Genomic DNA, 288,358 nt, shown 5'->3' on the forward strand with positions numbered 1-288,358 from the left:
CGATTTTTTCCAAATAATTTCTGAAGTAACGTCAATATTTAGACGGAAATTGCTATCTGGGAGTTTTGTGACACGAGAAATTTGATTTTGATGTCAAAATTACTCCTATTTGTAGGGGGCGCCACCTACATGTGTTTTAACTGTTTTGAAGAGTAATAACTTTTCGACCGTACCTGTATAAAACCACTGAGTAAAAAAATATACATTTCCATGACTTTTTATGTAAATAATGTCTCTTGGTAAAAATCTCTACGAGCAACCGTTCTCAAGATATTTAGAATGGAAATAGTCCTACATATCATTCCAGTCCTACATAGAATACATATCATTATTGACAAAAAATAAGCACACGTTGAGTATAGTTACTTGACTGAAATAATACATTTTTATTTTTTTAACTTAATCATAAGTTTTTCTGCGAAAAAATGATTATTAAACAGTTTCTTTTGAACTTTTGATACAAAAAGATTTCAAATTTATGATTTCAGTCTAATTACTATTTAGTCAATATGTTTAATCTATGTCAGTGATGACAGGTATTGATAACTTCGATTCCAAATATCTCGAGAACCATTACTCGTAGCGATTTTTACCAAGAGACCTTTTTTATGTAAAAGAAAGTCGTAAATGTATATTTTTTACTCAGTAGTTTTATACGGGTACCGACGAAAAGTTATTTCTCTTCAAAACAGTTAAAACACATGTAGGTGGCGCCACCTACAAATGGGAGTCATATTGACATCAAAATCAAATTTCTCATGTCAAAAAACACCCATCCACCAATTTTCATCCAAATATTGACTTTGCTTCAGAAATTATATGGAAAAAAATCGAAATAAAAATGAAACTTCTACACCCTGTATCTCCGAAACTAAGCATTTTAGGACATAAATGTACGTCCTAAAATGCTTACAATTCGGACCACCCTGTATATTTTCATTTTTAATTAAATAATTTAGGGCTTTTGTCTCAAATTCAATTAAGTTGGTTTATGTTGTTTGATGTGAAATTTAAGTTACCTATACTTTTTTCTTACGTTGTGTGTAATTATTAATTTATCTACTCGTTATTCATCTCCATATAGAGTTCTGAAACTAGCAGCTAATAAAATTTTAGTCTGCACTACCAACAAGCACCTCTCGCGAACAACTATTTAGAAAGAATATGATGAAAGACGACATAATTTGAAAGGATACAATGCTCGATAATAACAGCTGAATAGAATTATAGAGTTTCTGCATGAAAATATGTTTTTTACATTATTATCAGATGTTTTTTCATACGAAAAACTATTAAATAAATATTACATCTTGTCTCGGTCTCGGCCGAGAATTTATTTTTTTATCAGTCACGGTCTCGGGCTCGGCCGAGACAAAAATCCAGGTTCGGTCGGACCTTAGTGGATATCATTCACGTTTAACCAACCACTCATAGTTTATTTGTAATTTGTTAACAGATGTGAATTGCTACCCATCTCTAGTGAAAATTACAAAATAATAGATTAATTTAATGTTGTAAATCATATAACCGAATATAAAAACGAAAGAGACAATTTATAACAAAAATAAAAAGGTCTATACTGAGAAGTTAAATATATTTGTGTACATAAACAATGTAAATATGTACATGTACACATATATTAGTTAAAACATTATTCTCAAAAAAAACGTTCAAACAACTTTTCAGACAATGGGAAAATTTCATCGTAAACACGGCAAATATATGGGCAATAGCGGCCATTATGGCAAAAATACAAGTGAAAAACAGCACATGCTCTTGATTATGAAAACATTAAGTCCTTTGTTTACAAAATATAAAAATGAGGTAAAAGAAACTGTATCCGTTTTATAAAACAACAAAAGTAATTTCAATTTATTCATAAAAAGAATACCAGACATAACAAATTGTTTAAAAAACCAATTTTGCTCCACAATACATAATAATATCAAAACATCACTTAAAATAAATTTAAAAATAGTAAAATATTAATCGATAAATAAAGCATCTTTGTATTTTTAGAATTAAATATTCAGTATAGAGGTATTCATGTTTTGCACAAATTTTAACAAAAATAAAGTAAGATAAGGAGAAGAGATTATTTATATTTTGTTAAACAGTACTCTACACTATACGGAAAACTCTTCGAAACAGGGCAACGTCGAATTTCGTCGTCCAACTTTGCCGCATTTCGATTTATTTCCAGTTGTCTTGACCCACTTCGGTTTGCCTCAACCTACTTTCGATTCTTAAAAGCGCCTGAAAACTTCTCGTGAGGAGGGCGTCGGGAGATTTTTTTTGGCGTTTTCTGTTGCCTCGTTCAATTTTGTTTCGTTTTGAGCTATTTCCAAAACGTGGCGGTATCTGTACTCGAGGCAAAGGATTTTTTTTTCATAAATCATAGTGTTATAAGTAAACCTAGACGTTTCTAAAATAGCTGTTGGTACGATAATGTTTCGTTAATTACTTCTCGTTTTATGTTGATATACAGGGTGTCCCAGGCTGAGCGTGCATTAGAAGTCTCTAGAGAACCACAATATCTAGACCGGAGATTTTGTGCACATTATTGTTTCACAATGAGATCTATCGATTAAAAATATTTTCAATATAGCGGCACTTCCGGAAATACCAGAAGTTGACGACAACTTATTATATATATGAAAATTTATATATATGAAAATATTATATATATCTTATTTTAAATGGGTGTCCCCATTTTTTATTACATACTTAAATTCTCTGTAAAATTTTATGAATTTTGATACTAAACATTATATACCTAACATTAACCGTTTTTAATAAAAAATATTTAAAATTTTTGGACGAAAAAAACTGCCTGTCAAAAATATGTGTATAGTCTAAACGTCAAATTTAGTGATTACCACAGCCACTGTGCCATAAAGAGAAGACATGTGGCTATCTATATCAAAAAATAAATTGTTTGAATGTCATATAATAATAGCTGCAGCTGTCATGGAATTGAGCGATTAAAAAAGGATCATAAATCATTTTTTTCAAATGGAAACCCCCTTTTTTTATTTCACTAGTGGAAAGTCTTTTCAATTCGTTAGTTTTTGACTATACATGTTCCTATACCTAAAATAAATTGTTTTTGAGTTATTTAAAATTTAGTTTTAAAGCGTATACTTTTCTTGATTTTTAACCAGTAGGTTATGAATTTAAACGTTTAGTGATGTAAAACAATAGATCTGGCCATGTCATATTGTGACACTTTGTTCAAAAAGCAGTATGTTATCGATCATCATTTGCAAGCCAACTTGGCGTTGTTTTTTTCAGGGTTGATACAGTATATTATTAATATAATTAATAATATCAACTATCAGATATCACTAACGAGCGAAAATACGAGATATGTTTTTATAAATTAACTTTTTAAACTTTTAAGCAACAGGAAATTCAAATAATTTGTTTCTGACAGAGATAGGAAATAAATTGTCTTACTTTTTGACACTTAATGTCAAAGGAAGCTAGATAAAAATCAAGAAAAATATATGTTTTCAAACTAAACCTTAAATAACTTAAAAACGATTTATTTTTGGTATAGGAACATCTATAGTTAAAAAGTATCAAATAGTAAAATCTTTTCATCAGTGAAATAAAAAAAAGTGGGTTTCCATTTGAAAAAAATGATTTATGATAACTTTTTAATCGCTCAATTCCAAGACAGCTACCGCCATTATAATATGACATTTGTACAATTTAATTTTTGAAATAGATAGCTACATAGATAGTCTTCTCTTTATGTTGTAGCTGTAGCAATCATTAAATTTGACTTTTAGGCTATAAAAATTTTTTTGAAAGGTACTTTTTTTCGTCCAAAAATTTTAAATATTTTTTTTTCTCAGAAACGGTTTATATTAGATTACACTATTTAACATCAATATTCATAGAATTTTACAGAGAATTTAAGTATGTAATAAAAAATAGGGGCGCCCATTTAAAATAAGAAAGTTGTACTCAACTTCCGGTATTACCGAAAGTGCCGCCATATTGAAAATATTTTTAATCGATAGATTTCGTTGTAAAACAATGATGTGCAAAAAATCTCCGATCTAGATATTGTGGTTCGTTAGAAACTTCTAATGCACGCTTAGCCTGGGACACCCTGTATATTCCACAAAATTAATATTTGAACACGCGTTTATAATTTGTAGAGTGGACATTTAAGAACAAAACTTTTCACACTCAATCTGCAGAAATATAATTATTACAATATGTTTATTATTAATTTTATTATAATGAATTAATATTTAAATTGTATATGTTATGTTTGTTTAAGCGGCCTTAATTGATTAATATAACAGTAATATTGCTTGATGAGTAATAGTGACAACATCATTAATATATCGAGCTGTTTGGGAACATTATTGATTGACGCGTTGTCAATAAAAAATACGCGATTGACGCGTTGTCAACACTAATTTCGACATACTGAATAAAGCTTAAGACTTTCCAGTTTATAATTAATCCGCATACAGCATTTTTGTTAGTTAGGCAAAAATATATTTTTACTAGTAAAAAAGCCACTGACAAGCTATACACTTTCCGTTTGGATCCTACGCAGTAGTATTTTACAAAAAATACCTTTTTTATTTTTTACATTTCCTTTTTTAATTCAGAATAAAACAGAATTACCCTGTTCACAAAAAAATATAGTAACCAATAACTTCGTTTATAATTTAATTTTACACGGCATTGCAATATTGAATTATTAATAAACGCTTCCAGCACATCGAATTTTACCGAAACGAAATCAGCTCTTTGACGTACAGTTTGTCAGTTGCAGTTTCCTTTCATTTATTCCAGGTCAATAAATGGCAGAACATGACGGTCGCCGGGCTGAAATTGCCCGTGCAAATATCAATACTTTGCATCGCTATCGACAAAATGCACTAAAAAAATCTGAATTTTGATAGAAAACTTGTCACGCCTTTGTTATGTTAAAGGTAGGGTTTGGAGACGGCCGCGGAGTTGGAGATCTAGATTTTATTGAAACATGATTTCCGTCACTGTTTTTCGCAGTCCTTTCGTCCTGAAAGACACCTTATAGCTTTTTTTAAACCACTACCACTGCGAACGGCAGCTTTTCATCGGTAGAGTAGTCGTTGATACTGTATTTCACTGGATAAAAACTAATTAACAAAAAATATAGATATTGGGCGCCAGGCATTTACAGAGAAAGAAAACACAGTTGTACATTACTTAAAATTAATGACTATATTTATTCATGATGGACTCTGTTAATACTTAACATTGTAAAATTTTAGTAATTATAGTGGTTATATGTTGAGGAAAGTTATGATAAATAAATAAATATATATATATATATATATATATATATATATATATATATATATATATATATATATATATATATATATATATATATATATATATATATATATATATATATATATATATATATATATATATATATATATATATATATATATATATATATATATATATATATATATATATATATATATATATATATATATATATATATATATATATATATATATATATATATATATATATATATATATATATATACGGGATAGCGGTCTAGAGGCAAAAAAATTAAACAATTTATTACAAACGCCGAGCTTTCGGAAAATATATTTCCTTTTTCAAGGCTAAAACATATCACAAAAGTCAACTGAATATAATATAATATTATATAAACTTACGTGTAAAAAGTTTAATTATAAAAATAGAAAAATATATCAATTTCCATATGGAAGAAAGGAACTAAAATTTTGTATAAAAGTTAAAATCTTCTTAAATATTCATGATTTCTGACATTACTAAAAATTATTTTGACATAGAAAGGTAAATTTAATTATTAATAAAAAAAAAACACGTAAAAACATATAAGGTTAATCACAAGTTACAAATAAAAATAAAGAAAAAATCAAATTTTAAATATTATTTTTATTTTTAATAAAATGGAGTAAGAATGAATATATATTACTAAGATCCTCAATATCTTTTCTTTTATTAATACAATTATCATTAATGTAAATTTCTACCATTTCAAGAAAAAGTCTTTTATTAGTATTAAATTCAGTATCCAAAATTTTTGCATTTTTAAAATCAATATTATGTAGTGTATCAATCACATGTACTGATAATGCACAACTACGTTTACATAATCTAAAATCACTAATATGTCTATTAATACGTTCTTTAAGAACAGTAGAAGTTTGTCCAATATAAGAAAGATTACAATCAAGACAACTAATATTATAAACAACACCAGATTTATATAAAGGAAGATCTAAATCTTTTAATTTAGTATATAAATTATTAATCATTAATATATGTTTACCACATATTTTAACCTGTTGAGGAATAGATAAGATCTTTGTTAAATTATTATTTAAGGAATTTACATACGGTAATGAGAAATAATAACCGTTAACATTATTGTTATCAATATTATCACAAAGTTGAACATCATAAGCAAGAACATTATTACTCGAAATAACATTATTATGTAAGTTTTCTCCAAAACTTGATTGATCATTAACCAACAAATTATTATATAAAAATTTCTTTAATAATAATTCAGGATATGAATTTTGTAATAAAATATTATAAATTCTTTTTAAGTTTTTCGACAAAAATTGAGGATGGCAAATTCTTCTAATTCTATTATTTAATCCGACAATTAAATTAATTTTCATTTTTAGTGGATGGTATGAGTTAAAATTGTGATAATATTGATAACAATAATGTTAACGGTTATTATTTCTCATTACCGTATGTAAATTCCTTAAATAATAATTTAACAAAGATCTTATCTATTCCTCAACAGGTTAAAATATGTGGTAAACATATATTAAAGATTAATAATTTATATACTAAATTAAAAGATTTAGATCTTCCTTTATATAAATCTGGTGTTGTTTATAATATTAGTTGTCTTGATTGTAATCTTTCTTATATTGACAAACTTCTACTGTTCTTAAAGAACGTATTAATAGACATATTAGTGATTTTAGATTATGTAAACGTAGTTGTGCATTATCAGTACATGTGATTGATACACTACATAATATTGATTTTAAAAATGCAAAAATTTTGGATACTGAATTTAATACTAATAAAAGACTTTTTTCTTGAAATGGTAGAAATTTACATTAATGATAATTGTATTAATAAAAGAAAAGATATTGAGGATCTTAGTAATATATATTCTTTTCTTACTCCATTTTATTAAAAAATAAAAATAATATTTAAAATTTGATTTTTCTTTATATTTGTAACTTGTGATTAACCTTATATGTTTTTTACGTGTTTTTTTTATTAATAATTAAATTTACCTTTCTATGTCAAAATAATTTTTAGTAATGTCAGAAATCATGAATATTTAAGAAGATTTTAACTTTTATACAAAATTTTAGTTCCTTTCTTCCATATGGAAATTGATATATTTTTCTATTTTTATAATTAACTTTTTTACACGTAAGTTTATATAATATTATATTATATTCAGTTGACTTTTGTGATATGTTTTAGCTTTGCAAAAGGAAATATATTTTCCGAAAGCTCGGCGTTTGTAATAAATTGTTTAATTTTTTGCCTCTAGACCGCTATCCCCAAGAATTTTCTTCTTAGTTTTGGTTATAATTGATCGGTCAAGACTTCCTCTTTGTATATATATATATATATATATATATATATATATATACCGACCTGGTCATTTGATTACTGTGTATAGGATTTTAACGTGTAAGACAGAGAATAATATAAATGACCGGTTGACAGACAGAGAGACAGCATCAAAAGGGGCCGGCGAGAAGCCGGTGCGACCGATACAGTGTTGCCGGTTTTTACGGGTGTAGGCAAGGTAAAGCATAAGCATGGTGGGAGAACGCATTGAGAGGGGCGGTGCTTTATGTTAAGGTTCGTATTCACTATCCGAAAGAACAAAGGAATGAAATTCGGTATATTTGGACAGCAAACCGAATGCATGCGGCCGTTCGCCATTCGGTTCGCTCCCTCATCTGTTTCCATTCGGTATATCAAAGACGTTCGCAAACGAATGAGAATTATAGAACCGCGCGAACAAGACTGGACGTTCGCTCGTTGGATAGTAGCATTCGTTCGTTCGGATAGTGAATACGCACCTTTATGTAGATGAAAAGGTGGGGAAAGGAAATAGATCACCTGAGATCCAAACTATTTTTGCATCATTCTTTTCGCCTAGCTGTTTCGGTGTGTACGTTAAGTGTTTCAAAAATGGCTATTTATACGACCGAAGAGAAGGTGCATATCGTTAAATGGTTTTACATTTCCTCAAGTGTGGAAGAGGTCATTGGGCGTTATGTGTTCACCTTTCAAGATCGCCCTGTGCCTTATGCCACAACTGTACGCAACATTGTTCATAAATTTGAGCAAACAGGCTGCATTGCGGCGTGCAGAAATTGTGACAATAAGGAAGGCGCAGAGAAGGTAATTCCCGACAAGGAAATTAATATTTGTGCCGCTGTCGAAACAAGCGAACCTTGTTCAAGCCGAAATATAGCCGAACAAGTTGGTTGCAATGCTCGAACGGTGCGCAGAGTTTTAAAAAGGCATGGATATAAGTCCTACAAAATCAGTCCACGCAAGAAATTTTTCCCGCAGATTGTAACAGACGTCTGGAGTTTTGCGAGGCTGTAAGAGAAAGAGCCGATCGGAATAATTTATTTTTGGAAAATATATTATTCTCAGATGAAAGCTCGTTTCCCTTACATGGCTACCACAATCCTTCGATAGTACGTTATTGGTCTCGAGAAAATAAGCACCTTAGTATGGCACTGCGGACACAATATCCACAAAAACTAAATGTTTGGGCTGGCATGCTGCAAAATCATATCATTGGGCCTTTTTTTATTGATGGTATGTTAACAGCTGCCAAATATTTGGATATGCTACAAAACCAAATTGTACCAGCAGTTCGAAATTTGCCAATCAATTTTGAGGAAGTGTGGTTTCAGCAGGATGGCTGTCCTGCGCATAACGCGCGGAACGTAAATCTGTTCCTTCAAACCACATTTCCCAATCGGCTAATTTCCACACAAGGCACAATTAATTGGCCACCACGTTCTCCTGATTTGTCGCCCAATGACTTCTTTCTGTGGGGATATGTAAAAAACTCCATTTATGGCCATAACCATGAACGACCCATGAATATTGACGAGCTGCGATTAAAAATCGTTCAGTCGTTAGAAAATATCCCCGCTGTTATGTTAGCTAAAGTTAGGTCAGAGTTTTATAACCGTCTTGGCTATTGCGAAGCACAACAGGGAGGTATTTTTGAACCTTTGATTTAATTTTTTATAATTATTTTGCTAATTGTCCTTTTTTAAAGTTGATTTTTAGTCATTTTTTTAATGCTTGTTTTAACTTATGCTGAAACAGCAACAAAAACATGAGCAGTATAGATACAACCGGACGTTTAATTATTTTTATTGTTAAAAGATTAAACGTCTCGAGATGTATGGATAACCTTCAAAATCGTAAATATATTGTAGAATGATGTACACCCAACCCCTTTCAAATCCGACTGATTTGATTTCTGTCTACCGTTCTAGGACTTCGATACTGTCAGTGTTGCCAGATGAAGTTTTGAAAATTTCCTGAAGCCTGGTTGGCACGGTCAATCAACCAACAAAAAATATTCTTTTAAAATATTTATCTGATGATACTTTTAGAAATGCCAAGTTTGAGAAAACAAATTAAATACACACACTAAATTGTGTCCAAAAATATGCTTTCTAAAAAGGTATTTCCTGGATAGAAACCTTAATGTTAGGGAATATTTCCTAGACCTGGCATCTACGGCCATATTCTCTCCCACCACTTGATTTGTCTTAGCTGATTGGTCTCACCCCGCCTCTCGAAATGTGGAAGCCATGCACATCTCTCTTCGCACGTGTCGCCACCAAACCAAACCAAACTCTTGAGTCATAGGCGTACTAATATTTTATTTTCATTTAGATTTAGTATTACAGCCAATTTTAGTTTAAAAGTTTTGCTTATGAATTCTGTAAAATTTAATTTATTAGAATTTTAATAATAATCTTTTATGACAGCTGACAATGTTTAAGATGCAAACAGTGGAACAACGCCTTCACCACGCTGCTTCTTAAGCCCCATACATACTCAATATAAAAAAACTCATCGACATGATCAAAAAGTTTTATGATCAAGCGGGTTTTGTATCATAAATAAAAACAGATAAACAATTTTTTATGTAAAACGACCTTTAAAATTAACATTATAAACATTATGTAACTGTTAAGTGGCATCGTTTTTATGATTCTAATTGTGCTACACTTTAAGGGGTGTGAAATAAATTACTTATTTATAATAATACTGAATTTATGCGGGGTGGTATAACTAGTGTTATAACGGTTGTAGCTATAGTATTACGGGCAACCAACGGTCCAGCTACGTCGAAACACCGGTTCCCATTAGAACACCGAAGTTAAGCGACGTAAGGCGATACTAGTGGATAGACGGGTGACCAGTTCGAAACTCTGTATCGTGCTGTTGTCCAATAAAGGCAAAAGTGTAAAATATTTTGACACACACTGCTCATTCACGCCGGTTCAAGGCCGGATGAGATCGGATATCTCGTGAGTAAGAGTCGATTTAGACACTTGCTCGGTCATTGACCGAGGACCGCTGTTCGGATTCCGCGTAAACAAAGTAGGCCCCGTCCAAATTAGCCCTGGCAGCAAAAAGGAGATGTTAACTTCAAATCTTTTACTTTACTTTATAGTATTACATTATAACATTATCATGTCATAATATTATGAAATAATATTTCCTACTACCAATTTTTTTAATATTGGTACAGCAAACTTATCAGTATAAAGTTTTACTTATCTTTATCCTTTTTATTGCTATTTATAATTCTGAATACGAGGATAAGAAATTTTAGTTTTCAGTACGCCTATGACCGAAAGCGAACGTCTACCTCCCGCTTCATCAGCGGCCATAATTGGATGGAATCAGGGATGAGTAAATATAAAGGACCATAAAATTAATAAATTTTGCTGGTCTGCTGCAACACGTAAGAAATATTTATTGATGGATCAGTATGACAGAGAAGTAATAAAAAGGCCGTTTTTATGAATAACAAAATGGTATTTGAACATCATAATATAATCATATTGAATTGACAATAGATTAATTTATCAGCTATCCGCAGAAAATTGACAATAATAATAAAAACATGACACATGGCAATTAATATAATTCCAAATTAAAAATGGATAAGAGTTTTCATTCATAATAGTAATACAGATATATTTCAAAGAACTTTACTTAAAATTAAGTTTTTTAATTTTGTACTAGTTTATAGCACTTGGTGGTATAACTTGACAAAATAATATCAATCATTAAATAAAGCATAAACGAACCAATAAATAAACAAAAAGGTTAATTTATTTAATAAAACGTACAACGTACGGCTTTGTATGCCGATTGTCGTGTGTATGAAGAATAAAGTCAACGTTTGTTCAGTACAATACGATATACTGAAAGAGAAAAGACTATAAAATACGGGAGAAAAATGAGAAGTTTATTACCTATCCACTTAATCCGGATCGGTCGACAATAGAATTTTGATATTTACAACATTATGTAATTAATTGATTATCGGTCCTATTATGTAACTGAGGATGTACGTAACTAAGTAATAGAGCATATTTTTTGGTTAGTTTATTTAATGAAGCGTACACATGGCTTTGGTTGCTGATTCTCGTGTGTCAACGTGTTCAGTACAATACGATATATTGAGAGAGATGCTGATGCACTATTACGTAGACACGTACATCCTTAGTTGCATAATAAGACAGATAATCTATTAATTCCAAAACGTACTAAAAGCGCAAATTCTGTTGTTGAACAATGTAATCAGTATGATTACAGATTAAATAATTATGGAGGTGCATATGAAACATTAAACGATTCATCATTGTGTTAAGTTATACCACGTAATTTAACAAAAAGATCAATCATTTAATGTCTCACTTCACACTGGCTCACTCCATTATTATTTAATACTGATTAGAATGGTCGACAATAGAATTTGCACCATTTACTACGTAATACAGCATTTTTTTGGTTAGTTTATTTAATGATATAACCGATAATGTACACACGGCTTTGGGTGCCGATTGTCGTGCACAGAGTCTATAGACTCTGTGATTGTATAAATGAACAAAGAGAAAAGAGCAAGAATTTTTCCAAGCGTATGAAGTTGAGCTCCGGATTAAGTGGATAGGTAATAATTTTCTCTCCCCGACTTACAAGATTGCCATAGCGATTCACTTCTAGACATGTAGGTAAATGATAACTAAAATAAACGACCCAAGATTTTCTTTGACTTTGACTTTGCCGACCAGTATATTATCGTAGTCTTAAAGAAATTAGAATAAAATAAACTATGTTAAAAATGTTCATGTATACTACTGAAATGAAGATAATATATTTAAGCTAAATGTGATCTATTACAGTTGTAGTAAAATGAGTAACTAATTGTTGAAAATCCAGATCCAACCCTAGATGCCACATTTTTTTGAAACGTCTACTTATGCGGTTTGAAATTTTGATGCAAAATCTGGCAATACCGCTCAGAAGAAATGTTCCCACCCATACCCACCCAACTTTTTTCTCTTTTTAATACATTTGATTTGCCATTAAGCTGCCTACATCACTGTCTTACACGTTAAAATCCTATACACAGAGTTGACCTGTCCCGATGTATATATATATATATATATATAATAACCACTATTAGTAAATTATTCGAGATGTACGTTATTGTTTTAAGACTGAAAATGTTGTTGTAAATGTAAAACCAGAAGTTAAAATTAAACTTAGCCGTTCGTTCTTTAGGCAATCCTGCTTCAAACAGTACAGCGTGAGTTGAGACTTGTATCTCTGCACTCCCTCTCGGCTTCACCGTTGGCCAATATAAAGAAAGGAGCCAGAATGAGGACACCATGAACCAATATAGCCGTAACTATGGACTAGGCTTAAAAATAGGAGCAAAGTAGCATGGGGCTTATGCTACATCCATACTGGGACAATCTATACATAGGATAATCTATTCGTACAGTGGACACTCGTCCATAGGACATCCGTACATAGGAACTACTACCTCTACATTAGACATCCGTCCATAGGACCCTCGAAATACTTCCGAGGGCTTAATAATAAACAGATACTGCTGCCCTTTCTTCCATTACACATTCTGGACGACAAAAGAAGACCAACGTGCCAGCAAATACCAAATATGAGTTGAGTTGGGTCAATCCAAAACTCTACCCTGTTGCCTTGAAATAGCAACCGATTCAAATTTTGCAGCAAGATTTAAACAATTACAATTTCTCTAAGCCGAGTTGCTAATGGTGACAACCCGACAAAGCCAAAAATGAGGTTATCTTGCGGAGAGCGAAACGTTCAAAATAAATGTCAACAGAAGCAGCACAGGGTTGTCGACTTGAGAACGTTAAAACTGCACCAAGCGTGTCAAATAAATTATTAGGCCTGAACGATACGGAATCCGGTAACGATACGCCAGACATCATATACCATGCATAAAAGACATGTAACAAACTAAAAACGTTACAACCTTAAAATGCTAATTTGTATACTTCTTGTGCTTCAAGAAGAAGCAAAGAAAATTGCTTCTTTTAAAGAAAAGAAAAATGTGTACCGAGTTGCCAACTAATAGGGATCGTCAAGACAAGAAATCTTGTCTTGACAAGCAATTTCTTGTCTTGTCTCGAAATATTTTCAAGAATTAAAAAAAATCTTGTCTTGACCATTTTTTGAGAGTTGACTTATTGTCTTCATTCAAGAAATCTTGAAATTTCTTGATATCTTGACAAAAGGGGAACCCCCGTTTAAAATTTGTTTATTAAAGGGGAACCACCTGTTTAAAAGTCGCAGTGAGATTGGTTAATGTGATGTTTATGCTTTATGCGTAAACTCGAGGGTCAGGCATCTAATTTTCAAAAAATTCAAAAACTTTGGACTCATTATACATATTTCATACATCATATTTTAAGGTCTATATACATCATATTTTAAGAAGATTTGCTTAATATATTTTTGGATTTAGTTGGTAGCCTTAAATGCCATAATTATTATTACCATGACTTTTAAATTCCAGCAACTGTTATTTGTTTTTGTTTCTCCAATATGTATTTTTTTCTTATAAAACAATAAATATTTAATATTTTTTATACTTTTTGCAGTTTTTTAAATATCTAAAAAAATTATTATTATGTTATATGTTATAGCCTAAGATGTTGATTTAAAGACTAAAGAGAACTTTCTAAAACGGGTGTACTTCAGTGGTGTACATTAAAATGTATTATTCTTTTTTTATTTTAAAAGTTTTACGTTAATTCAAAATGTCACCGAAGTAGATCCGCTTTGCAAAGATTTTTTTATTCTAATATCGTAGGCCATAACATATCCAAAAAATTATAAAAAAAACATTTAAAAATAAAAAAGTATTAGGCATTAAAAAAGGTTCCAATTTAATTTGGCTCATAGTATGCCAACTTTGGACATCCTACTTTAGACGTACTTATGTCAACTTTGGACATTGGACATCCGACAAGGTGTCGCTTCGTACAAATATTTTTTGATTAATAATATTTTTATCCATCAATTTATGGATATTCATATAATATACAAATACCTAAGCAAATGAGTATTTCTTTTTTATTTTATATTTTCAAGAAATTTCAAGATTTTCTTGATTTCTTGTCAAGAAATCTTGATCTTGAGAAGTCATTTGTTGTCTTGTCTTGAAAGCCAAAATTCATTTCTTGTCTTGATCTTGTCTTGAAATCAAGACATGCAAGATCAAGAAGTTGTCAAGAAAATGACGACCCCTACCAACTAAGGATGGACGCCACGGCGCCGGCATCCAACTGGATACCACGCAGAGATACATTTACTTGAGCAGGGAATTAAACAGCCAGCTAGACCACTCTAAGAAAATCAGAAGAAGGATTGAAACAGCTAGGTCTGGTTCCTCAACGTACGGAAGTTCTTATGCCATCCAAAAATAGCTATACCAACGAAGTTAAGAAGATTAAAATGTTATATATGGCGCCTGCTTCAATATGGGTGCGAAACATGGACGCTAGAACAAAGTCATCAAACGACTTGCTTTTGAAATGTGGACGTATTTGGACGTACGTCGGATGCTGAAGATAAGTTGGACCTCTAGAACAACAAACTGTGAAGTTTTAAACAAAATGAAAGCTCGAACACACCTAACAGGTACAATTAAAATCAAAAAAACTTCCTACTTTGGACACATAATGCGGCATTCAGAATATGAAGAAATACATCTGCTAATAGAAGGAAAAATCGATGGAAAACGCAGCATAGGGAGGAAAAAGAAGTCATGGCTACGTAACATAAGAGATTGGACTCACACCGACGGACACACCCATATCCGTCAAGTTCTAGACAGAGAATCATATATGCCATATTGATCGCCAATCTCAACAGAGAAGGCACTTAAGAGGAGGTTCTAGGAAGGGCTACTATTATGTTTTAATATGTTGCATAGAGAAAACCACATTTAGGTTTTCTAAAAAAATATAACGATACTAATTCGTCCAAATAATATAAATATAAGTTTCGTAATTTTGGATTTTTTTTTGTTTTATTCCTTTCATTTCTAAATCAATACTAAATAGTAACAAAAAAATCTAGAATATTATGATTAACTGCATGAGAGAGATATTTTGAACGAAATGGAGAAAATACGATTATTAATTATAAAATATTCGCTAATTAAGGTAATAAAGTATTTTGTTGCGTTGTTGGAAGGATAAAAAAGATTTAAATAAATAATTAGTTTTTTTTAAGGTTATTTAATCCATCTGTATTTCAGCTGTTATTATGTGTATATCTAAAAGGATTTATGTTCTTTTTGCGTGTTAATCCCGGTCTGCCTAATTTAATTAAATACAAAGTTATGTTTTAGGTATTTTATTCAAGTAATTATTATAATGCAATTAACGCAATTAAGGTATAATATAATTTTATATTTAGTTTTAACCAAAACCGAGATTTTCCGCTTGGTTGTTTGAACAGTTTTATTGAATATTTTAGTTTCGTTGTTTTAGATCTTTTTAGAGATTTAATTATACATCGTTGAGTTTCAATTATTCTAATTTGCTTTGAGTTTTATATTTTACAAGAGGTTATTTTTTTAATGGATAGAAAATGGAAAATTAACGTTTTAACAATTTTAAATTTTTCTCGAGATATTCTGAAACTAACAGAATTTTAGATAAAGCTCTTTGATTTTAAATATCAGTTGAAGGGAAAAGTACATATTTATTTAAAGAGGAAATAATAGCATAACTAATTAAAAAAATCATAGTTGTGTTTTGGATATTGTACTGACCAAAAAATCTAGAATATTATGATTAACCTCATGAGATATTTTGAACGAAATATAGAAAATCTGCATCGATTTATTTTGAAAAATACAGATTGTTGCATTTGAAATAACAAAGTTTTTATGCAAAATAAATATTTAAAATAGATCAGCAAAAAATTTCAGTAAAGTTTATTTCTCTACCTTTAAACTTCAAACTACCAAGCACAAGAATTAATTTTGAAAAGTTATGTGCAGTCATAATCTGCAACTAATTGTAATTGTATTTTGTTTTTTTTTTCTTTACAGCCTTTATACAGGGTCGCTGTTATGTATGGAAATGGTCGATTATTAGGTAAAATATAGGAGGTACCGCAAAAAGTTAAATACAAAAGTTACAGGGTTTTTAAATATCTATTAGCTAGTAATAAATTTAAGTATACAAGGTCGTTCATAAAGTCGTGGCACATAAAAGTTTCATTTTTTTAAATAGAACCCCCTCTATATTACAGCATATTTCAATTCTTCCTTCAATTCTAACCAAAAATCGAAATTACACACAATGTACCTCAAACTAACCGTTTCCGAGTTATTGACTTTTGAAAATATCACTTAAACAATTTGATTTAATTAATTTCGATATTATGTTCCATAACTGAAATTTACTAATAGCTAATAGGAATTTAATAACCCATTATAACAATATCACAGTTTCGGCAGAATGGTATTATTTGAAATGGAATCATTAAATGAAACTGGACATACCGAAATTAATTAAATCAAATTAAGCAAAATAAAAACACTAAATCACCACAATACACCAAAACACTTTTACTTTTACACTGGACGCGCGTTTCGCTAACCATGTTAGCATCATCAGCAGATGATTATAAACTAAAGTACAATCTACAAGGTGAGCGTTTATATACTCGCTCAGTGGGCCCCGAGTGGGCGTGGCAAAATCTAGCCAACCGAGTCAGAGCCAGCCAACTGAGCGTAACAGTTAGATTTCCGCCACTAGAGTAGTAGGAACAAAGGCAACTTGAAGGGAATTGGACCGTTGACCTGTTCATACTATCTTTACATTTATTAATTCTGATGCTTTCATATGCATCTAATTGCCTGTAATTTGAGACTTGTTTAATTAATTTTAAATTATTAAGATCTATACAATGTTCTTTATGAACAATATGTTCGGCAACGCAAGATTTATCCGGTTTACCATATCTTATCTGAGCTAAATGTTCTTTAAATCTAGTTAATATTGATTTTCTAGTTTGCCCAACATATTTCTGATTACAATCTTTACAAGAAATTTCATAAATACCCGACCTTTCCAGTGGAGGTGTTTTATCCTTTGGATTACCTAATAATTGTTGTAATTTATTATTAGCACTATACACAAGTTTATAATTTACATTCTTCAAAATTCCTTTTAGACCACGGGATAACTCTCTATCAAACGGCATCGAAAAATATTTAGACGTGTCTTTCTCCACTTGAAAAGTCGAATTTTCAGAAATCATTAACCTATACCTACGTTTTCTAATTAATTTATCAACTAGTGAAGGAGAATATCCATTACACTCAGCTACATTCCTAATGTAATCTCTTTCTATTTCATATCTTTCGTTGGAAAGTGGGAAACTAAGTAATCTATGAACTTTGTACTTTCATAGATTACTTAGTTTCCCACTTTCCAACGAAAGATATGAAATAGAAAGAGATTACATTAGAATGTAGCTGAGCCAATGGATATTTCTCCTTCACTAGTTGATAAAAAACAATTAGAAAAACGTAGGTATAGGTTAATGATTTCTCGACTTTCAAGTGGAGAAAGATACGTCTAAATATTTTTCGATACCGTTTGATAGAGAGTTATCCCTGTGGTCTAAAAAGGAATTTTAAGAATGTCAATTATAAACTTGTGTATAGTGCTAATAATAAATTACAACAATTATTAGGTAATAAAACACCTCCATTGAAAGGTCGGGTATTTACTGAAATTTCTTGTAAAGATTGTAATCAGAAATATGTTGGGCAAACTAGAAGATCAATATTAACTAGATTTAAATAACATTTAGCTCAGATAAATATATAGACCGATAAATCTTGCGTTGCCAACATATTGTTGATAATGAACATTGTATAGATTCTAATAATTTAAAATTAATTAAACAAGTCTCAAATTGCAGGCAATTAGATGCATATGAAAGCATCAGAATTAATAAATGTAAAGATAGTATGAACAGAGTCAACGGTCCAATTCCTTCAAGTTCTTTGTTCCTACTACTCTAGTGGCGGAAATCTGTTACGCTCAGTTGGCTCTGACTCGGTTGGCTAGATTTTGCCACGCCCACTCGGGGCCCACTGAGCGAGTATATAAACGCTCACCTTGTAGATTGTACTTTAGTTTATAATCATCTGCTGATGATGCTAACATGGTTAGCGAAACGCGCGTCCAGTGTAAAAGTAAAAGTGTTTTGGTGTATTGTGGTGATTTAGTGTTTTTATTTTGCTGTGTAACACCAAAGGTTCCAACCCTCAACTGTAATAAATCAAATTGTTTAAGTGATATGTTCAAAAGTCAATAACTCGGAAATAGTTGGTTTGAGGTACATTGTGTGTATTTTGATTTTTGCTTAGAATTGAAGGAAGAATTGAAATATGCAATTATATACAGTGGGTTATATTTTAAAAAATGAAACTTTGATGTGCCACGACTTTATGGCCGACACTGTATACTTAAATTTATTACTCTCTAATAGATAATTAAAAATCCTATAACTGATGTATTTAACTTTTTGGGGTACCTCCTATATTTTACCTAATAATCGACCTTTCCCATACATAAAAGCGACCCTAGTTGTATGTAGTTACCTTGTTAGGTGTTTGTAAAATATAGTTAAATAAATAAATAAAATAAATAAAAATATTTTTGTTTATTAACTTATTTTACATGTTCCTAGATGATTTACGTCACTTTTACAGTCACTACCAGATCGTTCCTTCTCCGCGAGGTAGATGCAGAATCGGCCATCTCCCTCTACTAATAATTACTTTCAGAAAAAAGTTTTTTCAAACAAATTTTAATATAATTTGCTTGAAGTATTTTGTAGTTAAACGTAATGTCTATAGTCAAAGCATAAACTATAACAAACTAGTATATGATTTTTATACCTTTATAATTCATTCGTTTAAGCTCTAGACAGAACTAATTAAAATTTCTTATTAATTGCAGCGTTTTCATAATTAATAAAATTTAATTAGAAAAGATTCGTTCTCTTTGCCGGAAGGGAAATAAATCACAATATTAATCCCAAGAAGTTGAACGCTAAGCGATTTTTCTTTGAAAATGGACCGAAAACAAAATTTCCTCTTACACGCTTCAAAAAGTATTTTTCAGCTCCAGAACCTCATTAGTCTGTTTAATGCAGCGTTACATTTTCCAGGATATGTTGCCCGAGAAAAAATGGCTTAATAAAATTTCCTTCTGGTGAATAAGGGTAAAATTTCAAGCGGAACGTGTCGCCTGCTAAAAGCGTATAAGGGAATATTCTCATTTTTTAAATTTTATGTTGGCCATAAAACTGGCCATGTGAATTACTCAATCTGTCTAATTAACCCCTTTGTAATAAGTTATACAGGGTTGTTCACCAGATACAACACGAAGCTATAATTTATAGTAGTATATATGTTTACAACATACAGAATGTCCAAAATAAGTAAAAAATATTATTGTTTTATTTTTTTAAATGGAACACCATGTATATTATTCTATTTTTAGATACTACGATTGAAATAAACGTAAATTTGATTAAGGTTTATCACACTTAAACCTTACCGTTCTTGAAATAATTCCAATTTTGTGAAATTGCACTAAAAAAATTAAGGTTTCATTTCTCCAAGGGTATCAAAGTTTTTAATACTAAATATTTACTGAAGATTATTTATTGATCAGATATTGTGTTGCACTAATAAAAATTATACTACCTTATACAGAGTTTCCAAAAATTTATTTTAAATAATTACTACATTTAAACGGCAATAATTTGTTTAATTTAAAAGGAACACCCTGTATATTTTACGTGAATCAGATGCACAATTTAATTGTCTATCAAATTGTATTATACCATTTTTTACCTATCTTTTCAATTTTTCGTAGAAAATGCATTTTCCTATATAGACCTCATTTATTACTATACCCATGGAATATTGACATTTTAGATTTTTTAAAGCAACATACATATTAGTACAAAATATACAGGTGGTAAAAATAATAATATTGCACGCCCATTTGTTTACAAAAAGAAACCTATTTAAATCTTTGTAAAAGAGTATACCAATTAAATATATCACCATTATTTCCGCCCACAAATTAGTTAATTACTTTAATAATTAAAATTTTGAGAATTATTACTTTTTGTTATGGTAACTATGATGTTATAGCGTAATTGTATTAATTATGGATAAAAATAGAAAAAATTAGAATAAATCGCAAACTACTAAAAATAGGCATATAACATACTTAATAAAAGAGTTTTGGAAAATCTGTCAGAAAAAATGATAATATATAGTATGTATCATTTAATAAATTTGAGATTTTTTTATTTTTAATAGTTGAAATTCATAAATATATTTTGAACACCCTGTAGCATATAACTAAAATATCTTTATATAAGGGTGAGTTTCCTACGATGTTCTCTATGGGTATCTTGGAAACTACTGGAGATAGAGAGTCGGTTAAATGGGGAAAGAATTGCAGTTTTGTGGGGTCATAAATATGCGCCTTTCAGATTTATGAAAAAGTTCATGGCTTACTAGATATCTAAAAAAAACAAATTTCGGCTATTTTAAAAATTGTCCCTAATTCCATTATAAGCTATTTTAGACAAAAAGTTTTCAGATAAAAGTTGTGATAATCACATCCTTAATGAGATCGTGTCCTCTGTTTTTTTCTAAAGTCTGTCATTTTTGGCATATCACACAAACATATGTTTTTTTAAATGGAAACCATAGTTGGCCATGACTTCATAAAAAGCGGCATTCTTTAAGCTTTTTAGCGATATAAGCTATAATATGTTTTCTTCGAAAAATTACTGAGTTATAGCCAATTCTTATCATTTTTAAACAATTTCACTTTATCACGTTAGCCATGGAAACAAGTTCAATCTCCGTTACTCTCAGAAATGTGAAGCTGTCTCATTCAAACTTTGTAAATTAAAATAAACAAAAATTGGAAATATGAATTTCTCAAATGAAGAACAGCGTGTAGATACTCGCGCATCAATAGAGTGTTTCCAAAATGACTTTCATTATGCCCCCCCCCCGCATAGTGAAAGAAATGTTAAAAATTATTGATATCATAATAATATAAACTCAGAGATAGGAAGAGGTGGACTAATTGCATGGGCCTCCTCGATCACCTGACCTATCCATTTTAGATTTTTTTTTATGCGATATGGTTAAAAATACGGTTTACAAAAGAACTTATGGATTAAGAGAGGCACTCGAAGTGGCGGTACAAGGGAAGTTTAATTAAATAAAGTCAACCGGTCCTTTTGTGAGAATAGGTAATAATTCAGTTTTAAAAAGATGTAACTCTCAAAACAATGGCGGATTTTTTGAACATTTTCTAAAATAACTTAAAGTGTATGCAGTGACTGCAGCGATATTATTTTTTTAAAGTTTGGTTTGGTTTGGTTTAGTTTGTGCAACGTAAATTCTAAAGAACCGTTTAGTAATATATTCTGAGTTTTTATAAGTTATAAATCACAAAAGAATAAGAATGCCATGCAATCTAAGTGAAATTAGTCAAGAAAGATAACAATTGGCTATAACTAAATTTAACTTTTCTAACAAGTCTTGAAAATCGTTCTCTAAAAAACATAACATTCACCGGTCAACGTATCCTCGAAAATGTATGGTCAAGAAAAGTTGAACCAATAATCCTACACGCCTTTCTGCATTTGAAAAATTTATTTTTACAATTTTTGTTTATTTTAATTTACAAAGTTTGGATGTGGCAGCTTCACATTTATAAGAGCAAAAACGATTGTTTCCATGGCTAACTAAGTGAAATTACTTAAAAATTATAAGAATTGGCTATAACTCGATAATTTTTTGAAGAAAACATATTATAGCTTATATCGCTGAAAAGCTTCTATTGAGAAAGAGCAAAGACGATTGTTTCCATGGCGAACTAAGTGGAACTATTTAAAAATCATAAGAATTAATTTAACTCGATAATTTTTCGAAGAAAACATATTATAGCTTATATCGCTGAAAAGCTTAAAAAATGGCACTTTTTATAGAGTCATGGCCAACTATGGTTTCCATTTAAAAAAACATATGTTTGTGTCAAATGTCAAAAATGACAGGCTTTAGAAAAAAAACAGAGGACACAATCTCATTAAGGATGTGAATCTACAACTTTTATCTGAAAACTTTTTGTCTAAAATAGTTTATAATGGAATTAGGGACAATTTTTAAAATAGCCAAAATTTGTTTTTTTCTAAATATCTAGTAAGCCATGAATTTTTTAAAAAATCTGAAAGGCGCATATTTATGACCCCACAAAACTGCAATTCTTTCCCCATTTAACCGACTCTCTATGTCCAGTAGTTTCCGAGATACCCATAGAGAACATCGTAGGAAACTCACCCTGTATATCTTTTTTTCATCACAATAAAACTGTCCTACCAAATTTTGGTACTCCAATTTCAGAAACAATAGCACCACTGACAATTTTTTATCACACTGCAATTTAACATTTGTAAAAAATAAATTTAAATATTACAAAAACTATTAATTTTAGGTATATAATATAATATATCAAAAAGTTATGGAATTTTACGCAGAATCTAAAAATAAAATATAAAATAGAGTATTCTCTATAATAATTTTAAAATGTGTATCTTAACCTTCCCTATAACTTTTATGTTTAAATATTTTTTGTAAATCTCGAAACGAATAAGATAATGGACTTTACTCTATCGTTGACTCACCCTGTGCATGTAACTACAAGCGGTGTCGTTTAATCCGGTATATCTTCGAGTGAATAATTTGCGACTCATATACAAATATATTATGCATGTGGTAGCTTGATTATACCTCACTTGATATGTAAATCCTTATGTAGTTAACTTGCCAATTTAAAGTTTACTTACAAATTTATTTCTATCCGAATAAATGTAAATCGATCCAAATAAATGTAAAATCTAGAAATTAAAGGAATTTCATTAATGAATATTCAAAACGTAAAAATTGCTAATATAAGATTTATGTTGCAAAATAATTTCAAAAGAGCATTAAACCACCGTTATGTAGATATAAAGGAAAGACTATCAATCGATTTGTCTCCTCCTTTCAATATTGCGCCATTCTCCCGTATGTTTCCTCTATGGAGTCTGCACCCACTCTCCCTTAACCTATCACTCAAAGTCCAAAACAAAAAGAAATGCTCACATCTCACTATAAGAGCACAATTCAAAAATCTCATTAACTCGAAGTATAAGAGTCATCGACTGGTTTACACCGATGGCTCGAAAACTGATAGGCACACGGGAGCGGCTTTTCATACGTTTGATAAAGAAATGTGAATTCTCAGCAGAGCTTTTTGCAATATGTAAGGCCATTCGATTCCAAAAAATCAGCTTTTTACATCAAGCGCTTTAAGCAGGAACGTGATTAATCAATAACCAGATTTTTCGAAACACCCTGTACACATTTTTAAAAAATCTTTAAATATGTAAAACACATAATAAAATATACATGTTTAAGGGGTTTTTCGGAAACTTGACCGTTTTTTAAATAAAAAATATTGTAATATTTGAGGGGTGGTTTCACCCCCTTGGAACTGGAATTTCGAAAAATCCCTTCTTATCGCACCTGTACACCCTAGAATCAACCTGTATGCCAAAATTGAGCTTCTTACGTTGAGTGGTTTGGGCAGGATCGTGATTAATCAGTGAGTCACTTAAGGATTTTATATATTAGTATAGATATCGACATATATAAACATATATAAATAAATGTAAAAAAGTAGAAAAAAAACTCAAAGTCTCGGTTTCAACGTTTATACAATGTTAAACTGTTACACGTGTTTCGCTCATATACGAGCATCATCAGACCTAACAAGAAAGAACCCAAATAAATAACAAATAATAAAAAGGTCGTCATAACTTACAAATACAAATAAAATCAATCCAAATACACGTTCACATTTCACAATTAAAACAACACTGAGACGAGGCTGAAATGACCGGCAAATATTTGTCAATAAAAAACAAATAGGAACAAAAAATCAAACAAAATCAAAAATAAAATAAAAAATAGAATAACCCAGCGGGATTTGAACTCTAGCGTCCCGGGTGGGAACCAGGGAGCAAAGCAACCAAGCTACCATACTACTGAAGTAAAGATTCAGAACTCAACAATAATACACGGCCGAATTAATCTTTCAGATTATTGAAAATTAATGTTGGTTCGAAATTAAAAATATCATTCACGCACACAAGAACCGGACTTTTTTTAGCTCTAGTTATTTCCATTTTCTCCAATAAATCAAGTTTTTTACTTTTTTGGCATTCGTGCAGAACACTAACGTTTTCTGAGATGGAAAAATTGTGACCTGTGGCTAATAAGTGGTTCGCAAAAGCCGATTTAGTCTCAGTTATATCCGAATTTCTGTATTTATTGACAAGGCTCAGATGTTCCTGTACTCGGGTGGAAATCTTTCTACCTGATTGCCCCACATAGACCGCTTGACAGTCGCCACAATTCAAAGAATAAACTCCCGATTTAGAGAGCCTCTCCGTTTTGTCTTTATTTCTAACCAAATTTGCTTTTAATGTATTAATAGTTTTAAAGGAAAAAGATAAATTAAGATTTTTAAAATATTTTGCCAATTGGAGTGAAATATTACCAAAAAATGTTAAAACTTTATACGGGCCTCTCTGTAAATTTTTCGAATATATGACATTATAAGACATCTTGTACCTATTTACAAACTTATAGTAAATCTTGTTAATAGTTCCTAGCGGAAACCCGTTGTTAAAAGCAATTTGTCTTATAATGTTTAATTAATGTCTCTTTATTAAACGCTTCTCTGGGTAGTGGCAAGTTACATAATCTATAGAACAAAGAATTAAACGCTGCGAATCTATGGGAATATGGGGAGTTAGAAATATGCTGAATAACGTTATCTGTGGAGGAGGGTTTTCTAAAAATTTCAAACTCTATTTTATTATTATTTCTCATAAGTAATAAATCCAAGAACGGTAATTTGCCTTCATTTTCTTTTTCCAAAGTGAAAAAAATTCTATTATGTAAGGTATTGACATAAGAAAGGAAATCCACCAGCTGCCGTTCACTGCCACCCCACACGATGCAGACATTAATTTTCAATAATCTGAAAGATTAATTCGGCCGTGTATTATTGTTGAGTTCTGAATCTTTACTTCAGTGGTATGGTAGCTTGGTGGCTTTGCTCTCTGGTTCCCACCCGGGAGGCTATAGTTCAAATCCCGCTGGGTTATTCTATTTTTTATTTTATTTTTGATTTTGTTTGATTTTTTGTTCCTGTTTGTTTTTTATTGACAAATATTTGCCGGTCATTTCAGCCTCGTCTCAGTGTTGTTTTAATTGTGAAATGTGAACGTGTATTTGGATTGATTTTAATTGTATTTGTAAGTTATGACCACCTTTTTATTATTTGCTATTTATTTGGGTTCTTTCTTGTTAGGTCTGATGATGCTCGTATATGAGCGAAACACGTGTAACAGTTTAACATTGTATAAACGTTGAGACCGAGACTTTGAGTCTTTTTTCTACTTTTTTAATTTGAACCAGGTCTCTTTGAGAAAAATGGATGCCTTCTTTAAATAAATAAATGTGATAAAGTGACGCTAAAAGACTACAGTCGATGCGTATTTAACACATCTCTCTCTCTCTCTCTCTCTCTCTCTCTCGAAAATTATAAAGTTTTCCTCTTAATGAAAGATTACTTCCTGGGGAGAGATTAATATAGAAAACAAAATTCCCTAGTATAATAATTCACGTAACATTTTCTTGATATATTATATCTCTGTAGCGCTATTATTTCCGTATAGTTCCTGTAGTGCATGCTTGCAGTTTCGTATTCGATGGATTTATTGCAGTTTCGAGCTCATGGCGCTGAATAAAATATGGGAGTTTATGTTTTCTTTGATGGTGTTTTGCAAAATTTTCCCTATATATTTCTAAATACAGGATGTCCCAGAAATAAGTGCAGATATTTTAACTGGCGGTATATTTCAGCCCCAGAAAGCTTTTTCGGCCTGTGAAGCTTTTTTTGGCGAAACAAAATTGTTGAAAATTTTATTTTTTTCTCCACGTAATTTTTTTGATGAAGAGTATTTTGCTCTATCCCATAAAATAAAGTGGTGGGGGAAGGTTAAACTTGCTTTTATTAAAATAAGGATAACTCTGGTTTGGGTTACCCGATTTAAACAAGCCAGGGCTTGTTTAAAAGAGCTTTTCTTCCTTAAGGATTCCCAGTATAAATTTTGTTACCATAATTTTTTTCGTGGTAGCTAGAGGGCGCTATTTGACATCATAACAGATATTGCGCTTTTGCATAAAAAATTTAAATGGGAGGCTATATATCTCTTTACACATTTTCTCTTTTAGACATTTCTTCTTTCATTCACTTTCATTCTTACACATTTCTCTTTACACAACATTTCCAAAATATCAGCGCAAACAGCAACTTTCTACCTTCTCTCTAACCGGAGATATCAAGAGAACAAATTATGTTAGGCTGCCGCTTAGGATTATATGGTCTAAAAATTATAGTAGTAGGCTACGAAACAAAAAGAGGTAAATTGGTTACGTCAAAATATCAAAACATATATTTTAATTTCATTTTAATACTATTTAATTGTTATTTATCCATATTCGATCCCATAAATTAAAACCCAGGCATATTAAATCCTAGCCTAGCTGGCTATGGAAATATGTCGCTCCAGCGTCTCTATCTACTAAAGTAAGTGGTATCCAAGAAGCCCCAAACATTAATAGCAGAATAAGCGGCCCAACTGCACCAACTACACCAACTGCATTCATGCTGATGAAATTGCAACAAATGCAATTTCATCATGATGGATCCCCTAACAAAATTTTCGTGCCACTTGTTTATTCAGCTGAGATTTCTCTACGGTGTATCTAAACATTGCAGTGTTGCTACCTCATACATTATCCATATTCACCATATTTCTATTCAATGTAATTTTAAATTTGTACACAAAAAATTACGAGTATTAATTCTATTCATATCGGTTAGTCGATTACTAACAATTCTAGAAACGAACTACATTAATTTTATTTTTAGGCGTACCACATTTTAAATTTAATTTTAACTACCTAAAAAAATAACTCTTAATATTGCCACATATACCAAGTAGTTTCAATAAAAAATAAAATTTGAATAATTTTATAATAAACGGAAACAAATAATATTTTTGTTCTCTTTGTGTAATACCCAATCGGATTATGTAGACAGATCGAATATATCGACTCTCGTTAACTTATAACTAGTAGTGGGAACTATCGAATGAATACTATCGAAACATTCGATAATTGCAATTCATTCGAATAATTCGATAGCTAGTAAGAAAACATTCGTTGAAAACTATTCGAATAAAAATTATCGAATAGATGCGTCATCTGCCTTGAAATATTGTATTCTAGTAATTCGGCAGCAAAAACCATTCATTTATAAAATTCATTCATTTATGAAATTAATTTTTTCGTCAGGATCGATTATAATAAAATATTAACTGGATTTTAGTTGTCGCCCGGCGACGTAGGTTTCTCTCCGAGAAACCCGACAGCGGTCGGTGGCAAAGCTATGAAAGAAGCCGGCATCTTTGATTTTTTGCGTGAGTCATATAAAGATAAGGACACATTATTTTTTTTATTGAGGTGCTAGTATTTACACAGAAAATACATTATGAAGGGCGCTGTTGCCATATATTGGTATTAGTTGATATTAGCAAAGAATATTATTGTTTGGCTTTAGTTAGTTAGGGATAGTATGTCTATATATTTTGCATTTTTTATTAATATTCTGTTGTTACACTGCAATAATACTTGTTATTTTGGATGTAGGAAAATTATTTTTAATGTTTTTAAGCAAAGACTGGTTTAATAAAAATAATAATAACAGTAATAATTTGTTATACCTATTAACAACAAAATTTAAAATAATTTAATATAAACATTTTTTTTGCGTAGTAGCAAAATATAAACAACAAATTAGATGTTAAAATTATTTATATTAAATCCTATTTAAAAATAATATAGTCTTTAAATTTTTTGTGGCAACATTGGTTTATTAAATAATAATAATTACAGAACTAATTTGTTATATTAACAACAAACTTTAAAATCATGAAATATAAACATTTATTAATTTTCTAAGCATGCAGTGTAATGGAAAGAAAATATAAATAAAAAATTAGAAATCAAAATTATTTATATTAGGTACGTTATATTACTATTTAAAAATAATATTTACTTTTACTGGCATTTACTTTAAAAAACAAATGAAATATTTCTTCGCAAAAAACTACATGTAAGAGAATTAGCATAAACAAAATACAAACATCGTTAACTTTTTTTTTAAATTGGCACGTGTAAAACTTTCAATTTAATTTTCTCACCCCATAGTTTGAGTTCGATAACCCCATTTACTTAACCGCATTACTTAAATATGATTATTAAGTTCAACTAATTCATATTCTTAAAACATCTAAAATACAAATATGTATTTTTAAAATTAATTCTAAGTTCATCTCATCTCTCTTAAAAATCGCTACTTCTCAAAATTTCCCATTAAAAAATAGACCATATACCATATAAAATAAAATAATTGAAAGATCGGGCTACGGAAAATCACACAAATTTTTGGAAAAATTTTAACACCTGCAAACGCACACAATCGTCATTTAAAAAAACTACTATTTTAGTATTTTAAATGTTTTAATAAACGCAAAAATAGCAAAGTATTTATAAGGCGAAGTTATAAAAATTTGGAAGAACTAATAATGCACTGACGCACACAAAAATCAAACGAATACTAAATTTCATTTATCAAAAGCATTCGATAGTCGTGGCTCAACGATAACCATTTAGTCGCACGGCGAGGTTGTCACATATGCTTTAGTATACAAATGAATGAATTATTTTATTCGAATAAAACCATTCGATAGTTGAAATCATTCATTCAGTAACCATTCGATAGTCTAATTCATTCGATAGTTCCCATCGCTACTTATAACCCAAATTTCAACTTTAAAAATGTTTAATTCATAATTTTATATATATATTTTATTTTTTATCTCGAAAACTATCCGAGATTGGTATAGGTTAGTATAATAGAAAAATTAAATTAATTTTAAAATAATGATATACAGGGTTGTTCTATTTAAAATAACAAAGATGCTAACTAAAACTTTTAGTATGAAGCGGCAACACAAATTTTCCAAAAAAAAAATTGTCACTGGTTCTCCATAAACGTCTAACGTGCCATGGCCGTGAATCACCCTGTATATGACTATGTTTTAGTTTATACCGGGTGCGTCTCAAAAGTGACTCACCCCCTATAACTTTTTTATTTTATCAGATAAAAAATCGAGATTTGGTACAGTACATCTGTCCGTTTTGTAGCTACGGGGTATCCGTGAGAGGGGAAACGATATTCTCTCGATGTTTTTCGTAAAAAAATAGACGACGCGTCTCATTAATAAAAATTCAACAAATTTGCAAGTAGCCAATAAAATGAGTGGGCGGAGCGATTTGCGGTGACGCACTCGTCAAATCGACGTATAAAATATATTGTTGTTTATTTAAATGTTTTTTGTCCGCATTCCTTTTATAGGCACAGATCCAGCAGATGTACTGTATGTTAGTATATGGCATCAATTAGGATTGATTGACGAATTCAATTCTTTTCGGTGACTTCCTGTTTCACCGGAAATGACTACAACTTTTGATTTTCAAATGACACCCTCGGTATTTTTCTACTTTATTCGATAGAAATTGACATTCTGAATAGAAGGACATATCATATGGCAACTTTTGACATTTTCGCATATGGTTTATTTGAAATTATAACTTGCTGTTCGTAACGAAAATTTGACTTGAAATACCTAGTGTGCGGTATCAAATTATTCGTAAAAAAATGCTTTTTCAAAATATGCTAATGAGCCACCCTCGTTCCATTTGAAAAAATTGAGATACGATTAAAAATACGATTTGAGCATTTTCTAACTAGTCCGGACAAGACACTAAAAACAATAGTCAATCAAATCTATTTTTCAAAGTCTCCTTGATGAATAATTAGTGTTTTTAACATACACATGGCACTCTAGATTGAATTTTAAAAAACATTTTTTTTATTAAGCCAGAATGTCAAAAGTTGACATATGATATGTCATTCTATTCAGAATGTCATTTTCTATCGAATAAAGTAAAAAATACCGAGGGTGCTATTTAAAAATCAAAAGTTATAGTAATTTCCTGTGAAACAGGAAGTTACTTTTGAGACGCACCCGGTATAGGAAAAATATACATAGAGTTGTATAATCGCGTAAAGCTCATTTAGAACCTCGCAATTAGTAGAATAAATTAGAAGTTTCAATTACACTTTATACTTTTTAGTTAACGATCATTCACAATGTTTAAAAAACACAATTGGAATTAATAGAATATCCTAGCAGCAGCTTGGGTTAGTCAGTTGTATCCATCGAGAACGCCTAACATTTAACTTAGAAAACTCGCAAATTTTGAAGTATAATTACTGGAACTACTTGAATCTAGAAGAATATATAGGGTGGTCGTGGTCCGAATTGTATTCTGGAAACTTCGGTAACATATTCTGCAGATGAAAATCATTAGAAGAGTTTGTATATAAATATATGTCCCAAAATGCTTGGTTTCGGAGATAAAGGGTCTAGAAATTTCATATGTCAACTATTGAAATTTTTACTTAAAACAAAATTTTAATCTAGAGTGCCATGGCTGTGTTAAAACACTCATTTTTAATCAAGGAGCCTTGGAAAAATATATTTGATCGTTTAATGTTTTAGTGTCTTGTCCTGACCGATTAAAAGATTCTCAAATCGTATTTTTAATCATATCTCAATTTTTTCAAATGAAACGAGGGTGGCTCATTAGCATATTTGAAAAAAACATATTTTTACGAATAATTTGGTACCACACACTTGGTCTTTCAAATAAAATTTTCGTTATGAATCGCATGTTGCAATAATTTCAAATAAACAATATTCAAAAATGTCGAAAGTTAACATATGATATGTCATTCTATTCAGTGTTATTTTTTGTATCGAATAAAGTAACACAATACTGAGCGTGCCATTTAAAAATCAAAAGTTGTAGTCCTTTCCGATGAAACAGGAAGTGACCGAAAACAATTGAATACATCAATCAATCCTAATTTATGTCATATACTAACAAACCGAATCTCGATTTTTTTTATCTGAAAAAATAAAAAAGTTATAAGGGTGAGCCACTTTTGAGAAGCACCCTGTATATTGTATAATTGAAATCCAAAAAATTATTGTTAATGTTAACAGCTATGTTATTCTCGTTTTATTCACAATTACAACTGTTCATTATATTATCAACTTCATTAAAATTTACTTAGTTCCATATTAAAACTATGTATGTATATTATAACTCTTTTTCAGGTATGCTCCATCTTTTGACGCACGACCTACATATTGCAATGTTTGTCGATACAAAATAAACGCCAGACATTTACTTCGATGTGAAGTGTGCAAGTTCAATGTACACAAACGATGTGCAGCCAAAGCCATCAACAACTGCAAGTGGACCACATTGGCATCAGTTGGAAAGGATATAATAGAAGATGCAGATGGGGTAAGTAATATTAGATAAATGTATTCTAGAATTTTATATTATGATTTACCACAAATAAGTTTTATTGGTTTGTTGCTTATTTAAATATTAACCTGTTAATTTCTTTTTAGTTTCAATAATGTTAAGGCGCATTCTCACGACTCGTGTACTTGTCAAACATTTGTTATTGGAATACTAAGGGCTGGCAAAGGTTAGTCTTGGGTCGAGATTTCCGTACGTAAGAAGAGTACAATGTGTTTATAATGTACTGAACAAGGAGAGAACAGTAAACATGTTGCCAAACGTATGAAATAAATCGAGAAACTGTGCACGAGACGTGGAAGGGGATATAGCAGATTTGTCGCAGTTGACCGGTCGACCCAATCAGTACCTCTGTCAGTACTTAAAGTTCTATGGAAAAGTGTACATCTTGCGTTCAGCTTCACGATTTAATTACGTCTCGTGATACTTTATTTGTTTATTTATTAATGAGTCTTTGTAATAATTTTCCCTATAGCTTGGAAATTTTCAAGTGCAAGCTAGAAACACTTGCATTTTTGGTAAAAATAAGTGGAATTGAGTTGGTTTTCGACAGTGGTCGAGCTATTAGAATATTAGAACTCTGAATTCAAAAATCGATATCTCAAAATCTATTAGAAATAATTGATTGTAGTTTTTTCAAAAACATTCTTAATAATAAAAAGATTATAAAAATTAAGAAAATCTTTATCAATAAAAAAATTACATGATTGCTGAAAATTGCTATGCTCTAAAAGTAAATGGATGGGTTGTTTACAATTTTTGAATGGGAAAAAACAACCTTATCGAATTTTTCTTATGTAAACATATTGTAAAAGATGCTATCTTCAAAATAAAAAAAAGTTTCAGTATCTAAAGTGTTTCTTGAGTTATGGCGTGTTATGTGTTAAAAAGTTTAAATTATCGCGATTACTGACGTTCCCTCGTTATAAAAAATGACACCCTAAAAATATCCTTATAATTCCATTTCAGATGCTCAGAAACATTTCTAATGATTTTACCTAGTTATCTTTTCGAAAACAAAGTCTTTTAAAAATAAGCTGTTTGCGATCGTGATTTTACTTTACTTGACAGGGAAAGGCGTACCGGCAACGCCGCAACAGCACTCCGTCGCATTTCTCTCACTTCGACTTAATAAGATCCCTATGCGATTTACTTCCACACATGTAAATACCGACCCAAGAGTAACAGTTGCCATCACGGTATACACGCTATGTCGTGAGAACGGTTTTCTTGTGCAATTATTTGTCACTCGTCGCGTTCCCACTCTCTCTCGGTAAACATAGGTAAATGTAGGTAATAGGTAGATGCGGTAAAGAAATAATATTGTTGGTTATTATTAATTAACATAAGGGCTCACAGAAAGTATACTCAAAAAATTTTAGACTTACTTTAATAAAATATTGAACTTTCTCGTTCATCTATGATTTGATACACAGTCTTACTGTACCTGATACTCATGCTGTAATTTCAAAAATTAATTTATTTTCTGTGAGATATTTGTTTATCATATATTATTTGGAAAGACTCTGTTAACGATTTTAATATAACACTAGTATATATAAATAAATAGTATATTCTATACAGGGTGGCGCACCTCATTCGCCTCGGTTGATTATACGAAAACGGAAAGATGTAGAAACAAAATATTCTATGGGTATTTGTGGGGAGACAATGTGCACAATTTAAAATTATTTTGAAATATACAGGGTGTTTCAGAACCAAGATCCATACCAAAGTTATAATTTTTCTTATGGAACACCCGGTATTTTATTTCATTTTTGAATTCCTGGGCCCAAAAAAGGCATTTATTATAAGGGTTTAATATCTTTAAAATCTTTGGTTTTTGAGATATTTAAAGATATTTAAATTTGCATGCTACAATAAAATAGATTATTAACACTCTGTACATTACTTTTCAGAATTAATTCTTATGCTGAGTTTAAAGTTAAAGAAATAAACTTTACAGAAAAAATGTTAATGCTTCCTTAAACTTATACAGCGGTATCAAAAATTGCTGATCTATTTTAAGAATATATTTTACATAAAAACTTCGTTATTTCAAACACAACACCCTGTATTTTTTTAAATAACTTGAAGCAGATTCAAATGCTCTTTCAAACAATATTAAGGTTTTCTATACCTAACTAGCTCAGATTTTGAATAAAGATCAATTTTTTAATAAAATGGCAACCAAGAGGTCTAATGTCGTTATGGCAAGTTTCTAGTTTTCAGTTAGTAGCTACTTTCAAAATCGAAATTAGTTTATGGACTTATTTAAATTTATACCAGTTTACTTTTATTTAATTTACCTACAATAGTTTAATAAATAATATTTATTAAATATGTATTTATTATTCTATCAAGAAAAACGAAGAAGTAGTTCTTTGGTTTATTTTACGATGCCTTGTAGATATATGGATTTTCTATAAAAGGACCAGTTATAGTAAATTCATTTTCTTCACGTCCAATGACAGGTTTCTGCCTAATAGGTTTTTTAGAAACCACACTACCAGCTCTGTGAAATAGGACAAGTAGTTTTTCAAAGGAACGCTTATCAGGAAGATTCCTATTTGGATATCTTTAAGCATAAGCTCTTCAGGCCAAGAAGCAATATTCCTCACAAAATAAAATCAAAAAAAAATCACTAGTAACATTATCTATTCGTCAACCGGCAGATACTGCTTTATTTTTCTTGGAAAAATAATGAATACTTATTAAACTATTGTAGGTAAATTTAAGTAAACTGTTATAAATTATAAATAATAATGTCCATAAACTAATGTCGACTTTGGAAATAGTTACTAACTGTCACTATAAAATTGCCATAGCGATACCAGTCATCTTGATTGCAATTTTATTTAAAAACCGCTTTTTATGCAAAATCTGAGCTAGATAGGTATAGGAAACCTTAATATAGTTTGAAAGAGCATTTGAATCTGCTTCGATTTATTTAAAAAAATACAGGGTGTTGTATTTGAAATAACGAAGTTTTTATATAAAAATATATCCTTAAAACAGATCAGCAACTTTTGATAGCCCTGTATAAATTTAAGGAAGCAATACTATTTTTTCAGTGAAGCTTATTCTCTACCTTTAAACTCAGCATAAGAATTAATTCTGAATAGTAATGTACAGGGTGTTAATAATCTACTCTATTGTAGCATGCAAATTTAAATATCTTTAAACATCTCAAAAACCAAAGATTTTAAAGATATTTAATTCTTATAATAAATGCCTTTTTTTGGGCCCAGGAATTCAAAAAGGAAATAAAATACCAGGTGTTCCATAAAAAAAAGCTTTGGTATGGATCTTAGTTCTGATCACCCCGTATATTTCAAAATAATTTTAAATAAAATTATATAAGAGTTTCTTGCCTTGAACTGCTAATATAGAAATTAATTCCACGCTGTGTTCGACATAATGTGGATCAACCTGCTCTCACTACCGGTTTCGGGGCCCTACCCCATCATCAGGTGAGCTTTGGTCGTTTCCACAAAATGTCGTGCACAGCGCAGAGTATATAAATACGACTTGTCGTAAAGTAGCGGTAAGATATTAAGTTCCGCATCGCAAGACAGCGGCCTGCGTGCAATGGTAGTACTTTCGTACCACCGAGGCACAACTATCGATAGTAAATAAAGGCTTTTTTCGGCTAGCCCAAATTATATAATGGAAAATAAATTTCTTGCAGTTTTTAGGTGTATAATAAAATTATATAAGAGTTTCTTGCCTTGAATTATAGAAATTAATTCCACGCTGTGTTCGACATAATGTGGATCAATCTGCTCTCACTACCGGTTTCGGGGCCCTACCCCATCATCAGGTTAGCTTGGGTCGTTTCCACAAAATGTCGAGCACAGCGCAGAGTATATAAATATGACTTGTCTTAAAGTAGCGGTAAGATATCGCGATGCGGGACTTAATATCTTACCGCTACTTTACGACAAGTCGTATTTATATACTCTGCGCTGTGCACGACATTTTGTGGAAACGACCAAAGCTCACCTGATGATGGGGTAGGGCCCCGAAACCGGTAGTGAGAGCAGGTTGATCCACATTATGTCGAACACTGCGTGGAATTAATTTCTATATTAGCAGTTCAAGGCAAGAAACTCATATTATTATTATATCTATATATTATATCATTTTATTATACAGAGTGCTACAAATTCGAGGTATGAGCATTGGTATCTCGGTAACCGTAATAAATATGAACATGGTTAAATTGGGGCAAAGTTGCGCTTTAGGATGTTCACCAATATGCCATTAAAAAAGTTTTGGAAATTTCAAGGATTGCTGAGTTTTTTGGAAAAAACGGATTTTTTTGAAAATCAATTTTATTTTTTCCTGTCCTTATTTTTTAGAAAATCATAAAACTAATTGCACATTCTCATAGCCACTTTATTAGGGCTATCTGACGGTATTTTTAGATTTTCAAATTAGCTTATCATTTGTGAAATACAGAGGCTAATTTAATTTTTTTAAATACGGACCTGCATTTTTTATTTCAGACTTTGAAAGTCTCCAGTATCCTGAGTACAATGATATGCCACACTTGATACTTCTTTTTGTTTTGGGTAAAACAATAAAAAAAATATTTAATTTTTATTTAAAATAATTTCAAATCCTACTCTGGTTTTTTAATTTATTTAATCTGATTGTATTCAGCACAACAATATGGATCAGCGCTAATTAACATTGAATAAAGAAAATCAATAAAAATTGTTTTGGACATTTGAAATCAATACATTTCAACATTAAGAGTACAAAAACAATTAACGAGTAATAAAAAACAATTAAAGGGTACAAAATGCATTCAGAAGTATAAAAAGATCTGTTCAAAGAGCTATAAATAAGATTGAACGAAAAATAAATGTGTGCATTATGGAGGGTGGTAACCTCGGTGGTAACCCTTTCGAACATGCCGAGCATTAGAAACGAGTTTGTAGAAGTTGATTTATTTATAATAACTACGATTAATATTATGCATATTATTAGATCGTACACTGGAATTTCAAATTCACGATAAAAAAAGTTAAAAATAATAGATATCTTTAAATTGCTGACCTGGATATTAATTATTTGAATCTTTCAATTGACGTGATTTTCCTTATTCAATGTTAATTAGCGCTGATCAATAATGTTGTGCTGAATATAATCAGATTAAATAAATTAAAAAACCAGAGTGGGACTTGAAATTATTTTAAATAAGAATTAAATAGTTTTTTTATTGTTAAGGTATCCAAAACAAAAAAAAGTATCAAGTGTCGCATATCATTGTACTCAGGAGACCAAAGTCTTTTAAAACTTGAAATAAAAAATGCAGGTCCGTATTTAAAAAAATTAAGTTGGCCTTTGTATCTCACAAATTATCAGCTAATTTGAAAATCTAAAAATACCATCAGATAGCCCTAATAAAGTAGTTATGAGACTGTGCAATTAATTTTTTGATTTTCGAAAAAGTAATGACAGAAAAAAATAAAATTGATTTTCAAAAAAATCGTTTTTTCCAAAAAACTCAGCAATCCTTGAAATTTTTAAAACTTTTTGATGGAATTTTGGTGAACATGCCAAGGAGCAACTTTGCCCCAATTTAACCATCTTCGTATCTATTACGGTTTCCGAGATACCAATGCTCGTACCTCGAATTTGTAGCACCCTGTATACCTAAAAACTGCAAGAAATTTATTTTCCATTAAATTCTTTTAAATTGTGCACATTGTCTCCCCACAGATACCCATAGAATATTTTGTTTCTACATCTTTCCGTTTTTGTATAATCAACCGAGGCGAATGAGATGCGCCAACCTGTATAATAGTATATTCTAAACAAAAATAGTAAACCAAAATCAATTTGGCTTGACCATTTGCATTTATTTTACTCTATTTGTTTCAATCGTGTCCGCACTGAAATATTTGTCTAACTGAGCGGATTCTACTACAATTAAATTATATACAATTCTACTACTCAACATTAATAAAATATTGAACTTTCTCATTTATCTATGATTTGATACACAATCTTGCTGTACCGGATACTCATATTGTAATTTCAAAAATTCAATTATTTTGTGCGAGATATTTGTTTATCATATTATATTTGGAAAGACTCTGGTTTTACTGACGATTTTAATAAAATACTGTATATTCTAAACAAAAGGAGTAAACCAAAATCAATTTGGCTTGACCATTTGCATTAATTTTACTCTATTTGTTTCAATCGTGTCCGCACTGAAATATTTGTCTAACTGAGCGGATTTCGCTGTTGCAGACTACAACGTCGAACATTTGCATTATCGAGGTGTTTATGAACCATTGCAAATGGACTTTTACTTTCGTGAAAGTTTTGGTACGCTATCTCGTTTTACATGACATTAATGCTACCATTTCAGTTGTAAACTATTGTCGGCGTATTTTGTTTGTTGTCATGTGGATTATCATATTACCTAATTGATTGCATTAGTTGGAATTGGTATTATTTTAGGTCATATCAGACTGAAAATTACATTATCTAATTATAAATAGAGTGGTGGATAGTTTACTACCAATACAGGATAGGAAGTAAGTTGGTTGAATAAAATTTCAAAATACTTAGGTATATTAAAAGTATTATTTGTTTATTAAATAGGTGTATGACCGATAGAAATAATAGTTTAGGTTATTATCAGCTAACATGACGGCTCACAGAAAACATACCCAATTTTTTTTTGACTTACTCAACATTAACAAAATGTTGAACTTTTTCGTTCAATGATTTATACACAATCTTACTGTACATGATTCTCATGTTGTACTTTCAAAATTCCAATAATTATTATTTTGTAACGAATAACTATTATTGTGTGTGGATAGATTTGTTTATGAAACATATAGGGTGTCTACGTATTTTTTTATAAATAAGATTATTGGACACACTTTACCTCAATGCAAAAGTGCTTCGTTTGTCCGCTAGAGGGCACCAAACTTTAACAAAATAAACACATTTTTTCAGATATTTTAAGAACCGTTATGCATGAGATTTTGATTTTGATTAGCCGATTTGAATGAGATTTTGGGTGTCTATGTTTTGCTAAGTGCTTTAACATTTGAGTTTCACAAAAACTAAGAAAAAGTAAGGGAAGGGTAAAAACTACCCCCACATCTACATAAATTTTAGAATAAACAATTTCCAATTCCACCGATAACAGATTTTCTTTTCGTAAAATGGTCCCTGTAGTATTCACTACATTTGTTAACTCTTGTAAAAAAACGCCACATCACATAGTTGTTGAAAAACATTTTTTTGGAGAATTTCTTATTACAAAGCAGACCTATAATACAGGGAGTTCCAATATTCCGTGGACGTAGAACAACTACGTATTTTTGAATCAAAATAAGTTAGTTAATTGCACATCATTTCCCTTTAGAGGGCATCAATCAAAGTAAATCCGAACATTAATTAATTTAAAATTTATTTATTTTCTTAAGCTTTTTATGAAGTTTATTGCTAAATAAAAATTTTAAATAAGAAAATCACAAAATGCATGTTTAAATCCATTAAAAATAATTGATTGTAGTTTTTTCAAAATCTTTCTTAATATTTCTGCTATATTTTCTTCGCAGACAGTATGTGAAAATCTTTATAAATAAAAAAGTTACACGTTTACTGAAAATTGCTATGCACTAACAGTAAATGGATGGGTTGTTTAAATTTTTAAATGAAAAAAAAACAAGCCTGTCGGATTTTTTCTTATTTAAACATCTTGTAAAAGATCCGAACTTCAAAATAAAATAAAAAGTTTCAATATCTAAAGTGGTTCTAAAATTATCACGTGTGTTAAAAAGTTGAATTTTTAAATTTTCGGGATTACTGACGTTTTCTCGTTATACAAAAAATAGACACACTAACGATATCCTTATAATTTCATTTCATATGCTTAGAAACATACCTATCTAATGATTTTATCTAGTTATCTATTCGAAAAAAAGTATTTTAAATGTTCAGTAGGTTTGGCAAAAAGTAATTATCTATTTTTTATACCTATAAATGATAAGGGTGATTCACCCCAATTTTTATTTTTTTTTTATTTTTTGCACAAAAGTTTTTATTTATATTTTTTTGCTCAAAATGCTTCCTTTCCTGTTAACTGCATAAAATGATTGTTTCTCAAACGGATCTTTTCACTTTCAAAAGTATATGTGGAGTTCTACCGCGAAAAGCAGCTACAATAATTTCTCTCATGTTGTCGACAATAGTTGGTCGATTTTTTTAAACACTGTCTTTTTCTCCCAGAATCCGAAAAGCAATTAATATATAGGGTGCTCCATTACATAAAACACAACTTTGATGTTTAACTGATTTTGTGGACACCTTGTAGAACTCTCTATATTTTTAAAAAGTGCTCTGAGTTAACCTACATATGCTCACAAAATTACATTTCAATACAAACTGTCGTTCTCCTTGGAGCCTCCGCGGCGTATGAGAAGCGCCACCCTGTACATGCAATGGCGCGTTCTACTGAAAACAGCGTAAAATAAATTACACTTCTCTCTACTTTTTGTGTTAATACCTTTAATAGCCTGGAAAATTTAATAATAACAGCTCATACTGTTCTGGAATATACGGCTGTAATTTCTGGCGAAAACAGGAAACATTTAAACTGAGTTCCGTGTTCGTTACAACCCGCCGAAAAATTTTCTTGGAAAATTATGATTATTTGAATAATAATTATATTCAGAGTAATTTTCTACGATGCTCTGTATCGGTACCTTGGAAACTACTGGAGCAAGAGAGTTGGTCATAAATGTATGTCCTAAAATGCTTTGTTTCAGAGATACAGGGTGTAGAAGTTTCATTTTTATTTCGATTTTTTCTAAATAATTTCTGAAATAACGTCAAATAACGGATTAAAATCGGTGTCTAGCATGATACAAAGAAAAGAAGGTATGATATTGCGCAGGTTGGTCGCTACATCACAGGTGATATCGGCACCATTGGCCGGCACGCTCCGCGCTAATATCAAATCGTCAAACTGATAACACATAATAAATGTGTAAATGACTTTTCAAATGTCAAGCTCAATGATGTGACATAACTATTGAGGTCAGGGACGTAGCAAGTCGAACGCGGGCCCTGGTGCAAGACCACCAGCCGGCCCTTTTCTTCATTATAAAAAAAAACAATGAAAAATGAAATAACACATTTATTGCACAATGTAATGTATGGCGAGTAGTAATAAATGTAGTAACAAAAATATTAAACTACAAAACTATTACTTATTAACTAATTTATAGTTATTTCGATCTATGCTGAAAAAAATCTACCTTTCTTGCCTTTTCGATTGGCAAACAATGCAATTATTCTATTAAGATCCAAGTTTCTGGCTGTCTCGTTTTCTATTGATAAAATTGCCAAGCTGGAGAGTCTGTTTTGCGACATTTTATTTCTTAAATAATTCTTAATTAATTTTAAGACTGAAAATGATCTCTCGGAAGTCACTGCTGATACAGAAATTGTTAGAAAAAGGATAAAAGCAGTAGCTAGAAAAAGGACACAGCAGCTTTCTGTGAATGAACTGAAGATCATTTGATCGCAAATAACTAACTTCGCCAAGTTAATAACTGAAATGTCTGCATTTATCTGATCTTTGTAAACTCGCCTGAAACAATTTCTTCCGCAAATGAATATGATAGATAATTGGAATAAAAGCTGATCAGGTTTTCAGATAGGAGGACCAAATCAGCATCAGAATGATAGCTCAGGACCGAAGGAAAAAGTACTTTAAATCTTTCAACTACGCTATTTAACCCTTTGAATCGATGTTCGAGTTGTGATATAATAACGTCTAACGTTATATTACACACACTGACACACGGAAGTTTTCTTTGGCGTTGAATAGTCATTCATTACATGATAACTCATCGAATTGTTTTTTTACTTTGCGGATTCTGTGTTCTTTAAAACTTGGATCAATTCCCCAACCACGAGCTAAATCGGCTGCTTCACTTATAACTTCCTCGAAACTGTTCCTCATTTCTGCAATGTCTTTCTTAGTAGTTTCCAAACCGCGTCGACCCCCTCCCGGACCCCGGCACTTGCACCCCCTGTTGCTACGTCCCTGATTGAGGTTATGTCTTAATTCTTCCTTATTATAGGTCTTTTTTATTAGTGGCAATTGAACGATATGGATCACAGGTGATATGTGCAAACTGAACGAAATTGGAGCTGCTATCGATCATACCTTATTGTCTTTGTATCATGAGTGTCTAGAAATTTTTTGACGTAGTAAATTTGATTTTGATGTCAATATGACTCTTACTTGTAGAGCACGCCACCTACATGTTTTTTAACTGGTTTGGAGAATAATAACTTTTTATCCGTACCTGTACTGAGCAAAAACATATACATTTACAACGTTTTTTACGTAAGATTGGTTTCTTGGTAAAAATCGCTACGAGTAATGGTTCTCGAGATATTTGGAATCGAAATTATCAACACCTGTCATCATTAATATAAACATGTTGGCTAAGGCTGTATTCCGTTGCAAAACCAGGAGAACCAGACCGGTAAACTGCGGTAAAGAGCGGTTTCTGAAAAACATCGGTTTGATACGGAATGGTTTGTTAAATTACTGGAAATGTCAAATGTTGACGTTTTATAAATTTCAATACCTTTATTATAAAATTTATCTTTTATGCATTTTCAATAGACCTATTCTCTGCTTTTACGTTTGCTTCTTCTGTTCAATGGAGTTTAATGCTGAAAAGTACTTTATTACTGAACTGTCAAACTCGTTAGACAGCTCAAGTGAAGATTTGCAGGTTGAATATTAAAATAGATCAATAATAAATAAACAAATCTAATCAATATTTATATTTTTATAGCTACAAAACATTCACGATTACTTGTCTTTGAAAAATTCCTGACTAAGAAACAATAGCTGCATGATAAGTTTAAATAGTCATACAATTTAGTTAATGAAATTTATTTACCTTTACCTCCATTGCTTTTGGATGTAAATACAAAATGTCATTACAAATTTTAGAAATGGAATGAGAATTTCATTTGAACTTCCAATATTTGCTTGATTTCCGTCACATAAATGACATTGATTGACAAACAAAACCAGAAAAAACAGCCTTTTTGCGCTGGTTATTTTTCAGGAACCGTGTTCTCTAATAAGAAATCTTTCAGGAAACCGATAACGGAACATAAAACCATAACCAAGGTGAGCAACGGAATACACCCTAAATAGTTATTAGACTGAAATGATAAATTTGAAATGTTTTTGTGCCAAAAGTTCAACAGAAACTGTTTTATTATCATTTTTTTGCAGAAAAATTTATGATTTAATTTAAAAAAAAAATCCCAAATTTATTATTTCAGTCAAATAACTATATCTCCTCAACGTGTTTATTTTTTTCAAAAATTACATATATTCAAAATAATATAATATCTACTCTAACTAATAATAATATCTACTCTACATATTATTAAGTCACATGATGTCATCATACTCTCACGTAGGGTGAAGGACTGAAGAGAGAGACATATTATAAACGCGTGTTCAAATAATAATCTTATATATCAACATAAAACGAGATGTAATTAACGAAATGTAGTCGTAACAATTTGTGTAAAGGAGTCCGCCAGGGCTATATACTGTCTCCAATACTTTTTAATATATACGTCGAAAAGATATTTCAAATGGCTCTGGAAGGAGAAAGTGGAGGAATTAAGATTAACGGAGTTCCAATTAACAATATAAGATAAATATGCAGATGATACGGCAATCCTAGCACCAACTTTAGATGATCTCCAACAAATAATAAATAAGATAGAGGACATGGGAAATCGTTTCGGTCTTAAAATCAACGCTACCAAGACCAAACTTATGGTAATAGACAAACACCGCATCCAAAAAAGGTGGATGGAAATATTATAGAGCGAGTACCACGATTTAAATATCTAGGTGCCATGATCAATGAACGATGGGACTGCGATGAGGAAGTTAAACTTAGAACGAATTATGCAAAATCAACATTTTCTAAACTTAAAAACTTCCTATTAGCACGCAGTCTCCCGCTAGCACTTAGACTACGGGTAGTAAAATGCTACATATGGTCCATCTTACTATATGGCGCAGAAACGTGGTCTCTCAAGGCTAGAACCCTGAACCGCATCGAGGCTTTCGAAATGTGGACTCTCCGGAGACTCTTACGTGTGCCATGGACCGCACATGCCACCAACGAAGAAGTTTTAAGAACTGCAGGCTATGGACGAGAAATGCTTAATATAGTTAAAGAAAGAAAAGTTTCATACCTCGGCCATATCCTTAGAGGAGACTATTAGAGTTAATTAGACTATTAGAGACCATTAGAGGAGAATATTACATTTCTATGCTAATTCCACAAGGAAAAATAGAGGAACGGCGAGGCCCAGGAACAAAACAACATTCCTGGCTAAGAAACATACGGGATTGGTGTAACATCAGCGACTCAGCCACCATATTTCGAAGAGCCGAAAACGGCACTCTACACATTGCATGAAGAGTACAGACAATCGCCAACGTGCTGCGAAGCACAAGGCACAGGAAGAAGAAGAAGAAGTCGTAACAACGGATATTTTAGAAACCTCTAGGTTTTCTTATTTCACTGAGATTTATGAAAAAAGTCCTTTGCCATGGATCAACATACCGCTACCTTTTGGAAACAGTTAGGAACGAACCGAAATTGAAAAAGACAACAGGAAACGCCAAAAAAAATCCCCGCACGCCCTTCTCCTCAATTTCACGAGTAGTTTTCAAGCGCTTTTAAGAAACGAAAGTAGGTCGACACAAACCGAAGTGGGCCAAGGCAACTGGAAATAAACCGAAATGCGCCAAAGTACGAAACGTGACCTTGATCTGCTTCGTAGAGTTCTCCGAATAGCGTAGAGCGTGTTTTACAGTGCAAGTGGCGAAATACTCAGATTAATTTTTTGAAGAAACAAATCCACCATAAAGGTATAGACATTATTTACAATTTTATTTTGTTCAAAAAAGTGGAACACAAAATTCTCTCCTTCCAAACTGAGCTTTCAAATTTTACCATCATTTATTAAATTTAAAAAAAAATATATTTTCGTAAACATATTATAAAATTTCGTAGTTCCTCTTCGCTTTTGTGTTCCGTTTTGTAACATGAAAAATTTAATAACAGCACAAACTGTTCTCGAATTTAAGGCTATAATAATTTTCAGCGAAACAGGGAATTTAAACTTCCAAATTGTGTTACACGTTCGTTATTCGTCGAAAAATTGGCCTCGAAATGGGGGTTGTTTGAATAATCAAATATGACCGTTACTTAAATCTGACCTGGAAAGAATATTTGCGTCACGGAAATATTTGCGTCATTTTTCACGGTTTAAAATGCCCTCGCAAACGGTATTTAACCGTAAAAATGCTTTGATACAGTTTTGATTTATTGTAGTAATTAAAAGTAAATTATTAAACGAGAAGTTAATTATAGCAATAATTCACGTAGGTCGTGTTCCAGCGATTTAATAATTAACTTGAATGAATTATTAATATTAATTGCAAGTTCGGAATTATACAGGGTGGTCCGAATTATATTCCGGAAACTTCGGTAGCATATTCTGTAGATAAAAATAAGTAAAAAAGTTCGTATAAATGTATGTCCTAAAATGCTTAGTTTTGGAAATACAGGGTGTAGAAGTTTCATTTTTATTTTGATTTTTTCCAAATAATTTATGAAGTAACCTCAATATTTCGATGAAAATTGGTGCCTGGGTGTTTTTTGATATGAGAAATTTGATTTTGATGTCAATATGACTCCTACTTGTAGAGGGCGCCACCTACATATTTTTTAACTGGTTTGAAGAGTAGTAACTTTTCGTCCGTACCTGTATAAAACTACTGAGTAAAAAAATATACATTCACGACGTTTTTTACGTGAAAAAGGTCTCTTGGTAAAAGTCGTTACGAGCAATGGTTTTTGAGATATTTGGAATCGAAATTATCAATACCGGTCGTCATTGACATAAATTAACATGTTGACTAAATAGTTATTAGACTGAAATCATAAATTTGAAAAGTTCAACAGAAACTGTTTTATCATCATTTTTTGCAGAAAAATTTATGATTAATTTAAAAAAAAATAAAAATTTCCTAAATTTATTTATATCAGTGAAATAACTATCTACTCAACGTGTTTATTTTTCATCAATAATGACATGTATTGTCTATTTCCATTCTAAATATCTTAAGAACGGTTGCTCGTAGCGATTTTTACAAAGGGATATTTTTTACGTAAAAAGTCACAGAGGTGTATATTTTTTCGCTCGGTAGTTTTATACAGGAACGGACAAAAAGTTATTACGCTTCAAAACAGTTAAAACACATGTAGGTGGCGCCCTCTACTAGTAGGAGTAATATTGACACCAAAATCAAATTTACCATGTCAAAAAACCCCAGACACCAATTTTCATGCAAATATTGACGTTACTTCAGAAATTATTTAGAAAAAAATTGAAATAAAAATGAAACTTCTGCACCCTGTATCTTTGAAAGTAAGCATTTATACGAACTTTTTTACTTATTTTTATCTAAAGAACATGTTGCCGAAGTTTCCAGAATACAGTTCGGACCATCCTGTATACGTCACTTTGAATTAATTATTAATCGGTTATTTTAATGTCATTAATCGGTAAAATTTTATTATCTGAATAAAAATTACGAAAAATGTTAGTGTCTTCTTCCAACAAAAATAAAGCTATTGAGATGAACCGAAAGTGAAACTATCGAAAAAAGGTGTACCTAGATGATAAAATGATTTTTAAATTTCTTGCTTTGTTAAAATATTCCACAGGGTGTTTCAAACTTTCACCAAAATGTCAACATTTTGTTTTATATATACATGCGGATGTTTTAACGACTAGTGTCGTTTCCCGCTCCTCGATATTGTTTCCTCTTGCTCCTCTCCTTTTCCTTTTGCTCCTCCTTGCATAAATTTCGGTCCCACCAGTCGCCATTTCTCAGGTATCTTTCTAGCATAGGTTCCTGTACATCACCTTGCCACGTTCTTGCTGGTCTTTCCCGTTTTCTTCTCTCTACTGGGGTCCAGTCCCATACTCTCTTGAGTATTCTTAGATCGTCCATTCTTTGGAGGTGGCCAAACCATAGCAATCGATGGATTCTAAGATTGCATCTCCTCTCTTATACAAACATTTCTTACGTGTTCTAGGCGAGATGTTTTGTTGCTACGCCTCCAATAGTCCATTTCAAGTGCAAGTAATCTATCTTTGTTTCTCCTTGTGAATTCCCACGTCTCCGATCCGTAGGTACAAACAGATTTAAAGATAGACTTGTATATCATCTGTTTCGTTCTTCTTGATATTCTATCGCTTCAAAGAAGAGAGTTTAGTTCCATAATTATTCTTTTTTCCTGTCCAATTTTATTAGATATATCCTCATTACTTTTGCCATCTGAGGAAAGAGTTACTCGAAGGTATTTAAATTTGGCGCAGTGTTTTATTGTTTTGCCCATACCAATATCCAAATCACTATGATCTTCGTTTCCTACAGACATGTATTCGGTCTTTTTCATATTTACAATCAATCCCAATTGTTCCAGCTCTTTCTCAAGCACCCTCAGCATATAGTTAGCATCATCTCGGTCTCCTGTTATCAAAACTTGGTCATCGGCGAAGAGAAGAGTATAGAGCATAGAATCTCCTCAATTGGTAGACCCATTCCACCACATCTTTTCCATTTTTTCAGAGCCTCTTTGACATATAGCTTAAAGAGTAGAGGGTCTAAGGAACATCCTTGTCTGAGTTCCTTGGAAACAGTAAATTCCTTAGAAGTGTTTCCGCCCATTTTAATGTAGCTTTTACTTCCACAATAAAGTTTTTGACTGCGTTAATATAGACTTTCATTGATACGATTTTTTCCATTGCTGGCCATAGCTTGTTCAATGGCACGGTAGCATACGCCTTTTGAAAGTCAATAAACACTAACTGTACTTCTCGCCCTTGCTGGACTCTTTTTTCGATCAAATTTTTAGTGTAAAAACTCCATCTGTGCAGGATCTGCCAACTCTAAATCCATTCTGCTCCTCCGACTCGTCAATTTCTCTTTTTATTCGAAGTTTTAATATTCGCCCATAATATACTCTAGCTACCGTGCTCAAAACACTTATGCCTCTATAAGTTATTGCAGTCTCTTCTGGCCCCTTTTTTGAAAATAGATAAAATTGCCGCCTTTTTCCATTCTGACGGAGGGTCAGCACCCTGGAGGCATTTATCAAAGATCATTTTTAGCAATTCAATGAGAATTGAAGGACCTGCCTTAATAAGTTCAATATTGATACCTCCAGGTCCGGGTACTTTGCCATTTTTGACTTGTTCTACCGCATCTAACACTTCTTTCATCGTTATATTTGATACATCACTGGAATTGTTAGTGGTGCGGCATACTGTGGTCTGTCTTCAGTGAGGAGGTTCTTATAGTACTGTACCTATTAGGACATGCTGATTACTGATTATACTTATACCACATTTATCAATATTATTGGATCTAAGAAATTTTATAGACTTCCAAGCTTTATTCGCTCTTGTATTTCCCATGTTTCGATCTATGTTTTCACACACTTTACACCAGTACTCATTTTGTGTTTTTTTATTTCTTGTGTCACTAAGCGCCACTTAGCTTGATACCCAGGTCGGTCTTCTTGAGTCCTGCAGCCACTTCTGATATGCTTGCTTTTTCTGGTCTACGAGTATCTTGTGTTCTTCCTTCCACCAAGGGCAGTTTCTTCGGCTTTGACTCTTTGTGACCGATTTTATTCCCAGTGCTTCAAAAGCTGCTTCGTGATTTTTTGAACTTATTGCGGTATTTGTTCTATGGTTCCATTTTGGATGCGTGCTAGTTTAGCTGAAAGACGCATTTGATAAAGAAATCTCGTTGAGTCGTTCGCTAAACTTTCAATATTATATTTTGCGGGCTGTTTTGCTTGATGTTTTTCTTGCATGGTGTCTTTTGCGGTACTGCTAGGTCTGTAAGTCAAGTAGACTTTTGATAAAAGAAGGCAGTGGTCAGAGCCACATTCTACTCCTCTCTTGACCCTAGTGTCAGATGAGTTTTAATTTTGATTTTTGTTTTACAATAACGTAGTCTATTGTGGACTTTTGGTTTTGAGAGGGGTGTATCCAGGTATACTTATGGATGTCTTTGTGTTTAAAGTAACCGTTTGTAATTCTTAGCTGAAACTGATGACATAGTTCAGTCTTTGTCCATTATCGTTCACGATATTTTCTCCGTATTGTCCAATTACAGGATTGTCATCTTGGCAACCAGTTCTGTCATTAAAATGCCGTCACCTAATAAAATTATCTCCTTCCGTTGTCCAATACTTCCCAGCGAGTTGGCCAGGTTGTCATAAAATCATGGATTTTTTGCTGCGTCCGCGTCGTCATTTGGGCTATATACGGCTACTATTACGTAAAAATCAAGTAAACCATTTTGTTTTCCCTCGTATATTTGACAGATGGGAACATTCATGTTTGATTTAGAAAGAGATACTAAAAAGTCAAATACACTCCTCGACAAAATTATCGCGCCAGTGCTTATTTCTTTAAAAAAATTTAAAAAAAAATATCAATTAAAACAGTTATTTATCTTTGCTCGTGCGAAAAGCGGGACTGGACAAAAACAATAATGTTTACACTTTATTTTGGTGTTTAAGGTCATTTTTTTCTGAATTATTGAAATTTCTTATTTTGCATTTTTCCCTACGTGTACCTAAGGCAAATTGTTTCAGTAGTACTTCGTACTGTTTAAGGTGATATTAAAAAATGACGGTTGTGAAACATAAACCATTCTCTCTATTGAATATGGCGTAACATTTAGATTTCCGCTACTAGAGTAGTAGGAACAAAGAACTTGAAGGAATTGGACCGTTGTCTCTGTTCATACTATCTTTACATTTATTAATTCTGATGCTTTCATATGCATCTAATTGCCTGTAATTTGAGACTTGTTTAATTAATTTTAAATTATTAAGATCTTACTATGTTCTTTATCAACAATATGTTCGGCAACGTAAGATTTATCCGGTCTACCATATCTTATCTGAGCTAAATGTTCTTTAAATCTAGTTAATATTGATCTTCTAGTTTGCCCAACATATTTCTGATTACAATCTTTACAAGAAATTTCATAAATACCCGATCTTTCCAGTGGAGGTGTTTTATCCTTTGGATTACCTAATAATTGTTGTAATTTATTATTAGCACTATAAACAAGTTTATGATTGACATTCTTAAAAATTCCTTTTAGACCACGGGATAGCTCTCTATCAAACGGTATTGAAAAATATTTAGACGTATCTTTCTCCACTTGAAAAGTCGAATTTTCAGAAATCATTAACCTATACCTACGTTTTCTAATTAATTTATCAACTAGGGGAGGAAAATATCCATTACACTCAGCTACATTTCTAATGTAATCTCTTTTATTTCATATCTTTCGTTGGAAAGTGGGAAACTAAGTAATCTATGAACTAAGAAATTTAAACTAGCCATTTTATGTTCAACACTATGATGTGATTCATTAAGAATATATCTGCGTGGTATTGCGTTGTTGTTAGGAATATATCTGCGTTGTATTTTTCCAATAGATATCAAATTCCAGGCAATTATTAGTATTTCTAATAACTAATACATCTAGAAATGGTAATCTGTCGTTGTTCTCAATTTCATGCGTAAATTTAATGGAAGGAAAACGATTATTTAACTTAGAAATAAAATTATCTATGGTGTCTGAATGTGTGTCAAAAACAGCAAAAATATCATCCACATACCTAAACCATACTCTTGGAAAATACTCAAACTTATTCTTCCTCCACTTCAGTTGGAGTTGCCTCCACTTCAAACCTGCTCATGAATAAATTAGCCAAAAATGGAGACAATGGATTACCCATTGCTGTACCTTCCCGCTGTTCAAAAAAGTTGTTATTAAATTGAAAACAATTTTGTTTCATACATAACGATGTAAGCTCAATATATTCAATCACAGTTTTGTTGTCGAGACCATTTGCGTTCAGTAATTCCTTCAAGTAGCCTAAAGTATGTGGAATTGGAACAGTTGGGAAAAACGAAGATACATCAATGGAGACCAAAATTTCACCTTCATGCCATGTTATATCTTTAATTTTATTTGTTCTTTGTTCCTACTACTCTAGTAGCGGAAATTTAACTGTTACGCTCAATGGGCTCTGACTCGGTTGGCTAGATTTTGCCACGCCCACTCGGTGCCTACTGAGCGAGTATATAAACGCTCAACTTGTAGATTGTACTTTAGTTCATAATCATCTGTTGATGATGCTAACATGGTTAGCAAAACGCGCGTCCAGTGTAAAAGTAAAAGTGTTTTGGTGTATTGTGGTGATTTAGTGTTTTATTTTGCTGCATTTAGTTAGTCAAATCTCGTTTTGTTGAATAGAATATGAAACTTTTTTGCTAATAAATAATGCACAGTTAACAATGTTAAGTATTCTATTTTTTATTTCTCTAAAAAGATAAATCTCTAAAAGCCTAGTGGTGCGATAATTTTGTCCAGGAGTTAGGTTAGGTTAATTTAGCTACAAATTGTTTAGTCATCAAAATCGGCATAGAAGAACAAAATATATTAAACTTAAAAATACATCCAAATTTTAAAATGCCCGTTTTTGTGTCGGTGAGTGTAGATTTCGTCAAGTTGTTTATTCCCATGAGACTTTTCTTCGTCACAAACTCCAACCGGTTTAATAAAACTGTAGGTGGCAAAAATCACGGGATTGAAGTATGAAGTTTTTCTTGAATTCCCCAAAGAATCAGATGATTTTATTGCCTGTCGTTTTTCCGTTCGTCTTTCCCACAGGGACTGATACGTGATGTGGGGGTGTATAATTGTTCTATCGCCATTCGAAATACAAAATAAATTCTAAAGTCAATAAGAGGACACAAAAATAGAGTTCTTTCTTTATAATATAAATAAAACGAATCCTATCAAAAACATATAATATAAAATGATAACTGTAAAGACAATAGTGCAAGGATGTGGAGAACATTAAAGACCATAGAAAAAAGAAAATAATCTTCTATTAAGATAGATATGAAACTTAATAGTAAAATTTTGGGTCACAGCGCCCCTCCGTGTTCTTAGTAGGGACTACGTTTCACAGCGCCCTCGCCTTTTCTGCTGTAAATGTTTTTTATGTTTATATTTGAATTCAAAGGATTTATTTTTAAAGTTACACTGATATATTAGTATATCAGAGTAACTTTAATAAAACATAAGTATATAAATACATTTTACAGTTTATTAAAAATAAATTTTGACTACAAGGTAGAAAGTAAATCACAATATTTCATAACACTTAAATCAAACAACGAATACATACCATATACATATTTTTCTTTTATCTAAAATACATACCTTATGGTCTTTTGGAAACACGTGCATTTTTGCAGTTTTGTTAGTTTCTTTGCAAGATGTAGCACAACAAGAAAACACCATTTTTACAGTTAATAAATAATAAAACTATTTCTGACTATGATATTTAAAATTTAGATAGATAGGAAATTAAAAAACAAACTGGTATTTGCAGATGCAGACCCAAATTCAATAAAAATCAAAATTTTTCCTTTGAAAATCAGGTTTTTTTCACTGAAAAGATATTTTTTGATTTATCAGCAATCATTGTTAAGTTGACAATATACAGGGTGTTTTCAAATTAGTCTAAAAATTGTGTCGTGATTCCTCATGTGTTCTTAAAACAATTTTCATATAACCATTAGGTCTAAAGTACTTCCTTTCTGATCTACAATGTTGTTAAAAATTTTAAAAAATCGATTTTTTTGCTTAACATAAATGGTACACCACTGCTTTTTTAAAGAAAATATATTTTTTTCTTCACTGGCCATCCTTTTTCAACAAAATTGATCTTTTGAGTTTTTCTTGTTCATCAAACAGTCTGTCGAGAAAAAAATAAATATACTTATTAAGAGCCCGCCTTTAATCCGTTTTCTAACAATTTTTATTTTTTAGATTAATTAAAAAACACCCTGTATATGCATATCACAGACAACCAAATAAACTAGTAACCTCTAAAAATTATTTTTCCTACCACTAGCGACATACCGTGTTTTTAGTATGTACTAAATTATTTTATCAAAATTTCACCATATAAGTTTCCAGGCAATGATTAAAGACAATATAGTCTGTCCAACGACAAGATCCTTGACAGTGATAGATGTGTCTGTCATTTTAATTTCCAAGTAGTTTATTTTACAAAGAAATATAAGTTGGTACAACTGGAACGCATAGCAGGAAATTAATATATTTAAAATTTCATAATCACTTCATAATATTGTGAAAAAAACTGTATAGAACTCAAATTGGGGTAGAAACGATGTCCTGGGGGATGACGCACACTATTTATGGGTGGGAACTTTTCGGTTTAGTAATCCTCATGCTATCCCCAACATATCTACCAATTTTCAAAACTTTCTGAATGAATTTTGTCGGGTTTAAATAGTAATATTACTGGATTAAATTGCCAGCATTCGGCACCGTATGTTAAAATTGGTTCTACGATTGCTTTGTAAATCCTTAGCTTTGTTTGGATGGATGTTTTATTTGACCACACAGGAGAGGGTTTAAAAGACCGATAACTTTCTTACCTTGTTGAACTCTGCTATGTATATCTTTCTTGGAGTTTCCTTCTTCAGATATAATACTTCCTAAATATTTATATTCGACATGCACGATTCATTTTTTTCACACAATTGTTTATTGACACCTAATAAACTTAGAGATAATTTAAATTTCTAATGTTTTATTGTACCGGATAAATGTTTTTTTTTGTTTCAGAACATCCTCATGCCCCACCAATGGATGGAAGGAAATATTCCAGTACTATCGAAATGTTCAGTCTGCAATCAGATATGTGGTTCTGTGCTAGGGTAAGAGACTTTAATAAGTACAAATAATAATAAAACTAGAAATAAATAAAAAAAATTGGCGCCGGGAGGCACGTATAGCCGCCCATACTAAAATATGTTAATATCTCAAAAACTGCGACTTTGACTGATTTTGATGTTATTACATCTTTTGTTGCAAATATTATTCCTAATCTTAATTTGAAAACCGCGTTTCGCTAGCTAAAAAAAAAAATGACTGGAAAATTTTAACCCCCTCCCATACCCCCTAACCAACCCCCCAACCTAACCAAATACTAATGGTCAGATTCTCGGGTGCCACAGTATTTTTGTGCCAAATTTGGTTAAAATCGGTTCAGCGGTTTTTGAGTTATCGTGTTACAGATGGACAGATAGACAGACAGACACCATAAAAATATTTTGTATTTAGGTCATTTATGATCGAAATAACTCATTCTGAGTGAAATTAAAAAAACTTTTTTTGCCGATCTTAATAGCCTACCATACCTATTGGTATGGTCGGCTAAAAATATAAACGGGAAGTACACAACTTTATTAGAAAATCATGGTATTAATTAAAAGTAGATATTTGTTTACAAATTAGATCATTACTTAATATTAAGGAACTTGACACCACAGCTTATTCACTGCCAGCTAGCCATCTGAGATAGTTCTTGACTAACCGTTGTTCACCTGCTGCGTCTATTGTCGTACACATGCAGGACACATGCAGTCGGTGCACCCAGTCTCGAGAGTTCTTATTATAATATAGCAATTGAAACTGCGATTGCGATTTTTAAATCGCAGCGACTATAACTTGCGATTGCGATTTTAATATTTAAATATTGTTGGTATATAATTGTCTGTGTATATATCTATAGCTTAACAATTCAAAATAGTTAATAATAATCAGTAGTTTAGTTTTGAAGTTTTTTTTATCATCTGGCAACACATTATATGTATTAAAACTTTATATGTATATGCTGCAACTGTTGCAGCTACTCATACCTACTCTTTTTACAGTTCTCAATTATCTAATTTTTTACCCAATTTTTAAAAAATCTAAGAGATTTTTTTAAGATGGCTCACCCCTCACCCCTTCGTAAAAAAATGCTTTTTCTCTTTATGCCAAGGAGTTACCCCCGTTCCATTTGAAAAAATTGAGATATGTTTAAAAATACGATTTGGGCATCTTTTAACTGGCCAGGAGAAGACACGAAAAACAACAGACGATCAAATTCTATATATATATTTTTCCAAGGCATCCTGATTGAAAATTACTGTTTTTCACACAGCACTGACAATCTTGATTGAAGTTTAAAATACGGTTTTTTAAGCGAAAATGTCCAAAGTTGTCATATGATATGCCATTCCATTCAGAATGTCATTTTCTATCGAATAAAGTAAAAAAGGTATCTTTTTACTTTATTCGATAGGTGAGCCATTTAAAAATCAAAAGTTTTAGTCATTTCCAGTGAAAGAGGAAGTGATCAAAAACAATTGAATACGTCAGACAATCCTAATTTACATACCATATACCGCCATTACTCGCTGAAGAGTATTTGACACGCATCAGAAGATGGTCACGCAAGGCGTTTTCTTTCATGGATTTTCTGTGACTGAAAAGCCCGATACGTGATGTTATTTGTCTACCGCACTCCAGACATTCAAAAATCTCATCGCTTTGTTGCCTCTTTACTTTTTGGTTGTCGCTCTTAACTGACTTTACAATTTTTCTCCATTCCGTTCTATTGTGAGCTGCCTCTTCCCACTCATTCTGCTTGTTAATTCCCTTTAAGTTTTCGTGGAAAATATCCTTGAACCTTTTGAGTTGTCCACCCGGCCTCCCCTTACCGTCTACAAACTCACCGTAAAGCAGAGATTTTGGTATGCGGTTTTCTTGCATTCTGCATACGTGACCAGCCCATCTTAAGCGGGACTTTGTAATCATGACTTCAATACTCTCGCAGTTGGCTTTTTCAAGGATCGATACGTTTGAGACGTGATGGAACCATTTTATTCTTAAGAGTTGTCTAAGATGTCTCTGTTGCAACTTGTTTAATGCGTTCATGTGTCGGCGGTACGGCACCCAGGTTTCGCTTCCATATAACATGGTGGGAATTATTATCGCTTGGTACACCGCAAGTTGCGTTTTTGTGCTCAAGTCATGATTGTAGAAAACCCTGTCTTTTAATTTCCAGAATGCTCTTGAGGCGCTGCTAATCCTGTGCTGAATTTCAGAGTCGATATTGGCCCTTTCCGAAATCAAACTGCCGAGGTAATTGAATTCCGCTACATATTCCAACAGTTCATCTCCGATTTTTATAGCATTGTTGTGATCTTCCGGGGAGTGCACATGATTTTAGTTTTATCGATATTCAGCTTAAGTCCCAAGGCCTCGTATGCCCATGTATATGTGTTCAACATTTCTTGCAATTGCTGTAACGTATTAGCAACTAGAGCACAGTCATCAGCGTATTGGAGTTCTGTGATGAATTTTGTGCCCTGAGTCTTTTTATGTTGAACAGACCGCCGTCGTATCTGTATCTAATGCCCAAACCTCTCTCCTGCAGTTTGCTGTCCACTATAATGGAGAGCGCTGCCATGAATATATTGAATAGGAGAGGCGCCAAGACACATCCCTGCCTAACGCCTGTGTTTGTTAGGAAGGGATCGCTCAGTGATCCATGATATATGATGATTATGATATATGATGATTACACACTGTAAGAAATTTGATGGTCCGATGGTTGATACTCCGAACTTGTTCATAATTGCCCAAAGTGCATCTCTGTTCACAGAGTCGAAGGCTTTTGTTAGATCGATGAATGCAACGTAAAGTTTAGACTGCTGCTCTTTTACTTTTTCCTGTAAGTGCCGGATGGAGAATATGGAATCGACGGTACCGCGGTTGGTGCGAAAACCCGTTTGCGATTCTGGGAGGATTTTTTCTATATGTAGGTGCAGGCGGTTTGACATAATTTTTGCAAGAATTTTTCCTCCGATAGCCAGTAGTGAAATTCCTCGGTAGTTTCCGCAGTCTGATGCACTTCCTTTGTTCTTAAATATATTCACTATATTCGCGTTGCAAAAGTCCTGAGGTACCTCTCCGCTTTCCCATATGACATCAAAGAGAGCTATTCATTGTCATATACTAACATCCAAATCAATTTTTTATCACAAAAAAATAAAAAAGTTGTAGTAGTGAACTACTCTTAGGAAACACCCGGTATAATTATGATCGTGGCCCTATATAATAATACCTTCTCTATAAATAAATAATATCAGAGAGAAAATTCAATCGCAGTTTACTATAAAATGCTTCAATAGACCACAAAATTACATTCGCAAAAATGTCGCAAATCGCAACTCCTAAATTCAAACTCGCAGATAAAAGGTTATCGCGGTCCTAGTTTACAAAATCACAATGGCAGCAAAATCGCAACTATAGTAATATTGGTTGCCTAAATTGAAACTCGCAAATAGAAGAAATCGTAATCCCAGTTTCCTATGACAGCCAATCGCAGGTTGCGATTGTAATTTTAAAATCGCTGCGATTGAATCGTAGTTTGCGATGTTTTGCTCATCTCTAGTTCTTACAAACGAAGCTTTAGTGAAGGTCAGAATCCAACGTGTTACATACATAACATATGAGATGCGAATATCTAGCACAGGGCCATGTAAGTGAAATATTCAAAATGGCAAAAATATCCAGCAAAAGTTTCCCAATTATGACGGGTGATGACGCTGATCGTCAAGATTTTTGGACAGGGATTTTGCTTACCGACAATACGACGCACAGTGGTTTCGGCAATGGAAAAAAAACCCAAAAAAAGAGAGTGTTAAATCGGGTTTAAATTATCCCATCTTACATCGAGTTAGTTCAAAGACAATATAATAATATTACTTTTTTAATTTAATTACTAGTTTTGAATTTACAGCACCTCCTTTTTGACAATTTTCTTAATATACGAAACGCGCAAAAATAAAGCGAAAACAAGTAATATTTTACAGCCCTTCTTTTAATTCCTAAAAATCGGTATTACCCAGGAACTGTTTGGTTTATCCATGGGCATTAAAAGTAAAAATCATTTTGCCAAAATATACCGTGCCTTTGGTGCAGTTTAGTTTGAATCTATTTCTAATAAAATTACTTTACTTCTTACTTTAATGAGACTAGAAAAAAAAAGCTTTACCTAGCTTTGGTCTCGGATTAATTTGACTAAAAAAAGCAACTGTTAAAGTAGTGATTCTATAAATTTTATCGCCTGATTCGGCCAAGTTTGTTAAAAATTTAAAATAAAAGATAAACAGTGTGAAAAAAAATTAAAACTACTTTCTTCATTTTTGCGGATGCCGAAAACCGATTTTAGATAAATTTTGATATGAAACTTTATCAGTATTGTTGTTGGATTTGTCTTATTAGCTGGATAATAAACATGTCGCAATTTGTGATACCATACAGTGTTGTGTGCGAGTTACTCTTTAACCGCGAGTACCCTTTAGAGCAAGGTTTAAGGGAACAGTATCCAGAATTACAAGGAGAGCGGTTGTTGCTGGTAACTGGAGCCATAAAAAAAAAGATTTCAATCCAATTTTGCCAAAAAATTGAGAGAAGTGCATCATGTGAAACGATTTTTTTTTCGGAAGTATAGTGAGTGGTTGCAGGGCGAGTTTTTGGTTAATTTTCCTGAATCTGATCATGAATCCGAAAACGAGTCATCCCTTAAGTCTGTCGGAGGTCGCCCAGAGAAACCTTTTGAAGATTTGTGTAAAAGAAGTAAGCAAAATAAAATAAAAAAACTTCGAGAGGATTTTTCGGATGAATTGATAATCGCAGCAGCAGAACAAATAAAAAAAGAAAAACAAGCTGATACTATGAGGTATATTGATTCTAAAAAAGCCTTGGGTTTAATTTTTGACGCATCTTTAACAAAATATCAATATGAAATATTAAGAAAATGTGTTAAGGAAGTAGGCTGTAATATTTTCCCGCCCTATTTGCAACTACTTGATTCAAAAAAAACAGTGTTACCCTAATACGGTGGAAATAACAGAAAGTTGTGGTAAAGTCACTTTGCAAGGCTTATTGGATCATACTGTGGCGAGAATTATACAAGGAAAAACGGAGAATGAATTGTGCATGATTAAAAGTGAACTCACACTGATTTCAAAACGGGGATGTGATGGTTCATCAGGACATTCTCAATACAAACAAACACTCTCCGATGAAAACGTCACAGATGCAAACATGTTTTTGACGTCAGTTGTGCCCTTGTCCTTATCTGAAAACCACGATGCTTCCATAGTTCGTTGGGAAAATCATAGACCATCCTCTACACGATTTTGTCGGCCTCTTAAATTTGAATATATCAAAGAAACAGCAGAGGTAATACGAAATGAAGTGGAAAGAGTGGAACGGGAAATTTCGAATTTGACACCTTCCGTCATCAAGTTAACGGGAAAAACTTTCACTGTTAACCACACCCTAGTATTGAATATGATAGATGGAAAAGTTGCGCAAACAGTGGTTGGAGCATCATCAATGGCTGTTTGTTGTGTATGTAATGGTAAGCCTTCAGATTTTAATAATTTGGAACTAGTGAAAAGTAAACCAGGGGCAAACAAGGCGATACAGATGGGCTTCTCTCCATTGCACGCTCGCATAAAATTCATGGAATGTGTGTTACACATTGCATATAATAAAGAGTTTGCAGCTTGGCGAGTTAATCAGGAAATAATTATAATATCAATATACTAAAAAATATAAATTCATAAAAAAAATAATATATTAATTTCATAATGAGATAAATTTATTAGAATTAAAACCTTACCGAAAATCATAAAAAAAGAAAATCATCGCAATGGAGAGCGATACCCCAAAAAAACTCCAAAATGTCCCGAGGTATAAAACAGCTCTTTAAAAATACCCACAAATAATGGAAATCCTCCATCCCCCACAAAATGGAGGTCACTTAAAATTTTGTAAAAAATGCACGCATTTTTGTTTTACCCTGTATTATGGGTATTGGCCAATAATTATATAAACTGCAAAGAACGGTTCGACAGTCGATAAAAAAGCGTTTCAGAATCTGGCTAGCAATTCAAAATGCCTTCAATAGTTTAGAAAATACAAGAAGTTCAACTTTTTATGTAATAGTACTTTTTTTAGTTCTATGATCTGATATGTTATGATTTGTTAATGTTTGTTTAACAATGTTATACCAAAGAGGTTATACTTAATATATCAATTTGCATAGCCTAACTTTTTTATCAATAAACTTTGTAGATTTTCAGATTATTTAATTCCTTTTGTTTCCGTTTGTAATTTTATTTTTAAGACATATTATGTGATTCTTTCAGATAATATGTTTTAAAAATAAAATTGCAAATAGCGAATAAAAATAATTAAAATAAAAAAGTGCATTTTACAATTCCCCCCGGCCCCGCACCCCTTTGGTTAACCTGTAAATGTCAGCTTTGTCGAGAGATGGCGTTACGAAAATGGAACCGATTTATTACAAGGAACTTGGGCTTCTTTTTCGTTAGTATATTCTGTGATCTAGCAGAGAAGAACAATCGTACAGAAGCGACAAAACGAATCCCGCCTAAAAATTTGGAGTGGGAGGTAAACCTGCTTACTGTAATCTCAACGTATTTTCGGAATACGGCCAGTGTTGCCATTGTTAATATAAAGTCCTGAAATCTTACTATTTTTTTTTATTTGTGTACATAATTAATCTTTTTGAATTATTTTTTCTATATTTTATCCTTACCTTATAATAGTACTAAAAGAAAGAACTAACTTTCAGAACTAAATATTATTAAAACTTAAAATAGATGTAGGTTTGTTAGCGTTTAATAAAAAATACTTAGAAAATTAAAACTATTAGAAAATCGCATATATAATATATTTTTTGTTTTTTATGTAAAATATGATTTTTTAATATACAGGGTGAGTCTTAAATAATTGTAAATATTTTCAGGGCTGGTAGATAAATGAAGCATATTTTCTCTTTACCGTCTTTTTCAAAAAGTCCAGAATAACCGAGATTCTTTGAAAATTAAAAAAAAATTACTTACATTTTCAGAACCGCTGAATCTTTTCTGGGTTTTCTTTCTTGTAAATTTAATCTACCATCTATGTTCTCATATTATAAAGATATTATGTTTTTCAATCATTTTAGTTTTAATCATGTGCTGATGCACTGCAGTAGTGAAATGTTTTGGTGTATTGTGGTGAATTAGTGTTTTATTTTGCTGTTGTAACATCTCGGTTCCAACCCTCAACTCTAATTATGTTATTTACTTTTTGGTTTGTTGTAACGCTTGTGTTAACAGCTGGTAAATAATCATTTTTTCTTAAAATTGTTTAATTTATCATTTTGTTTAAAAAAAAACACTTTCAAATATTAATTTTGAAGTAAACAATATTATCAGATACGATTTGAAAATGTCCCTCTAAAAGGAATAGGTTAGAAAATGGTTAGAACACGTAGTAAATGCACAATTCGCGGAAACCCGTTAAATCTTAAAAGATAGTTACTGTTCACTATGATTCCTAAATATTTATAATAAACTTTTTACTGAACACATGTTTTTTCAGTGAACAGCTTTTCTTATTTCTTTTGACTTCATTGAATTTCTCTCAGTGCAGCTATAAACTACTATAAACATGCAACATGCAATCTGTCACATACGCCAATTTGAAGGTCACAAAACTTGGTCCCCCGTACTTCAATAGTGCCGACGGTTTTTGTCGCTTCTCTACGATTGTTCTCTGAAGATCTCTGTATCTAGGTACGCAGAGTTCCATGTAAATGTCTGTTCCTCTAAAAGTCGACTGGCTAACGAAGAAGCTGTGTTGATGCTCTGGAGTTTTTTGTCAGATTAAAACAGATATGACAGTGTAGTTCCAATTTTAATCGAGAAACTTCGGCATGTCCTAAAATGTTCAGTTTCGGACATACAGGATGCCGAAATTTTACTTTTATTTCGAATATTTCCAAATGATTTCTGAAATCGGTCGGATTTCTGAAAAAAAGGTCGATATTTGGATGAAAATTGGTGTCTGGGTGATTTTGACAGAAGAAATTTGGGATTTCGATGTCAATATGATTCCTAGTTGTAGGGAGGGGAGGCCATCTACAGGTTTTTGAACTGTTTTGAAGAGTAATAACGTTTTGTCTGTACCTGTATTAAAAAACTACTGAGTAAAAAATATACATTTCCATCGTTTTTTACGTAAAAAAGTACTCTTGGTAAAAAGCTCTACGAGTAATGTTTCTCAGGATAGTTGGAAATAAAATAATCAATATATGTCATTATTGACAAAAATTAAACATGATTACTAGATAGTTATTAGACTGAAATAATAAATCTGGAATTTATTTGTGCCAGACATTTCAAGAGAAACTGTTTTATCATATTTGTTTTAGAAAAATGTTTTATTTAAAAAAAATAAAAACTTCCCAAATTTTTCATTTCGGTCAAATAAATCTCAATGAAGAGACCTTTTTAAGTAAAAAAGCGGGGGATTTTCACTCAGTAGTTTAATACAGGTACGGGCGAAAAGTTATTATTCTTCAAAACAGTTCAAAAACAAGTAGGTGGTGCCCCCTACAAGTAGGAATCATATTGATATCAAAATCAGATTTCCCGTACCAATAAACAAACAAACAAACAAACAACGCTTTATTGTACAAAAAGCCAAAACAGCTTCATCGACAAAGCACTCACAAACACCAAAATCACAAAAAAAATACAAACAACAAAAAATACACAATACAAATAATACAATTCAAAAAAATTTAGGTCTTTAAAATTACAAAAAGAATATACATGGACAATTTTAGAACAGTACGCAGTAAATAGATATAATTTTAGAGTTATAAAATATTAAATACTTGACCTTTGACCAGTGTGTGAGATGATCAAAATTTTAAAATTCAAAATTGTTCATAATTAACATCAACAAAAAAGTCCTTTACCGCATGTAGGGCTCTCTCCAGTAAGTATGATTTTAGAGCTTTGCGAAATGCGGGAAAGAATGAAAGCGACTTGATATTCAAAGGCAGATGATTGTACATTTTTTTTGGCATTGTACAGTATTGAACCTTTAACTAGTTCTGAGCTCGGGGTTGGCAGATAAAGATCGTGCTCTGCATTCCTAAGTGGATAGTTATGAGATGGCCCTTCGGGAATAGCAGATATGTGCTTGCGGATTAAGCAAACGGATTCAAAAATGAATAAAGAAAAAAGAGTCAGTATTTTCAAATTTTTAAAGAAATTCTGCCAGTGAGTTCTACTGTTCAGTTCCAATAAATATCGAACTGCTCTCTTTTGAAGTCTAAAAACACGATCAAATTTTGTTGCGCAGCAAGTACCGCAGAATGGAAGGGCATAACGAAGATGTGACTCAAAAAGGCCATAATAGGCTATTCTAGAGGTTGAGAAGTTAAGTTCCTTAGAAACTGATCTTAGCGCAAAACAAGCAGCGCTTAGTTTCTTTGATAGAGCTTCGATGTGAAAGTCCCATTTTAACGAATTGTCTAAACAAGTCCTAAGAATTTCACAGAGTCCACGACGTCAATAGTGGTGTTATTAAGTACAAAAGGTTGTATAGTACTTTTATATGACAAAACTTTAGTTTTTGATAGGTTGAGGCATAGGAGATTAGAATCGCACCAAGACTTAATGGTGCGTAAGTCACTGGATATAGTATCATATAGTACCGCAACATCTGGGCCGCTCCAAGTGAAACTAGTATCGTCCGCAAAGAGGCAGATTTTACCGCTAATGTCGCTGCAATGTCGTTGATAAACAGCAGAAACAAAATAGGGCCAAGTACTGAACCCTGAGGGACACCATATTCTATAGGCTTACAAGAAGACATAGACGTATCAATCCTCACAAGCTGCCTTCTGTTGCCAAGATATGACTTAAGCCATTTGAGCGGCACTCCGCTGACACCATAGTATTGCAATTTGTTAATTAAGATATTATGATTTACACAATCGAAAGCCTTAGAGAAATCACAGAAAATTGTAGCTGTAGAGTGATAGTTATTCAGGCTAGAGTATATATTATTGAAAAGGTCGAACATAGCATCATTTGTGCAACTGTTACTTAGAAATCCAAATTGATGGGTAGTAAGTATTTTATATTTAAGGAGAAAAGATAGAAACCTTTTTTTAACCAATCTTTCAATGATCTTAGATAATGTGGGCAGGAGTGCAATAGGGCGATAGTTCGAAGCTTCATCTTTATCACCTCCTTTATACAGAGGAATAATTATTGCTGTCTTAAGGCAGTTTGGAAAAAAAAAGTCATTTACAATAGCCCAAGTCTCCTTAGCGACATTACCGGCTTTGGCTAGCCTCGCATTATAATAAATGTCCTTGGCAGCTTTTATAGTCTTACGATAAACCTTTCTATAAAGTTTCACGTAATTATGAAAGAAGACGCTGTCCGTGAATTTCTTAAGATGAGATAATGAGCGCATGTTTTTTGCAGATATACGCAAGCCTGTAGTAGACCAGGGTATACCTTGTTTAATTTTGATAGGCCTAAGGGGAAACGCCTTGTACGCCAGATTAGACAAGGTATCCATAAATCTAGAAAATTCGGAATCGACGTAACGTTTTAAACACCCAGACACTTTTTTAGCTGGAATAATAAATTATAATACTAGTTAGACCTTCTGAAGATTTCAAAATAGTTACTTTCTTATTTTTATTTTTAGAATTTTCACAAAATATGCTATAATAAATTTTTCGTATACTCGCTATTTAAAACCGTTTGTTTACGATATTCTCCGATTGTGGCAGCACCGGCGGAGAATGCACCAAGCCTATAGACGCTACAGAATTTTCGCCTTGCTTAATACTAAATATAGGTACAAGCAAAACTAAATGGCTTTTAACATTTAAAGAGGAGATCGACCTTATGGCCGAAAACCGTGGTTCGGATTCCGCGTAAACAAAGTAGGCCCCATCCAGATTGGCCGCAGCAGCAAAAAAGGTAGACACCAATTTGAGATTTTTTTTTAATCTTATCAGTAAGCAAGAAGAAGAATATTCAGTTTTTTTTACATTTTGAGTTTTAGTAGAATCTAAGGCGTGGAAAGAATTAAGGTATGATATATTCTTTCATTCATTCTTAACTAGATTTAGTAAAAATTTAGTCACACATGTTTTATATTAAAGTTATTGTCTTATACAATATTTAATTATTAATTTGGAAAGCTAAAATGTTTGTTTTTTATATACCTACATAAATGTGCTTCTTCACAATGATGTTTCTTCTCTTTCTACATAAATATGCTTCTTCACAATGATAGTTCAGAAGATATTTTGAAAAAATCGAAATAAAAATGAAAATTCTACACCCTGTATCTCCTAAACGAAGCATTTTAGGACATAAATTTATACGAACTGTTTTACTTATTTTTATCTGCAGAATATGGTGGCCAAAGTTTCCCGAATGCAATTCGGACCACCCTGTATATATTTCTAATATATGAAAGGTTTTAATAATCCCCGGCTTCAAATTAGATAACTTTTTTTGAAAACGAATATTTTGCTTTGCTATTTCACCAAAAATTAATTTTCAATTCAATTCCATAAATTATCTGTATTGTAATGGAATTAAAAAATATTCAATTAAAAAAGAATTTGAATATGCAATATGCATTCTGCCCATTTTGTCAATTATGAAAATGGCTATACAGTGCCCGCCAAATCAGTTTGAAATAAATGGATATTTTTATTGAATTATTCGGAATCCATTTTAAAAGGCTGAAAAAAACATATTTTTTATTTATCAATATACAGGGTGAGTTTCCTACGATGTTCTCTATGCGTATCTCGGAAACTACTGGAGATAGAAAGTCTATTAAATGGGGAAAGAATTGCAGTTTTGTGGCGTCATAAATATATGCCTTTCAGATTTTTGAAAAAGTTCATGGCTTACTAGATATTTCGAAAAAAACAAATTTCGGCTATTTCAAAAATTGTCCCTAATTCCATTATAATCTATTTTAGACAAAAAGTTTTCAGATAAGAGTTGTAGATAATCACATCCTTAATGAGATTCTGTGCTCCGTTTTTTTCTAAAGCCTGTCATCTTTGACATATGACACAAAAATATGTTTTTTTTTAAATAGAAACCATAGTTGGCCATGACTTCATAAAAAGCGCCATTTTTTAAGCTGTTCATCGATATAAGCTATAATATGTTTCTTTCGAAAAATTACTGAGTTATAGCCAATTCTTATAATTTTTAAATAATTTCACTTAGTTAGCCATGGAAACAAGTTCAATCGTCGTTGTTCTCAGTAATGCTAAACTGTCACATCCAAACTTTGTAAAATAAAATATACAAAAATTTTAAATATGAATGAATTTCAAATGAAGAACAGCATTTAGGATTGATTCGGCTTTTCTTGGCCATACATTTTCGAGCATACGTTGACCGGTGAACGTTACATACGTTTTTTAGAAAAGTTAAATTTAGATACTCGCGCATCAATAGAGTGTTTCGAACATAACTTTCATTATGACACTCCCCCTCATAATGAAAGAAAGGTTAAAAAAAGGTTATTTATATCATAATTATGCAAACTCAGGGATAGGAAGAGTTGGGCCAATTGCATAGGCCTACTCGATCACCTGACCTATGTATTTTAGATTTTTTTCATGCGGTATGGTTAACAACAAGGTTTACAAAACAGCTTATGAATTAAGAGAGGGATTCGAAGAGGCGGTACTGAAGAAGTTCATTAAAGTCGACCGGTCGTTCTGTGGGAAAAGCTTGTAATTCGGTTTTAAAAAGATGCATTTTATGTACTGTAACGTTTTTAGTTCGTTACATGTCTTTTTTATATATGATATATATGATGTCTGGCGTATCGTCATCGGATTCCGTATCGTTCAGGCCTGATAATTTATTTGGCACGCTTGGCGTAATTTTTACGTTCCCTAGTCGCCAACCCTGTTATCGTTTCACTGTTCTGTGGAGGTGCGCGCTGTCAAGATCCTTACAAGGCGCCTCTCTGCGTTTTAACCTCACTTTGTTTTTGGCCGGTTTGCGGCACGGTTGCAAATCCTGCTTTTAGAAATGGCAATTTAAATCTTGCTGCAAAATCTGAATCAGCTGCCATTTCGAAGCTACAGGTAAAGATGAGTTATTATCTTTTATAGATTCGATATTATTATTGAATATTTTTAGGGTAGAGTTTTGGATTGACCCACGTTAACTCGTATTTGTATTTTGCTGACACGTTGGTGTACTTTTGCTGTTGTTCTCCAGAATGTTAAATGGAAGAAAGGACAGTTCTTTTGTTTATTATTGAGCCCTCGGAAGTGTTTCGAGGTAGGTTTATTTTGTTTATTAGACCTTGTTTGGTTTTTTAAACCAGAGTTTCGTATTTTTAGGGTCTTATGGACGGACTGTGTCCAAGGTATGGGCAGGTGTCCCATATCTATGTATTGATTCCAAGGTTATGGTTCAAGGTACGGACTATTTACAAGGTACGGTCATTATCCAAGGTCCTTGTAGTATCCAAGGTACGGGTAGTGTTCCCATGTATAGTTTTCCTATGGACAGGTGTCCGATGGACGAGTGTCCACTGTACAGATAGTTTATCCTATGTACAGAGTGCCCCAGCGTGGATGTGGCATAGGCCCCATGCTGTTTTGTTCTTGTTTTTAAGCCTAGTCGATGGTTACGGCCGTATTGGTTCATGGTGTCCTCATCCTGGCCTCTTTTGTTGTATTGGCCAACAGGATAACCGAAAGACAGTACAGAGATGCAAGCCAACCTCACGCTGTACTGTTTGAAGCAGGATTGCCTTAAGAACGAACAGCTAAGTGTAGATTTACGTTCTCGTTTTTATGTTTTAGATTTTCTATATTTTCAGTCTTAAAAAAATAACATACATCTTATCGTACAGACTTTACGTTTAGTGGTTAAATTCCTCATGTCTGTTTAGCATTTAAAATATGATTTAGTTCTTAGGTTTCATACGAACATATCTTGTTATAGTATTACTTTCTGTATATATCTATTCCGTGATTTTAAAGATGATTAACCGAATAGATTCTAGAATCTACGCTTGCAACATATCGGATTTAACACCGCATAAAACTTAAATATTTAAATAAAGTAATGCTATCTTTCATATATTTTCTATAACTTTTCACGCATTGTATTTTTCCATAGTCTTTTCATACAACATATTTAATATTATTTACATACATAGTTTTACTCGACAAATAACCACTATAATAATTATTAAAATTGTACAATGCTATTTACCATCAGAATTCATCATGAATAAATATAGCCATTAGTTTTAAGTACAATTGTGTTTTCTTTCTCTGTACATGCCTGCTGCCCACTATCTGTATTTTTTTGTTTATTGTTATTGATTAGTTTTCTCTCTAGTGAAATACCTTATCCACGACTGCTCTCCGATGAAAAGCTGCCGTTCGCAGTGGTAATGTTTATAAAAAACGCTAGAGTACTCAAAACAATGGCACTTTTTTTCAACATTAGCTAAAATAAATTAAAGTGTATGTAGCGATATTAGTTTTACACAAACCAAAACTAAAACTTAAAAGTTTGTGTAATGTAAATTGTAAAGAACCGTTTAATAATATATTCTGCATTTTTTTAAGTAATAAATCATAACAGAATAAGAATACCATGCCAACTAAGTGAAATTAGTCAAGAAAGATAGAAATTGGCTATAAATTTTTCGTAAATTATAGTAATGTTTCGAAAGAAACATATTAGAGTTTATATCACTGAAAAGCTTAAAACATGGCGTGGCGTTTTTTATGAAGTCTTGGCCATGACTTCATAAAAAACGCCACGCCATTTTTTAAGCTTTTCAGCGATATAAACTCTAATATGTTTCTTTCGAAACATTACTATAATTTACGAAAAATTTATAGCCAATTTCTATCTTTCTTGACTAATTTCACTTAGTTGGCATGGTATTCTTATTCTATGGTTTCCATTTAAAAAAAACATATGTTGGTGTCATGTGTCAAAAATGACAGGTTCTAGAAAAAATCAGAAAACGCAGACTCATGAGGGATGTGATTATCTACAACTTTTATCTGAAAACTTTTTCTCTAAAATAGATTATAATGCTATTAGGGACAATTTTTAAAATAGTCGAAATTTTATTTTTTCAAAATATCTAGTAAGCCATGAACTTTTTAAAAAATCTGAAAGGCGCATATTTATGACCCCACAAAACTGCAATTCTTTCCCCATTTAACCGACTCTCTATCTCCAGTAGTTTCCGAGATACCCATAGAGAATATCGTAGGAAACTCACCCTGTATATAAGACTATCGAAATATATTTACTCATATTGTAGGATTATGTGAAGTGGTCTGAAAGGAAGCCGAAAATACAATAATATACTGGGTGTTCCATTTAAAATAAATCATCCCAATCCACTCACCAAACCAAACCATCCTGTAGAAGTTAAACTATTTTTCTGAAATACAGTCTAGTACAAAGTAAAAACTTTTTTTTTTGTTTGCACATAAAGAAGATTCGTAAGTTCTTTATTCTAGGAGCTACAAATGCCCGACGCACTATTGCCGGGCACTGTATGATATTAATTAACCAGAGAGTTTTCATTATGATGACATAAATGGAACATCCCCCTTTAATATGATAAATTATGTTTTTACAGGTTTTACCTCAAATGGATTTTTAATGGGTAAAATTTTGCAGCTCCTGCGCCAGACCTAGTTTATGTTTTCAATTTCTTTCACTTTTACTTTTTTAGCGGTATAAAATATGGATGTTTTATTAAACGTAAAAAACATAGCCCTTTTTTTATCTCGGATAAAACTTTCTTTGATTTATATGAAAAGTAATTATTGAAATTTATACTAAAATTACATTCCTTTAGACGACCGTCATTAAAATTAATGCGACAAGATGTTTTTGAATAAATGATTCTCTTAAATTACAAAAATAACATCAAAGAGGAATTATAAAATATAAATAACTCTAGGTATTTATTTATACCGGGGACTTTTATAGGACTTAAATTTAAATATACACTGATAAAAAAAATATGTAAAAATACACATTTAGTGGAGTGCCCAGAGACTTTTACCTCGGAATTCAATTACTGTCAATGTATTAGTGTGAAACCTTCTGTATTGTGTTTTATAGATAAAATACTAAAATGTTTACCCATTTTTTTTCGTTCCTTTTAATTTTTTATTTTAGTAAATTCTTAATTATTTCCTTCTTAATTTTTTGATTTTTTTAATTCTTTTTCTAAGTAAATTTATTGAAATAGATAAATCTAATACATAAGCTATACCTGTTCTGCTTATATTCTAATCATTGGAATTTTGATTGAAATCGAATTATACAGGGTGGCGCATCATATACGACGCGGCTTTTGCAAGGAGAACAAAAGTTTGTATTGAAGAGAAATTTTGTGTGCTTATGTAAATCAATTTAGGCATTTTCTAAAATTATGTGATTATGAGTTCTACAGGGTGTCCCCAAAAAAGTTACATATCAAAGTTATGTTTTTTGTAATGAAACACCCTATATATTAATTGATTTTTGGATTCTAGTAAAAAAATAAAGGTTTGTTTCATTAGAAAAGTATATGACTGAAATACATTCACCGGCACAAAAAAATAGACACCTTAAAACTTTGATGTATTTTAAAGGTTAATATATTTTGTTTAAATGGGCCGATTTTGATGATTTTTTAAGCAGTGTGTAGCCAAATTATTTGACTTTTTAGTATCTTTTTCTAAATTAAAAATGATACTCCTCATCTGTTAATTATACAAGGGAAAAGAAAATGTTGATATTTTGGTGAAAGTTTGAAACACCATGTGGAATATGTTAAAACAGCAAGAAATTTAAAAATCATTTTATCATCTAAATACATCCTTTCTCGATGGTTTATTTTTTGGTTCATCTCATTAGCTTTATTTTTGTTGGAAATATTCACTTTTGAAGAAGACACTAACATTTGTTGGTTGGGAGTAGGTAGTTGCAGTTTGTGAAAAAAGGTGGTGGAAAATCAATAAATCTCAGCCAAATGCATTTTGAGGTGGTAGAATGTAGAAATGAGTGGGAGGGGGGTTAATCACTGCGACTTTACAGATCTATCGTCTCCCCCTTTCTTGAGTTAAACTCATCATACAGTCCCAGGGCTTTGACAAAAGCCTGTGTCTGAGACGGTTTTATAGAGGGTAATTCTCCATCTCCAATATCAGTGTACCTAAGTTCATTGCACGAATGGTTGTAACAGCTGGTACAATTGTAAGAACCTGACAATACTGGTTTGGAGTAGGTAACTAATGCCAGAAATACTGCATAAGCGAGAACCTGTGGAAGTCGGAACCTCGATTACAAAATAACTTTATTTTGTCGCGGTATTTATTTGTTATATAATAATAATAATAATAATAATAATAATATTTATTTATTTCCAAATTATGTTACAAAAAAAAAACATAAAGAGAAATATCGTCAAACATCAAAATAAATATTCCAAAGCATATTACACATATTTTACAAAAATTAGATAAGTCTACTTACATAAACGGGAAAATATATAGAAAAAAAATAAACCTAAAATTTACAATATTGGATATAATTCAACAATATTTCCTTAATCCTAATTAACCATTGAAATTAAAAAATTCTGGCAAGCTATAAGGCTCTATATTTAATAAATAATTTTTTAACTTAAATTTAAATTCGCTTAACTTTCCACAGAGTCTAAGTGTTAAGGGCAGTTCATTATAAAACTTTAAACACATATACAAAGGGCTTTTTTCCGTAATCGCAAGTTTATGAGCGGGATAGTTTAGTAAATTCTTTCTAGTATTGTACTGATGTATTATGTTACTCTCAAAACATTCTCTATTCATGTAAAAATATACTAAACATTCATAAATATATAATGCATATACTGTCATAATTTTTTCACTCTTAAAGATCCCTCTACACGATTCGTTGAAATTCATTTTTCTTACAGTGCGTATTACCCTTTTTTGTGTTACAAACAGTCGTTGTATTTTGCTGTTGCTGCCCCAAAATATTATCCCATAGCTCATGACGGACTGAAAATTGGAATAATACAGTGTTTTTAGTGTTCTTCATCCATATATTTGCTTATTACCCTAATTGCATAGCACACTGAACCCAGCTTTTTCAAAAGATATTCTATATGATTACTCCAATCTAAATGCTCATCAATTATTATTCCTAAAAATTTCGTGTGGTCAGATATTAATATATTTTTAGTCGAATCATATATAAGTGGTCTATTTGTTCGTGACAATTTTGTTCGAAAAATGATGACATTTGTTTTATCGGAATTCAGAATTAAATTATTTTCATTGAACCATCTAGATACATTATCTAATAAAATTTTGCTCTCGTCAATTAATTCGGGTAGGTGTTTTTTTCCAATTAACAGATTGGTATCATCAGCATAATTAATTATGTTTTGGTTTTGTCCATTTACTGCCAGATTTAAGTCATTTAGGAATAATAAAAACAAAACTGGACCCAATATACTACCCTGAGCTATACCGATGTTATTTGTGCGTATCTGGGATTTATATATTTTACCTTCATTGGTAATAGAAACTTGTTGTTTTCTGTTATTAAGATATGACTGTAGCCACTCGAGAGACTTCCCTCTAAATCCGTATCGTTCCAATTTTCTTAAGAGCAATTCTCGGTCAAGACAGTCGTAGGCTTTAGAGAGATCCAAAAACATCCCTAGTGCCAATTCCCCCACCTCCATGTGTTCCAAAACTCTCCGAACAAATTCAAAAATTGCTGTTTGAGTAGATTTCCCTTTTAAATACCCGTGTTGGTTTTGGCGTATCAAGTTACATTCTTTAATAAAAAACATCATTCTACTTAACATTGCTAACTCAAAGAGCTTTGAAAAACCCGGAAGAAGACTAATTGGCCTGTAATTATCTATTAACTTGGGATCGCCTTTTTTATGTATAGGTTTTATTAGTGCGGTTTTTAGCTCTTGTGGAAATATGCCTGACTTAAAGGAGCTGTTTATTAAATAACACAATACATCTTGACAAGCACCAGTTGACAATTTGATCAAGCTTGTAGGAATTTCATCATTACCACTACTATGTTTATTTTTTATTTTTGCATTTATATCAATTAATTCTTGAGGCGTTATTGGTCTTAAAAACATTGATTTATTATTAATTTCAGTGTTAATGCTATAGCCGCTTGGTAAATTTTGTAGTAGATTGGGAACAATTGATAATAAATGCTCATTAAATGTTTCAACCATTTGTTGTCCATTTTGATTAAGATTATTTGGAGATGCATCTTTATTATTACCAATTATTTCCTTACATATGCTCCACATACACTTCACTTTATTATCTGATTTTTCAACTCTGCCCGATATGACATAGCTCTACATTGCTTTAATAATATGTCATATTGTTTTTTATATTTTTTATATAGTTCTTTGTAATAATGGTAATGTTTCGAGAGTGGTAGTAAAATATCCATTTTTTTCTTATGTTCTAGAATTAGTGGATTATCATATAAATGTTTCTTTTTGTTCTTTATTGATACTAGCTTTAAGGGAAAATGTTGGTTAAAAATTTCATTATATAAACCGTTTATTATTTAAAATATATACAACTGTTTAAAAAAAATATATACAATTCAATTATATTGTTAATCTTTATCTTCGTGGCAGTTGTTGGTTGCGTCCTTCTTCATCTACAACAGTTTGAAAACTTTTAAGACTCTCCCTGGGCAGGTGGTATCATTTTAAATTGTTATTATTATTAATTTTGTCGCGGTATTTTTCTGGAACGGTCGCTACCGTAACGCGACTCATGTGGAACCGGTATTCCCATCACTAGTAGAAACAGTATAGCAACAGAGTATACACAACATTGTTGTGTGGTAAAATGTCAATTTTACGGTATCTGCTGTAAAAAATCGAGCTATTTTATTCGAGAAACATCTCCATGATCATTCTTTATGCAAACGAGAAAAGTTAATCCTCTGTTTAAATTAATAGAAGTCCCCGTCGCTTAATAAGAAACGTTGTTTTAACGCCGACCTGGAAGAAAAGCTCTACATCGCTAAGGAAAAATTGGTTTAAAAAGGAACGAAACGAAAAGAGTTTCCTCCGAAGAGCGTCTAAAAATAAATATGACTCATTAAAAATCCTTTTAAATATACAAGCCCTATTCTCTGCAGCCGCTTATTACGTTAATACCTTGTTCCTGAATAAATAATGGGTAGAGATGGCTATGAGAGTTGTTACAATAATATACCATACGATCGATACGTTTGGAAATGAAAGTTAGTGTCATCTTATATTTCAGGTAATTTTTTTTGATTGTAAGGTATTTATTAAATACTTGTACGTTATAGACGTTTATATACGGATATACACACAATCAAACTTATATGGAATCATCTATTTATTTTTCATAATTTTTGAGATGTATGAAAATTTTGTGTTTATGAATAAAACTCAGTCCTTACCAATGACTTTTAATGAAAAATAATTCATATAGCAATAAAAAAAATTAATGAGTTCCCAAAATTAACAATATGGTATTTTTTTTGGTTTTTGAAACGAACTTAAGATTTAAATTTTTAATGACCAAAAAGCATAAACAAAAAGAAAATTGATAATTTTAATATTCCTTGTTGCCACCTCTAGCCCTTATGCAAGCTTCTATCCGCGCTGGCATGCTTTTTATTAAATTATCCACGTTGTCATGAGGTATGTTTTCCCATTCTGCTAATGCTACATCAATAAGCTGTGCGAGATTTCCTGGATTGTTTCGACGAGCTTTAACCCTTCTTTTGGGCTAGCTAGTCCCACAAGTATTTGATAGGGTTTAGATATAGTAAATAGGCAGGCCAGTCCAAAACTATGACACCTTCCGTTTCAAGACGTTCCTAGACACTCTGCTGGTATAGGGAGGTGCACTATCGTGCATGAAATTAAAATTATCCCCAATTACAGCTCTCCAAAGAGTAACGATTGGTTCTAGCACCAAATCAACATATTTCCGACTCGTTAAAATTTGTTGAAGTGGTAGCAATAGAGTTTTTGCTCCCAGTATAATACCTCCCCAGAACATTACAGTTCCCCCTTTATATTTTGGTACAGATTTGACAGCCTGAAGTCTTGCGCGTCTTCCTGGAGCTCTGAGAACCCGAATTCGATGGTTATCTGATCTTAGGCCAATTCTGGTCTCATCCGAAAAAAGAACATTTTGCCAATTCTCAGTTGTCAAGTTTTGATGTTGAAGGCATTAATTTAGCCGGTCAATTTTATTTTGCCGAGATAACTTTGGGATCCGTAACTCTCTCATACTGTAAAAACCTCGAGCATGAAGCCTTTTTCTTATGGATTCAACTGAAACGTTCATACTTGTAGCTGCCAGAAGTTGTCTTTTTAGCTCTGGATGAGAAACATTGGGATTTATTCTAGCAATTTGGCACACAAGGCGCTCTTGTTGTTGAGTTGTGACTCTTTGACGACTTTGTCTGGGCCTATCCTTGTGTGTTCCTAATTCCAAGTATCTTGCATATGTTTTCGATACAACACCCTGGGTAACGCCTACTATCTCTGCTACGCCTCTTTGGAGCATTCCTTGTTCGCTGAGAGCAATAATTTTCCCCCTCTATACAAGGTGAGTCAACGATAGAGTAAAGTCCATTATCTCATTTGTTTCGAGGTTTACAAAAAATTGTTTAACACAAAAGTTATAGGGATGGTTAAGATACACATTTTAAAGTTATTATACAGTATACAGGGTGCTTCAAAAAAGTGTGGCGAATATAACATATGTTTTTTTAAATGCAACACCCTATTTTTTATTTTATTTTTAGATTCTGCGTAAAATTCTTTTTTATATATAATGTAAACCTAAAATTAATAGTTTTTGTTATATTTGTGATGAAAAATTGTCAATGATGGCATTGATTCTGAAGTTGGACAACTAAAATTTGGAAGAAGAATTTTATAGAGATATAGAAAAAGACCTATGTAAAGATATTTTAGTTAGATATTACAGGGTATTCAAAATATATTTATGAATTTCAACTACTTAAAATTAAGAAATTTCAATTTTTTTAAATGGTACACCCTATATATTATCATTTTTTCTGATAGATTTTACAAAACTCTTCAACTTTTATTAAGTATGTCATATACCTATTTTTAGTACTTTGCGATTTATTCCAATTTTTTTCTATTTTTACCGATAATTTTAATACAATTGCACTATAACATCAATAGTACAAAAAGTAACAATTATAACAATTTCATGTCTGTTAGGCAAGTTAAAAACAAAATTTGAATTTTAGTTTAATTTGTTGTAATAAGTATAAATGGTAGAGATAATAGTTACAGATTTTCTGGAAATGAATTAGTCAATGTGACTGATATACACGGACAAGCCTAGAAAACCACATTTTTTGATTCAGTACTATATATTATATAGAAAACATCTTCAGTGAGTAATGGGACGGTTTCGCGGCAGTAGTAATATTGGCTATACCAAATGAAATATAAACCAGAATTACTACGAGAAAAAACTTCACTGTATGTCGAAGAAAATTTCTATATTAGTAGTCTTCAGCAATTAGGTAATCTAGTATTAACCTAATCTGTGGCTATTCGCCCCGACGAAAAATCCCAAGTGTCATCTTTCGTAATACAGAAATACACCAAGAAATGCACTACTGCGATTTAATTTATTTGAGTAAAGTTAATTAATTTTAACTAATACCAGCAATTGTAACTAACTATGAAGCTACTTGTTAAAAGTAAGTAATAAATAGTTTTGTTTTGTTATGGTAACTATGATTTTATAGGGTAATTGTATTAAAAATATGGGTAAAAATAGAATGGGAATAAATCGCAAACTATTAAAAATAGGTATATGACATACTTAATAAAAGTTGAAGAGTTTTGGAAAATATATTAGAAAAAATGATAATATATAGGGTGTCCTATTTAAAAAAATTGAGATTTTTTAATTTTAATTAGTTGAAATTCATAAATATATTTTGAACACCCTGTATCATTTAACTAAAATATCTTTACATATATCTTTTTTTTCATCTCTATAAAACTCTCCTACCAAATTTTGGTACTCCAACTTCAAAAACAATGGCACCACTGACAATTTTTTACCACACTGCAATTTAACATTTGTTTAAATAAATTGAAATATTGCAAAAACTATTAATTTTAGGTATATAATATTATATATAAAAAAGTTATGGAATTTTACGCAGAATCTAAAAATAGAATAAAAATTAGTGTGTTGTATTTAAAAAAACATATGTTATAGCCGCCACACTTTTTTGAAGCACCTTGTATACTCTATAATAATTTTAAAATGTGTATCTTAACCATCCCTATAACTTCTGTATTAAGCATTTTTTTGTAAACCTTGAAACAAATGAGATAATGGACTTTACTCTATCGTTGACTCACCCGGTACTTCTGTTAATCCAACATAAGGCATTTTTATATTTTTTTGGATCGAATGAAAATTACCGGACAATCGTGATTTTACTACTGAACACAAAATTCAAAAGAAAATAAATCGCAGCAGACATTTATTCTTTATTGTCATGTTTATTTACAACAAAAAGCCTTATCTTAAAGTTGTATACGAATTTTTACCCTTGCAAGAAATTTAGTCAGAAATAAAGAGTGATTCCATATAAGTTTGGTTGTGTGTATATTTATCATATTTCTGAGTTTATCGCTTTTCGTGCTGCTTGACTATCTACAAGATGGCTATTTCCTGTTTCCGAAAAATTGTAGGCATCTTTCTATAGCGTAGATTTCTTACCGAAGGATGCTGTGGTAGGGGTGCCCATTGATTAGGAGTATTTGTGTTTTCGGCCTAAATCCCTGTCCCTGATTTGGTTTTGGAAGCATCAGTGTACCACGTTATGGTATGGTCTTTTACCTGCTAAGCAAACATTTCTGTCTTCCACTCCCTTTTGGTTTTCTGCTAACAAAAACGATGTATCTGTTGATTGGAGACTTGCCGGATGAAGTTTCAGGTCAAAATGTTTCAAACATCTGTTAAAATTAATAAAATTTTTTTTTAAATTAATAAAAAAAAACTATGTCATTCTATCTGAAAAAGAGTACAAAGAAATATTTTTTATTTTTTTTTTAGATTACAAGATTGGCGATGTTTATGGTGCCATGCTACTGTTCATACTCAATGCCGACCGACCGTACAAAAACAATGTCCTCTTGGACCAGCTAGAGTCAGTGTCGTACCACCGACGGCACTGCATTCCGTACAGGATGAAGCGTGGGAAGTCGTAAGGCCGCAAGCATCCAGTCCACTTTTGGTTTTTGTCAATTCTAAATCAGGTAAGTTAATAATTTGTATCAAAGTACAAAATACAGTTTTGATAGTAAAATCTGATTTTGTACATGCATTGTAGTTATAATTTCGTCCTTTCTTGGTTTCTCTTTTTTTAACTCTAATGTATTACCAGATTTGAACAAAAATTAACTAAATTATGTTTTCAAAATTATACAGGGTTGTTCACCACATACGACACGGAGTATTGTAGCTAAACGATTATATTTTTACAAATTTCAAGTTTTGGGTTCGATGAGGGACTATTAGAGGTACAATTTAAAAATAATTTGACAAGATACAGAGTGTCCCAAATAAGTAAAAAATATCAAAGTTGTATTTTTTTAAATGGAACAGCCTGTATATTATTACATTTTTAGTTTCTACGATTAAAATAAAGGTAAATTTGATTAAGGTTTATTATACTTAAACCTTTATTTTAATCGTAGAAACTAAAAATGAAATAATATACAGCGTGTTCCATTTAAAAAAATACAACTTTGATATTTTTTACTTATTTGGGACACTCTGTATCTTGTAAAATTATTTTTAAATTGTACCTCTAATAGTCCTTCATCGAACCCAAAACTTACAATTTGTAAAAATCTTATCGTTTAGCTACAATACTCCGTGTCGTATGTGGTGAACAACCCTGTATAGGGTGATTCACGGCGATGGCACGTTAGACGTTTATGGAGAATCGGTGATAGAATTTTTTGATAATTTAGATTTTTACGGTAAAGGTACCTGCTCCATCTTTCTAAAATATTTTCAGTATTACAGTGTTGCCGCATCTTTCGAAAAGTGGTATTTTAAATGGCATATCCAGTATATTATTACATTTTTGTAAACTACTTTCATATTTATAATTTTCTATTATACTAACCCATACCTATCTCTAATAATTTTTAAGATAAAAATAGTATAATATAGGTTAGTATAACATAAAAATAATGAGATATCAAAGTAATTTTCAAAAATGTAATAATATACCGGATGTTTTATTTAAAGTAACAAAGATGTTACCACTTTTAATATGAAGCTTACTGCTGAAATAATTTAGATAGATGGAGCAGATGCCTTTATGCAAAAATCCACATTTTCAAAAAAATCCCATGGCCGGTTTACTATTATAAACGGCTAACGTGCCATGGCCGTGAATCATTCTGTATAATCTACAAAAGGCTAAAATACGGTTATATTAGACACTCAATATAGCGGTTCAGAGTCGCAATCAGTTTAATCTATCCGACTCTGTTCTGGGACCGAACGCTCGAACCTCACAACCCGACTGAGGAATCTCAACTAAAGCGCTCTGCATGCTGCCAACGATCTGTCGAATTTTGTCCGCTGGCAGAAAATATTTGAGAGTGGAACTACTTTTTTCCTTATACTATGCTAAAACTAACATTATTTAACAAACTGCCATAAAAAAACTAAAAAAATACTTTAAATTATAGTAGAATAATTATTATATTTTAAATAATCTATACTAATATATAAAATCCTTTAGTGACTGACTCACTGATTAATCACGATCCTGCTCAAACCACTCAACGTAAGAAGCTCAATTTTGGATACAGGTTGATTTTAGGGTGTAGAGGTACGATAAGAAGGGATTTTTCGAAATTCCAGTTCCAAGGGGGTGAAACCACCCCTCAAATTTACAATATTTTTTATTTAAAAAACGGTCAAGTTTCCGAAAAAACGTTTAAACACGTATATTTTATTTTGTTTTTTACATATTTTAAGCCCACTCGGTGCCCACTGGGCGAGTATATAAACGCTCAACTTGTAGATTGTACTTTAGTTTATAATCATCTGCTGATGATGCTAACATGGTTAGCGAAACGCGCATCCAGTGTAAAAGTAAAAGTGTTTTGGTGTATTGTGGTGATTTAGTGTTTTTATTTTGCTGTTTAACACCAAAGGTTCCAACCCTCAACTGTAATATTTTAAGATTTTTTAAAAACGTATACAGGGTATTTCGAAAAATCTGGTTATTGATTAATCACGATCCTGCTTAAAACGCTTGACGTAAAAAGCTGATTTTTGGAAAAGGGATTGACTTTAGGGTGTAGAGGTTCGATAAGAAGGGATCTTTCGAAACTCGAATTCTAAGGGGGTGAAACCAACCCTCAAAGATTAGAATATTTAGAATTTATATTTTAAAACCGGTGAGTTTTTCGGAAAAACTCTTAAACACGTTTTTTTTTGTTGTTTTACATATTTTAAGATTTTTTAAAAATTTATAGAGGGCGTTTCATAAAATATGACCATTGAGTAATTACGATTCTGCTTAAACTGCTTGACGTTTAAAGCTGATTTTTGGCAAAGGGATTGACTGTGGAGTTCAATAAGGAGGGGTTTCTCGAATCTCAAATTTCAAGAGGGTGAAAACGCCCCTCAATATTACAATATTTGTTATTTTAAAAACGGTTAGTCTTTCGGGAAAACGCTTGGACACGCATAAATTATTTTGTTTTTTTACATAGTTTGAATTTTTTTAAAAAATCATACAGTGTGTTCCTAAAAGTTGGGTAATTGATTAACCACGATTCTGCTTAAACTGCTTGATCTAAAATGCTTATTTTTGGCAAACGGATTTTTCGAAAGTCAAATTTCAACGAGATGGAACTACCCCTCAAATATTACCAAGTTATATAATAATATCGCCATATTGTTTTTTCTCATGCTGACATAAATGTGAGAAAATTTATAATATTAAATTTATCATCACCATTACAAATTATTAATTCGACGCCAACGAAGTCGCGGGTACACGCTAGTATCATATATTTAAAGAAGGAATATAATCGTTCCTTTCTGGTATATATACAGTCTTCTTCTTATCAGAAAGAAAGTCAAATTTATTTTCATCTTTGTAAATAAACCGTCGGGGTAGTTTGGAAAGGTTGAAAATTTATCTCTAACGCAGCTAAAATAAAGTGCCCTGGAAAAAGAAATATTTCCTATGAAAAGCTTTTAAAAGAAAGAACCATTCGTTTATTTCTGTCTGGTAAAAGACCAGCCCAGACGAAAATTAATTACAGCGTTGTTTGCTTTAGGAATTGAAAAATAGTGGCACTAAAAAAATAACAAAGTGTTGAATAGATTGGAAATATTTTTGGTTTGGATTTGATTCTAAACTTTTTTCTAAGTTAAGTTGAACAAAAAAATAATAGTCTAAGAGCCAGTGGCAGGCAACCTATATATAATTTATAAAACCTGAATAACTAGCCAAGGGTAGGTATTAGTGATGGGGAAAACCGATTAATTTCAATAATCGAGTACTCGAGTTTCAAGCGATTGCAATAACCGAGTGATAGCTCGAGCGAAATATCACTCGTATTTAAAAATACGGTTTTTATCCGTCGCCTGTTGTAAGTACTCGTTAACGCCAAGCGCCAAGCAGTAAGTTGCGTGCGCAGGGCACATATTCTTTCGGTGATGAATGGTAAGTATTGTTTTATTTGGAAGCATTGTCGATGTAGGTCGTAAAATTTTGTCCCTCAGATACGCAACGGATAAATATATATACAGCGTTATATAAATTTGCTACCTGCAATGTATGTAGAAAATTTGCTCGACTTTTTATCGAGTATGTTACATTAAAATCGGATTTGAATTTATTTCATTCTAGGATGGCTTGCGTTCGTCGTTCGTTCGTTCGTCGTTCGTCGTTCGTTCGTCGTTCGTCGTTCGTTCGTCGTTCGTCGTTCGTTCGTCGTTGGGACTCGTCACTTGCTGTTATGTCGGTTATTTCAATAATCGAATACTCGAGCGAATTTTCGGATATTAGAAAATTAATAAATGTTTATATTTCATGATTTTTAAAATTTGTTGTTAATATAACAAATTAGTTCTGTAATTATTATTATTTAATAAACCAACGTTGCCAAAAAATTTAGAGACTTTTATTATTTTTACATAGGATCTAATATAAATTATTTTGACTTCAAATTTGTTTTTTTTTCGTATTTTGCTACTACTTAAAAAATAAATAAATGTTTGTATTTCAGGATTTTACATTTTGTTGTTAATAGGTATAACAAATTAGTACTGTTACTATTATTTATTAAACCAGTCTTTGCTTAAAAACATTAAAAACTATTTTCCTATATCCAAAATAATAAGTATTATTGCAGTGTAACAACAGAATATTAATAAAAAAATGCAAAATATACAGGGTTGTTCACCACATACGACACGGAGTATTGTAGCTAAACGATTATATTTTTACAAATTGTAAGTTTTGGGTTCGATGAAGGACTATTAGAGGTACAATTTAAAAATAATTTTACAAGATACAGAGTGTCTCAAATAAGTAAAAAATATTAAAGTTGTATTTTTTTAAATGGAACACCCTGTATATTATTACATTTTTAGTTTCTACGATTAAAATAAAGGTAAATTTGTTTAAGGTTTATTATACTTAAACCTTACCGTTTTTGAAATATTTTCAATTTTGTGAAATTGCAGTAAAAATTTTAAGGCATCATTTCTCCAAGGGTATCAAAGTTTTTAATACTAAATATTTACTGAAGTTTATTTATTGATCAGTTATTCTGTTACAATAATAAAAATAATACTACCTTATACAGAGTGTCTAAAAATTTATTTTAAATAATTTCTAGCTTTAAACGCCAATAACTTCTTTAATTTAAATGGAACGCTCTGTATATTTTAGGAGAATCAGATGCACAATTTAATTGTCTGTCAAATTGTATTATACCATTTTTTGCCTATCCCTTCAAGTTTTCATAGAAAATGCATTTTCTTATAATTTAGACCTCATTTATCAATATACCCATAGAATGTTGACATTTTAGATTGTTTTTAAAGCAACAAATGTACAAAATGTACAGGCTAGTAATATTATCGATTTTAACAAAACGATAATATTACTAGCTCATTTGTATGCAAAAAGAAAACTATTTAAATCTTTATAAAAGTGTATACTATTAATTAAATATAATACTATTATTTCCGCCCATATAATAATTCATTACATACTTAATTGTGTTCGTTAATAAATTATTCTAAATAAATCTGGATTTGAGTCAGAAATCATTATAATAATAAGTTATCAAAATGAACGTCTCTGTTGTTATAAATAAGCATTTATTAAAAAATGAAATATCATTTTTAAGGTGTTACTTTTTACCACCCTGTCTAATACACCTACAAAACTCCGTTTTTTAGTATTTGGGGCAATTATTATTAATCAACGCAAACAGTCAGTTAATGTAGTTTGAATACTGGAATCATATTAATTGGTCCTCTTTAACAAATATTTAAACAGTTTTTTTTTATTTTTTAATGAAATAAACGAATTATATTGACAATATTAGTATCTGTACTCTTTAAAAATTTGGTACATCTTTAAGAATAATCTAAAATGTCAATATTCCATGGGTATATTGATAAATAAGTTCTAAATTACAAGAAAATGCATTTTCTACGGAAACTTAAAGAGATAGGTAAAAAATGGTATAATACAATTTGATAGACAATTAAATTCTACATCTGATTCTCATAAAATATACAGGGTGTTCCATTTAAATTAAACAAGTTATTGCCGTTTAAAGCGAATAATTATTTAAAATAAATTTTTAGACACTCTGTATAAGGTAGTATTATTTTTATTATTGCAACACAATAACTGATCAATAAATAAACTTCAGTAAATATTTAGTATTAAAAACTTTGATACCCTTGGAGAAATGATGCCTTAAAATTTTTACTGCAATTTCACAAAATTGAAAATATTTCAAAAACGGTAAGGTTTAAGTATAATAAACCTTAAACAAATTTACCTTTATTTTAATCGTAGAAACTAAAAATGCAATAATATACAGGGTGTTCTATTTAAAAAAATACAAATTTGAAATTTTTTACTAATTTGGGATACTCTGTATCTTGTAAAATTATTTTTAAATTGTACCTTTAATAGTCCTTCATCGAACCCAAAACTTACAATTTGTAAAAATCTCATCGTTTAGCTACAATACTCCGTGTCGTATGTGGTGAACAACCCTGTATAGACATACTATCCCTAACTAACTAATACCCTTGTTTATATATATATTCTTTATACCAATGAATAATATTCTTTGCTAATACCAACTAATACCAATATATGGCAACAGCGCTCTTCATAATGTATTTTCTGTGTAAATACTAGCAACTCAATAAAAAATTGTAACATCGTGTCAAGAAAACGTTACAAAATAATGTTTCACCGGAAATGACATCTTTTGATTTTTAAATGGCACCCTCGGTATTTTTTTACTTTATTTGATAGAAAATGACTCTTTGAATAGAATGACATATCATACGTCAACTTTTGCCATCTTCGTATATGGTTTATTTGAAATAATTGTTACAGGGGGTTCATAACGACAATTTGACTCGAAATACCAAGTGTGCGGTATCAAATTATTCGTAAAAAAAATATTTTTTCCAAATATGCTAATGAGCCACCCTCGTTTCATTTGAAAAAATTGAGATATGATTAAAAATACGATTTGGGCATCTTTTAACCGGCCAGGACAAGGCACTAAAAACATTAGACGATCAACTCTATTTTTCCAAGGTTCCTTGACCAAAAATTAGTGTTTTAACACAACCATGGCACTCTAGACTGAAATTTAAAATACAATTTGTTTTTGAGCGAATATGTCAAAATTTGACGATTCATTTGATACTATCGAATATAAATATAAGATAAAGTAAAAAAATACCGAAGGTGTCATTTAAAAATCAGAAGTTATAGTCATTTCCAGTGAAACAGGAAGTGGCCGAAAACAATGAAATACGTCAATCAATCCTAATTTATCAAATCTTTTTTATTAGACCCCAATACACAAAATATACAAAATACAAATCATTCTTTGACTGACTAATAGCCTAATAAGGAGTGCACCGCGATTATAAAACCGATTCACTTATTGTCATCAGTGTGACACACTCCCTGTAAAAAATAACATAAATAACAGAATTCATTTTCAATACAATAAATTATCAGATACAAAAAATAAACCCGTAAGAAAAACAGAGGACTACCGGCATAGGAAATAGAAACCCCTAGCGCACAGAACAGAGCGTCTGCAAGACAATTTAGCAATGTTAAAAAGTATATAAATACAATTTCAACACATACACAATATTTTCCAAAATTGTAAAGCTGAGCAGTGAGCCAGTCAAAACCATATCAAATTAAAGGCCCGTTCACCACAGATAGCCAAAATAACAATAGAGAAAAGATAAAATTAGAAATAAGTTCTATATTACATTCGATTGTAAAACCCCCAGCAAATTATTCTAAATATATTTATTAAAATAATGTGATTTAAAGCATTTAACACTGATTGGAAGAGAATTCCATAATTGCGGCGCAAGAAAAGAAAACGATTTCTGAAAGCCAGCTGTCCTATGTTGAGGTATTCTGAAACAATATAAGTTTCTTGTTACATGAGTGTGGTTAAAAGGTATAAACAATGGTTTCAAATAAGGCGGTTAGCCAGTCTGTAAGATACGGTAGATAAATGTTAACATATGAAGTTTTCGCCTATTTACCATAGACAGAATATTAAATTGATTTATATAGGGCGTAATATGTGTACGCAATGAGATATTATACGAAAATCTCATGCAAGAATTTTGAAGCTTTTGAATGGATCTGGCAATTTATGTCATATACTAACATACCAAATCTGTTTTTTATCTGAAAAAATAAAAAAGTTATAGGGGGTGAGCCACTTTTGAGACGCACCCGGTATATGTTCTTTGAAATCAGTTACTTACGTTATTTTATATTACTAAGAATTGTATAGATGTAGTCATTGGAAACTCTATGTATAAAAAATAGGGTCAAACCCATGTATGAAAAGAAAAACAGATAAAAACTTACCTCGACTAAATTTTATCTGAAGCAAATCCGTCAAAGTTATCATAGGGACAAGGTTCGTTCTGATGAAACTTTTACTTGACAAACAAAAATGCCGGTCTTTCCCACTAAAAAAAGGAAACTTTATATTTGAAATCCCAGGGAAAAGACGCCAGAATTTTGATAGGCCGCCCACGATTGTTACAAACTTTGCTTTCGGCTTTCCGCTTCTATCGGCTTGAAACGAAGGTTCAGGTAAAAGTTATCGCGAATTCCATTGCCTAGAATTCAGAACTGTTTGGTATTTTGCGTTATCAGTTAGTTAGATATTTGTTGTTCTGAAATGAACAATGGAGTCAGTTGTTTAATAGATAAACAACCTAACCAGCAGTGGCATAGCAACCGCTGTATCAGCTGTATCAATGATACAGGGCCCACTAACCTGAGGCGCCCACCGAGCAGTAAAAAAATATATACCTAATAATTTTATTCTTACCCTTTTTGATTTTAGTTTCATAATATTTTCTTGTTTTTATTTTTATGTTTGTTTGTTGTTGGTTGTTGGAACGAATATTTATTTTATTTCTGTAGGTATAATTTTACCAAAGACCATACGTTCCTTGTTTTGAGATTTATGTTTATTGTTGGAAAGAATGTTTATTTTATTCCTGTAAGTAAAAGTTATTAATAAATAATAAGCTATTCTGATCAGACGGTAAGTTTTTTTTTATTTTATTTATCACCTCCCCCCCTCCCACGTTTCTGTCTCAGGGGCCCCCTGCGAAATTCGTGATACAGGGCCCTTTCAATGCTAGCTACGCTACTGCTAACCAGTGTTTGCCTGTAGATTCGATGTATAGTGTAACGCCCAATATACTAAAATGCAAAAATCTACCAAATCTATGTATGTGCTTGTACGCGTAATAAGTTATTACGCTGTTTTGTTTTTGGTTTGGTGAAGAATACAGAAAAACACTAAATTTCGAGTCATGCGACAGCCATTAATTTTAGTTCTTTTTTTTTAGAGTATATCCTTATATCCCTATATCCAGCTAGAAAATCAACTTATTTTTCAATGGCACTTATAGTGGAGTGCCCAGAGACTTTTACCTCGGAATTCAATTACTGTCAATGGATTAATGTGAAACCTTTTGTATTGTGTTTTATAGATAAAATACTAAAATGTTTACCCATTTTTTTTCGTTGCATTTAATTTTTTATTTTAGTAATTTTAGTAAATTCTTAAATATTTCCTTCTTAATTTTTTGATTTTTTTAATTCCTTTTCTAAGTAAATTTATTGAAATAAATTAATCTAATACATAAGCTATACCTATTTTGCTTATATTCTAATCATTGAAATCGAATTATACAGGGTGGCGCGTCATTTACGACGCGGTTTTTGCAAGGAGAACAAAAGTTCGTATTGAAGTGCAGTTTTGTGAGGTTATGTAAGTCAATTTAAAGCATTTTCTAAAATTATGTAGAGTTCTACACGGTGTCCCAAAAAAAGTTACACATCAAAGTTATGTTTTTTGTACTGGAACACCATATATATTAATTGATTTTTGGATTCTAGTAAAAAAATAAAGGTTTGTTTCATTAGAAAAGTATATGACTAAAATGTTTAGTTTTTGAAATACATTCACCGGTACGAAAAATGGGCACCTTAAAACTTTGATGTATTTTAAAGGTTAATATATTTTGTTTTAATGCGCCGATTTTGATGATTTTTTAAGCAGTGTGTAGCCAAATTATTTGACTTTTTAGTATGTTTTTCTAAATTAAAAATGGAACTATCCATCTGTTAATTATACGAGGGAAAACAAAATGTTGATATTTTGGTGAAAGTTTGAAACACCCTGTGGAATATGGTAAAACCGCAAAAAATTTTAAAATCATTTTGTCATCTAGATATAGACCATGGGCCACAAATATAAAACCCTCCCCTCCCCGTGGGAATTTATGTGTGGGATTTTTTTTTTGTTTGTTTTGCCATATAATTTAAGATTTTAGTTGTTTGCCTCATATCAATTACAGCAGAGTCCGGAAAAACACGGAAAATCGCAGAAAAACGGTAAAAGTTTTCCCTTAGTTTGTAGTACTGGTAGTTTACACGACGGATGTGATTTTCAAGAGAAGCTTTGCAAGGCGGTAGTAAACTTAATTCAACACCTTGTGGATCTGGTGAAGCAGATGTCACTGTGGGAGAGTATTTTTTGTGTGAACAAATCGTACCGTAGCTTATTTATATCTGTGTATCCTTTATCAGTGTACAAGTAACACACGAATTCCTCTAGGTCTGACATTAGATTTTCTGTAAGTATAAGTGATTCTCCTAATGATATAATGATAGGCACGAATTTAGAATATTTTTCTAATTTAGATTTTACAAATACTACTATATTTACTTTTTTTTCTACTATTTTTTTATTATTCTTTTATTATTTTATGAACTTGCATAGCTCTGTTATGATGTTTTCTCGACATTACTTTTGCAATCAAACCACTTGCACATATTCTTGATTCAAGTAACACATCTTCAAAGTCAGAACCACTCATCAATTTACCTAGGTATCCAAAATAAGAGCAAATTGTATGAAAAGCGCCAACGTTAATGAATACGTCTGGAAATTTCTTGGTATACCGCACAGCATAAACTTTTAAGGCAGCCGCCATATCTAGTGTAACAATGGTATAAACCAGTTTTTTCTATAGCCTTTTGCGATAGTGTCAAAATTTCTTGAATAGTAGAATATTCTGTAATTGGAAAAACAGTTGGTTAAAAAAAGTATAAAAAAGACTCAAAGTCGCGGTTTTAATTGAAACCAGGTCTCTTTGAGAAGAATGGACGCCTTCTTTAAAAATAATTGGTGTCATATAACCTACAGTTGAAAGTTTCTGTTCAGCTTTAATATTTGAAGTTTCTGAAACCCATCCTGACCATCCAGGTACGTGGCATGTTGTGTTAAATCTTACTCTGGACAATAACCAAAAAAATATGATATTGTCACGGTCTCAAATTTGAAAAAAAATTGAGACCGTCACTTGGAGTTTTGCTGAATTTTTTATTTTTTGTCTTGTTTAAAAAAATAATTTATTAAAAAAGGTTTAAAGGTTAAAACATTTTTTTTTCATTTTTCCTCAGTTTTCTACGTTTTTCCGGGCTATGCTGTAATTGGCATTAGGCAAACAGCTAAAACCTTAAACTACATGACAATACCAAGCAAAAAATATTTAGCTCACAAATTCCCACGGTGGGGGGATGGGGGGTATATATATACCAAACCAAACCAAGCCACGAATGAAGGTAGAGCATAACCAAAAGTATTATTACTACGATAAGGATGTTGATATTTTTGAAAAATTCTAATGTTTTTGTTACTACAAATACAATTTGTTACTAGAAATACCAATAATATCAAAAATAAATAACTAAATAAATTACATTGTTGATTCATTATTTCAAATATCCCTTTATTATACTGCCATGCATCGATTTATATCATATTTGCTTTTATTGTAATACTACTACCGTCATTCAGGAAATAGCTACGCCATTCCGAGAACACGTGATCATTTTCGGGAACACTACTAAATTAAGGAAAACTTAGATCATTTTTTAATTTATTCCTAATAAAAGATTATAATTCATTAATAAAACTTAATTCTGTGTATGTAAAGTAAATTTTATTAAGGAATTCATTTGGTATTTTAACAAAACTAAAATTGTATACTTAAAAATAGTAACTTATCTCAAATGTAGACGTATTTTTCTTTTTACCGTTTTACTATTACTATATTACACGTTTTGTTTAATTTGATTTTAATAAACTCTTAGGTGTGTCACTGTATAACGAAAATAAAAACTATTTATATTTTTTTTGACATTTCATGAATTTTTTAAAAACGTTCACGAAATGACTGATTCTCCTATTCACTCTCCTTAAAAACCATATTTCAAAAAAAGTATATTATTCTGTGCTTGCACTATTGCAGTAACAATTCTACACAAGTTTATCGACAATTTCAGCTAATTTACATAATTCTAGTTTATGACATTTTTTATTACAAAATCAAATTTGAAATTTTCCACCTTGATGATTTTGACCCATATTATTAAACTGACATGCAGTGTCAAATTCAACGAGCCCCCATAAATATAGTTTCTCGATATATAATTACATACAATGTATGACTTAAATCTTTTTATATTATTTGGAACGTTTGAAATTGTTAAAAAATTATTTGTTGCATTTGAAAAAAAATAACATGTTCTATTTGGAGTAAAAATGACTTTTTGGGCGATTCCATGATTACTAACGGGACAAACTGAACGAAAAATAGAATGTTTTCGAAAAATATTTATAACTTATATCGTTCATACAACAATGACCTTATAATATTTGTTAGCAATGATTTTAAGTAATAATTTGCCAAAAAAATATTACTTGAATATTTATTAGCTTGGCGGAAATATTACAAAAAAATGTGTTTACTAACGGGACAAAAAAAACTTCAGACATTTTTTCAAATAATTCAGAGAGACAAACCTGTGAATTTGAACGCCTTACACAAAATGTAAAAATATAGGATGGTAAAGGTCCCATCTAAAAAATATTTAAGCATATTACTCTCATTTACTTATCAGGTGTATATGTTCTTGGTGGTAATTTATATTTACTAACGGGACATTACTAACGGGACGGTTTTTTCCAACAGGATATATTATTATTTTTAAAACAATAAGTTCAAAAATTATCTAATTTAATGCGACCAAATAATATCAACATATATGAAAAACTGTCAAAACCTAATCCTTAACCTAAAAGCACTTGAAAATTGTATTTTTTCTGATTCTCGGTATTTTTTAATCAATATATGGTGCTGATCAACGGATCTGAAATAATGTGAGCTTGCTATCCCTGGCAATGGTTTTCCGCAAGACCATTTTCCGTCCAAAAAAGGCTTAACTTCGTTGATTTCATCCTCTGTCACATATATACATCTTATGTTTTCCAACTGTTTGGCGCATTCGAAGAATTCTTTAGCAGAATTAACTATAACCTTCCTGCTTTTAACATCATTCCAGACCTAAAATATTATTTTGTTGATCTTAGTAAAAAGTAGACAGATTATTATACATTGGCATCGGAAAAAAACCTCGACGGTCTCTAGACTTTAGATTAGCTACATAATATAGGTTCTCGACGTTGCACCGACTCCATCCACTGCACTCTTTCCGTGAGATGTTGCGAAAAAACTCCATGTAATTTCAGGTATGTCCAATTCTTCAGGCAGAAAACATAACGTGGATAAAGTGTATCGATTCTTGAATTGTCCCGCACAGCCGTTACTGAATATAAGCAAGCTTTTTAAAACATGTTTTTGGCCAATCCAAGAAACAATATTTTTTATGAAAACGAATACGGAATATTTATCGTAGCTTAAATAGTTGCTGATTATTGCGAATGAGTACACTTGCTTGTCAGATAGCCAGGCCACCCCGGTAAAGACGGTAACTTGCTCATGATGCCAATGTGCACTTTGAATTTCATCCTGTGCAGTCAGGGCAAAATTTTCCGCAAAATCGATTTGCAAAATAACCTGATCTTCAGGGATATTAACTCTCTTAACATCAAAAAATGTTTGTTGTACATTTTTGATAAAATGGTGTCTTCTAAACGCTGGTAATTGATTTTCCAGCATCATAATTGTGGAATTTAGTGTTTCACATTGAATTACAAGCTTTGTTTGGCCCTCAATAGTAATCCACTGTTTAACTGATACAGGACTTTCTCCATCAAATACCAGTGGTAAACAGGAAAAGGTTAAATCAATTTCCTTACATTTACTGCATTCGTTCAGCATGCACAATCCCTGTGTACAATTGCAGGATATTTCAGAAATCAAACTTTTGTGGTCTTTAGGAAAAGTTGTGATGTTTTTCTGAAGAACTTCCAAAATGTAAAAAACGTTTGCGTGATATTTGCACACACAAACATTATGTGGCATTGCGCTGCTAAACAGGATGCATGATGGTCTGACCTCATAAAATTTACTTAGTTTTATTTTAGTATTTGGATTCTCTTCTGTAAAAATCTGAAAGGCTTCTTTTATAGTAAGATACATGTATCTTTTTGGAACGTATTCGACATGATCGCCTCTTTTTATTTTCACCCAGTCTTTCATTCCAGGAGACACCCTGCTAATATCCTCTCGTAAATAAAATTTTTGAATTTTTTCAATTGTCTCCTGTGATATTTTGCGTTTGTTATCAATTGACGGATTGGTAAACTTGCTAATATTTTGCATTTTTAAATTTGGTTCAATTTTTTCCAGAATTTTTCTTAAAACGGCCACTTTCTTATTTTTATCTAAAGGAAGTGATTTATTTGCCGCTCTTACAGCTTTTCCAAGGCTTTGAGCCGTTTTATAGGGTAATATGTTTTCTTTGTTCTGTAAAATCCGTTCTCGTTTTCTTTCCCTATAGCGCCTCTTTCTTTCTTTTTCTTTAATGTTCAGTTCCACTTTCAATGCGATATTATTTTTGGTCAAATCTTTTAGTTTTCCCTGTATTTTTTCTGATTTTTAGCACAATTTTTCAAATAATTTTGTTTTAAATTTTCATTTTCATAAATCTTTTTTCTGTAATTCGAAACACAGGCTTTGATTTTTTGTTTGCGTTCGAAACTAGTTTTTCCCATCCTAAAATATAATTTTTGTTTACTAACGGGACAAAAATTAATTTAAAAAAACAACAAAGCTAGAACCTTTAAAAAAGAAACAGTTAAAACATTAGAATTTGTTCACACAAAACTTATATTTTTTATCTTATGTAAAAATCTCTTGGCTTGATGTATCGCTATATATCAATTTATTGTATATTTTGTTTACTAACGGGACTTAAAATTTAGATATAGTTATAATATTTTATCACAAAATATACTTACTTGGAAAGAGTAACAACACAATAATTCTATCACTCAAACAGAAGCGCAAACAAAAACTGACAGCGTTAGCGCATTGCTCAGCTTTTTTATCCATAGCCACCTTGATAAAACAAAGCGATATTCTGGAATTTCACTGTGAAAACCAAAACTATTTTGTTCTGACTATTTTCAAGGAGCACTAGATTAGAAAGTTAAGTTATTCTAGTTTTGTTATGTACTATAGACATTATACTACAAATAAAAGTACAAATATTTTAAAAAATGTCTCATTTTAAAATTAACAAAAATATGTATTGTTTGTGGAATCGCGCTTTTCTACAAACGTCAGTAAAATGTAATTTTTAACGCATGCAGTCAGTGCCTAAAATGTGACATTACTGATGGTAAAAGTCAAGTCGAAGGGATGGGACACTCCGCCTTCGGCGTCGTCAAGTTTCCCTTCTCACAAAATAAAATACCACTTTTAGCACTTATATCATAAATAACTATATTATGCCTCGGCCGCATGTCAAACATAAAAAGTGTCATTTTTACTCCTAATAAAACAATATAGTATAATTTAATGCTATGGAAAGGGTGATATTAGTTATCGGAAGATGTGATACTTTAACAACAGCAAAAATATGACGTTAATCAAAATTAAGAATAACCATCTATCACAGAATGAAATCGTATTACCATAGAAACGCTTTTTTATTTTTGGGAGGCCGAAAAAATTTTCTCATTTGTTCTAGAACGGTGTGGAAATTTGGAAAATTATAAACTGGATTAACCATTTTAGAACAAGCAAAATTTTTTTATGAAGAATGAATTTTTTACTACTGTATACTATATGTTACTTAAACATGCATATTGTACAGCAAATCATCATGAGATGTCATTTAAAAAATAACAGTTTTTGTACCTTTGTACTTTTATATATTTAAATTTGAACCTTTGGGTATATAATTATTATAAAAAGATACACTCGTAAGCAGAAATACTGTATAAATAAGATTGTTTTATCTAAATTTCGTAGAGTTTCTTGAAAAATCGAGTTTTTTTTGTATTATTCTCATGGGCAATATAAATTTGCCGGGATAACAACGTTTGTTTTGCCTCGTTTACCAGAAAAAAAAACTTTTTCTGGGCTATCTAAATTTATTGTACTGTATCCAATTTTCTTCACTGATTTGCCATATTGTACAACAAAAAACTTTTTTCGCTAACTAAAGAAACAAATAGACAAAATATAGAGACCCTTTTTCTGAATGCGAGAAAATATATTCTCTATGTTGTTTTATTATGGATATAAAAGGAAAGATATAAAAAACTTTTTGTAATCAATAGATTTTTTCTATTTTTTTTATAATAAAGGAGGTTTTCGAAACTATTGCAACTGAATATGTGATTTATGGTAGTAAACTAAATAATAGGCCATATTCATATAAAAGCTTTTTTTGTCAAAACATACCGAATATTGCCGTATTCTTGGAATTTTAAAGTTCTTCAACCTTGTATCGATATATTCTTAAGTTAATTTTCTTATAACATTAGGTTCCGAAAACGCCGAGTTCTTTTTTCATTTTGTTTAAAAATCTTTATTTAGTCTATAGACAAACGTTTCCGCCAAAAATACAGCCTTCATCAGTGTTATATATCATAAAAGAATTGACAAAAATGAATATTCAAAAACATACAATCTATCACAGTGATGACATAATATTCATTAAAGTTAGTCAAATAATATAAATTTGTACAAGAAAAAGAGAACAACACATTTTGCATTTACCATGTGTATTTGCATTTATAGCTGGAGAGTTGGCGACATATTTAGAGAACATATTTTAGGCAAGTTAAAATAGCCAAAAAATTAAAGTTTATTAACTGGTGAACCCAGAATCCTAAGTCGGGCTGGGGGTTTGCGGGTATTTTGCTACTGCGCAACCCATGACATTTGCAAAAAAAATCCAAAAAACATCCTTTAGGCAATTTAGCAATTAGGCAAATTTTTTTTTCGGTTTTAAAGTATAACCCGACCATCGCAACTATGTTTAATAATTATACCTAGAAAATATACTTTAGGCATTCTAATTTTTTTACAGCGTGTTTATTAGATAATATTAAAAAATATGTGTTAATTGCCAGACGAATTCAACGGGTTTTAATGCTTGCCTGACGCGAATAAAGATTTTAAATGAGCGCGACAAAAAAGTCTTATGAGTTTCTATAAGCGCGAGAAAGATAGTTTATTCAGCAGACGCGGCTGACGTAACAATATTTTACACTGTTTATTTTTTACTTTTACACTGTTTATATGCTATCATCTGTTTCATCAAAGTCGAGTTTAAAAAAAAACAATATTTTCGTCATAATTACAATATTAACATGCATAATCAATTATCTGATAATTTTAATTGTTACTTTAGAAATTATAGTCAAATTATTGATTCGCAAAAAAATCAAATCGATAGAAAACTAAAATTTAAACAACTTTTATTTTATTTTTTTTGTTACAGTTAACTTTTTTAATATGTTAAAAAAAGTATTACAGAAAATGTGTCAATTGTGGCAATAATGTATAAAAGTCTGACAAAACACACAAGTCAGATAAGAGAAAAAAAATAGTCGCCTAAAATACAGATTGTTGTGTTCCGCACTTCCAGTTTTACTAAAAAATTTTAAAATAAACTCTTATAAAAAAGCTTTTTCTATATTATTTTTGAAGATGAATGAAAATGTTGATGGTTTAGGAAGTGTATTTGAGGATTTCAATGTCTGTTTCTTCATAACAACTGAAAAATTCCTGTAGCACTGTGTATGGTAACCTTTTGACGGGGATACATTTTCTGGTAAAACCACTTCTTTGAATTTTAGGCCCTGTTGTTGGCGCACTTTTAAAAATTGTTTGCATTTTTCTAGTCTGCCTTCAGAAATAATCACTTTATCACTAGTGAATTTTTGACAAACTACAGAACTTAAATGTTTTTTTATCTATTGTGATTTATTAGCAGGTCCATATCCTTAAAATTAATAGTTACTAAAATATTTTTTTGCAGTAATTCTAAACTATTTACACTATGCACATCAATATTTAGTTTGTAAATACATATATTTATACATGGTAAGTTAATTGCAACAATCTCTGAATTAAAAGCCTGCAAATAATTGAAATGAAATCGAAAAAAAATTGTGTTTATAAAAATGTTAAGTACTCCAAAATACTGTTACGTCAGCCGCGTCTCCTGCCGACGAGTCTCATAACTATCTTTCTCGCGCTTATAGATACTCATAAGACTTTCTTATCGCGCTCATTTAAAATCTTTATTCGCGTCAGGCAAGTATTAAAAACCATTGAATTCGTCTGGCAATTAACACATATTTGTTAATATTATCTAATAAACACGCTGTAAAAATTTTAGAATGTCTAAAGTATATTTTCCAGGTATAATAATTAAACATATATGGTCGGGTTATACTTTAAACCCGAAAAAAAAGTCTGGCACACTTATTTCTCAGTTAAATAGATGCTAAAATTTGACAATAAACAAATTTCAAGTTGCCTAAAGGATGTTTTTTGGATTTTTTTGCAAATGTCATGGGTTGCGCAGTAGCGAAATATCCGCAACACCTCTGCCCGACTTAGGATTCTGGGTTCACCAGTTAATAAAGTCAGCTCTTAGGCTATTACCTTGCCCGTGGTGGTATCGTACTGTTAAGCACGATACAGCCACGGGCAAGCAATATTAGTAAATGCAAATCGGTTTAAAAATGACATTTTCAAACAAAATGTGTTGTACTACTAGATCATATATGCATACTTACGTGGATAAATCAACGTCATAAGTTTAAATAGGTTTGCAAAAAAAAAATTATGCAGTTGGTTGGCAATTTTATACGGTCTAAAAAGTACAAATTATATATACATTGTTATGGAAACCAACTTTTCATTGTCATCATATTGTCATAATCTTGTCATAATTTTATTTTCATTGTGTAACGACGGCGACGCTTGTTTTTTGCGTTTTTTATTTTAAAAATTGTATTGATTGCTATTTTATCGACCGCTTTTATATAGCCAAGGATGCAAGTGTGTTTAGTGTGAAGTTAATTTTAAGTTTGTGTAATTATGTTTCTATTTTTTTTTCGTTGGACTTCCTAAATACTCGTAAAAATGACTAGAAAGTGTTTGGTGTGTAGAAATTCTAATATAAAGGTCCCCGAATTATCTTTTCATAAGCAAGTATTCAGTTGTTCTTTTATTTATATTAAACCACATGCATACTTTCTGGTTAGATTTCCTAATAATATTGATATTCGTACAGAGTGGCTAAATGTATCTTTTATATAATTTAATTTTTGTGACAGTAAACATTCAATTTATTGTTCAAATATATGTATTTTACAAATTAAATTTTTAAAATTAATGTTCAAATTGGGCGCATGAACGCGTGTGCAACAAAAAAAGAAGATAAATGGAAGTCGTTGATATGTTTGCGACAGTTTCTATAGTGAATTACTGATCCACGTGAGTATATATGATCTAGGGTTGTACTAAGGGCCTAATTCATAAATAAATGTATCTTATAATTTTTTAAAGTTTTTCAAAAAAAGTGGCTTAGACTTTCAGTATGTTAATTCGTTTATCAAACTGTTCTTCATTTATTTTCTACTTTTTAACATATTTTATACAGGGTGAATTTCTTACGATGTTCTCTATGGGTATCTCGGAAACTACTGGAGATAGAGAGTCGGTTAAATGGGGAAAGAATTGCAGTTTTGTGGGGTCATAAATATACGCCTTACAGATTTCTGAAAAAGTTCATGGTTTACTAGATGTTTCGAAAAAAAAACAAAGTTTGGCTATTTTAAAAATTGTCCCTAATTCGATTATAACCTATTTTAGACAAAAAATTTTCAGATAAAACTTGTAGATAATCACATCTCTAATAAGTTTGTGTCCTCCGATTTCTTCTAAAGCCGGTCATTTTCGACATATGACACAAATATGTGTTTTTTTTTAAATGGAAACCATAGTTGGCCATGACTTTTCAGCGATATAAGCTATAATATGTTTTTTTTCGAAAAATTACCAGAGTTATAGCCAATTATTATAATTTTTAAACAATTTCACTTAGTTAGCCATGGAAACAAGTTCAATCGTCGTTGTCTCTCAGAAATGTAAAACTATCACATAACTTTGCAAATTAAAATAAACAAAAATTGTAAATATGAATTTTTCAAATGAAGAAAAGCGCGTAGGATTATTGGTTCACCTTTTCTTGACCATACATTTTCGAGGATACGTTGACCCGTGAACGTTACTTACGTTTTTAGAGAAAAGTCTTCAAGACATGTTAGAAAAGTTAAATTTAGATACTTGCGCATCATTAGAGTAGTTTCCAACATGCATCACTTTCATTCTGACATTATAAATCATAACAGAACAAGAATATCATGCTAATTGAGTGAAATTAGTCAAGAAAAATAAGATAGCCAATTCTTATTTTTAACCTAACCTAACCTAACTCAGTAATTTTTCGAAAAAAAAAAACATATTATAGCTTATACCGCTGAAGAGCTTAAAAAATGTCTCTTTCTATGAAGTCATGACCAACTATTGTTTCCATTTAAAAAAAACACATGTTTGTGTCATAGGTCAAAATGACAGGCTATATAAGAAATCGGAGGACACAAACTCATTAGTGATGTGATTGTCTACAACTTTCATCTGAAAACTTTTTGTCTAAAACAGGTTATAATGGAATTAAGGACAATTTTTAAAAAAGCCAATTTTTTTTTCGAAATATCTACTAAGCCATGAACTTTTTCAAAAATTTGAAAGCCGCATATTTATGACCCCATAAAACTGCAATTCTTTCTTCATTTAACCGACTCTCTATCTCCAGTAGTTTCCGAGATACCCATAGAGAATATCGTAAGAAACTCACCCTGTATAAGGCCACATATAAAGATAAAAGGATACTTGTTTGTGAAAACTACCGTATTAGTTTTGTTCTAAATTTTTTAATTGGCAAATGCGATATAATTTAATAATAATACAATTTAGCAAATAAATATATAGTATTTATAAAAATGAGTATCATACAACGCGAAATTGTTAAACAATGTTTATGGTTTTCTGTTTTATTTATTTTTTGTTTAATTTTTTATTTTATTATTTAACATTTTATACCCGTACAAATAGAAAGAAAAACCGAGTTTAGTAGCGATTTTATTGAATTTACAATTTTTCGGATTATTTTAAGCATATTCATAAAATATAATATTCTAAACGGATTCATTTCCCATATACATATGCAATTTTAAAGTTTGCGCTCGAATTCAGCCTATTGACGTGTGAAAATTTGAATTTAAACATAGAATGTATATATTATATTTTTATTGAAAATGTAATACAGATTATTGTATAATTTATTGTTGATCTACACAGAAATATAAATTTAAAATGTTGAAGTTTGTAATAATAATCTAACTTATTTAAAAATTAATGTTTTGTGTATTTTTTCTATGATTTTTTTCGATATTTTAATAGTCCTTAATAGTTCATATCTCTGCTAAGGCGAATACATCAAATGATATATTATTAAAATTGGCCCAGCTGTTTTCGAGTTATAACTAGGATAAATAGCCCGATTTTGATTTATTTATTGAGATGTAAATAAACTAGTCAAAACGGAGTAGGGATCACTTTGATAAATTTCGTTTAAATAAAGAAAATATATTTACTTAAACATATAAACTTAGCAATATCTTCCTTAGGAATTAAGTTTGAATGTAGTGTATGCACCTTGGTGTTCATGACGAAAAAAGTTGTCAAACTGCTGAAAATTGTATTTTTATTGCGTTGTGAATGACTACAATATTTATCGAAAACAATGCTAAACAATTTTTATCTTAGTTGTAAACGTAAATATATTTTTTTTCCTAATAATGCATGTCTCCTCCGCGGTTTCTACGCACTTATGCACACCGATTAGATACTGAATGAGGCTCCAAATAATCTCTTGAGGGAAGGCGTTCCAATCCTCTCGAAAATTTTCTCCCAAAGTTTGAAGATCTGGCGCTTGTGGACGACTTTGTAGTCTTTTCTTTAGTAGGTCCCAAAGGTGCTCAATAGGATTGAGATCAGGGCTATTAGCAGGCCAATCCATAATTGTGAGTAACTAGTGTTGAGTAACTACTCTTGCAGTATAGGACCTGACATTGTTCTGTTGTAAGATAAATTCTGGACCATGCTGAGCAACAAATGGAATAATATATGATTGAGGAATCTCATTCCGGTATCGTTCAGGATTAATTATGCCGTCTAGAAACACATGCAAATCCGTACGCCCATTTAAAGTTATACCTCCCTATAGTATTACGGAACATCCACCAAAATGACTGTTGTGTCCTGATACCGTTCATTCGGTCTTCTGTAAACTCTCCGCCGGCCATCATTCAGACTGTCGAAAACGGCACTCGTCCGCAAAAAGACGTGCCTCCACTGATCTCCACTGAAAAAGGCGTGATCCACGCCCCAATGAAAATGTTATTGAGCAAATATCCTTCGTGTCCTACGATGATTAGCAGTTAAATGCGGCACAACAACTGCTCGCCTTGACTGAATGTTAACTTCATGCAGCCCACATTTCTTATAGTCTGAGTTGAAATTCGAGTTTCTCTGGCGATCGTAACAAGATTTTTTAGGTTTCTTGTGTAAGTGTTCTTTCAGGAAGAGTGGCTTGAACAAGATACCTATCTTCCCGCCTCGTTGTCCGCCTTACTCGTTAAGGATATGATGTGCTGACAACAAAACCATATTCTCTGTGTCGATTCCATAGTCTGGAAATGACCAATTGTGTAACATGAAAAAGCTGCGACACGTGTCGTTGCGACAGACCTTCCTGCAATAAAGCTGTGGCTCTAATGACTTCTTCAGTATTTAAACACTTTCTAACACCGTTTGGTATTCCAAAACATTAAAATTTGCCATATTTAACACCAATTTTGATGATTAAGCAGGCAAAGTCACACTAAATAAGACACTTATTTTATGGAGTTAATGCGTTTTTGAGTGCGGCTTTAATGTTATTTTTTTATGACGGGAAATAATTTCGTTTCTCTATCAATTTAAGCATGAAAATAAACAAAATTGTTCTGATCATATGCTGCTATAAATATACGGAGATCGATCTATAAATATAGTAAATACAGATACACATATACAGGGTGTCACCAAAAAACGTGTGCCCTCTCCCGTGGGGATATTGCTTACGTAAAAATAAGATTTATTTTTTATATCAATAGAGGTCCGATTCTGCTTTGTTTCGTAGCTACAGGGTGTTAAATTCTTAATATTTTTTCGATTTATTATAATTTTCTTCCAAGTACTTTTAGCGTTTCGAAAGAAATTTTGAGGGTAAAAGCACAGATTAGGTATACTATATGTATACAGATAAAAATCTTATCCTTAATTCGTGGTACGAAAATTGTTTTTTATGACGATGGGCAAACGAGTAAAATTTCCTGTGCGCAAAAATAAACTCGCGTTTAAACAGCGAAATAACTGGGCCGGTCAGGTGCTGTGCACAATTTTAGAACCCATAAGTGGGCATGCTAAGCGCGCACTAGGTCAGTAGACTAGTGCGCGACTCCGAAAATTGGGACCATGAAAAACAATGCTTTTGACGATATGTTTATAATCTGTATAATGTGTTGTAAAAGTTACTATAAATGCGACATATTTTAAAGCTAAAAATGTGTCAACATATTCAGGGACGTCCATATGGGTTATCACTGGATTATTTTTCTAAAGAAAAACATGTACGCCACTGACTTTTTTTCTTTTGTTAGCGAAATAGTGAAATCAGTTTAATGCCGATTAAAAGTTGTCCCTTGATATTTTGTCGATTTTGGCCTCTTTGATGAGATAAACGCAATTTTATTAATTTGCCTTGATCGAAGTTTAATAGCAACCTTTAAAAAAATGTAATATCATTAGCTTGCGAAAGTTTTAAATAAGTATTCATTGATTCCTCATCAAAAAATTTTAAAGTTCCTATAAACATGGGTATGAAAATACATAATTTTAGAGTTACAGGATGTTAAAACTTTTTAAAATTAGTTTTTTTGTAATTACCTTAAATACCATTATTTTTTATTTGAAATTGCTGTATGTTGGACTAATAGTAATAATACCTAATAGTAATAATATTTAATAATAAATTAACTAAAATATATAATTTATTAATTTTATTTTTATTTTAATAATTGTGATTAAAAAAATTGCGTTTATCTTATCAAGGAGGCCGAATACGACAAAATATCAAAAGAAAACTTTTAATTGGCATTAAACGGCCTACATAATTTTGACATCAAAAGAAAAAACTCAGTGGCGCACATGTTTTTTTTTTAAATATTCCAGTGATAACGGATATGCACGTCCCTGATGAATTTATCGACACTTTCATTTCAAGAGTTTCGTTGACCATGACAGTTTTAGAAAAAGAGCACGTAAACTCTAACTGATACTTATAAAGTTTGAATATTTATCATGGTAACTATTTTCTTTAAACGAAACAATTATAATAGAATTATTACCATTGAATGGCTTTACAGAAGAAATCAGAAGGTTTAGGTATAGGAACATGAAAGGTATATCGTTGAAAATCAATTTTATTTAAATTCGATTTTTTAAATAATATACATAAGCTTGAATTTAAAATAACAATAAGTTGATCGATTCTATATCAAACGGAAATAATTATTTTGCTGACCTCCCTGTTTGATATCCGATCAGTTGATTTATTTTTTATCTCGAGAACTACTAGAGATTGGTACAGGTTAAAATAGAAAAATTTTGAGATATGGAAGTAGTTTCAAAAACTATAATAATATATTGTGTTCCATTTAAAATAACAAAGAATCTACCACTTTTAGTGCGAAGCTTCAACACTGTAATGCTAAAAATAATTTAGACAGATGGAGCAGGTGCCGTTATGCAAAAATCCAAATTTTCAGAAAAATACTATACCGGTTCTCCATAAACATCTAACGTGCCATGGCCGTGAATCACCCTGTATATATCAATACCCGTGTAATAGTAATTTCAATTATCTCTGCATATATTAATTTAGCAATAAGACGAGATACGTCTGTTAATTGATTAATTACATATAGGCCCGTTTCATCTCCTCTAAATATGCTCGCTATGTAATATTATCTGTACCCGAATAAGACCGTCAACATAAGTAGAAGTTTATTCTCTAGAGAGTCAAAATAATATACGAGGTAGAATAAAATTATTTCTTGAGTTGCATTGACCCTTTATCCCGTTAGATGTAACACATTTCGAATAGTATCTCTGTCTTTAGCAATGATTTATTGATCGTTGATTAGAGATATCATATACAGGGTTGTTCAGCACATACGATATTGGAGTATTGTAGCTAAACGATTAGATTTTTACAAATTGTTTTGTAAAGTTTTGCATTCGTTGAAGGACTTTTTGAGCTACAATTTAAAATATGTTTACAAGATACAGAGTGTCCCAAATAAGTAAAAAATATTATAGTTGTATTTTTTTAAAAGGGAACACCCTGTACATTATTCTATTTTTAGATTCTCCAACTGCAACCTTACAGTTTTTGAAATATTTTCAATTTTATGAAATTGCAGTAAAAAATGTATGGCTTCATTTGTCCAAGGGTATCAAAGTTTTTAATACGTACTAAATATTTACTAAAGTTTATTTATTTATCAAATATTGCATTGCAATAATAAAAATAATACTACCTTATACAGAGCGTATAAAAATTTATATTCAATAATTACTAGCTTCAAAAAAAAATTAATATTTTTTAATTGCATCTTGTCGTTGATGACAATGCGTATGTTACTAGTGATTTTATTTTGTGAGGACAATTGCTTGTTGGCCTGAAGAGTTTATGCTCAAAGATATCCAAATACGAATTTTCAACAACACAAGCGTTCCTTTCAACAACGAACAAGCGTTCCTTTGAAAAACTACTTTTTCTATTTCGCAGAGCTGATAGTGTGGTATATGAAAAAGAAACCTGTCGTTGGAAGTGAAGTAAATGAATTTGCCTTAATTGGTTCTTTTATAGAAAATCCAATATATGTAACTATTTTGATTTACCATGAATTATAAGTCATTGTAATATAAATCAAAGAACTACTTCTTTACTTTTCTTGATAAAATAATAAATACTTACTTATTAAACTATGGTAGGTAAATTAAATAAAAGTAAACTGTTTTAAATTTAAATAATGTCAGTAAACTAATGTCGATTTTGAAAATAGCTAACTGTCACTAACAAATTGCCATGACGACACCAATATCTTGATTGCCATTTTATTGAAAAATCGCTTTTTATTCAAAATCTGAGCCAGATAGGTATAGGAAACCCTAATATAGTTTGAAAGGGCATTTAAATCTGCTTCGACTTATTATAAAAAATACAAACGTGTTGTACCTATTTGAAATAACGAAGTTTTTAGGTACCTATAATAGAAATAATAATATTTAAAATAGACCAGCAATTTTTGATACCCCTGTATACATTTAAGGAAGCAATCAATTTTTTTGTAAAGTTTATTTCTCTGGCTTGAAAGTCAGCACAAGAATTAATTCTGAAAAGTAATGTATAAGGGTTGACAAACTTTTTTACTATATCATGCATATTTAAATATATTTAAATATCTCAGAAACCAAAGCTTTAAGACATAATAAACCCTCATAATAAATGTCTTATTTTATGCCCAAGGATCAAAAAATTAAATAAAATACCGGGTGTTCCATAAGAAAAAATATAAATTTGGTATGGATCTTAGTTCTGACACACCCTGTACATTATCTCTTTACATATATCCATAAAAAAATTGTTTCTACATCTTTCCGTTTTCGTATAATCAACCGAGGCGAATGAGGTGCGCCATCCTGTATTTACGAACTGGGTTAGGGTAATATGTTAATTTTAGGGGGGTGGGGGGGGGGGCAAAAAGTCGCAACTAAAATTTTTTCGCCTATCCAGTTCCACGGGTCACGAGCCGCCACTGATCAATATTAAAGATGCGATCATAGAGAATCGGAAAATTGGGTTTTCGAAAATTAAACTTCTGTCACAGTTACCCTTTAATTATTAATATTTGTTTGGCAGATCAAAATAATTAAATCAATTACTTTTTATTACTATAACCTATTTAAACATTTTCTCATTTAAACAGTCAGTGTTCGCGAAATGCAGGGATGTGTCTTGGCGCCTCTCCTATTCAATATATTCATGGCAGCGCTCTCCATTACAGTGGATAGCAAACTGCAGGAGAGAGGTTTGGGCATTAGATACAGATACGACGGCGCCGGCGGTCTGTTCAACATAAAAAGACTCAGGGCAAAAACACGTACAAAATTCATCACAGAGCTTCAATACGCTGATGACTGTGCTCTAGTTGCAAATACAATTTAGTTAGTTTAGTTTAGTTTTAGTTAGATCAATTGTAAGAAATGTTGAACATATACATGGGCATACGGGGGACTTAAGCTGAACATCGATAAAACTAAAATCATGTACACTCCCCCGGAAGATCACAACAATGCTATAAAAATCGGAGAAGAACTATTGGAATATGTGGCGGAATTCAATTACCTCAGCAGTTTGATTTCGGAAAAGGCCAATATCGACTCTGAAATTCAGCACAGGATTAGCAGCGCCTCAAGAGCATTCTGGAAATTAAAAGACAGGGTTTTCTACAATCATGACTTTAGCACAAAAACGAAACTTGCAGTGTACCGAGCAATAATAAGTCCCACCATGTTATATGGAAGCGAAACCTGGGTGCCGTACCGCCGACACATCAACGCATTAAAGAAGTTGCAACAGAGACATCTTAGACAACTCTTAAGAATCAAATGGTTCCATCATGTCTCAAACGTATCGGTCCTTGAAAATGCTAACTGCGAGAGTATTGAAGTCATGATTACAAAGTTCCGCTTAAGATGGGCTGGTCACGTATGCTGAATGCAAGAAAACCACATACCAAAATCTCTGCTTTACGGTGAGCTTGTAAACATGTAAGAGGAGGCCGGGTGGACAACTCAAAAGGTACAAAGATATTTTCCACGAAAACTGGGATTAACAAGCAGAATGAGTGGGAAGAAGCAGCTCATAATAGAACGGAATGGAGAAGAATTGTAAACTCAGTTAACAGCGACAACCAAAAAGTAAAAAGACAACAAAGCAATGAAATTTTTGAATATCCGGAGTGCGGTAGACAGATAACATCGCGTATCGGGCTTTTCAGTCACAGAAAAGCTCATGAAAGAAAACGCCTTGCGTGACCATCTTCTGATGCGTGTCAGATACTCGTCAGCGAGAAATGGCAGTAGTAGTTCGCGAAATGAAAGAAAAATATTTATTTAGTATTTCAATTATACACAAAAATAATAATTGCGTAATTGAAATCTATCGAGATTGAGTAATCCGTACAAACCTGAGCGAATTTTCCGAAAGATGCTTTGTTGGAATGTTAATTAAATCGTATCAATTTAACGTAATCAATTTGTAATTCCCTAGTATTGGGAGACCCGAGTCAGATATTTATACAGTTCCTTAATCGAATCAAGGAAATGAAAATGATTGGACGTTGAATAAACGAACCGCAAATTCATTCTTTCAACTAAAGAGAATTGGTTACATTTCAATATTTAAATTATTCGAATTAAATGAAACAGAATTGGGAAATAGTCACCAAATACGAAAGGCCTCGTTTTGTGCAGTAATACAGGGTGACCCATCGAAAACGTTCCACAAGGCATAACGGCCAGAGTATTTTTTTTTTTCAGAAAATTCAAAAACACGTCAATTTTGCTTGTGAGGGGGACAACTTTTGCCCCAAAAATGATTGCAAAATCTTCAACCCCCTAAGCGGGGGTGTCATTCCCCAACTTTTTTCAAATGGCAAGGGGGGTCAAGTAGCGCCGCAATGAAAAGAGGTTTCTATTCTCTATATTTCCCCGCTTCGTTTTTGAAAATCGGTCTAGTTATTGAGAAAATAGGAAGGATTGAAATTTGAAAAGTTTATTTAAACATTTATCAGAGTAAATGATAAGGATAAATTCCTTCGACCAATTTGCTATTTTCTCGTATTATTTCTAGATGTTTACGCATTTTTTCACTTGCCACAAGGTTGAACGATCAGGCGCGGTAGTTGCTACAAAAAAATTAAAATATTTAAATTCAACTATTCGAGAACACTTTTAAACAGATACGTCTACAAAAACCGTTGACGTTCTGTTAAAATGCCTTATTTTGTTTAAAAACTTATTTTTTTTACTTTTGTTTTAAAAAACTAAAGTGTTCTCGAATAGTAATAGAATAGAATTTAAATATTTTAAATAGTTTTTTTCTTTATTCATTGTATGTTTTTTGCTTCCCACGACGGAAAGATATAAACTTACTCCAGACTAAAAGATATTATACATTGTCCTATTCATTAACCTTATACAGGGTGTTTCAAAAAACACGTACCATCTCTCGTAGGGAGATTCCTCACATAAAAATAAGATTTATTTTTCATATCAACATAGGTCCGATTCTGCTTTGTTTCGTAGCTACAGGGTGTTAAAGTCTTGTAATCTTTCGATTTATTATAATTTTCTTCCAAGTACCTACTTTTAGTGATTCAAATGAAATTGAGGGTAAAATTTACTATAAGTGTTACATATTTTAATGCTAAAAAAGTGTCTATAAATTCATCAGTGACGTGCATATCGGTTATCAATGAAATATTTAAAAAAAAATGATTTGAAAAAAGCCACAGACTTTTTTTCTTTCCAACTGATATCAAAATGTTATAGGCCGCTTAATGCCAACTAAAAGTGAGTAATATTTTGTTGAATTCGACCTCCTTGATGAGATAAACGCATTTTTTTTAATCACAAATAATAAAATAAAAATAAATCTATTAATAAATTATATATTACTAGTTGAAGCCTGGCGCATCCTCCACGACATCAGGAAAAAAATACTTTTTATTTTTTGTTTAATTAAATGAAAACAAAAAATTCGGCGACGACAGTTTTTAGAAGAGCCAATTAGCTATCTTTTAGTAAAAAAAGCAACTTTCTAGAGCAAATCGTTACTTCTGTAGGGACGACACAGATAAACATTAGCATTTTATATATGTAGATACCTCATTAATTATTAAAAATTATTACTATTAGTTATTATTACTATTAGTCCAACCTACAGCAATTTGAAATATAAGAATAATGGTATTTAAGATAATTACAAAAAACATAATTTTAAAAAGATTTAACATCCTGTAACTCTAAAACTATGCATTTCTATGCACACCCATGTTTAAAGGAACTTTTTTTCATATTTTTAGCCGACCATACCAATAGGTATGGTAGGCTATTAGGATCGGCAAAAAAAAGTTTTTTTAATTTCACTCAAAATGAGTTATTTGGTTCATAAATGACCTAAATACAAAATATTTTCATGGTGTCTGTCTGTCTGTCTGTCTGTCTGTCTGTCTGTCTGTCTGTCTGTCTCTCTGTCTGCCGTCTGTAACACGATAACTCAAAAACCGCTGAACCGATTTTAACCAAATTTGGCACAAAAATACTGTGGCACCCGAGAATCTGGCCATTAGTTTTTGGTGGGGGTGGGGGGTTGGTAAGGGGGTATGGGAGGGGGTTCTAAATTTAAAAAAATCGTAACTCCAAAATTACAGTAGCTAACGAAACGCGGTTTTCAAATTAAGATTAGGAATAATATTTGCAACAAAATTTGTAATAACATCAAAATCAGTCAAAGTCGCAGTTTTCGAGATATTAACATATTTTAGTATGGGCAGCTATACGTCAAACCAATTTTTGAATGAGGAATCAATGAGTACTTATTTAAAATTTCCGCAAGTTAATAAATAAAATAAATATTATTTTTTTTAAAGGTTGCTATTAGACTTGGATCAAGGCAAATTATTAAAATTGCGTTTATCTCATCAAGGAGGCTAAAATCGAGAAAATATCGAGAGACAACTTTTAATCGGCATTAAACTGCTTACACTAGTTCGTTAACAAGAGAAAAAAAGATTGGCGCCGGGAGGCACGTATAGCCGCCCATACTATGTTAATAAAAAGTTGGTAGGCAGTTCTTTTAGTTTCAAAGTAAAGGAATTTTTCCAATTTTTTTTATCTCAAAAACTGCGATTTTGACTGATTTTGAAGTTATTACAAATTTTGTTGTAAATATTATTCCTAATCTTAAATTGAAAACCGCGTTTCGCTAGCTACTGTAATTTTGGAGTGACGATTTTTTAAAACTTTTAATCCCCTCCCATACCCCTTTACCAACTCCCCACCCCCACCAAAAACTAATAGCCAGATTCTCGAGTGCCACAGTGTAATACTGTATTTTTGTGCCAAATTTGGTTAAAATCGGTTTAGCAGTTTTTGAGTTATCGTGTTACAGACGGACAGACAGACAGACACCATGAAAATATTTTGTATTTAGGTCATTTCTGACCCAAATAACTCATTTTGAGTGAAATTAAAAAAACTTTTTTTGCCGATCTTAATAGCCTACCATACCTGTTGGTATGGTCGGCTAAAAAGTCAGTGGCGTACATGCTTTTTTAGCCTTAAAATATGTCGTATTTATAGTAGGTAACTTTTACTCTCAAAATTTCCTTCAGAATCTTCCAACCAGATATGGTACATGTTTTATGAAACACCTTGTTTAATATATTACGCAGACGGAAAGTAGCGGATACCGATATAGTGAGAATCAGCCTTTAACCGGCCCTAATTTGAATTACAGGAGACAATCAGGGCGTTAAGTTCCTGCGACGATTCAAGCAGCTGCTCAACCCCGCACAAGTATTCGACCTCATCTCTACCGGTCCTCGGCTCGGCCTCAAACTCTTCAGGCACTTCGATCCGTTCCGAATACTGGTGTGCAGCGGCGACGGATCGGTCGGCTGGGTATTGTCCGAGATTGACAAGCTAGATATGCACGTAAGTATTGGGGACACTCTTTTTAATATAGATAATCCTTATTTATTTCTCAAAAATACATAGGGACTTTACAGGGTGCTACAAATTCGAGGTACGAGCATTGGTATTTCGTAAACCGTAGTAGATACGCAGATGGTTAAATTGGAGCTTAAAAAAGTTTTAAAAATGTCACGGATTGCTGAGTTTAAAAAAAGATTTTTTTCGAAAATCAATTTTATTTTTTCCTGTTGTTACTTTTTAGAAAATCAAAAAACTCTTTGCACATTCTCATAGCCACTTTATTAGGGCTATCTGATAGTATTTTTAGATTTTCAAATTAGCTTTTTTTTAAATACGGACCTGCATTTTTTATTTCAAGTTTTGAAAGAAATCGGTCTCCTGCGTACAATGATATGCCACACTTTATACTTTTTTTGTTTTGGATCCCTTAACAACAACAAAACTATTTAATTATTATTTTAAATAATTTCAAGTCCGACTCTGGTTTTTTAAATTATTTAATCTGATTATATTCATCCCCACTCAGCGCTCATTAACATTGAATAAGAAAAAGTCGAACCAACTGAAAGATTCAAATAAATCATATCCAGGTCACCAATTTAAAGATATTATTTTTAACTTTTTTTATTGTGAATTTGAAATCTCAGTGTACGATCTAATAAATGCATAATATTAATCGTAGTTATTATAAATAAATCAACTTTTACAAACTAGTTTCTAATACTCTACATATTCGAGAGGGTTACCACCCTACCTATTGCACAAATTTATTATTCGTTCAATTTTATATTTATAGCTCTTTGCAGATATCTTCTTCTTATACTTCAAATATCAATGCATTTTGTACTCTTTATTGTAAATGACGTCAGGTAATGCACATAACATTTCCAATACATTTTCTGGGAAAATGATTTGATTGTTTATATTTTATTATATTTACCTATATTTATTTATTTTATATTATTTTTTATTGCATTTCATTTTTCGTATTCAATGTTTTACCCCACGTCATTGTTAATTTTGAAGGCTTTTCAATAATGTAACGATGAATATATTAAATATTAAACAAAATCAGAGCGGGACTTGAAATTAGTTTAAATGAATTGTGTTCAAACGTCAAAAAAAAAGTATTAAGTGTGCATATCATTGTACTCAGGAGACCGAGTTCTTTCAAAAACTGAAATAAAAAATGCAGGTCCGTATTTAAAAAAAAAATAAGTTGGCCTCTGTATCTCACAAATTATCAGCTAATATGAAAATCTACAAATACTATCAGATAGCCCTAATAAAGTGGCTATGAGAATGTGTAATTAGTTTTTTGATTTTCTAAAAAGTAACGACAGGAAAAAGTAAAATTGATTTTCCAAAAAATTCGTTATTTCCAAAAAATTCAGCAATCCCTGAAATGTTTAAAACTTGAAAGCACTTCGAAACTAGCAAACACATTCACTTCGAATTTTAAAACTGTTTCAATTGTTTAATGGGTTTCACCTTCTCTACGATAGGGGCGCTGTTAGGCTTTAGAGGTATGCTTAATAGTTCATTTCAACTAATTCGCGCAAACTAGTTTCAGAGATAAACACCTAGTTTATCTCTGCTGGTTCATTTAGTTCTCATCAGAGACAATCCCACTGAATAATCGTTCTAATCGGTCATTCGCAAACTACATACCTCTACGCAATTAATTTAAATGATCTTAAAACGTTCGCCGCGAAATAGTTCATTTTATATCTGCATAAGGATGCCCCTCTCTAATAAGATATAACGCCAAAACCAGAGAAGAACAATCGTAGAGAAGCGACAAAAACTGTCGGCACTATTGAAGTAAGGGGAACCAAGTTTTGTGACCTTCAAATTGGCGAACGTGAGAGATAGCATGTTTATAGCTACACCGAGAGAAATTCAATGAAGGCAAAAGAAATGAGAAAAGTTGTACACTGAAAAAAACATGTGTTCAGTAAAAAGTATATTAGAAATATTTAGGAATCATATGGAATAGTAACTATCTTTTAACATTTAACGGGTTTCCGCGATTTATGGATTTACCGCGTTCTAAATCATTTTCTAACCTATTCCTTTTAGAGAGACATTTTAAAATCGTATCTGATAATATTGTTTGCTTCTAAATTAATATTTGAAAGTGTGTTTTTAAGTAAAACAATATTAAGAAAAATTCGAATATTTATCAGCTGTTATCACAAGCATTAAAACAAACCAAAAAGTAAATAACATGATTACAGTTGATGGTTGGAACTGGGGTATTACAACAGCAAAATAAAACACTAATTGACCACAATACACCAAAACACTTTACTTCTGCAGTGCGTCAGCAGATGATTAAAACTGAAATGATTAAAAAACATAATATCTTTATACTATGAGACCATAGATGGTAGATTTAATTTAAAAAAAGAGAAAATCCAGAAAAGATTCAACGGTTCTGAAAATGTAAGCAATTTTTTTTTTAATTTTCAAAGAATCTCGGTTATTCTGGACTTTTTTGAAAAACGGCAAAGAGAAAAAATAGCTTCATTTATCGAGATCTACTAGCCCTGAAATTATTTACACTTATTTAAGACTCATCCTGTATATTAAAAAATCATATTTTACATAAAAAGCATATTATATTAAAGATAACACAACTCAAATTAGCGTCGCTAATATATTATATATGCGATTAAATATTTCATTTTCTAATAGTTTTAATTTTCTAATTATTTTTTATTAAACGCTAACAAACCTGCATCTATTTTAGGTTAGGTTAATATTTAGTTCTGAAAGTTAGTTCTTTCTTTAAGTACTATTATGGTAAGGATAAGATATAAAAAAATTAATTCAAAAAGATTAATGATATACACAAATAAAAAAATACTAAAATTTCAGGACTTTATATTAATAATGGCAACGCTGGCCGTATTCCGAAAACACGTTGAGATGACAGTTAGCATGTTTATCTCCCACTCCAAATTTTTAGGCGGGATTCGTTTTGTCGCTTCTCTACGATTGTTCTTCTCTGCCAAAACTGTCTTGTCAACTTTGACAGTTGACAGAATAACAAATAACAAAATAAAACATTATTTTCGTATTTGAAAAATTGCAATGTCACAAATAGATAGACAGGAAAAATGTTTTTCGTGAAATTTGTATGAATTTTGAGAAAAAGTGTTTTGTATTTCACGGATTATGTATCTATAAATTAGGAGTGGCAAAAGATAGTGGTTTGGTGTATTATGGCAAATTAGTGTTCTATTTTGCTGTTACAACACCAAAGGTTCCAACCATAGACTTAAAATAAAATATAGACTACACTATTTACATCTCAACGCGGACAAACAACCTTTTTTGTACACATGTTTACTTCTGGGTACAGTCGACCGAGCCTTCCTCATCCAGCCTATGTTGTCACGTCTTTAATATTATCAATATTTTTTTTCTTGTTATACACATATATTGAGATATTAATACTACAGTTTAATAAAGTAGGTTTTAATATTCCATAGATGTATTAAATAGTCCTTATACTACTAAATTATAAGTCGGATACTGTTTAATAAGGATAAGTTCTTTACAATATGACAACACCGATTAGAGGCGAGGGAGCCTATTCATTCATTTATTACCTTGTAGTACGTGTCGCACGTGTGCGGTAAAGCTTTGTTGCCGCTATCTCCCCGGCTGTATTAACGCATTTTCTTAGCTTGTAGTCCTTAAGTGTTTATTTTATTGACTTTTTCTGTTCAAAAACTATAAAATATGGTTCGCCAGTGCCAAATTTGCAAGAAATTTGACTTAAATAATCCATTTAAGTCTTGAAACGACTTTTGACCGGTAGGCAACTCTCAATTTACCCATTGGGAGTCAGTGGCGTTGTTGTAGAAAGGCGCTTATTTAGATAATATTTTAGTAAAATGTAAAATCTGAATTTTTTCTTTTACATTACATTATTTACTTACTTACATTGTAACAAAATCATAATTATTATAACCCTGTTAATAATTAATAATGTTTTTATTAAAAATATATTCCGGTTTATTCTAAAATTATCTTCAGAATCTAAAATAACATACAAGAATTTTAAAATGATATTACATTATGAAATAATATTTTTTAATATACCGGGTCGTCTCAAAAGTGGCTCACCCCTATAACTTTTTTTTATTTTTTCAGATAAAAAAACAGATTTGTATGTTAGTAGGTATATGACATAAATTAGGATTTATTGATGTATTCAATTGTTTTTGGTCTCTTCCTGTTTCACCGAAATGATTACATCTTTTGATTTTTAAAGGCACGAATAAAATAATAATTTTTTTATTTTTTTATAATAATAATAATAATTTATAATTCGATAAAAAATGACACTCTGAATAGAATGACATATCATATGTCAACTTTTGACATTGTCGTTTAAAAACATATCCTATTTTAAATTTCAATCCAGTTTTTTTCAATCCACTAAGTTTTAATCAAGGAGCCTTGGAAAAATAGTTTTGATCGTCTAATAGGTTTCGTGTCTTGTCTAGGCCGCTTAAAAGATGTACAAATCGTATTTTTAATCATAAATATGTCAATTTTTTCAAATGGAACAAGGGTGACTCATTAGCATATTTGGAAAAAGCATTTTTTATGAATATATTGATACCACACACTTGGTATTTCGAGTCAAATTGTCGTTATGAACCGCGTGTTACAATTACAATTAAACCATATGCGAAAATGTCAAAAGTTGACATATGGTATGTCATTCTATTCAGAGTGTCATTTTCTATCGAATAAAGTAGAAATATATCGAGGGTGCCGTTTAAAAATTAAAAGTTATAGTCATTTCCGGTGAAACAGGAAGTGGTACCAAAAACAATTGAATGCGTCAATCAATCCTAATTTATTTCATATACTAACATACTAAATCTTGTTTTTTTATTTGAAAATATAAAAAAATTATGGGGGATGAGCCACTTTTGAGACGCACCCGGTATAATAAAGACAGTACCGAGTTAAATAAATGTAGTTTTTATTTTATCCACTTCCTATCACCTTCCTTGCTTTAATGGAACAGATATTATGTTTTCTCTAATTTACATAATAAGACATCACTTAGCCAGAAAAAAAATTACAACAATCATATTTTTTTTCTCTCCCTGTCGCCGATTCTATTATATCTGTGGAATAGATCCTGTTTTGATTTATATTAGGGGTTGTAAATGTTTAACTAAAATTAATAATTTATTATTAATTTCAAAAATTACCTAATTTCGATTATAAAATTTCTTCTATAACGTGTATTTTATTATTTTTATCCTTTTTGGACTCTAAATTGTTTTTTCTAAACTTTTATTTAAAAAACCTGTCCTAAATCTTAATAAAATATAAAAAAGTTTAAATACGATATATTTTTAATTTAATTATAGCTTCATTAAAATAAAAAAATAATCGGTTTGGTACCGAAAGGTAATAGTATAACATTTAGATTTCCTTATTGAAGAATTGAATAAATTAATCATAATGGCGTAACATGTATCTCTGCACTTTACAATACAGAGTATTTTGTTCATACCTTTGCTGAATTTTTCACCCTTTTTCAGCAATGTTTTACTTATTAGTGGCAATTTCTCGTATGAATAATTAGAAATATAGGTCATGTGGCAACAGTGGCAATGTTGCATTCCTTTTAGTGCCGTAACTATGGTAATATCAGAGATTAAATAATTCTACCGTGGGAAAATTTGCCGTGTACAGGCAGTTCTAAAAAGTTTTTTAAAGATATACAAGGAAATTTAAAAGAAAATGCACAATTTTCAACATCTTTTTTTTTTCAAAAAGTGTTCCTGGGTAAAATATGTATAATGACTTGGCAATTGCAGGATATTATATTCTATTCTAATGCAATTGCCCAGTCATTATAATAATTACAGAAATAAAGATGACTAATATTGATACACAATTTATACGCTCTGTTAAAATGACATTATATCATGTTAAACTTCAAAATTAACAAATACTACCTGATAACAATTACTTCATAAGGTAAAAACGGGTAAAACTAAAAAGCTTCAACCTTTCTGTATGATTATTTTTAGTTTGTTTTTAATTTTTACGTCTGTTATGTTTATTTATGTTATGTTCTCTAAAATCAAAGAAGCGATTATCATACATTACTAACATCTACAGATGCATGTGCATTACATTTATTTTTATTAGATTTGTATTAAAAAATCCTCTTTTCTTTTTCTTTTAGAGGCTAGCGCTTCTTTCATTATAATTTTAGCATTGTTAAAATCTACATTGTGCCCTGTGTTCCATGAATGCTGACAAATCTTTTAACAAAAGTTTTTATATTCTTTAGTTCGAACATTTAAGAGTCTGGATGTTTCACCACACAATATAAAATTTATCACATTCATATGGTATTTTGTATACTACATTTTTTGTTTGTTTTTCAGTACTTATTCATTGGTTTAGTGTATGATTCGAAAGACGTTCGTATGTGATATTTTTTATTTTGTGGAAAACTTTATCGTTCACTCGCCCAGTTCTGGCATAATATTTTACAGTTCAATTTTTAACAGGAAGTAATAAATATAATGTTTTTTTAATAAAACCGTTTTGTCCAATTCGTGATTCACTTATTTTTTCTAAAAATTAACATTTTAATTTAAAAGTAAAATTCCAATCGACAAAAAACATTTCTTTTTTCTGCGAAACTATTGGCCTAATTGTTATTATAAGAATATTTTGAATTTATTTAGCACCCATTGACATGAATTTACATTGGGTGTGTTCTCATTCGGCAAATCCAATTCCTTTTTGTTTTTTCTTTTGAAAAAACACTCCACTGAACTAAAAATAAATAAAAAAAAATACTGATGCCTAATCAACAAAAAATTCTTTGATATTTCAATGCTGTTTGTATTCTCTCATTTCTGAAACGAAAATAAAATAAAATAAAACATTTGTAAATACGGCAACGGTTAAAATAGTACCTATTTGTATTTTTATACTGTTTGTGTATATATTTTTTTAATTTTAAATGTTCGGTTTAGTAGAAATAATCCCACACAATTGAAACTGGCTATAGAGTAAAAACATGTGCTTTATTTTTGAGTAAGCTAACAGCGCTTTCAGATGGAGCGGACCATCCGCGCGGACCGTCCGCGAGCAAGTATTATGAGTTTATATGAACAACATCCGGACTACAAACAAATTAAACAGCATTATATCTCTATCAGATGAGCAACAAGGATTTAGAACGGGTAGATCATGCACTGATGCGGTCTTTGTTATAAAACAGATTGCAGAGAAATCGATTGAGTACAACAGATCAGCTTACATGTGTTTGATAGGCCTGCAGAAAGCATTTGATCGGGTTCAATTAGAAGATGTTGTACATTTACTTTATGACAGATAAATACCCCATAACTTAATAATTAAAATCATAGAAAATATATACAGTGCTAACAAAATCCAAGCTAATATCCGCGGGGATCCTACTGAGCCAATACCTGTAGAGAAAGGCATACGACAAGTCAATTCATTAATCCCACTTCTTTTTAATATAGTTATGGACGAAATAATCAAACAAGTACGCAATTTAAAGGGATACAAAATGGGAGACCGCAATATGACAATTCTATGTTATGCCGACTACGCTGTGATATTCACAGAAAATGGTGACGGCCTCCAAAGACTAGTATATCGCTTCAATCTAGTAGCAAAATCTTATAACATGAAAATCTCTGCATCCAAAACAAAGAGTCTGGCAACATCAAAAATACCTATCAGATGCAAGATTGTCGTGGATTACACAATAATACATCAAGAAATGAAATTTAAATACCTCGGTATAGAGTTATCCGGTTATGGCGATATCGAAACAGAGGTAAGACAACAAACAACAAAAGCAATGAGAGTGGCTGGATGTCTGAACGACACCATATGGAAAAATAAATACATAGGTGTCGAGGTCAAGTCAAGAATATACAAGGCTGTCATCAGACCCATAATGAGCACACAGCGGAAACCAGACCGGATACAGCAAAAACAAAAAGATTCTTGGAAACAGGCGAGATCAAAACTCTCGGTAAAACGCTGCTAGATAGAGAACGAAGCGATAACATAAGGCAAACATGCAAGGTGGATAGCATTAATGAATGGATATTGAGCAGAATGGACGAGGGAAGAATAGTAAGGTCGGCTCGAGACAAATCACCACTGGGAAGAAGAAGTACTCGGAAGGCCAAGAAAAAGATGGTGTGATAACCTTACCATCGATTGAAACTGTAGGCATGATGTGAAGAATGAACAGGCAATCTGCCTAATATATAATAGGAAGAAAAGGAAGAAGAACATCCGGACGGAGCATACGCGACCCATGTGAAATTGTTCATCGCTTGGAAATGCGATCGATGACATGTACAACCTTTGTTTACTTACTAATCCATTTTTGCTTTTGATCAAATCGATGTGAGAAACTATGAAGCTATAAAATGTTGTTTAGGGAGAGTTGAATATCCGGGAAAGTTGAGTTAGTGAATGTTATTGCACCCAACAGCGCCCTAATTACACTCTCCTTGACGCGTTAATATTTTTTCGGCAATTTTATTAACATTTAAATTTGTCACAATATATAGAATTCTTTTTCACTTATTTTTTACTACCCGAAACGACGTTACATCACACAAACCTCGTACCTGAGTGTTTTATAGTTTCAATAACTGCACTAGCAAAAACCTAAAATACTTTTTCAATATTATTTTAATGCAATCAACATGAACTGTAACCGGGACGGCGTGAAATACATAGTGAAAAATTCTGATTTCTGCTGTATACAGCGCTGCGGTCCAAATATAATTTCAATATTTTCAGTGATTAAAGCATTGTTAAATCACAATTAATTTTATTTTTTAAAACTTCAGCGCCCTGTATTTTTTTCTCGGCTCTGTGTTGACATATTTTTCTTCTTAAAATATACCCTTCAGTCTCTGTATAATATTTTCATAAATTGAAGAATTTTGTGAAAGCAAAATACACACACAGCGCTTTTTCGAATAAAGACAAAAAGCTATGCAGCATAACTCTGGTTTAAGACTCCTTTGTGGCACATTATTCACTGGAAGACGCGGATATTCCCATATTTTATTTAGATAGGAGAGAATGTTTAGGAGGGGGGTTAATCGCCGCGATCTTATATACTTTCTATTTTATTTAACAGTATTTTACATTTATACTGGGTATTTTTCAAAACTGGCTCACCTCTGTATCTTTTTAATTTTTTCAGTTAAAAAAACGAGATTTAGCATGTTAGTATAGGTCATAAAAATCAGAATTGATGCCTCCCCCTAAAATCTTTAAATTGGGTTAAATATTAAGCTTTTGGGTTAAAAATGCCGCCCTCAAAAACATATTCTACATTACTTTTTATTTGTTAGACGCCATTTTTAGCCGACCATACCAATAGGTATGGTAGGCTATTAAGATCGGCAAAAATAAAGTTGATTTCACTCAAAATGAGTTATTTGGGTCATAAATGACCTAAATTCAAAATATCTTCATGGTGTCTGTCTGTCTGTCTGTCTGTTTGTCTGTCCGTCTGTCTGTCCGTCTGTAACACGATAACTCAAAAACCGCTAAACCGATTTTAACCAAATTTGGCACAAAAATACTGTGGCACCCGAGAATCTGGCTATTAGTTTTTAGTGGGGGTGGGGTGTTGGTAAGGGGGTATGGGAGGGGGTTAAAAATTTAAAAAAATCGTAACTCCAAAGTAGTAGCGAAACGCGGTTTCCAATTTAAGATTAGGAATAATATTTGCAACAAAATTTGTAATAACATCAAAATCAGTCAGTCGCAGTTTTTGAGATAAAAAAAATTGGAAAAATTCCTTGAACTGAAACTAAAAGAACTGCCTACCAATTTTTATTAACACATTTTAGTATGGGCGGCTATACGTGCCTTCCGGCGCCAATTTTTTTTTGGTTGTAACGAATGGGTCATCAGCTGGTCATCGGCAAAAATTTTAGTGATTTTTAATAGTCTGTGTGTAGTACTTTGTATAAACTTTATTACAATGGTGATTAGTTTTTCAGCTTTCAAGTATAAAAGCCGCAGCAATAAGAAAGAGCCAGGAGTTATGTTTCATAGGTAAATAATCAGTCCACTCCACCATTTTAGCGTTTTCTTAGTTTTCTTATTGAATTCGATTTGAAGTATTTTTCTGATATTATATGTACTTGATATGTGCTATACGTCGATACTAGTTTTGTACCTTTTGTTAACGTTATAATGCGTTTTTTTTTCGTGATTAATTAGTATGATACCACCACATACACCATAGGCGTAGTCAAAACATTTATAAAAAATATAAATATATCTTCAAGCAGTTAAGTTAAGAAAAATATGTGCCACGACACTGTTTGGTGGTATGGTAACAATTTGCTCTCGGGTGTTATTTGTTCTTGTATTCTTTAGTCACTGGGTGAGGCGATGCCAGTGTCACGACCATAGTTCATCACGTGAAGATATCAGTGTTGCCAACTAAAGAAAGTTCAGAACTATACCAGTGTTGGATTAGGTAGAGAACGCTTGCAATCATATTCAATAAACTTTAGATCATATTGAAAAGTAAGTAACGGATTTTAAAAACGTTACAACCCAAACAGCATTTTTAGACACAAAATCGAAACAAAACCTCTGTTGAGTAACATTGACAAACAGTTTCGTCACATTTTTGATACATATGTTTCGTAACATAAATCGCTTTTTGTTTCGAAACATTTTACCAGCATTTAGTTTCGCTACATAAGCTATAACAATAAAGATCTTAGTGTCACAAATTTTTCGAAACTTTAAGAAAGAGATGTGGCTCACATTTACAGATTTTGTACCCGTTTTGTGCCCGAAAAGTTTCCATAATTTATTTTAATATTCTGTCAATAGTGAGAAAATAACATTACTTTATTGTTTGGATTTTGTTTTACATTTAAGCACTCTTCAAGTTTTTATTGTACTATAATTAAAACAGCAGAAGGAAGAACATATGGAGTACAAATACAGATATTTTTCTTATGCGATTTTATAATAATTTATTACACGCATTACAGAGATGATTTGTTTTAGGAATAAATATAATAACAGCCACTACCCATACCCAACAGGAGACCGAAGAAAAATGTAACCAGCAAACTTTTTTTTTTCTCTTTTTTCCACAATGGAATACATGTTTTTATGTTTCAGTTGTGTTATAATAAGTAAATAAAGATGTTTTAAATATTTTGACCAGAAGTTTTGATTGGCGCTATTGACAGGTGACCAGTTCGTAATTTCTACACGGATAGCGCTATATCGAAGCATTTTGGAAACAAGGTTTCCATTTATTGTCGATTCGTTTTCGAAACATGAGTTTCTCTCTTTTTAGACACAAATAAGATATTTATAATCTAGATGAGTTGTGTCCGACTCCCATGTCAATTTTCTAAAATAATGAATTAAAATTCCACCATTTTGGCTAGTGATAGCGTTTTTAACTAAAAATATATATTTTTATCGGCTGTTGAGCTTTTAAACTCATAAGAACGCTTTCCACGTACATTGATTTATATATTTTTATTTTCAAAACTATGGTATAAAAACAAAAATATTTTGTAGCAATAAATAATAATATATAGAAGGGGCATTAGAAATATGAAAATACATTATTAAATTAAACGGTCAATTTGCTTTTGCCAGACATTTTTTGTGCGAGAAAACCTAAAAACAAATATTTTAACTCCGTTGTTTTCATTTTGAAATCCACACACAGACATAGACTATTTTAGTTTGGTATTTTGTTTCTTTTAGAAACAGTGGCTGCTGAAGACGGAATCTTGGACACAAATTGCAGAAAACGTTTCGAAACATTTCCTCTAAAATTTTGATTCCGCATCGAAACATTTCAGGAAACGGCTAGTGCCATCACATTAGAAACACATGTAATAAAGCCCTATAAAATATATAGGTTTTGGAAATGTTTCCTATTTATAGAATTTCGTTTCCATTTTGTGTCAAGAAACAGAGACACAATTATTAGAAACATTACCTAAAATGTGTCCAAAAAAAGGCGGGGCAGACATAAACTTGGGATCCAAGTTTATATCTTCATAATTATTATACTACATTTTCAACAATGTCGAGGTAATCCTATACACGTAATGTCTTACTATATGTGGTATTTTTCAACTGAATTACGTCCATATATTTTCCGTCTAAACGGAAGTCCTGGAGATGTGAAATATAGCTCCCTTTTCATATTGTGTCGTCTTTAGAGGTGGTTAAGCCACTGTCATTTCATATCGGGGATTATCCAAATATTTCTCTTCTTACACGCCATTGCCTTTAAATAGGGATTTGCCTTCGGCGAGCTTAATATGTCCCATTCTTCAGGATTTTCGTTTGTGACAAAATAAATACAAGCGTAGGACTTTCGAAAAGAGACATGTGGTTGGAGTTTCTTTTGCTACTCGTTATCTATCCTCGTTAAAACTTTGGTCGGTATCTTTCTCTAATATTTTTCAAATAGAAATATAATACGATGTCTTGTTATCCGTATAAAAGTATACGGGGTGTCCCATTTATGTGTGTTTTACAGGGTTCACTAACTAGTAATTGGTACAAAGATACTGCTTTCACATTACTGTGCTATTTTTTATGTGCTATTTTTTATGTTATTTATGAAACAGCAGAGATTTGGTGTCTGGCAGAGAATTTGGTGACGTAACAGTTCCGGACAATGGCATAGCAGGTGCTCTATGGTTTCTCCTTCTTTTTTGCATTCTCTGCAGTAGTCGTAGTTGGAAACCGCGAGGTTTACCCCCGTGGTGCTGTGACGAAACCTTCAATTACATGCGCACTAGGTTCTTTTTGTGCTCTAGTAGTCGTTTTGTATTTTTGCTGACCACAGTATTCGAGCTGTAGCGCAGTCCTCAGGGTGTTGAGTTAAATAATTAGACGATTAGACGCCGTCATTGTTAGGTTAGGTTAGGTTGTTTTTTTATTGTTAATCTGGATTAACAATAAAAAACAAACAACCAATCACGGCGCGTCTCGATCTATTACAGGAAACGGTGGGAACTAATTTTTATAACACGGGCTTATATTTGTGTTTACTTCTGCTATTATTTTTCCAGAAATGTTTTGCGAAATGGCCACGTCTCTTGCTGCTTGGCCTTGATAGTAGGTCTTATAGCTTCCTACAGTGTGTTGATCGTCACAAGTGGTGGGTCCTCTGCCACGGCCTTTCTCCTGGCCCCCTCTTTGGTGAGTCTGTCCGCTTCTTGGTTTCCCACCACATTGCGGTGGTCTGGCACCCAGCACAGTGTGGCCCCGCCGTGGCGCTGCCAGGACAGTGCTTTCGGCAGTCCATCACAGTTTTCGATCTCACCGATTGTATGGTGATGCTTTTTAAAGCACTCAAGCTGTCAGAGTATATCACGATATCTCCTATACAACTGACTGCTTCCTTTATAGCGATAACCTCTGCTTCTAGAAAATTACAGTCATCCGATAGCCTTAATAGTCTATTACCTTCTTCATTTTATAACTGTTTAGATAAAAATTCCAAAAATCGACTGCAAAAGCTGCAAAATTCATGTTGTAGGTTTGTATTTGGCTTGCGGAAGTATGACCATATTTATGAAAAAATAAATATACTACAATGGCTCAAAATAGATAACATGTATAAGTATCAGATATGTAATTTTACACAAAAAATAGTTTCCACAAAGACACCTTCATATTTCGATGTGATGTAAAAAGAACGTTACGATATCCATCGTAAACAGAACGTTACGATATCCAAATAAACTAGAATTTCCTGTTTACAACTACTCTCTCTTTCGGCGCTCATATCAATATAATGCAATTTTATTGTTCAATAATATTGAAAATAATGTTAAGAATATATCTCTAAGCACATTTCGGAAGAAGCTTAGATAGTTTACCTGAGCCAACGATTTGACGTCTTCCCCGCCCATGTCACATTTTGTTAAGATTGTTTTTGAATGTTTTTTGGTTTTTATTGTCATAATAGATGTTGTTTTTTTTTTAAATTTATTTTATTATAAATATTTCATTTTTGTATTAGTTCACTAATTAATTATTAATTAACTATAATAGGCTACTTGCACATACTTTAATTTTCACTTGAAAACTACTTAAAGACCTTTATAAATACAACACGTAGCACCTCCACGATGTTATTTCCAAAAAGAATTGCAAATTATTTCAAAATTTCGATTATAAACTACACCCGGGACCTTTAAATTTGACGTCACACGAAAACGTTACACCATTGGTTGTGACGTCACGAGGTACGATTTCGGTAACGTAGTTTACCACGAGCGAATAAAGTCTGCCGTTCTACTGAAATATTCGGAAATTTCAGCAACAAAAAAGCAAAGAATTACTTGTCAAAACTCACGCGTGCAACTAAGTAAAACTCAAAATCACAAAAAAAAAGGTTCAAATAAAAAAAATATCCTGAACAGCCCAGTTTGGCTCTACGATGCCTATCCTATAAAGGATTTCTTCTAGGATTTCTTGTTTTATGGGTAAATCAGATTTTGAAGTACTGGCTTCACACAAAACATCTTGAATAATACTTTGACTTGCCCTCTTTATAGCACCCATTCGTACAGTTTGGGGATAAGTCTGTTTTCTATCTTGCTGACAAGCAAAAACTTATGGGGAACTACATCTTTTTCATTTGTTTTTGAACATACACCATTTTCCATTCCATACAATTTGCCATATTTTACTCCAACTAGAAAAAAAGTACTATTTATAAACTTCACAAAAATAAAAGTGAGGTTAGTTGAACACATATTCCTTATTTTCCTATTGTTTTATATTTGTATTTCTCAACTAACTCAAAAATAAATTTGTAATTTAACTATGCTTTTCAAATTTACATAAATACTTACATTAAATGGTTGTCACAAAGGTAGATATAGATTTTTGAAGAACTTAAGGCTGGCGTCTTATTTTCTAGAGCCAGATTTTTCGCTGTTTCTCTTCGTTAGGCTAATGTTAAATGTTTTTCCAGGAGTGGAAAGTGTCGTACTTTTGCAACCTGGTACCATACAGTATCGATAAATCATTCTGCATTCGAAAATTAGTTAAAAACCTCGCTGAAACTCGTAACTCAATAGAATGTCAAAACAAAATAATACCTCGTGACGTCACTATCGTAAGTGAGGTCAAAGTCGACGTTTTAGCGGGCTTCTCATCAATTTGAATTTTAACCACTTATTACGGCATTAATACACTAAATATTTTAAAAATATTTTGCAGAGGTGCTTTTTGGGTCTAAATGATCATTTTAAGACAATAAAAAAAATATCTGCGAAGGGCCTATTGTATATACTTATAATTTTTTTTTCATTGAACAGCTTAAGTAGAGTAGCTATAGCTAGATTTTGCCTGAAGAAGGAGTATTATGTATTTTTGTTATTTTTCCTTAAATAAAGCAATTTATTATTATTATTATTATTCTGTGCTATTACGCGTTACTGTTCGGGTCGGTCTCAGTGGTCGGATAAAGCGGGTGTGTGGCTGAAGGAAATATATTATATACGATCCTGTCATGTTTAGGCCACACTCAAAGGAGAATTTGCTACAAAACCATATAAATTATATATCACTGTAATTACAAAACTTCAATCTATTTCCGTATTGTAACGGAATTTTAAATTGTCTTTATTTTTGAGAAATTGTAATCCATACATAAGGAATATTTTGTTGATGTTTCAAGTTGTCTAAAAATGTGCTACAACACGGATATAGTATAATCCTTTATCTTTAATTTCCTTCTTCATTTGTCTAAAAATACCTAGGCAGTTTTACATAAAACGTTAAATGCCGAACGCTTATTTTGTTACTTTTTCGGACTAGTGGAAATGGAGACTTAAAGATCGTTGAATGTTTAATTCCCCTGAAAATATGCCTATTCCTGTGCCTCCTGAAGCCATGGAAGCATCTGTGTAGACTGCTATAATAACAAGAATTAAATAATGACAAATTTTTCCAATCAAATTTTGATTAAATACACTTTTAATACAATATGTCTATGCTGTACCTTTATTAGCGTATTTATTGCTTTTAATTTGTTATTCTTATTAATTATTTTCAGAAACAATGTCAGGTGGCAGTTCTTCCATTAGGTACCGGAAATGACCTGGCTCGAGTTCTAGGTTGGGGAGCTAGCTGTGACTCAGACGCACACTTACCGCAATTACTAGAAAAGTACGAAAGAGCTAGCGTCAAAATGCTAGACAGGTAAATATACACATTTTTTTTCAAATAATAGCTTTAGCTTTGTATTAAGTTTGCAATAAATTAGTTAACACAATTTGATGATTCAGTTTTCATGCACCTTCTTCTTGAGGTGCCTCTTGTCAGCGAAGATTGGCGATAACCACAGTGAATTCTTCTCCTCTTTTTGCTGCTCTGACGAGTCTTTCATTCATGTGGACACTCATTCCTGTCCAATCTCTTATATCCACGACATGTCTCTTCTGCCTGTACATGGCGTTCATTTAATTTTACCTCTAATGATAATGTGTAGTAGTTCGTACTTGTCGTTCCTGAGAATATGCCAAACTTTACGAATTTCCCTTTCTTTATTTATATTTAGAAGCCCTCCCTCTTGGTTTAAGCTAGGTTGACACGGGTAATGAAGCACGATCGTCTCAATTTCGTGAGCTACGAAAGTACCAAAACGCCATTCGTGAAAAACGAAAATCGGCCATCGATCATAAGCTGTTTACAGGGCAAACGTGCCAGTGTTCTATAAAGTTTCGTTTGTGGAAGGTTGTACACTAATGTGCCACATATTACGACATTAAAAGACGAGTGAAATAATTAATTGTGGCATTCATGTCAATATCTCTTCACAGAGTTACTGATATTTACTATTTTACGTCTTTTCATCAAACATTTCTAATTTATTTCCGTGTTGCGAGTGTCATTACTGTATATAAAAATTCAATTTGTATTTATTTTAATTATGGTTTTGTTATGCAGATGAAGTTAATTTTTATAATCATATATTAAACATTCAAACTTTTTTCTGCGACTTCTTATTCACTATCGATTTGGTTCGTGAAATATCTAACACGTTTGATTTGCTTATTCACAATCTTGACGTCTTTCGTCTTGATTCATTTCGATTCTTCTTTCACGAATCTACCGTTGACATGAGGTGTCGTCCACGAAAGTGTGGGCTACGAACGTGCTTCACTATCCGTGTCAACCTAGCTTTACGCGATGTAATACGGAATCATTTGACATGCTCCATTCAAGATATCTTAAGCATCCGATGAAATAACCACATTTGAAAGGCTTTAATTTTCCTCATTGTAGTTACTTTCAGGGTCCAGGATTCCATTTCATATAAGAGCACAGAATAAAAAAAATTGTGTATGCCAATTTAAATTGAAACTTCTTACTAACAGCTATTAATTTGAAGGATTTATATTTTTTTATGAATGATTTTTATAAACTTCAAAAAAAATAGAGTTAATATAAAGCCGTATCCTAATTCTAGCTTTATAATCTTATATATTTTTTAAATTTTTATTAAAAAACGATAATTCCATTACCCAGTCGAATGGCTGTGGCCATTAAACCAAAATACTACTACATCTATATCTCTGACTACTACTAACTGCTACTATATACCGCCATTACTCACTGACGAGTATTTGACGTGTCAAATACAAATAACGCACGCACAAATATAATGCACGCATCAGAAGATGGTCACGCAAGGCGTTTTCTTTCATGAGCTTTTCTGTGACTGAAAAGCCCGATAGGTGATATTATCTGTCTACCGCACTCCAGACATTCAAAAATCTCATTGCTTTGTTGCCTTTTTACTTTTTGGTTGTCGCTCTTAACTGAACTTTACAATTCTTCTCCATTCCGTTCTATTGTGAGCTGCCTCTTCCCACTCATTCTGCTTGTTAATTCCCTTTAAGTTTTCGTGGAAAATATTCTTGAACCTTTTGAGTTGTCCACCCGGCCTCCTCTTACCATCTACAAGCTCACCGTAAAGCAGAGATTTTGGTACGCGGTTTTCTAGCATTCTGCATACGTGACCAGCCCATCTTAAGCGGGACTTTGTAATCATGACTTCAATACTCTCGCAGTTAGCTTTTTCAAGGACCGATACGTTTGAGACATGATGGAACCATTTTATTCTTAAGAGTTGCCTAAGATGTCTCTGTTGCAACTTGTTTAATGCGTTCATTAATCATGGTGGGAAATATTATCGCTCGGTACACCGCAAGTTTCGTTTTTGTGCTCAAGTCATGATTGTAGAAAACCCTGTCTTTTAATTTCCAGAATGCTCTTGAGGCGCTGCTAATCCTGTGCTGAATTTCAGAGTCGATATTGGCCTTTTCCGAAATCAAACTGCCGAGGTAATTGAATTCCGCTACATATTCAACCCTCATCTCCGATTTTTATAGCATTGTTGTGATCTTCCGGGGGAGTGCACATGATTTTAGTTTTATCGATGTTCAGCTTAAGTCCCAAGGCCTCGTATGCCCATGTATATGTGTTCAACATTTCTTGCAATTGCTGTAACATATTTGCAACTAGAGCACAGTCATCATCGTATTGAAGTTCTGTGATGAATTTTGTACGTGTTTTTGCCCTGAGTCTTTTTATGTTAAACAGACCGCCGTCGTATCTGTATCTAATGCCCAAACCTCTCTCCTGCAATTGGCTGTCCACTATAATGGAGAGCGCTGCAATGAATATATTGAATAGGAGAGGCGCTAAGACACATCCCTGCCTAACGCCTGTGTTTGTTAGAAAGGGATCGCTCAGTGGTCCATGATATGACACTCTTGATTTGTTGTTGTTATGGAGGCTTTTACACACTGTAAGAAATTTGATGGGTACTCCGAACTTTTCCATAATTGCCCAAAGTGCATCTCTGTTCACAGAGTCGAAGGCTTTTGTTAGATCGATGAATGCAACGAAAAGTTTAGACTGCTGCTCTTTTCCTTTTTCCTGTAGTTGCCGGATGGAGAATATGGAATCGACGGTACCGCGGTTGGTGCGAAAACCCGTTTGCGATTCTGGGAGGATTTTTTCTATATATGGGTGCAGGCGGTTTGACATAATTTTTGCAAGAATTTTTTCTCCGATAGCCAGTAGTGAAATTCCTCGGTAGTTTCCGCAGTCTGATGCACTTCCTTTGTCCTTAAATATATTCACTATATTCGCGTTGCAAAAGTCCTAAGGTACCTGTCCGCTTTCCCATATGACATCAGAGAGAGCCTTAAGATGACCAATAAATTCTTTACTTGCACACTTATAGATTTCCGCCGGAATCGCATGAGAGCCAGCTGATTTGTTGCATTTAAGCTGTTTTATGGAGTTCTTTATTTCCTGTTCTGTTATTGGAATGTCTAATACATCGAGGCTGTTATACTGAGGTATTATGTTGAGTGCTTCTATATTGAGGTTGTTTTCTTGGATAATGATATGGCTGTAATGCTCTTTCCAGCGGTTTCTGATTTGCTCTTCCTCTTTTAGAAGTTCGCCATTTTGTGCCATGATTGGGCATCTTGCCTGCTTAGTTGGACCGTATACTTCTTTTACAGCCTCGAAGAATTTACGATACTCGTGATGCGTGGCATACTCCTGAATCTGACTAGCTTTTTGCGACCACCAGTTATCCTTTAGTTGGCGCAGGTTTCTTCGGAGCGTGTTGTTAGCTGCCTTAAAGTTGTCTGCTAGTCTTGGATTGTGTGGATTTGCAGTGACGGCTTGATGTGCTCTATGCTTTTGTTCCAACAAAGCCTGTATATGCGGTTGATTTTCGTTAAACCAGTCTGGTTGTTTCTTTTTGTTGGATTTTCCCAGTACTGCTTCGATGGTTTTGTGAATCGCATCTCTTAGTTGTGTCCAGCCATGTTCAGCATCCACGACTGAGATTGAAGTTATCGGTGGAAGTGATTCTTTGATGGCTTCCCGGAGGGCGTCGGCGGTATCGTTGTTCTCTAGACCACGTACGTTCAATCTGGTCATGTAGCTTTGCTTTTTACAGTGTGGATGTTTGGGTTTTAACTGGATTTTCATTTTTGAGATTAAAAGTCGAACTGCTACTAACCAACAATTTGTTTTGTGTGGTCTGTGGTCTGTTTAAATGTTTTGCCTATGTTGTTTATTGTTATTGTAATTTTATGAATTTTATGTTCATTATTCATGTTGGGGATTTATTTTTAAATTAATGTTGATCGTTAGGCAACCAGTCTAGATCATATAATATATATTTTGCATAACCAAATTTGTCACTCTAAATTTTACGCAACCAAATTGTCAATCTAAATCGCTGTCTTTTTTATACAGCTGTCACTTGTCTTGTCATTATTCAATTCACTACCCGAACTCTCAAAGTGTTAACAAAAGTTTCACCTTAAAATAAAATTTCAATCAATCACAATTATTGTTTATCTCCATCATTTACCAGATTAATAATACAAAAATTACAGCTCAGTTGCAAACAATTCATTATATTAAATATATTAAATTATACGAATATTCTCGTTGGTTATTGGTTTGAAATAAATATGACAGTGTCCTCCAATCAGTGGCGGCTCGTCAGGGTAGGCAAGGTAGGCGGCGCCTACCCTAAGATTTTGGCAGAATTTAAGCGATTTATTACATTACATTATTTACTATTAATGTTGCCAATACATAAAAATACTGTTAATACACGAAAGTGTGTTTTAATAATCACTATTATTTTAATATTTGTTGTCTTGTATATTAACACTACCGCTGGCGTACGGTGACCGCTGACTGTGCCGCTGCGTTAGAAAACAAAATAATTTTGACCGTTGGAGTGCCTTTGTTCGGCGATTTCTACATCGCCTACTATCAGAGTCGATGCACGACGTACGGCAGTGTTCTGTCTCTGTCTAACTCATCGTGCGGTAGCGACGCGACGTAAGTCGGAGTTGTATCATATTAAGGTGGGGTTTAGGCGAAATCTCCGGTCGCCTTCGCGTGAAGTCGTGGAGGCTCGGTAGGCTTAGATGTTAAGGGGATACTTCGGATATTTCATAAAGAGATATATCACATTTCGTTAAGGGGATATTTCATATGTTTCATTATACGTAGCATTTAAAACTTTTATATGAAAATTCAAAAAACGTTTAAAGCAAATTGGAAACATTTTTTGGGCTTCTCCGAGATTATTAAAAATGGTATAACCGGTTGTATTTCAGAACACGCCACAGAAATAAAAGAATCCGAAATAAAAAAGCGCGTTATTTTATTCGGTGCAAGAAGACGATACAACAGATATTACAGAAAATAAGTCTCTGTGCTATTTCAATTCGATATGTTAATAAAAGCGGCAAAGTCAAATATCTTTGCGAATTTTATTTTATGAAATATTAGATATAATAGATAAAATAGATTAATAAAAAATATACTTGTACATTATGTCAATCATTATGTCATTACGTTAAATGCTGTTATTCTTGCTTTAGTTTTGTCCTAAATATTTTTGAGCTATGTTTTTAACCCAGAGTTAACATATACTTACAAACTGGGCTAGGGTATTATGTAAATTAGGGGGGGGGGGCAAATAGACGCAACTAAAATTGCCTCCAATGAAAATCCGAGTTACTAACTCTAAATTCTAATTCTGAGCTGGTGATGAGAGTTAGATGCTTTACCTAGACCGTTATTCAGAAGCTACAATCCTATCGATGATAATATACATGAAATCAACGTTGGTACAGTATCAAGTTTATTATAGTAATTGTCTTAGCCGCGTATGGCACAGATCGTTACCCAGTATTGCCACAAGCTTATTTTTAATCGGGGTCGAGATCATCACCAGATAGCGGGGTTAATTTTTTTTACAAAGGGGTAGATCTATCCCGAATGGGGTAGCTGTGGCAACACTGCCTCTATCACTGTTCCTCTCGCTAGTTCGCGCGCCACGGCCGTCTCGCGGTTGTCACGGCCGCCATTCAAGGCCGTGTGAAGCATTTTAGGGCATATGTTCATAGAAACTTTTTGTTTTATTTTCATCTGAACCGAATAGATGCACTATTTTTTGGCACGCTGTATATAAAAGCGACGTTAAATTACAGGTGGAGTGTCATGGCTTTCGAACGAGCCATTGCTGTGCCAAAATTATCCTTGACCCCAGGCCAACCAGAAGGTCAGCTCCATATACAAATCACGCAATACGAGGATACTCTCAAGGGTCACTTGGAGAATATTCTTCAGTCGGATGAGACTTCTGTTATTATAAATTCGGCAAAGGTAAGTACCCAATTATCGTTTAAATATATTCTTGTCGAGGACGTTTAAAGTAGAAAATTTTTAATGAGATGTATTTCAAAAGCGGACATTTTAAGGATGTAATAAAATAAAGTAATACAATGGCGGCCTCCAATATTTTTTTTCTGATTTTTCTTTATAGAAACTATGAGTTCTTATTATATATTTTAATAAATAATAGACCCAAATAATGTAGATCAACTTTACTGTCCTACTTTCTTTGCGTGTTTTACAGGATTCCTCCTTTATGAGTAGAAATATAAAGATGCGGTTTTTACATCACTTTACCACTTTTTTATGAAACTAAAATGCTGCCCTCTTACTTCCTGAAATACAGGGCGAATTTGAAAATATGACATTTTTCGACCCCCTTTGTATCTCGATTATCCTATAACTTATCGAAAAGGTGAAAACTGAGTCCTATAGAGTTTTTCACTTAGAATTCAGTAGCGTTACTAGAATATCTTTTATTTTTTGCCTTATTATGGGCGTTCTAAAAATACAAGAATATACTCTATACTTATTTTCATAAACCAATGTGTTATCTAAAAGCTGCACCACTATATTTTCAGTGCAGTTTATTAAAATAACACGATGGAAAGCAAAATTATCTGGCTAAATTAAATTAAATAAAATAATAATACTTTTTAACCTAGGTTAATTCATTTTTTCTACAACTAATTACCACAATAATTAAATTTTAACAAACAATAATTATATTTACATATAACCTACAGGAATTTGCAATTTTAAAATATACAGGGTGGTCCGAATTGTAATCCAGAAGCTATGGCAGCATATTCTGCAGATAAAAATAAGTAAAAAAGTTCGTATAAATGTAGGTCCTAAAATGCTTACTTTCGGAGATACAGGGTGTAGAAGTTTCATTTTTATTTCGATTTTTTCCAAATCATTTCTGAAGTAGGCAAAATTTCAAACCTAACATCAATATTTGAATGAAAATTGGTGTCTGGGAGTTTTTTGACATGAGAAATTTGATTTTGATGTCAATATGACTCCTACTAGTAGAGGGCTTCACCTACATATTTTTAACCAGTTTGAAGTGTAATAACTTTTCATCGGTACCTGTATAAAACTACCGAGCGAAAAAATACACATCTCTGTGACTTTTTACGTAAAAAATATCTCTTTGTAAAAATCGCTATGAGCACAACCGTTCTTAAGATATTTAGAATGGAAATAGTCAATGCATGTCATTATTGACGAAAAATAAACACGTTGAGTAGATAGTTATTTCCATAGAGTTGTTATTTCACTGAAATAATAAATTTGGAAATTTTTTTTTAAATTAATCATACATTTTTCTGCAAAAAATGATGATAAAACAGTTTCTGTTGAACTTCTGGCACAAAACCATTTCAAATTTACGATTTCAGTCTAATAACTATTTAGTCAACATGTTTAATTAATGTCAATGATGACAGGTATTGATAATTTCGATTCCAAATATCTCGAAAACCATTACTCGTAGCGATTTTTACCAAGAGACCTTTTTTACGTAAAAAACGTCGTAAATGTATATTTTTTTAATCAGTAGTTTTATACAGGTACGGACGAAAAGTTATTACTCTTCAAACCGGTTAAAAAATATGTAGGTTGCGCCCTCTACTAGTAGGAGCCATATTGACATCAAAATCAAATTTCCCATGTCAAAAAACTCCCAGGCACCAATTTTCATTCAAATATTGATGTTACTTCAGAAATTATTTGAAAAAATCGAAATAAAAATGAAACTTCTACACCCTGTAACTCCGAAACTAAGCATTTTAGGACATACATTTTTACTTATTTTTATCTGCAGAATATGCTGCCGAAGTTTCCGGAATACATTATCACCCTGTATATTAAGAAAAAGCAGACTCAAGCCTCTATAGTCGGATCTAATAATCATTTGTAATTTTCACAATTTTAGTTGTTATACTATTTATACTTAGCAACAATGAATTGTGTCTATTAACAATAATTGTATTATTATACCATATCGGCATGAGACAGTCTTTAGGACTGAATCCACTTAATCCCACGCTATATTTTATGCTCTTGGTAACCTTTGCTCTTATTTCTTTCTTCAGTACATCTGGTTATACTGAGCATACACGGAAAAAAATCATTTCTATATTCAAGAACAATCATACACTTAAAATTTTACACTTTCTTTAAGGATGGTATTCTTTCCATGAGTACAACAAATATTTGGAACTATTTTACTTTTACACTTGCTTTTTAAATATAGTTATAGTCACTTTAAGTAATTTTGAATCTAAAAAAAGAATAAAATGACTTATATTTAAGAAAAACTTGTATTACTATCAAGTGAATAAATCATTTAGCAACGAAGAAACTATTATTAAATGAAGTATAAATGCTTTTATATAATAATAAGTAGTATTCTTAACTTTTTTAAAACTTTTACTTGAAATCGGGGTATTAAGACTTTAAATAAGTATATTATTCTCGACGCGAGAATAACACCCCATTTCCAAGAGTTACTATTCTTATATTAAGTGACCATCCCCAACAGCAACAACGCAACAGTGCATTCCTGATTCCTATCTTCATTTGGTTTCTGTTTCTCCTCTGCGACACGAGACGCGCCGCGCGCCGGGTACTTTATATAAAGTTTTTTTGTTATCATTTGTGCTTGTGATATGTTAAAATGGAGGGACCTTCTTCAGGCATGGGAGATGACGGATTTGATCCCAAAATTTCAAGGTAATTTTAGCAATAATCCTACATTATTTGATGACATTGGTTTGAGGTTAGGGGGACTCCATTTTAATATGCATTATTTCTTATACATTGGTGGTAAACTAGGTGTATGTACGCGTTTGGAATGATTCAATTATGTTTTAACAATTTTTATTATCGTTTCTCGTTTTCAATTAGCGATGCCGCTGTTCAATATCTACCTATATTGGGAAATTACACGGTTTTATTGTATTTTCTTATTACGAAAAGCATATAATTTGGTAGGTGATGTTTGGTTAATCTAATTTAAAAAGTATTAACCATATTCGGGGTTATTCTGGTGATATTTCAATATTCCATACCTATTGGAAATGGAAATTAAAATTTTTAGCATGTCCCAACTCTATTATATTCATGTATGTTACCGGGCAAACCCGATTTTAGGATAAACTAGTTTTTCTTAGGACGAATATTAACCGGGATCGAAAAACTATATAGTTCTTATTTAAAACAAAATTCGGTAACGTGTTCCCTATGCTTTTGGAGGTTCGGGTTCGATCTTGTTAGAAACTCTTGTTTTGGTAAAATATTTTCTTAATTTCCATTTAACAATAGGTATGGAATTTTGAAATATCACCAGAATAACCCCGAATTAATACTTTTTAAATTAGATTAGCCTAACATCACCTACCAAATTATATGCTTTTCGTGAAAAGAAAATACAATAAAACTGTGTCATTTCCCAATATAGGTAGATATTGGACAGCGGCATCGCTAATTAAAAAGAGAGACAGTAATAAAAATTGTTAAAACATAATTGAATCATTCCAAACGCGTACATACCTAGTTTGCCACCAGTGTATAAGAAATAATGCATATTAAAATGGAGTCCCTCTAACCTCCAACCAATGTCATCAAATAATGTAGGATTATTGCTAAACTTACCTTGAAATTTTGGGATCAAATCGTCATCTCCCAGGCCTGAAGAAGGTCCTCCATTTTCACATATCACAAGCACAAACGATAACAAAAAAACTTTATAATTTTATAAACTACCTAGTCGGCGCGTCTAGTAACTAACCTAAAAATAAGAAGAGGCTTTATTTTATAGTAGGTGATATTATACACTTGAATAAAGTAATTATTACATGTACACAAAGAATTTCTATACTTAATGCAATAATTTGCTAATTTACAAATAAGTAATTCGAAAGAGACTAATACTCGAAACAAGATTTTATCTCGAATTGTCTGCAGTGTAGTTATAATCTTAATTTCAATACTAGGTAAATCTTAAATAAAATATAAATTTTCTTAGCTTCTAAGGATAAGGTTTTCTTGAAAAGAAGTATAACTAGATTTGCGGAATGGACAAACTAGCATATCGTTAGTTCAAGATTAATAATCTTTAAGCCAGTTTAGCTTTTTTTCCGTGTATTGACTATATAATACAGGGTGTCCCAGAAATGAGTGCAGATATTTTCAGGGGTGGTAGATCTGGTCAAAATAAACATATTTTCTCTTTACCATTTTTAAAATAAATTGAAAATAACCGAGTTATTTAACTTTGAAAATTTAAAAAAATTAATCGCAACATTTTGAGAACCGCCGGCAGATATTGCCAACTACATCCAATTACCCGGATCAAGCCCGGATTTCAGTTAATTCGACGCACTGTGTTGCCATATGGACAAGAAAGTATATGTTTACAAGTAAGTCATAAAATCACAACACCTGAGGAGTTTGCAGAGATGCATTACATTTTTAAAATTGTGATATTATTACATAAAATAAATTAAAAGTTAAATGTTTAAAAGTTAAATTAAAAACTTACCCAACATTAAAAAAGATACTTATGACAGATCGATGTAACTGCGACAGTTCTCTTTTTCGATACACACTTAACTAAAATACACTTCATTGTGCTGCTTTACTTGTACGTGCTATTATAAAAACTGCTAAAATAACAGTCCCCATTTTTAACTTAACACATTATTTTCATATAGGCTTCATCACAATTTGAACCACTGATTTACAAAACACATTGGAAAGCACACATTACGCATTACTTTGAATATCTTTCTGAATGAATAAATGTTGAGAATTATTGTCTCTTACCGCCACTTTACGAACTACTTTCAATCTAAGAAAATACATGTTTCACTCAACAATTTTAAATACGTATTTTGCTTTTTCGCTATTTTGTATTATGTATTTCGACAATTCCGTCAACAGCCCAACCGTCGGCCAAGACAGCCACGCATCACTGATCACTGGTTGGTAATTGCTCACTGCTTCTTTGTCGCGCCGGCGTGTCGAGCTTGCGTCATGCGAGGTTGCCGTAGTTTCAACAATTTCAAATTCAAGACACTCAAAGCAATCAAATTCTTATTAAATTTTTAAAATAAAACAGAAAAACATGAAAGGAAACAAACAAAACACAAATGAATTGATTATTGATAAGGTCACAAAAAAGAAATTTCTAAAATGTTTATCGTAATTCAGAATTCAATATATCGAAAACAGCCCGACGAATAATCAATTCATTTTCGTTTTGTTTGTTTCCTTTCATGTTTCTCTGTTTTATTTTTAAAATTTATTACAAATTTGATTGCTTCGAATGTCTTGAATTTGAAATTGTTGTAACTACGGCAACGTTGCTTAACATCGTCGTCTGACGCAAGCCTGCCACGACGGCGCGGCTCAAAGGACCAGTTCACACGTGGCACTCTTGGCCGACGCGCGACGGTTGAGCTGTCAAAATACATCGAAAAAATAGCGAAAAAACAAAATACGTATTTAAAATTGTTGAGTGAAACATGTCTTAGATAGAAGTAGTTCGTAAAGTGGCGATAAGTGACGGTATTCAAAGTAATGTGCGCTTTTCAAGGTGTTTTGTAAATCAGTGGTTCAAATAAAACAGAGAAACATGAAAGAAAACAAATATTGAATTCTTAATTACGATAAACATTTTAGGAATTTCTTTTTTGTGACCTGGTTGTGAATAATATGATGAATCATTTTCGTAAACGTCATAAACGTAATGTTTTAGTTAATTTTCGGTGGTTTTTGTTAAGTTTTCATTGAAAGGGTAAGTACTAAAAATAATTAATGTGTTTTTTTTCTATAATACATATTAATAATGAGCACTGATAAAAATTTAACATTCCTAATTTTTGAGTAGAAATTTTTCTATGAATTTATAAATGTAGAACTATGTAGAATGTGGATAACATAGGAGGTTGCAACACTGCAAGGTTTAGATACACCGTAGAGAAATCTCAGGTGAATAAACAAGTGGCACTAAAAAGTTTTTTCAAATATCCCGGAAAATGCCAAGAAAAATTTTACATTTTCAACATTTTTTTTTCGCAAAAAAACCCTCATAGGCGTGTTTCTGGGGTTGAACTATACTACCAGTTAAAATATTTGCACTTATTTCTGGGACACCCTGTATAGTAGGTATTTAAAAAATTGTAAATTGTACATTAAATTATAAATTTCTTGGGAATGAAGTTTTATAATAAATTGAAAGATGGTAAACTTTTTTTTATGCAACGTTTCGCTCCAACATAGTGGGCTTTTCAGGCAATTTATTCAAAAAACTTGAAGTCGTCCTGGTAGCACCAGTCTGCATAAATGAATGTGGTTGGTTTCTCATTTATTGGTTCATACTCATTTATACAGACTGGTGCTAGCAGGACGACTTCAAGTTTTTAGAATAAATTGCCTGAAAAAGCCCACTATGTTGGAGCGAAACGTTGCATAAAAAAAAGTTTACCATCTTTCAATTTATTATAAAACTTCATATCCAAGAAATTCAAAAAAAATTATATGATATAATCTATTGGTTAAAGAAAAAAGAAATAATTAAACTATTAAATTATAAAAAAGAGATAAAAATATTATAATTTACACTAAAAAGAAACAAAATATAGTTTTTCTGTAAACGAAACATGATTTTCACAGAATACCGACTTACAAGATCATTGTCTTCACGGTTTGAGGTGACCGCAGGACTTAAAGAATATATAAAATACTCAGAGTTATGCATATCTTATGAATTTATTACGGCATGTACCGAAGTTGTACTTCACGTTATTATGTTGTGTATAACTTTTAATTTGAAATATATCTATCTCGATATCTATCTACAAATAGGAGACACTGCAGAATTCTACATATGTGCTATTAAATGAAACTTTACTCATCAACTGTCGAGTACTTTAATAAGATCCAAGAGACCTATTGTGTGTTGGCCTACTTTCTGTATATCAATCTACATATATATTAATTTTGAAAACTAAATACATACAGTATGTCCCCGGATTGTCTTTACAAGAGGAAAACCTTTTTTATTACTGGCATTTTGAGAAAAATGCATTCTTCATAAAAAAATTTGATTGTTCTGAAACGGCTAATCCCGTTTTTTTTTAAATTGATTTCTTTAATGCTTGATCTGAATCTAACTAACGGAATGAGTAACGGCACGAAAGTTTTTATTTTCGAAGTTTTATTATACATACAGGGTGGCGCACGGTGGAGCAAAAGCAAAAGGTGATCGAAATTCGAAAAAGCAAATGTGTTTAAGATTTCCCAAAAAACGATAAATGATAAGTTAAATCATGTCTGCCATGAATGGCGTTGCTATGGGTGTGTTTAGTTGCATTCATTCGTTTCAACGAAACGTCAAAGTTGTTACTTCTCACAGATAAGAGGTAAATGGCTAAATTTTATGTTTAAAATTATAAATTGTTGTTGTTCTTGTGCTCTTTTTACGTTTATGTTATAGTTTTGATTGAAAATGGCTCAGCAAGCTGCAGGTATGTATTCTACAAAAACGTATTATTTATTTTGATATTCTCTATACCAACGATTTTTTTTGCAACTAAAAGTTAGGCGTTCAGAAAATTTGATTAAATTTGTGACATTTTTATTATACTTAGAGATTTAGTTGCGCATTTCGAAGAATTCAGCATATTGTCTATATACGTTTTACTTAGTAAACATTGGGCTTTCATACAGTAAAATAAAATACTGCGACTTTTTGCGACTTTGCTGATAAAATGAGAAAAACATTCTTGGTTTTCTCTAATTTGTCAATCAGTGATATACTAATGCGAGGTGTAAACCGCGATGGTATTGTTGTGTACAAAGCGATCGCATTAGTGCCATTAGCAGTATAGCACAATTTGGCATTAGTAGCGACTTTAGTGGTATGGGCATTGCTCGCGGATCAGTCGTAGCATTAGTAGTATTAATTGCGATATTACTACTGGCATTAGTGGCATTGACCGTGGAAACACTGGAACAGTGATTTTTCTTCCTTTTTTTAGAATCGACGAATTATCCTTTATTTTGTTCATATTATTTCTTCTTTAATTGAAAATAGCAATAATTTATATAAGGTCTACATAAAAAAATTTCGATCAACTATCTGTGTCAAATACCCCACTGTGTGGCGCCTCTATACGCCGCAGAGGCTCCAAGGAGAAGGACAGTTTTTATTGAAATTAAATTTTGTCAGCATATGTAGCTTAATTCAAAGCACTTTTTAAAAATATAGAGAGCTCTACAGGGTGTCCCCAAAAAAAGTTACATATCAAAGTTGTGTTTTTTGTAATGGAACACCCTATATATTAATTGATTTTCAGATTCTGTGAGAAAAATAAAGGTGAGTTATATATATGACTACTAAAATGGAAGGTTTTTGACATATTTAACATTTTCTAGAAATAAAGAACGAAATTTAAAAAATAAATTTTTAAATTACAATAAAAGCTACTTAAATTGGAATTTACCCGGTATAGCCTAATATGTAGTTAAATTAACTATTGTACTTTAAATCAAATTAAAACTTAATCCAAAAAGTTATACAGAGTGAGAGAAAATTACTATTGAACATTGGTCACCTTTAAAAGCATGTTACTCTTTTATTTTAAATGGAACACCCAGTATATTATTCCGATATTCAATGGAGAATTCATGTCTCGTCAAAATACTATTAAGGTTGCCTACCCCCCAAACAAAGATTTTGTTAGATATTTTCATTTACATGGTTTGATCTGAGTAGATCTTTATTATTTGATAAAATCTAGGTGCTGTGATATGATAATAGCCCTTTCTCTTTTTATTAATTATAGTTTATAAATTTCTCTTAATTAATTATAATATTTAAATATGCCTTTATAATTATTTTATATTTCTTTAACAGCAGCGAGTGAGCTGCGCAGTGTTGACAGTTTCTATTTAATTTATCTTTCTAATATTTTCCCCAAAATACCTGTTTATTTGGTCAGTACGGCAACGCCGCTGACTTCCGTTTTCTGATGTCATTTCTGGATTGTCAAATTTTTGGAAGTTCATTTTGGTCGATGATTGTTCTTTTCCCTCCGATCGCCATATTGGCGTGGCGATGGGGAGGAGATCGTCTTTTTTGGTGAAATCCTGTACTGTTAGTTCCTGTGGCGATTACCAGTTTAATTTTTGGATGATCTTGAAGAATTTTATAAATTTTTACAAGATTTGCCTAAACCAAAATAGTAGAGATTTTTTTTGTGTGCCATGTGGCCAGATATTGGGTAAGTTCACTTACACACGTTTTTTACCTTTTCAATTCTGATTCTTGATAATTTTCATTAGATTTGGACAATGCTGGAATGGATCCACTAACTTTTTTTAATTGTCGATGGTAGCTGGATGAATTGCTAGTTACGCTTTGGGGTAAGGTATCATAACCTAAAATCCACAAATATTAATTTAAATATTGTCCACAGGGTCTTGGTTTTGGTTATTTCTTTCTGGTTTTTACTTTTCCTGGTTTTCCTTCCTTGCTTTGATGGTTTTATTTTTTTTACTTTCACGTGCACGTGATCACATGGTGTCGAGACATCCACTCTGTTTTCCAACTCAACAAATATTTGTGGCCTTGCTGATGCAACTATAGTTCCTGGAGTTCACCCTGTTCAACCCTGATCAACCTTGCCGTGCTCAGCTGCTGTTGTTGGATAAGTTACCCAGGCTTGTATACTTTTATTTTGGGGTACACTATAAAAAGGTATAGATAGTAAAGTCTGATTTAATATTATTAATTTTTCTATAAGTAATTTTCAACATCTGTAATAGTTTACTTAATTATATACTTTTCAATTTAATTATACACTTTAATTACAAATTTAAATAATATTTTAACCTCGTTTTCAAAATTTAAACCTATTTCATTGTTTTTCTGGTTGTTATAAAACAAACGTATTTTATAACCAAACATTAATTTTAATTAATATATTTAGATTTAGTAGAGTAGAAACTTATTTGTTTTATTGCATGAATGAGGTTCCATCTTGGCAAATATCTTTTCCTAATAACAGTTTTCTGAATCTTTAATGTTATTTAACTATTAGGTAGATTCAGTGGCGCTCATTTGAGCACAAACCTTACTCATAATGCTCTCCAGGCGAACAGCACCGTCGCCGTAATGTATTAATAAAATTTTATTTTGTTATTACGTTGCGTTACAATATGTCTGACGTTACTTCAACATAGCTGTCTAATTAGTCCAACTTTAATAACTAGCTATCATTTTGTGTCAGTTAAAACAAAAAAAAAATTCTCAAAAATTTGCCGAAAATGCAAACTTATTCTACATCAGAGAGAATTGATATGATTCTATTAGTTGGTGGATGCCGTAATAGAATACTTAAATGCTTCTGATTTTATTAGACTGGTTTTTTTATGGGGATATGTTAAAGACAGTGTTGAGTGAAAACTCGACCAACTATCGTCGACAACATGAAAGAAATTATTGTTGTTCGTGTGTTTTTCGAGTTAGAACTCCACATATGCCTTTTAAAATAAAAAGATCCTTTTGAAAAGACAATCATTTTATGCAGTTAACAGGAAAGTAAGAATTTTGAGCATTTAATTTCATCTAGCTAATTTTTGTCACATAATTATAGGTTTATATCTAGTTTTAATTCTGTAATAATTGAAATATGTTTTAAACGTATTTCTTTTTATTACCGTTGAGTATTTTACTCTACATTCTTTAATTTATGTTAAATTAACAAAAGGTATATCACACATCCACTTAGATTTTTTTCAAGTAATAAAGATCTACTGACGCAAAATCATAAAAATTAAAATATCTAGGAAAATCTTTGTCTGAGGGGTAGACAGCCTTAATAATATTTTGAACATATATAAATTCCCCATTGAACACCGGAAAAATATACTGGGTGTTCCATTTAAAATAAAGGAGTAACTTGCTTTTAAATGTGACTAATGTTCCATATTAATTTTGTCTCACCCTGTATAACTTTTCGGATCAAATTTCAATTTGGTTTAATATAAAATGGTTACATACTGCAATTAAATATCAGGCTATACAATGTCAATTAAAATTTAGGTAGCTGTTATCGAAATTCAAAAATTACTCTTCATTCTCACAAAGTGTGAAGTATGTCAAAATCCTTAGATTTTAGGTATATGCTTCGAACAAAGATTTTCCTAGATATTTTCATTTACAAGATTTGATCTCAGTAGATCTTTATCATTTGATACAATCTAGGTGGCTGTGATATGTCTGACGTTACTTCAACATAGCTGTCTAATTACTCCATCTTTAACAACTAGTTATCATTTTATGTCAGTTAAAACAAAAAAAATTCTCAGAAATTTGCCAAAAATGTAAACTTATCCTACATCAGAAAGAATTGATATGATTCTATTAGATGGTTGTAGTGTGCATTCACCAATTAATAGAATACCTGATTTTAGTCTGTTTTTTTTTTTATGAGGATATGTTAAAGACAGTGTTTGTTAAAGACAGTAAAATAAAATTCACTTTTATTTTTTTTAGAATCCGAAAATTAGTTAATATATAGGTGTGAAAAAACACAACTTTAATGTGTAACTTTTTTTGGGGACACCCTGTATAATTCTATATATTTTTTATAAAATGCTTTCAGTTAACCTACATATGCCGCCAAAATTTCATTTTGATATAAACTACCGTTCTTCTTGAAGCTTTCGCGGCGTATGAGAGGCGCCACCCTGTACTTAAAAATCTTACAAACATGTATTTACTTTTACCCCGGCATTAGCGAACCTACTTCAGCACTAACCAAACAATATCCGCGTAAAGTCAGCACAGTTTGCGGTCCTGAAAATCTGCAAGCTTTCGCTTCTGGAGCTAAAACACATACTAAGAAGTCGTACGGTTTAATACGAGTTTAAATTATGATGATCCTATGCTAACTAAGAAGCGCGGTCTTTGGGTAAGTTTAAATAAAAAATATATTTAATGAAGAATAAATCTTGGTCAAGGCCAGAAGTGCAATAAAATGTCCGAATAATATACTCAATCTATACTAATATGCAGACCGGACCACCGCACAGTGCTTCGAACATATGGCTCTAGAGGACAAAAATGCAAAACTTCTCTTTTATTGTAGGCAATTTATTCAAACTAGGTTTATTTGACACAAATGATGAGTACTCTCATTGTACTAAATGATGATGTTCGTAGTCCCACGTTTATGAAAAAATAATTTATAAATAAAAAAATGTTGGAGCTGTGTTCCATCTAAGGAAATTATAATTTATAGTATGAAAACGGTGTAAGTATTAAATAAATCCCTGTGATAAAAAAGAATTGAAATAACATTAGAACATGATTCCTACAATATAAGCCTAATATAAGATAAAAATGTTTTTCTTTAATGAAAAAGAAGCATTAATGATATATTTAATTAAAAAAAACTTAAGATACTATAAATTTACTTTAGGACAACAAAGGGCATAGATCGTAATTACTCTGATTCAGAAGAATCACTGCTGACAGAATCTTCCAAACTTATAGTATCCAAATCACAGGTAGATGAAATATCCTCACATATAAGATATTTCTGTACGTCATTTTCTAATATGTTACTTTTTCGCGTTGTTACTGTTCTTTTTGTTGGTATGAGGGGTTCGGATGTTAATAGTTACCTCTTTAATAGACCATATCCCTATATTATTTTTTCCTTTTCTTGGGCATGAGGTTTTATAATAAATTGAAAGATGGAAACTTTTTTTATGCGACGTTTCGCTCCAACATAGTGGGCTTTTTCAGGCACAAGTGGTGTCTCATTTGACTTTTTGAACACTTTTTATAACTTTTTTTATTTAGAGTAATATTTTAGTTTTTTTTTGGGTTTAAAGAATTTATTTATTTTTAGTTTTGGCTTGTAAACATACTCAAATAATAAATATTTAAGTATTTTTTATTTTAAATGTTACCTTAAGTGAAGGTAAACACTTAAAATGAAAATAATAAATACTCGGCACTCCTCGCGTCGTATTCCTAGTCTGTCACGACCGACCCGACCAAGCACAACTGCAACTGCGTACTGACTGACCAGCCGACTAGCCGGCGTGAATCTCGAGTACAAACGCAAATCGGGTAAACGTAAATTCGTCCGGCAACTTGCTATATTACTAGTAGCCTGGTCTTCTCTGTATAAAATCCTTGAGTGACTGATATACTGATTAATCACGATCCTGCTCAAACCACTCAGCGTAAGAAGCTCAATTTTGGCATGCAGGTTGATTTTAGGGTGTAGAGGTTCGATAAGAAGGGATTTTTCGAAATTCCAGTTCCAAGAGTATGAAACCACCCATCAAATATTACAATATTTTTTATTTAAAAAACGGTCAAGTTTCCGAAAAAACGCTTAAACACGTATATTTTATTTTGTTTTTTTACATATTTTAAGATTTTTTTTATAAATTTATACAGGGTGTGTATATAAAATATGACCATTGAGTAATCACGATTCAGCTTAAACTGCTTGACGTTTAAAGCTGATTTTTGCCAAACGTATTGACTGTGGGGTGTAGAGGTTCGATAAGGAGGGGTTTCTCGAATCTCAAATTCCAAGAGGGTGAAAACGCCCCTCAAATATTACAATATTTGTTATTTAAAAAACGGTTAGTCTTTCGGGAAAACGCTTGGACAAGCATAATTTATTTGGTTTTTTTACATATTTTGAAATTTTTTAAAAAATTATACAGGGTGTTCCAAAAAGTTGGGTAATTTTTTAACCATGATTCTGCTTAAACTGCTTGATGTAAAAAGTTTATTTTTGGCAAACGGATTTTTCGAAAGTCAAATTCCAACGAGATGAAACTATCCCTCAAATATTACCAAGTTGTATAATAATATCGCCATATTGTTTTTTCTCATGCTGACATAAATGTGAGAAAATTTTATCCAGTTTGTATGTTAATGGAAATTCTTGCTTTGCTTTATCATCACTATTACAAATGATTAATTCGACGCGAACGAAGTCGCTGGTTCACGCTAGTATTATTATAAAATAAACTACTGAAAACAATTATCGCATATTTAAAAAAAATATATTAATTTGAAAAGACACTTTGATTTCCCTGACTTGCGATTTTAAATAGTATGGATATTGTGAAGGAAACTTTGATATAATAAGCCTACGCTCTAACCTGTAATTTTTAGTCGACCGACTATTTTTTTATCTTTAATTTCTTTCTTCATTTGTGTAAAAATACCTAGCCAATTTGACATAAAACGTTAAATGCCGAACGCTTATTTTGCTACTTTTTCGGACTAGTGAAATGGACTCTTAAGTTCGATTAAAAAGTAGCCTTGTCTGGCCTGTCCCCTCGAGACCAGTTCAAAAAGAATGACTTTACAAGCAAACAAGCTACTGTCAGCATAACTTCCAAGTTTCAGGATGCACGCGAGCCCCAACGGCACGGCGAAATGAGAGTAACTTTGGGCAAAATCTCCCTCTCCCTGAATTCTTTATTATGTCTAAAATTAAATATTAAAATCAATTAGTGCTAACTTATTTATAGAACCAACTTTATAAAATAAGTAAACCTCTGGTCGTGTACCTTAGGCTATGAGATTAGGTAAAAATTAAAAACGTAAAAATGGCGCATAAATGATGTTTTTATGTAAAACCTTAACATAATATTATGTACTACAAAATAATTAAATTAAGAAAAATATTTCATAAGAATATTTTATTATGCGAAAAATTTACGAATGAAAGTATTTATATAATATTTACAAACACACATCCAAAATTATTGCATATCGATAAATAGAGCATCTCTGAATTTTTAGAATTAATTATTCAGTTATGTAGGTATCAGAATATTATTATAGAATATTTAAAAAATGTGAAATTGATTTAGATGATGGACAATTTGGCTTTCGAAAAGGAATGGGGACCAGGGAAGCAATGTTTGGCCGGTCTGTTCTCTTAAGTATGACTACGAAAAGGCCTTTGATGGCTTTGATAAAGTAGAACAACATTATATTGTTTAACATCTTGCAAGAAAAATGCATAGACAAGAACGACATCCAATTCTTAGACAACCTGTATTGGAATCAGACAGCATACATAAGGTTAGGGTAAGACGAAACAGACGAAATACCAATACACCTGGAGTTCGTCAGGAATGTATGCTGTCTCCTTTATTGTTTAATATACAGGGTGGTCCGAACTGTATTCCGGAAACTTCGGCAGCATATTCTGCAGATAAAAATAAGTAGAAAATTTCGTATGAATATATGTCCTAAAATGCTTAGTTTCGGAGATACAGGGTGTAGAAGTTTCATATTTATTTCGATTTAAGTAACCTCAATATTTGGATGAAAATTATATAATAATTAATTATAATTATTCTAGGTATGTCATCCACACTGGGATTTGGAGGAGTGGAATTTTCCTTTTGAGAGTGTTCCAAGCTCCTGAGCTATTTTAATACAGTAATAAAAGAGTTAACATTTTAACAGAAGACTTTTTTCAGTATACTACAGGATAATATACAAATAAAATGGCTATACGATCGAAAAAATGCGTTAAAGTTGACTTGGAAATCAAGATCGCTATCATTCTACGTCTAAAAATTTATGGGATTGTCATCATACAAAAAATTAAGTCAATATATTTTTTGGGTTTATAAGTAACGATATATTTTTATATTTTTAATACACCTCCGTATATTTAAGATGCATTAGACAAGCGGTTGTTTCTATTGCTTTCGCTGAAACAATACATTGTTCTTGAAAGTAGGTCAGAGTCTTAAAAGCTCGGGAGCAGATGTACCGGAAAGCACACTAAATGAAATTTGAAAGACAGCGGTTAAAGATGCACTACCAATTTTCGCGCAGCCTGTCTAGTCAAACTTTTTATTATATGATATGTATGTTAATTTAGATCAGGTTTCTGCGGTGGGATTCTGTAAGCTCGTAATATGAAATTTCTTGCTAGTGACTCATTATTCTTATATTTTTAGGATGTGTATAATATAATTTTCCTCGAATTACGAAATTGACCGACTGATATTTTCATCCTAACCAATCAAAAAATTTTTCGAAATCTATTTATTGAGGTAAAATTTCATTAAAATCGCCAAAGCACTTAGAAGATAATAATAATAATAATAGCTCCCGTATACAGAGAAGACCAGGCTACTAGTAACATAGCAAGTTACCGGACGAATTTACGTTTACCCGATTTGCGTTCGTACTCGAGATTCACTGCCGGCTAGTCGGCTGGTCACCTGGTCAGGCAGTACGCAGTTGTAGTTGTGCTTGAACGGGTCGGTCGTGACAGACTAGGAATACGACGCGACGAGTGCCGAGTATTTATTATTTTCATTTTAAGTGTTTACCTTCACTTAAGGTAACATTTAAAATAAAAATACTTAAATATTTATTATTTGAGTGTGTTTACAAGCCAAAACTAAAAATAAATAAATTCTTTAAACCCAAAAAAAAACTAAAATATTACTCTAAATAAAAAAAAGTTATCAAAACAAGTGTTCAAAAAGACCACCTTCTTGTGCTAGACAGAAGCCTAGGCGGTCGTAAAATCCCCGTCTGACATTGGCTAACATATTAGTGCTAATAGTTTGGAAAGCCTCTCGTATTTTTACTTGAAACTCATCCAGATTATTAGCCCTATTATGACCATACACTTTGGATTTTACATAACCCCACAAAAAGAAATCATTGGGAGAAAGATCTGGTGATCTAGCGGGCCACAAAATAGTTCCATGTCCACTAATTAAACGGTTGGGAAAATATTCTTGAACAATACGGGCATTGTGGGTAGGGCAACCATCTTGTTGAAACCAGACATTGTGGAATCTTTCTCCCAATAACTCACGAATTCTAGGGACAATCTGCTGATGTAACAAGTCCAAATACTTTGCAACAGCTAAATTACCCTCTATAAAAAATTGACAAATCATATGCTCCCCTACAAAACCACCCCAAACATTTAGCTTTTGAAGATATCGTGTGCGTACCGCAAATTTTCCTAAGACTAATATCGTACTTGTGTAGGGTTATGACCACTCAATAAAGGAAAACTTGATTAGTCGGTGAAAACTATACGCCGAATAAAATTTTCATCTAAATTGGCCTTTTCCATTACAAATTCACAACACGCCATACGCCGAAATTGGTCTTCATGGAAAATTTCTTGAGTTTTGCGCGCTTTATACGATCGGTATCCATTCTTTTTAAGGACTCTTTTAACCGAGCTAGGTGAAGAATCTGTTACCTCAGCAATTTGATTACTTGAAAACGTGGAATTTTGATCCGCGGTAGCACAAATGAACACTTGTTTTAACTCCTGTTCTTCATTAATCAACACATCAGGCTTTTTGTGTTTTTGTAGGGACACGCACCCATGTGTTTCAAAATTATTGATAACTCTTGATGTAGTAGGTAAAGATGGAATTGGCCTGTTTACAAAAGTTTGTAGAAAAATTGTTTGTATATCCCGATAAGACCTATTTTGGAAATACCATTTTACAATTTGAATTTTCTCACGAACTTCGTAAACATCCATTATTTTACTTAAAAAATAAATTTTACACGAGAACTGTCGCGAGAATCTATGTATTCGTTTTGGCTATTAAAACACGAATAAATACAAATTTTGAAACATTGTTATCACATATCTACCTATTTTTATTTTGTTGCATTTTTTCGCCTGCTTTTTATTCGGCAGACGGGTATACGCTAATTCGTCCGGTTCTGTCTATGTTACTACTACGGTGGTCCGGTCTGTATAGCGTTTGACGCCTTGGGAGTAGCAAGGTACCGCTTGCCATACTAAAGCCGGTCGGTATACAAGGAAGGTAATGTGACTAGCACTACGCTTCAACTGCCTATTATTACCTCAGGATTGTGAATCCCAAGTACTCCTTTAAGGCTGAGTCGACCTAGGTACCCAAACTATTTTTATTTTAATAAAAATAGTCGGCTGATTAAATGCTGGGTGTGGGATTCGAACCCACTACCTTGAGATTGGTAGACGAGAGCCTGTACCTCTACGCCACCGGGCACCTCACTTAGAAGATAATTGTAATAAATCGAAATAAAAATGACTTTAACTCCCTCTAGCTATGAAACAAAGCAGAATCGGACCTATGTTGATCCCAAAAATAAATTTTATTATTAGGTGAGGAATCTCCCCACGAGAGATGGCACATGAAAAACCCTGTATATACGATATTAAAGAAATGTGGAAAAAAACTAAGTATATAAAATATTTTTAGTTTTACTTTAGAATCAATAATACAACTTTTATTGATAAAAGTTTTAATCAATATTAATATTGAACTTCCTTTCCCGCCATTATTAACTTTCTCTAAACTTAATAATAAACAATCTTCCTCATTTAATTTTCGGCTATATATAGAATATTCAAATACAGGTTTTATGAGAGTTTGTAATGTTTTCTTTAGTCAGCTTCGGAAATTGTCTTCTCAATTTAATATGACCTACCCAATTTAATTAAAGTTGCTGTTTTGTTTACTTTTTCTGCGGTTACCAGATTGTATCTTTATTTAATATTCAGGACTTTATTCAGAAAACAATGGAGATTCTGAACTTTCTGCTACCAGAATCAATGAAATAACAAGTTTATTGTTTTCGTATAAAAATATTTACTTACAATCCATATTCACAACCGTGAAAGGAAATTGCAATACATATTGAATCGCAGCAAAGAAGTCTAGGTGGAGTGTGTCATTGCGAATTAAGGTGAATTTTGTTTAAAACTCATCCCATGTTACCCTCTATAGGTATATATTCAATAATATCCTCCCCTTTATGTACTCTTTCATAACTTCAGTCTTATTGTTTCTAGAGTATATTTGTCTGTTATTTATAAACATCAGGGTTTCATATTATCTGGTTCTCCTCTTTTTTAATGTATTTTTAAACTGTATTTACCTTTTTATGTAAAAACACCCTATAGATCACTTTTTCTGAAATATACCTTGTAGCATTTTTTATTTCCTTTAATAAAATTAAATTTAAAAATCTATTTTTATTTAAATTTTTTAGTATTGGCGCCATCTATTTGCTAGATGCCAAAGATACCAAACTCCATTTGTTACAGCTCACTTGTCTCGATATTTAATTTTTATTAGCGCATCTCTTCGCTAGATGTCAAACTTCATTTATTACAGTTCACTTGTCTTGTTTATTAGCGCCATCTATTCGCTATATGCCAAACTTCCTTAATTGCAATTTCACTTGTCCGAATCCCACTTCGCTGTGGATTGCGATTTTCTGTTCTAATGATTTCGATCATATGATATCACTTTTTTCTCTCTCATTTTGTCTGTGGTGAAAAGGTTTTAGCTAGGGTTCTGAAACTGAGAAGAAGGTCTTTTTTTCTGAAAATTTGGATCTGAAGAAGACTCGTGTTTCGGCGTCCGACAAATTTTCCAGTGAAAAGCACTCTGAATCCACTTTTCGATTTCCATTGCATGGGTATCCGATTTGGAAATTTGAAACCGTTGTAAAGTATGCAATCCAGAGTATAGATCGTATTTTTTTGGTTTCTTCTTGGAATGATCACCGTAAGTTTATCCGCCATTTTATATAGCCCTATCTAACTAAATTCTATTTCAGTTATTTCCGTTTTTTACTTCGTTTATTTGAGTATTTAATTACTGGTTTGGATCGGCATATGGTTGGAATATATTTATGTAAAACTGATTTTCAGACCGTAAGTTGTTTTTTTTATTGAGTATCTGTCCTGAGAACTATTTTTTATTTATAGAGTAACTACCACATGGTACTCAGTAACTACCACATGGTACTCAGTAATTACCACTTGGTATGCAGTAATAATGCAGTAATTATTGTATGTTTCACCCACTTTCATTTTGTATGGACCTATGCAGACCTTAAGACAGTGTTCCTGACATTACAATCGTTCTTTTGGCTGATATCGAAGACTTCTCCTGCCATAGTCATCTGCATCCACTTCTGTTAGTCTGGAGAATACCTACCTACCTGTTTACATCATAAGAAACTATATACAGATAAGTCTCTCTCTTAAGTTTGATACACAAGGTACGCTTTTATTTTATAATTTTTGAGACAACAGATTTAATAACCTGGTAAATTATCACTATTTATCCCACATATTGTAGTAAAAATTATTTTTTATTTAACGTTATAAGTTATAATTTGATTCGTACAATACACTCTTACTTAGCTATGATAGTTTATATGAAAATTATTAACACGTATTCATTTTAAAGGTTTTTATAAACGACATGTTTCGAAACATCATCGTATTGAGACATACATAAATTTCACCTGTTTTTATATTAAGTAGCTTACTTAGTTCAAAGAATACAGTTACTAAATTCGAATCTATTTAAAATAACTTGCGGTTTTATTGGGATCACTGTGACTAATTGATGATACTTGTGTTCGTTTTCAATAAATGTTTAATGTAGGATAGTTATTTCTGACTTTTATTCCTGATAAACATAATAGACCCTTAATGCTGTTGATTACTTTATTTCAGCTATGTTGTGATATCGTATTTTTCTTTTTGCTTTCTTACTTTACCACTCTCATAAACAAAGTAAGTGGCGCACTTTTCACTGTCTTTGACCATACCTATTTGAATTCTTAACATCAATATTAAAATCTCTGCAGCCTATATATGTTATCATTTTTTTTATTTTTTAACAACATTAGAAAGTCACTGTGAGTCAGAAGCCTTACCTACGAACCCAGCTTTCCTCTAACCCTGAACAACGAATTCTTTTTTCATTCTATTTGGGTCTAACGACAAAAAAGTCGTCACAACCTAAGGGCGTTGCCTTGTTTGTTTTCCATTCGCCAAATATTTTTAAATTTAATTTAGAAAGCGTGAATGTTTTTGTAGGCGATATTTCTTTATAAGCGTAAAACGACGAAGTTTTTAAGAAACCTTTTTTCACTTTCTTGATCGGCTGCTTTACCGTGATAACATTGAAAATATATCCTGCGAAAGTAAATTGGTTTTGGCGAAAAATAGCAACGCTTTTTACAGTTTCTATAGAGTCTGCGGTTTGCAATTTAACAGCTTGAATAACTTCAATAGCGAAATTAAGGGATATTAATACAGAATAATTCGACACTGAATGGCAATTTTCGGTGATTTAACTGAATTACCCTTTTCTATTGACATTAAAGTGAAAAACTGTATACAGGGTAATTTTCGCTGTGATATCTAAGTGAGACACTGCAGAATTTCCTTCAACTGCAACTTATGCAAATAAAATATAAATATGTTTACTGGAAGGATTGTATTAATATAAATAAATAGACCGATAGTATATTACTAGTAAAAACAATCAGTAAAGAGACTACAAATCATATAACGGGACACCCAATTAATGCTTGGAACAATAATAATTATTAGAATAAGCTTTAAAAATATGTATTTGTAAAAATCAATCGAAAATAACAATAATCTAAGAATAGAAGTAAATATAATCTTATTATTTCTAGAATATCATATTTTTCTGCTATTTATGAATATCAGAGTATCACATTATCTGGTTCTCCTTTAGTATATTTTTCATGCCTTTTTAATCTATATTCACCTTTTTGTATAAAAACACCCTACAGAACGAATTTTTCTGAAATATACCTAAGGGCGTTGCCTTGTTTGTTTTTCATTCGCCAAATATTTTTAAATTTAATTTAGAAAGCGTGAATGTGTTTGTATTCGATATTTCTTTATAAGTGTAAAACGATGAAGTTTTTAAGAAACCTTTATTCACTTTCTTGATCGGTTGCTTTAGCATGATAACATTGAAAATACATCCTTCGAAAGTAAATTGGTTTTGGCAAAAAATTGCAAAGCTTTTACAGTTTTTCGGCGAGTCTGCGGTTTTACAATTTAACAGCTTAAATAACTTCAATAGCGAGATTACGGGATATTAATACAAAAAAATCGATACTGAATGGCAATTTTCTGTGATTTAACTGAATTACTATTTTCTATTGATATTAAAATGAAAAACTGTATACAGGGTAATTTTCCCTGTGATATCTAAGTGAGACATTGCAGAATTTCTTTCAACGGCAACTTATACAAATAAAATATAAATATGTTTATTGGAAGGATTGTATTAATATAAAAAAAATAGACCGATAATATATTACTAGTAAAAACAATCAGTGAAGAGCACACAAATCACAGAATGGGACACCCAATTAATGCTTGGAACAATAATAATTATTAGAATAAGCCTTAAAAATAGGTATTTGTAAAAATCAATCCAAGAGAACAATAATCTAAGAATAGAAGTAAATATAATCTTATTATTTCTAGAATATCATATTTTTCTGCTATTTATGAATATCAGCGTATCACATTATCTGGTTCTCCTTTCTTATCTCTTTCATGCCTTTTTAAACTATATTTACTTTTTTATATAAAAATACCCTACAAAACGATTTTTTTCTGAAATATACCTAAGGGCGTTGCCTTGTTTGTTTTCCATTCGCCAAATATTTTTAAATTTAATTTGGAAAGCGTCAATGTTTTTGTAGTCGATATTTCTTTATAAGCGTAAAACGACGAAGTTTTTAAGAAACCTTTTTTCACTTTCTTGATCGGCTGCTTTACCGTGATAACATTGAAAATACATCCTAGGAAAGTAAATTGGTTTTGGCGAAAAATAGCACAGCTTTTTACAGTTTTCATAGGGTCTGCGATTTGCAATTTAAAAGCTTGAATAACTTCAATAGCGAAATTAAGGGATGTTAATACAGAATAATTCGACACTGACTGGCAATTTTCGGCGATTTAACTGAATTACTATTTTTTATTGACATTAAATTGAAAAACTGTATACAGGGTAATTTTCCCTGCGATATCTAAGTGAGACATTGCAGAATTTCCTTCAACTGCAACTTATGCAAATAAAATATAAATATGTTTACTGGAAGGATTGTATTAATATAAAAAATTAGACCGATAGTATATTACTAGTAAAAACAATCAGTAAAGAGCCTACAAATCATATAATGGGACACCCAATTAATGCTTGGAACAATAATAATTATTAGAATAAGCTTTAAAAATATGTATTTGTAAAAATCAATCGAAAATAACCATAATCTAAGAATAGAAGTAAATATAATCTTATTATTTCTAGAATATCATATTTTTCTGCTATTTATGAATATCAGAGTATCACATTATCTGGTTCTCCTTTCGTATATTTTTCACGCCTTTTTAATCTATATTCACCTTTTTGTATAAAAACACCCTACAGAACGAATTTTTCTGAAATATACCTAAGGGCGTTGCCTTGTTTGTTTTTCATTCGCCAAATATTTTTAAATTTAATTTAGAAAGCGTGAATGTGTTTGTATTCGATATTTCTTTATAAGCGTAAAACGATGAAGTTTTTAAGAAACCTTTTTTCACTTTCTTGATCGGTTGCTTTAGCATGATAACATTGAAAATACATCCTTCGAAAGTAAATTGGTTTTGGCAAAAAATTGCAAAGCTTTTACAGTTTTTCGGCGAGTCTGCGGTTTTACAATTTAACAGCTTAAAAAACTTCAATAGCGAGATTACGGGATATTAATACAAAAAAATCGATACTGAATGGCAATTTTCTGTGATTTAACTGAATTACTATTTTCTATTGATATTAAAATGAAAAACTGTATACAGGGTAATTTTCCCTGCGATATCTAAGTGAGACATTGCAGAATTTCCTTCAACTGCAACTTATGCAAATAAAATATAAATATGTTTACTGGAAGGATTGTATTAATATAAAAAATTAGACCGATAGTATATTACTAGTAAAAACAATCAGTAAAGAGCCTACAAATCATATAATGGGACACCCAATTAATGCTTGGAACAATAATAATTATTAGAATAAGCTTTAAAAATATGTATTTGTAAAAATCAATCGAAAATAACCATAATCTAAGAATAGAAGTAAATATAATCTTATTATTTCTAGAATATCATATTTTTCTGCTATTTATGAATATCAGAGTATCACATTATCTGGTTCTCCTTTCGTATATTTTTCACGCCTTTTTAATCTATATTCACCTTTTGTATAAAAAACACCCTACAGAACGAATTTTTCTGAAATATACCTAAGGGCGTTGCCTTGTTTGTTTTTCATTCGCCAAATATTTTTAAATTTAATTTAGAAAGCGTGAATGTGTTTGTATTCGATATTTCTTTATAAGCGTAAAACGATGAAGTTTTTAAGAAACCTTTTTTCACTTTCTTGATCGGTTGCTTTAGCATGATAACATTGAAAATACATCCTTCGAAAGTAAATTGGTTTTGGCAAAAAATTGCAAAGCTTTTACAGTTTTTCGGCGAGTCTGCGGTTTTACAATTTAACAGCTTAAAAAACTTCAATAGCGAGATTACGGGATATTAATACAAAAAAATCGATACTGAATGGCAATTTTCTGTGATTTAACTGAATTACTATTTTCTATTGATATTAAAATGAAAAACTGTATACAGGGTAATTTTCCCTGTGATATCTAAGTGAGACATCGCAGAATTTCCTTCAACTGCAACTTATGCAAATAAAATATAAATATGTTTACTGGAAGGATTGTATTAATATAAAAAATTAGACCGAAAGTATATTACTAGTAAAAACAATCAGTAAAGAGCCTACAAATCATATAATGGGACACCCAATTAATGCTTGGAACAATAATAATTATAAGAATAAGCTTTAAAAATATGTATTTGTAAAAATCAATCGAAAATAACAATAATCTAAGAATAGAAGTAAATATAATCTTATTATTTCTAGAATATCATATTTTTCTGCTATTTATGAATATCAGAGTATCACATTATCTGGTTTTCCTTTCGTATCTCTTTCATGCCTTTTTAAACTATATTTACGTTTTTATATAAAAATACCCTACAAAACGATTTTTTCTGAAATATACCTAAGGGCGTTGCCTTGTTTGTTTTCCATTCGCCAAATATTTTTAAATTTAATTTGGAAAGCGTCATTGTTTTTGTAGTCAATATTTCTTTAGAAGCGTAAAATGACGAAGTTTTTAAGAAATCTTTTTTCACTTTCCTGATTTTTCACTTCAGGACTCATAAAGTGCGTTTACAGTGTAGGTGAATGGGCGTATGTTTTTGTTTTTATTTGCACAGTTAGGGCTAGAATTATTTAGATTGTTTGTGTTTGTAGATTTAAATTGTCTGATGACTATTAGATATAGTATTTTTAACTCGATTATACACAGGTAAGGTGGAATTTTAACAGTTCTTAAACAGTTCTTAAAGTTCAACGCAACAAATATCGCTGAAATTTGAAGGTTAGGCTCTTCTTCGCCGGTAATATTTATTTTAAAGTACCGAAGAGGAGTTGAATTTTAGTGTTTTCTTTAAAATTAATCCCCATTCATACCGTTATTCTTTCTGTACTTGACACTCCTTTTCTAAAACGAAAAGAAACTGAAAAAAGACAAATATTAAAGAATCAAAAATTTCCGCAGTATTTAATAATAAGAAGCAAGTTAGGCAATAGGTATTTAAGAACTTTTATTGGTACTAAACCTAATAGTTTTTGTACCATTTAAAAAAAGGTCAACGCGTCGCAGAATAATACTTCATAAGTGATAAAATTTATTTGTATTTAAATAAAATGTTTAACCTCGTCTAGCCTCACCTTCTTATATACTCACGAGCCACCACTGCAAAGTGATTTTTAAAATGATGATATCTTTCGAAAATTTCTTTATATTAAATTTTCAAAATTTATTGTATTATTATTATACAGGGTGTCCCAGAAATAAGTGCAAATATTTTAAAGGGTGGTAGATCTGGTCAAAAGAAACATATTTTCTCTTTACAATTTTTAAAATAAATTGAAAATAACCGAGTTATTTAACTTTGAAATTTTAAAAAAATAATAGCAACATTTTGAGAACCGCCGGCAGATATCGCCAGTTACCTCCAATTACCCGAATGTTGCCATATGGACAAGAAAGTATATGCTTAAAAAAAGTCATAAAATAGCGCCATCTGAGGAGTTTGGCAGAGATTGCAGAGATGCATTACATTTTTAATATTGTGATATTATTACAGAAAATAAATAAAAAAAAACTTACCCAACATTAAAAAAAGATACTTATGACAGATCGATGTAACTGTGACAGTTCTCTTTTTTGATACACACTTAATTAAAATACACTTCACTGTGCTGCTTTACTTTTACATGCTATTATAATAACTGCTAAAATAACAGTCCCCATTTCTAACACATTCTTTCCATATAGGCTTAATCACAATTTGAACTACTGATTTACAAAACACCTTGAAAAACGTACATTACTTTGAATACCTTTCTGAATGAATAAATGTTGAGAATTATTGTCTCTTATCGCCACTTTACGAACTACTTTCAATCTAAGAAAATACATGTTTCACTCAACAAGTTTAAATACGTATTTTGTTTTTTCGCTATTTTTTCGATGTATTTCGACAATTCCATCGACAACCGAACCGTCTGCCAAGAGTGTCGTGGTCAACTGCTCTTTTGAGGCGCCGCGCCGTCGTGGCGGGCTTGCGTCATACAAAACATAAATGAATTGATTATTGATAAGGTCACAAAAAAGAAATTTCTAAAATGTTTATCGTAATTCAGAATTCGATATATCGAAAACAGCCCGACGAATAATCAATTCATTTTTGTTTTGTTTGTTTCCTTTCATATTTCTCTGTTTTATTTTTAAAATTTAATACGAATTTGATTGCTTCGAGTGTTTTGAATTTGAAATTGTTGAAACTACGGTAACGTTGCTTAACATCGTATGACGCAAGCCCGCCACGACGGCGCGGCGCCTCAAAGGAGCAGTTGACCGCGGCACTCTTGGCAGACGGTTTGGCTGTCGATGGAATTGTCAAAATACATTGAAAAAATAGCGAAAAAACAAAATACGTATTTAAAATTGTTGAGTGAAACATGTATTTTCTTAGATTGAAAGTAGTGCGCAAAGTGGCGATAAGAGACAATAATTCTCAACATTTATTCATTCAGAAAGGTATTCAAAGTAATGTGCGTTTTTCAAGGTGTTTTGTAAATCAGTGGTTCAAATAAAACAGAGAAACATGAAAGAAAACAAACAAAACAAAAGTGAATCGATTATTCGTTGGCCTGTTTTCGATATATTGAATTCTAAATTAAGATAAACATTTTAGGAATTTCTTTTTTGTGACTTGATTGTGAATAATATGAAGAATCATTTTATTAAATTTATTCCAAAATAAAGTAGTATTTTGCAGCATAACAAAGATTTCCGTAAACGTCATAAATGTAATGTTTTAGTTAATTTTCGGTGGTTTTTGTTAAGTTTTCATTGAAAGGGTAAGTACTAAAAATGGTTAATGTGTTTTTTTCTATAATTATTAATAATGAGCACTGATAAAAGATTAAATTAACATTCCTAATTTTTTGAGTAGAAATTTGTCTATGAATTTATAAATGTAGAACTAAGTAGAATGTGGATAACATAGGAGGTTGCAACACTGCAAGCTTTAGATACACCGTAGAGAAATCTCAGGTGAATAAACAAGTGGCACTAAAAAGTTTTTTCAAATTTTCCGGAATATGCCAAGAAAAATTTTAAATTTTCAACTTTTTTTTTCGCAAAAAAACCTCATAGGCGTGTTTCTGGAGTTGATCTATACTACCAGTTAAAATATTTGCACTTATTTCTGGGACACCCTGTATATTAAATATTGAAATATAATTAACCGCCTCCATAAATTTATATTAATTTGTTTAAATTTCCGAAACCTTATTAGTATATTTATCTAAATAAATATAAACGATGGAATTTATTTCCTTATAATAAATAAAATAAATACATATAAAATATTGGTTCAAATTTGTCAATATTGACAACTCTTGACGTCAGTCGAGAGTTTATCACGTGTATCACTCGAAAATGGTTTTGCGTTTAGTGTAGTTTATTTTCAACTAAAATTTTCGTAAACACAATTTAAAATTGTGTGATTTATATTTTTCTAACCAATGCACAAAAAGCCATACTGTTTTTAGTTATGTATGTTTCACAAATAAATCATTTAAACCTGGTTTGGTTTGATTCGTATTCATATAAATTTGTTAATTAATTAAAGCTGAATAATATTCTCTTTTTTATTTTTGTTTTAAGGGACATACAAAATATAATATTTGCACAATATTATATTGCGAATGTTCCTTAATTATTAAAAATAAAAAACGACAATGTCATATTCACCATATAAATCAATTCATGCAATATTTCTTTCTCTTTTTTCTAAATATCAATATTTATTTAAATTAATATTATGAAGTTTTGTCATAATTTTTTTCTCAAATTTCATAATTTGGTTAACGTTATACTCTGCTTTTAATACATTCAAATACACATTTCTTCACAATATGTCATTTTATGATTCTCACTTGTTTGTGATATGTTAGGTTAGGTTACTGGGATTTGAAATCTTGTTTGATCCCTCACTCGGAGGCCTTGGGCCCATTGCGATACCCCTGTATTGTTGTACCAAACCTTCCTTTCATTCTTTCTTTGCGCTAAAGCACTTCCAACTCTTTGTAGAGTTCCCGATGTTGCTGATGTTGGCTTCTGCTGCTTCCTCTAGTCCCTAAAAAAATCTTGCCCTAAAATTTTAAAGCATTGGTATTCCAGTGCCGGACAGTGGCACAGCAGGTGCTCTATGGTTTCTTCTTCCTCTCCGCATTCTATGCAGAAGTCGTCGTTGAAAATTGTCCAGCTCACGAGGTTTACCCCCGTGGGGCAGCTTCCAGTGACGACACCTACCTAGCAGTTGTTTTGTCTTTTTGCTATCTACCACTGACCATAGTCTTCGAGCTGTAGCGCAGTCCTCATGGTGTTGCCACGTCTCTGACTGATGGTAGTTCCTGTAGTTTCCTTCAGTGTGTTGATCGTCACAAGTGGTGGGTCATCTGCCACGACCTCTCCCCTGGCCCCCTCTTTTGCGAGTCTGTCGGCTTCTTGATTGCCCATCACGTTGCTGTGGTCTGGCACCCAGCACAGAGTAGCCCCGCCTTGACGCAGCAGGACAGTCCTTCTCGGCATTCCATCACAGTTTTCGATCTCACTGATTGCATGGTGATGCATCTTAAAGCGCTCAAGCTGTCAGAGTATATAACGATATCCCCTATTGGTCTATCAGCAAGTTTCTCTCGTATAAAACTAGCCGCTTCATTTAGGGCGTAAACCTCTGCTTGTAGAACATTACAGCCATTCGATAGCCTTAAAGATCGTCGGATGTCTAGTTCCTCTGAGAAGATGCCTATACCAGTGCCTCCTAAACCAATTCAGTTTTGAGCTGGAAAAATCGTTACCTGTGGTCAACAAGTGATTTGCAAATGCAGACTTTGGTTCGTTTAAATCAGAATTCTTATACTCACTGAAAAAGCTGAGATGTTCCTGTATTCGTGTGGATATTTTTCAACCAAACTGTCCCATATAAACCACCAATTAACAGTCGCCACAACTTAAAGAATAAACTGCAGATTTAGAACTAATATACTAAATAACTAACACTATAAACTGCACTATTCCTAACCAAACCCGTTTTTAATGTTTTAAAAATTTTGAAGGATATTGACAAGTTAAGATTTTAAAAATATTTTGCTAATTGAAAGAAAGTTTGATCCAAAAGTTTATAAATTTATACGGGCTCACCTGCAAATTTTTGGAGTGTATGACATTACGAAACATTTTATACCTATTTACGAACTTATAGTACATTTTATTAATAGTGCTAGGAAAACCGTTGTTAAATAGTTATTTACAGTACAAATGTGTTTATAAACATTATTACAACAACGAGTGTGAACGATTAAATCGACGAGGTCGTAGACCAACTCGTTCTAATCACACAAGTGTTGTAATCATGTTTAAACGCACGTGTCATGTACAAGTATCTACAACCGAAAAATAAGAAAATGCTTTTTTAATTTTCGTTTATTAGTCGCCCACCTTTAACTATGACATTTCTCACATTTTTTTAATTATAAATGTGACAGACAGACCTTAGACCTTTCAGTTAGACCTTCACTATTATCATCATCAACATCATCAGCAGCAGGAATTGTTTTGAAGAAGTGTAAAAAATGTGTTATTAATATTTATAATAATTAGTAGTAGGAATCTGTATCAAAAATTAATATATTTTGATGTTCATAGTTGTTTTTCGTTATTATAAAAACTAGTTGTGTTATAGATTCATAACACCACTAGTTGTGTTATGAATCTCATAACGTAACTGAAATACTAAATAAATAGTGATGTAAAAACGTTATAACTAAACGGTTGTAGATAAAACAATTTACCTAATAATATCGAGCCCTTTATTAAATGCATCTTTTGATACTAGAAAGTTACATAATCTATAAAAGAAATAATTGAAAGCTGCGAATCTATGAGAATACTGATATTCTTTATAGGCCTGGTGCATTTCAGTTGATTTCAACATATTCCGACCGCAGCGCACTCTACGGCTGAAATCGGAAATGATCAACAATATAGTTCACGCCGTCGGCGTCGCACTGTGGTCAATTTTTAAAAATTAACAGGAAAATATTAAAAAATCTGATGAGGCTAAGCGGCGTCAAAAACTCTATAAGTAGACTTTGAAATAGTTGCTAAGGACATTTCATTAACAAATATGTCAAAGGTCGTTGCGAATTTACTGTTATTTTGATTGAAATTGTAGTATAGTTGACAAACTAAACTAAATAATCTTGTTATTTCCACATGAATAAAGTTTTTAATTTGGGTATTCCGTGCAAAAAGTTATATGTCATTTGTACTATCTAAAATGGAAAGAGCAATTGTTGGTGGTAAGTTTTTTGACATTAATGTTCTTCTGTTGAGTATTAAATATGAGTAAATAATTTTGATATGGTTAGATTTTTTTTTAAATTATTAGAATATACATTTTTTTAATGAACTACCAGAAACAAGTCTTATGAGGTTTCAGTTTTAAATAAAGTTAAGTTGATAGTTAAACCATTAGACAACTTTACCAAACCTACAAATTTACCGTCCTAGTCCGTCTGTTAAGTCCAGGCCATTTTTTAGGACGTATTACCCAGATTAAACGCTTGAAGGTTGTTGACTTTTTAAAAGCAACTGTTAGCAAAATCTGTAAGATCCATAGTATTATCCTTAGAATATGATAATTTTTAAATATCTAACATATGCAAATGATCGCGACCAAAATCTATTTAAAATAAAAAATAACGAAACTTTTCCAAGTTTTTAATTATTATACACCCTGTATACGACCTGTTCTTATTAATTATATTATCAAGGTAATTTTATGATACCTAACATATAAAATCGGATATAGTTATTAATCAAAGTTAAGTAATTTTCACTAATATTTTTTTCCGGCTAAATTGACAAAACTGACCACAGTGCGTCATCATGTCGATCGCATTAAAATAATATTGAAATCGCTAGGTTTTGTCGTAATATTTCAGTATTTTAGTTGTTTGCTAGTGCAGTTATTAAGGCTATAAAACACTCAGGTACCTACGAGGTTTGTGTGACGTAACGCTGTTTCGGGTAGTAGAAAATAAGTGAAAAAGAATTCAAACTAGGCGTCTTGTTGTGTTGTGACAATTTTAAATGTTAATAAAATTGCCCAAAAATGTTAATGTTAAAGGAGAGCGTAATTAAGGCGTTGTTGGGTGCCAATAACATTCAATAACTCAACTTTCCCGGATACTCAACTCTCCCGAAACAACATTTCATAGTTTTATAATTTCTTTCACCGATTTGATCAATAGCAAAAACGGATTTAAGCAGTTCGACGAAACAAGTGAGTAAACAAAGTGTTCGTTTCATAATCAAAAAAATAAATAGACATATTAATGGTATACTTTTTTAATCAACTAGTGATTAAATGTTTTATGAACATCTAAAGTTATAATTATGTACCTTTAATAAATTTCGTTATAGACGAAATAGCTCCAATTATGTCCCACTAGCAAAACCGGTGATAAAAGTATGGTCGCTACCGTAGTTGAACTCATCTAAATTTTTTTTAACTGGAATAATAAATTATAATGCAAGTTAGACCATCGGAAAATGTCAAGATATTTACCTTTTTATTTGTTTCTTGAGAATTTCCACAAATTATACTTTCTAACACTTTTAGAATACTTATATACTAATTTTTTGGTTTACTCGCCATTTAAATCCGTGTATTTGTATGTGTTCGTTATTTGCGAGTTCTCCGGCGGTGGCAGCACCGGCGGAAATTGCACCAAGCCTATAGCATCTACGATGCTAACAATCTTCGTAAAATTATAAAATAATTTAAATGAACTACTAATTTGCTTGTACCTCAATTAGTTAACAATGAGGGGGAAACAATTTACACAACTCTGTGTACACATAAAGACGACTTTAAACTAGCAACCACGCTATGTTAACTGTCTACGTAAGTGCCTGTCATTGAATGGAAAACCGATGCTTCAGCTAAATGCAGTCTAATTGAAATGCACGAGATCTGACATAACCATTGGCTTTATAAACGATGCTTGTTTGGAGGAAAATAGGATCTGGAGTTGAATTTAAATTAATTGTAGGCCGTTTGTCTCTTCCGTATTCGCAACTCTATTTCCTTAGGAAAGTATCTGGTAATCACATTTATTTAAATAATATTAGAGAGAGATTGTTCGTTATTGAACATAACAAGTATATTTAGTATAAAATCTATGCAGATTAGTTTTAAAAATGTTTGTCCCTGTATTTAAATATTTTGGATGCCAGAAATATATGTTTTTTGAAAATAATCTTTGATAAAAGTTTTCATCCCGTTAAATAGTAATGAAACTCGTTAAAACTTCAGATTCGTATATTGTGGATTATTTGAACCACGGTAAAATGATCACAATCAAATTGATTTAATTTTGGTGTACAGGGTGTCCCAAGTCCGAGCATTATCATTGGGATCTCGAAAATTAGAAGAGATACGACGGCCGTTTTTTTTTTCATAACCCATATATCTGCGCCCATTCTCCTAACCCTGTGCCCTGCACTAGCTTATGCAGGTCCTTGATAGGATGGGAGCATAGTTCCTCCGGTTCTAGCCTAGTTTTCTCAAATAAAAAGTGTCGCTTGCGATCCAGAGCTTCGCAATGACATATTATGTGCTCCGCTGTTTCAGGATCTTTATCGCAGAGTCTGCAGCAAATACTTCCTTGATACAGGTTGAGCTTGTTCAGGTAACACTTGACAGCCATGTGTCCTGTCAAGAGCTAAGTCTTTGGATAAAAGCCTTGCTGTGCCTGTGCCCCAGTCTGTTTCTCCAATGGACATTGTGCTTTTCCCTGATTCAGAGTTTTAGTGTACCACGGGCCATACATTTGGGTATTCCCAGTACTGGCTCTGGACCAAGATATGATGCCGATGATCCCTGCCTAGCTAGCTCATCGGCTTTTTCGTTGCCTTGGATGCCGCTGTGGCCCGGCACCCAGAATAACTTAATTCTGTTCCTTCGTGCCAGAGCTCCCAGTTCACCCAGGCATTCCCAGACGAGTCTAGACGATACCTTTGAGTTCATAAGCGCCCCAAGTGCCGCCTGACTGTCTGAGCATATATTGATGAGCTTACCTGAATAAGCTGTTCTATTGTTTTCTTTCGCACATTGTAGAATGGCGAAGATTTCTGTCTGGAATACGGTTGAGTGTTTACCCAAGGAAAAGGATAAGCTGGCCCTTGGTCTTTCAATAAATACTCCAGCTCCTGTTCCTTCAGCGGTCTTTGACCCGTCTGTATACCAGGTTAGTCCATCCTGAGGGAATATTATATCTGTCCACATTCCTCGATCTATTTTGTTCACCTCGAATGGTTTGTGGTAGTGATAAAGAGGGGTCATTTGGTCCGATCTCATTTAGAGTAGAGATCCTCCGATAGAATCTCCCATCTTTAAGTGTCCTGTTTCTGTCCTATTTCCCAGAGACAAGACACTTTGTTGTCGATAGAGCGCCACTCTTGCCTCCGCCTGGATCACTATGTGAAGAGGCAGAATAAGGTCCAGAAGCGCCTCCCTTGAGGCAGTGGGCGTTGATTTCATTGCCCCTGTTATGCTCAGACAAACAAGTCTTTGCACCTTACTAAGGTTGAGCATTGTTGTTTGTTGCATTACCTTAGGCCACCATACCAAGGATGCATATGTTACAGAAGGCCTCACCATTCCAGTGTACAGCCAGTGCACCATCTGTGGTCTGAGGCCCCAGATTTTTCCATGAAGTCGTCTGACTACCGCTAGTGTAGTCATCGCCCTCCTTGTGACACTTTTGTATCCAGCATGATTCATAGATACTTGACCTCCCCCGAGAGAGGAATCTCATCACCGCAGAGTCTTAGAGGTCCTAGTCCCTCCAAAATTCTTCGTTTGGTGAAGGGGATTATTAAGGTCTTTTTGTAGGACTAATATTTAGTCCCTTACGACGGCCGTTAGCTGAAGTCAAAGTTGAGCAATTTCATGCTGATAAAAATCCCACATTAAAAGTTATGAGATTTCGAATACTTAAATACGGCTAGATAAATGAAGCATTAAAGTTATTACTGTATTTTGACAAAAACCTAAATATTTCAAAAACCGCAAGATTCAAATGCGGTAAACCGTAATCAAATTTACCTTTATTTTAATCGTAGAAACTAAAAATCTAATTATATACAGGGTGTTCCTTTAAAAAATACAATTTTAATATTTTTTATATATTTGGGACACTCTGTATCTTGTAAAAATATTTTTAAATTGTAGCTCTAATATTCCTTCAACGAACCCAAAACTTACAATTTCCATGTCATATGTGGTGGTTTTCATATCAGGACTGTTCCTGTATTTTTAATATATTTTTTTAAAAGGTTGAAAAACATATATATTTTATTTATTTATTAATATCTCTGAAACTATCAAAATATATTTACCCATATCTTAGGATTATGTATAGTGATTTAAAAGGAAGCCAATTTTTAGCCTAAACTATCGAGAAGAGCGTTTTCAATATTTATACGGTTTATTATTATATTTTTCGTTTTCCTTTGGCTGGGCAAGTTAATATAACCTTCTAATATCCGAAAATAGGTATCGTTTGTGCCCTATATTCTCACCAAAGGCGAGGTAAATACGATCCACAAAAACAAACCTATCGATCTGGACTCCTTTCACTGGAGCCGAGCCTTTCGAGGCGCGACATTCAAGTTTCGGGTCTCGGCTTCGGCATCGATCGAATCTCGCAGAAAGGTTTCTGTGCCTGCTAGGGATGTGCGCTTCTGTAAAAAGAATCGATTTTTGGGATCGATCTAGATCGAATAGCCGCGAATCGATACAAGAAAAATCGCAAGCTAAAAAATTGATCTTAGGAGAATCGATCTTTTTTTTTAATTCAATTTTTGACTCTGATTTTCCGTTTTCGCAATAAATTAAAAATATATACATACTAGAGTGTACCCGCGACTTCGTTCGTGTCGAATTAATCACTGTAAAGCAAAAATTTCCATTAACATACAAACTGGATAAAATCTTCTCACATTTATGTCAGCATGAGAAAAAACAATAATACAATAAAAAATGTCTATATCTATGTGGCGGATACATCTCTCCAAAAAAAATCTTTTATGGGTATTTCGCCACTGCACTGCACTTTTTTTTCTTTATTTTTTTGTATTTTTTTGCTTTAGACGACGGAAAGAGATAAACTTTCCGAAACGTTAAGCATTTTTTTTCTTTGTTAGGCAAATTTTTATAACTGTAAACATAACTTCTGACAAGCAGCGTCCGTTTAGGTTTATCGCAGAAGTGTTTACAAAAAATAACTATTTTATTTTGTAGATGTTTCTTGCAGTGCAGTGGCGAAATACCCATAAAGGATTTTTTTGGAGAAATAATACGATATTATTATACAGGGTGAGTCTTAAAGAAGTGCAAATATTTTCAGGGCTGGTAGATGTCGATAAAAGAAACATATTTTCCCTTTACCATTTTTTAAATAAGTCCAAAATAACCGAGTTATTTAAGTTTGAAAATTTTAAAAAAATTGTTTTTTTTGAAAAATTTAGAGATTTCTTTTTTATTTGCATCCATTTTAGTGCCGTAACCATAGAATAAAGGTGTATATAACTATGGTAATATCAGAGATTAAGAATTTATACCGTGGGAAAATTTTCGGTGAACAGGCAGTTCTAAAAAGTTTTCGAAAAATATACAGAGATATTTAAAAGAAAATGCACGATTTTCAACATCTTTTTTTGTAAAAAAAACTTCATAGACGTGTTCCTGGGGTCGAAATATACCACCCCTGAAAATATTTGCACTTATTTAAAACTCACCCTGTATAACCTGGTAATATTTGAGAGGTAGTTTCATCTCGTTGGAATTTGACTTTCGAAAAATCCGTTTGCCAAAAATAAGCTTTTTACATCAAGCAGTTTAATCAGAATCGTGGTTAATCAATTACCCAACTTTTGGAACACCCTGTATGATTTTTTAAAAAATTTCAAAATATGTAAAGAAACAAAATAAACTATGCGTGTCCAAGCGTTTTACCGAAAAACTAACCGTTTTTTAAATAACAAATATTGTAATATTTGAGTGGCCCTCTTGGAATTTGAGATTTGAGAAAACCCTCCTTATCGATCCTCTACACCCCACAGTCAATCCGTTTGCCAAAAATCAGCTTTAAACGTCAAACAGTTTAAGCAGAATCGTGATTACTCAATGGCCATATTCTATATAGTCGTATAAACACCCTGTATAAGTTTTTAAAAAATCTTAAAATATGTAAAACAACAAAATAAAATATTCGCGTTTAAGAGTTTTTCCGAAAAACTCACCAGTTTTTAAATAAAAAATATTCTAATATTTGAGGGGTGGTTTCACCCCCTTAGAATTCTAGTTTCGAAAAATCCCTTCTTATCGAACCTCTACACCCTAAAGTCAATCCGTTTTCCAAAAATCAGCTTTTTACGTCAAGCGCTTTAAGCAGGATCGTGATTAATCAATAACCAGATTTTTCGAAACACCCTGTATACATTTTTAAAAAATTTTAAAATATGTAAAAAAAGAAAATAAAATATACGTGTTTAAGCGTTTTTTCGGAAACTTGACAGGTTTTTTAAATAAAAAATCTTTTCTTATCTTACGTAAACATCATAAAACGAACCCCAGTACAAAATTTCAGCTTTCTAAGGTCAAGGGTTAGTTTGGTCTGGGCGTTGATGAGTCAGTGATGAATGAATCAGGACTCTCTCTTCTATTTTTTATGACTTTTTTTTACACACAAAGACACAAAACAAAATTTAAAATTATTACATTGACAAACAACGATTTCAGGATTTCACAAAAAATGTCAATCGTCGTCAAACGTCAAATATAAAAAAAAAGTAATTTTGTTTTTTGGATTAGTATAGTCAGTTAGCACTGAGCATGTTTCCCTCTTCGTTCAGACACTAATTATTATTAAAGGATAGAAATACATAATAGAGAACATTGCTTAATAATACAGTGACTAAATACAAGACAGTGGCGACAATAGGGCATAAGTTCCGCCCATCCGCCATTAACAGGCAAATTTTTGCTTTGTTACATTTAACTACATGCGACTGAATATTTATTTTTGAGAGGATTTTACTATTTTTAAAATACTTCTAATCATACAACTTTGAAGTGAACCCTTTTTATAAACCACAGTACAAAAATATTGTGGAAAAAAGTACAAGGAATTCGTTTAAAAATCCTAAAACAAAGTGATGTTTTGCTGCATTTCTGGATTTGTGTGTACTCTCAAAAATGAAGGTAAGTTTGGTTTGGTTTGCCAAAATCCGTTTGCCAAAAATAAGCTTTTTACATCAAGCAGTTTAATCAGAATCGTGGTTAATCAATTACCCAACTTTTGGAACACCAATTTGGATTTGTTTATACTCTCAAAAATGAAGGTAAGTTCCTAAATTTTGACTTATATTATTTAAATATAATGTTCTGTGTATTTAATAATTAAGACAATATACTCTAATATATTGTAGATACAAAATGCCATGTTACCAAAAAATATTAAATGAAATATTACTTAATTTATATGTCTGTAAAAATGTTTAAAAAACATCGTTGCCTAATTTTGTTTTCGTTGCTACATTTTACATTCGTAACTGATTTTTATCTGAATTTTCTGATGAGGAATAACTACTATATTTAGCTCTGTCATAGGGTTTGTCCTGTTGGGTTACTAAAGGTTTACTTGTTTATTTACAGATAAGCAACTTATAACTTTACTGATATTTTTTCAAGAAAATAACACTTATAGCTGTTAGCAATAATTTTATTAATATATTAATTAAATTAACAATATATACTCGTACATACCAAAAGTAAACAACTTTTAATTAAAAATAAAAATGATTGCCTGGACTTTATATGACTTACTACTTACTCATATAAGTAACATTACTACATAACAATCTAAAAAAAACTGTTTCATTTTTTTGGATTGTATTGTAGCAACCTTTGTTTCATTGGAATTTCGAAGCTATCAGCAAACTGTATGGAGCAGACACAAGCTAAAATAAATCAACTATATATTTATATATATGTCACAAACATATAGTGTTCTATTTAGAATTATTCACAATGATACTCAATAACTATTGTAAACAAAAAATTGAGTAGTATAAGGATATCCCTAAATATATTAGTTTGGTTTGGTTTGGTTTGGTCGAGTATATTAGTTTAGTTATTATTCAAAATAGATCTATAAATTAAGTGATTCAAGATGTAAGCTGACCATTTTTTCGATTTATCTTATCCTCTCGACAGCAAGCAATGTTTAGCCAAATCTTTTTGGAAATCCGAAATATTTACTGTAGGTGCCTTTCCTTTTCCGATTAGTGTTGTTGAAGTAGCCACCGCACACTCAGGCATTTTAAGCTTTTAAAACAAATTAATACCTAGTCTAGTCACCTAAAATCAATCGTACTAAATACTAGAAACTGAATTACGGAAAATACTAATAAAACTCATTATATAAAAACAGGAAAATTACCATAAAACTAGGATAAAAATCGTCCGATCAAATGCAGCTGTCCAGGATTTGATTCGAAGGCGACGCGACGTCATGCGCAGACATGAACCAATTACCCCAATTTGAAACGGCAAATAAGTATTCCTTGTTTATTGTATTCTGTGTTAATATCTTGTTAAATATCAAAATATCCACAAAAAAACCTCCGATAAACAAATACTGCCGTAAGAACACAACACGTAAAATGTAGAATTTTGCCTGAAAAGGGCGGCCGATCCCACGTGACAAAGACAGCCAATAAAAAATAGGACCCTCTAGTGTCGCCACTGTCTTGTATAGAGTCACTGTACTTAATAAATGCGCCCGAGCGCCATCCAACGTTCTGAAAATAAATTTAAAAAAGGTGTTTTCGATTGACATGAAACCACGGCGGATTACCCCGTTTGAGTGTAGATTAATTTCTTTTTACGTAATTAATGATATCCTCTGAAATTGAGCATAAACGATTCGATCTCGGTCTAAATGAATCGATTCTATAAAAAATCGGTTTTGGATTAATCGATTCAAAAAATCGGAAATCGCATGTCAAAAGATCGATTTAAATCGAACATCCCTAGTCCCTGCCTCTCCGGATAAAATGTCAAAGACTCTTCGTGCTTGGCGTTCAAAAACCCTATTTGATGTTGTGGGTTAGGCTTTGTGAATAAAATTTTAATTGTGCCTTGTTGTTGCTTAGTTAATGTTATCTTATATTGATGTAACACCTAGACCCTTAAATGTTCAAATTAAAGAACATAAAGATGATTTAAGAAAGGGCGCCTTTCACAAATCTAAGATTTGTCAGCATTCATGGGACACAGGGCACAGAATAGATTTTAACAACGCCAAAATTATAATGAAAGAAGCAATAACCTCTAAAAGAAAAATAAAACAGGCTTTTTTAAAATACAATCTAGTAAAAATAAATGTATTGCTCAAACATCTGTAGATGTTAGTAATGTATGGCAATCGTTCCTTTGGCTTTAAAGAACATAACATAAATAAACATAACATACGTAAAAACTAAAAACAAATTAAAAATAATCATACAGAAAGTTTGAAGCTTTTTGGTTTTACCTTATTAAGTAATTGTTATCAGGTAGTAATTGTTAATTTTGAAATTTAAGTTGATATAATGTCATTTTAACAAAACATGAACGGTTTTTGTAGATGTATTTGTTTTAAGAAAACTAAAGTTTTCTCGAATAGTTGCATTTAAATATTTTAAATAGTTTTTTTCTTTATTCTTTGTATTTTTTTTTTGCTTCCGACGACGGAAAGAGATAAACTTTGCCTAAACGTTAAGCATTTTTTTGTTCGTTAGGCAAAAAACTGCTGACAAGTAGTCTCCGTTGGATTAACCCAGCAGTGTTTGAATTTGTTTGTTTGCGTCAAAAAAAAGTCTTTAGTCAATATATGATGTATCCAGGCTCTAGTAAGTCATATGATTTTTTCGTCAAAATTGATATGAATATTTGCTTTTATAGTCTGATTTTATTTTATAATTAATTTATACTATTCCTTACTAAGAAATATACCCTTTAAATTAAAATATCTTTTTAAAGCAAAAGGCCAATAAAATTAAATGGAAAAAAGGAGTTTTGCGGAATTATCTTCCAGTAAGCTGGAAATCGTCTTAATACTTCTATTAGGTCCTAAATGCGTGTAATCTGAGTTTGCATCATCCCAAGTGGTGAGCTTAACTTTTGGTAGTCAAAAAAACGCCAAATTTTTGCACCTTTTTTAGTTTTTTGCTTGTAGCTGGAAAACGGTGCGTCGGCCGGAGAATGTCATTCCATTCAATAATACAGAGGACTAAATTCTGCGTCGAATGATAATATAAAACATCAAATTTGATTTAGTGGTATAGCCGAAATCCAACGTTAAAACAAAGAAAATTTCATATGTCGGTTCAAACTTACATTTTGCGGCTATCTAAGACCACATATCTTTAAAACAGTTACTCCTATTGAAAAAAAAACATGAAATAAAAGTTGTTGAGAATAAAATTTCACGTTTTTTAATTTAGTCACTTATAATTCGAAATTTGGCATCAATTCAAAATCGTCGTTTTCGACGTTTTGAGTCATTTGAAGTTATGTAAGGTAAAGAAATATGAAAATCTTGTACCAAAACAGCACTTCATATTGCTTTGCAATGTTAAAGTAATATATACAACCTGAGTAGAGATTCGAGTAGTAGAAATTAAAATCATTATTTATCAGAGTTCTGTATTTCCATTAAATATTTAATAAGTATTATTAATATTAATTGAGTAAGTACATTAATCATAGTTCTTAGGTGCAATAAAGTAACAAAAACACTTAAAGTTTATTGATGAAATATAAATGTAATTATGGTATAAATCAATAGACATGCAGCACAAAATGTGGCGGCATTCATGTTCGCATTTTCTTAGATGACGATGGCCCTTCATCTGAGAAGCTTGGAAGGCGCGGTTGCATATCGAGGTCCTCTTCATCGGGATCATCTTCAAAGGAACCATCCTCACCTATTTCTGCTTCTACGGCAATGTAGGTCTTATTATCATCCTCGAAGGGTGCTGAATTCCAGCATGAGTGACCGTTGCAGTTGAGGCATATTGTTGAACATTTCATGCCTACTTTTCGGCAGCTGCACTTCCCTGTACACTCCTTTAAACATTTGCAGGACACAGTGTTGATAATTTCAGCTGGAGCTGGATCCTTGGTATTTATGACGGGGAGAAGGCCAAGGTCCGTCCTTCTTCAACCCCAGAGGATTCTTTGGTTTATCATACCAGCCTTGGATTTGAAGGTACACTCGCAGAATATGTTGAGCGGCGGCTGCATTTGTTGGAGGTAGAGAGGCCAGTTCAAAAGTTGGCTTTGTTAGGGATTTTGAAAATATCTCATAGCGGATTTGGTCCAAAAGGTCACATCTGCCTTAGGTGAGCAGCCTTAGGAGGGCAGCCAAGAATAGTTGACCTGCTAAAATGAGAACCTCAGTATATGCATCCTCATGATGAAAACCCTGACACTCTCTTGAAATTTCGTGTTCTTTTCAAGAAGCTTGACAAACTTCAACTTCCCTTGGCGATAGAATGCAGAGATTGTATCGCATCCACTGATTGCATGTAGGAACAGGATATTCTCTTTAATTAATATTAACTTTAAGAACAGACGAGAAGTTGAAGTACTTGGGAGAGTAGAATGTATTCTGAGAGGTGCCCTATCCAGGTTTCATGACGTAAATGTTAGATGAATTTGGTGCTTTATTTAATTTTATTTATTAATTTTATTCTCTACAATTTTTATTCCATGGTTTTTTTCAATAGGAGTATCTGTTTTAAATAAGTCTTAGATAGCCGCAAAATGTAAGTTTGCACCAAAATACGAAATTTTTTTCGTTTTTAACATCGGATTTCGGCTATACCACTGAACCAAATTTGATGTTTTATATGTCATTCGACGCAGAATTTAGTCCTCTATATTATTGAATGACATTTTCCGGCCGACGCACCGATTCCAGCTACAAGCAAAAAACTCAAAAATGTGCAAAAATTTTACGGTTTTTTGCTTATCAAAAACTAAGCTCACCTCCTGGGATGGTGCAAACTTAAATTACACGCATTTAGGGCCAAATAAAGGCATTAAAATGATTTCCAGCTTGCTGGAAATTTATTCCTCTAAATATATTAATTTGATTGGCCTACAACTGAATATGAAGTGACGAATAAATCTTCCATACAATAATCTCCGATATTTTTGTTTTAAGCATTAGATCGTATATTACACAGGATTATTCACCACATACGACACGGAGTATTGTAGCTAAACGATTAGATATTTACAAATTGTAAGTTTTGGGTTCGTTGAAAGACTATTAGAGCTACAATTTATAAATAATATTAATTAAAAATATATTATAGTTGTATTTTTTAAATGGAACACTCTGTGTATTATTCTATTTTCAGATTCTACGATTGAAATAAACGTAAATTTGATTAGGGCTTATTACACTTGAACCTTACCGTTTTTGAAATATTTTCAATTTTGTGGAATTGCAATAAAAATTTTAAGGCTTCACTTCTCCAAGGGTATCAAAGTTTTTAATACTAAATATTTCTGGAAATGTATTTATTGATCAGATATTTTGTTTCAGTAATAAAAATAACGCTATCCATACAGTGTGTCTGAAAATTTATTTTAAATATTACTAGCTCTAAACGGCAATAACATGTTTAATTTAAATGGAACACTCTGTATATTTTACGAGAATCAGATGCACAATTTTTTATCAAATTGTATTATACCATTTCTTAGCTATCTCTTCAAATTTTCGTAGAAAATGCATTTTCTTATAATTTAGACCTCATTTATCAATGTACCCATGGAATATTATTTTGACAAATAAATATTGTTCTTAATATACAAATGACAAGACTAACCCGCGAAAGCTGCGAAACGGACCTTTGTTTGATATATATATATATATATATATATATATATATATATATATATATATATATATATATATATATATATATATATATATATATATATATATATATATATATATATATATATATATATATATATATATATTATATATATGAAATAAATCTATTTTTCCATGAGGAAACGAAAAAGAGGCACAGGTTTTTTGGAACACCCTGTCAAATAATTTTTTTTTATCCTGATTCAAATGTATTTTTTATTTATGTTATAGTTTTTCAATGGAATGCTGTACATTTTTTATTCAGTGGATTTTCCATAAAATTCTAGTTTTAAAAATATCATATCATATTCTATTCCGATTGGCTTTGAAATATAACCATTTTTATACAAAATTTTATAAATATCTGAAGCTACTATTTTTTTTTAATGCAAAATTTCATATTAATTTTTACTAAGAGGGAGATTCAATGTTGAATATAATTAATCCATAAATATAATCATAAAACTTGTAATGTCAAAGGTCAACAACCTTTTAGAGATAACCTTTGAAAGCTATATTTCCGAAGTCATAACTTTAGTCCCTAACATTTTAATTGAATCTTATAGTATTTGACTAAATATTACAAAAGTTCAACGTTACGTACAAGAGTTAAATTGAATTTGGTTTCAGTGGGCGCCAAATGTATTAAACTTAATTATATAAGCATTAGTGAATTAAAACACTTAAAAAATATTAAATATTGTACATTGAGGGCGCTCTTTAATTTCAGAGAAATCAATACATGGCTAGATCAAGAGAATATTAATATTTCAGTTTTTTAGAAGATACATGAAAGATATTAACAAATTAATCATTAATCATAAATAAATGACCATCATAAATAAGCGAATTATGTTAGGTTATGCGCTAGGTAATTACAATAATTTTCTTTGTCAAATATGCTTATACAGGGTGAATCGTAAATAATTGCAAATATTTTCAGAGCTGATAGATCTCGACAAAAGAAACATATTCCCTCTTTACCGTTTTTTAAATAAGTCCACCACAAATAGAACCACTGGATCTTTTCTATGAATCATGTATTTTAATTAGAAATTGCAATTTTTTTTTCAAAAATACCGAATTTTCAAAAAAAAATTCGCGAAAAAAAACTCATCGTATTTCTGGCGTCGAAATATACTACCCCTAAAAATATTTGCACTTACTTAAGACTCACCCTGTATAGGAAGTTACACATCAAAGTTGTTTTTTTTTGTAATGGAATACCCTATATATTAATTGATTTTTGTATTCTAGAAAAAAATAAAAGTAAGTTTCATTAAAGAAGCAAATGCCTAAATTGTAAGGATTATAATAAAATTATATAAGAATTCTTGCCACTTAACTGCTGACATAGAAATTTAATTCTACGCTGTGTTTGTCATAATGTGGATCAACCTGCTCTCAGTACCGGTTTCGGAGCCCTACTCCATCATGAGGTGAGCTTGGGCAGATCTACAAAATGACAACCACAGCGCAGAGTAGTTAATTCCGACTTATCGGAAAGTATCGATTATAATATATTAAGTCCCGAACGGGAGATAGCGGCCTGCGTGCAATATATACAAGAATTCTTATATAATTTTATTGAATAACAAGAATTCTTATATAATTTTATTATATACCTATACTGCAAGAAATTTGTTTTCTATTTTATAATTGTAAGGATTTTGACATATTTCACATTTTGTGAAAATGAAGAATAAATTTTAAATTTTAATAACTGCTACCTAAATTGTAATTTACCCTGTATAGCCTGATATTTAGTTACCATAACCATTGTGTGTTAAACCAAATTAAAATTTGACCCGAAAAATTATACAGAGTGAGACAAAATTGATACTGAACTTAGCCCACTTTTAAAAGCAAGTTACTCCTTTATTTTAAATGGAACACCCAGTATATTATACCGGTATTCAATGGAGAATTTATATATCTGTAAGTACTATGAAGGTTGCCTATCTCTCAGACAAAGATTTTCCTAGATATTTTCATTTTTATGATTTTACCTCAGTAGATTTTTATTATTTGACTAGCATGTACCAGCGACTTCGTTCGCGTCGAATTAATCATTTGTAATGGTGATGATAAAGCAAAGTAAACATTTCCATTAGCATACAAACTGGATAAAATTTTCTCACATTTATGTCAGCATGAGAAAAAACAATATGGCGATATTATTATATAACTTGTTGGAATTTGACTTTCGAAAAATCTGTTTGCCAAAAATAAGCTTTTTACGTCAAGCAGTTTAAGCAGAATCGTGGTTAAGAAATTACACAACTTTTTGGAACACCCTGTATGATTTTTTAAAAAATTTCAAAATATGTAAAATACAAATAAATTATGCTTGTTCAAGCGTTTTCCCGAAAGACTAACCGTTTTTTAAATAACAAATATTGTAATATTTGAGGGGCGTTTTTACCCTCTTGGAATTTAGGATTTGAGAAACCCCTCCTTATCGAACCTCTACACCCCACAGTCAATCCGTTTGCCAAAAATCAGCTTTAAACGTCAAGCAGTTTAAGCAGAATCGTGATTACTCAATGGTCATATTTTATGAAACACCCTGTATAAATTTATAAAAAATCTTAAAATATGTAAAACAAAATAAAATATACGTGTTTAAGTGTTTTTCCGAAAAACTCACCGGTTTTTAAATGAAAAATATTTTATTATTTGAGGGATAGTTTCACCCCCTTAGAATTCAAGTTTCGAAAAATTCCTTCTTATCGAACACCCTAAAGTCAATCTGTTTTCCAAAAATCAGCTTTTTACGTCAAGCGCTTTAAGCAGGATCGTGATTAATCAATGACCAGATTTTTTGAAACACCTTTGTACACATTGTATACATTTTTAAAAAATCTTAAAATATATGTAAAAAAATAAAATAAAATATACGTGTTTACGCGTTTTTTCGGAAACTTGACCATTTTCTAAATAAAAAATACGGTAATATTTGAGGGGTGGTTTCACCCTCTTGGAACTTCTTATCGAACCTCTACACCCTAGAATCAACCTGTATGCCAAAATTGAGCTTAATACGTTTTGAGCAGGATCGTTATTAATTATTATGTCAGTCACGGGTACACGCTAGTCTAATGATATAATTTTTATTAGAATTAAATTGAATTTTGTTAAATTTACCCTCGCTACAGTCTACCCATTTATACAGCTCCAGTTTATTACACCCGAACAAACTCGTTTTCTAAGATACCCATTAGATATGGTCACTAACCAAGGATACGTTCGGCATTTCAGTCACGTCAGATACACAAAGACCGAGATTCGAAATGCGGACAATTCCGACGTCAACTACCCTCAAGCAAAATGCCCAAATTAGAAAACTTTCTGTACTAGGAAAAAGATTAGACAAAATAACGCAACGTTAATTGGTTTTACGGTTAACTTCTACTACTTCTTTAGAATAGTAATGTAACTGTAATAATGAACTGAATTTATTTCAAATAAATGTACCACTGTATGTACAGGGTGTCCCATTTTAGTTGAAATCATACGGTATCTCCGTTATTCGTAAAGATAGAAGGGTGCGGTTTGCACAAACCTGTGCCACTTTTTTGTCAAACGGAAGATGCTGTCAACAAAATTTTCATAGCCCTGTTCGTTTCTGAACTACAGGGTCTTTTTGAAAATTTTGCAATTTGGGACACCCCCGGTATCTCTGTTATTGTGAAAGGTATCGAGAAGGTGAAAACTGTTTAGTATAGATTTGTTTACGTAGAATACAGTGACGTGATCTATTATTATACGAAAAAAATATTTTTGAAGATGTGAAGATGTGAAAAGATATATTTTCTTAACTGGAACACCCTGTATATTTTACGAGAATCGAATGCAAAATTTAATTGTCTATCAAATTGTATTATATCATTTTTTACCTATCTCTTCAAGTTTTCGTAGAAAATCTATTTACTTATAATTTAGACCCCATTTATCACCTATGGAATATTGACATTTAAGATTTTTTTAAAGCTGTTGCTTTAAAAAATGTACAAAATGTACGGGTTGGAAAAATAATAATTATGATTATTGTTTGTTCCCAGTAGTTAATATGCAGATAAAAAAATCGTGGGTGTTTGGGAAGGCTTGAAAGGGAACAATGATTTTGCGACGCTTCGCTACTTTATTGTCGCTTCTTCAGGCACTATAGGAGAAGCAGTTTTTTAAAAAATATCAAAATAAGATTAACTGACCACTTACCCAAAACATATATTAATCCACATTATGCCTACAAACATTCATGGCGACTCCAACCGCCAACACTAAGACACAGACAGACGAATCGAACAGAAACTTGACAGGTATTCTTTGGCCCGATATACACCGATGCTCGGTTTGGGAAAGCCAAAAAAAGGATTGATTTTTTGTGTTTCCTTTATCATTAATTTCTCTCTCGTTGCTCTTAAGAACCCTAGTCAATTCCATATATGTGCAGGTCGGTCGGCATCGCCATAAACAAACAAACGGAATCATAATGTGGACCCGATAGTAATCAAAATTAAATAATTTTTTAAAATTATTTGTCAACAAATAAAAGATACAAGACTAAAAAATATTAAAAATTAAAGAAACATAATATAAAAGAAGCAAAAAATGCGTTTAGTTAAAATCGAATGAAAACTAAAATAAATAATACATTGAGTACACAAGTAGCTATATTGTATAAACAAGATAATTAACAGGTGTAGATAAAACAACCACAAAACTTCAATGTGGCAATATCAATACTGACAATATTGCCATAACAATAACTCTGTACAAGGAAGAAACACACAATCGCGACGGAAAAAGTACGAGAGCTTTAACGTCTTTTCACGTCTCTGTTCAGCATTCGTCAAAAAATGAAATATAATTTATAAGGTTACTGTCTAATCTTCTTCTTCTTCGTCGTCTCTTCATGTCTGAAGAATCGTGACATTATGGCTAATATACATACAAAATTCAGTTTTTTAGTATTTGGGGCAATTATTATTAATCAACGTAAACATTCCATTAATGTAGTTTGAATACTAGGATCATATTAATTGGTTCTCTTTAACAAAAAATATTTAAACAGCTTTTTTATTTTTTTAATGAAATAAGCGAACTATATCGACAATATAAAATATAATATATACAGGGTTGTTCACCACATACGACGCGGAGTATTGTAGCTAGTTCTTAGATTTTTGCAAATTGTAAGTTTTGGGTTCGTTGAAAGACTATTAGAGCTACAATTTTAAAATATTTTTACAAGATACAGAATGGCCCAAATAAATAAAAAATATCAAAGTTGTATTTTTTTAAATAGAATCCCCTGTATATTATTACATTTTTAGTTTCTACGATTAAAATAAAGGTAAATTTCATTAAGGTTTACCACATTTTAATCTTACCGTTTTTGAAATGTTTAGGTTTTTGTCAAAATACAGTAATAATTTTAATGCTTTATTTCTCCAGGCGTATTTTAAGTTTTTAAAACCAAATATTGTACTGAAGTATTTCTATTTACTAAATTTTGTGTTGCAATAATAAAAATTATACTACCTTACACAAAGTGTCTAAAAATTTATTTTAAATAATAACTAGCCATAAACGGCAATAACTTCTTTAATTTAAATGGAACACCGTGTATATTTTAGAAGAATCAGATGCAAAATTTAATTGTCTATCAAATTGTATTATATCATTTTTTACATGTCTTCAGGTTTTCGTAGTAAATGCATTTTTTATAATTTAGACCTCAATTATCAATATACCCATAGAATATTGACATTTTTTATTATTTTTAAAGATGTAACAAATTTTTAAAGGGTACAGATACTAATATTGTCGATATAGTTCATTTGTGTCAATAAAAAATAAAAAAAATGTTTAAATATTTGTAAAAGAAGACCAATTAATATGATTCCAGTATTCAAACCACATTAATTGACTGTTTGCGTTGATTAATAATAATTGCGTGTATTAATAATAATTGTGTGGTAAAAAGTAACACCTTAAAAATTTTATTTCATTTTTTGCCGAATGCTTATTTATAACAATAGAGACGTTCATTTTCATAACTTATTATTATATTGATTTCTGATTCCAAATCCACATTTATTTAGAATAATTTATGAACTAACACAATTAAATATGTAATTAATTAATATTTGGGCGGAAATAATTGTGGTATATTTAATTAATGATATACTCTTTTATAAAGATTTAAATAGTTTTATTTGTGTATGCAAATACAAATAGGCTGGTAATATTATCGTTTTTAGCAACTTTACATTTGGTGCTTTAAAAACAATCTAAAATGTCAATATTCCATGGGTATATTGATAGATGAGGTCTAAATTATAAGAAAATGCATTTTCTACGAAAACTTGAAGGTATAAGTAAAAATGGTATAATACAATTTGATGGACAATTAAATTGTGCATCTGATTCTCCTAAAATATACAGGGTGTTCAATTTAAATTAAACAAGTTATTGCCGTTTAAAGCTAGAAATTATTTAAAATAAATTTTTAAACACTCTGTATGAGGCAGTATTATTTTTATTATTGCAACACAATAACTGATCAATAATTAAACTTCAGTAAATATTTAGTATTAACAACTATGATACCCTTGGAGAAATGAAGCCTTAAAATTTTTACTGCAATTTCACAAAATTGAAAATATTTCAAAAACGGTAAGGTTTGAGGGTGATAAACCTTAATCAAATTTACCTTTATTTTAATCATAGAAACTAAAAATGTAATAATATACAGGGTGTTCCATTTAAAAAAACACAACTTTGATATTTTTTATTTACTTGGGACACTCTGTATCTTGTAAAAATATTTTTAAATTGTAGCTCTAATAGTCCTTCAACGAACCCAAAACTTACAATTTGTAAAAATCTAATCATTTAGCTACAATAATCCGTGTCGTATGTGGTGAACAACCCTGTATAAATTTGTTACGCCTTTAAAAATAACCTAAAATGTTAATATTCCATGGGTATAGTCATTAAAATGAGGTCTAAATTATAAGAAAATGCATTTTCTACGAAAAATTGAAGAGATAGGTAAGGGACGGTATAATACAATTTGATAGACAATTAAATTGTGCATCTGATTCTCGTAAAATATACAGGGTGTTCCATTTAAATTAAACAAGTTATTGCCGTTTAAAGATAGTAATTATATAATATAAATTTTTAAACACTCTGTATAAGGTAGTATTTTGTTTATTATTGCAATACAATATCTGATCAATAAAAAATAAACTTCAGTAAATATTTAGTATTAAAAACTTTGATACCCTTGGAGAAATGAGGCCTTAAACATTTTACTGCAATTTCATAAAATTGAAAATATTTCAGAAACGGTAAGGTTTAAGTGTGATAAACCTTAATTAAATTTATCTTTATTTCAATCGTAGAATCTAAAAATAGAATAATATACAGGGTGTTCCATTTAAAAAAATACAACTATAATATTTTTTCTTATTTGGGACACTCTGTATATTGTAAAAATATTTTTAAATTGTAGCTCTAATAGTCCTTCAATGAACCGAAAACTTACAATTTGTAAAGATCTAATCGTTTAGCTACAATACTCTGTGTCGTATGTGGTGAACAACCATGTATAATTTTAAAAATTCTAAACAGTGCCCTTAAAAATAAACTTTTTTAATTAGAGTAGCATATCATATCGTGCAATTGCCAAGTCATTATAATTATTACAGAACTAAAGATGACTAATATTTATACCAACAATTTATAACAAAATTGTTAAATAGGTAGTTAAAGAGAGACAAAGCAAAATAAACTAACTTGGTTTTACATGAGATCTCACAACTTTTTATAGTGGAATAATTGTGTTGCGAGATGTTTTTGATGGGACAAGGTACAACAGAGACATTTTAGATAAAACAGATTTTTTTCTATTCCAGGTACTATGCGAGACTATCAAAGACCTACGTCTGCAAGTGACCGAGAGCTCGTTCACACGAGGCGACGAGCAACTGGTCAGACTGAGCGAAATCCTGCAACAAAAACAGGACCTGCTGCTGCAGGCGCTCACCAGCGACGTCGACGTCGCGGCGTTCCCCTCGGCGCCCGTCTCCGAGGAAAGTTCCAAGAAGCAGGTAAGTGTGTCGATTATGGACTTTCGCCGAAGCGGAATATGTTCAGAGAGCACTTAGCTTTGTTGCGCTTCCCGGAATTTAATCTTGGAAACGGAATTTCTTGGACGTTTCAGAGCTTTAGGTTATTGTTGAAGATAATGGAATATATGAGATAGTAACACGTGAACAGTTTATTAGAATTAGTATATTAATTATTATTGATGTTTATTATTTTTTATCTACAGCTCTTTAGTTATAACGTTTTTAAATCACTATTTTTTTAGTATTTCAGTTACGTTATGAGCGAGGGCTGTCTCACTATTGGAATTACATGTACATTTTCCTTGGGAGACGCTGGCAGTCGCTGGCAGTCATTAGCAGTCTTACGGCATCGGCAGTCGCCTATAATAATTACATGGCAGTCATAGGCAGTCTTCTTCGTAGTCCTTGGCAGTCGCTTGGCAGTAAAATGATATTTTGGCAGTACTTGTACATTTTTGACCGAAGTGAGACATCCCACGGTTATGAGAATCATAACACAACTAGTGGTGTTATGAATCTATAACACCACTAGTTTTTATAATAATGAAAAACAACTACGAACATCTAAATATATTAATTTTTGATACAAATTCCTACTACTAATTATTATAAATATTAATAACACATTTTTTACACTTCTTCAAAACAATTCCTGCTGCTGGCCAATTACAAGTCTATTGAAACAGTTATTCTTAAAAAAACATATAATTAGAGAAAACTTGTTTTTCGTTTGGGGTTCTTAGGGAAATCCTGTTTGAATTTACGTTGATATTAATAGCATGGGTGTTTAATTATTTTTGGAACAATTCAATTGAAACTTTCGTAGATATCTTATGTTTAGAGTTCAAAGCGTTTGGAAAATTTGCGTATAATTTTATTAACAAAGTAATAATTAAGAAAATTTTTAAGTTTATTAAAGAACAGCAATATGCTTTTAAAATGATTTCCGTGAAAGAGGAAAGCAGTTTTCAGAGATAAGCTTCCTAGAAATTCGATTACCTGCAAAGGTGCTATTAAACCTGACTATCAACAAAAATGTTGGTATTTTTCTTGGAAACAGCCGACTAACACGAAATGTATTTTTCGCGTACCTAAACCATTCTCATTATCATCAAAATAATATTGCCATTTTGCTTCATTTTCTTTTCCTTGTATAGAAATGTATATAGCCTCATATTGTTTAATGAGTCCATCTCTTACACCTCCTATGGTAGGAAAATAGTTTTATTTTTGTTATTCTATGCACTAAATTTTTATCTATTAACTACAATTAATAACTTATAAATAAAATAACTGTTTTTTACTACAATTACATTTTTATCTTTTGCTCTTTTAATAGTAGAAGTTTGTCTTCAAAAGTGTCATACACATTGTAGTATCATAGTAGAAGGAAAAGAGTAGTTGCACTCTCCCAAATATTTTCTGCCAGTTTTTACAATCTGTCGAATATTGGCAGATTGCAGAGTAGAGCGTTTCAATTGAGTTCCGTCCGTCGACCTGCGAGGTTCGAGCATTTGCGTCCCAGCACAGAGACGAATTGACAAAAAATGAGTGCCTTACTGTGTTCTGCTATTGGTTGTAGTAATAATTCAAAAAAGTGTGCTTTGAGTTTCTTTTGAGAGTCATTTGTAATCATGTTTGTGTTCAGGTTAATTTTCTCATGACTGATTACTACCTAATAATTTGATATTATTTTCACTTAAACCTCAATTTTTTTATCGATTTTACTTTTGACAATGCTTTGACTTCCTTGCTGTTTAACGAACTGCACCATCATTGAACAACAATTTGCTAGTACCGAAAGCACCGAAAAAAACTGGAAATCCCGGTTCCTTAGAGGCATGGTACCGAAATTACCGGTTCCGAAAAACAGCTCCGGTTCCGGAAACCTATAACGTACCATAACCGTGATTCGCCCTATACAGGGTGAGTCTTAAATAAGTGCAAATATTTTTAGGGGTAGGCCCTATATATATTTTGGTCCCAGCAATATAAGTATTTTTCTGCGCAATTTTTTTTTGAAAAAAGATCTGGATTTTTTTTTTAGTTTTTAGTTAAAAAACATAATTTCTTGATAATATGGTAACTAGGGTTCAGAACCGGAAATTCCCGGTTCTTTTGAGATATCAAAGAACCGGGACTCGAAATTATTAATTCCCGATTCTTTCGGTAGGTACCTTCGCGACTCGGTAACAATAACTAAAAAATTATTCTTTTATTACGTGAGAATGTAGTGATGCTATTTCTCATTGTTCTCGCTTGTTCTCATTTTTTCTCATTGTTCTCTCCATCGTTCTCATTGTTCTCGCTTTTTTGAAATTTCTGTAATATTTATTAGCAATTATTGAAGTTTAAATATGTTATTTTATTATTTAGTACAATGTGTTGTTCAATGTATTAGCTATCCAATGAAAATCACCTAGCCAATATATTACTACAAAACAAACATATTAATGTTAAAATTAAACTTGTCTTAAAATAAAAAAAGGTTGTAGAAAATCTTTGAAACAGATAATAATATAAAAATATGTTATTATACATTTTTCCGCATTTCTTCCCATCAGAAGATTTTCAGATACGGAAGAATTGTTACGTACATGAAATGTGAAAATATTCTGTTTTCAAGCAAATTTTTACTCGATGATCAATTTTTTTTATTTTATTTTATTGTGAACTCAATATTTTCCTAAATACATCTCTGTGAAACTATGGCGAGTGTCACGACTATACTTTGCCTAGATATAGGCCACGACTATACAGCTACGTCAGTGGTCACGGGACGTGAGAACAAGATCATATAAAGTGGCAGAAAAGAACGAAGGATTTAACAAGGAGTAAAGCTACTAGTTTCCTTATACTATGGTAGTATAACAACCCAGGGTCATTCAACAAAGTTGAAGAGGTTAAATTTTGGCCAAGTGCATACAAGCAATTTAAATCAAATAAATGAACCTACGTTGTGTTAAACATATTTTTATTGTGATTTACCTCAGATGGGCTCGTCAGAAGCAATATTGGTGAAATTTGAGGAAAATAGGTTATGTAAATCAAACTCTAAATGTATAAATAGCCCTACTTATTTTATTAACTGAAATGAAAGGAGTGCCGTACTACTGTGCCTGGAATTCACAAGTAAAAGAGCACGGTAGAGACAACCTTGATCATTATTCTAAAGAATCCAACTATGGCTGTTCTGAACTTTAATACAAGATAAATAATAAGAATACGAAAACTGTCGTCAAACCAAGATTTGAAGTTTAATACATTCAAAACATGCCATTAGCAGGTCGGCGCGAGGCGGCGCGGCGCCCGCATTTACTAAGGCTCTGGTTTCGAAGATCGAAGCTAAAGTTAAAAGTTTGATGCAAATATCTTTAGATTATGAGTTATTCTACTTATTGTTTTTGGTTGCTCTTTTGTTAGCTAAGATATTGCCTAGTCACGGTCGGAAAATGTTTGTACATTCACAAGGCTCTTATTGTCGTACTGAACCACGAACATCGGCACGTATGGACATGCAATAAACTATTGTATTTAGATTACTTTTAAACTGAAATTATTCACAGCATAAATCGATACCATTAAATACATACACAATATGTTATATAATACTATACCTCAGTCAGATCAAACAAATTAGGAAAAGCTTTAGCTCAGGTTATTACAACAGGAAAACAAAATCATATAGTTAACATTAGTAAAATAATGAGGAAGCATTTGTAGAATGTAGAATGTTTAGGAGGGGAGTTAATCACCGCGACCTTACAGATCTATTGTGTGTTCCCCTTTCTTGAGTTATAACGAGTTATAACTCATCATACAGTCTCAAGGTTTTAACACAAGCCAGTATCTGAGACGGCTTCACAGGGGCCAGCTCTCCATCCTCGACATCAGCCGTACCAAAGTTCATGGTACGAATGGTCGTCGTCTCGGCGCACTCAGTAATCAGGTGTTCTGGTGCTTCCCCATTTTCCCCACAGAATCTGCATTTGCCGTTGTTCCTCAGCTTCAGCCTACTGAGGTGTTCGTTGAGGAGACAGTGTCCTGTTAGAAACCCCGTGACAATCCGAAGATTGTTTTTACTTAAATCAAGGAAAACCTTTGATTTTTCTCAGTCGTAAGTTCTGAGGAACTTTTTCGAGTGTCTTAGACCATTGGAGGATACCCACTCCAAGTTATGGATGGAGTCTTCCAGATTCTTCAGTTCCGCTTTCAGTTGGTTCCCGTTTGGAAAACAAAACGGTTCTGCTCCAGTTAGTGGAGTATTCGCTCCTTTCCTAGCTAGATCATTTGCTTTTTCATTGCCTTTTATCCCTTGGTGAGCAGGCACCCAGAGTAGGAGGCTTTTATTTTCTTTGCCTAATTTGTTGAGCTTTTCTAGGCATTCTTTGGCCAACTTCGAATTGATGGTTACTGAGTTGATCGCGTTTAGTGCTGCTTGACTATCGGATAGGATGGCAATTTCCTGTTTTCGATAGTTCCTATCTAAGATAAATTGTACGCATCTTTCGATAGCATAAATTTCTGCCTGAAGGATACTGGGTTAGGTGCCCATTGGTTCAGAGTATTTGGTTTTTGGCCCACTCCTATCCCTGTATATCATCTCTGTTTGTTTTCTGATTTCCGTCTCCCTAGTTTGCAATTAATATTTTAAAAATCAATAATTATTCATGTATACAAAATGTCTTAAAAATGAATGTTTTAAATTTAATCATCTCAACATCTACAACATAAATTAGACAGCGATTTAAAGACATTTTATTTTATTTCATAATGATTTTTTCTCTTGTTAAATTAATAAATGTAGTTTATTTTATAGGTGATCTCCTGAGAAGAGATGACGACTTAATAAATAATGGTAATATTTTAAATAATTCAATTTAAAATATTAGCGAATTTACATTCTTTTAATGTCGTTTCTGCATATTGTATTATATTATGTCTCTTGATTTTTTTTATATATCCCCTCTTTGCGTTGGCGTGTAGTAATACATTTTAAATAGATGTTGGAACCTAAATTCTACCCTTGTCAACAATTTTGACACATTTCCTTTTTTATAAACTGCTACCCATGTCGTGTTTTTTGTGCGTATAAAAAAAGAGGTGTTAAAAATGTATATAATACACCATACGATAGAAAAAAAAGCATCACAGTTACCTTTGAAAGTGACTTTGAACCTAGTATAAGAAGTTAAAAAAAATCAGCACAAAATTTAATCGTAAGTAGTCAATTATCAAAATAAAATAACTCGGCTATTTTGGAACTATTATGAAACGGCAAAGAAAAAAATATATTTCTTTTATCGAGGTCTACCAATTTTGAAAATATTTGCACTTATTTAAGACTCACTCCATTCTATTGAAAATAGTAATTTTTACATTGAAAAATATGTCCATTTTGAAAAACATCAGTCAAAACTTTCTTTTAGCATCAGTACCAATTAGAGGCGGCAAAAATTGAACAAGTATTAAAAATGAATCGTGAGATTCGATTCACCGCTTAGAATTCGGTTTGTTCAATTGAATCGTGGCCAGCACGGATCCATAAAATATAAACGAACAAGTTGTAAAAAGTAAAAAGAATTGAATCGGATCACAATGCGACTCGTTCGTTTCTACGGCTCCTTCATTCGAAGAAGCGTGAGAATTGATTTATTGTTTACAATACGGTTCGTTCGTAGCTTTGGTACCCAAACGTTTGTAATATAGTTAATAGCAATGATATAGATAAGTAATTATTAGGGTGTTTCAAAAAACATGTGCCATCTCTCGTGGGGAGATTCCTTATGTAAAAACAAAATTTATTTTTCATATCAACATAGGTCCGATTCTGTTTATTTCGTAGCTACAGGGTGTTAAAGTCTTAGTAATCTTTCGATTTATTATAATTCTCTTCCAAGTACTTTTAGTGATTCGAATGAAATTTTGAGGGTAAAAGTTACTATAAGTGCTACATATTTTAATGCTAAAAAAGTGTCGAAAAATTCATCAGGGAATGCATATGGGTATCACTAGAATATTTTTCGAAAAAAAAACACGTGCGCCACTGACTTTTTTCTTTTGATATCAAAATTGTGTAGGCCGTTTAATGCCAATTAAAAGTTATCTCTTGATATTTTGTCCAATTCGGCCTCCTTGATGAGATAAACGCAATTTTATTAATCACAATTAATAAAATTAAAATTAAATTAATAAATTATATATTTTACCTAATTTATTATTAAATATTATTACTATTAGTAGTTATTATTACTACTAGTCCAACCTACAGCAATTTTAAATAAAAAATAATAGTATTTAAAATAATTACAGAAAAACTAATTTTCAAAAGTTTTAACATCCTGTAACTCTGAAACTATGCATTTCCGTAGCCATGTTTATAGGAACTTTTTTCATATTTTTAGCCGACCATACCAACAGGTATGGTAGGCAGAAAAAGATCGGCAGAAAAAAGTTTTTTTAATTTCACCCAAAATGAGTTATTTGTGCCAGAAATGACCTAAATACAAAACATTTTCATGGTGTCTGTCTGTCTGTCCGTCTGTAACGCTAAAACGCTAAACCGATTTTAACCAAATTTGGCACAAAATTACTAGTGTTGGGAAAATTCGAATTAAATAATTCGACTAATTCGATAGTATATTAAAACTAACTAATTCGATTATCTTTTTCGATATAATCGAGATAAAAATTAGTAGTATTTTATATTATATCTGTGGTAACCGAATTACAAATGAACATAAAACATAACCTCTTATGGACGAATATTAGTAATTGCAAAGAATATTATAGTTTTAAGAACTCTCGTGTGGAAGCTTTAGTGATTTGTCACACGGTGGCGCTTTTGAACATAATCGAAGCCTGAAAATGCTAATATTTTAAATTTTGAGGACTACGCGCGGCGATATTTCGTACGGTGTTGCCAAAACATATTTTATTTCTCGATATTTAAAGAAATATGTATTGATTATATATTTCGTATTCGTTAGTACATGAGGCATCCTAAGGCTATAAAAACGTAGCTATGAAAATAAAATTTTAGATTTTTAATTTTTTTGTACCTTCTAATAAAAATTACTTCTATTCCAATAAAAAATTAATTAGTATGATTATGTGTTATCTGTGCTAGTATTAGGAAACTGGACTAAATACGGAGAATATTAATTCGTTCTCTAAGATGAGTACCACTAAGTAATTTTTTAAAATTCGACCCATAAGGGGGTGTAATTAGATAAAGGGGTGTAATTATACAAAAAAAATCTGTACCTACTAGGAGTACGAACTTTTGTACAGATGTGGCACATTTGAACATTGATAAGCGATTTTTGGAAATGTATAGCCCAAGGGTAGTGAAACTGGGGGGTGAAATTTTGTACAAAAAATGTTATTTCTGGGAGTATGAAATTCTGTGCAAAGTTTCCTTAAATAAGCGATTTTTGGAAATGTATAGCCCAAGGGTAGTGAAACTGGGGGGTGAAATTTTGTACAAAAAATGTTAGTTCTAGGAGTATGAAATTCTGTACAGAGTTTCCTTAAGTGACGAAAGTGAGTACCCAGAAGCTAATTTTTGACATTCATCCCCTAGAAATAAGGGATGAAAATTTGTACAAAAGTTTGTTACAATCGGTTTTAGAAATATTTTATAACTCTTGATTTTATGTTATTATAACATGATTTTATCCATTTACAGTTTTTGCTTTTGTAAAATTTTCTAGATACGCCTGTGTTCTGCAATGTCCATATATGTATTATTTGTAATTTTATGACGTAATTTTTTTTTTGAATTGATTTGTATTGTATGACATTTTTTTATTATTTGTATATTTGTTTTTGTGTTTTTTTTTGTTTTGTTTTGTCGATGAAGCTGTTTTGGCTTTTTGTACAATAAAACGTTGTTGTTGTTGTTGTTATGAAATTCTGCACAGACGTTCCTTATGTAACGTAATTTAGCACTAAGTAGCACTTTTTGGAAATTCGCCCTCTAAGGGTGTGAAATGCGGGGTGAACGTTCTGAAACAATTCTGTTGAAGGAATATGAAAAAATGCACAGAGGTTCCTTATGTAGCGTAATTGAATAATTAGAGTGATTTTTGGAATTCATTCCTTAAGGGGGTAAAACTAGGGGTGAAAATTTTATAATTTTTTATGTAAAATCCGTTCTAGGACTAGGAGTATGAAATTCTGTTCAGAGGTCCCTTAAATGATGAAAGTGAGTACCTAGAAGCGAATTTTAGGCATGCATCCCCTAAAAATAGGGATGAAAATTTGTACAAAAATTTGTTAAAATCGGTTTTAGAAGTATGAATTTTGCAGACGTTTCTTATGTAACGTAATTTAGCACTAAGAAGCAATTTTTGGAAATTCGCCCTCTAAGGGTGTGAAATGAGGGGTGAACGTTCTGAAACAATTCTGTTGAAGGAATATGAAAATTTGCACAGACGTTCCTTATGTAGCGTAATTGAATAATTAGAGTGATTTTTGGAATTCATTCCTTAAGGGGGTAAAACTAGGGGTGAAAATTTGTATAATTTTTTATGTAAAATCCGTTCTAGGACTAGGAGTATGATATTCTGTTCAGAGGTCCCTTAAATGATGAAAATGAGTACCTAAAAGCGAATTTTAGGCATGCATCCCCTAAAAAATAAGGGATGAAAATTTGTACAAAAATTTGTTACAATCGGTTTTAGAAGTATGAATTTTGCATGTTATGTAACGTAATTTAGCACTAAGAAGCAATTTTTGGAAATTCGCCTTCTAAGGGTGTGAAATGAGGGGAAATTCCAGAACGTTCAAGGAACAATAAATTCTGTTCAAGGAATATGAGAATTTGCACAGAGGTTTATTATGTAGTGTAATTGAATAGTTAGAGCAATTTTTGGAATTGATTCCTTAAGGGGATTCATTCCTTAACTAAGGGTAAAAATTTGTATAATTTTTATGTAAAATCCGTTCTAGGACTAGGAATATGCAATTTTGTACAGAGGTCCCTTAAGTGATGAAAGTGAGTACCCAGAAGAAAATTTTGGACATGCACCCCCTAAAAAATAAGCACTCCCTATAAAACAATTAAAATAAAAAAATTGTCTAAAAAAGAAAAAAAAAGTTGGGGTGGACCACTCTTATCACTTAGGGGTATAAAAAATAGATAACCTGGGAATAGGTTGTGACCAAACCAAACCAAACCAAACCTACTGAATATACATATAAAATTTTATCAAAATCGGTCTAGCCGTTTCGGAGATGGTAACAAAAAATTAAAAAAAAACAACCCCTATTAAAAAATAGGGGATGATGATGGAACGGTGAAAATTTAGGTTATTTGTATTTTTAATGCCAACTAAAAAATAAAACATTTTTTTTTCTTTTCAAAAAATAAAAAATGAGGGTGGGCTACCTTCTCGGCTACCATTACCACATAAGGGTATAAAAAATAGATAACAACCTATTCTTAGACGTACTGAATATACATATAATTTTATCAAAATCGGTCAAGCCGTTTCGGGGATGGTAACAAAAAATTTAAAAAAGCAAACCTTATTAAAAAATAGGGGATGATGGTAGAACGGTGAAAATTTAGGGTTGTTTGTATTTTTTAATGCCAAATAAAAAAAAATTAAATATTTTTTTTTCAAAAATAAAAAAATGAGGGTGGGCTACCCTCTCGGCTACCCTAATCACTTAAGGGTATAAGAATATATAACAACCTATTCTTAGACGTACTGAATATACATATAATTTTATCAAAATCGGTCAAGCCGTTTCGGGGATGGTAACAAAAAATTTAAAAAAGCAAACCCTATTAAAAAATAGGGGATGATGGTAGAACGGTGAAAATTTAGAGTTGTTTGTATTTTTTAATGCCAAATAAAAAAAAATTAAATATTTTTTTTTTCAAAAATAAAAAAATGAGGGTGGGCTACCCTCTCGGCTACCCTAATCACTTAAGGGTATAAGAATATATAACAACCTATTCTTAGACGTACTGAATATACATATAAAATTTTATCAAAATCGGTTAAGCCGTTTCGGAGATGGTAACAAAAAAACTTAAAAAAACAACCCCTATTAAAAAATAGGGGATGATGGTAGAACGGTGAAAATTTAGAGTTTGCCAAATAAAAAAAATTAAAATATTTTTTTTTCAAAAAATAAAAAAAATGGGGGTGGGCTACCCTTATCACTTAAGGGTATAAAAAATATATAACAACCTATTTTCAGACCTACTCAATATACATATAAAATTTCATCAAAATCGGCCAAGCCGTTTCGGAGATGGCAACAAAAAAAAATAAAAACTACCCCTATTAAAAATAGGGGATGATAGCAGAACGGTGAAAATTTAGGGTTGTTTGTATTTCTTAATGCCAAATACAAAAATAAAAACATTTTTTCTTTCAAAAACTAAAAAAAATGAGGGTGGGCTACCCTTATCAGTTAAGGGTATAAAAATAGATAACAACCTATTCTTAGACGTACTGAATATACATATAAAATTTTATCAAAATCGGTCACGCCGTTTCGGAGATGGTAACAAAAATTAAAAAACAACCCCTATTAAAAAATAGGGGATGAAGGTAGAACGGTGAAAATTTAGTGTTGATTGTATTTTTAATGCCAAAAAAAATATTTTTTTCTTTTTTTCGCAAAATAAAAAAATGGGGTGGACTACCCTTATCACTTAAGGGTATAAGAAATATATAACTACCTATTCTCAGACCTACTGAATATACATATAAAATTTCATCAAAATCGGTTAAGCCGTTTCGGAGGAGTACGGTAACCAAAACCACCCAAAACTGTAACACGGGAATTATACCTATAGATAATATTATATGAAAACTGCGGAGAGCGGAGAGCGGAGAGCGGAAAGACTGATTATAGCAATAGATGAAATTTAAAACTATAATTTAAAACTATTCAAGAAAGTACACACAAAACAAGGCAACGCCGCGCGTCTGTTCGTTCAATTCCGAGCAAAATAGCGAGGCCCCACGAAGTTGGGGCCTCGCTCGCCAAAGCGAGGCCCCATCGACAGGTCAGATTTTGATGCGAGACGAGACTTCTAGGGTATTAAGATATTCTTTGGTAATTGTTAGTAATTAGTAGTATTCTTTCGTTCTGAACGAACTGAAAATTTTCACTTAAACTGATTTATAAAGGGAATCGACAAAGAAAGGAAGATCCGATATAGAAAAATCCAGAAATCATTGTTATTTGTTATACCACGTAAGAATAAATCAGTTTAAGTGAAAATTTTTATTTCGTTCAGAACGAAAGAATACTACTATTATTTGGTTCATTTCCATCTCACCCAAATTTCACCAAACACCTGCCGAACACTAAAATTAATTTTCTTCTTTTATCTAAATAATTATTGATTGCCACTCATAAAATAAAAAGAAATACGAACCGCACGTAAACAAGGACATACTTATATCGTTTTAGAAGAAGCTTTTATTTTAGAGAGGAGGTTTTCAATAGGAATTGAAATGTTTATAAAAGGCCATAACAATAACAATCATAAACTCAGCACTTTTAAATTTAAAACTATAAATTATGGTTTAATTTATTAAACGGCTTCGGCACAGTGGCACATTGACTAAAGAATTTTTTTTTTATTCTTTATTCAATGATAGAATATAGGTATGGCAATGGTTCAGATTTGTTTAAAATAGCCCCTAGACGAGCACTAGCTGGGATGAATTTATTTTTAGGTTAAATTTATAATTCTACTAAATAATTCGAATTATTAATTCGATTGTGAAATATGAATTATTACTAATTATTCGATGGTGAAAATAATTCGATTGTTCCCACCGCTAAAAAATACTGTGGCATCCGAGAAGCTGGCCATTAGTTTTTGGTGGGGGTGGAGGGTTGGTAAGGGGGTATGGGAGGGGCTTAAAAATTTTAAATAATCGTAACTCCAAAATTACAGTAGCTAGCGAAACGCGGTTTTCAATTTAAGATTCGGAATAATATTTGCAACAAAATTTGTAATAACATTAAAATCAGTCAAAGTCGCAGTTTTTGAGATAATTGATTATTAACATATTTTAGTATGGGCGGCTATACGTGCCTCACGGCGCCAATTTTTTGATATGAGGAATCAATGAGTACTTATTTAAAACTTTCGCAGGTTAACGATATTAAAATTTTTAAAAGGTTGCTATTAGACTTGGATCTAGGCAAATTAATAAAATTGCGTTTATCTCATCAAAAAGGCCGAAATCGACAAAATATCAAGAGACACCTTTTAATCTGCATTAAATTTCTTACACTATTTCGCTAGCAAGAGAAAAAAGTCATTGGCGTACATGCTATTCATTTAATTTCACTCAAAATGAGTTATTTGGGTCATAAATGACCTAAATACAAAATATTTTCATAGTGTCTGTCTGTCTGTCTGTCTGTCCGTCTGTAACACGATAACTCAAAAACCGCTAAACCGATTTTAACTCCAAAATTACAGTAGCTAGCGAAACGCGGTTTTCAATTTAAGATTAGGAATAATATTTGCAACAAAATTTGTAATAACATCAAAACGAGGGGTAAACCGCGACCCAAAATTGTGTACACTATACTGGACATTGGCTCTTAATTGGCACATTGGTCTTTCAGAATTTTCACCATTTCCCCAAAAAAAATGTCATAATTGGCCTTAAATGGTCTTTTGAATTGGTACCTACTATTTTCCCATTTCCCCCAAGAATTGTCATAATTGGCCTTCCATTGGTCATTTGAATTAGCACCATTTCCCCATTTTCCCCAAATAATTGTCATAATTGGTCCTTCGGATACTCTGTAGTATGTATGTCCTCCCCCACTCATATCTATGGACAATTCGTGCAGTCTAGCACATTCTCTCCCCATCTCATATCTCTGGGTAAATGTCAACGAATTGTCAAAAAAGATTGGTTCAAAAATAATTTTCTATAGAATATTATTATTATTACTATTAGGTATTATAGATAAATACAAGAGTCCTGATATTTTCATTTCTGTCCTGCATCTTTTAACATATGCACTACAAGTTAAATTTTGAACACTCATTGGCAAACCCTTTGCATAAGCTTGGGAATAAGCTCCTTTGCTGCGCTTTCAAAATATTCTCCAGGATTTTTGTAATTAAAATATAAAACGCAACTAAGACTCAGTAAAACAACCTCAAAACATTTTAACGGCCAGATTTTTGAAATAATTACCTAATGATTTTCGCCATAATTTTTGCTCGTGTGAAACGGACCTTACGAGTTTAAGATATTTAACGGAAACCATTATTTGGTATTCGCGCCACTGTAAATAACTTCAATAAATAATTATTTTTCTTGTGCTAACGTCAACTAATCATTAAAAATATCCTAAATGGCGTTTAAGGGTCCAATCTGGCAACCCTGTCGTCGACTCGGCTAGATTTGCGGACTCGATAGCGCGTAGTTTTTACTAATATAATTTTACATTAGCCTTTAATTGGTTCATAATTGGTCCTTAATTTCCTCTTAATTGGCTTCATTGGCTTTGCAAAATTTGTCAATTTCCCCTTAATTGGTTCCATTGGCTCTGCAAAATTGGTCAATTTCCCCCATTTGTTAGCATTGTCAGTTAATCGGCACCATTAGTCCACACAATTGGTCTGCATTGGTTTGGGGTTGTACACCGCATTGCGGTTTACCCCTCGCATCAAAATCAGTCAAAGTCGCAGATTTGAGAAAAAAAAATTGGCGCCGGGAGGCACGTATAGCCGCCCATACTAAAATATGTTAATAAAAAGTTGGTTTGGTTTTTAAAAGAACTGCCTCTTTTAGTTTCAAAGTAAGGGAATTTTTCCAATTTTTTTTTATTTCAAAAACTGCGACTTTGACTGATTTTGATGTTATTACAAATTTTGTGGCCAATATTATTCCTAATCTTTAATTGAAAACCGCGTTTCGCTAGCTACTGTAATTTTGGAGTTTTTTAAAATTTACGATTTTTAAAAATTTTTAACTCCCTCCCATACCCCCTCCAACCCCCCACCCCCACCAAATACTAATTGCCAGATTCTCGGATGCCACAGAATTTTTGTGCCAAATTTGGTTAAAATCGGTTTAACGGTTTTTGAGTTATCGTGTTACAGACGGACAGACGGACAGACAGACAGACAGAGAGACAGACACCATGAAAATATTTTGTATTTAGGTCATTTATGACCCAAATAACTTATTTTGAGTGAAATGATTTTTTTTGCCGATCTTAATAGCCTACCATACCTGTTGGTATGGTCGGCTAAAAATATCAAGTATGGGCGGCTATACGTGCCTCCCGGTGCCAATTTTTTTTCTACATAATAATTACACAAAAAAAGATATTTTAGACCGCGTTAGATTCCATAATACTATTAATAGTCATACAGAGTGAGTCTTAACTAAGTGCGAATATTTTTAAGGGTGGTATATTTCGACCCGAGTAAGATGTCTATGAAGTTTTTTTCGGAAAGAAAAATGTTGAAAATTTCGCATTTTCTTTCTTAAATTTTGAAACTTAAATAACTTGGTTATTTTGGACTTATTTGAAACGGTAAATAGAAAATGTTGCTTTTATCGAGATCTGCCAGCCCTGTAAATATTTATACTTATTGAGGACTCACTCTGTATAAGTTAAAAAAATGGTCAACCTTATGTTTAATGGAAAATTTAGAGAAAACATTTGTAAAGAGTATGATGCTCTAAACCTCAAGGAATATAATGCTCATAAAATTATACGAAGCTAGATATTTGCAAAAAAACTGATTTTGTGACCTTTGATATTTGATATATTGCGACGCAGACACGAGATGTTATGAAACTTTGGACTCACTTTTTAAAATGTCAAAATAAAGGTTTATATAAGTTTACAGTCTATTATCTTTCATTCAATCGGTTATTTTCAATTTATTTTAAAAATGGAAAAGGGAAAATATGTTTCTTTTGACCAGTAGAAAGAAAGAGTTTCTTTCTTTCTACCGTCCCTTAAAATAATTGCACGTGTTTCAGGGATACCCTGTACATTATAAGGGCTGTATTTTAATTTTTTGAGACGTAACAGAGAACTCGTCAAAATCGATGTGTTCAGTAGCAAGCTACATATGTATGTACACCCAATAACCAGTTGCGGCGCAAAACTGTTTTGTGTTGAAAACTGATTGATGAAAACTGAGGGATAATGAATCACGCACATCGGATTTCGATGCGTTCATATATGACGATCACGTATATAATAACATAATTTTGATCCGAGTGCATCAAATTGCATAATGTTCTACTAATGTCAATCTAGCTAAATATTCATTCGCACGAATCACTGGTAACATCGATTTTGATCCTTTATACAGTTTTATTTTGCTTTCCTACTAAATCTATAGCTTGTTTAAAATGTTAAAAAATTGACATATGATAAGTCATTGTATTCAGAGTGTCATTTTCTATCAAATAAATTAGAAATATACCGAGGGTGTCATTTAAAAATCAAAAGTTGTAGTCATTTTCGGTGAAACAGTAAGTGAACTAAACAACTGAATACGTCACTCAATCCTAATTTATGTCATATACTAACATACCAAACCTCGTTTTTTATCTGAAAAAAAAAGTTAGAGGGGTGAGCCACTTTTCAGACGCACACAACGTACATAATACTTACCTATTTTTCTTTTGTTTACGTTGTTAGTTTTAATTTTTTTCTCTACTTTTGGATCTGTTTTTGATGCTTCGATCATTCAACTTAAAATGTACTAAGGGCTGGCAAAGGTTAGTCTTGGGTCGAGATTTCCGTATGTAAGAAGAGTACAATGCGTTTATAATGTACTGAACAAAGAGAGGACAGTAAACACGTTGCCAAACATATGAAATAATAAACCGAGAAACTGTGCACATTGCTAAGAGACGTGGAAGGGGATATAGCAGATTTGTCGCAGTTGACCGGTCCACCCAATCAATACCTCTGTCAGTACTTAAAGTTCTAGGGAAAGGTGTACGTCATGCGTTCAGCTTCACGATTTAATTACGTCTCGTGATACTTAATTTGTTCATTTATTAACTAATCGTTGTAATTTTCCCTCTAGCTTGAATTTTTTTAAGTGCAAGCTAAAACACTTGCATTTTTGGTAAAAATAAGTGGAATTGAGTCGGTGTTCGATAATGGTCGCGCTATTAGAACTCTGAATTCAAAAACCTATATCTCGAAATCTATTAGAAATAATAAATTGTAGTTTTTTCAAGAACTTTGTTAATATTTCTGCTGTATTTTCTTTGTAGACAGTATGTGAAAATCTTTATCAATAAAAAAATTACACGTTTGCTGAAAATTGCTATGCTCTAAAAGTAAATTGATGGATTGTTTACAATTTTTGAATAGAAAAAACAACCTTATAGAATTTTTCTTATGTAAACATATTCTAAAATATCCGATCTTGAAAATAAAAAAAGTTTCAATATCTAAAGTGGTTCTTGAGTTATGGCCTGTTATGTGTTAAACAGTTGAGTTTTTAAATTATCGCGATTACTGACGTTTTCTCGTTATAAAAAAATAACACCTTAACGATATCCTTATAATTCCATTTCAGATGCTCAGAAACATGTCTAATAATTTTATCTAGTTATCTCTTAAAAAAAGTCTTTTAAAAATAAGCGGTTTGCGATCGTGATTTTACTTTACATGATAGGGAAAGGCGTATCGGCAACGCCGCAACAGCACACCGTCGCTCGTCACGTCGGTCGGTCGCATTTCTCTCACTCCGACTTAATAAGATCACTATGCGATTTACTTCCACACATGTAAATGCCGAACCAAAAGTAACAGTTGCCAGCACGGTATATGTCGGTGCTTATAGTGATTTGTTAAATTGCCTAATCTACCAATTTAAATTTTGAATTGTCCTTGTAAGAGTGATCCCTTGAGGAATCCCAGTAATTGCGTTGTGAGCTATACGTGGTGTGGTGTTGTCCATGGCTAATGATCCTGGTAGTCGGTGTCTAGGGAAAAAATATATTAGATAGGATTAAAAAAGCTTTGTTTGTTCTTCGTTTTGAGACTATCGGTTCATTCGTTACAATTTTACATTTCAGCGGCGAAAAAGAAAAACAGAATTATTTTCAAGGAACAAAAAGTGAATCTGAAGTACCCACGTCATGTTTATGCATTAAAAATATAGCTTATTTGAAGCGCAAAATATGGCTGTTTTGTCTATTATTAGGTCGAATAAAATTGTTTTAAGGATTTCAGAAAAATATTTATATCAGCTGTTTTAGGTCAACATATACACAAAGCGCCCAATCAGTTTCCTGCTAAATAAATTCCTTTCCATAATAGCCCACTCAAAATTGTTTTTCACCGAACCTTTTGTTATACGTTGTTATTAGGTCTTAGGAATGTATATAACACTCCCACTACTTTCCTCCTTAGTTCCACAAGAGTTCCATTCAATATAAAGTTTATTTATAGTAACATAACTAGTTCTCTGGTAATTTCCCACATTTCCTCCGTATTTTACCTTTAAGTTTCCTAATGATTCGATATTTTCATGTATTAAACTAATGTGAAGTATAAATTTATCTGAGGGGGTAGCTTTTTGTATTTGTTTCGCATTGAAAAATAACATAATAAAACATTTGGCCTAATTAACTTTACATTAAAGGTCAAAGCCATGTCGTATATTACACACAAGAACTTTATTGTTAGAACCACAGTGTGATCTTTAAAAAAACGGCGCCAAAAACGGCTGGGGTATGAAAATCGATGATTATTTAGGCGAGGTCAATCTCTAGATGTCATTTATTAAGAATTGATATAAAAATTAACACCTGTAATCGGGAGATTAATATAGTTAACAGAAGTTGATATTTAAAATATAATTCTAACTATCTTGACCAACAATGTCTTCTCTGGGCCGAAATCAACAACCTCCGATATTTAACTCTTTCCAAAGCCTACGACTCCGCTACTCGCAATCAGCGGACACGGGATGCAGACACGGCGTGACAATGACTGCATATCATAAGGATCATAGGCGTCGATAACACACCTATTGAAGAAAGGTTAAAATGGATATAACGTTTATTCTTCTTGTGTCAGGGATAAAACGTTTCCACTCACAAATCTCTTCTTCTTCTTCTTTTGTTTTGGCCCACTTGGCAATTCGACCTGGACCGATCCCGTCTACGTGGTCTCTCCAACAGCGGTGTCTTGCTTTTACCCATCTTACAACGTCCTGTACTCCCAACTCTCTTAGCGTGTCTGAATTGCATATTCTGTCGAGCAGTGTAGTCCCTTTTATTGTTTATAATATTTTCATCTCTGTTGTTCTCATTTTCCTTTTTGATTCTTATGTTTCAGCAGCGAAAGTCAGTATGGGTCTTAACAGGTTTTATAAATTCGGGTCTTTAAAATGGGACTTGCACATCGAAGCATTATCAAAGAAACTAAGCGCTGCCTGTTTTGCGCTAAGATCAGTTTCTAAGGAACTTAACTTATCAACCTCTAGAATAGTCTATTATGCCCTTTTTGAGTCGCATCTTCGTTATGCCCTTCCATTCTGGGGTACTTGCTGCGCGACAAAATTTCATCGTATTTTCAAACTTCAAAAGAGAGCAGTTCGATATTAATTGGGACTGAACAGTAGACCTCACTGCCAGAATTTCTTTAAAAATTTTAAAATACTGACTCTTCCTTCTTTATTCATTTTTGAATTCGTTTGCTTAATCTGCAAGCACATATCTGCTATTCCCGAAAGGCCATATCACAACTATCCACTTAGGAATGCGGAGCCCGATCGAAATCTGCCAACCCCGAGCTCAGGACTAGTTAAAGACTCAATACTGTACAATGCCAAAAAAATGTACAATCATCTGCCTTTGAATATCAAGTCACTTTCATTCTTTCCCGAATTCCGCAAAGCTCTCAAATCATACTTACTGGAGAGAGCCCTATATGAGCAAAAAACGACTTTTTTGTTGATGTTTAATCATGAACAATTTTGAATTTTAAAATTTTCTCACACACTGGTTAAAGGTCTAGTATTTAATATTTAATATTTTATAACTCTTACATGATTATATCCATTTACAATTTTCCTATTGTAAAATTTTATTGATACGCCTTTTTTTGTGTTCTGCAAAGTCCATGTATGTTTTATTTGTAATTTTAATTACGTAATTTTTTTTTGAATTGATTTGTATTGTATGATATATTTTATTATTTGTATATTTTTTGTGCTATTGTTTGTTTTGTAAATGCTTTGTCGGTGAAGCTATTTTGGCTTTTTGTACAATAAAGTTGTTTATTTATTTATTATTTTTCTCTGTTACATCACATAAATACGCTGATATTCTTGAGGTTTATTTCTGAATTTATATTAAATAAAAAGTCATTAGCCTTAGTTGAGCCTCTTTATAGGATGTTACTAAATTAATTAATTTTCGCCAACTTGAAGTAATTCATTAGAGCATTAATTAACTAGTCTTGAAAAGTTTGAAATCCATAATGTCCTATTCTGCGTCCGTCCTAGTCTTATTCCTAGCTTTATTCTATAAAATTCGTCCAAAAAGCTTCTACTGTTGTATTTCGATTTTATTCTCATTCGTTTCCATTAAAGTTTCAAAACTTTAATGATAAAATTTAAATTAATAGTTTAGATAAAGTTATAATTGTCGCCTTTCTGTATTTTTTGTATGAGCCAGTATGGCCCCCCGATCAGAGACTTACAAATTAATCAAAATAAATTAGAAAACCCCAAGGTAAATTACTTAAGTATAATACTTCTTTAAAATAACTTAAAATAAAAATAACCTATTGTTAATTTAGAGATGGGTTGTTATTTAACTATCTGTTATTTTATAACAGTTATTTAGAAATAGCATAACGCAACACACAGTTAAGAATAAAGAAATTTCAAGTTGCCTAAAGGATATTTTTTGAATTTATTTTTTTGCAAATGTCATGGGTTGCGCAGTAGCGAAATAACCGCAACCCCTCTGTCCGATTAGGGTGGCTGATTGACTAATTTTTTTCAAATTTCTGAAATAACGTGATTATTTGGATAAAAATTGGTGTCTGGGAGCTTTTTGACATGAGAAATTTGATTTTGATGTCAATATGAGTCCTATGGGGGCGCCACCTACATGTGTTTTAACTATTTTGAACAGTAATAATTTTTGTCCATACCTGTATAAAACTACTGAGTGGAGAAATATACAATACCGTGACTTTTTACGTAAAAAATATACCTATCTTGGTAAAAATCGCTACGAGCAACCGCTCTCAAGATATTTAGAATGGAAATAGTCAATACAGGGCATTATTGACAAAAATAAACACGTTGAATGGATACTTATTTGACTGAAATAATTAATTTGGGAAGTTTTTGTTTTTTTAAATTAATTATAAATGTTTCTTCGAAAAAATGATGATAAAACAGTTTCTGTTGAACTTTTGTCACAAAATCATATCAAATTTATGATTTCAGTCTAATAACTATTTAGTCAACGCATGTTTAGTTTATATTAATAATGATAGGTATTAATAATTCAGATTCCAAATATCTCGAGAACTATTACTCGTAACGATTTTTACCAAGAGTCCTTTTTTACGTAAAAAATGTCGTAAATGTATAATTTTTTAATCGGTAGTTTTATACAGGTACGGACGAAAAGTTATTAATCTTCAAACCAGTTAAAAAATTTGTAGGTGGCGCCCTCTACAAGTAGGAGTCTCATTGACATCAAAATCAAATTTTTCATATCAAAAAACTCCCAGACACCAATTCTTATCAAAATACTGACGTTACTTCATAAATTATTTGGAAAAAATCGAAATAAAAATGAAACTTCTACATACAACTAAGCATTTTAGGACATACATTTATACGAACTTTTTTACTTATTTTTATCTGCAGAATATGCTGCCGATGTTTCCGGAATACAGTTCGGACCACCCTATATAAAAACCAATAAAATTGTTAGCTGGTTTTTATATATAAAAACCAAAAACCAATTATGTTATAACTAGAGATGGGGACATTCCGGGAATCTTATTTTGAGGGAATGTTCTTGGGAACGTTCCCAGGAACGTTCCCCAAATCGGGATAGTGATGGGAATGGAATTTTTTTTAATGTTATTAAAAATTGGAAACTTTCCGGGAAGGTTCACGGAAATATTCCCCAAAGCAGAAATGTGATAAAGTTAAGAAAATATAACTTTCAAAATATATTTAATAACATCAAAATAATATATAAATAGCAACAGAAGCAACACAAGTCGATAAAAGAAACAAATTTAGGTTATGTTTATAACCTAATTTCTCTTCTTCTTTTTATTTGTGGCGTGGCCTGTTCACAACTTTTCCAATGTTTTGATTACTTTCCCTAAATTTAAGAAAAGTTCCCGAAAAGTGGGGAATGTTCCCGGAACATTCCCGGAACATGGGCACGTTCCCTGAGGCACGTTCCGACCTGCACATCACTAGTTATAACAGCAGGATTACGGGACGTCGTTGCAGCCACCCTTAGTATAGTATTAATAAACTATAATTTTTTTGTTATTCTAACTTGCCTAAAATATGTCCTCTAAATATGTCGCCAGCTCTCCGACTATAAAAGACTGTAGATATTTACTTGAAATGTGAATTTGTTGTTAAATATACCAAATCCATATTAATTTACCTCGTAGCTGCAAACCTAACAAAGAAAATCGCAAAAATTCTTATTCAATTTAGGTCCGCCTACAGTATTGCAATTTTCCCAGCAGGTAAATTTCATATGCTCATTTTTCCGTTCAGAATATATGTTTGTGAAACCTCTGTAAGTGAGCTAATGAATTTGATATATTGTTTCCCGTTTCACATTAGTCTTTCATTAATTAGAAGCTAGATTGCTTTATAAATTAACTGCATAAACTTATACGGATTCCTATAGTAAATCATAATTTTAAACTGTTTATTTTTTATATTCTATATCTAAATGAAAATCAATTAAAACTTGATATTGTAATTAATATGTTTATATAATATAACATTGTATTATAATATAACATGAACATTGCATTCACCAACTAATAGAATCATATCAATTCTCTCTGATGTAGGACAAATTTCCATTTTCCGTAAATTTCTGAGAATTTTTTTACTAGTTGTTAAAGTTAGACTAATTAGACAGCTATGTTGAAGTAACATCAGACATATCACCAGCCACCTAGATTTTATCAAATAATAAAGATCTACTCAATCTTTTTTGAGGGGTAGACAACCTTAATAGTATTTTGAAGAGACATGAATTCCTCATTAAATATCCAAATAATATACTGGGTGTTCCATTTCAAATAAAAGAGTAACTTGCTTTTCAAGGTGACCAATGTTCAACATTAATTTTGTCTTACCCTGTATAACTTATTTGGGCCAAGTTTTAATTTGATTTAATGTACAGTAGTTTTTTTAACTGCATATTAGGCTATACCCGGTAAATTCCCATTTAGGTAGTTTTTATTGAAATTTAAAAATTGTTCTTTATTTTTAGAAAATATTAAATATGTCAAAAATCTTACACTTTAGTCAATACCGTATGATCGAATAAAAACGGCGTCAGCGATGGCTATGAAATGAAGATCGCTGTCATTTTATATGTAAAATTATATGGGAAATGTCATCGATCGTCATTTCATGGCCATCGCTGACGCCGTTTTTATTCGATCATACGGTACTTCTCTAATAAAACTCACCATTATTGTTCTCCTAGAATCCGAAAGTCAATTAATATATAGGGTGTTCCATTACAAAAAACAAAACGTTTAAGTGCAAAGTATGTAAGAAGATGTATTTCAGAAAAATGTTTTAACTTCTATAGAGTGGCTCAAAAAAGTGTAAGTGGATTGGGATGATTTTTTTAAATTGAGCACCCTGTATATTATTGCATTTTTGGTTTTCTTTTAGATCACTTTGTATAATCCTAAGATATGAATAAATATATTTCGACAGTTTCAGAGATATTAATAAATAAACAAAAAATGTGTATTTTTTAACATTCTTACAAAATTATTATATTATTATTGTAATACATTATTACAAAAACAAAAATTGTCCTGAAATCAAAACAATATTAGGCATTTAATTTAGATGGTCTATACTTACTTTGCTCTAAATTTGTTAATCTTAAATTGTACAGGGTGTTTTAAAATTATACGCCAAACTTTCTAAAATATAAAATAATTTCTCTTTGTTTTTTTTTAAATGGAGCACCCTATATATTACTTTTTAACATTTTTTGTATATAGAGCATTTCAAAATTTTTAACGGTTTCTCAAATATTTGCGGTTTTATATTTCATATGACATTTTCCACAGTAAATTTTTATCAAAGCCCACCCAATGATTTTTACCGTTGAATATCTCTGAAACTATCGAAATATATTTACTCATATCTTAGAATTACGCAAAGTGATATGAAAGGAAGCGAAAAATGCAATAATATACAGGGTGTTCCATTTAAAAAAATCATCCCGATTCACTCACACTTTTTTGAGCCACCCTGTAGAAGTTAAAATCTTTTTCTGAAATACATCCTAGCACATACTTTAGATCTGCAATTAACCAAAATTCCCAACTGTTTTATTCTAGGAGCTACATCAGATGCCCGACGCACTATTGCCGGACCCTGTATACAGGGTGTCCCAGAAATAAGTGCAAGTATTTTAACTGGTAGTATAGTTCAACCCCAGAAAAACGCCTATGAGGTTTTGCCGCGAATTTTTTTTTTCAAAATTCCGAAATTTTTGATTTTTTTTTTAGTTTTTAGTTAAAAAACATAATTTCTTGATAATATGGCGACATAGGTATTAGATTAAATTTACAAGAAAAAAAATCCAGAAAAGATCCAGTGGTTCTCAAAATTTTAGCAAAAAATCATTTTTTTTGGAAATTTTCAAAGTAAAATAACTCCGTTATTTTGGACTTATTTGAAAAACGATAAAGAGAAAATATATTTCTTTTGTCGAGATCTACCAGCCCTTAAAATAATTGCACTTATTTCTGGGACACCCTGTATAACACATATTGTTTGTCAAATTCCACACATTATGTATCTTTTCTTGTTTTAAGGAGGACACGGACAGTGAAATCTCGTTCGACAGGGGCAAAAGTGAAAAGTGCGAAAAGGAACTGAGCAACTTCAACTTTCGAAAGCACAGAAGGACGTCGCGGTTTATGGAACGCGAGAAGGACGCCCTCAATAACAGAGCGAACAGTCTGAAAAAAGCCCTTCGGAATTTGGTAAGCGCCTGTTCATTTTTGTCCTTAACTTATTTTTTTCGAATATTCATTAATCTGGTATTGACACAGATGTATTATTTTTATTCAAGGTTTTTTTATAACAAGACTGTATTTTGAACTTCTAGTTCAGAAATACTTTAGTACTAGGCAGAATAGCTTTTAGGCATATTAGACTAAAATAAAAACGTGGGGCCCATTAACTATTGCTGTAATACTTTCTTCTATACTATAATCGTAACTGGAGATTTTGACAATCAATAACCAGCCGTGGCGGCTTCACCAGCGAACGCCGAGCTCATGATCTACCAAAGTATAAAGATATGCTTTGCCATAGGTAGGATTTCAGAGGGGCCCCACGTTTTTGTTTTAGTCTAATATGCCTAAAAGCTATTCTGCCTAGTACTAAAATATTTCTGAACTAGAAGTTCAAAATACCTAATTGTTATTATTATTTTCTAGTTTTCAGTGCACATAAGATAAAACCGTTTAACTTAAAAGTTTTTTTACCGATTTTTTATTTTCTAGTTTTTAGTATTTAACGGAAATGCCTACCGAATATTCCTCATTCTATTTAATTCATTTAGTGCATCATTATTACATGGTTTTTTACCTGATAATTTATTTTTGTTTGTTTTTTTATTTATTGTTTCCATGTTGTTCCCACGAGTAATAGACATTTTAACGGTCGACCCCCCCCCGGGGGTCCAGTAGAGGGGCAAGGCTATAATATACAACAAGAGGCGCCCAATCTTGAGGGGAAAACGCTTGCGACATTACATTTTTAGTCACCCTAATGCCATACAGTCCTCAGCACGTTTTAACCTATTACCTTAACTTGGGTGGTAAAGCTACCGCTAACTATGTAGGTACATCTAATCACCTATTTTTTTTTATCTGTCCTTCTAACGTCACACAATCTTGAACACAACTGTTCTGGACACGACTACTCATGCCCTCACCTAATACGCCATTTTGTAACGACGTCCATCTTGGATTTTAAATTTTGTCATAACCACAGTATTCTACTAGTGCAGCCCTTTCATTTGATACCCATATTGAGGGGGTTGTGGAAAAATATGAAATCCGCCATTTTGTACCGGCAGCCATCTTAGATTTACAATGTTATTGATATTACTATATTGTATTGTCATCGGAACTAAAGGTGTGTACCAAATTTCAGATCAATCTGACAACAGGAAGGTACTTAAATTTCAATTTCTAATTTTGACCCAAATAAATAAATAGCGTACGGGTCGAGCTAAATAAAACCGTTTAAAAACATAATCTTGATTAAGCATTTATGCAGTCAGCATATTCAATGTTGAAATTTGGGCTATACTAAGGATGTCGATCTACTTAATCGATCGAAAATAACCGATTGAATAAGATCGGGAAAGTTCAGCAACTCATTGAATGCAGGAATTATAAAATACGATCTGGCTTGGGCTGCTACAATCCTGCTTTATCCTGCTTCAAATCCCAACCCAGCCACACCTACCAATGTTGAGCTATACTTTTATTTTGGTTACTGACTTCCCAGTTGGCAACACATGAGAAGCAGGATCGCCAAAACTGGTTCCTGCTTGCGCAGCTGTACCCCTGTTGCATCCTGCTGTAAATTTCATCCCAGCAACACCTGCTGTTTTTAATATACAGCAAGTTTAGGTCCGATCGGTGACGTCACACATAGCAACACAATAAAAGCAGGATGGCTGATCAAGCTCCTGCTTTTGCTGCTATAATCCTGCCTCATCCTGCTTCAAACTCTATACCAGTCACTCTTGCCGTTTTTGAAATACAGCAAATTTCGTTTTGATTACTGGAAATCGGGAATTGGGGAATTGGAGTTTTCCAATCATGTAACCTGTAAAAGATCAAATATAAAATGCTTCTAATGATTCCTTTCACAACGAGACTGCCAGTAAATTACGTAAGAATACCCATGGGCTCATTGGGGATGTGAACTGGAAACAAAAAACTAAACTGAATATAAAAGTAAGTGCGCGTTAACTACGCAAGAAGCCGATGTAGGTATTGCGAAATTCTTTGTCGCAGTCATTAAACACTTTGCACTTCCCATCAATTCTCCTGCAATACGCAATATAGTATCCAATGGCAGTGGGATCGGTATGGATTGGGTTCTCGAAGTGACCTACAGACCTTAATATACATCTAACAATAGTTATTTTACAAATTGGTGTTTATGTTTAAAAGCAACTGACGATTATATTGATGCAAATTGATTAGCTAGTAAGGCAGTCACTAAGAATCTAACGTATCTTTAGTTAGAAGATTAGCCATTTAATTTTTACTAAGCCAATCTTGAGCTCTGACCGGGACCGGCCTACCGGCTCATGTTCCCACCGGCCGCCCACCGGGAATTTTCCCGTTTTCCCATATAGCCCATCCACCCCTGCGTTCTTTTCATGAGTAAAAATCCATTTAAATTACTTTAAATACTTTGAAACTTTCATATGGCATACAACATATTTAGATCTAAGGCATGTTATTTAGTTTATTTACAATAATCGACATTTAAATTTTTTGCATCTTTTTTTTCTACTATTCCAAAATAGCTTTACTTTCTCTATCATACAAACTTTGTTCAAGTATACGGCTACGTAAAACACTAGAAACTCCTGTATTAATATTTTCTGGAAAATGTGCTCATTAAGGCTCCTATTGTCATCAAACACCGTACTTTTTTGTAATTTATTTAAATATAAGAATGCGATCCGCCAAAATATCTAAAGTAGGCAGCTTTAAAAAAAAAGTTTTCGCCCGCCCTGGGGGCTCCGTGTCCCGCTCTCTGAATAGGCGTGTAAATTTAAAATTAAATCCAGAAAAACTCATTTACCCTCCCGTACACTGTGCCGACTTTTTTCGGCTGTTTAATACTTGATGATGAAAAAGGGTCCCTTTTGAAACGGGCTTAATTAAAGGAACGCGCACCTTTGAAATTATATCGACGTACAGCAGAAGTAATTTGAATGTTACATTGAACTGTGGATTTTAAATATTTTTTCTATACAGGGTGCGTCCCAAAAGTGGCTCACCCCCTATAACTTTTTTATTTTTTCAGATAAAAAAAGGAGATTTAACATGTTAGTATATGACATAAATTAGGATTGATTGTTGTATTCAATTGTTTTCGGTCACTTCCTGTTTCACCGGAAATGATTGCAACTTTTGATTTTTAAATGACACCCTTGGTATTTTTTTGCTTCATTTAGGGCGTATTCCGTTACTTACCTTGGTTATGGTTTTTGTGCTGTTTCTATCGGTTTCCTGAAAGTTTTCTTTTTACGGAACACGGTTCCTGAAAAAATCGGTTATAACTGTCACCAAACTAACCAGAGCGAGAAGGCTGGGTTTTCTGGTTTTGTTTTTCAATCAATGTCATTTATGTGACAGAAATCAAGCAAATATTGGAAGTTCGAGTTAAATTCTCATTTAATTTCTAAAATTTGTAATAATATTTTGTATTTACATCCAAAAGCAAAGGAGGTAGGCAGTAAAGGTAAATAAATTTCATTAACTAAATAGAATGACTTTTTAGGACAATTTAAACTATTCATGTAGCCATTGATTCTTAAAGACAGGAACATTTTAAAGAAAACATGAAAAATAAGACACAAGTAATCGTGAATGTTTTGTAAGCTATAAAAACAATAATTATTGATTAGATTTGTTTATTTATTATTGATCTGTTTTAATATTGGACCTGCAAATCTTCACTTCAGCTGTCTAACGAGTTTATCAGTTTATTAATAAAGTACTTGTCAATATTAAACTCCATTGAAAAGAAGAAGCAAACGAAATAGCAGAGAATAGGTACATTAAAAATGCATAAAATATAAATTTTATAATAGGGGTATTGAAATCTAGAAAACGTCAACATTTGGCGTTTTCAGTATTTTACCGAACCGTTCCGTATCAAACCGATGTTTTCAGGAACCGCTCTTTGCCGTAGTTTACCGGTCTGGTTCGCCTGGTTTTGCAACGGAATACAGCTTTAATAGAAAATGGCATGTTGAGTAGAATGACATAGGACATGTCAACTTTTGACATTTTCAATTAAAAAAAATAGCATATTAAATTTTAATTTAGAGCGTCATGGCCATAAATGTAACGACAATTTGACTCGAAATACTAAGTGTGTGATACCAAATTATTCGTAACATAGTCTGTCCAACGACAAGATCCTTGACAGTGATAGATGTGTCTCTCATTTTAATTTCAAAGTAGTTTTTTTCATTTTACAAAGAAATAAGTTGGCACAACTGGAACGCATAGCAGGAAATTAATATATTTAAAATATATAATGGAAAATAAATTTCTTGCAGTTTTTAGGTATATAATAAAATTATATAAGAGTTTCTTGCCTTGAACTGCTAATATAGAAATTAATTCCACGCTGTGTTCGTCATAATGTGGATCAACCTGCTCTCACTACCGGTTTCGGGGCCCTACCCCATCATCAGATGAGCTTGGGTATTTCCACGAAACGACGAGCACAGCGCAGAGTATATATATACGACTTGTCGTAAAGTAGCGGTAAGATATTAAGTCCCGCATCGCGAGATAGCGGCCTGTGTGCAATGGTAGTACTTTCGTACTACCGAGGCACAACTATCGATAGTAAATAAAGGCTATTTTCGGCTAGCCCAAAATATATAATGGAAAATAAATTTCTTGCAGTTTTTAGGTATATAATAAAATTATATAAGAGTTTCTTGCCTTGAGCTGCTAATATAGAAATTAATTCCATGCTGTGTTCGACATAATGTGGATCAACCTGCTCTCACTACCGGTTTCGGGGCCCTACCCCATCATCAGGTGAACTTAGGTATTTCCACGAAAAAAGCCTTTATTTACTATCGATAGTTGTGCCTCGGTTGTACGAAAGTACTACCATTGCACACAGGCCGCTATCTCGCGATGCGGGACTTAATATCTTACCGCTATTTTACGACAAGTCGTATGTATATACTCCGCGCTGTGCTCGTCGTTTCGTGGAAATACCCAAGCTCACCTGATGATGGGGTAGGGCCCCGAAACCGGTAGTGAGAGTAGGTTGATCCCCATTATGACGAACACAGCGTGGAATTAATTTCTATATTAGCAGTTCAAGGCAAGAACTATCCTTGTGCCGTATACGAGATGCACTTATCTACGATGAGATGGTATACAAACTTTACTGACGGCAACTTTATTGGTGTATAAAACTTTCTGCCTGGGTAGCGAGTGTTAACTATATACCTGTGCTCTGGGTCTGGGTCTACAGTGAATTTTCCCTCGATTTTTCCTCCACTTTACTTCAAAAGACACAAAACACACGTAGGAACACGAATCAAAATGCATCATGTTCCAAAACGCAGGGTATTTGACATAAGTTGACACAAAATGGCCTATAATTTGGAAAGACTCAAGCCTCAAAAATCTAAAGACGAGTTCATACGCATCGGCGCGGATTTCCGGTGATCCGGTCCGGTTATTGCCCTAATCCATATATACAGGGTGGTCCGAACTGTATTCCGGAAACTCCAGCAGCCTATTCTACAGATCAAAATAAGTAAAAAAGTTCGTATAAATGTATGTCCTAAAATGCTTAGTTTCGGCGATACAGGGTGTAGAAGTTTGGTTTGGTTTATTATTAATTGGTTTGGTTTATTATTTCGATTTTTTCCAAATAATTTCTGAAGTAACGTCAATATTTGGATGAAAATTGGTATCTGGGAGTTTTGTGACACGAGAAATTTGATTTTGATGTCAAAATTACTCCTATTTGTAGGGGGCGCCACCTACATGTGTTTTAACTGTTTTGAAGAGTAATAACTTTTCGACCGTACCTGTCTAAAACCACTGACTAAAAAAATATACATTTCCATGACTTTTTATGTAAAGAATGTCTCTTGGTAAAAATCGTTACGAGCAACCGTTCTCAAGATATTTAGAATAGAAATACATGTCATTATTGACAAAAAATAAGCGCACGTTGAGTATAGTTATTTGACTGAAATAATAAATTTTTATTTTTTAAATTAATCATAAGTTTTTCTGTGAAAAAATAATGATTAAACAGTTTCTTTTAAACTTTTGACACAAAAAGATTTCAAATTTATGATTTCAATCTAATTACTATTTAGTCAACATCTTTAATTAATGTCAATGATGACAGGTATTGATAATTTCGATTCCAAATATCTCGAGAACCATTACTCGTAGCGATTTTTACCAAGAGACCTTTTTTATGTAAAAAAGTCATAAATGTATATTTTTTTACTCAGTAGTTTTATACAGGTACCGACGAAAAGTTATTACTCTTCAAAACAGTTAAAATACATGTAGGTGGCGCCACCTACAAATGGGAGTCATATTGACATCAAAATCAAATTTCTCATGTCAAAAAACACCCATCCACCAATTTTCATCCAAATATTGACGTTGCTTCAGAAATTATTAGGAAAAAATCGAAATAAAAATGAAACTTATTTTTATCTGCAGAATATGCTGTCGAAGTTTCCGGAATACAATTCGGACCACCCTGTATATTAACTAAAGAATATCGACTCCAAACTGAATTCTGTGATGCCAAGCCGGTGAAATGGGTATATAAATATTCTGAAGGAATTTGCATAAGTCGCTTAGTTAGCTGTGCTCAAGCGTAGTGCGCAAGTCTGAATTTTGAATTATCGATCGGATAACCAGACCAATAAGAGACTAGACGCTAGCACCAGCTGTTCATTCGTACGGCTCCGTCCAACTTCGTACGGCTTTCGTTTGCGTTCCTGTTCGACAATTGGCTAATCTTCAGAATAAGGGCTAATCGATATTCGGAATTTTGGAGTTGCGCTGTTGCGCCAGTGTCTGCCTAACAGACGAACTTATGTGAAATATACATGGACCGGTTATCTAGTTGTCTCTAACTCGGCTTCAACTCCAACACATAGCAGGGATAGACGATAATCCGTATATATTTCATATGTATATGACGACTACGGGGTAGGGAGCATCCAATATATCGATTTTTATCAAAATCGGACAACTTTGAAATTTTTTCACAGCCGTTTTTTGACATTCGGGTCATGCCTTGCAAGAAAATGTATTGTCATCGGGACTGAACCTACATGCCAAATTGCAATTTCCTACAATGAAAGGATGTGCTTCTAAAGATTTGCGCCGAACAAACATACATACAAAGCAAGTTAAATAAAAGCTTGTAAAATAAGCTAGGGACTGTTTTCCATTGGTAGAGATACCTCTTACCATAACAACATTAGACACCCGAGCTGGTTTAAACTCTCTGTTCCCCTTCTCGTCCTCAAAACCTACAATATTATCACGACCACTATTATAAAATAAATTGCACTTGATGATATTATTATATTATGATGAATATTAACAAAATTTGCTATGTCCATTGATGGACATAATTTGTACGTAGCCTCTTTAGATTGTTCAATAGATATTTTATTGGGTATTTCTTTAATTCTTGTTTGTAACTCCTGGCATGTTTTTTAATTTTAATTGTCTATTCTCTACAGTTAAATGTTTAATTGATTTTTTCATTGTTACTTTACAGTCGAACATTGTTCTTTTTAAAACCTCTTTTAGTGCGAAGTGGTACAAGATAGCTTAATAACCGTAAAAAACTGTTCGCAACTTTCTTAGAATATTTTAAACGGGAAAGCGGTAGTAATGGTCCTTTATGCCCCGTAAGTGCTGTTAAAAAGGTGAGTTTTGTTAATGTAAATAATAACTGTTGATATATTTATAATTAATTTATTTTTGTTTCCTAAAATATTTTGATTGAAAGAAAATATATAAAAGTGGGAGGTGCCGGTCAAGCATAGTGACGTGACTAAACGTCTATTTGGTTTGAACTGTATTGGCTTAATACAAAAGTCCATATTATTGGATGCGTTGTTTATATCATAGTTAATTGTACCCGTTCTATGTATAATGGGCATGTTTCATGTTTTTCAATTTCCACGTAATTATGCAGACTTCAACCTAATTAGTGCTTGCTACTTAGCCTTTTTTATATAAAACTTAATATTATGCCAAAAAATGGGGTAAAAGTTTCACCAATATAATTGGCTGGTTTTTGTCTCGAAATAAACTTGGTGAATTTTATGATGTTGGCAGCATTGCTGTTTATTCAATGTCAAAATGACATTGTTTAGGGGTACTTATTATGTTATTGTTTTATTTTATTTTTGATTTTAAATTAAATTTGCATTTAAACTATTTCCAGTAATGCGAAAAAATTAAATGTTCCATTGTTGGATAACATTTACCAGTACCTATAATAAAATGTTTTTGTACGCGCCGAAAAAAGATTGAAAATCGTAAATGCTGTTTTTTTCAGAAAACTTCTTTTAAGCTATGAATGTGATTTCAAAACATTTCAAAGTGGGTTTATATCATGTTTGATTTGTTAAATCATTAATGGCCTGTTTTTTACATGTGGAAGAAGGCGAGGAAAAATTAATTTGAAAAAAATGTAATTCCTGATAACTAAGATTCATAGTATTTCCGGAAAATCGCAGTATTCACAGTTATGGTATAAAACAGGTACGCTACAATGTGATCATGGAAAGTACCCCAAGTAACATTTTAAGTTCCTTTAGGTTATATATTCTCAAGGTTAGTTATATAAAGGTTTAATAGATGTCTCATTGGTATCTTACAGTGTTTTTATTTATATAAGTGTAGAGTTGGCTACTTATCACTAATAGTAACCTTGAAATGTTGTTTATCACTTTCCTTATAACACTACAGGTTCTTGTTACTAAAGGTTTCATAGTAAGGTTTTATAAAGATGTTTACATCTATTTTATATTACTTCTGGTATTAGGTTTTATAAAGGTACGCAAGATATACACTATATAATTAAAGGTGTTATTGGGAACCATTATGTAACCAATAATACTACAAGTTATATAATTGTTCCCTCAAATCGTTTTTTGCACCTTTCAAATGTTTGTATGCTTTATATAACCTGAAGTTAACCTCAATTTTTTAATATAATCAAAACAAATTATATATTAGCAAGCAAGCAATTCGATTTAATAATGAATAATAAAAAATAAACTGGATAAAACACAATCTACGTTCAAAAGAAAAGTTCTTCAGAATTTAAAAAAAAAAAAATAGGAATAATCCAAACCTCATTCAAACTACATCTGCCAATATTGAAAGCCAACATGGAAATTTACCATCCACAAGCAGAGATCAGGATCAACCTGAGATATTTCCAACAGAAAGTTGCCAAAACGATCAGGAACAGGAAGATGTCTGGTTAAGGTTGAGAGAAGAAGAAGCCTCTATTAATGAATGTGGTAAGGAGGAAAGACTTCGTTCTAACATAAGAGAATAAGCTCTGCGCTTTAACATTACACATTCTGCACTTAAAGAGCTTTTTTGTATAGTAAATTCATTCATAACTGTTCTACCAAAGTACCAAAGGACCCTAGAACTCTTTTGCAAACTCCTACCACCTTAAATATAGATCAAATTGAACCAAAACCAAAACAGTATTATTTCAATTTTATGAGGTTATGTTTTGTTTTCTGCACATTTTCTGTCAAATTACTGTAATGTCAAACTTCGTTCGCAGGGAGTCGCTACAGTCGACACGACGGGTTACATAAAGGTTTTCTGGGTGACGAAGTAGCCATAAACACCCCGGCATTTATAACGGTGATTTGTATCACCTTTAGTTGTATAAAACATTGTTATATCAAATTGAACCAAAACCAAAACAGTATTATTTCAATTTTATGAGGTTATATTTTGTTTTCTGCACATTTTCTGTCAAATTACTGTAATGTCAAACTTCGTTCGCAGGGAGTCGCTACAGTCGACACGACGCGCGACGGGTTACATAAAGGTTTTCTGGGTGACGAAGTAGCCATAAACACCCCGGCATTTATAATGGTGATTTGTATAAAACACTAAAATTGGTGTTTTAAATAGCCCAAACTCATTTACGCAACCTTAAGTAACCAAATTTATATAATGGTTGATGAGTATGTTATAGACCCTAAAGTAATATATAGCACTTTAAATATAATGGACGCCATTATTATTGATGTCTTCATTTTTGGCTACAATGAGTATTTCTAAGATAACGTTGAAACCTGGTACAAAACTATATTTTGGCCAGTTGCCAGTTATTTCTATGTATTAAAAAAGTCGTATGTTCTATTATTTATATTAATAAATTTGACTTTCATTACAAAAATGTTACTATATTTTTTTTTGTTTATAAAAAAATCTTTTAAATAATTCTGCTTTTGGGAGCGCATGTGTTTTTTGGAGGTAAAATTGATTTTCACACAGTAAATTTAATATCGCATATGTATTTAGTACTCTGGCTAGGCACAATAGATTTTATTAAGCCAGTAATTTCTATAAAGTCATTTCCATAACGCAAACGCTTTTGTAGGCTATGACAGGGATGGCATCATTTTATCTCTTTTGTGTCTGGTATGGATTATCTGCGTAGGACAATTTTTATGTTAAAAAAAGAGGCAAATATTAGAGTAGTTAGTCAGAAAGAAACAAGTTTATATTCAAAAAAACGCGCATGCGCGATATTTCTATAGAGGTCTGGGAAGCTTCTCAACACCACTATATAACTATTATATACCCTTTTTCAGTTTTATAGCGGTAACTCGATAGGATATATAAAGGTGTTGCACACCTTGAGTGTTAAGGGTTACCATAGGAACAGTTATAAAATGGACCGTTTAGGGCATATAAGTGTTATATAATGGTTACCAATAACTCACGACAACCATTCTAGATGCGTTTAGGTTGTATAATATGGTGTGTTGGGAAGTTTCCTAACACACTTATAAAACAAAAAATGCTTCTTGGGACGTCTACTATCTGACCAAGAAAAGTTAGAGAAGATGAACAAGGCAATTATAAAAATTCTATTGGTACCAAGAATGTTAATAAATACGTTCATGGTTAAATTATTTCAGAAGACTATTAATAAAATACATTGTATCAGGAAGATTCGAAGGAAACACATACATTGTGTATTACACATACATATTTTATTATTTTTTAAATTTATTAAATTAAAAGGCAAGTAAATATAAAATAATGTTTTAATTACAATATTGTAATAATTTTCATTTTGATGGTGATAAGACTTACTGAATATCAGGGCAGTCAATTTACAATTAACCCTCTACAAGAACATAAAATATAAATATTATGAGAAGACAAGAATAGCAATAAAAGTTGCTAAAAAGTAAGATGTTATCTTCCCTCATTCTACATAAATCATAGCGTGGTACCTTTCTTGATGTTATTTATATGTATGACATAATGTTTACATACCGCCTAAAATTAAAATATAAATAGATAAATAAAAACCTACATATTTAGTTATAATTTAAAAATCACCAGTGTTAGCTGCACAGCTTAAAAATTTAGTTCCCTCCACTTTCTGTACACTTTTACCATTGCCATGTCACATAATGTTCAGGAGTACTTTTTATCTGATTGTACAGAAGCCCTCTTTTTATTGAACGTATCCAATCGAACTGTTATCATTATGATTCACTCTATGCTCTATAAACAATGGTTTTATTACTTTTAAATAACTTCTTCAAGAAAAAAAATCTCACCTTGATATTTTAACTTCTTTATATCAGCACTTAAGTATTTTCAATTGTCTATATAAAAACTGTCCACCATATACTCCGTCACCTTTCGAAAATGACCCGAAAAAGTTTTTTCATAGTTTTGAGCCCATTTAGATAAAATTAAAAGTTATAACCAAGAAAATTTACCGCTGAACTCAAAAGCACGAAGAAAAATAATAACAAAATCCAAAATGGCTGCGCCCGATACACCTGAGCCAGGCAATCAGTCATACCAATATATGATATGAAACTTCCCTTTCTACGATCTGAAACGTGATTGGTGAAGGCTATGTACGTCACAACTCAACCGGGAATGTCCAAGTTTGAAATTATAATTTAATTTCTAAAATGATATCATGGAATTTTTCCTAATTTCCTATGTATTGTAAGTAATGAAGACTTAATCTATGCAATACAATGATTTATTTACGAATTTATATTTTTTGGAACATGCCCATTTTGATTAAGTTTGTATAGCTCCCTCAATTTACATTTAAATGGGAAAACTTTTGGGAAACGTTAATTAATATTCGATTATCATATCAATAGTTTTTAATTAACTTCGCGCACGGGTAACCCTAGATGCGATCTAGATATGCCGTTAATTCTCTACATCAATAAACATATTATTACGTTGAACAATAACCAGTAGATTTCAATAGCTTTGTTGTCCTCTACTCAGATGCACGCTGCATTTTGGAGCTAATGTCTAACCGAGCTTAATGGCCGATAAGATAAGAGCGATTACGCGCTCATTCGACATTAATTTTAAAGCAGAGAATCCGCACTTAATACACAAAATACAAGGTGTTTCAAAAAACATATGTATCTTGTAGGGAGATTCCTCACGTAAAAATAAGATATATTTTTTATATCAACATAGGTCCGATTCTGCTTTGTTGTGACGACTTTTTCTGTCATCACTCAAACAGAAAGAAAAAGGTATCCGTTGCTCAGGGTTAGAGGAGAGCTGGGTTCGTAGGTACGGCTTGTGACCTGTGGTGACTTAATAATGTTGTTAAATAATAAAATAAAAGTAATAATGTATAGGCTGCAAAGATTCTAAAATTGATGTTAAGTAAAATAGTAATGGTCAAAGACAGTAAAAGGGCGCCACTTACTTTGGGTATGAAAAGGTAAAGTAAGAAACCAGTAAGAAAATTTGATCATGAAATAGCTAAAATAAAATAATCAACAGCAATAAGGGTCTATTATGTTCATCAAGAATAAAATCAGATATAACTATCCTACGTTGAACATTTATTTAAAAACGAACACAATTATCAATCAGTTTAAACCCAGTTTCAATTATCCCAATGAAATCGTTAGTTGCTTTAAGTAAACTCAAATTTAGTTAAAGTTCTCTTCAGTATACTATACTACGTAATATATAAACAGGTGAAATTTATGTAAGTACCAATACGATGATGTTTCGAAACAAATCGTGTACAATAACCTTCAAAAATGAATCCGTGTTAGCGATTCTCACATAAAAGATCATACTGAAGTAAAACGTACCGTTAAGGACAAAGCATGACTTATAATGTTAACTAAAAGGTAAATTTTGACTATAATATATGGAATAAATGACAACAATTCACAGAGATATTCAAAATATTATCTCAAAGTAAAAAAAATTTAGGGAATACCTTGTGTGTTGAACTTAGAACTTATCTGTATTTTTTTTTTAATTTATGACGTAGTGAACAGATAGGCAGGCAGTCTCCAGACTAACGGAAGTGGATGTAGACTCTTCGATAGTAGCAGGAGTCTTCGATATCAGTAGAATAAATGTAGAGTCATAAATACTGTCTCAAAAGTGGTTACTCATATGCCAATTACTTATACGTCAATTTCTTATACGCCAGTTACTCTATATAAAAAAAACTCTCAGAACAGTCACCGAATACCAAAAAAAATAACTTACGGTCTGAAAATCAGCTGTACACATTCCAAAATATAGCCAAACTATATGCTGATCCAAACCAGTAATTCACAATCAAACATTATCAAAATAAATAAAAACGGGAATAACTGAAATAAAATTTAGTTAGACATGGCGATACAAAATGGTAGATACACTTACTGTGATCTTATATTCCAGGAAAAGGCCAAAAAACACGAACTAGGCTCTGAACAGTATATTCTACAGGATTTCAAATCTCCACCTTTGGATACCCGTGCCTTTACTGTTAGGAAAAGTGTTTCAGAAAGCCCTTTTTCTCTGAGATTCGTCGGACGCTGAACCACGCGTCTTTTTCTGCCTCCTTCCTCCTTTTCGCAAAACGGAGGTCCTCGAATTGACAGGTCATATGACCAAAGGCAATTAAGTGAACTCTATCGTCTATACTGAATGAAATTTGTTTTTATGGAAAGGAACCGCTACCTGTACTGAATGAAGTTTAACATCTAGCGAATAGATGGCGCCAGCAATATTAAAATTTGGAATTTTATAAAAAGAAAAATAAAACGCTACATTGTTTTGTAGCTACATGATGTTAAAGTCTTAATAATCTTTCGATTTATTATAATTTCCTTCCAAGAACTTTTATTAGTGATTCGAATGAAATTTTATCGAATGTCGAATGTCGATACCAGTAGTCAGAAATTCACGACTGTGTGCATTTTAGTTTATTTGAGCAAAGTTAATTAATATAAATGAATAATAACAATTGTTACTAATTACTAAACTACTTGTTAATGATTAATAATATTGTTTTTTTGTTTCCTCGTGACAACTATGATGTTTTAGCATAAATGAATTAAAAAAGTCTAAAAATTAAATAATTCAGAATAAGTCGCAAGCTATTAAAAAATGTATAATATAACAGGGTGTCCCAGAAATAAATGCAATAATTTTAAGGGGTGGTAGATCTCGATAAAAGAAACATATTTTCTCTTTATCGGTTTTCAAATAAGTCCAAAATAACGGAGTTATTTTCCTATGAAAATTTCCAAAATAATTTTTTTTTGCTGAAATTTTGAGAACCACTGGTTCTTTTTGTGGATTTTCTTTCTTGTAAATTTAATTTAATACCTATGTTGCCATATTATCAAGAAATTATGTTTTTTAACTAAAAACTAAAAAAATTTCCAAAATTTTTTTCCAAAAATTTCGAATTTTCAAAATTTTTTTTTCGCGAAAAAAAAACGATTATTTTAGAGAATAATTCTATTTAGGTTTATTGAAGAGCACTAAAACCCACATTCAAAAGAATAACCTTAGATATTTTTGATTAGCTCGTTTACGAGTTATCGCCGATTTCTTTTTAAATATTTCTCCTTTCTTATGGCCCTGTATTTACTTATGAGCACCAGTCCAGGTAAAAGATAACTGTCAAATGAAGTTGTCATTTCAGAAATTTACCTATTTAGTGCTTTATTATTATTGAAAACTCATTCCTACATCCGAAATCTTAAAGATGTATTTATAAATACAAATTAATATGAATTAAAGTAAAATAAAGTAATCAATTACAAGGTTAATTATAGTATTATTACAATATTCAATAACTTATTAATTTAGGTACTATTAAATTGTTAGAACTTTAGGATTTAAGAAGATGTTCAAATATTCCTCCATCGACTGCTAGGCAATAACCCAGGCGATCATAAAATTCTCTTCTTACATTCGCTAGTTGGTAAACTGAAATTCTATTGCATTCGGCAGAAATAGCATTTTTTTAACTCGTCTAATTTGGGTATTTTTTATCCTTGTATATCATGTTTTTTAAATGGCCCCAGAGAAAGAAATCATTTGGTGAAATGTGACCTTGCTGGCCAATTTACTGTATGATTTAGGCCAATAACGTTTCCGTTAAAACTATTGTCTAAATATTCCCGAACAGCTAGGCTACTATGTGCCGGGCAGCCATCCATTTGGTACCAAACTTCCTCATTTTCCCTAGCGGCATCATGTAAAGCAGGTAAAATATGATTTTCGAGTAGTTCCAACTAATATTCTGCATTTAAATTTCGCGTAAGAAATAATGGCCCGATAATATTGTGTCCGAATATCCCTGCCCAAACATTTACTTTCTGTGGATATTGCGTCCTTGTTTCGACAAACCTGTGTTGGTTTTCTTTGTTCCAAGATCGATAATTTTGAACATTGGGTTCATTATTTAAGGTAAACGTGCATTCGTCAGTGAAACAAATTATGTTTTTTAAAAATTCCCTATCCGTGTTTGCTCTTTCCATCATATCAAAACAAAACGCCTGCCGCCGTATTTCGTCCCCATCTCGTAGCTCTTGGGGCTTTTCATATTTGAAGGAATAGTATTTATGTCGTTTCAAAATTCGAAACGCTGTAGTGTGATCTATTCCTATTTCATCCTCAAGTTTCCTTGTGCTGATCTTTCCATCGTTCTCTTCCATGCACAATAAAACTTCGATATCATTTCTTGCATCTTCTCTTTGTTCCTGCCTTGCTTCACATCTGCACTTATTTATTAGGGTACCTTTGGTCTCAAATCTCTGGATATTCCTTGCGATTGTAGATTTTCCAGGTATCGGTCTATTCGGATACAGAGCAGCAAACATGTCCGATACCTTTTGATAACTATTTCCTTGATAACACCATTTAATCATCAATACTTTTTCTTCGGTAGTGTAATTCATGGCTAATATTTTCGATGTAGGTATGAGTTTTTAATAATAATAAAGCACTAAATAGATAAATTTCTGAAATGACAATGTCATTTGTTCAGTATTGGTTTGGCAGTCTAGCGAGACGGTCGTGTTTTTCGTTCGCTGGCGCTACCGGTATTGAGTGTTTGTTTTGTTTTGTTTTGTTTGATTTGAACTTTATTTGAATTTGCGTTGTTTTCTGTTTTGATGTACTCTAGTAACCTGACAACGTGACGCCGTGCTAGTTTACGTGTTTTTTTGATTGTTTTAAATCTCGACTTGGTATTGATACCATTAACCTTTGTTTATAATTATTGAACTTGAATCTTACGGCGTACTAAGTTTTTTGTTGTGCGCGTTTACTATTTTCGGTTTATTTACCTAATCTTTTTTCCGTTCCGCTGTCATTGACTTTATTTAAAATCGTGCATTACTTCTATCTAAATGGCTGAGTTTAAGTGTGATTCCTGCCAGAAGGTCGTCTCGGAAAAGGACAAATATAAACTTCGTTGTAATGGGGAATGTCGCCGGAATTTTTGTATGTCTTGTACTGGGTTAGATAAAACAACAACAAAAATACTCTGCCAACAAAAGTTCAACAATATCAGATTTTTCTGTAATATCTGTGACTCACCCACGTTAAAATATCTTCATGACAAGGTAACTCAAGTTCAAAAATCGCAAGCCTCTCTAGACACTGTCGAAGCTCTGGGAACCTGTCTAAAGAAGAACAATGATCTCCTTCCGGTCATTAGTGAAATGTACGATATTTTAAGTTACCATGACTCCAAGTGGAAGAGCTTGTACAGGAAAGTGAATGACATTCACAGTTTCCATACCAGTTTGTCGGATGGTAGAAAAGAATCTTTATTCCATTCCATCAGGGACATGAAGCAAGATATTTTCAACTTGTCGTCTATTTTACTGGAGAATCATGATGAGTCTATTAAGGTCCAAATTCATGACTCATCAAAGGAAGACTTATCAAAGGAGTTGGGTGATTTGCGTTTGAGTGTAAATAAAATGGCACTCATGTTGGAGAAGTTGGCCTCCAGTGAAAAGACATCCAAGAACATTCCTCCAAAGAACATTAAAAGTAACCTACCAATAGAAAAAAAGTCTAGTTCGACGCAGACTGACCATTCAGATAACAAGCATACACTGGTGGGTATTGCTTCTCCAAATACCATTACACCCACACCTCACGGATTGTCAATGAAAGAAGACTGGTATTACTTGATAGTGTCCAAAATCCCACCTCCTTGTACAGCAAACCAGCTTGCACACTATGCCAAGGAAAAGCTTGGAACTACTGACTTTATCCGATGCTTTCCCTTGCTGAAAAATAAGGACAGTTCACATTCTGACTTCAAAATTGGTGTGCAGAACAAGAGCCACCTTGAGCAGCTGAAGGACATAGGTATGTGGCCGCCAGGGACTGAAATAGTCACTGCCAATTTTTTTACAAGACCTTTAAAGATATCGTCGCCAGCACCAGGTACTTCGTCCACAGGCTGTAAACACATCTTATCAAACACTGTTGACATCCGAAGTCTACCACCTTGCTCAGACTCGACATCCGTAAATATACCGGGGGAGGTCAAATCTGTTAAGATTTCTTCTGACAAGGAGGCTATTGCTGCTTGTAAGTCTCTTGGGCTGAAAAATGTGGAAATGGTTGTGGAAGAAGGTGCGAGGAAGGATGGCGGGCTACATGTGGACCCGTTGACTCCGCCTGTAGTTCGGATGACGCAAAATTCGGATGAGGCAGGTGGGCGTTATATGCTAGCTAGACTAGACTGAGGGACCCTTCCATATTAAAACCTATTCGGCTATTCCTCGCCTATCTCCACGATCAACCCTCAAGTGTGTGTTTTGAAGGGTACACCAACACCAGCATCAAATTATATATGGCCTCAGAGGGACTTCCTAGTGACGCGGATTCCCTGCGTAGGATATATTATCGCTTCCACAACGTATATGGTATTGACTCAGCTGAAGTGGATGCGGATCTTTCTGCCTTCAGGTCCTTCTTTTCAACGGAAAAACTTCAACAGCTTCAGAGAATTAGGGAAAGTCATACCAAGTATTTCTCCAATGGCTTTCCAAATAAAAATAAAAATATTTTTTTAGGTGAAATTACGCGAACAGAGGATCAAGCAACCTCTGAAAAACTAGACGATAGCAAGCTTAGTGTTCTTTTAATTAATATTCAGTCCTTAAGACATAAAACGGATGAATTATATCTTTTATTAGAGGAGCTCAATTTTCCAGAAATTGTTGCCATAACTGAACATTGGTTAAATATGGATGAGCCTGTATTTGTCAAAAATTACACTACAGTAACTAGATTCAATAGAAGTAACTCATCTCATGGAGGTACTATGATAATGTCTACTAACAACGACTTTACGGCAGTAACTAAGTTCGATACTCTAATATCCGAAAAAATTTTTTGAATTTTCCGTCGGTTATCATAATGCTTTTGACCTTTATATTATTTGTATTTACAGAACACCTGACGCTGACGTGCATATTTTGTCAAAAATTGCTAAGCTTGCTTCAATCCCTACCTATAAAAAGTAAATTAATTTTGTGTGGCGATCTAAATATTGACTTTTCCAGTGTGTGTGCAGCTAGGGAGTCTCTCCAGTCCATTTTTCATTCTTTTGGTATACTCATGCATGTTGACTCACCAACTAGAATAACTAAAACTGGCTCTAGTACTATAGATTATGTCGTGTCGTCTTTTGACCCGGAATTCGTTGACTGTAGAGTCCTTCACTCAGGTTTCTCTGATCATGAGGCAGTATTGACAACGTTTTTACCACATTCCAAATGCAAAAATATGCCACACTTTTTTAAAGCACCCTGTATATTCTGAAAAGATTTTATAATGTGCTTAATTTAGAAATAATATATTAACCCAACCACTCCCAAAGTATTTCAATTCATTTTATTTCCATATCATTTCAGAATAAATTTCTCATTATTGCGGGGAGTTAAATTTGCAATTATCATAAAACAATAATTCAATACATGTATGTATGTATGTTTGTGACTAAGGTTTATAATGAGGTAAATAATATCAAAATAGATTAAATGAATTAAATATGTATGGAGCAATGGGACATACCATTATATTATTTATTCCGATAATGTATTCCAATTATGATTTCTGTTAATATAAAACATTCTGGCATTATTGATCTAACCAGGACTATACAGGGTGATCCGAACTGTATTCCGGAAATGTCGGCAGCATATTCTATAGATAAAAATAAGTAAAAAAGTTCGTATAAATATATGTCCGAAAATGCTTAGTTTCGGAGATACAGGGTGTAGAAGTTTCATTTTTATTTCGATTTTTTCCAAATAATTTCTGAAGTAACCTCAATATTTAGATGAAAATTTGTGTCTTGGAGTTTTTTGACATGAGGAATTTGATGTCAATATGACTCCTACTAGTAGAGGGCGCCACCTACATATTTTTTAACTGGTTTGGAGAGTAATAACTTTTCGTCTGTACCTGTATAAAACTACTGAATAAAAAAATATACATTTACGACATTTTTTACGTAAAAAATGTCTCTCGGTAAAAATTGCTTCTAGTATTGGTTTTCGAGATATTTGGAATCTAAATTATCAATACCTGTCATCATTGACATAATTGACATAAATAAATATGTTGACTAAATAATTATTAGACTGAGAGCATAAATTTGAAAGTTTTTGTGCCAAAAGTTCAACAGAAACTGTTTTATCATCATTTTTTTGCAAAAAAAATTATGTTTAATTTAAAAAAATAAAAATTTCCTAAATTTATTATTTCAGTGAAATAACTATCTACTCAACGTGTTTATTTTTCGTCAATAATGACATGTATTGACTATTTCTATTCTAAATATCTTGAGAACGGTTGCTCGTAGCGATTTTTGCAGAATATGCTGCCGAAGTTTCAGAAATCAGTTCGGACCACCCTGTATAACAGATTCTATTTATGGCATACTCTAATAAATAACAGTGTCTTTGAGTATCAACACATTTTAATAAAATTTGAATTTGCATCTCTATCCCTTCATAAAAATATTAAGCACGTGCAAATTTTCTAGCTTGATTTTTATTTTAAATTTTACTTTAGACTTGAAGGAAAAATAATCAATCAATCAAGACCATGCACAGAGTATTGAAAGTATAATTCGTTATTCATTTATTCAACATAATTATAATTTCCCCATTAACTGTACTAAGAAATATTAAATAAAACCAAAGCATATATTGTAAAACTGATATAATACTATTTCTTATTACAGTTAGGGCCTTTGATGTTACAGTTACAACAGCAAAATATAGCATTAATTCACCACAATACACCAAAACACTTTACTTTTGCACTATACACGCGTTTCACTAACCATGTTAGCATCATCAGTAGATGATTAAAACTAAATTAATATCCACAAAATGAACGTTGTAACAAAAACTAGGCAAGCGAGTAAAAGCCAACCGAGCCTAACAATTAATTATTTATTATTGAGACTAAAGCAATAGGAACAGAGAACTGGAAGCAAATGGACCACTATCTCTGTTCATATATTTATATTTATTTATTTTGATCCTCACATATGCATGTAATTGCGTGTAATTTGAGACTTATTTGATTATTCTTAAATTATTAACATATATAAAGGACGTACAAAATAAAAACCATTGCCCGCTATCGATTAGGCTAAAGGCGGATTCTCACGACTCATCTGCTTGGCAAGTACGTCAATATTTTCAACAAGTACGCCAGCACAAACATTGTTTAAATCCTTGGCAAGAAAACAGTATAGTCGCATCCATGGATACCTTGTATGCGGATCTTTTTTTTGAAGTTCTTTTACTGTACTTGTTGTGTGTTGAAAATATGGCGAAGCATTTGAACAGTCGAAGCAAAGAGCTTGTAGCTTCCCTGATAAACTATTTTATCCCCTTTTTAAGGCCCTTTATTACCCTTGACTGCAGTCAGAGAAGTAAGTTTGATTGAGAAGTACATTAGACCACTTTCAAAGTTATTTCTACGTTAGTTTTTATTAAATTCTGTGATTATTAGTTTGTGCATTAATAGCATCCTCTTACTTGTTATTAGCACTGATGGCTTAGAATAATCTTCATAATGGACTAGTTTTTGCCAATCTCTGCCAAATGTAAAATGAGCTATAATACAAATAAATCAATTAATTACTAAAATATTAGTTATTAAATTAAAGATAAAACGTTAAAATATTTAAAAAATTATAAAATAAATATATTATCTCTCACTTATAAATTAAGATTCATCTCATAAATCAATCACAATCTGGCAGCGCTGTCGACATCGCTTGTCACTCAAAGTTGGTCACGTGCATCGAAAATTGTTTTGCGATTACCATATGTAACTAGTCAACGTTAACTAAATTTAAAGAACATATGGCGGGTAGACCGGATAAATCTTGCGTTGCTCAACATATTGTTGATAAAGATCATTGTATAGATGTTCAACAGCATTTCATTTCATCACTTTTCTACCTATGAATTTTAGTTTGAATAGCTGCACTAGTAAAAAGTAAAATACATATTTAAATAAACTCGCCAGCAAAATTAACGCATAATCGTGTATTGTCTTATAAGTTTGATTGTCTGTATTTTAGATCAGTTATATTGGCCTAAATTTACTTCTGTTTATTATTTCTTGCTGAGGCGATCCTTTTTTTCATGACTGATAAGAATTTATCAGTAGTTTTTATAAATTCCCAAAACAGGTATATTCGCTGAAATGCTTGAAGTCGTTTATTTTAAGATCATTTTATTTGAGTGCGTGGCTGTTGTCTGTTAAACACTTAAATCAGTAAAATGTACCCTAACGTACGTCAAAGTCTCAATCTCACCCCCGAAGAGTGTGCTGCAGTTATTGCATTATTTGAAGAAGGCTTGTCTCAGGTACAAATAGAGGAAAGATTTCAGGTTGGACAATCAACGATCTCGCTAGCAATAAGAAGATTCCAGGACACTGGAAATAACCAGAGAAGACCAGGCCAAGACCGTGGTCGAATAACCGATGCCCATCAGGATCGATTTTTAAAACTTCAGGCTCTGCGAGAAAGATTTGTGACAGCTACATTGCTCCACCAGAATTTTATAAGGCGATATAACCAACAAATAAGCAGCGATACGATAAGAAGACGTCTTAGAGAGGATAATCTGAGACCCAGAATGGCTGCAACTGGACCACCGTTGTCCCCAGAGCACCGAAGAGTTGGACTGGCTTTTGCTAGAGAGCATGTAAATTGGGAAAACTATCAATGGTCGAACGTATTGTTCACAGATGAGTCTAGGTTTTGCCTATATGGCAACGATCGTCGTATTCCAGTATACAGAAGGCCGGGCGAACGATTTGCGCAATGCTGTATACAACCAAAACATGCTTATGGTGGTGGGTCGGTTATCATATGGGGCGGCATTAATATGGAAGCTCGAACAGAACTGGTGATCATTCAGAGAGGCCGTCTCACTGCTCACAGGTACGTTGTGGACAGTTTGGAGCCTCAAGTGGTATCTTTTGCTCCCTGTACAGGGGACAGTTTTCTCTTTATGCACGATAACGCCAGGCCACATATTGCCAGAGTTGTCCACAATTACTTGGAGGAGGTCCAAATCGAGACGATGGATTTTCCAGCGCATAGCCCAGAACCTCAATCCCATCGAACCTATCTGGGACATGATGAATAGGCGTCTACGAGCTCTACCAAATAAACCCAACAATTTAAATGAGTTATCGCTAAGACTAGAGGAAGTATGGGGCGCTATCGAGCAAGATGAAATAAGAAATGAGGTTCTCAGCATGTCCAGACGTTGCCAGGCCGTAATCCGTACCAAAGGAGGCAACACCCGATATTAAACCGTGCCTTCTGATTATTTTTTTGTAATGCTTTTGTACTGCGTTTTGCACATTATTCTTTGAACAACTGTATTTTCTTGTTTAGCTAGTTAATAAAATTTCTTTGAAAATTATAAGATCAAACGACTTACCTGAAGGAAGTTCGATCATAATTTTCCGAGCAGCTTCGTCTCCCTTATTGCATTTTGTAGTGTATAATTTCGCTCCGAATCGGCACTTTTTTGTAGGTGATAAGAAATAAAATAAGTAAACATCGTCGTGACTCAGCCTTTAACTCGTCATTATAATTTCGTTAAGCTATCTCGATTGCTTGGGGTGGGTATAAGAATACGAAACAGATTGGATTCTCCACCCTGTATATCACTTGAGGGCGGGCTGCAATAAGGGAGACGAAGCTGCTCGGAAAATTATGATCGAACTTCCTTCAGGTAAGTCGTTTGATCTTATAATTTTCCTTCGCAGCTTCGTCTCCCTTATTGCATTTTGTAGCTGTTTAGAGATATTGTAGCAATCGAGCCACTCAAGTTATTATATCCACATAAAAACACTTTATGTAATTAATAGTATTAGTCAATTTATTGGTAACAATATGGTACAACAAAAAATTAAATAACACACATGACGATTACTTAGATAAATATTAATAAAGGAACTTATTTTCTAACATCTAACACTAGCATTCCATCTGTACATACATATACAATTGAAATACCTATAAGTTGTTAAATGAACAATAATTATAAACATTTTTAATAGAAAATAATTTTAATTTTTATTTTTTTTTTTTTTATTTTTAATTTTTTTTTTCTTCTTTTTTAATCATTTACTTTTAAATTAGTAACAATCAGCTTATGACTCTGATAATGATAATAATAACAGGCAAGTACTAGATTGACTCTGTCTCTGTATATACAATCCCTAGTTTGTTTATTATTTTTTATTTGTTGCAATTACTGCATTTGCAAAATCATTGGGATCTGTTGTAAGTGGTCTGTTATAAAAATTTGCGAATGTTTGTGACTTTACTGACCATCCTGCTGTTTTGTAAATTAAATCTAGATTTACACCTTTACGGAAAGCCGCTGATGACGTGGAATGTCTAATACTGTGGCTTTTAAAAATATCAGTGTTTAGTCCGCTTTCTTTTAAAACACTTTTGACCCAGCGACTGATTGTCTGACTGGATGCCGCGGAATGAGGTTTTTTATGGGTTAAGAGTAACGATTTAATTGATGTCCTAAGGTCTTTAGTTTTTCCAATGTAAAATTTCAACGTAGATGCAACGCAAAGTTCGGGTTTAGTTCTGAAATATGGCAGTACCAAATTTGGTTGCAGTCTTTTGAGGCCCGAAGTTTTTATCTTTTCTGATATTTTGATTTCAATTCTGTCTTCATAGTAAAATATATTATCTAATGAAATTTTCGATAAGGTTTGGGTCCTTTGTGCTGTTACCAAGGAAATTAGGGTAGTTAACTTTAGTGTAAGTTTTTCTAGGTTAAGCGTAGTGAGTGGATACCATTTTTCTAGTAGGTTTAATACTATTTGTGGGTCCCAAGTGACCGCGTACCTTGGCTCTGGGGGCTTAGTATTATAGACGCCCTTTAAAAACCTTTTTAACAATGCCTCTTCAACTGATCCAAAATTTAAAATTAAAGATAATGCTGATCTATATGAATTAATAGTTGAATAAGAAGAATTATTATTATCTAACTGCATTCTAAAAAATTGTAATACATGAGTAATATTCTTATCATAAATGTCTTTCTTGCCTTTTACGCAATAGTTCCACCATTTTTTGTAACATGCGTCATATTGCTTGATGGTTGCGTCTGATATGGAAGCTAAGAATGTTGGTATGACTTCGTCTGGTACCTCCTTCCTCCTAAATGATTCCCCGATAATACTCCTGCCACCAGGGTAAGTGACATCCAAAGGGGGTGTGGTTTCCTAAAAGGTGATAGTAATAAGTCTTTATGTGGTTTAAGTGTTATTATGTTGCTTATTAAGAGGCTTTTAAATAAGGGGTACCAGGGTTGGCTTGGCCATAGCGGGACAACTACTATGCCCTTTGATTTTTCTTTAATAATTTTTTGTAGGGTTTTGGGAATTACAGAAAATGGTGGAAACGCGTAAAAAAAATATTGCTTCCAATTAGCCGTAAAAGCGTCAATTCCCTGAGAGTTGGGATCGGGTCCCCATGAAAAATAGGTTTTGCATTTTGCATTAGCATAAGAGGCAAAAAGATCAATTTCAGGGGTACCTAGGAAATCAGTTATCCTTTTGAAAGCAGTTGAAGAGAGTTTATATTCCGTGTCAATTGAGCGTAGCCGTGATGCACTATCGGCTTCTACATTATGTTCTGACCTAATGTATGTTGCAAATATATAGAGGTTTTTAATTTCACAAAATTGCCAGATTTGTCGGGTAATGTCATTGAGGTTCATAAAGCGAACGCTTCCCATGCGATTAATGCAAGAAATAGCTGTAATGTTATCAATTCTTAACAAAATGTTGGTATTAGTGTTGTTTTTGCAGAAACTTTTTAGGCTATAAAGGGCTGCTTTTAATTCTAAGTAATTGATATGGTGTTTTTGTTCCTCTATAGTCCAAAAACCATGTGCAGTAACTCCGTTTGAGTATGCCCCCCACCCCGTACTGGAGGCGTCACAAAAAATTTCCAAAGAGTATTGTTTTGTTTCAATATATTGTTTGGAATCTTTTATATTTTGCAGCCACCAATGAAAATCTTCTTTTAAGGTTGGGGAAAGTGACATTTTGCCCTCATATGATTTTTTATTTTTTAGTAAAGCCCACTGTTTTTCCCGTTCAAAGTTTTTTATATACAACCACCCATACTCTACCGCAGGGGAGGCTGCGACCAATTTCCCGATAAGTCTGGCAAATTCCCGAACTTTGCATCGCTTTTTGACACTGAATTTTTGTATATTTTGTTGTAACGCGTCTTTTTTCTCTTGAGGTAATTTAATTGACATGCCGGATGTGTTGTAATTAAAGCCAAGAAACGTGCATTCTTTTGTTGGTTCTAAAATACTTTTTTCTATATTAATTAAAAATCCTAACGATTTTAATGTGCAAATAACTTTCCTAACACTTTGTAGACATATTTGTTTGCTTTTTCCTAAAACAAGCCAGTCGTCTAAATAGACTACAGTCTGAATGCCTTCCGACCTTAAATGTTTTAAAATGGGCTTTAAAATTTTAGTAAATACGTAGGGGGCTATGTTAAGCCCAAATGGCATGCAAGTAAATTGAAAGAGCTTATTATTAAGTTTAAATTTTAGATATTTTCTATACTTTTTTGAAATAGGGATGGAAAAATATGCATCCTTTAAGTCTATTTTTGCTAAGAAACAATTTTTAACAATGGCATTGTTAGCTGTTTTGTAGTCTTCTAATTTGAAGTGTGGAGCTACTATAAACTTGTTTAGTTGTTTTAAATTTAAGATAAACCTAAACTTATTATTTGATTTTTTCCGTAAAAAATAAGTAGACAGAAATTCCCCCTTCTCATGATTGCACTCTTCTATTGCTCCCACTTTCTTTAGGTCTTGTATAACCCGTTCGTATTTACTTTTTTCCCTTGGTTTTAATCTGGGTATATTTGTATATTTTTGAAAGGGTTTTTTAATAAAAGGTATTTTGTAACCTTTGACCCAGTCGAGTACAACTGAGTCGTGTGTGTATCTTTTCCAAATATTAAGATGATTTTTTAATTTACCAGCGTATGTTTCACTTACGTTTTTAGCTGTTAATTCTGGTAGCTGCGCCGCTTGTAGGTCCTTTCCCTCTCCCCCCTCTTTTTGTAATGCGTTGACTTCGGCTGTGATGATTTCCATGTCGGTCGATATTGAGGGTTGCGGTTTTCCGAGGCCCCTTTCCGAAAATTTTGATTTGAAGTGGGATTTTGTTTTCGGAAAAACGATGCTGATGTACTGCCCTGGCCCTGGTACGGCTTTTTCTTGGAAATGTGACTACTAAGTTCCTCACCAGTCCTTTTTACTGACTTGGATGACTTAAGGGTTTCCTGAAGATCAGTCCCAAATAGTTGTTCGTTAACCACCGTTGTTTGTAGGGTTTTTTGGGCGTTTTCGTTAAGGCCCGGCAAAATTAAGAATCTTCTATGCATTGAGAGGGATTGTTGGGCAGCGATTATTGCTTTAGCGGCGTCAGCTAAACATGGCAGTAATTCTTGGATATTTTCTGCTGGGTTTTCGGGCGTCGATGCAATTTTATTAATAGGCTTCGCCAGAGCACTAAGTCCAGCATTTAGTAGGTTTTGTAAAGTGGTTAGATACTTATCTTGTTTTATGATGGGCCTTTTGAGGGCCGCCTCAACTTCCTCGTTAAGCTTGGGCGCTTTGAGGAACGCACAGTTTTTTGGGATGGAATATTTGCTTGCTAATTTGTCTTTGTCTTCTGCTGACATGCCTTTTTTCGCTAGGCTGCTCCATCTTTCTGCTATTTCTGTATGTATCTCTTCACCCATAAGCTCCTCACTTTGGGGTTTTTCGCCAAAAACGCCTAAGATGTCCTCCTGTACATGTACCTCAGCCTCGACAACCACAGTGTTAGCAGGGGCAGGAGGGTAATCAGGGGTAGGCTCCGATACCACCTCAGAATCCGTATCTGGAAATACGGAGACTGTTTTAATTATTTACCGACTTTTTAGGCATCTGAAAATGCCCCCCGGTATGTGCCATAAACCCCTTTAATTTGGCAGACACCTGTAGCATCAGTAAATGCCAAGGATTTTAAAGGTTATTTTGCCATGTGATAAAAATGCATTTATATGCTAAAAAACAACCCACACTAGATATAATTTTACTTACGACTTTGTTCTGATTGTTCCTCCCCCGAAGATGACGATGTTGACGAAGTATTCCTAATGTTTTTCTTTAATTTTTTCAATTCGGACAGTATTACGTCATATTTGTCACGTTTAGCACTCTTACAACTTTTACGTAACGATGAACTGTCCTTTTGTTTACTTTCACGACCCATTTTTCACCAAAATACGAATATTTTCCTTTTTCTATGCGTCCGGTACCGGGCACGAAATTATAATGACGAGTTAAAGGCTGAGTCACGACGATGTTTACTTATTTTATTTCTTATCACCTACAAAAAAGTGCCGATTCGGAGCGAAATTATACACTACAAAATGCAATAAGGGAGACGAAGCTGCGAAGGAAAATTATTATTTTTAAGCACAAAAAAAGTTTCTTGTATTTCATTTTTCAACCAGGTAAAGCAGAAACGATTTCAACACAACAGTCACCGCATCAGGTTTTAGCGATTTGGCCCTGAAGTACTTTAATTTTTTAAACAAAAACTATGCGTCCAACGAAAAAAATAAAGATACGAAATTTTTTTAGAAATAAATAAAGATTTTGAAAATTATGTTTATTTTAAGACAACACAGTGGCGTACCATTTTTTCTCGAAATATATTCTACATAAAACCCGCACGTACGCCACTGGTTGAAATAATTTTTTTTGAACATCAAAAAGACGTTTTGCTGCATAGAAGTCGTGGATAAAGTTTCATAAAGATATCTATAATAACATCAGACTTATTATGAAAAAAAAAAGACTTTTTGGAAAAACTTACCACCCTGTATCTCAAAAGTTAAGATGTTTAGGGCATACATTCATACGAAGATTTTTTCGTAAAATAGGTTCAAGAATCTCCCCTTTAAATATTAACATGTTATTAGAGAATATCTACCTTTTTTTTGCTATAATCAACTATCAAAAAACCGGTAGCGTAGAGGTACAGGCTCTCGTCTACCAATCTCAAGGTGTGCGTTCGATTCCCACACCCTATTATTTGCACCCGACTATTTTTATTAAAATAAAAATAGTTTGGGTACCTAAGTCGACTCAGCCTTAAATGAGTACTTGGGATTCACAATCATGAGGTAATAATAGGCGGTTGAAGCGTAGTGCTAGCCACATTACCTTCCTTGTATACCGAACGGCTCTAGTATAGCAAGCTGTACCTTGCTACTCCCAAGGCGTTAAACGCTATATACGGGAGCTATTATTATTATTATAACTATCAAAAAACGACCCTTTCTTTTTACGCTCAAGTTTTGTTTTTCCATAATTATCACGGTAGCAGAGAAATGTTATATTTTTCTGTTTGCTCTACTATAGCAATTATATGGATATAAGTGGTAGATCGATTCCTCCCGAATCTCAATTTATATAGTTCAAAAACTGTGATGTTTGTGTATTTTCATCTAGTTTATTGATTGAAATTGTTGAGAATTTGTAAACTCAGTTAACAGCGACAAACAAAAAGTAAAGAGGCAACAAAGCAATGAGATTTTTGAATATTCGGAGTGCGGTAGACAAATAACATCACGTATCGGGCTTTTCAGTCAGAGAAAAGCTCACGAAAGAAAACGCCTTGCGTGACCATCTTCTGATGCTTGTCGAATACTCGTCAGCGAGTAATGATATATATGATGTTATTATCATATTTCTGATAAACAAAATAATTTTTAAAGACAAAAGTTAAAAAAAAACATTGGCTAAGATTTGGCAATTGTGCAATAAAAAAGTTTATTGGTTTCAAAAATGTACTTTATTTTATTTTTTGATATTTATTATTTATTGACGATACACTAAAAAAGGATCTAAATTGGTAAAAAGTTACCTTTGTATTAAAATATTAACGAATCAGAATATTATATCCCAAAATTTCAATAAGTTAATAATAATTAGAGTATTTTTCTAAATGGTTATGGCAGTTAAATTATTAAAAAATAAAATTATTTGATTCTCAATGTCTCTTACTTTGTGCTAATCATGATCCTTCCACTGCGCGTCGGTCAACTTATCCGCTGGTGTAAGGGGGCTATTGGGTTCAACGATATATCTGACGACAAATTACAGGTCTCTCAAACCCTCGAATCTGTACTATTACAGAATGGTACCTACTTTATCCGTTTATTAGATTTATCTGAGTACGGGCGGGCGGTACGGTACAAAGGTACAAGGCTAAGAGCATCACGATGTCGTGGGTACTCTCTTCAATCGTCGGTCGGGTAGCAATTGGAAAAATTAGCTTTCGGCCTGTAATTTTGTTTGGGCTCCGATAAGTACCATAATTTGATAAATTACGAAAATTTTGACGAACAGGATCAGTACCGTGCAGGTAAGATACCTCTTGCATAAAGTCTGTTTTTTAATGTTTAAAATTATATTTTTTCAAGTTTACTACTAAAAGTAGAGATGAGCCAATAAGACCAAAACTCCCTTGGTAATACCAATACAGGGTGGCGCACCTCATTCGCCTCGGTTGATTGAGAATTGTAGAATTGGCACTATTGAATCTTTATTTTGATTTATTTTATAATTTAAATAAAGCATATTTTATAATTTAAATAAAGCCTCATTCGCCTCGATTGATTGAGAATTGTCACGATTTATTTTATAATTTAAATAAAGCAGGTATAGGAACAGATCCAATGTAGGGAGATTGAAGCCTTGGAACAAAAACATGACACCTTCAACCTGCACAAGAAAATCAAGACCATGGCAGGAAGGACTAGCTCACGTAGCAGTAACTTGGTATTGGACAAACAAGGTGGTCTAATAACTGACACCGGAGGAACACTGGAAAGGTGGAGAGAATACATGGGAGAGCTGTTTGATGAGGAGCAACAGGCGGAAACCATTGTCCATGCTGATTCAGGTCCAGAAATAACACTAGAATGAGGTACGGCACTCAATAACACGGCTAAAAAATAACAAAGCAACTGGACCAGACAACGTTCAAGCAGAAATACTGAAGCTGTTGGAAGACAACCAACTTAAACTTCTGAAAAAGCTACTCAATAAAATATACGAAACACGAGAATGGCCTAGCGACTGGCTGGTTTCCACGTTTATTCCCCTTCCTAAGAGAGCAAATGCTACTAGGTGCTCTGACTACCGAATTATAAGCTTGATGAGCCATGCATTGAAAATCTTACTTAACATCATTCACTCTCGCATATATAGAAAGCTTGAAGATAACATGAGCAAAGTTCAGTTTGGATTCAGAAGCGGAATGGGAACGCGAGAAGCCCTATTTTCTATACAGGTCCTGATACAGAGGGCCAGAGACGTAAACTGCGATGTCTACGCTTGTTTTATCGACTTCGAGAAGGCGTTTGATAGGGTACAACATCACAAACTATTTGAAATATTAATGGAATATGGTATCGACGACAAAGACTTTCGCCGTATAACAAATTTGTATCTGCATCAGAGAGCGACCGTGCGTGTAGACAACGAAACCTCCCAAGAATTTACAGTAAGTCGGGGAGTGCGTCAGGGATGCATACTGTCACCAATTCTGTTTAATACGTACTCCGAAATACTGTTTAGACAAGCGCTCAGTGAAACAGAAGAAGGAATAAAGATCAATGGAGAAACCATAACCACCAATAATTTAAGGTAGAAGACCAAAATTCTTGTAATTCTGCAAGAAGACCAAAATTCTAGTAGTTACTAAAAATGATGAGGCGCAGTACCACCAGTTTAGGGCGAATAACGAAACCTTGGAAACAGCAGATACAATCATGTATTTGGACTGCAGCTTGAACAAGGAATGGGATCACTCACGAGAGATCAGATGCCGTATAGAAAAAGCCAGAACCGTTTTTAACCGTCTTAGAAAAATCCTATGCAATATGCACCTGAATATTGCTATAAGAGTCCTAAGGTGCTACGTATTCTCCACGTTCCTATATGGAGTGGAAGCTTGGACCCTGACAGATGCTACATCTAGACGCTTGGAGGTCTTTGAAATGTGGTGCTATCGCCGCATGCTCAGGATCTCATATACTTACCATGTCACAAACAACACCGTGATCCAGAGAATGCAAAAGGAACTAGAAATAGTACATAGTGTAAAAGTGAGAAAAATGGCATACCTTGGGCATGTGATGCGTAATGATAAATACCAACTTATCCAGCTGATACTGCAGGGCAAAATAGATAGTAGAAGAGGTCAGGGACGCCGACGAACATCATGGCTGAAAAATATTAGACAGTGGACGGGAATGACGACCGTACATCTATTCAGGGCGGCTGTCAATAGTAGTAGTGGGAACTATCGAATGAATACTATCGAAACATTCGATAGTTGCAATTCATTCGAATAATTCGATAGCTAGTAAAAAAACATTCGTCGAAAACTATTCGAATAAAAATTATCGAATAGATGCGTCATTTGCCTTGAAATATTGTATTCTAGTAATTCGGCAGCAAAAACCATTCATATATAAAATTCATTCATTTATCAAATTCATTTATTCGTCAGGATCGATTTTAATGAAATATAAACTGGATTTTAGTTGTCGTCCGGCGACGTAGGTTTCTTTCCTAGAAAATGCTATGAAAGAAGCCGGCATCTTTGATTTTTTGCCGAGTCAAATATAGATAAGGACACATTATTTTTTTTATTGAGGTGCAAGTATTTACACAGAAAATACATTATGAAGGGCGCTGTTGCCATATATTCGTATTAGTTGGTATAAGCAAAGAATATTATTCTTTAGCATTAGTTAGTTAGGGATAGTATGTCTATATGTTTTGCATTTTTTTATTAATATTCTGTTGTTACACTGCAATAATACTTTTTATTTTGGATGTAGGAAAATGATTTTTAATGTTTTTAAGCAAAGACTGGTTTAATAAATAATAATAACAGTAATAATTTGTTATACCTATTAACAACAAAATTTAAAATCATTTAATAATATAAACATTTTTTTAAGTAGTAGCAAAATATAAACAACAAATAGAAGTCCAAAAGTATTTATATTAGATCCTATTTAAAAATAATATAGTCTCTAAATGGCAACGTTGGTTTATTAAATAATAATAATTACAGAACTAATTTGTTATATTAACAACAAATTTTAAAGTCATGAAATATAAACATTTATTAATTTTCTAAGCATGCAGTGTAATGGAAGGAAAATATAAATAAAAAATTAGAAATCAAAATTATTTATATTACTTTTTATTACTTTATATTACTATTTAAAAATAATATTTACTTCTACTAGCATTTACTTTAAAAAATAAATGAAATATTTCTTTGCAAAAAACTACATGTAAGAGAATTAGCATAAATAAAATACAAACATTGTTAACTTTTTTTTAAATTGGCACGTGTAAAACTTTCATTTTAATTTTTTCAATTTTTTTTTTCGAAATTTTTTTCCAAAATTTGAGTTCGATAACCACATTTACGTAACCACATTACTTAAATATGATTATTAAGTTCAACTAATTCATATTATTAAAACATCTAAAATACAAATATGTATTTTTAAAATTAATTGTAAGTTGATCTCATCTCTCTTAAAAATTGCTACTTCTCAAAATTTCCCATTAAAAAATGCAATCTAATCTAACCATAATATACCATATAAAATTAAAGAATTGAAAGATCGGGCTATGGAAAATCACACAAATTTTCGGCAAAAATTTTGACCAATTCGCACACAATCGTCAATTAAAAAAAAACTACTATTTTAGTATTTTAAATATTTTAATAAACGCAAAAATTGCATAGTATTTACAAGGCGAAGTTATAAAAATTTGAAAGAACTAATAATGCACTGACGCACACAAATATCAAACGAATACTAAATTTCATTTATCAAAAGCATTCGATAGTCGTGGCTCGTGGCGCAACGATAACCATTTAGTCGCACGGCGCCGCGAGGTTGTCACATATGCTTTAGTATACAAATGAATGAATGATTTTATTCGAATAAAACCATTCGATAGTTGAAATCATTCATTCAGTAACCATTCGATAGTCTAATTCATTCGATAGTTCCCATCGCTAGTCAATAGGATTATGTGGACCAACATGATTGCCAACATCCATAGAGGATAGGCACTGAAAGAAGAACAAGGTATAGGAACATACCATAAATATACAGGGTGGCGCACCTCATTCGCCTCGGTTGATTATACGAGAACGGAAAGATGTAGAAACAAAATATTTTATGGGTATATGTGGGGAGGCAATGTGCAGAGTTTAAAATTATTTTGAAATATAGAGGTTGTTTCAGAACTAAGATTTATACCAAAGTTATATTTTTTCTTATGAAACACCCGGTATTTTATTTCATATTTGGATCCGTGGACTCAAATTAAAGCATTTATTATAAGGGTTAATTATGTTTACAAGCTTTGGTTTTTGAGATATTTAAAGATATTTAAATATGCATGTTATACAACAAAATAGATTATTACCATCCTGTACATTACTTTTCAGAATTAATTCTTGTGCTGTGTTTAAAGGTGGGGAAATAATGGGCTCAGTTTAAAGGTGGCGAAACTTAATTACTGAAAAGTGTGATTGCTTCCTTAAATTTATACAGGGGTACCAAAAATTGCTGATCTGTTTTAAGGGTTCATTTTATATAAAAACGTTATTTCAAACGCAACACCCTGTATTTTTTTAAATAAATCGAAGCAGATTCAAATGCTCGATCAAACTACTTATATTAGGGTTTCCTATACCTGTCTAGGTCAGATTTTGAACAATAAGCGATTTTTCAATAAAAATCGCTATTACATGGCAATTTTCTCGTTTAATAATTATTTTCAAAATCGACATTAGTTGGCATTTATTGGACATTATTATTTAGATTTATAACAGTTTACTGAAATTTATCTACAATAGTTTAATAAGTTATTCATTATTTTATCAAGAAAAATAAAGCAGTATGTGCTAGCGGATGGATATGTTTCTAGTGATTTTATTTTGTGAGGAAAATTGCTTCTTAGCCTCAAGAGCTTATGCTCAAAGATACCTAAACAGGGTATCTTCCTGATAAGCGTTTATTTGAAAATCTACTTGTCCTATGTCGCAGAGCTGGTATAGTGTGATTTATAAAAAACCTATTAGGCGGAAACCTGTCGTTGAAAGTGGAGAAAATTAATTTTCCATAATTGGCTCTTTCATAGAAAATCCATATATCTACAAGTCATTGTAAAATAAATCACAGAACTACTTCTTCGTTTTTCTTGATAGAATAATAAATACATATTTAATAAATATTATTTTTATTACACTATTATAGGTAAATTAAATAAAAGTAAACTGGTATAAATTTAAATAAAGTCCATAAACTCATTTCGATTTTGAAAATAGCTACTAGGTACACTAGAAACTTGTCATGTCGACACTAGCCATCTTGGTTGCCATTTTATTGAAAAATTTTACCCGCTCTTTATTCAAAATCTGAGCTAGATAGGTATAGGAAACCCTAATATAGTTTGAAATAGCATTTGAATCTGCTTCGATTTATTTAAAAAAATACAGGGTGTTGTACTTGAAATAACGAAGTTTTTATGTAAAATAAATAATTAAAATTGACCAGCAATTTTTGACACCCCTGTATACATTAAACGAAGCAATAAAATTTTTCAGTAAAGTTTATTACTTTGGCTTAAAATTCAGCACAATAATTAATTCTGAAAAGCAATGTACAGGGTGTTGACAATCTTTTTTATTATAGCATGCATATTCAAATATCTTTAAATATCTCAGAAACCGAAAGATGAGCGCTAAAAAACCCTCGCTGTTGACGCGCTTTATAAACCAATACCCCCCCCCCCTCTCTCTCTCTCTCTCTCTCAGAAACCAAAGCTTGTAAACATATTTAACCTTTATAATAAATGCCCTATTTTATGTCCACGGATCCAAATATGAAATAAAATACCGGGTGTTCCATTAGAAAAAATATAACTTTGGTGTCGTTCTTTGTTCTGACATACCCTGTACATTTCAAAATAATTTTAAATTATGCACATTGCCTTCCCAATCTAAAATATTTTCTTTCTAAATCTTTCCGTTTTCGTATAATCGAATTCGAATGAGGTGCACCACCCTGTATCTATATATTATTTGTATTTTTATATTCAATATCTGATATTAAATCAGCATTTATTTCCTTAAAATTTTATACAAGAGTCGGGAAAACACTATTTGTTAACAAGGAAACTAAAACTAAAACGATAACTTTGAAAAACTAAGTAATTTCTTATATCATCAGGTGAAAAAATGCAAGACCGCAAGAGTCTTGCAGGCTTTGTCTCGGTCTTGGTCTTGGAAAAGTATTGCAATGGTTTTGACGCTAGTCTTCGTCTAGGTCTTTTTTAGCTTTTTGTGAAAGACCAACACTAATCTTCCTATAACCAAGTGAGAGATCAAGCATAGAGGAAAAAAATAACACCTATATGTAGATGAATATAGATTTATTTCAGTGAATCAATTAAAATCCGTGACTTTTAAGTTATTTCAGTAAATGCTTTTTATGGTAAGACGAATGTAAAAGTACGAACTGTTAAAATTCTTTTGTAAATAAGTCTACGTTGTATGGTCGTTACTGCTACTACAGTCCGACATAATTTTGCTGAAGAAAAGGTAAAATACCAATACCATTGAGAAAAACGCTCCAAAATGAAATGCTAAATTTGAAAGTGATTTTGAAATATTTAGAAATGGCATTTTTATTACTAAAATACGCAGTTCTAAAGTGAAAACGGATTTAAACTAGTAACTTTGCTATTTTCGTTACCTAGATTACTCAAAGGAAACGAATTATATCATTTTTGGGGAAAATATGGTACTCTAATTAATAAAAATAGTTCTGAATGAACATTTTTACGATGATTCTTTCTCATACTTACAAATAAATAATGGTTCGTAACAATTTTCATGGTATGAGCCATATACAAGAGAAAAGTTTCAACGTGATTTTTGGAGACAATTTGGCTAATAAGTTCCTGTTTGTTATTCTAACAATGAGATTATATATATCAAATTACTTGTCGTCACCATGACCTACACCGAAAATAAAAGCACAACATTTGGCGAAAAATAAGAATAGTCCAATTTAGCTATTTATGTTGAGAAAATAATTTGTTATTTTTTTCTGTTTATGCTTTCTACTTTGTTAAATTAGCAAAGGTAATTGGAATTTTCTCTGATATAAATTTGACATATCAAACGAGGACGTTAATTTCAAGAGGAGATTAAAAAAGAATATTATTTTGTATTTAGATATGCTCACAAAACTAATTTAATATATAGAGGCTTTTTTAACATTCTTTAAAAAAATGTTAAAAATGTCTATATCTTTGTGGCGGGTTCATCTCTTCAAAAAAGTCCTAGTGGTATTTCTCCACTTGTACTGTAAGAAAATCTACAAAATAAAAAAGTTATTTTTTGTAATCATTGCTGCATTAATCCAACGGAAACTAACTTGTCAGTAGTAATTTGCTAATAAACAAATTTGCCTAACGGACAAAAAAAATGCTTAATGTTTCGTGAAGTATAAAAACGTCGGCTTTATAACCAAACGGCGCCGGCGTATCTCGATTTTTGGCAATTTCGAGATATCAGCTTCATGACATGCACAATGGGTAATTTTTTAGCATTGAAAATTGGTTGTGTCTCAATACTATACCTTATTCATTTAAAATATTGCCGTGTGCTAAATACTAGAATCAATAAATATTTAGAATTTTTAAATTGCACTCCTCAAAAGTTGCAAAAATCAAGATAAGTCTTTTCGTCATAAAACCGACGATATATCCCTTCCCGTCAAAGAACAAAGAAAAAAACTATTTAAAATATTATCTAAAAACAACTAAGTAGTAGTGCGTGAGCTATGTTATTAAAATTATTATAGATATAAAGATGTGATATGGGCAAGTGATATGCCTACTACTAAGAAGCAGTAGACATCAGCTACATCAGCTGTCGAAACGTTGTCAATGAAAATATAATTATAAACGAAATCTAGTAACATCTTTAAAACACCAACGACCTAGAACAAAAGAAAATAGGTATATATTATATTAGATGTAATAGTAATATAGCCAGTCATAAATGTCTCCTCTTAATCACTGAAAATTAGGATTCTTGTTTTATTTACAACGAAGTTACAGGTGGTCAAAATTATCGTGAATTGCTTCGAGAAAAGGATGGTACTACATTTTTACGATGATTTTTTCTCATACTTATAAATAAATAATGGTTCGTAACAATTTTCATGGCATGAGCCACACAAGAAAAAAGTTTCAACGTGATTTTTGTAGACAATTTGACCAATAAGTTCCTGTTTGTTATTCTAACAATGATGAATTTGGAAGGTGAGTCAATTGGATATACTGAAACCAGGACTGAGATTCTCAATTTCTTTGTTTTGACGAAAAAGACACCGACAAACACAATGCCGAAATTAGGAGTTCCAATCTATTCCAACTGATTTTAGATAAACTGCTGGGTTCGACTTCAGATTATTAAATTTTCTTATAAATTCTTGTCTCAGTGTCCAGGTTTCATAGAAAAATTAGCATAATCAATGTGTGACTATAAATTTACATCTTTCATTGCTCTAAAGTTTTAAAATCCGTATTGCATGATTCTAAATAATATGAAAAATATGAAATTGGCCTAGATTATTCCTTTATTATAAATTGAGGTAGTTAAAAGGATCTACAGCGCTTTCCTCGTAGGTTCTCAAGATAGCCCATACAAAAGGCACAAAGGTACGCCGAATAGAACTGTGTGCGCGCATATTTCACGCGAATCGCCGTACAGTAACCCAGCCAACAACGGCACGACAGCCACAATTCGCCTTGGTGCAACTAGAAGGTTTCGTTATTTCTGATGTCGTGCCACATTTAGAAGAATATCGTGAATTGCTATTAAATGTACCTGTCAAAAATCTAATTGAACTGCGAGTCGGTCCGAGAACTGTTATTGCATATAGCGCCGCGCGTTGCATTCATTGTCCTTGTTGTTGCAAAACCGAAATAGGTTCCTGGTAAAGCGGATCTCGAGCTGCTTGAGAAATGGTACCGTTTGCGGTTTTTTCCTCTAATATTACTGTTTTCTATAATAATCTCTATAGAAGAAGAATAAAAATCGAAGCTAAAGCAAATTAAGGAAAATTAATTCGTGATAGTGTTGAGCGAGACTGGTCTTGATCTTACGGTCTTGGTCCGGCACAAAAAGCAGTAGATAATTCGCTAAAATTTAGGACAGACTTAATAAGCAAAGAGAGAAAGACTGGAGAATGTAATCTAAGGATCAAAAGATGACCAACCGATCTATTCTAAAGATTTTCCCTAAATATTCAAGACCAAGACCAATACCGACCAGTATAAGACTTATGCAAGGCCAAGTCCAAAACCCAACATGTAGTATTCTTGCGGTCTTGCATTTTGTCACGTTTTTTATTTACATCCTATTTTTTTGGGGATAATGCCTAATTAAAAATAATACCAAATTTGTATTTACTTCCCATATTAGTTAAGCCACTCATGTTTTTTGAACCGTTCAAATAAATAAATATGCTGTCAAAAGTTACTTATTTTTCCAAAATTATTTTTTTTAATTTATTGCAAATAGTATTTTTTACATAATTTTATAAATGATATGTTGAAGAAAAATATTTTTTTATATAAAATAAATATTGTTTTTTTCTTTTGTTTTATTTGCATTAAATTACTTAAAATAACATTTATTTAAATATTTGCAATGTAGGAAGTGCTTCTAGTAATAATCCTTTAAAACTGCAAGACTGACAAGAATCTTGCAACAACACCAAAACAAACACCAGGCTATACCCTCCAAGACCAAGACCAAGACTACTTATGAGACTGCCAGTTCAAAAGCGAGACCAAGGGAGTTTTGGTTTTAGTTTCGCATTTGCTCATAACTAATGTGGGATCTAAAAAGTAGTGAGTAGTAGTAGAACCCTTTAAATAAAAAAAAGTAGTGAGTAGCAGTACGTAAAATGTACTAGTGTATTTGGAATATAGTGGACAATCCCAGCTTCGCAAGGAACCTCATTGTAAAAATAGTAAATTTAATGCAACCGTTTTTATACCAAGCATCAATAACATATTTAATAACATAAGTATAATTAAAACACCTGATAATTATTCCAATTTCTTAAATGCATTGCTAAGCAAATGAGTACAATCATAATAGCCAACAACTATTTCAATTATTTTGGATAACTTCGTATAATAATAATAAGAAACGAGAAGAAGTTCATCTTATTATTATCTATATTCAAGAAAGTTTCATCGAACTTTTAATATTATTTATTTGGCATTTTTAGCGATTAATCATCGACCTAACCTTATCCGGTATACAAAATTATATTTTGTGAACACCTTAAACAGATAAATATGCATAATTGCAGTTGTTTGTCATTTTAATTGCGTTATTAATGCATTCAAGTCTGTTGCCTTTATTAAGAGAACAGAGTCATTGTCCTAAAATTATAAAGAAACAAAACAAACAGACACAAACACGAGGCTGCATGCATTGAACACTGCACCCAACTAATGTACTTGGCTTTTTGTCTTTTCCAAAAACTAATTCGGCGTAATAAGTAGCAGCTCTTTTTGCATCGTTTTGTCTCCTTTCTGTTTTTGCAGTGAGCGCTACGGCGGTAACGGCAACTGCAGCATCTCGAAATAATTTCTACCTGTTTCATGCTCGCCGTAGCGTGTGAAAAATAACTTTACGCTAATTTTCACGACGATAAGTTAATTAGAACTTACTTTATTTGATTTCGTTCTCCTAAGTGCGCTCGTAATCTCGGATATGCGCCTCGTAAAACAGAAATTGAAAATCGCCAAAGCGTTTTCAAGTTTCTTTTGACCTTTGATTAGTGTGGATGAAGGTATACTCTGATTTAGAAAAAAAATAATACTCGAAAATAAACACATTGAGAATAAAAAAAACAATATAACATACGAACATCTTTCAAAACACAAAATCCATTTTATCACATACTAAACTAAACCAATGAATACAGAACAACAAACAAAAAATTAAATATACCAAATACCATGTGAATGCGATAAATTTTACATTGGTGAAACATCTAGACCCTTAAATGTTAGAATTAAAGAACATAAAGATTATTTAAGAAAGGGAGATTTTTACAAATCTAAGATTTGTCAGCACACAGGGCACAGAATAAATTTTAATAACGCCAAAATTTTAATGAAAGAAGCGATAGCCTCTAAAAGAAAAATAAAAGAGGCCTTTTTAATTCAATCTAATAAAAATAAAAGTATTGCTCATGCATCTGTAGATGTATGGCAATCGCTTCTTTTGATTTTAAAGAACATAACATAAATAAACATAACATACGTAAAATTTAAAAATAACCATACAGAAAGTTTGGGGTTTTTTGGTTTTCCCTTATTAAGTAATTGTTATCAGGTAGTAATTGTTAATTTTGAAGTTTAACTTGATATAATGTCATTTTAACGGAACGTCAACGGTTTCTTTTAGACGTAGGTATCTGTTTTAAAAAAGTGAAGAGTTCTCGAATAGTTGAATTTAAATATTTTAAATAGTTTTTTTCTTATTCTTTGTGTTTTTCGACGACGGAAAGAGATAAACTTTCCGAAACGTTAAGCATTTTTTTCTTTGTTAGGCAAATTTGTATAACTGTAAACATAACTTCTGACAAGCAGTGTCCGTTTAGGTATAACGCAGAAGTGTTTACAAAACATAAATATTTTATTTTGTAGATTTTCTTGCAGTGCAGTGGCGAAATATCCATAAAGGATTTTTTTGGAGACATTGAAAATAGTTACTTATGATTAAATAGTTCAATAGTTTAAGGCATTATTGTGTTGGAGAATTTTAGGAATAGTGATTGGTAGTTGTCGAAAAATTTGTGCCAATTCATTAACGTTATTTTTGGGGTTTTCTTCAAAAGCTTATCAGTTTTGACTTTTTTATTTATAAAATCGACACATTTTTCAATGTAAAAATTACTCATGCACTTAGAGACGTGAGAAATATAAAATAACACACGGCCTCTTCCTATATTCTATGAAAGGAATTACAAGAATGCGGACACAATATTGGAGTATAATCAATTTATTACAAAACAAATTAAACAAAATAAACAAAAAAAATATTAGGAATACATCAAAATGCCCATCCCATTTTTCCCACTGGGTATTTTGAATATGTGGTAAAAACAACGTTTTGTTTTACCCCGGTATAAAACCACTTAACCAAAAATATAAGCCATTAAAATAATAAAAAATAATCCCAATAAATTTATCTTCACACTGATACCATAATCATTAAAATCGGATTACAAAATAAGAAGTTATGAAATATCAAACTTAGTCAAAATTTTAGGTTGACGGAATTTTGTGCCGGGGATATTTCAATCATTATTAATCGCTCGGTATTAGTACTAAATGTGATGAACAATTTCTCGTGTTAGTATAATACAAAGAAAAAGAAAACTAAATAATTCACAAAAGTCCTTGACAAAGGAGTAAATAACATATGAATCTCTTAGTGTGATTAATAATATGTATTTACGATAATGCTGTATGTACTAGCATTAACCCATAGTGTATTCTTTAAAGATACCAGACCTAAGATAACGTAGCTGAGCGGATGAAAAAAGAAATGAAATTAAAATCTCACACATCGCCATCTACGACCAGTGATAATAACAAGTCTCTTTTGTTTTCCAGTCGACAGACGAGACAATAATTGCACGTTGCGCTCGACCTTGAAGGATGCGCGCGCCGCGAAGTTTAAAAAAGGGAAAGACCAAGACAGAAAACTGCCTTTTGTTCGTTGCGTTTAATTAAAAAGCAATTATTATTAGCGCTGATTGCTTTCGGAACGGAACAGTACTATTACACGAGGTACCAAGTCACCACAGTAAGATATGGATGGGCAAGCGTAAGAAATTTTCATTAATACATTTATATTTTACGCAACGATACGTATAATTTGATGAATTGACGATCATTATCAACTCAATTATCCTTTTTGTTTCTTTGTGCTACAATATTCAAAAGATCCTTTGTTCATTCGCCTTTATCATAGTATAGCGACATCAGTCTACATATATATAGTACCAATAGTCTTTTACATAGTACCGACAACATTCTACACCTCTATGTAGACTGTAGCTTGTATGGGAGGGGGGAAGTTAATCACCACGAATTTATAGATCTATTGTGTCCCTTTTTCTTGAGTAATAACTCATCATATCTCAGGGAAAAACCATGCAGTATCTAAGACGGTTTTACAGAGGTTATTTCTACATCATCTCCGATATCAGTTGTATTAAAGTTTATAACGCGAATGGTTATCGTCTCGGCGCACTCACTGATGAGGTGTTCTGGTCTTCCCCCATTTTCCCGAGGCGAAGGCGAGGAGAAATATATAGAATAGAAATTGGGAGGACCTGTTAAAAAGTCCGTGACAATCCGAAGATTGTTCTTATTTAACTGAAATAAAATTTAAAACAATAGTACTATGAGCAATCTCAGGGTAGATTATTCCTTCTAAAATCAGGACAACACGCTAAAAAGCAAGTATAATAACACATTTTACACTGTAAGTAGTAGTGCACTAGTAAACTGAATAATAGATTGAAAATTAATTACTGCCACAATCCTGTAGAACCATCGTGTTATTCATCTCTTGGTACTTGACAGTAACAGATAATAGAGGCGGCCAGAAAAAAAGAAGGAAAGAAGTACCTAACAAAGCGTCAGTCAGGAAAGAATCGCGTTTTGTTTTTCCTGTCGATGCACTAAATAAGCCTCGTAATAATAATTGTTTTGTATTTGCGTTAAGTCGTATGGAATACCGGCGGTATGACTATAAGATTGGGTATGTGCTGTGTAGATGATACAGACTATTACTTTTCAGGTGGAGAATAATAATGGAAAATGACCTAATGACAAATGAGAAACATCTTGAAAGGAAATAGTTTTACACTTTTGCACATTTTAAAATAGTACACTTTTTTTGCATGTACATCATGAGTGAGCCAATTGTCCATCATCAGTGCTAAAGAAGTGTTTTATTGAGTAGGTGGGCATAAATTTATGACGGAATTCGATTATTCTTCATAAAGTGTAAAATAACTGACTTAGTTTTACTTCATATAACTTACCTGATGTACATTTTTTGTAGAAGGAGAATTGTGTTGCGAGTTTTTGTAGTAAAGTTTTTGTAGCAAAAGTATTTCGATGCTGTGATCTTATTTCTTTTTGTAGGTCACCCTCATTTTTTCTCACCTTTCAAAATAATATCGGTAAATAAATAAGTAAGCACAATGGTCAAGTAACAGGCAAGTATGGCAATCGAAATTTAAGCGAGAATGGAAAACGATCAGCAGATGACTGAAGATTTGGCGTGAAACATTCAATTTTAAAATCATCATAAATATTCAAAGAAAATCAAAAGTAAAAACCGAAGAAATTCAAACTCATTTGTGGAACTTCCTGATCTCTACTGGATAGTTTCTGGAAGCAGCTAGAAACTTGACTTTTAATTCATTATTTTTCACTTAATGGATAAGTTTTAGATATATTTTCCTTCCTTTATGGGCTAAAGCTAACTAATATTCAAAATTTAAAGTTGTGAGTTGTGAGACTGATCGGCAAGTGTGTCACTGTCGCTACTAAAAGAAATTTGACTAAGCCCTAATGATTATGGCAAATAGCAATAGCGAATGGCAAACTATAATAAAATGTATGAATAATATACTCTGGAGTAACGAAATAGATAAAGACAGAAAACTAAGGATTTATGATGTGATAATCAAGAGCAATCTGTTATTTGGGACAGAAACATGGAAGTTAACGGAGAATAACAAAAGAAAATTACTGGCGGTAGAAATGGACGCGATGGAGTTCAGCACGAACATCAAGGCTGGATAGAGTACGAAAGGGATAATCAGGGACAAAATGGGTAGACAGAGAACTATAATAGAGGAAATATGGACCTGTAGAGGGTATGTACCTGTGAGAAGGATGAACAACACGCGACTGCCTCAGAAGGTACTAAACTGGTTTCCACAAAAGAGAAGGAAACGGGGAAGACCAAGGACGAACTAGATGGAGCATGTCAACAAGGCGATGAGTTCAAGGGATCTGCGTAGACTGGGATGAATGAAACCAATGGCGACTAAGCATCGCACAACATCGAAGGATGGTTTAAAAGCGATTATTATATAGTAGTATGTCTTCTTGAATCACTAAAAACTAAGATTCTTGCTTTATCCACAACGAAGTTACAGGGAAGTTAAAAGTACCGGGAGTTGATTTGAGAAAAGAGTGATACAGTTGTGCTCGACTTGACCATGGCACGGAAGATCCAGTAAATCTAATACATTAGTTTTGAGTCTATAAATACATGTCACGTTTGTGATATATCAGTCACAGAGGCAATGAAAAAACAGATGAAATGAACAAACATTGTTCCTCAATGCCATTCATTGGACCACAACTTTTGTGTAGTCAAAAAAATGGTCACAAACAGTAGGTGCTCACAAATTCCTAGAATGGTGAAAAAATTACTAGGGCAGAGACAGCAGATGGAAAGAAATGGCTTTACTCGAATTGACGACAGATACAAAGACCATATTAACACTGTTACCTGACCAGAAATCGAAGAAATGATAGAAGTAAATAAGTGAGTGAATTTGAAGAGAGGAGTAGAAGTAAAGTTACACTTTCATTATTTTAAAAAGGCTACTTATGCAGCGTTTGATTTCTTATTCAACGAATCTATCTCACGGTAGGTACTTGTAAACAGACTTGTCGGAACGACTCCAACGCACAAAGCGAAATAGTTCCCGATTAGCCAAGACCGACTGGCCATCAGCTTTCGCCATATACCACACACACAATCCGATTACGATCGAATAAAAATCGGGTCTGTTCTTCGTTAAATTCAACCACGACGTGTCCCGCGGCCCGATCTATCAATCCGATGGCTGGCGTAATAAAAGTTTCCGTGTGTCGGTTGTGTGTCGAGATCTGAGCTAGCTAGCTCCCTGGGGGCCAGGCGCAATCATCAATTTTCTTGAGAAGTAGAGAAAACACTTGGTTTCTACGGGCTACAACGTAACCGGTGGTTAAGTGAACGGATTTGCATAAACGCGAAAGAAAGAGAAGGAAAAAAGTCGATGTGTCATTGACATGTATGTATTGCTTTAATAGAAATCAAATAAATGCAATGTAGTTAGGTTTCAGTCTATAAAATACATGTCACGTTGGTCTCTGATGGTACATACATACTGCCATTACTCGCTGGCGAGTATTTGACACTCAAAGAGCCTGATACGTGATGTTATCGCTCTACCGCACTTCGGACACCAAACCAAGAGACACAAAAAAATCTCGTTGCTTTGTTGCCTCTTTACTTTTTGGTTGTCGATGTTAACCATCGAGATGTTAACCATCGAGTCGATAATTTCCAATTCTTCTCCATTGCGTTTTATTGTGCGCTGCTTCTTCCCACTCATTCTGCATGTTAATCCCCTTTAAGTTTTCGTGGAAAATATCCTTGTACCTTTTGAGTTGTCCATCCGGTTTCTTCTTACCGTCTACAATCTCATCGTAAAGCAGAGATTTTGGTATGCGGTTTTCTTGCATTCTGCATACGTGACCAGCCCATCTTAAGCGGGATTTTGTAACCATGACTTCAATACTCTCGCACCTCTTTTTCAAAGATCGATATGCTTGACGCATGGTAGATCTATTTGATTCTTAAGAGTTGTCTAAGGTGTTTCTGTTGCAACTTGTTTAATGCGTTCGTGTGTCGGCGGTACGGCCGCGGCGCGGCACCCAGATTTCGCTGTCATATAACATGGTGGGGATTATTATTGCTTGGTACACTGCAAGTTTCGTTTTTGTGCTCAAGTCATGATTGTAAAAAAACCGTCTTTTAATTTCCAGAATGCTCTTGAGGGGCGGCTAATATTGGCCTTTTCCGAAATCAAACTGCCGAGGTAGCTGAATTCCGCTACATATTCCAATAGTTCTTCTCCGATTTTTATAGCATTGTTGTGATCTTCCGGAGGAGTACACATGATTTTAGTTTTGTCGATGTTAGTTTTGTCGATGTTCAGCCCAAAGCATCGTACTCTGATGGTACAAGAATCACAGGGGCAATGAAATGGCAGATGAAATGTATGGAGGTATTACAGTCTAAAAAATGGTTACAATACAGTAGGGCTTAATGAATTCCTAGAATGGTGGAAAATTTACCAGGACAGAGACAGTAGAAGTAGTTCATACTAGAATAACTAAATTTACGACAAACCTAATAAGAAAATACAAAAAACCTTTCATAAATTTAGTGAATCTGCTAACAGGATTGACTTATGAAAGTATGTGCAGATTTTCACAATCTGAAGAAAAAATAGTCTATGTCAAGGCTACAAAAATTACTGTTTAAAGATAACTATGACAAGCCATTTGTAAAGGGTAGTTAGTTGACTTTGTGAGCACGACAGGATCTAGAGAGCCTGTAGTGCTCTTCTTTTTCATGATTGATCTAGAGATCAGTCTGTTGATGGTCTATCATCATCTAGAGATTAGTGGTGAAAGATCTGGAATGGTGACAATGGAATTAAACTAGAAGTAGGAAATTTAATTATGTTTATAAGAATCTATCTTTATTTGATTTCTCTTATCTGATCGGTGGATGGAGGTCAATCCTAGATAAACTGAAATCCGCTAAAACAGTAATACCGTATGATCGAATAAAAACGGCGTCAGCGATGGCTATGAAATGAAGATCGTTGTCATTTTATATGTAAAATTATATGGGAAATGTCATCGATCGTCGTTTCCAAGCCAACTGGACGCCGTTTTTATTCGATCATACGGTACATAGACCCCACTGAAATCCTTTTACCGTGCGTGCAAGGGATGCGCAGCACCCAGCGCGGCGCTCGGTCTCAGGAGTCACCGCTGGCTGCCACAGTTCAACAAGCAGACGGGCGTTTTAAATTGTTAAATGAAAGCAATAATATTTTTCTTTATTACAAAACATTAATAATTGGAAAGCTTTAGCTACACAAAAAAAAATTGTTTTATGCAAATTCGAATATAGATGGAAACGATCTGTTCAATAAAATCGAACTTTTACCAATGTTTATTGATGATTGTTATTACCCCGCTAGAAATTTTAAATTATTTATTTTCAAACAATGTAATCTCAGTATTTTCAAATTATCCACTGTTCTAACGTTACCAGTTACAGTGACACAAAGTGAAAGATCGTTTTCTAAATTAAAATTAATTAAAAATTACATCAGGACAACATTATCGCAAAATAAATCAACTCACTTGTCTCTAATCAGTATTGAACATGAAATCAAAAAACTACTGGTATTGTGAGGAATTTTACTAATGCAAAAGCACTAAAAGTACATTTTATTACTGTAATATCTTAGGTTTTATAAAATAATTAAATTAACAAATAATTACTTATTTAATTAAGCCTTCAAAATAACGATATTGCAGTACAGCCGTTTTAATAAAATGAAGCTTCCGTTTAAAAGAGAATCAAAGAAGGTGTTGATTACTAAAACTGGATTATTATTAAACTGGGCTCCAGTAACTACCTAGCTATGGGCAGGGAGGGCACCGATGTATTTTCCGCACCCCGGATTCAAATTGCCTCGAACCGCCCCTGTCCTTGTAACAGTTAATAATCCCTTGGAAACTAACTGTTAAATACATTTGTAGGTAAATCTGCCAAGAAACATCGCTTTACTGTAATTTGAAGCTCAATAGTTGAACTTTAGAGAGCGTAACTACACAAAATCGAAAATACTATTTTTTTCTTAAATTTTCCTAATTGAGATCTTTTGAAAATACATGTTTACTATGTTCTTCGACAAATTACGTAAATTTTTAGCTGTAAACCATTTTCGTTTACTTCCAAATCTAAAGCCGGTAGGGGAGAGTTAAACATTCTCACATTCAAATGCTGATTTTGGATGAACCGATTTGATTCAACTTGATGTCGAAAAAAAACTGCATTTTTTACTCTACTATTTCGTAAGCTTCATACTGTGGTGTTCATTTAATTTGACAATGTCCATTTAACCCTCAACTGGCATGGTGGGCGTTCATTATTAGGATGGTGTGTAGTCCAAACAGTGTGCGTTACGAGGACGCTAATTTTGAAGAAGCATTAATTGACTGGTTTAATGAATTTAAAGAAACTTAAGTGATATGAAGATCATCGAGACATTGATTTTTCTCCGAAGAATAGTCATGACTCCAATTCTGAATCTCTTACTTGTAGAAGAGAGAAAATTGAATATTCAGTACCAGAAATGAAAAAAATGTGATGGGCAAATGGATTCAACGGATAAATGATAAAAAACAAAAAACCTCATGAATCAAATGTACACGATCCATGTGCGCAACTGCAGATCCTATGTTAGCATGAACTGTATTTGAAAATGTTATGTACAATCAAAGGTTTCAGTTTTGTTGATAATAATTTATGTTTATTACTTTAGGTACACATTTCAGTTGTTTGTACCTTCAATACTTAATACGGAAAAATCATAAAATATAGATATTTTTAATTTCTTTGGGTTTCTTAGCCAAGTTGTATTTCTGTTGTCAAAAACTCCTCTTTTGTGTCCGTTCCTATTAATTTATTTAAAATGAATGAAATTGTTTTTTACGAGTTTAAATATATTATTGTAAACAGTGTTAAAATAACAAACTTTTTATAATAAAAGTTCTTCATCATTTATTTTTAACTGGAAAAAAATTGGAGTTCATCGAACCCCAGAACGCCATAAGCGGTACAAAAATTCACCACGCGAGTTGAGGGTTAAAAATCAAGTTACAGTTCCACTGTACTGTCTCTACATCAATCGAGCACCTGTGTTTACTTTTAACGCGCTGAAATTTTGAATTCAGAAAGAATTTAGCAAAAAGGACGAAAATAATAAACGTGACCCGACAATGCGATTTTTGTTAACATACACACAAGCAGCAGCTTGAGTCTACATTAGAGCTATCAGCTCAAGAACGTGTCCGACATGAAAGGAAAATCTCACATTTCGCGGTACTGCGACGAACTTATTTAAATAAAATTTCAATTTCCAATGAGGCGGCATCTCGTTTGCTAAAGAAGTTGTTTTCGGACGCTTGTCATTGGCTGCGGTTGCAACGTCCGTCGTGTCATTCAGCCCGATTATATTGCTTTGACTACCGCTTCATCGAGTTGCGATCTTCGGCACGATGAAGAAATCGAAAAACGAGTGTAGTAAATTGAATAAAATGCCTTTAAGAAATCGAATTTATCTATACATGTCCTTTTATATATATTTTTTCTTTTTTGATTGTCATTAGACTAAAAAATAATAATCTGAAAACGTAGTACAGAAGCAATATATCGCTGGAACCCTTTCCAAAGCCTTTAACTTTATCATTTTAACACTTTAAACGCCGGCATTTTTTTAAGATCATAGAAAATTATGGTTTCCATTTAATTTTTTTTATATCTGACAAAAAGAGCAAGTATAGAAAAAACTGCCTAAGCCACTTGCTTCTCCTTCAAAAAGTACCTTAAGGATGATTTTACAGAACTTTATTATTTAAAAAAGTCGAGGTGTGCTTCACTTATAAAACGGTAAAATATACATGTACTGTTAAAATATAATGTTACTGCCAAGCGACTGCAAAGAAGACTGCCTATCTCTGCCATATAATTATAGACGACTGTCTTAAAACAGATGCCAACGACTGCCAGAGATTGCCAAAAAAAATGTACATGTAATTCCAACAGTGAGACACCCCTCGGAAAAAGTTATAGACAATTTTCAAAATGGTCGATAATTAAAAAAAAACGAATTTCAGTTGGCAGCGAAAATATCGACAGGCGGTTCATGCGATTAAACATATTATATTATCAGAAATCGAGCCAATAACATCTATATTGGTTTTGCTTTATCTAGTCATGTAATAGATTTTCTCTGTTAAAACACACAAATGTCGACCATCCTCTACCTTAAAAATAAGAGTTTATATCAAAAGACATAGAGAGAAAGAAACCGGAAACCATAAAAATCGAATGAAGTGGAGGAAAGCATCTTGAAATCAAAAATGACTCTTCGAAAATATCCATCAACATTGTTATATTTATAAGAATTTTTTAATACATATATAGAATTTGATTTCATCAAAAATTCAACCTTTACTTGCCTTTTCAACGAAGACTTGTCTATGGGTGCCGGATTATAGCGACATCAAAAACAACGAAAAAGCTGATGAATTAGTAGGGCAAAACTAGGATCATCGGAATACTATCTTAGTCCAGAGCTAGTCCTGGGAAAATGCCATACTGCAATAAAACTTTGGATTAGGGAAAAGCCAACCATCCACTAGAATAACAGACAGGGCATAGCATCATCCAACGATTATCAAATTAAGCATTCATCCTTCGATGATTCTTGGTTCTAATTCGAAAACCACAAAGTAAATGCTGATGCTCATCAGGAATAAAGTGCGGATTACAAGGTCTCTTGACAGGACATATGGCTGTCAAATGCTACCTGAACAAGCACAATCTCTATTAAGGAATTCTTAGCTGCAGACTCTGCGATAAGGATCCTGAAACAGCAGCGGAGCACATAATATGTCACTGCAAGGCTCTGGATTGCAAGCGACGCTTTCAATTTGGGAAAACATGGCTAGAACCAGAGGAACTATACTCTTTTTTTTTCAAGGACAACAAAGTGGTTCAAGATCAGGGATAAGAGAGTCGTGGTAAATATAGAAAGGGGACAAACACAATAAGCCTTACAGGTCGCAGTGTTTCCGGCATAGGACTTAATATTGAGAAAAATGTCTTATCTACCAAATACCTCATTTGAGTTTCAGTCGCTCGTCTTTCCTCATTAAAAGCAACAGAAATCATAGCTAATTCGTCCTTAATTCATTTCGCAAATATCCAGAGAAAAACATAGCAAATAACTCAATTGGAAGAAAATTATTGACTAATAAATATATTGTATGAATAGCCCTTACAGATTTGATTGACTGAGACTGCATGACATGTAGGAATAGACCTTTGTTATAGAAAAAAGGTCATAGGTAGTAAACAAAAGTAAAATATAAAGAAAATTTAAAGATTTTAAAATAGAAATTTATTCGATACACTTGGAAATGTCATTTCGTCGAGGCAGTAATATCCTGGAATAAGAAAATACACTAATTAAAAGAGCTTTTTATCGTAACACATATATAAATATTTAATTCTCAAGATTGTGGTGTCTTTTAACAATTTTTTTGAAATCTCGAATAAGGAAAAGTTCTGACGATCGGATCTAAACCCATTACGTCCTAGCTTAACGACGTTTTTTCACCATTTTTGGGCATAATAACGAAGATATAACTTGTTCTAGCCGCCGCGTCGAGCAAATCTAATTAAAGCAAAAGACCCGAAGGGCATCGGTTAATTAACCACAGAGGATCGTCGAGAGGCGAAGACTGTAATATTTTGATAACGCCGCCGCATTCTACAAACCGATTGCCCTACTTTTCACCGCGGCTTTGCCTTGCCTAATACAGGCAAAAGATGAGATTTTCTTTTCGATGTGCAAGGAAGCGTCCAATGACCCGGGTTATTCGGATTAATTAATGGAGATTATTGTTTAATTATTATAATATGGCATAAAAAATAAAAAAAGTTTGGTTTAAAAGTAAATATTGCCAAGAATATAATTAAGGTTTGGTTTGGTTTGGTATATCAGTTGTTCGTTCGCATGGCATCGTTAAGGTTGTCGCGATCATCGGTAGTGGGAATTATACTATAAACTGTTTTTAAACTAGATAAATGCCGATGACTAGCGATGATAGGACGGATATAATATAGTTAGTCTTCAATCTATAAGTATATAATATTCTGCAGTTAATAAATGCCTCACAGAGTAGTCAATGATGTTCGGATTAATGTAATGTAAGTACTGATCTGCCAGACTGAAGTCCAAAACTGGCATATAAAGTTACTTAATTATTTATGTTCCAGCCTTTGCTTTTTCTCGTTTTACGCTATCTGTACCAATAAATAAAATAGTCGATTTAAAAGCAAATTAAGTCCGATGACAGTCCTGCCTAAATGAGCTTAAGTCACGTAAACGCAGTTTGGCTCAAACATTTTTGGTCAGTTTATATTATGTAACGTTACTAATCGTTACTCAACTATTAAGTAATCATTTCATATATTCGTTACTTTGATTATCGTTATGATAACTTTGTACTGATTTGGTACTGAGTGGTTTTATTGGCACTGGCAAGTTGTATTTACGTATCATAAAACTGTCACGCCTAATTATAACAATTTTGGGAATAAATTTCCAAAAATGGCTTCTTCGAAGTTCTATTACATCATTTACTTATGACTTACCCTTACATTATTTACTTTCATCACTTAAAGAAACTCTGTTTTTTTTTTGTTTGGTTTGGTTTCAGATTTCCATACTTCTAGGACAGATTTATTCAGAACATTCACCCCCATTTCGCTCCCTTAGAAGGCGAATAATTTACTACATTTACGTTGCCTGGAATGTCTGAGCAAAATTTCATTCCATTTCAATTTTTCACTCCTTGAGAAAAGCACAAAGCCGTATACCTGCTTTATGTGCGAATTTGGTGTTTAAAGCTTGTCAGACCAAAGAGACCTGTTGGAAGAAATCTGTCAATCGGTTTCGGAGTTATACTCCATCATCAGAACGACTTTGGTAGTCTACCTCAACCTGGCAAATAATACTGGCAACCTAATAAATACATTACAGAACTTGTCTATGACGAGTTCTTAACGAAGTCTCTCAACGAAAACGACGCACTACGAAAATCTCTAGCGGCTCACTGAAATGCGTATACCTTATTTCACCTTCCTAGGAGGCGAATTTCCAAAAAAAATCGCTTTTAAGTACTCATTTCGTTCTTCACAAAATTTTATACTCCTAGGACTCCTAGGACAAATTTTACGCCTATATTCACCCACCCAGGAGATGAATTTTCGAAAATCGCTTCTAACTGTTCAATTACACCATATAAGGGATTACGCATAATCTGTGCAAAATTTCATACTACTAGGACAGATTTAGTTTTTTTTAATTTATAGAGTTTTTTAGTTTTCACAAAGTGGTGGGTGGCCCATGGTAAAAAACTTAATGTTAAATTCAAGAACAAAATCGAAACCACTGTCAAAAAATTATTTATTAGTGACCGGTTTTGGCAATTATAGACCCCAATATAGACCGGGTGCGTCTCAAAAGTGGCTCACTCTTATAACTTTTATATTTTTTCAGATAAAAAATTGAGATTTGGTATGTTCATATATGACATAAATTAGGATTGATTGACGTATTCAATAATTGTTTTCTGTCACTTCCTGTTTCGCCGAAAATGACTACAACTTTTGATTCTTAAATGGTACCCTCGGTTTTTTGTTGCTTTATTCGATAGAAAATGATACTCTGAATAGAATGACATATCATATGTCAACTTTGACATTTTCGCATATGGTTTATTTCAAATTATAACATGCAGTGAACGATAATTTGACTTGAAATACCAAGTGTGTGGTATCAAGTTATTCGTAACAAAATGCTTTTTCCAAATATGCTAATGAGCCACCCTCGTTCCATTTGAAAAAATTGAGATGTGTTTAAAAATACGATTTGGGCATCTTTTAACCAGCCAGGACAAGATACGAATAACATTAGACGATCAAATCTATTTTGCCAAGGCTCCATGACTAAAAATTAGTGTTTTTAACACAGCCATGGCCCTCTAGATTGACATTTATAATTCAATTTTGTTTTAAACAAAAATGTCAAAAGTTGACATATGGTATTTCATTCTATTCAGAATGTCATTTTCTATTGAATGAAGTAAAAAAATACCGGGGGTGTCATTTAAAAAGCAAAAGTTGTAGTCATTTCCGGCGAAACAGGAAGCGACAGAAAACAAATAAATATGCCAATCAATCCTAATTTATGTCATACTAACATACCAAATCTCGTTTTTTTTTATCTGAAAAAATAAAAGTTATAGAGGTGAGCCACTTTTGAGACGCACCCGGTATAAAACTAGTTGAAGCCTGGCACATCCGCCACGACATCAGGAAAAAAAAACTTTTTATTTTTTTTTTTTAATTAAATGAAAAACAAAATATCCGGCGACGACAGTTTTTAGAAGAGCCAATTAGCTATATTTTAGTAAAAAAAGCAACTTTAGAGCAAGACGTTACTTCAGTAGAGACGACACAGATAAACATTAGCATTTTATAATGTAGATTCCATTGATTTTATATACAGGGTTGTTCACCACATACGACACGGAGTATTGTAGCTAAACGATTAGATTTTTACAAATTGTAAGTTTTGGGTTCGTTGAAGGACTATTAGAGCTACAATTTAAAAATATTTTTACAAGATACAGAGTGTCCCAAATAAATAAAGAATATCAAAGTTGTATTTTTTTAAATGAAACACCCTGTATATTATTGCATTTTTAGTTTCTACGATTAAAATAAAGGTAAATTTGATTAAGGTTTATTACACTTAAACCTTACCGTTTTTGAAATATTTTCAATTTTGTGAAATTGCAGTATAAATTTTAAGGCTTCATTTCCCCGAGTGTATCAAAGTTTTTAATACTAAATATTTAGGTACTGAAGTTTATTTATTGATCAGTTATTATGCTGCATTAATAAAAATTATACTACCTCATAGAGAGTGTCTAAAAATGTATTTTAAATAATTACTAGCTTTAAACGGCAATAACTTGTTTAATCTAAATGGAACACCCTGTATATTTTATGAGAATCAGATGTAGAATTTAATTGTCTATTAAATTGTGTTATGCCACTTTTTCCCTATTCCTTCAAGTTTTCATAGAAAATGCATTTTTTTATAATTTAGACCTCATTTATCAATATACCCATGGAATATTGACATTTTAGATTGTTTTTAAAACAACAAATGTACAAAATGTACAGGCTAGTAATATTATCGTTTTTAGTAATACGATAATATTACTAGCCCATTTGTATGCAAAAGGAAAACTATTTAAATCTTTATAAAAGAGTATACATTTAATTAAATATACCGCCAGTATTTTTGCCCAAATACTAATTAATTACATACTTAATTGTGTTCGTTAATAAATTATTCTAAATAAATGTGGATTTGAATCAGAAATCAATATAATAATAAGTTATGAAAATGAACGTCTCTGTTGTTATAAATATGCGTTTGTCAAAAAATGAAATAACATGTTTAAGGTGTTAGTTTTTTTACCACACTGTCTAATACACATACATAATTTAGTTTTTTAGTATTTGAAGCAATTATTATTAAAAATCAAAATATTAAAAGTCAATTAATGTAGTTTGAATACTGGAATCATATTAATTGGTCCTCTTTAACAAATATTTAAACAGTTTTTTTTTATTTTTTAATGAAATAAACGAACTATATCGACAATATTAGTATCTGTACTCTTTAAAAATTTGGTACATCTTTAAAAATAATTTAAAATGTCAGTATTCCATGGGTATATTGATAAATGAGTTCTAAATTACAAGAAAATGCATTTCCTACGGAAACTTGAAGAGATAGGTAAAAAATGGTATAATACAATTTGATAGTCAATTAAATTGTGCATCTGATTCTTATAAAATATACAGGGTGTTCCATTTAAATTAAACAAGTTATTGCCGTTTAAAGCCAATAATTATTTAAAATAAATATTTAGACACTCTGTATAAGGTACTAAAATTTTTATTATTGCAACACAATAACTGAGCAATAAATAAACTTCAATAGATATTTAGTATTAAAAACTTTGATAGCCTCGGAGAAATGAAGCCTTAAAATTTATACTGCAATTTCACAAAATTGAAAATATTTCAATAACGGTAAGGTTTAAGTGCAATAAACCTTAATTAAATCTACCTTTATTTTAATCGTAGAAACTAAAAATGTAATAATATACTGGGTGTTCCATTTAAAAAAATACAACTTTGATATTTTTTATTTATTTGGGACACTCTGTATCTTGTAAAAATATTTTTAAATTGTAGCTCTGATAGTCCTTCAACGAACCCAAAACTTACAATTTGCAAAAATCTAATCGTTTAGCTACAATATTCCGTGTCGTATGTGGTGAACAACCCTGTATACAGTCAAACGAACAACTATTATTACATTATTCTTAATGTTTTTTATTTCGATATTTAAAACGCTGAAATTACGAAAACGCGGAAATCTGCGTCCATTCATAGCATTTATATAAATTTATCGTCTTACCCTCGTACTCATTTACAACGTTAATCGTTTACAAAGAACTACACTCGCTGAAATTAATAGAAAATAATTAGCCGAGCCGTCCGTATCCGTATCAACGAGTTAATCATTACGATCATCTCGCCACATCGTACAGCTGTCCAAATATTTAGTACCGGCACCGTGGTATGTCGGAACATGACGAACGCTTGCTGCTTCATGCAGAAGGAGGCCTAAACTTCAGCTTATAGCATTTCCAATGGTGCGCTCGACCATAACAAGTACCGTTTACCTACTTGGCTGCTTTTTAGGTAATTGCTCAATCGTGTTGAGAAGTACCACGGTCACGAGCGCGCGCCAATCCGAACAACAAGAAGAGGATCACGATGAGAGCAAAAAAAGAAGGTTGAGAAATACCTTGCAGAGTATTTCGATTTCATTCGATGAGTCACTGGGAGTCATTCATCCCTGGTGTCTTTCGTTTATATCGTCGTATCTCTTAGTGTCATCAGTTCTGCGGATTTGTTTTTGTCAAATGATATAATTCCTTTAGAGGCTAAAGAAGAAATATTGTTAAAAGTATCTACGTGATAATATCAAAATAATATAGAAATTAATTGACGACAAATGGTAAATGAATTGTTATAACAACCTAACCTAACTAACAATTAAAACTATGCTTACGTTAAAGTGTCAATTACTTTATAAAATAAATATCAAAATTGGATGAATGGCAAAATGTAACGGAATTTCCGGTTCACACCACCTCTTTTCTGATAAGAAAAATATAAAAGCTCAAGTTTGATTTTTTTTAAATAAAAAATTAAATAATTAATATGAGATAAGATGAATTTGTCACTGACGATGACGCAAAGACATTTAGTTAATTATAATTATTATTAACTATAATACTATAAATAATAAAATACAATTGGGCACCAACACAAATGTGCGATGTAGAACTTGCATAAAAGGCAATATCTTGTCATTGCCCCACGTTGGGCGCCAAATGTATAATACAAATAACTGTTAATATTTTAGGACAGTTGAAATGTACCTTGAAGTTAAATAAAACAACGAAAAATTTAAATTAATGACCTATATTATGAGTAAGTTAAAATCTAAAATTAAGGCACTCGCTGAGACAGTCTCTGATTTGCTTTTGCCTCTACTGCTGAGAAAGCCCTGCAATACTCGTTTGCTACGTCGATATTCTGATGGAAACCATTGCTGTCCGACGAGCAGTTGGGAGATTCTAAGACCCACAAGTTTCGTCAGTAGTGAGTTACTGTTTTGAAAGTCAATTCTCGTAATTTCCTAAAAGATAATTGAGCAGCAGTAAGGTATTGGCAACTAACTATAAGTACCCAGTGATGTAGTAGTGTCCTAAAATACCAAATTGACTTGTATTTTTGTGCTTTTGTCCCAATAAGTACAATACTTAATCTTAAAAATTAAATTAGAAATGTTCAAACAATAATTAAATTTATTAAACTAAACGTATCCACAGAACCTTTTAATATCCCAGTTTTGGAGGATCCAACAATTAACAAAATAAAAATAATTTTATTTTTACGTTTATTTTTAACTTGGAACATCAAATATTCATAAATATATCTTTCCCATAATATGTCATGAACCTATACAAAATTTTACAGTAAAACAAGCAAAGCAAGCGCGTTGTTAGACCTACATAATAAAAAATAACAACACGCTCTTATCACCATCACAAACTTTATCAAAAATCTGGTCATAAAACACAAGTTTCTCTCATCTAGTTTACGATATTTACATTACTGCAGCTAGTAAAACAATTCCTATTAACACGATTTACTTTGTTCAAACATTTGTTCACCGACACCGACTGACATTCTTCGATTTAATAACAACAATAAAAGGAGGAAGTGGCAACACACTTGCATTACAAAAATATAGGTCGGTTTATCTTAATTCTAATGCATACAGGTTTGGAGAAAACTTACGTACACATATGAGGTTTGTTTGGTAATCACGTGGGCAAAGAATTATTAGTAGTTTGTTGCCTTTTAATATTAGGCGAGATGTGTATATGCAGATTGATGATCTATATTAAAGAATTTAAATGTTATTTCAGCGATTACTGTGACATCATTTTTATTCAAAATTCGAACACAGGATTATGAAGAAGGTTGCTACATTTAAAAAAAAATTATACCAGATTAAGTTTTTACAATTTTTTTTTTGTAAATTATTAGAGAAAGTACTGCGTGAATAATTTTACTATTTATATTAGTATAATATATCGTCGTATAATAGACAGCTGTCATTTTTAACAACTTCTGATGTAAAAATGTTTTTAGGTATTGCACTAAAAAAGATAGTTAATTTACTGTTTAAGAAACCGTATTTCTTTTGCAATAATCTTATATTTTTATGATGAGTAATAAAAATGTTAACTAATTTTTTTATTTGTTTCAGGTACATGGCTTTCCAAGTTCTTTCATCACAGTAAGTAATACTATACGATTTTAAAAACCGGCGTCAAAGACGGCTGGGGAATATCGATGGTAATTTTGGCGGAGTCAAGCACTAGATGTCATTTACTTGGCTGCTACTTCTTTATTTTCTCATGGCGCTTACTGGTGACTTACTCAGTTGACCTTAAGAAGGTTGTACTTTATTTTTTTTATGGAGTAAAAATGATTTTTAAATAATGTAGTTTAAAATTTAAGAAAAAATAATTTTTTGGAATAGATTTGTGTCTAAAAACGTTCTATCCTTTTTTAATTTTTTTATAATTAGTGTTAATTTTTGAGAAGTTTTATGTTAATTTTTAGTAAATGCCGTACAGAGATTGAACTCATCTTTGACGCTAACGTATTACAGAATTGTTTGCTCTAGAGGACAGTTTTTTCACATAAATACGAGTATTCTCTATTGTAAATTGGCGTACGAGAAAGCCGCTTCTCTGGTTAATTCTTGAGTGGTTTAAAGAAAACAAAGTAAAGAGGGATATTTCGTCTTTCCTTGCCTAACTTTGATTCGTCTCGGCTTATTTTCATTGCATGACGAAACACTGGATCACCCTCTTAACTGTTCGACCTTGACATGCTTCGTTCTGTTTCGCGAATAGTGTAGACGCGTCTACGACAAACCTCATCAAACAACAATAAATAATATTTAAGTCCATAAAGTATATATTGAAGCAGATAATTTTTACAACAAAGAACACCCTATTTGTGAATTAATAGTAATTTTATTTAGGCAAGTTTCTTCTCTATTGTCACTATATTAGTGAAAGTTTTAAAGTAAGGTTTATACACAGTGTCTCAAGTAAGGATGTGTACTACAGGGATCTTGTAAACCAATATTTATTAATTAACTATTATAGTTATTAATGATACAAGTTCGATACGAACGTCATAATGAAACGCATGTAACGTTAAGCCACGAGGCGTTAGCCGAGTGGCTTAGTTAGACAAGTTTCATTAAAAAGTTCGTATCGAACGTGTATCATTCAAAATTTAATCTACGACGCGACACGAGGGACGATCCAAAGAGATTTGGTTTAATTTAAAATGTCAGAGATATCCTCATAAAAATTAAGATTCAAAATTATCAGGTGCCCATATTAGTCGACGCCGTGGTAACCGTGCTTGTTGATTGTTTCCATTTTGACTTTGACAACTCAATTATTGATGTTCAATTTTGTGTTAAACGTTCAGCAAAAAGCAGAAAATAATATTAATATGGGTGATTCTGATTCTGAAAATCTCCCTTCGGATATTGAAGGCATTGCGCAAAACGTTGTCGATTCCCTACTTTCCGAAAAATAAAGACAAACGTACGAGCAAACCTATGTAAAACTTGAAGATTGGTGTAAAGGGAAAGGAATCAAGAATAGTAGTAACGAAAAGGTTCTCCTGGCATATTTTGAACATCTTTCAAAACATAGGAAGGCTTCATCACTTTGGGTATATTATTCCATGCTACGTTCAGTTATATCAGTGAAGAAAAATACAGATATTAGTAAGTACGTCCATTTAATTGCATTTCTAAAAAGAAAATCGGAAGGATTTCAAAGAAGGTCAAAAAAATCGAGAATTTTGAGAAAAGAAGACAACTCGTTTTTTGTTGGAAGCTGATGATAAAACTTATTTCCTGACAAAAGTTTCATTGATAGTGGGACTTTGGGAGCCTGCCGGCGTATCGAGTTGACAAATCTGCAGCTGCAAAATGTTGAAGATGAAGGACAATGCATTCATGTCATTATTCCATTTACGAAAACAAAGATATCACGAGATTTTTTTATAACGAAAGGGAATGTTGAAGGGATAAATATGGTGGAAATGGTTAGAAGATATATAGCTATGCGGCCAAGCAACACAGAGCATACTCGATTTTTTGTGGGGTACAGAAATGGAAAATGTATTAAGCAACCCGTTGGCATTAATACTTTAGGGAAAATGTATAAAATACCATTGTTCCTAAGTCTTCCAAATCCACAACAATACACTGGACATTGTTTCCGTAGATCGTCTGCGTCGTTGCTTGCAGATTCAGGAGAGTGGATTTATTAACTGTTAAAAGACATAGGTGGTTGGCGCTCTAACACAGTGGCAGAGAGCTATATAGAAAATTCCAAAGAAAATAAGATAAAAATGTCATGTAATATTTTGGGTATCATTTCTGGCAATGATGGGTCTTCAACAAGTTCAAGCACTCAGGAAATAAATTTACTTTCTAAAAATTCAACTCACCTGTCATCGTCTGGAATTAATTTAACCAATTGTACTGATATTATAATTAATGTTTACAATAAGTAAACGTATTTAGGTACCTTTTTTTGCTTGCTTCTTATTTTAACATTTGCGTGTTATTATGAATTTATAATAGCACTAGTGCTATATTATGAAAGCCATAATGACATCCAAATGACAATGTTAAATGTGTCATAATGACATTGTCGTAGATTAAAACTATTTTTAAGTCTGGGAACTATTCAAGAAATGTCCTACCAAAAAACAAAACGGGGATCATAACAAGAGAAAGTATACATCTACCAGGAAGCTTGCGAGTGCGGTGAGTCGTATATTGGAGAGCAGGGTCGGACTGGCATTATAGTTAGGGTGGCGATTTCCAGCCGGATCCCAGCCTTCGCGAGCCCTTCTGCCTACTATATAAAATAGTTCATTATTCATTATTAAATAGAAATGAAACAGGAAGAAGTGACGGTAATATTTATACTGAGGTTATTCCCAAAACTTTTTTTGGATTACGGGTAGAGTTGTTTGTGGTTGGGTTTGGTTGTGATGCGGGTAGTTTCCTGATTTCAAACACTAACAACGAATCCATAGGGAGAAATTGACCAAAACAAGGCGAAAAATAGGCAAAAATATCCCCGCCCCCCTCACAATGCCACCCGGGCCCATCGTCACAATGCCTCCCGAGCCCCTCCTTACAATGCCACCCGGGCCCCTCTGGCTCAGTCCGACCCTGTTGGAGAGACAAAACGTCCTCTAAATATACGACTTAAAGAACATAAAACACATAAGCAAAGAGGGGAAACAATGAAGTCAGGTATTACAGATCATTTATGGTCCAGCACAACAACAAAAACGGTCGGAAGCTCGGATTGTCCACAAGGAAACTCATAACGTAATAACATATTTAGCATTATTAGCAATATAGTAACGTGTTGGTGTAACGTGTAACATTCATATAACAAGTACATATAACTTTATTAACAACCAAAGAATGATTGCTTTAAATAAAATCACATACATATTTAATGATGAAGACGATCATCAAAGAAACATTTTTTATCCTCAACAATCAACCGCTGTCAGCGGCATCACTCTTTTGCTACGCGCATCATTTATGAATATGATTGCGGCTGAAATCGTTTCGCATTACAATTTAATTTGCAAGTGTAAAGAAGGCATAAATCACGCAGCTAATGCCCTCCTGACTCCGAAGCAATTTGCATTTTTCCCATGGGCTTCGTATAGCCACGAACAAATATAGACCGTAAATCATTCGGGGGACAGGTTGAAATATAAGACGACAAAAATTGACAATAGCTTTGGGAGAGATGGAACAGAAAATATGTTAGTTAATTAAAAATGGGAGGAAATACATTTTAATTGTTCTTTTTTTGTGAATAATCTAAGTAAATAAAACAAATGCGGATTAGTTACAGCTTTTTTAACTCAAGGACGGCTTGGCCTATTTTAATGATCTCTGATGATGTATTGTTTGGATTTGTCTCTACACCGAATATCAGAATACCTATTAAAATGTCGGAAAAAAATCAAGAAAAAAATTACACAATAAAATACGTTTTTATAGAAATAAGTTTGGAACTACGCCATTGAAGAAGACAGTAACGACTTACAGCAATTTTATCATAAAAATATGCCTTTGCTTTTAGTCCCCATCAATACACCTATGAAGTAGTGGTTTTTGTAATGCCACTGTCATTGAGCAGGCATACCATCATTGATTGTTGGCAGTTACTATGCCAGGTGGTGCATCGGCCTGTACGGTTGATGGGTATGGTATTTACAAAACAAAGGTAGGATTTTAGTGTTAAAATTATTATTTTAATTATTATTGTCTTCTTCAAAAGCAAATGTTTTCAAAAAAGCTATTGAAATTAAACAAAAAACAAATTATCAAGAAAAAATACATCTTGATAATGAAATGGTTTTTGATTTTTTTCTACTTTCTTCGATAAAAGCAGCAATGGTCTATACAGTTTCTGCATTTAAAACGATCTCTGCTGGAGTAACTTTCAACAAACAATATTAATATGATTTTTCAATGACAGTGGTATTACCAAAAAATAAACGCTATTTCATAGGTATTTTGGTTCGGACAAAAAGCAAAAGCATACTTTTATGCTAAAATGGTTGTAAATCGTTACTATCTTCATCAAAAGTGAATATTTCCTATAAAAATAAAGCTATTGGGATGAATAAAAAAAAACAAAATGTAGAGAAAAGATATACCTTGATGATAAAGTGGTTCTAGATTTCTTACTTTTTTTAAACCATTCCATAAGGTGTTTCAAACTTCGGTCAAAGTAACAACAATAATTGTTTTTTCGTCAAACATTAGATAAATGAGGAAATTAATGTTTAACTTAAAAGGAGGTTAAAAAATTAAAGAATTTAGCTTCAATTGGCTTAAAAATCATTAAATTCTGTCCACTCGGACAATAGTATATTGTTTTATTAGGAGTAAAAATGATACTTTTTGCGGCGACGTTGTAAGTTGTGAAAAAAAAAAATAACATGTTATTTTTTTTCAAACGCCACAAATAATTTTTTAAACAATTGCAAACGTTCCAAATAATATAAGAAAATTTAACAGTCATACCTTGTATGTAATTATATATCGAGAAACTATGGTTACGCTCGTTGAATTTGACACTTTATGTCAGATTAATAATATATTTTCGTACTTTTATGCTTGGGCGTAAAAGTGCTTTACTTTTATGCCTAGGCGTTAAAATGACTTTTTTATATTATCAATCACGTCGCAAAAATTAATACTTTTGTGACGTTTAAAAAAAATATGTTATACTTTAGAATACAGGAATATTTTAAGGTGTCCGATTTTCATGCCGGTCAGTGTAGATTAAATTTCCGTCCCATAGATATAATGCGATTTTTAAATTCGTATCGAGTAAAAAAATTGTCCGTTTACCATGGGAACTCAGGTAATTTATGTCACGCTTTAATGTTCCCATAAGATACGAACCCGATAATATTAACACCTCGGACCTACCGTTAATCCTATAGAAACATGAGTTTTTTTTTCGCTAAATGTCAGATAATGAAACACAATTCTCACGTAGAGAAATCGCAATAGGGTCAATATAGGCACAGATTAGAAAGAGATTTTTCAGATGTGGACGCGTACCATTGTCAGGTGATATGGTGGTGTTTGAGAAAGTGGTAGAAAATTGAGATAGACATACTGAAAACTAGAAGAAAACACAAAGCTATTATGTACTATATTACAAACAGTCATAAATTAAAAATAAAGTAATATGGGCCATTCCATTCGAAATTATTTTTTATGTCCTCACTTTTAGCTCAAGTTAATCTATTGAAGATTTCTTGTATCATTATACATATAATCTCGGACAAATTAATAATATAAGCGGATAAACCTTACTGTAATAAAAACGAAGTAACCCATGATATTATGATATACAAGCCAGATGTAAACAGAAAAATGCTAAGTTGCCACTCATTTATTAAATAAGTTTATTATCGTATAATGATTATATAGTTCATTAAATTATTAATATTTCTTGCCAGACATTTTGATTTCAAGATTTATAGATTTTAATCAATAATTCATATTAACATATGTCACAATTAAAAAATAATATACTTAAGTTTTTGACTTCGAAAATTCAATTTGGCAACACTACGATAATTGTGTATTTACAAATTAGAGCTTGGAGTTTCGAGTGTTGACTTTTTTTAATTTTTGGCTAACATTTTTTTCTATAGAAAATCTGTGCTGGGTAGTGATGACTGAGATTGATCTTGATCGTGGGGTTTTGGCGACCAAGACTACCGTTAAATCTACAAGAACAAAATCAACCAGTGCAAGATTTACCTAAGACCAAGATCAAACCTGCCAGACTATTGCGGTCTTCCGGTCTGGCATAATTACTTTATTGTTCAAAAGTGTTTTAATTTATTGCAAATAGTGTTTTCCGACTTTTGCATAAAATCTTAAAGGAAGCAATGCAAATTCAATATGTATTGAAAAAAAAAACATCAGGCAAATATATTTTTATCAGGCAAATATTATATTGCAGCAAGACCAAACCCTACTTATTAGACTCAAAGACCAAGACCTAGATTAACGGAGCCTTCGTCTTCGACTTGCCTTTACTCATCACTATTTTATTGGAAATTACTATAAAATCAAATTTCTAAATTGGTATAGCTTAAGTAACTTCATTGAAACATGAGTCCTGATACACCAGGTATATAGCAGACATATTACTAGTCTACAGCTATTTATTATAGTAAAAAAACTGGGTTAACGTGACATATTCAGCATTATACTAATTAAGACATTACCAAAGCAAGACATAAACGCTTTTTACTCGATTTATTACACAAATTTTCATCAATTCGATTGTTCTGCTTAATGCAAAACGCCCAGCGAATATACAGTTAAAATAGTTAGATTAAACTATCAGCGGTAAGCAGTTGGCTTGGCTCGATCGAATTTATTGTAGTTCCCTGCGACCCGACATCGAGTATACTTAAATTAGTCGTAAAATTTGCAGTACCTTTAGAGAAATAAGTAAATATAGAGTCGCACGCATATCTGAGTAGCATTGGGTTCTATGAGTACCTATATTGGATTTTTTCTTAATATTAAGGGTTCTATGCCGGAAACACAGGAAGCTCTAAAATGTACTGTCTAAAATATCTCTGTACTAGCTTGTGCAGGCCCTTGAATGAGCATATTTATCCCCGGTTCTAGACTTACTTTGAGTGTCAGTTGCGATAAAGAGCCTCACAGTGACATACGAGTATTGTTTGTTCTGCTGTTTTAGGATGATTATTGCAGAGGCTGCAGCAAAGACTTTCATAATGCAGGTTGAGTTTGTTCAGATAGCATTTGTCACAATCATGTGTCCTGTTATGACTTTATTCCTGCTGAGCACTAGCAGGTCCTTGGTGGTTTTAGGATTAGGTTCTTGAATGAAGGTCTTGCTATATCTGTCCCTTCAGTGGACGGTTGCTTTTCCCTGATCCAGAGTTTTACTGTACTACGGGTTATACATTTGGGTATTCCCAGTATTTGTTTTGGGCCAAGATGAACCAAGATGGTGTTGGACCTCTTTTATGATGTTCATGCCATATACTGTTTCAACTAAGAAACTTCGGTTAGGCTACCCTAGGTTTCTATTTCTGGGTAATTTTTGATTCCTAACTTATATATGTACTTCTTTCTAGGTGAGGTGCTCATTACCATACCTATAGATATATATAATATGGACATTGATTTGTTTTGACTCAACATATAGAAGCAAATGTAGACATAATACAAAAACAAAAACATTTACAGAAAAAATAAACAGAGCAGTATATAATATCAAATGTATCTTGGATCACATATATAGATTTTGGATCTTATAGACATCATCTTATAGATATCATCTTATAGATATCATCTTATAAATGATATCTATAACATCCAAAAACAATATAGCAGCGGATTAGTACTCTAGTCTACTTTCCACAATACTAACTTTTGTTGCAAATTCCACAAATCATGCACTTTATACGTTACATCGACCTGAATATTTGTCTTTCTTTGATAAAAAATAATATCACAACATCCAAGCACAAATTTTTTACAAAATAAAATACGTAGGTTAAAACTTTAATGTAAAGAAAGGCCTTAAACGTAAATAAAAACTATGGTTGTCAAGTTGAATTTTGAAAGCCCGAAAATTGATGTAGATTATTTTTCAATATTCAGAGTTATTTTGTTTATTTAATTAAACTAGAGTTGTGCATCAATTGCGTATGTATTATATAATCTATAAAATACCGTAAACCCAAATTACTAAACGTTCTCCAACCCAGTGTGAGTATATCTCAATCGCAAAATCTCTACCGAGGGGTAGGAGACTCAAAACCTCACAATATCTTCAAATGTTTATTTCAAAAATTAATTTTGTTTAAAAATGGAGCAACATGTTTCGGGAATCAGTAACTTTGGACCTGATGATGGGAAGTAACTGATTCCCGAAACATGTTGCCACATTTTCAAAAACAAAATTAATTTTTGACATAAACATTTGAAAAGATTGTAAGATTTTGAGTCCCCTACCGCTCGTTAGAGGTTTTGCAATCCAAATATTTACACATACAAAAATTACATAATATATTTCCGTGCTACTGTTGTTTCCCAAAATATTTCCTTTTAAATATTCTCTAGATTTACCTATTTCTCTGAGCCAGTACCTCTATGTAATAACCGCGATATCTGACTCGAAATAAATTTATTAGAAATTAATTCGGATTTATTCGCGGACAAGTTGGTTGTGTATAAAGTTAATTTGCCCGGCTGAAGTTATTATGGCGGTAATGTGAGAAGCATAGAGAAATTTGAAATAGATATCCATTATTACCGTGTGTCTTTGGAATGTTAATGATCGTTTCTAGTTGTTGTTCTTGTTTTTTTATTGCTCACACGTTCGTCGGTAGTTACAGAAAAAAAATGACATTTATATAGCTATTGTTGCGGAAATATTGTAGAAAAATATGTTCTTTAGAGTTTGTGTACTCTATGTACAGGAGACCCTCGTTTCATGCGGAGTTGAAAACACCACGTTTTTATTACATAAACTATACAGGGTGACTAAATATGACCGTGCAGATATTTTTAGGGGTGGTATATTTTGAACCCATTAAAGCGTCTGAGGTTTTTTTTTTGTGAAAAAATATTGAAGGTTTTGTATTTTTTGAAAACTTTAAAATTATTAGTTAAAATAACATAATATCTTGATAAAATGGGAACTTAGGTAGCAGATTAAATTTAGACGAAGAGTAAAACAAAAAAAATAAAGCAATTTTCAAAATTTTAGCATTTTTTTGATGGCCGTTTCAAATGCCGTTTCTCATCGTATGTTACAACTCGATAGCTCTTTTATTTAAGCCTTTTCTATCTAACATAGATTTAACAAAACCGCGTAAAATAAAACCAGTCAGTGGTGTCAAAAATTCAATTTTACTCCTAGTTTTTCCTTTTGATTTTCCCAAATCTGAAACTTAATTTGAAACATAAATATTCATGTAAGTACGAGACAGTTGATCACTTGACCTAAGGCACTAAGTAGAAGATAAGTTGCCTTTTAGTTCACTCAAACCCGTACTTTCTACAGGGAAATCTATTATCATCGTTAAGTCATCTAAGCATGGCGTGGAAAAAGAAAAATATTATTCTAACACGTTTCAAACGAACGGTATGTGTGGTCAGCTGGCGGTACTACTATACGGACCCAAGAGACTTGGCGAGTTATTTTCGTTAAAAGCGAAGAAGGGAATTTTACTTTCTGACCTTGTCAACTGCACCGACCAGTTCTGTGAAGTACTGTGGTCGACGACACACGGCTGTACTTTCCATCTCCGAAATGCCAGTCGAGCCACCGTATACATTATTTCAGTAGTACCTTGTATTGTTATTCTTTCTTGATACGTCCACTACTGCAAGCGTGTTTTAACTCAATTAACATGATTTCCGAAACATAGATCGATGAAGTGTTGTGGGATATATTTTCATTTTCTTATTAGATTACATTTTTGAGGGGGCTATTAGCTTGTTCCGCTGCAGCCTTTTCAGACATATTGCGGTGCACTTCTGATATTTAGGTGCGCTCTTCAGTCCTACTTTTTTCAACAAGTTTAAAAAATTGGAGACTGAACTCTTCTTTTTCGAAAGAACGACATATTTACCAGTCTGTCGCACTGACATAAAATGTGTTATGTCGTTCCTTCTTCAGTTTGACAAAACCTGAACATGGTTTTGTCTGTCAATCCCGTCAGCTTCAGATACGTATTAAGCTTAAATTTTCCTGTTAGTACACCCACTACAGGTTTGAGAGTTTTTCTGCTTTTGCTATCTACTTATTTGCTATCTTCTTATTTTCATTAGGTCTGGCTGAACTTTTTCGCCTATCTCAGCCTTGGTGAATTTCTCCGCCACTCTAGAGATGGAACTGTTGCATGGTTACACACTGATAGCAGATATATTTGTCAAATTAAGTCGTTTAACCCAAGTTTCTTATATAACTCGCGATTGTTTGGAGCCTCGTTTGGAGCCTAGCTCACTCATATCTTCTTATTTTCCTTAGTCGCCATCCATTTTAGGCCTCTCCTAATTCACGCAATTTTTAATTATTTTGGGCTGTGCCTTTAAGCTCATCTTTCAATCCCTTCCACAACTTAGTTCTAACAATTCTTAGTTCTATGCCCTAGATAAAGTCACTCACCTCACTGTAGGACTCTCTTTCAAGATTCTTGCACATACTTATTAGGATATATCAGCAAAAAATAAAAGGAACCAAAGAAACGTTTCCAGGCTTACCGACTACTGTTAGATACATCTTAGAGAAGCTTCAGAAACAAGTCACAAAAAAATAAAACAGCACATTTAGCAGATCTAGATGTACTGGCAGAAATACAATTAAAATAGCCAAATAAAGCTCATCAATATATTTCATTGGTCCAGAACCTTTCTGAAGCGCTGTAAAATCAACTACAAAAGTAATCATAAAAGAGTAATTGGACAACAAATCTGTAGAATAGTGGAGAAAATCAACAGGGTAGAGATAGACGAAAAACATAACACCCAGAAACCCAGTCATCGACATTTACGGCACACTTGAAAATGTAAAACTGTCAAAGCTGCAGTGTGCCTACTAACAGGACATTGTAAGCTTAATAGGCATATCAACCTGACAGGTCTGAAGAATGTGCAATCAATCTGAAGGAGAAAATACTTTTTTTATATTAGTTTGATAGCCGGGAAATGTGCGGTTCTTTGTTCTAAGCAATGATAGGCAATTGACAAAGAGCTATATGGAGGGTTCAGTTTCCAAGTTTTTAGATTAGACTTCTTGAGAAGGAGAGGATTAGAGATTGTAACGTAGACATCAGAAGAGGGTCACAGTAGATCTGTGAAGATCGAAGTAGAATATATGTTTTTGCTCGTCTTTGTAATCAACGTACCAAAATTAACAAGGAAATACACGGTTCGTAAAAAATACGGTCAACTAAAATTTGCGGTACAGTGTTGAAATATTGTTGTTAAAGCGGGTAATTTTCTATAAAGTCTTGTTGCATTCGCACCATCTACTGGCTCATACCAGGTAGTATTTACTCTTCGAATCCGCAAACCATCAATAATGCTCGTATAACGACCAACAACAATACAAACGAAGGTAAATCGAAATCGCATAGGGCGACAGATAGTAGCGCGGCAGGTGGGCAAAAAGGGAATTAAAAAAACGCCTAGTCCTCGGTCGGTAAGGTAGTTAATCATCTCGGTCGGTAGAGGCGCCCACAATAGAGGCACCGGCAAAAATGGTGGCGGTTCATTATGGTCTCTTTTTGCTTTTGCGCGCTTGCCTTGTGTATAACTAATTGTTTCGTAATCGACGGTAGTTTATCATGCACCGACGCTGGTTGTGACTAGTCTTGCATCTATAATATTTACAGGGTGTCCTTTCTTCGGAGATAAACATTATATTTTGGTTCTGGTAGTATACCAATTATAAAGACTTATTATTACGAGTATTAGGGACACTTATTCTAATTGATAATGGTTTCTAGAAATACTAGATAGCAGTCCCTCTATTTCTAGACAGGTACTGGACCAATAAAATTATTGAAATCGTTGGGTATTATATGCATTCTGAAATACCTAAATCTCGGTGGTGAGTGTTGATTGAAATAAGTAGTGGCTCCATCTTTCCGCCTTGAAACGGAGTCAGTCATCCCTAGGGATGTCATCTTTACTCGTTTAAAAAGTGCAATCCCAGTGGTCTGTTCAATGTCTCTATCATTTCTCTGTCAGTTTTAATCATCTGCTGATGATGCTAACATAAAAAGTAAAGTGTTTTGGTTTGGTGTATTGTGGTGAATTAGTGTTCTATTTTGCTCTTGTAACTCCAGAGGTTTCAATCCGAAACTCTAATCTTCATCAACATTGATGCGTTTTCCTTATAGGTATTAACTGGATTGTCGTGAATTTCTCATTATAATTACTGAAATTTACGTTACTTTAAATGAAGATGGTGTCCTTAAACTTGAGGTTTCTGATGTGAACAGTTTGTTGTTTCAGAATGTGATTGAGTTTCAGAATGCGATTTCAAGTCAAATATTGTCTGGTGTGAGTTGGTTTTTTCAATATGAATTCATTCCTGTTGATAAAGACGTCTAAAAAACAATATACAGACACTAGGTTTTTCCATTTCTCAAACGGTGCTGTTACTTAATCATCGTTTACGAACGGCATAATTCACTCTTTTATCTTCTTCAACATCATCATCATCATTCTCAGCTTATTGAACCATTTCCAATTATCGTGTACTCTCTTTGTGTTTGTGCACCTTGTTGTCTTTTGCTGGCTCAAGCTATATCTGCTAATTTCTTAATATCATAGTCCCATCAAATGTTTGGTCTTCTTCTAGGTCTCTTAATTCCTCGTGGGTGCCATACTGTAATTTTTGTGGTCCATCAATTGTCCGTCCTTCTTGCCACGTTTCCTGCCCATTGCCATTTAAAGGATTTGATTCTGTGGATTGTGGATGACATCTATTACCTGGGTCTTTTGTCGTATCCCACTCTATTCTTTTACGGTCTTTCTTGGTCATTCCCAGCATATTTCCTTCCATCCAGCATTGTTCGACCTGCAATTTTCTTATAATGTCCGTTTTAATTGTCCATGTTTCGCATGCATAGGTTACGACTGGTAGTACTACTTTTATCCTCTTATTTGGACTAAATCATAACCAGTGGTCTGTTCGATAGTATACCGGGTGTTGCATCGTCGAGCGGGACATAGGAAATCCCATGTAAATTTTAATGGGGTCAATTATTGGCTTCCCTAGTTATTTTAGAGAATAATTTTAGGTTTATTGAAGAGCACTAAAACCCACATTCAAAAAAATAACTTTAGATATTTTTCATTAGGCCGTTTACGAGTTATCGCCGATTTCTTTTTAAATATTTCTCCTTTCTTATGGCCCTGTATTTACTTATGAGCACCAGTCAAGGTAAAATGAGGTAAAAGATAACTGTCAAATCAAGTTGTCATTTCAGAAATTTATCTATTTAGTGCTTTATTATTACTATTAAAAACTCATACCTACATCGAAAATATTAGCCATGAATTACACTACCGAAGAAAAAGTATTGATGGTTAAATGGTATTATCAAGGAAATAGTTATCAAAAGGTATCGGACATGTTTGCTGCTCTGTATCCGAATAGACCGATACCTGGAAAATCTACAATCGCAAGGAATATCCAGAGATTTGAGACCAAAGGTACCCTAATAAATAACTGCAGGTGAAGCAAGGCAGGAACAAAGTGAAAATGCAAGAAATGATACCTTGGAAGTTTTATTGTGCGTAGAAGAGAACGATGGAAAGATCAGCAAAATTAAACTTGAGGATGAAATAGGAATAGATCACACTACAGCGTTTCGAATTTTGAAACGACATAAATACAATTCCTTCAAATATGAAAAGTACCAAGAGCTACGAGATGGGGATGAAATACGGCGGCAGGCGTTTTGTTTTGATATGATGGATAGAGCAAACACGGATAGGGAATTAAAAAAAAACATATGTTTCACTGACGAATGCACGTTTACCTTAAATAATGAACCCAATGTTCAAAATTATCGATATTGGAGCAAAGAAAACCAATACAGGTTTGTCGAAACAAGGTCGCAATATCCACAGAAAGTAAATGTTTTGGCAGGGATATTCGGACACAATATTATCGGGCCATTATTTCTTACGCGAAATTTAAATATTATTTGGAACATATAGAATATTATTTGGAACTACTCGAAAATCATATTTTACCTGCTTTACATGATGCCGCTAGGGAAAATCAGGAAGTTTGGTACCAAATGGATGGCTGCCCGGCACATAGTACCCTGGCTGTTCCGGAATATTTAGACAATAGTTTTAACGGAAACATTATATTGGCCTAAATAATACAGTAAATTGGCCAGCAAGGTCTCCTGATATTTCGCAAAATGATTTCTTTCTCTGGGGCCATTTAAAAAACAGGATATACAAGGATAAAAAATACCCAATTCTAGATGAGTTAAAAAATGCTATTTCTGCCGAACGCAATAGAATCTCAGTTTACCAACTAGCGAATGTAAGAAGAGAATTTTCTGATCGCCTGGGTTATTGTCTAGCAGTCGATGGAGGAATATTTGAACATCTTCTTAAATCCTAAAGTTCTAACAATTTAATAGTACCTAAATTAATAAGTTATTGAATACTGTAATAATACTATAATTAACCTTGTAATTGATTACTTTATTTTACTTTAATTCATATTAATTTGGATTTATATATACATCTTTAAGATTTCCGATGTAGGAATGAGTTTTCAATAATAATAAAGCACTAAATAGGTAAATTTCTGAAACGACAACTTCATTTTTTGACAGTTATCTTTAACCTTGACTGGTGCTCATGAGTAAATACAGCGATAGCGGCATAAAAAACGGCGATAACTCGTAAACGAGCTAATCAAAAGTATCTAAAGTTATTCTTTTGAATGTGGGTTTTAGTGCTCTTCAACAAACCTAAATAGAATTATTCTCTAAAATAATTAGGGAAGCCAATAATTGACCCCATACCCCATTAAAATTTACATGGGATTTTCTATGTCCCGTCCGACGATGCAACACCCGGTAGACTATTAGATATTGTCTTGTTGGTAATCTATATTCAAAAATATTAATCCATTACCAGAAGACAACTAATAATAGACATAACAGAAGTTATGTCTGTAAGAAACTGAAGACCGCAATTTTTCTCATCTGGTGCTATTACTGAATCATCGTCTACGAACGGCATTAAGAAAAACCTAAATCGTGTTACGAGCGAACATTAACCCATTTTCATTTCGTCTCGGCCGCTTGTGTCGGTAGAAAGTAAGCGGTGGCTCCATCTTTCCGTCTCGAAACGGAGTCAAGTTCTCCCCAGAGATGCCATATTTACTCGTTTGTCCCCATATTTAGACTCCGTCATAAACAACGCGTTCGAAGTGGCCCGTCCAATGTCTCTTTCTCTTCGCATTGGGACGAGCGATCGCAGCCGGCCGAGTACGACTTTGTTTTGTTTTGTGTGTTTCGCGGCCTACGCTAAATTTGCTCGGACCTTGTCGGATGTGTCGTCGAGGTTGTAAATTTGCTTTGGAGAAAAGTTGTTAATGATGCGATGACCCGAACCGTGTGAAAATTCTCTAGGATCGATCGTACGTACGGTCGACGTATTTGTACGCACCGACCGAGTCGCTTGTACTGCGTACGTTACGTACCGCTTGGAAATTATTGTGATCGTTTTGAAGTTTCCCCGTAACGGTACAGCGCCGCTTATTCAATTTCCTATTTGGAGTTTATAGATATGCAAAAAGATTCTCCTGTAAGAAATTGAAATGATTAATAGATGGCGTTTTTTTTTGTTTTTCTTTACTATCGAAATTTTTTGTTATGGTTTTTACTTTTACAAGCGTTTATTTAGCACATCATACGAATGTTAATTGTAGACAGATGTCTTGCCCTAGGAGTTCTCCAGTTTGACTTTAAATTTCAGATTTTGTAGCCATCAACAATAAAGCCATTATTCATATAAAGCGCTTTATTACTTATTCCCGAATATTGCCATATTAGTTAAGGCTCTTATATTTTATGAAACATTCAGATACATAAATATGATTTGTATGAATTACCATTAAATTCCTTAAATTAGGTACCTTATTTTGTTTATATAAAATACCTCTACTAAAAATATTAAAACAGTACAAGAGTTATAAGAGTCTTACTAACTGGACTTTGCAGGATACTAATTGGACTACTAACAGTCTACTAACTGGACTTTGCAGGACCATGCCCAAGGCTACTTATTACATTTCAAGACCAACACCAAGGAAGTCTTAGTCTTAAATTTACCCAACATGAATTGAGAGACCGTGACAACTCACGAACAATCAATAACGGATATGTCATTTATTAAACATTCCATAACCATTAATTTTCATGTCCTACTCGTAACTATTTCTCTTCTTCTTGGCAATAAAATACATCCGATCAATTAAAAACAATGACGAACGGCTAAATAATACCATCTCAGTCGATTTGCATCCTCTATAGAGAAGCAGCCACACGCCGTAATTGAATTTATTTTACTAGCTTATTAATATTTATTAAATATTTACTGTGTTTACGAGCTGGCCATTTTTCTAAATATAACAAAGCTTCCAAACCGTACGAAAATATACAGGGCGATCACTGGCAGTGAAAATATTATACCTGCACATAGCATAGTTGATATTTTTATTTATTTTGATTCCACATTTTATATATTTTTCAGATGTTTCAGATTTTTAGTAGCATTACTTTAACAGAATTATTAATTTTTCAAAATTATTGTATATTGTAATCATCGTATTCAGGATCATCTTGTATCTCAAATCAGCGTTTGTGTAAACATTTCAATCTACAGATAAAAGCTCCAAAATCCAATTGTATATTAGGTTAGGTTAGGTTGCTGGGGTTTAGTTTCGGATCATGTTTGATCCCTCACTCGGAGGCCTTGGGCCCATTGTGATACCCCTGTATTATTGTACCAAACCTTCCTCTCATTCTTTTTTTGCGTTAAAGCACTTCCAGCTCTTTGCAAAGTTTCCGATATCGCTGATGATGGCTTCTACTGCTTACTCTAATCTCCCAAAAAACCTTGCCTTAAAGTTTTAAAGCGTCGGTATTCCAGTGCCGGACAGTGGCACAGCAGGTGCTCTATACAAATTCAATTGTAACATTTGATATATTTACAGCTCTATCGTAAGATTTCTCTATATTAAACCTGCTATTTGTCTAAATCGTATTGGTACAAGTTTGGTTTGGTTACGCAATTTTTTTTTAAGTTTAGGCAACATCACTATCATTCATTAACAAATTAAATTATTTAGTTTTTTTAGAAGGATGGTAATACTTAACCGGGTAGAATGTAATGTAATATTCTCTATAGGTTTGAGAAACAAATACACATATTTAATAACATTTCCTCAAAAATACGTAAAAATACTTAAAAAATACGTAGGATGAAACTATATAAATGTTTATACCCGAAAACTGATATCGAATGTTCAGCCATCGTTCACCGTCATGCCATATAGCTATCTCAATCACTTGATAACTAGATGAAAGACATTGGTGACGTTATTATGGCATTTCGTAAATTACTTCATAATATTCTTTGTAGTAATTGTCATTGTCATTTAATTTGGGGTTATAATTTTATTTATAATAAATACGTTTTGATCTCAGACACCCTAAAATTCATACTTGACATAGACAACTAATCATGACGTAACAGTGCCCGATGGCTGAACATTCTGTACATATTTTATCAATTCTATTTTATGTGATTATAAATTATTAATAGAGAAAAATGAAATTATAAAAAACTATATTACTACTAAACCATAAAACCTTTTATTAGACAAAAATCTATAAATCTTGCCAAAAAAAGTGTTTTAATTTAATGAAATTATATTATAATTCTGTAATAATCATAAGATCGTGAATAAACGTTTTTATTGAATAAGCTGCAAACTCTTTAGTTTATATCTTGGGTTGCTTTGTTTAAAATTTTGAGGTCTAATCCTCTATGTTTTTTTATTTCTTTGAAAATGCTACTATCACTGTCAAGAATTTCTAAGACAAAAATGTTTGAGAAAAACGATGATTTTGTTAAATAATTCTAAATTCAGTTAATTTTTTTACAATAATATTTGTATGGAATACTTGTTTTATAAATGCCGAGAGAACATAAAATGGCACACCCTGTATACTTTACGACACAACGTATAATAGAATCATCTTATGCACGTTGTTTAAGTTACTTCCTTATCGATTCCCTTAACTGATTTGAATTTTATCACTTGGTGTGGGCGGAAGAAACTTTAGATAAACTTGACCACAATAATAACATTTTACACCAGTGAATTATTACTTATTATTGTTAGCATGAAAATATGTTAGACACATCATAGGCCAGAACAGATATAACTTTGTTTTAATTAAATGTGTCTTTCTTATTTGGTAATTAAGTTTGTTTTTGTCATCCTAGCATCAATAAAATTGAAAGGGTTTATTTACATTTGTCGCTTTTATTGATCATTTTGGAGAAGTCATCCAAAGTGATGTGCAGATTGTCTCTAATTGTTATTTCATCGAAAGTGTAGGTACACCAAAAATGAAAGATGAAACAATTTTCCGTTCAAACAACTTTTGATTAACTATTTTAATCAGGGGTGAATGGGGAAGTGGAAACTGGCCCGGGAAAAATAGGCAACCGGCCCAAATCCACAAAAATAAAATGACCATAACGTAGAAACTTATTTTATTTATTAATGGTTAAGTTATTTATTAATAAGTAAGGGTGTTTTTCGCTCGTGCGAAAAAGCTCTTTTGCCTCCGGTTTAAAAAAAAATTAAATTGTCTTGATCAAAATTTTAGTAAAGACCAATATTGGGTCGGACATTGAATGAATGAATTTGTGCTACAAAATGGCTCAGTTTTACAGGGTTCCACTGCTTTATTTCCATTATCGAGAACGGTAATTGATCTTAACTAATAGGCTACGGAGTCACGATTTTGAGAAACTTTAAGACTTCCTGCTTCATTCAGTTCAGCTGACCCAATCCTCTATGAAATACATTACTTTTTGCTTTTTGGGTATATACTTTCTTACACATTGTCGAAAGAAATTCTCTCTTTTCTGCTACAGTAGCAGCCTCCTCGTATATACGTGTTTTTAACTGAATGAACCGCGGTTTGAAAAAAAAAACTTTTATTTGATTGTATTTTCTGCTCTCTTAACTTTGTAGTGTCCTGAAGATGCAAATAAATTTTGCGAAACGTCGACAAATTTAAAACAAAGGACTTCTGTTGATTTCTTTCGATCCTAATCCAATTTATAAAAAAAGAACACATTATATATTATTGGATCGACAACAATAAAAATTATATTAATA

The 288,358-nt window shown here is 32.3% G+C and overlaps 3 protein-coding genes across 3 annotated transcripts; 2 read left to right on the plus strand and 1 right to left on the minus strand.

Annotated features, from left to right (window-relative positions):
• The first annotated feature begins 8,912 nt into the window (after positions 1-8,912).
• On the plus strand, positions 8,913-9,344 carry LOC115889202. The gene has a single exon (XM_030909152.1). The coding sequence runs from the start codon at positions 8,913-8,915 to the stop codon at positions 9,342-9,344; it is 432 nt and encodes a 143-aa protein (XP_030765012.1).
• An 18,097-nt stretch (positions 9,345-27,441) lies between these two features.
• Positions 27,442-219,895, plus strand: LOC115889203 (diacylglycerol kinase eta-like). The gene is made up of 10 exons (XM_030909153.1): positions 27,442-27,470; positions 32,197-32,389; positions 54,303-54,394; positions 78,619-78,821; positions 110,486-110,682; positions 126,842-126,987; positions 132,837-133,011; positions 184,632-184,826; positions 208,941-209,111; positions 219,782-219,895. The coding sequence occupies exons 1-10, from the start codon at positions 27,442-27,444 to the stop codon at positions 219,893-219,895; spliced, it is 1,515 nt and encodes a 504-aa protein (XP_030765013.1).
• Positions 219,896-236,100: 16,205 nt separating this feature from the next.
• LOC115889204 lies at positions 236,101-237,385 on the minus strand. The gene is made up of 2 exons (XM_030909154.1): positions 237,182-237,385; positions 236,101-236,978 (listed from the first exon to the last, which is right to left on the minus strand). Exons 1-2 carry the CDS (start codon positions 237,351-237,353, stop codon positions 236,101-236,103), a joined length of 1,050 nt encoding a protein of 349 aa, XP_030765014.1. The 5' UTR covers positions 237,354-237,385.
• Between the last annotated feature and the right edge of the window lie 50,973 nt (positions 237,386-288,358).

This window comes from Sitophilus oryzae, unplaced genomic scaffold (genome assembly GCF_002938485.1).
Source record: "Sitophilus oryzae breed Bouriz unplaced genomic scaffold, Soryzae_2.0 scaffold_811_pilon_pilon, whole genome shotgun sequence".
Taxonomy (NCBI): Eukaryota; Metazoa; Arthropoda; class Insecta; order Coleoptera; family Curculionidae; genus Sitophilus; species Sitophilus oryzae.

Coding starts and splice junctions, on each gene's coding strand:
- LOC115889203 (XM_030909153.1), top strand. CDS start 27,442: ATGTCGCTCCAGCGTCTCTATCTACTAAA. Junction 78,822..110,485: donor TTTTGTCAATTCTAAATCAG/GTAAGTTAATAA, acceptor TTTGAATTACAG/GAGACAATCAGGGCGTTAAG. Junction 209,112..219,781: donor AAAAAGCCCTTCGGAATTTG/GTAAGCGCCTGT, acceptor ACCCTTTTTCAG/TTTTATAGCGGTAACTCGAT.
- LOC115889202 (XM_030909152.1), top strand. CDS start 8,913: ATGTTAACAGCTGCCAAATATTTGGATATGCTACAAAACCAAATTGTA.
- LOC115889204 (XM_030909154.1), bottom strand. CDS start 237,353: ATGGGTCGTGAAAGTAAACAAAAGGACAGTTCATCGTTACGTAAAAGT. Junction 236,979..237,181: donor GGAACAATCAGAACAAAGTC/GTAAGTAAAATT, acceptor CCGTATTTCCAG/ATACGGATTCTGAGGTGGTA.